The sequence below is a fragment of the Panthera tigris genome, chromosome A1, assembly GCF_018350195.1.
Source record: "Panthera tigris isolate Pti1 chromosome A1, P.tigris_Pti1_mat1.1, whole genome shotgun sequence".
Taxonomy (NCBI): domain Eukaryota; kingdom Metazoa; phylum Chordata; class Mammalia; order Carnivora; family Felidae; genus Panthera; species Panthera tigris.
The window spans coordinates 18,752,678-18,996,239 of record NC_056660.1 but is presented as its reverse complement, the minus strand read 5'-3'; the positions used below and the strand labels follow the sequence as shown (position 1 = coordinate 18,996,239).

The 243,562-nt window shown below is 40.3% G+C and overlaps 2 protein-coding genes across 13 annotated transcripts in view; one reads left to right on the top strand and one right to left on the bottom strand.

Moving 5' to 3' along the window:
• Positions 1–37,911: 37,911 nt before the first annotated feature.
• On the top strand, positions 37,912–199,694 carry LOC102955006 (phosphatidylinositol 3,4,5-trisphosphate 3-phosphatase TPTE2). 8 transcript variants are annotated; one of them, XM_042961050.1, is made up of 30 exons: positions 38,134–38,226; positions 38,453–38,541; positions 39,371–39,466; positions 42,906–42,944; positions 43,849–43,902; positions 72,391–72,447; positions 80,488–80,541; positions 81,546–81,599; positions 82,727–82,780; positions 83,761–83,814; positions 90,387–90,440; positions 91,392–91,445; positions 94,923–94,976; positions 95,818–95,886; positions 113,354–113,401; positions 114,548–114,709; positions 117,193–117,312; positions 118,806–118,905; positions 119,045–119,108; positions 120,289–120,353; positions 140,915–140,975; positions 141,808–141,889; positions 141,992–142,080; positions 169,038–169,099; positions 171,048–171,128; positions 177,676–177,781; positions 193,162–193,253; positions 195,674–195,769; positions 197,490–197,560; positions 199,456–199,694. In XM_042961050.1, the coding sequence occupies exons 3-30, from the start codon at positions 39,408–39,410 to the stop codon at positions 199,568–199,570; spliced, it is 2,070 nt and encodes a 689-aa protein (XP_042816984.1). In that variant the 5' UTR covers positions 38,134–38,226; positions 38,453–38,541; positions 39,371–39,407; the 3' UTR covers positions 199,571–199,694. The 8 variants fall into 8 exon arrangements, 7 of the variants coding, with proteins under 7 accessions (XP_042817097.1, XP_042816984.1, XP_042817158.1 ...); XM_042961224.1 differs by lacking the exon at positions 199,456–199,694 and adding an exon at positions 197,662–197,747; XM_042961163.1 differs by lacking the exons at positions 38,134–38,226; positions 38,453–38,541 and adding an exon at positions 37,912–37,962.
• A 1,661-nt stretch (positions 199,695–201,355) lies between these two features.
• SLC25A15 (solute carrier family 25 member 15) overlaps positions 201,356–243,562 on the bottom strand; it is a 63,555-nt gene continuing 21,348 nt past the window's right edge. For 2 of the 5 annotated variants that reach the window (XM_007099422.3, XM_042961564.1), the window contains 6 exons: positions 235,228–235,352; positions 215,123–215,381; positions 210,091–210,228; positions 206,289–206,458; positions 205,241–205,399; positions 201,356–203,699 (listed from right to left, as the gene is read on the bottom strand). In XM_007099422.3, the coding sequence (XP_007099484.2) occupies positions 203,575–203,699; positions 205,241–205,399; positions 206,289–206,458; positions 210,091–210,228; positions 215,123–215,381; positions 235,228–235,282 (906 nt within the window). In that variant the 5' untranslated portion in view covers positions 235,283–235,352 and the 3' untranslated portion in view covers positions 201,356–203,574. The other 3 variants (XM_042961514.1, XM_042961653.1, XM_042961722.1) reach the window with 3 other exon arrangements.

Here is a 243,562-nt window from a genome sequence, read left to right as displayed (position 1 = left end):
CGGGTGTGCCAGGGAGAGGACCTGGGACGCACAATGGAACCGGTGAGGCCCAGCAACCAGCTCAGGGAGCGCCACATGTCAGACTGATAGGACCCCAGGTTCCTTTTGGTAGACCTGCCCCTAAGAGGCAGAATGGGGGGGGGGGAGCCTGATCACCTCCCAGAGTTGCCTGAGTAGTCCCATAAGGAATAAGGAATAAAACCACAACTCTAAGGCGCCGGGCGTTCGGCGATGGGTTGGAGTTGCTGTGTGACTGTGAGAATGAGAAGGAGAGCAGAAAGTTTCCAACCTGATCAAGGGGCCAAAGCTGGTGTTGAGTGCTGATTTGCGGTTCCCTGGCGACCTCATATGGCTTAAGGCGGTGTCAGACCTTCCTCGGGTGTCTGACCCGGGTCAGGGCTTGATACTGGACCTGCCAATGCTAAGACGCGCCTGAAGTATCTCCTGGAGGATGGAGAGTCCTGGCCTCCCGAGGGAAGTATTCAGTGTAGTGCTATCTTACAGTTAGATCCATATTGTAGAAGAGAGGGTAAATGGTCAGAAGTTCCTTATGTTGCACGTCTTCTTTGCCTTAAAGGAGCCAAGAAAGGCAAGTACTCGCAGACTCACCCCCTGAGGCCTCTCCTCAGGAAAAGCCACTTGTTAGACCCTCATGACCTCCTTATCCAGGATTGCCAGGGATAAAAAATTCTCCCCCTAAAATCAAGGCATGTTCAATGCATCTATTGACTACAATGCGTTATGGTGGATTTGGCCCCGTAAAGGTTCCATTTCCCTTGCAAGATTCTAAGCAAATAAAAAGCACCTGGGCAAATTTTCAGACAACCCTTATCAATATATAGAAGTGTTCCAACACCTAACCCAGGTTGCTAAAAAAACAAAACAAAACAAAACAAAACACAGGCCATCCCTAACAAAGGAGACAGACACTCTCTCTCACTATTTCTCCTCTTACATTCCCATAACTCTAACCGTAGGTGGGGGCTTCTCCCTCATTCATTTCCTGGGTCAATGACTATGATAATTAGAGCCAACTGACTCTCGTTAGTCTACCTCAGGATGGAGACATTAAGGAATATTCCCAAGCAGCTGCCAAAACTCCTTTTGTTTCGGGGAAATTCCCTGTCTTCTCTAGATCTATGTGGACTGCCTAATTCCCCTTGGTGGTGGAAAAAATCTGCATCTGCTTTTCTGTCTGAGCTGACAGGCTTTAGGACCAGGAGACCTCTTTCTCTGCCCTCTGGCCTTTTATCTGCCTCCAGGCCTCTTGGTGGCACCTACCTCCTCTGCCTTCCTCTCCCCATCCTGTTTCTGCACCACCTTGGGCTCAACTTCTATATCTGGCTCCTAGACCATCTGGGTGCCTCCCTCCCTTGCTGTCAAAGAGCAAAGAACATCCCCTTAGACTTACACCACCCACCTCAGATTTCCTCACTGGTACCCTAAGTATAAATTGACAATGGTGGACTTTTAAGTAAACACAGGTGAAACAAGATACCTCTGTTACAATTTGTCAACCAAAAAAAACCATGGCTTAAATTGATGGTTCATTTTGTCTGGCTCAAAGTTTTCATGGGTAATTATTAAGATAACTTTCAGGGTCTTTGGTAACCTAAAGCCTTAAAGGTTTGCTTATATAATAAACTAAATTAAATCCATTGGACATTTAGGCCTTTTCCAAATCGAATGGAATGCTAAAGCTTATGGCCAAAAAAAAAAAAAATTCTGATGTAACAGTTCACAACTGGTTACTACTTAGTTTTCACTGGAGACTAAGGTTTCTAAGAGTTAAAATTCTGCTAAATGTAATTAAGACTGAGAAAAATAAGAAAAGTAACTCCGTATGTAGAAAAGTAGGAGATATGTAAGAAAGGTATAAGAAATGGGAACACATTTTTGTTGAAGGTAAAAGAAAGTAATTTTGTCCTAAATGAGACTGGTTGTTTGGAGAAAAAGGGCTTAGGTCAAAATCTGAAAGCAAAGAAGAGTTGTAGAAGGTTTGTGAAGGGAATTCTTTGGAAAGAAATTTTATATGTGGTCAGGATGGACTAAGGTTAAAATAAATGGATTTTAAAAGTACGCTGGTATAAGATGAAAATTCTGCTTTACTCTTTGTTATAAAAAGGCAAAGTTTTCTTAGATGGTTGGTATGCTTTTAATAAAAAAAAAAAGAGGTAAACAAAGTTTTCCCTTTTTGTCTGCCCAAAAAGATGGAAAAAAAATATGATTTTTAACCAGAAGGGCAGGACAGCATGCCCTTTTGAGTTGTTTTATTCAAGGCTTGATTGAAATTGCCCCTCCTTTGATCCAAAGGCTGGGGAGAAGGTGACGGCGTCCTTGCTGCCAGCCTCCAAATGCTCCACATTTGTGTTGTTTCTGTCTAGCAAAGAAAGGGATGCCTGTGCCATATAAGAGATAGATGACTATAATATATAAAGGGCTTTTACTGGAATACATAGGAGCCATTTTGCTACATTTAGCCCAGGGTGTGCCAATTTGTAACCCTAGATACTCTAAAGTGGATATCCATGTGGCTAGAACATATTTATGTGGGCGCTGCTGACAAAGGCAAGGAAATAGACCTCGACTTTGGCCCTTTTAGCCCCCTTGATGACCAATTTTATCCTTACAAAAATGGTTTTCCCCAGCCTTTTAAAATGTATTTGTACATTGTTAAAAATGTATTTGTATTTGTAAAGAGGATTACTGTTGGGTCAAAATAAAATTAGTGCGTCCTCTACAACCAGGGAAGTCTTGCTTGGCCACAGACGATATCCCCAAATTCCCGCAGGCAGAAAACAAAGGGATAGGAGAAAGACGAGGTCAATTCTCGGAGGTAGGGTCAAGCCTGGATAAGAGCGACTGCTCCCAGCACCTCGTGAGACTGACAAAGCTTTTGGCTGCCAGTCGAATAGCCAGCCAAAATGCAGGGCCAGGAGATGAGGCTTCTCCTGGCCAACTATGAAAATTAAGGGATGCCTCTTCCTCCTTTTTCCTATAGATGGGCAATTCCCCAACCAAAGCCAATACTCCTTTGGGATGCATTCTGAAAAATTGGGATGATTTTGATACATAAACTCTAAGAAAACAAAAACAAGCAAACACAAACAAACAATAAAAAAACAACTCATTAATCATCATGGGACTGGAGGTACTATAGGGAACTTGCAGTTTTCCACCAGGGCCCGGGTAGTTCCATCCCAAGATTCTAACTGGGACTATGACCATCCCATTAAGAAATGATATTGCTACCACTTCCAAACTTGTGCTGTAGAGAAATTAAGGAGGTCTAAGGTTAAGCCCTTAAATTATGCTAAATTAGCCACTATTTTACACAGAATGAGAGCCCAATGGCCTTCCTGGAGAGGTTGAGGGAGGCTCTCATTAAATATATGGCTATTCCCCTGACACCCTTAAGGCTGAGATGATTTTAAAGGACAAATTTGTCACTCAATCAACCCTAGATAGAGAAAATGCAAAAATTGGCTGTTGGCCTTGAAGGGACCATGGAGGAGCTTTTACAAGTGGGTTATTACAACTGAGATCAAAACAAACAAACAAACAACAACAACAACAACAAAAAAAAAAACAGGAAAAGGGCTTAAGAAAAATCTGAGACCTTAATTGTGGCCTTATGCATTATGCATTAAGACCAGACTTCCCGAGGTCTGGGGACCAAACGCCGCTTACGTGGCCAGTCAGGGCACTGGAAACTGAGGCTGCCCTCTGAAGGGACCACAGAAGTCAAAGCCCTCCTAGCCATACCCCTTATCTGGAGACAGTCACTGGAAGTCTAAATGCCCTCACGACCTCTCTCTGTAAGGGCTCAGATAACCAGTGTCCCTGAAAAGGACTGATGGGGCCTGGGGCTCTTTGAGGCGGCTCCTGGGAACCAACAGTTTTTTGGAAGCCCCGGGAGCCTCGGAGCCTGGGGGAACTCTGGAAAACTCAGGTGACTAAAAGGCTGGTTCATTTCCTTCTAGATACCGGAGCCACCTTTTCTGCCCTCCTTTCCACTCCGGGGCAACTATCCAAATGTAGGATAATGATCAGAGGCGTCTCCGGAAAACTTTTAACTAAATTTTTCTTTCAGCCCCTGGGATGCATACAGGGAAAACTAATTTTTTCTGCTTCTTTCTTGATACTACCAGAGAGCGTTACTAAGAAGGGACATTATAACAAAATCAGAGACTATAGTGATCCAGGACCGATCAACAATTGTGTGAGTTTCTGGGAATTACTGGATTTGGTAGGCTGTGGATCCTGAGTTCAGAAAATAGCTTGCCTGCTGTATCAATTTTTTTTTAAATTTTTTTTCAATGTTTTTTATTTATTTTTGAGACAGAGAGAGACAGAGCATGAACGGGGGAGGGGCAGAGAGAGAGGGAGACACAGAATCGGAAACAGGCTCCAGGCTCCGAGCCATCAGCCCAGAGCCTGACGCGGGGCTCGAACTCACGGACCGCGAGATCGTGACCTGGCTGAAGTCGGACGCTTAACCGACTGCGCCACCCAGGCGCCCAAAGTATCAATTTTTAAAGGGAACTCAATCCCACCTACTCTCCCAAGGAAATAAACTGGGGTCTGACTCATGCACCCTGTCTCTAGCCCTCGGGATGGTTACAAACAGAGCAGGGGCAATAACTCTTAATGAGCTCACAGAGCTAAAAGATCATTAAAGCACTGCATCAGGCCTTTCATTTAGGGAGGAATCAAACTTATCACATGGCCCAAAGGATGTTTACCGGGAAAAATTTGTCAAGGACAGTTCAGCAAGTAGTATCAGCCTGTGAAGTATGTCTTAGAAACGATCCTCTCGACTACAAACTGGCTCTCCCAGGCCATCAAGGAACTGGAGGCTTAGGGAAGACTGACAATTAGGTTTCACTCATATGCCAAGGTCGAAGGAATGCCAACATCTGTTGGGATGGGTTGATGCTTTTACTAATTGGGTAGAGGCCTTCCCCTAAAAAACAAAACAAAACGAAACAAAAAAACTGAAAAGGCACAAGAGGTAATAAAAGCTTTGCTTTATGAAATAATACCCGGGTTCAGCTTACCTAAATGTTTGTGAATTAGTAATGGTAAATGGCTACCTTGACTCTTTCTCTGGTAGGACTCCCAGCTCTTGAAAAAGTCTTATACCTCAAAATAAAGCAAACTATCTGCTTATACTCAGCAAAACTCTAAATAACACCTCACAAGCTTTAGATGCTTTAAATAAAAAAAATTAAATCAAGCTAGGGCCCCACTCTTGGAGAATAGAGCCACCGTTAAGTACTGCTTCTCCATCACCTGGGTTATGAGAGATTCCCTGACATGTGTTGTTTCAATATAACTGATAATTCTCACATAGTCTTAGAACTGATAGATGACATTTGGCCATAATTGGTCAAAGTCAGGGTCTCTCCCGGATTCTTTGACTGATTTGGGAATTGGGGACAGTATCTTAAGATGCCGTCTTGTTGGTCAGTATAATCTTTACTTTGTGTTTTTCTCTTTGTGTCCGCCAATGTTTGTGCCGCCTCGTGCCTGTCAGCCTTTCTGCAGAACCCTACGATGGGCCACTTGACAGACCCTTGGGTAGGCTCTAACTGCTGTACCCTGACACAGTCCCTTATCAGCTTGAAGAAGCCAGAACGGTCATCATCCCTGTTCCCTAAAGGCAGTTCGGGGCCCTATTCCAGGGGGAGGAATGAGTAGGGGAAGGGTTAACATTAGGCAGGGAGAGATAAGTGACCTTCAGGAGGCAGACTATAGCTGCAAGTGAAAGGCTGCAGAAGCAGATGGGGTTCTCCACTTACAAAATCCTTTATGGGTGCCCTCCCCATTATCAAGGGCATAAGGGGGGGATCTAAACGAGATAGGCAATCTAACCCTGAGGCAACAGATGCGGGCCCTTGTCTTCACCTTAACCACCTTACACCACTGGGTTAGGGAGCGATTATATATGTGTCTGACCACAGACGCTCACCCCTTTATTTTTTCTTATTTTTATTTTTTTAAAAATTTTTTTAACCTTTATTTATTTTTGAGACAGAGACAGACAGAGCATGAATGGGGGAGGGTCAGAGAGAGAGGGAGACACAGAATCTGAAACAGGCTCCAGGGTCTGAGCTGTTAGCACAGAGCCCGATGCGGGGCTTGAACTCACGGACTGCTAGATCATGACCTGAGCCGAAGTCGGACGCTTAACCGACTGAGCCACCCAGGCGCCCCTAGATGCTCACCCCTTTAAACCAGGAGATGCTGTGTGGGTAAAGGAATGGAATGTCCAACCCCTAAAGCCCCTCTGGAGAGACCCATTCATTGTCCCCTTGTCCAGCCTTACTACAGTAAAGGCAGCAGAGGTGCGTTCCTGATTCATCAACGCCGCGCAAGCTGACCATACGAAAGAAGCAATCTGCAACTCCAGGGGCTCGGGGAGACTGCAGCCCTGCTTTAGTCACTCTGGAAGCTGACCACGCACGGCAGAAGCTTGAGGAGTCCACAGTCTGGTGGAACAAATAGACCGTCCTTATCTTCTATATGTTTCCTTACTGTGATGCGCTGTCACCCCTTGTGTCTCGCTGTTACTGGGATCCTTGCTCCACTTTTCACCATAGGATTGGCAGAAGCCAGCCAGACCAGCTGGGAGTGTGGTGAGAGGTTTCTATTAGCACTCACCTTCCTTTTGTGGATAGGATGCTTCGTTGGTACTGTTGCTTCTAATCTGGACCCCTTCTGTAGACCTAGATTCCTCATCGTGTGACCCACGTATCTGCATAACCAGGTCAGGCCAAGGAGTCACTTGGACCTTACTATACCATACCCACTTCTCATGCCAGGGAAAGATCCTGGGGACCTGCAAACGCGATAAGACCACCTATTCTATCTACCAACGGGAGAGTCAATACACTTGTTTTGACCCACAGTGCTCCCCAAAGGAGGAATGGCTAGAGGTCTGGAGTCACCCCAAGACAGGCACCACCAGTGTGGGCTGACTAATTAACAAAGCTCAAATTCCCAATCCAAGCCAGCCGGTGTCTATATGCTTTGACGCGTGCATAGCCTAGGTGACATATTGCCATGTGGTGTGCCACGTGGAGGTCTGGCATGGGATTGAAACTACCAGTGCAATGACGAGCACATGTGTGAGGAGTCTGGTTTATGTGGTCACTGACCCCATCCACCTCAGTCTTTCTGTCCTTATGGAAGCTGTGTCACCTGGGCCACCTGGCAGACTGAAGACAAAACAGCCCTCCAGAAGTGTGTGGCTGAGTCAAACTGCTAGTCAGGATCCTGTAACCCGTTAATTTTGCCATCCTTAACCCAGGAGACTCAAAATGGAAGACGGCCGTACGTGTGATGATGTTATGGAAATAGAAACCTCTAAACCAAGATGATGCTCTTTGACCCAAAATGTGAGGTCTGAGCATCAAAGGGGGGAATGTGGTAGAGCTCCTCCCTAAGGAACGTGATGGAGGCTTTCTCAGAACAAAGGAAGGCAACCTGCCACGTGGCCCAATCAACTCCTATACACGTAAGCATAACCCTGACACGACTCTGTAAGTTGGACTGTGTCCAATCAGACTATATGTGTCACCAGAAACAGGAGACAAAGAAGCAGAAATTGCATAAAAGGCTACACCCCCTTGCACTCGGGGCTCAGCCTTTTTGGGGTCTTAGCCGGCTGAGCCCATGCTGCCATGGATAAAGCTGCTTTCTGGAAAGAAGAGCCTCAGTGTCCCGTCTCTCTGTGTGAGAATCTTGCTACAATTTGGCTAGCGATACAAATTCAAAAACAACCACAAAAGTTGATGTCTGGTTGCCTGAGGATTAACCTTGGCCTACAGATAATTTTTAGACAAAAAGTTTTAAATAGAATGCTTTTATTGGTGCCTCTACAATCCACATTTTCACAGTTCCTAACACTCTCTTTTAGCTTGCTTCACTCATTTACATAACTGGTGAGACTCCCTCCAGGCAGGAACCCCTGGTTTACAGGAAGCAGAAACCAGAGGGAGATATCCTTTGGGTGCCAAACTTGCCTACTGTGAATTTAGTGTTCCAAATTGGTTTAACCAAGCTTTCAGAACCATTGGGTACTGTTTCTTTATCTAATTTATCTGAAGAGCTTTTTTGATGGCGGTAACTTGTGGGAACTTAGAAAAGAAGGGCTTGCTATGAGTAATTTCCAGAGGATCTCACAGATATGCATCTTTCCAGTCAAGAAGTGCTTACTGTGTGAGCTCTGTGTAGCAGCCTGGGTGCATAGGTGTAAGGCAACTCATTGAATTTGCATGGCCGTGGGATACTCCCGGAGAAAGGACTTGCTCAAGGTCACACAAGCATCACTATGGCTGAGGAAGATTCACTGTTGGCCAATCCATTCCACAGGTCCCTGAGGCAGCACATGATTTTCCGTCACACTGGGCACTGACAAGGATAGGAATTTCATAATCCAGAAATCATCAGCATCAAGAGAGGTCTGTGTAAGGTCTTAAACTAAAGACAGCTAACATTTATTGAGTGCCTACTATGTGCTGACACTGTGTGTAGGTGCTTACATGTATTATTTAATTCATACATCGACCCTAGAAGGCATTCTTCTCAGTTTACAGATGAAGAGAGTGAGGTACAAAGAAGTTAAATAACTTGTTTGCCCAAGAGCACAATTAGTGAGTGGCTGAGTCAGGATTTGAACCCAGGCTGTCAGGCTCCAAAGTTCACATACGCACAATAAACTATGTTGTAGCTATTTGCCTTTTATCTAAGGTGGGGTAAGGGTGGTTGGATGTAGCAAATTCAGCACTAGCCTGCATTCAAAATCTAACAAAATATTCATAGGATAAAGACGAGAACATGATCTTTATTGATATTTTGATTGACATTCAATGCTTTATTACTATGACACCCCATGATACGAATGTACAATTTCTTTGGAGAGTTCTAGAACAAGATAATATTTTTGAAGCTAATTAGACGGAGACATTTAAAATAATATCCTTGTTTTCCTAAGTATTTATAATTTCCTGTTAGATTAGGAAAACAAGGGGGAAAAAACGTGTTGAGCAGCTCTGGGCTGTCAAAGGGCCACAGCTCTCCTTCTGCACCGTCATCATCTGTTTCTACTCTGCCACTGTGAGTCCAGATGTCCTCCTAGCACAGTCTTTATAGTGAATGCTTTCCAACGAGAACTTCTTGTTCAAGAAGATCAAGGCAGAGCAATGTTTTATGTAGGTTGGACTTTGACTGTTTTGAGCCACTTGTTATTAGGAGACCGTTCTATTGCTTCTGTGTTGTGTTGTCAGTCAGTAACTTGTCACCCTTATTCATTAGATTAAACTTTGGTTATTGCGAGTCAGGAAAAAGATTTAAATTTCAAGTCTGACATTTTACAGGAAAAATTCGTTCCGAAATACAAGAGGTAGCAGAACTTGCTATGGGTTCCTTGATCACAGTTGGAAAATGTAACATTATGAAAAGGAAGTTTGCTTGACCTAACTGTAAAGACCAATTGATTCTGAGGCTCCGTGAGGCGATATTCAAAAGTAATAAATAATAATTGTTTGAAAGTTATTTGAGTCAAAAGAGGAAATTTGTTAATGAGGAATTTTAACTTAATTTCCATATGTTTCAAATCTAGTTTAAGACTAAAGGCACTTTTGAAGAAGAAAAGGGCTGTCACAGATCCGTAACACCACTTTTCATTTTTCAACGTTCATTTCCAGCCTATGACATTGGTGAGTAATCTATAGATACATATAACGCAGGATGTACTGATAGTGTTAGCAAAACCTATCCAAAGTCCTACTACTTAGTTTAAAATTTATGACCCACTCAATAAGACTCAACGCAAGTGAAAGAAGGTTTTTTTTCATTTAAGAACAATTTTAAAATACAAAGTTTGCTTTCAGGGAATTTGTTTTCTAGCGTTCAAGAGGGTGTGGTGACTATAAAAATCAACAGCTGTTTGTTGTCTCTGTGTTGAAGTAATAGAGGCTTTGGCAAAGCAAAATGTCAGGAAGCATTAAAGAAGCCAATCTTTGGTAAGAAACAGCAGCAGCAAAACTGGGGAATGATTGCGTTTTGGACGGGCTGGAAGCCATGCTGAGGCAGAGTCTGGAGTTGGCAGTGATGGGCCAAAGGCAGGAGATGAGAGTGGAACACAAGAGGGAGGGGCTGGATCCAGTTGGAATAAGCTAGGTCCTGAAATTAACATGTGGAATCCCACATCTATGGAGAAGTAGCTGTGAGGCCATATATTATTTATACTTATTATAGTGTTCTAGAATGTTAAAGAAATAACTCGTCAATGTTTCTATGGGAAATAGGGACCACTGTTTGGATTTCCAAATACTAGAGCTAAATGTGTGTGATGTGGGCATTAAAAGGTTAAGTAAGTCCAAAGAGTAACTGGTCTGCTTGGCATTTGCTGTGAGGGCACCGGTGCATGTAATCCCAGCTAATATCTGTGGAGAGTTTGCTATGTGTGAGGCACAGGTCAAGGCACTTGACATGTATTAAATAATTTAATTTTATGCCAATTTTGTGAGCTACATGTCTCCAGACAAGGACACTGAGACCCGGTGAGGTTAAAGAGCTTGTGCAAGGTCACATTAAGAAAATGTGGAGTTGGGGCGCCTGGGTGGCTCAGCCGGTTAAGCGGCCAACTTAGGTTCAGGTCATGATTTCGCGGTCCGTGAGTTTGAGCCCCTCGTGGGGCTCTGTGCTGACAGCCTGTTTCAGATTCTGTGTCTCCTTCTCTCTGACCCTCCCCCGTTCATGCTCTGTCTCTCTCTGTCTCAAAAATAAATAAACGTTAAAAAAAATTTTTTTAAAAAGAAAAAAAAAAGAAAATGTGGAGTCAAGCTCATACCCCTGGCAATTTCCTCCACGGTTCACACTCTTAGCCACTGTGTTATACCTGCCTCCCTGATGTGTGACTTCTGGAGTGGTGTCTAAGGAGTCTTGCCCCCGGAAGGGCTCACAATATTCCCTTCTAAAAGACTCACATCTAACCGTAGTGTGGTGGATGATAGGATTCATTCACTGAGCTGTCCTCTTCCACCTGACTTTATGTGGGCATACAGTTTGACTTTTACCTGCTCAGTTTTTAGGCTTTGTTTCCTGGCTCCCTGGGATGTTCCAGCCACCAGGATCAGCACAAACGTTAGCCTTTCCTTTGGATTTGTTTTCTAGTACTTTCTGGTCCTCTTACTAGTTGTTTTATTTTTATCCCAATGTAGCGTTTAAAAATATGCCTTTTGCGGTAGCATATTTAGTGGTTTTTTTTTTTTTTTTTTTGCAGTAGCATTTTTTAGATATTCTATGCTGGGAAAAGTGATTCTAAATGTTTGCTTCTGTCAATAGTTCTCTTCATTTATCTGAGATGCTCTTCTCCAATATTACTGTGTAAGAGTTTGGACTCATCAAGACCTACCTATATCCCACTCATCCAACAGCAAAAGGGATTCAGGCTAGTACGGAATGGTGGCTGTTACTGCTTTGGGGAAGCATAGAGCAGTACTTCTCAAAATGTCTGGGAATCATAATCTTCTTGGGAATTAGCTTAAAATGCAAATCCCCATCCCTAGCCTCCTTGAGACTGAGATTCAATAGGTCTAGGGTAGAACCCGGGAATGCACGCTTAATAACCCCCAACTGCCTCTGATACAAGTGAACAGCTGACTGACTTTGAAAAATGCTTAACCATCGGAAGATTGGGAAACGCTTATTAATATGGGGAGAGGGCTTTTTCATTTAGCTTTTCTCTTTAGTCTCATTTCTTTTAGCTGTCCTGGAAATACCTTTTAATGACTCACAGAAAATAAGCCCATACCAAAAAGGTGATAAATTTAAGATTTCAAAAGTAGTCCTTGGAAATCTGTTTAACTTTATTCTATTTTTTACTTGGAAATTCATTGGGTGGGTGCCATGAGCTCAAATTCTACCTCCAAATTATGTCTCACATATGCCCATATTTCTCCATCTATAGCTAACGAAGGCCATGCCCATCTCCCCAGAACTTTACTGCTGGAAATCTGTCTTCTTTTCCCTTTACACTTCCATCTCCTCCATGGAGAACAATGGACCATATTACTTGGCTTCCTAAAATCATTGGTTGGACGCACTTAAGATACAATCCAGCATGCTTAAATGCAGACTGCTAAACTGCATGATCTAACCCAAGTCATTCCTCATCAGCTTCATCTACCACTGTTCCTTCCAACGTTAGGTCCCAGCCACATGCCCTTCAGTCAGATCCTCAAGTACATCAGATAGTTTCCTCCCTGGGGCCCTCACGTGTGCTGTTCCTTTTACCCACCTGCTCATTTCTCCACTCTTTTCTCTAGAACTGTAGTTATGTTTCACTTGTTTTCTCTGTAGGTTAATTCTAAAACTTAAAAGCCAAGCAATAACATTTAAGGGATGAACATGTATATATATATAAACACAAAAATAAGTGGTAAGATTGGGCCTATTAAAAAAAGTCCACTCAATCTGGAGACACTTAACAGAAGTCCATGGGGGAAGGGAAGAGGGAAAATTAGTGACAGAGAGGGAGGGAGGCAAACCACAAGAGACTCTTAAATACAGAGAACAGACTGAGGGTGAATGGGGGAGTGGGGGAGAGGGGAAAAATGGGTGATGGGCACTGAGGAGGGCACTTGTTGGGATGAGCGCTGGGTGTTGTATGGAAGCCAATTTAACAATAAATTGTGTTGGGGAAAAAAAACACAACCCCCCCCCCTCAAGCAGCAACAACAAAAACAAACCCTCCACTCTTAAGTATTTACCCAAGACAAATAGAAACATAAGCCTTCAAAAACACTTATACTTAAATATTCATAAGGCTTTACTTATTAGAACGCCAAATTAGAATTCCAAATTCCATCAACAGAAGAATGGACAAATTGTACTATATCTGTGCAATGGATTACTATTCAACAATAAAAACAAATGAACCACGACTATATGCAACAAATTGAACCTCCAAAACATTGTAATGAACTAAAGAAGCCAGATATAGAAAAGTATATGTTGTATGATTCCATTCACAAGAAGTTCAAGGGTAGGCAAATGAATCTATAGCAATAGAAATCAGAACACCTGCTGCCTCTGTGTGTGTGTGTGTGTGTGTGTGTGTGTGTGTGTGTGTGTGCGCTGACAGGAAGAGGGACATTGGCTTGAAAGGATACAAGGGAGCTTCCAGGGTGACCAAAATGCTCTACATCTTGCTTTGAGTAATGGGGTCACATGGGTATATTCATGTGTCGAATACTTACAGAAGTATACACTGAAGATCTATGCATTTTATTGTATATGAAATATACCTCACTGAAAGAATGTTAAAATCTCTTATTTTTGTAGGCCATTCAAAGGAGCCTTTTTCAATAATCAAGTCCAGTGCATCATTTTAGTTTCTTTCTAGCTTCCTTCACTTCTTCTGAATCATACTCAAAGCTCATGTATGTTAATAACGTAAAAGGTTATGTCTCCCTCTGGCTCTATAGACTTATTTTATATGCAACATTATGATCCCAGATATTTCCTTCTTAAGCTTACACCAGATTAGAAGTAGCTGAAAAGTACATAGGCCGGCACATTGGTAACAATGAGTAGGCTAACACCTTGACAGTTAAGGAGAAAAAGAAAAATGAAAAACATAACCTAGAAATTCAAAAGAGTGTGGGCTTGGAATAATTGAAACAAAACCAGATATGCTATACATGTCCCATTAAAATAGGGCTCATCCAGAAATATTAACTTATATGCCGTATACTCTATTATTTTTAAAAAATTTTTAATGTTTGTTTATTTTTGAGAGAGAGAGAGAGAGGGAAAGACAGAGTGCAAGCTGGGGAGGGGCAGAGAGAGAGGGAGACACAGAATCCGAAGCAGGCTCCAGGCTCTGAGCTGTCTGCACAGAGCCCGACGCGGGGCTTGAACTCACGAACTGTGAGGTCATGACCTGAGCCCAAGTCGAATACTTAACCAGCTGAGCCACCCAGGTGCCCCAGTATACTCTAAGTGCAAGGATGGGTAAATACATGAACATTCTATAGAGAATACTTTAATATTTTTGTTTTGGTGCTTGAAAGGATAAATCTTTCAGATATGTGGACTAACCCGGTCAGGGATTAAAGCCACTCCCTGGTAGAGCCAGGACTGGTGGCAGAGGAGCCACCTTTGAGTAGATGACTACTGTGAAATAGGTGAGTGGAGTTCTACACGAAAAGGGGTCATGTAATCCCAACAAGTACTGACTTAACACGATTACCACCAACATGTAATTTCATTACTGCTGTAACAATGCTGAGTAATTCTGAAAACATGTGCTTTCCTTGGGGCATATGGTTGTGAGCACTCCATAGGGTAAGGCCCATGAAAAGTCTTGCTAGTTTTTCTGAAAGTGAATCATTCTAAATGGGCTTCTAGTGAGTTTTCTGGGTGATTTCTACTCTCCTGAGATTTGACTGCAAAAATCTTCCAGGAAATTTTAAAAACAAACTCAACTTCCTATGACAGTTAGAAACTGTACCACGTGGGGTGGAGTATTAAAATCGCTTGTTGGGGGCACCTGGCTGTCTCGGTCAGTAGAGCACGCAACTCTTGATCTTGGGGTTGTAAGTTCCAGCCTCATGTTGAGTGTAGAGACTATTTAAAATAAAATCTTAAACAAACAACAATAACAACAACAACAAAATACTTGTTTGTTGCATTGAAGGAGAAACTTGATGAGTGGAACTTTGAAATGAGAGCAAAAAGTGGATAAATAAAGAGGATGAAAATTTCTGATTATCAGCAGCTAAAGAAAACTTCGCCGAACTTGGAAATCACCATGAAAAGGCGATCTCTTCTAGTTCGAGGCATTGTATCCTTGAGCTCAGATTCATGCCTGAATTAGAAGCTGTGTATCTGCAGGGATAAAGGGCCCACAGGAGAATGAGAACAGGGAGGCGGATACTGTTGGAAAAAGAGCATGGAATGTCCGTAGTGGTCAAGAGAAATGCATCTGTGGGTGTGTGGGAGGGTGTCGAGGGAAATGAACTCTGCCAAGCTGATTTATTTTTTAACTGCCAAAGCATTCCTGGGACATTCTCCCTAGATGCTAGGATTAGAGAGGTGGCGAGTTTCAACAATATGCTTCTCCATTACAAGTACAAGCATTTTTTTTCCCAGATGTATTGTTAATTCTAAAAAGACAATGATGACATTAAAGAAACTTTGAAACAAAATGACTCCTCATGATTCCACTATTCTTTAATAACTGAAAACAAAACAAAACAAAACAAACCTCTAACTAGTTTATGTTTTCTTCTAGACCAGAATTCTCTTTCTTAGTAATTCTTTCGGGCCAGTAAGTTACCTCTTGGCATAACTGGGAAAGCAGCTCCTTACCCCTAACAAGCTGGGAACAATTCTCCAGTGCTGTATAATTTTGCCTTAAATTGGAAGCTTGAACTGAAGAGATAGATGACCTACAATGATCATTTCATGACTGTTTTCAGGATTCTTCCTTTCAGCAACTGATCATCAATGGTCATTTGGTCTGCAGAAGGAAGGGAAGGCAGATTGCAACTCTATAGTTCTCTAGAATGGGCTTGGGGACCATCCATCCTAAGTTCCTGTTTAGTAAGGAAAACGAGGCCCAGGAAGGTCATGGAACTAATAAAGGTTTGGAGCAGATATTTGAACTAAGCTCTTAAAAATTAGAACTTCTAATTTTAAATAACTTTAGGTTTATAGAAAAGTTTTAAAAGTAGTACCTGGGGTTCAAGTATACCCTTCATCCAGCTTCCCTTAATGGTAACAATTATACAACCACAGTTTGATTATCGAAACCAGAAAAGTAGCATTGTTATAGTACTATTAATTAAACTCAAACCTTATTTGAATTTGATCAGTTTTCCCTCTGGTGTCTTTTTGTCTCCCATTCTGGGATTGAATCCAGAATCTCATATACATTTAGTTGTTATGTCTCCTCAGTCTCTTCCAATCTGGGAGAGTTTCTCGGTCTCTGCCTTCCATGACCTTGACACTTTTGGAGAGTACTGGTCAAGTATTTTGTAGAATACCCCTCATTGGGGTCTGTCTGATGTTTTCCTACAATTAGACTGAGGCTATATGTTTTTGGTAAGACTACCACAGAGTTGAAATGTCCTTCTCAGTGCATCTTTTCAGAAAGCACACACTGTTGTTATGTCTTCTTACTTGTGATGTTAACCTTGGTCACTTGGTCGAGGCGGTGTCTCCACTGTCGACTTATAATTTTTTCCCTTTGTAATTGATAAATAACCTGGAGGAGATGCATGGAGACTATGCTCATATCTTGTTTTTCCTCAGACTTCCACTCACAGATTTTAGTGTATCTATCGGTGGATAGATCTCGCCTGCAACAAATATTCTTGTGATGTCCACCTACTAGTAACTTTGTAGAGTAGTTATATTGGTATGTATGAACTTGTGGATATTTATTTTATTCTGTAGGTTATACTGTCATTATTTTGTTGCCCAAATCGCTCCACCTTTGGCCATTGGAAACTCCTTTAGATTGGCTCCTGCATCCTTTATCATGCCTTATCCTCGTGGGGTTGCTGTTTTCAGGCTTTCCTTATTTTCAGACACAAGGTTTTCCAGGCTCAATTAGATTTCTCCCACCCCAGCCCTAGAATCAGGCACTCCTCCAAGGACACCCATGAACCAAGACCTTTTGATATAAACCTCTTAGGTTACGTCTATTTTAAAGCGTTTATTTACCTAGGGGCGCCTGGGTGGCTCAGTCGGTTAAACGTCCGACTTTGGCTCAGGTCATGATCTCACGGCTCATGAGTTCGAGTCCCATATCGGGCTCTGTGCTGACAGCTCAGAGCCTGCTCCAGATCCTCTGTCTCCCTCTCTCTCTGTCCCTCCCCAGCTTGGGTTCTCCCTCTCAAAAGTAAATAAGCATTTTTTAAAAAACAGTGTAGTATTGGTTTCAGGAGTAGAACCCAGTGATTCATCACTTGCATGTAACACCCAGGGCTCCTCCCAGCAAGTGCCTTCTTAAACAATGCGACTTGAGCCCTTTATAAGCATTCCTGGAAATATAGTGTAAAGGTAGGTGGAGTGTGTCCTTGCTGAGCTTGTCCTAGTCAGCCTGCATTGCCTGCGGTGAGTCCCAATCTTTCTTTGTCCGCTCTACTCATACTGCTGGGATGAGGCAGCAGGCAGATGAGAAGATACAGGAGCGGATTTGAGTGTGAATAAGGGTACAGCTGTAGGCAGAGATGCTGTGGATACAGACGAAGATATGGAGAAGGAGGCTGGGAGAATCTCAATAGGACTCAAATATACACATCTAAATTCTTTCTGCTTACCACTATGAAAATTAAAAATCACACAAGTTTCATAAGTGAGTCAGAATTTAGAAAGTTTCATTTTTATCAGGCCTTTGATCCACTATGTCCGTAGGGAAGGTGCTCCTCGTGAGTTCAGCTCTCCTCCCTTTCTCTCCCTCTCAAGGTGCCCCCAGCAGATGTCTGAGCTGATTTATGGGGTCATGGCAATCTGCTTCTCGCAGTCACACCCTCACTGCGTATGTATCATTATCCTCTGTGTTAGGGGTGGATGCAGTTAAACATATGGATGTGAAATGAAAACAGAGCTGGGTTCACAGTGGAAATTAAAAGACTGAAAACAGAAACTACTGAAAACAGAAATTCCAGATTTCTAATCTTTTGTATAAAATAATAGAACTGAAAAAAACACTTAGAAAATCATTCCAAACGGGTCAGTATGCATCAAGATTTAAATACCTGCAGGAAAGCTCACCTTCTATTCCAGGATGGAAGAACACTTAAGGGTAACAAGCAGAATTTCTTGGGGTTTGTTATCTGTGCAAGATGGCTCTTCTGCTGTAGGAACAATCATTTCGTGTGTTTTTGTAATTTTCTACAAATGACATTATACTTTTTCTATGTACATGTCCCTGTGTCTCTGTGGGTTTGAATGTGTATGGTGTATGTGGGGTGTGTGTGTGTGTGTGTGTGTGTGTGTGTGTGTGTGAAAGAGAGAGATGTGACATACTAGTTTCTTACTTTTACAGGAAAGTTAATACATGTCAGCACAACTCTGAGACTGACTCACTTGGCAGGAAGAATAGGTTCACACGCCAGAGCAAACAGAACAGAGATCTCAAGGAGAGGGAAAGGGTGGGGGGAGGCAGCTTACAATTTAAGATATGAGTAAAGGTGCTCTATTAAAATTATTTTCCATTTCTCACACTCATGTTGAATTTTTATCCTGACCTCCGGAGCACTTGTCTTCAACTGTCCAGGAAACTCCTCCCCCCCTCCCCCCCCCCCCCCCCTGCTCTGAGCCTCACAATCATCTAGGCATGAAGTCCAACCTCTTCTGCCTCCTCCAGATTTATCCATTTTTCTCCTCCTTTATCCCCATGGGTACCCATGTGATTCAGGCCTTCACCAAGTTTTGTCTGGACTATGGCTTTCATCTTCTTTTCATCTTCCATTGTCTCTGAATCATTTGTTCCTTAGCACACATCCCAGGCCTCTCTTCTGAGGCAGTAAGAGCCATTTGTTCTTTATGCCACCTCTGAAACTCGTGTTAACCCAGTGAATCCGCCCCAGGTGTATTCTATTTGGTAGTTTGTATACTTAATCTGCCCTACTTGACCAAGCCTGTGAACTCCATGCGGGCTGGGATGGTCTCCTTGTGTCTATATCCTCCATGCCTAGGAATGTTGGGCACAATAGATGCTTGGTAAGTGCTTGGCCAGTGAATGAAAGTCATGAACAAATGGATGGGTGAATAAACGAAGGAGTCTACTCAGTTCCCTGATGAGCTATTATTAACCAGTAAACTATTCATTGTCAAATCCCAGCAAATGTTTCTCTTTGGGGCTGATAATTCATTCTATAGAAGATTAAACCCTTTAAGATGACACCTTTATAAGTGATAGCTTCTCGTCTACAGATATTTTCTTGGGGAGCCTGGGTGGCTCAGTCGGTTGGGCGGCTGACTACAGCTCAGGTCATGATCTCGTGGTCTGTGAGTTCAAGCCCTGCATTGGGCTCTGTGCTGACAGCTCAGAGCCTGGAGCCTGCTTCCAATTCTGTGCCTCCCTCTCTCTGCCCCTTTCTTGCTTGGTCTCTCTCTCTCTCTCTCTCAAAAATAATAAACATTAAAAACATTTACAAATATTGATATCAGGAGTTATTTTTCCTCTCTGAAGTGTTTGTAATATGCCTCATACCTCCATCTAGTGAAGCAAATTGGTAATACAGCAATTAAAATGTCTCAGTGTAAGAACCACAGCTATGAAAAATCATTTATGGAATATTATCCTTCCTTCTCCAGGTTCAAAAACCTCCCATTGTGACTCCTTTGTATTTTCCAGAGTTCAGCAAGTTTTTCTTGCCCAAATGACCTATTTCTAAATATCTGGACGGCGTTAATGCCGCTGAAAAATAATGTGGATGTATGAAAAACATTTACAATTAGCCTTTCACCATCTTTATTTTTTTATGTTTGTTTGTTTGTTTGTTTATTTATTTAGAGAGGGAGAGAGAGAGTGTCTGATCAGGGGAGGGGCAGAGAGAGAGGGAGGGAGAGAGAGAATCCCAAGCAGGCTCTGCACCATCAGCACGGAATCTTACATGGGGCTCAAACTCACGAAACATGAGATCACAACCTGAGCCAAATCAAGAGCTGGCCGCTTAACAGACTAAGCCACCCAGGCACCTATTTTTCACCATTTTTAAATCAAAGAGCCATTGCTATTTATTAACATGGATTGTTATTTAGATATTTTACAGAATAACATTTGTATAAATTGTGCAAACGGTTAACGGTTAAGTCAACTAATATTTATTGTGTGTTTTTGAGTAATCAAGATGTGCTTCAAGGTAAATATTATTTCATAATGACTCCCATTTTTATAAAGCTAAAATTAAATGTAACAAAATAATCTTTGTCACCTAGCTATCTTTCTATCTATCTAGACTATAAAGAAAAGCAAGGGGGTTATGAACATAATGGTCAGATAGGTGGTACCCTCTATAAAAAGGCAAGAGGAATGGATCAAGGAGGAACCTCCAGTAGCTTCCCCAGGATGAATGTTTTCATTCTGTGTGAAGTCCTGGGTTTATGGATGTTTATTTTATTGTTTTGTTTCCTGACTTAAATGAATGTATTCATTGATCTAGTAATACTACTTTTGAGAATACCCCCTATGGAAATGAAACGCCAACATATAAGGATACGCATTAAAAAGGGAGAAAGAAGAAAGAAAAGCTAAGGGGCACCCGGGTAGCTCAGTCGGTTAAGCGTCTGACTTCAGCTCGTGTCATGATCTCACAGTTTGTGAGTTCGAGCCCCACGTTGGGCTTGTGCGCTGACAGCTCAGAGCCCGGAGCCTGCTTTGGATTCTGTGTCTTCCGCGCTCTCTCTCTGCCGCTCCCCTACTTGTGCGTGTGCACACGTGCTCTCTCTCAAAAATAAATAAATGAAAAACATTTAAAAACAAAGAAAAAAATAACAAAGAAATGAATACAGTTACTACATAAGGTCTGTATATACTCTACTTCTGTACTCTTATCTAAGTGTGATACTTAATGGTTTTTCATAAAGGCAAAATTTAATGATAACTATTAAGAGCATTATCATACAATACACTTCAATAAAAATCATGTTTAAAAATTTTTTAACTTCAAGCAATGGTATAACTTAAACATTGTTTGATATGAATAGATACGTATACATAAATATAATGTGTGTTATATTGCTAAAAGAATCTTAAATATGACAGAGTGGAGAAAGTCTGGTAGCAAACAAAAGAGGTAAATGAATTACAATGCTTTTATATGGGGATTCAAGAAACTTAAAGTTTAATATCATCCTTGCTCTATATTTTAAAAATGCAATGTCCTATAGTATTTCCTTCAGCTTATCACTTTAGTATGAACTGGTAACTGTTCCCCCCAACAACATTTTATATAAAGAATGAATGTCCCAAATCAAATGTGAGTATTTCTATTCTTCAGTTTTTTGGGTTTGGTTTCTATTAATAGTGACACAAATAAATAATGGTATTATGGTCATGAATCTAATATTTGCAGCTGGATGAATAATTACATGACTCATTAAATTATAAAGGAAAAACAGTTGTATTTCTATATGCTAGCAAGAAACCATTGAGGGGTGTCCGGCTGATTCAGTCGAGGGAACCATGTGATTTTTGATCCTGGGGTTGTGGGTTCGAGCCCCATGTTGGGTGTAGAGATTACTTAAAATAAAATCTTTAAAAACAGAACTATTGAGAAATGAAATAAAAATTACCACTTGCAATATCATCAAATACATAAACTTGTTTAAGACACAAACCTATATAAATGGAGATGTATGTCATGTCGATGGGGTGGAAGATTCAAGTTTGTTAGTCTCTCCAAATTGGTCTCTGGATTGAACACAATTGCAATAATATCCAAGTGGCACTTTTTGTAGAAAATCATAAGCTGGTTCTAAAATTAATATGGAAATGCAAAGCACTAAGATTAGCCAAAACAATCTCAAAAAAGAAGAAAAGAGCTAGAAGATTATACTATTTAAGACTTCCTATAATCAAGACAGTGTGGTATTGGCATATTAATAGACAAAGAAGCCAATGGAACAGAATAGAGTCCAGAAAGAGACCCATATATATAGATATAGATAGATAATTTTTGCCAATGGTGCTAAAGCAATTTAATGGGGGAAAAAAGTCTTTAAAACAAATGGTGCTATTGCAAGTGGATAAATGTATGTAAAAGGAAAAAAATGAAACTTGAGGCCTACCTTACACTGTACACAAAAATAAATTTGGGGCGCCTGGGTGGCTCAGTAGGTTGAGCATCTGACTTCAGCTCAGGTCATGATCTTACAGTTTGTGAGTTCAAGCCCCATGTCGGGCTCTGTGCTGACAGCTCAGAGCCTGGACCCTCCTTCGGATTCTTTATCTCCCTCTCTCTCTGCCCCTCCCCTGCTCATGCTCTGTCTCTCTCTGTCTCAAAAATAAATAAAAATATTTAAAAAAAAATCAAAATAAATAAATTTGAGATGGTACATGTATCTAAGCCAATGTTTCTCAACCTTTTTTCATTATTACCTCATCCCCTTAGAAGGCTTTTAAAACATATTTCTTCCCTAATTATTCCCCACAGTGGCCAAAATGAAAAAGAATAGACTATTTTAGGGGTGCCTGGGGGGCTCAGTTGGTTAAGCATCAGACTTTGGCTCAGCTCATGATCTCATGGTTCGTGGGTTCAAGCCCTGCATCAGGCTCTGTGCTGACAGCTCAGTGCCTGGAGCCTCTTCGGATTCTGTGTCTCCCTCTCTCTCTCTGCCCCTCCTTCACTCACACTCTGTCTCTCTCTGTCTCTAAAAAATGAATAAATGTTAAAAAAAATTTTTTTAAAAAGACTATTTTAGTTTAGATTCTCACAGAAGTGAGCCCTGGAACAGGATTTAAAACACCAGTTGGGGAGTGGGAAAAGGAGAGGAGGAAGGCAAAGCAGGGCAACAGATAAAGGATCTATTATCAAGCAAGTTGTCACTCTTGCCAACTGGGGCTTAACCCTACTGGGGAACTCCAAGGCAAGTGTAGAAGAAGGAAAGGGGCCTTGAAGCATGATACTATTGGGTGTCTTCTTATAGGAAATGCAGGTATGGAGCCAGATTTAATTTTCGTTTGGAAAAAAATTAATGGGATGATTTTTGCATCTCAATGTTGTGGAGCAAATGTATGTTTTTTAAAGAAAATTATCATCCAGGGGTGCCCAGGTGGCTCAGCCAGTTGGGCGTCTGGCTTCGGCTTGGGTCATGATCTCACAGTTCGTGGGTTTGAGCCCCACGTCGGGCTCTGTGCTGACAGCTCAGAGCCTGGAGCCTGCTTTGGATCCCATGTCTCCTGTCTCTCTGCTTCTCCCCCACTCACGCTCTGTCTCTCTCAAAAATAAATAAACATTAAAAAAATTTAAAAAAAATTTATCATCCATTTAATCTTACAACTCTATGTATTGTTCATCCCCTTTGACAGAAAAAGAAACTGAGGTACAGAAAAGTTAATATTCATTTAGCAAGTTAGTTCAGAAGCAGGAGCCAGGGATGGAGAACCTTCTGGTATTATGAGGAATAATCTGGGTGTAAGAGATTTAAATACAATTCAGTGGCCTCTATACAAAAGAGAATATATTGACTTGTGTCACTGAATAGTCTGGATAAGGACTGGCTTTACACAGCAGGGTTGTTAAGCTTGTCAGGATCTTCAATTTATCAACCTTTCCACTGACACCTTTGATCATCAGCAACTTCTTGTCTTAATTTTCTCTGTCTGTGGTGGATTTCAAGGTTTATCACTTACCAGACGTCACCTCCATCATGTCCCTTTCATCATTCCCACCTGGCAAAATTCCAACTCTGATTCTTCCAGATCTGCCCTCTAAGAAGTGGTTCAGCTCTATTTGATAAAAGCACACCCGCCAGGATACTGGTGCTACCATAAGCTCATGGTCACAACCAGTAACCTGTGCCAACACCACGTGAAAATCATTCACCCACTACCTCATTTACTACATTGATGTTAACTACCTTCAAGGTGCTAGGCACTGTTTTTAGCCCCTGTGAACCCAGCACAAAGCTTCCTGCCTCTGGAGCTCACATCATCCTCTCCTTAGTCACTTCCTCCTCCATCCTACTCAAGACCATTTCAAATATTCTCCACTTTCCTCAAATTTTTGTTCCCCGAGTAGATGGGCTGGAGCACCCACTTCACAGAAGAATCATAAACCATCAGATGGGAGCTTTTCATCAACAAACCATCAATGAGACTCACATGCCAGCCCTTTCCTCTTTACTTCCTTATATTGTGAAACTGGTGGCCCTCTGGGAGAGCTTTCTTGTCCCTTCCTTTTTCCATCACACTGTTGTAACTTTCAGCTTGGTTCTCTGTCTTGCCCACTCACTTCCTGCCCCCTGCACCTGGCGCTCCACACGTGCCGTGCCTGGCCCTCAATGACCGGAGAGTTTGTAAACCACAGGAGGGATCTCTGGAAGGAGGGCCTCGCCCAGCACGGCCTGGGGCGGGGCCAATGCCAGGATCCCTGCCTTATGGGCGCCCTCCTCTAGCTTCATGGTGGAGGTTTTCACAGACTTCCCTTGAGTGTACTGGTCAGCACCACTGTCACTTCCACGACACAAGAATTGGGCACATAACCTCCCAGATCAGAGTCAGGCAGGCTTTCTGGATGCCTGAGGGTCCTATCAGCCTTCACCATCTGGAGGTGTTTGTTGTCACTGGAGCCCTTGGGGGCTCTTGCTCTTCCCGGCCTCAGCAGGTGCTCCAAAGCCTGCCCAGCGGCGGGAGCCCCTGGGTGTGGACCCCCAACGCTGGAATCCCAGGGACTAGGGAAATAAGGTAATAATAATATTGACTACTGTTTTTAGAACCCTCCTGGGCTTGGGTGAGCTGGGAACCTAAGGCCAAGATTTCGTCTGTCGGTTAATACAAATGTGGTGAGACAGAGAACAAACCGGAGAGGGGCTTTAGACAGTACCAGAGTGGAGGGCTTGGCCTGTGGCCTTGCTGCTGTTGCCACATGGTGTTGGGGAACAGCCTCCTCCCACCCTGAGGGAAGTCAGGACTGGTCAGAAGGAAGCTGGGACCTCAGCCTTTGCCCCAGCCCCCCTTTGAGGGGTCCTATCCCGAACTTTCTTTGCAGGATGCATAACCAGAATGTGGAGAATCCATGTCAGGGCACAGTCCTGCTGGGGCTTGCTTCCAGGAAAGCTGATCTTCCATGAATCTCCCTGGTGCCCAGTGAGGCCCCAGGTTTAAGACCAGAGACAAGGCTATGAACCCTGCAGACTTCAGGACAATGTCTCCTGTGGCTATGGTGACATTGGCAGCAGACAGGACTGGGGGTTGGGGAACCAACCGTGTATGAAGGCAGGAAATCAGAGGCCAGCGCCCTCAGTCTTCATTGGATGCATTCCGCACTTATGGAGGGCCTACCATGCATCAGACATGGTATTGGGTAGGATGTGTTGCTGTGTCTGTCTCTCCCGGGGGTAGATGGAAATGACGTGTTTTTTTGTTTTTAGAAGCTTTTATTGAGATAGAACTCATACCCTATGATCCACCCTTTTAAAGAATGCAGTTCAATGGATTTTAGTATAGAGTTCCACATCATCATCACTCCAGAAACACCATGACTATTACTTATCTTCCCTAATCCTCCTCCCCTCTCTCCACCTCAGACCTAGGCAACCTCTAATCTACTTTCTGTCTCTATTGGAGCACCTGGGTGGCTCAGTGGGTTGAACGTCTGACTTCGGCTCAGGTCATCATCTCGGTTCGTTGAGTTCGAGCCCCGCGTCGGGCTCTGTGCTGACGGCTCAGAGCCTGGAGCCTGCTTCAGATTCTGTGTCTCACTCTTTCTCTGCCCCTATCCTGCTCACGCTCTCTCTCTCTCTCTCTCTCTCTCAAAAATAAACATTGAAAAAAAATTAAATACTTTCTGTCTCTATAGACCTGCCTATTCTGGGCGCTTCCTATACGTGGAATCTGACAACTTGTCTTTTATGTATGGTTTCCTTCATGTAGCATGATGTTTTCAAGGTTCACCCAACTTGTAGCACATGTCAGTCCTTCATTCCCTTTTATTGCTGAATAATATTACATTGTTTGGATATCCCATATTTTAAATAATCATTCATCAGTTGATCAACATTTGGACTGTTTCTACTTTTTGGCTATTAGGATTTTGCTATGAACATTCACATACAAGTCTTTGTGTGGATATATGTTTTCATTTCTTCTGGGTATATACCTAAGAATTGCTGGGTCATATGGTGGCTCTCTGTTTAACCTTTTGAGAAATGACCGAACTGTTTTCCAAGGTGGCTGCACCATTTTGCATTCCCACCAGCAACCTATGAGGGTTCCAGTTTACTTTTGTCCTTATCAACACTTGTTAGTCTGTCTATCTTTATGATAGCCATCCAGCTGTGCGGGGTGTTTTCTCCTCGTGGAAAAATGTGTTTTTAAGAGTTGTTTTCCCATTATAAGAATTTTACAGGGAGAACTTTGAATAATTTGAAAAAATTACTTTTTTTGGAAAAATTACTATTTGTGTCTTTCCAGACTTTACTATACATCTTGTTACATTATTTATATAATACATAGTTTTTGAAGTATGATTAAATGTTACTTTTTTTTTTTTTTTTTTTTTTTTTTTACCTTTAAACACATTTATGTGAACTCTTCCTACACATTACTTAAAAGAACTGATATTTCAGCTCGGAGCCTGGAGCCTGTTTCAGATTCTGTGTCTCCCTCTCTCTGACCCTCCCCCGTTCATGCTCTGTCTCTCTCTGTCTCAAAAATAAATAAACGTTAAAAAAAAATAAAAAAATAAAAAAGAACTGATATTCTCGGAGGTGAATATATCATATTAACCATTCTAGTTTTCTTTGACATTTAGGTAGTTTTTAATATTTTGATATTATGAGAATTGCTTTACATTTTTTTGACCTAATTGTGTCTGCTTAAAAACTGTCTTATTCTAAAAAGAATCCAGCTTTTCCTGCGTTTCAGGAAAACCCAAGGTACAACCCATAGATGCTGCTTTCTTTTTCTTCCGAGAGTCTCCTTAGGTGAGTTATCCACTCAAGCTGTTGGCTGTCAGTGTTGACTTCTCTGAACTTCAAGCTTCAGTTGCTTGCTAAACATTCCCACCCTTGGTTTCCCACAAGTACCCCAAGCCTAAAACCTTCACAGCTGAACCCATTATCTTTCTCTACCAACTTGTTCTCCTTTCTTATTTCCAGTATCAGTAAGGAGCACCCAGTCATCTAAGGAGGAAGCTGGGGAGCCATTTCCCCCTTCATCTTCCACATAACTAGTCATTCACAAGTTTTACAGAGTTTTTGGCTGTTATTTCTCCAGTCTGTGTCTCCTCTCAATTCTTACTGCTACTCTGGGTTTTTCAGCATTCATCATCTCTCACCTAAGCTGTCGTTCCTCTTAAATTCTTTCCCTCACTATTGCTAGACAGCCTACCTAAAACAAAATGATCATGAAATGCCCTTGCTTAAAATCCTTCAGCTGACCCTGGATTGCCTACTAAAGTCTTTACTTTTTTGTTTGCTTTTATTTAAATTCCCATTACTTGAGAGTTTTATATTAGTTCCAGGTGTACAATACAGTGATTCAACACTTCATACAACACCTGGTGCTCATCTCGACAAGTGCACTCCTTAATCCCCATCACCTATTTAACCCATCCACCACCCACCTCCCTTCTGGTAACCATCAGTTTGTTCTCTACAGTAAGAGTCTTTTTCTCAGTTTGCCCCTTTCTCTTTTTTTTTCCCCTTTCGCTCATTTGCTTTGTTTCTTAAATTACCATATGAGTGAAATCATATGGTATTTGTCTTTCTCGGACTTATTTCACCTAGCATAATACTCTCTAGCTCCATCCATGTCATGGCAAAGGGCAAGATTGCATTCTTTTTTATGGCCGAGTAATAGGCTATTGTGGCGAGATATCTCTATATCTATATATATATCTATAGCACATCTTCTTTATTTGTTCATCAATCAGTGGGCACTTGGGCTATTTCCATAATTTGGCTATTGTAGATAATGCTGCTATAAACATCGGGGTGCATGTATCCTTTTGAATTGGTGTTTTTGTATTCTTTGAGTAAATACCTAGTAGTGCAATTGCTGGATTGTATGATAGTTATATTTTTAACATTTTGAGGATCTCCATACTGTTATCCAGAGTGACTGCACCAGTTTGCATTCCCACTAATAACGCCAGGGGCTTCCCCTTTCTCCACATCCTCGCCAACACCTGTTATGGCCTGAGTTGGTAATTGTAGACATTCTGACAGGTGTGAGGTGACAGCTCATTGTAGTTTTGATTTGCATTTTCCTGATAAGTGATGTTGAGCATCTTTTCATGTGTCTGTTGGCCCTCTGTAGGTGGTCTTTGGAAAAATGTCTACTCATGACTTCTTCCTATTTTTAATTGTATTATTCATTTTTTTGGATGTTGAGTTGTGTCAGTTCTTTACACATTTTGGATACTAATCCTTTATCACATATGTAATTTGCAAATATCTTTTCCCATTCCGTAGGTTGCATTTTAGTTTTGTTGATTGTTTCCTTTGCTGTGCAGAAGGTTTTTATTTTGATGTAGCCCAATAGTTTATTTTTGCTTTTGTTTCCCTTGCCTCAGGAAATCTATCTAGAAAGAAGTTGCTATGGCCTATGTCAAAGAATGTACCTTTTTTTTAATTGAAGTATAGCTGACATACAATGTTACCTTAGTTTCAGGTGTACAACATATGATTGAACAAACCTATCCCTTGTGCTAGTCTCCAAAATGTAGCTATACCATCTGTCCTCATACAACAATATTACAATACCATCGACTATATTCCCTATGTTGTACCTTTTATCCCCATGACTTATTCATTCCATAACTGGAAGCCTGTCCCTCCCACTCCCCTTCAGTCATTTTGCCCATCCCCCCACTCCCCTCCCATCTGGTAACCATCAATTCGTTCTCTGTATTTATGGGTCTGTTTCTAAGATTTGTTTCTAAGATTCCACGTGTAAGTGAAATCATGCGGTATTTGTCTATTTGTGTCTGACTTATTTCACTTAGCATAATACTCTCTGGGTTCATCCATGTTGTTATAAATGACAAGATTTCATCCTTTTTTATGCATATGTATATTATTAGCATTATTTACCATGGCCCAAATATGGAAGCAATCTAAATGTCCATCAACAGATGAATGCATGAAGAAGAGGTGGTATATATATATATATTTGTGTGTGTGTGTATATACATGTATACATATATATACACACACACATACATACATATGTTTATATGTTGCTATGGCTGGTGTCAAAGAAATTACTGCCTGTGTTTTCTTCTAGGAGTTTTATGGTTTCAGGTCTCACATTTAGGTCTTTAGTCCATTTTGAGTTTATTTTTGTGTATGGTGTAACAAAGTGGCCTAGTTTCATTCTTTTGCATGTTGCTGTCCAGTTTTGCCAACACCATTTGTTGAGGAGACTGTCTTTTCTCCAGTGTATATTCTTGCTTCCTTTGTCCTAGTTTAATTGACCCTTTAAGTGTTGGCTTATTTCTGGTCTCTCTATTCTGTTCCACTGATCTGTGTTCTATTTTTGTGCCAGTACCATACTGTTTTGATTACTACAGCTTTGTAGTATATCTCAAAACCTGAGATTGTGGTAACTCCAGCTTTGTTGCTGTTTCTCAAGATTCTCTTGCTATTCAAGGTCTTTTGGGTTCTAAACACATTTTAGAATTCTTTGTTCCAGTTCTGTGAAAAATGCTGTTTTTTTTTTTTTTAATTTTTTTTTAATGTTTATTTCTGAGACAGAGAGAGACAGAGCATGAGGTGGGGAGGGCAGAGAAAGAGGGAGACAGAATCCGAAGCAGGCTCCAGGCTCTGAGCCGTCAGCACAGAGCCTGACGCGGGGCTCGAACTCACGGACTGTGAGATCGTGACCTGAGCCAAAGTCGGAGGCTCAACTGACTGAGCCACCCAGGCGCCCCTGCTGTTGGTATTTTAAGAGGGATTGCATTGAATCTATTGATTGCTTTGGGCAGTATGGACATTTTAACAAGATTAATTTTTTCAATCAGTGAGCATAGAATATCTTTCCATTTATTTATATCATCAGTTTTTTTAATCAATGTTTTATAGTTTTCAGAGTACATGTTTTCCGTCTCCTTGGTGAAGTTTTTTACTATCTATTTATTGTTTTGGTGCAATTGTAAATGGAATTGTTAATTTTCCTCGTACTTCATTATTGTACAGAAGTACAACCAATTTCTATGTATTTATTTTTGTATCCTAGTACTTTACTGTTCCTTTATTCAAATAGTTCTTTGGCGGAGTCTAGGATTTTTTATGTATAGTATTTCTGTCATCTGCAAATAGTGACAGTTTAATGTCTTCCTTACCTATTTGGATGCCTATGAATAAAAGTGGTAAGAATGAACATCCTTCTCTTGTTCTTGATCTTAGAGGAAAAGCTGTTTTTCACATCTGAGTATGATTTTAGCTGTCGTTTTTCATATATGGCCTTCATTTTTTTATTTAAAAAAAATTTAATATTTATTTTTGAGAGAGAGAGAGAGAGAGAGAGAGAGATACAGAGTGTGAGTGGATGAAGGGAAGAGAGAGGGAGATACAGAATCCGAAGCAGGCTCCAGGCTCTGAGCTGTCAGTGCAGAGCCCAGCGAGGGGTTCAAACTCATGAACTGCGAGATCATGACCTGAGCTGAAGTCAGACACTTAACTGATTGAGCCACCCACATACCCCTCATATATGGCCTTTATAATATTGAGGTATGTTTCCTCTAAACCCACTTTGTTGAGTTTTTATCATGAACAGAAGTTGGTACAGAAAAAGCATTTGACAAAATTCTATTGAGAAGACATGATTTTTATCCTTTGTTGATGTATATCCTATTGATTTGTGAATATTGAACTATCCTTGCATTCCCAGAATAAATCCCACCTAATGGTGATGAATGATCTTTTTAATGTATTGCTGAATGCGGTTTGCTAATATTTTGTTGGGGATTATTGTATCTCTATCAGAGATATTGGCCTGCAGTTTACTTTTTTATACTGTCTTAGTATGGTTTTGATATCTGGAGAATGCTCATAGACTACTTTTGGATACTTTCCTTCTTTCTATTTCCCTTTGGATATCTTGAGAATAGGTATTAACTCTTGTTTAAATGTTTGGTAGAATTCACCTGTGAATTCATCTGGTCCTAGACTTTTATTAGCTGTGAATTTTTGGATTATTGACTCAATTCCATTGCTAGTAATTGGCCTGTTCAGATTTTATATTTCTTCCTGATTTAGTTTACAAGATTGTATGTGTCTAGGAATTTATCCATTTCTTCTAGGTTGTCTAATTTGTTGGTGTATAAAGTCTGTGCTTCTTAATATGGTGTATGGGACTATTTTTAAAATGTCTGCTCTTCCCTGCTCTGCATGTTATGGGAGTAATAATGTTTAGAGTTTTCCCTAAAGTCTGCATGCTGTTCAATGCTTCCATGTAATTGTTTTTTTTATGATTTTCCTGTCTGGAGTTTTCTCACCACTTTCTTTCCTCCTGGCTTATTATTTATTGTCCTTCAAGTCCAAGAATCCTCTCCTTCAAAAAATCAGCTTGAAGTTCCAAAGCAGGTCAACAGCCCTTCTTCCTGTTCCAGGTAGTGTTGATGTCTTTCACTTCAAACACACTTTTAAACGTACTTCCTGAGCATAAAGTTTCTTACTTTAATACCTATAGTCTTTTGATTTTTTTCTTATAATTTCTATTGACTTCTGTTCATGAGGGTGTGATTCCTCACATGTTTGCTAGATTATGTTAAGAGTTCCTATTTGACTATGGGGTGCCTGTGTGGCTCAGTCGGTTAAGCGTCCTACTTCGGCTCAGGTCACGATCCCATGGTTCGTGAGTTTGAGCCCTATGTCCGGCTCTTTGCTGACAACTCAGAGCCTGGAGTCTGCTTTGGATTCTGTTTCCCTCTCTCTCTGCCTCTACCTTGCTCACGTTCTTTCTGTATCTCTCAAAAATACATAAACATTAAAAAAAATGTTTTTAAAGAGCTCCTATTTGACTAAACTTTAGCTTTGGGAATCCTAAATTTAGGTACCTAAACTGAGATGATTCGCCTTGGTTTGTGCTGAGTGCTAGGGATCACTACCAATCAAGAACCATTTCAATTTAATTGATTGGATTGAGGTGGTAGACTGTGGTATAAATGCAAATTCCTGGAAGAGAGTAGAGCTGGTTACAAAACATTAAGACTATTAAATTAAAATTATTAATATTTTTAAACCCAATGCCAATAGAGACAAACTGATTTGCTTGTTGGTCACTCTGTCAGCATATAGATTTTTTCCAAGTTTTTCTTCTCAACTAAATATATAGCCAGTTGGGATGCCTGGATTTGTGTGCAGATCTTAGATTCAGTTTACCACTTTGTCAAAGTCAAATCCCATTACTTAGCTAAACAATAAAACTCTAGATTCCCAGGATTATGTTAGAGTTTTTCAAAGTCCTTTCTTCACATGTCATTTTATAACTTTCTCCCTTTCTCTCCCTTTCTCTCTCCCTTTCTCTCTCCCTTTCTCTCTCCCTTTCTCTCTCCCTTTCTCCCTCCCTTTCTCCCTCCCTTTCTCCCTCCCTTTCTCCCTCCCTTTCTCCCTCCCTTTCTCCCTCCCTTTCTCCCTCCCTTTCTCCCTCCCTTTCTCCCTCCCTTTCTCCCTCCCTTTCTCCCTCCCTTTCTCCCTCCCTTTCTCCCTCCCTTTCTCCCTCCCTTTCTCCCTCCCTTTCTCTCCCTCCCTTTCTCCCTCCCTTTCTCCCTCCCTTTCTCCCTCCCTTTCTCCCTCCCTTTCTCCCTCCCTTTCTCCCTCCCTTTCTCCCTCCCTTTCTCCCTCCCTTTCTCCCTCCCTTTCTCCCTCCCTCCCTCTCTCCCTCCCTCTCTCCCTCCCTCTCTCCCTCCCTCTCTCCCTCCCTCTCTCCCTCCCTCTCTCCCTCCCTCTCTCCCTCCCTCTCTCTCCCCCTCTCTCTCCCCCTCTCTCTCCCCCCCTCTCTCTCCCCCTCTCTCTCCCCCTCTCTCCCCCCCTCTCTCTCCCCCTCTCTCTCCCCCTTTCTCTCTCTCTCACCCCCTCTTTCTCTAACCCCCCTCACTTTCTCTAACCCCCCTCTCTTTCATTCACACCCCCTCTCTTTCATTCACACACCCCCTCTCTTTCATTCACACCCCCTCTCTTTCATTCACACCCCCTCTCTTTCATTCACACCCCCTCTCTTTCATTCACACCCCCTCTCTTTCATTCACACCCCCTCTCTTTCATTCACACCCCCTCTCTTTCATTCACACCCCCTCTCTCCCTCTCACACCCCCTCTCTCCCTCTCACACCCCCTCTCTCCCTCTCACACCCCCTCTCTCCCTCTCACACCCCCTCTCTCCCTCTCACACCCCCTCTCTCCCTCTCACACCCCCTCTCTCCCTCTCACACCCCCTCTCTCTCCCTCTCACACCCCCTCTCTCCCTCTCACACCCCCTCTCTCCCTCTCACACCCCCTCTCTCCCTCTCACACCCCCTCTCTCCCTCTCACACCCCCTCTCTCCCTCTCACACCCCCTCTCTCCCTCTCACACCCCCTCTCTCCCTCTCACACCCCCTCTCTCTCCCTCTCACACCCCCTCTCTCCCTCTCACACCCCCTCTCTCCCTCTCACACCCCCTCTCTCCCTCTCACACCCCCTCTCTCCCTCTCACACCCCCCTCTCTCCCTCTCACACCCCCTCTCTCCCTCTCACACCCCCTCTCTCCCTCTCACACCCCCTCTCTCCCTCTCACACCCCCTCTCTCCCTCTCACACCCCCTCTCTCCCTCTCACACCCCCTCTCTCCCTCTCACACCCCCTCTCTCCCTCTCACACCCCCTCTCTCCCTCTCACACCCCCTCTCTCCCTCTCACACCCCCTCTCTCCCTCTCACACCCCCCTCTCTCCCCTCTCACACCCCCTCTCTCCCTCTCACACCCCCTCTCTCCCTCTCACCCCCCCCTCTCACACCCCCTCTCACACCCCCTCTCTCCCTCTCACACCCCCTCTCTCCCTCTCACACCCCCTCTCTCCCTCTCACACCCCCTCTCTCCCTCTCACACCCCCTCTCTCCCTCTCACACCCCCTCTCTCCCTCTCACACCTCTCCCCCCTCTCTCCCTCTCACACCCCCTCTCTCCCTCTCACACCGCCTCTCTCCCTCTCACACCCCCTCTCTCCCTCTCACACCCACCCTCACACCCCCTCTCTCCCTCTCACACCCCCTCTCTCCCTCTCACACCCCCTCTCTCCCTCTCACACACCCCTCTCTCCCTCTCACACCCCCTCTCTCCCTCTCACACCCCTCTCTCCCTCTCACACCCCTCTCTCCCTCTCACACCCCTCTCTCCCTCTCACACCCCTCTCTCCCTCTCACACCCCTCTCTCCCTCTCACACCCCTCTCTCCCTCTCACACCCCCTCTCTCCCTCTCACACCCCCTCTCCCCCTCTCACACCCCTCTCCCCCTCTCACACCCCCTCTCTCCCTCTCACACCCCCTCTCCCCCTCACACCCCCTCTCCCCCTCACACCCCCTCTCCCCCTCACCCCCCCTCTCCCCCTCACCCCCCTCTCCCCCTCACCCCCCCCTCTCCCCCTCACCCCCCTCTCCCCCTCACCCCCCTCTCCCCCTCACACCCCCCTCTCCCCCTCACACCCCCCTCTCCCGCTCACACCCCTCTCCCCCCTCACCACACCCTCTCCCTCACCACACCCTCTCCCCTCACCACACCCTCCCCCTCACCACCCCCCTCCCCCTCACCACCCCCTCCCCCTCACCACCCCTCCCCCTCACCACCCCTCTCCCCCTCACCACCCCTCTCCCCCTCACCACCCCTCTCCCCCTCACCACCCCTCTCCCCCTCACCACCCCTCTCCCCCTCACCACCCCTCTCCCCCTCACCACCCCTCTCCCCCTCACCACCCCTCTCCCCCTCACCCCACCCTCCCCCTCACCCCACCCCTCTCCCCCTCACCCCCCCCCCCCCCCCACCCCCACCCCTCCCCCTCACCCCACCCCTCCCCCTCACCCCCCCCCTCCCCCTCACCCCCCCCTCCCCCTCACCCCCCTCTCCCCCTCACCCCCCCCTCTCCCCCTCACCCCCCCTCTCCCCCTCACCCCCCCTCTCCCCCTCACCCCCCCTCACCCCCCCTCTCCCCCCCCCCCCCCCTCTCCCCCTCACCCCCCCTCTCCCCCTCACCCCCCCTCTCCCCCCCCCCCCCCCTCTCCCCCTCACCCCCCCCTCTCCCCCTCACCCCCCCCTCCCCCTCACCCCCCCCTCTCCCCCTCACCCCCCCCCCCCCTCCCCCCCCCCCCCCCCCCCCCCCCCCCCCCCCCCCCCCCCCCTCACCCCCCCCCCCCCCCCCCCCCCTCCCCCTCCCCCCCCCCTCCCCCTCACCCCCCCCCCCCCTCACCCCCCCCTCTCCCCCTCACCCCCCCTCTCCCCCCCTCCCCCTTACCCCCCTCTCCCCCTCACCCCCTCACCCCCCCTCTCCCCCTCACCCCCTCACCCCCCCTCTCCCCCTCACCCCCTCACCCCCCCTCTCCCTCTCACCCCCTCACCCTCCCTCTCCCTCACACATCCCCCACCCCGTCTCTCTCCCTCCTTCGTCCTACCCCCATTTTGGTTAGGGTACCATTTGCCCCACATCCTATTTGCCACTTCAGGCAGCCACAATGTTAACCAACAAAACTCTAGATTTTCTTTTGCTTGGCATACTTCCAGAGCATTCCAAGCTTCTGTCATTTACCACTTTACTTTCAGTAGCAGAGTGTGTATGTATGCATGTATGTATGTGTATGTTTATGTGCCTGTGATCACTTAGTAATTCCCTTGCTTTTGAATTTAGCAATGTATTTAAAAATAAGTACATTTAAAAATGTATTTAAAAGTAAGTTTAGAAATAATGCCAGTGAAAATGCCAAAATAGGGATCTCCAAAAATTCTTCCTTTATAAAATTACCAAGAATGCTGGCAAAAATGATCAGAATCACCTTTTTCAGAACTCTAGAAATTAATCAAATTTATTAATCTGGGGAGCATTTATTTAAGAACATAGGCTGTATTTTGGTAAGAATCATGAACTTTGTGGTATTCTAACTTGCACCATTCCCATCACACTCTCCTCAGCTCTGTGGCAGCCTTGAAGACCAACATCCTGCAATCATGGAATAAACCAGCTACCTGAGGGCCAATGGAGGGGACAGAATGGGGTTAGAACTCCTTCAAAGGTCTATTCCCAGATAAATGTCCTTATTTGATCTATCTAGTGGGTCCCGGCAAGACCCCACTCACAAGACTGTCTTCATTTTGCTTGACTTGGAGCTCCCCCAGCCTTTGCCCTGGGGACATTTGTTGAAGATAGTCAGTCAAAGACAACTGTTGAACATCATGGCTGCCTGAGGTACAGATAATAGTTGAGGCAAAAGAAAAAGTTGTGTTATGAGCTATCCATAGGGAGCTTTGAAAAGTTGAAACCTATTCCTGGGACTCTAGAAGACCACCTGCATATCTAAGGCTGTACACGTGTCTAGGATTTTGCAAACTTAAGAAAGACCTGGAAAGACCTAAAGCTCTCGTCTCAGACCAGACTTGAGGCTCTGCACATAGAAGGAAATGTAAGTTATGGTGGAGTTGTAATCTGCCTGGCTGTGTGAAAAACATGCTCAAGCATGTACATGAATCTCCTTTGTCTCTACTAAGAGACTTACTGGTTCCAGGCATCTGAGGGAATCTCTGTCCTTTTATTAGCTGATCATTATGCTAATCAAGCTGACTGCACAGAATAGAGTGCAGAGAATTCCACACTCTGCAAAGAATGGAGACTTTTCACACTTTCCAAAGAATCGAAAAATTTCCACACTCTGCAAAGAATAGAGCCTTTATGGAATTTTGAATTAGAAATTCCTAATTAGAATTCAGAAAAGTCACCAAAAAAAACAACAATAAACCCCGGGGAAAGGGAAAAATCTGATTTGCAGTTGTTATATTATTTTAAAAGCCCAATCTTCAATAAAATACTAAGACATGAAAAGAAACAAGGACTGTGACCTTCAGAAGAGTTTTTGTCTCTTTTCCATCCTCCTATGTGAGACAGGAAGGCTAGAAGGGGCTAAGGTTGTCTTCTTGCCCTTTCCTTAGATCAGACAAGGCTCTGGTATTTTCTCTTTAGGCTGGGTCTTTCTCACAGAGAACAGAATGCTCTGGGCATATTTCAAACTGGTCTGGCCTTGAGGTCATCGATGTGACATTGAAGTCAGTGACCATGTTTTATTCATTTTTGTATCTTGCAAACTACTTATAGAAATATTAAATAAATACAACCTTAATCTCATTTCAATGACTTCTGTGACTATTTATTCAGCATCAGAACATGTACCAACACAAACTGTCAAACAGATCTTTCTTAATTATTTTTGTGGTAATTTTTATATTATAATTTTCATATAGAAAATTCTAATGTTTCATCTAGCTTTTTAAAAAAATTTTAATGTTTATTTTTGAGAGACAGAGAGCAAGTGGGGGAGGGCAGAGAGAGAGAGACAGAGACAGAGAGAGACACAGAATCTGAAGCAGGCTCCAGGCTCTGAGCTGTCAGCACAGAGCATGATGCGGGGCTCGAACTCACGAACCATGAGATCATGACCTGAGCCAAAGTCGGCTGTTTAACCGACTGAGCCACCCAGGCTCTCCTCATCTAGAGTTTTAAAACTTTCTATATTTGTTTTTGTTTTTTGGCATTTGTTTCCACCTTCTCAGATTTACTCTACCAGGAAAATGGGTGTATTTTAAATTCACAAATAATATTTGATTGTTTCTTCTCAATCCCATGAAATGATAGTTTGTGGAAATAATTTTTGTCCTGGGTCCTGTGTCAACCTTGCATATTTTAGTCAAATTTTATATTAGAAAACATTTAGCTCTTTGATCATTCTTTTTCTTGCAAAATAAAAAGTATAAGGTGAGACAATCTTCTCTGAGATTATTATCCTGGGATCTTTGATCTTGGTACCCCCATCTTTAAGGAGAACAGCATCTGTTTTTAAGACCCTATAGCCTAGAACCAAGTTCACTGTATTCCCCACCGTACTACTACAATCTCAGAACTACCTGGAATCAGTGTGGAACCAAGTTCATTGTATTCCCCACTCTTCTACACTCTCAGGACCACCTGGAATCTGTTGTTTGGGGTTGCCATGGACACGGAGTTCTTATTCCAGTACTAGCTTGTTACCAGCACCAGGTAAAGACCTAAGGGTGGGAGGGTGTCTCTGGACAAAGGCATCCCATCCTCTGCCTTCTATGTTGGCTAATGTTGTCCTTCATCCTCAAAGACAGAAGAATGTCTTAGAGGGAGGGCTGAAGGTGGGGGGAAAGGGGCAGGTGGGGGTCTTTGTGGCCATAGATGGCAAGTTTTGCCTTGTGCTCAGCAGTGGGCGATTAATAAATGTTCACTTCTTCCCAGTGACCTTCCAGAAAGAACCTCCTCATCCCCAGGGAACCAGAGGTGGAGGGGATGTGAGATGGTGATGTGTGGGCAGGGATGGGGGTGTTCTAGGCCAATATAGGACCAAAAAGCAGTAACCTTGTTGCTGGCCAGGAATTGGGACAAGATTTGACTTAACGGGCTTGGTTTGGGGAAATTAAAAATTTTTTGAAAGAAAAAAGTTAAAGGCAGTATCCAGGAAAGAATACTGATAATAGGATCTTGAGTAATATTTGCTTCCACTTAGGAAAAGTTGTATTCAAGTCCCAAGATCTGAGTTCTTCTGTGCTCCACCTCCCTTCTGCTGTGGCCCCTTGAAAGCAGCCCTACCTGTAGGTAAGCAGATCTGAGGTTTGCAGGGACAGAGGATCCTTAGACACGTGGCTCTGTCTTGGTCCACATTGGTTTTCCTGGCCACCTCTGGAAAAGAACTTTGGGATCCCTACTCCCACTGTCCATGAGGTGATACCTCTTGAAGATACAGCATTTACAGGTGGCTTGCTCTCAAGCCCAAAACTCAAAATAAAAATTTATGCCCCAATTGATTTATTTATGAAAAAAGTACTTTTCAGTTTTCATTTTTTTGCTCTTTGCCAAGAATTTAGGGCCTTGTGGCACATTTCAGTCTGCCTATTTGGTAACTTGGCAATGTAATTGGCAATGTCTTATTCTCCAGTGACTTCCAGTTCCCTTGCATGCCACAAATCTGCTATGTGAAATGTTGAAGGACATATCTTTGCTTTACCACTCCTTTGATTTATGCTATGGAATGTTTCAAGATGGAAATATCATAAATCACTATGATGATGTAAATTTGGTTTGAAATTCATTTTATTTCACTTGCTGGGTCCTATGTAGCAAGCAAGCAGTCTTTAAAATGTTCTGTCTTTGAACTAAACTTAAACTTTATTGAATATTCAAAAAACTTTTTCTTCCATTCCTTGAACTAAAATAAAATACAGAATACATATTTCAGAGGAATGATAAAATTTTACAGTGTTGTAGATCTTATAAGTTGTAGATTCAAGACTTTAGAAAGGCCAATGCATACCTGGTAGGTTCTATGTGTGACTTTCTTCCTAACAGGGCAAGTATCCTATGTATTTTAAAAATCCTGAGAATAAAAGTCATATGTGGTTTTCTTTTCTTTTTTTTTTTTTTTCAGATTAATTGTAGATTGTGGTTGTCCACAAGACAATACCATGCAGAGATTAAAGAGGAACCCTTTATATCTCTGGTTCATGCATCAAAGAAATAATAAGTAAGTAATAAGATGCAAATGTTACCAAATTTTAAGCACAATTCAAGGTTAATTGAATAGGGAATATATATACACCTTCTTTCATAATGAGTGTAAACTATACATAAATGAAATTCAGCAAACTCACAACTTAAAGACACTGTTTTATGCTTACAATTTCCTATACTACTACTGCTTAGACAGTATGCCATTAACAATATGCATATGCCAGTTACAGTCACTTTAAGCTTTCCCTCTAGGACAGCTGGATGCCCTTATGGGGGATGCTCTGTCCATGGCTGGTGGGGGATGACCATTTTGATATGGTCATTGCAAGGGCTTCCATTGTCCCATTTCAATCAATACCTGAAACACTGTAAATTACCACAGGGAAGGTCACAAATTTTTATTAGCAATGAGTGGCTTATAAATCAGTATGGTGGATATTAGAAACATGACTATTCAAGATCTGTGAATTGGTTAAAATAAATAATAATTGTAACTATCTTGAAGGTTGAGGACCAACTGAAATATTTGTGAAGCATGAGGACAATACCTGGCACTTAGTAAATACCATTTAAATGTTTGTTAGATGAAACATCACTTTGTGATATTTTCTTTAATTTTCGGAAATTTATTTAAAAAAAAAAATATATATATATATTTTGTTATCTAGAGTCCAGGTGTTAGAGATCTGTTTTTATCCTTTATATCAACTGGTTTTTCTTTTGTGGTCTCTTCTGTTTTCTGGGGATTTCTCAACCTCTTCTTCCAACTCTGGATTAACTTGCTTTCGACATGTATCCAAATTACTGTTTATGCCATGAAGTGATTCTTTATTTCAACAATTTGACTTTTACATTTAAGATATCCTCTTGGGTTTTTCAATACGATTTCTTATTCTTATTTCATTTTACTAACATCTTCCCTTGTATCTTTAAGTGTATTTCTCATGTTGACTTAAAAATCTTGTTCATGAGAAAGAATGATATATGGCCTTTTGTAGCAATGTGGATGGAACTGGAGAGTGTTATGCTAAGTGAAATAAGTCACACAGAGAAAGACAGATATACCATATGTTTTCACTCTTATGTGGATCCTGAGAAACTTAACAGAAGACCATGGGGGAGGGGAAGGAAAAAAAGTTAGAGAGGGAGGGAAAACCATAAAAGACTCTTAAAAACTGAGAACAATCTGAGGGTTGATGGGGGGGTGGGAGGGAGGTGAGGGTGGGTGATGGGTATTGAGGAGGGCACTTGTTGGGATGAACACTGGGTGTTGTATGGAAACCAACTTGACAATAAATTTCATGTTAAAAGAAAATCTTGTTCAGTATATTCCAATAGTTCTGTTTCAGATGGTATATGTTGTTCAGTTTGTTGTGTCTCTTTTTCAGTCGTACTCATCAGGTATCTAACTATTTTGATTTGTGAGCTCATATTCCTTGTGGCCATTGAGCCTTCTGACTGGTAAATTGTATTAGGGAAGGACTGAAGATTTTCTTGGGAAAATCTCAATCTGTGGCTGTTGTCTCAGCAAAATTATTAATAACATATCCTTTTCACTTTCAAAAGTATCCTGGGTTGGGTGATGTTTTATATAGTAACTGTTGTTGAAAGCTAGGACCTAAGGTATGTTTTTCTCAGTAAATTTAACATGAAGGGAGGTGATAGCCTAGGGACAGAGACTCTGCATAATGGTGAAACACTGTGATCCAGGTAATTTCTCTTGTCAAGATATGCTACCTTTAAGGTCTTGGACAAAAGCAGCATTGGAGAAGGCAGACTTCTTGGTTGTTCACCTGGGACTTTTGGAGGTAAAAGGGTGGAAGAGTGAAGGCCCAAGGATTGCTCTTTAGCCCTTCCCTGTTTTCATCAGCTAACCTAATGCCAATGAAAAATTTTTTTTATCTTAGAGTGAGAGAAAGCATGTGAGTGGGGGAGAGGGATGGGGGGAGGGAGAGAGAGAGACAGAGAGAGAGAAAATCTTAAGCAGTTTCCATGCTCAGTGCAGAGCCCAACAAAGGGCTTGATCCCACAAACCTGGGATCATGACCTGAACAAAATCAAGAAATAGATGCTCAACTGACTGAACTACCCAGGTGCCATAATGCTACCCAAATTTTATCCTAACTACATCTGGGTAGTGGCTTCTGGTTTCTACTGAGAATGGCAGTTATTGTCTCCAAGCAACTCAGAGGAAAAGCAAGAAAAGAACTTAAAAGTTTCCCTCCCGCTAAGCCCCTCAAGACTGCCTGTATCAGACTTTTTCCTCCGTCTGTCCACCACAGGAGACAGCTCTGTCTTCTGGCTTCTCCCAGGGTTTCTGTTATTGTTAGTTTTTTAAATCCATACTTCAGTTTGACTTCTATAGTTTTGGGAGGAAGACTCTCCTATGGATAGGAATCCAAGATTTCCTAGGAAATTATGGAAATTTAGTACTTTGAGAATCTTGAAGTGTTTTTGAAATTTATGATTTTTTTCCATGTTGTTTGTCACATTGGTATTTTTGGTATAACATTTGGTGAAGAGGGCAGGCTGCCTAAAAACCAGTAATGTTTGTGATATGATGAACATACAGCATGATTTTATGACCTGGACAAATGTAAAGTGCATTTTCAATGTGTCTTATTTTACAGATGAGAAAATTAAATTGTAGAGAAATTAAGTTATCCAAGCCAGTGGTTTGGTGGTGAGGAGTCTTGACTTTGGATAATTTAACCAGATACCTTTTCGTAAAATGAATTGAGAGAAAAAGAAACCATTTTGAATACCTGTTTGTTTGTTTGTTTGTTTGTTTGTTTGTTTTGAGTGAGAGAGAGAGAAAGAGCATGGGGGAAAGGGGGAGAGAGAGAGGGGGAGAGAGAGAGAATCCCAAGCAGGCCCTGCACTGTCAGCACAGATCCCAATGAAGGCTCAATCTCATGGACCATGAGATTATGACCTGAGTTGAAATCAGGAGTCACTTAACCAACTAAGCCACCCAGGTGCCCCATTATTTAGGCAATTCTTGACCTACCTACTAGTTTCTTCTCTACCAAATGGTGATCAGGGACTAGTCCTTGAAACTGGAATATTTATTGTTGTGGCATTTTCTTTATCTCTGTATCCTTTCATTAGTTATTATCTGGATCTCCCTCCCCATCCTTTTGCTCAGATCATTCCTATTTCCCAAACAGATTCCAGAATATGTGAATGGTTGACAAAATGGAGAAGAAAGGAGGTTTAATCACAAAAATTATACCTCCCTTAATTCTTTCCTTCTCTTTCCAGTGGGCAGACACACACACAGCCAAGAGGCTATCTCAGAGGCCTCATTGCTGTACCCTGACAATGTTTCTGTCATTTTGTCATGTTTCCTCATGATTTTACTTTTCATGTCATAAAATTCTGTCAGGAAGAAGAAACTGATTGCTTTCCAGAATGTCTGAATTTATTTTTTGTATGTTTTTACCCTTTAGCAGAATTATGGATTCCTCTGACAACAGTGATGACCATGGGTGAGTTGACTTGACTGAACTGAGTGCCGAAAGGTATTAGCATTGGTGGCAATAAGAGGTTTCCATACGAGACTGTAAGCTTCTGTAAATAACTGTCTTTCTTTCGGGGTCTAAGTTGGGGGGATAAAAGGAAGAACATGTCAGAAGAGGGAGACTTCCTGCTCATAGTTTATGACCCTTAGTAACCAGAAGCCAGAGTTTCTTAGGATACTCTCATAATATATGTGTGTGAGACTCTGCTAGAGTAGATCAGGTAAAGAGAGGATCCTATTATTTGAGCGAGAGGTGGCAGTGGACAGGTAACTGTGGAGCTCTCAGCAGAAAAGGATGGAGCTCATAGACCTTGGTCTGTCCCCTTTCCCTCCAGAGGTTTACAATCATCTAAAGCTGGTGTTTCAGATATAAACCCATCATTATATTTGAGGAAGCCCCTGACTCAAGCTTGCAGTTATTTGAACCAAACTCAGGAACAGAAGAGACTTACATGACACACGAAGAGTAAGGATACAGTGAAGAAACTTGATAATCAGGAAATAAGCTGAAAGGCTGTATACCTACAAAATGAAGCTATATTTTGAAGTAAATTCAACCTCAGTGCAGTTTCAGGAGAACTGAATTTAGCAGTAAAGAATTGTACTTGCCTTGATATGTTAGGCTTTTTTGATTTGTTAAGCCAGAGATTTTCATTACTACTATTTAAAAAAAAACCCATTTCTAAGGAAAATGGAAATGCCAATTTCCAAATAACTAATTTACAAATAGTTACAGGGAGTCTTCAATTTGTAAGCTGGTTGAATTCTAAAAAACAAACAACAACAACAACAACAACAACAAAGCTAAGTTAAAACAGAAGTTTGGCTATGAAGCCACTGGGGTCTGATCATACACATTTTTAATTCTTTAGAGATGATCTAGATGAATTCATATCAGGAATCTCTAATGAAGCCACCAATGAAAGGTAAGGTATAATATATTGGGGGATGGTGAGAAATTCAGTCTCAGGGGTATCCATGGCAACATAGAATTTTCTGGACAGTGATCTAAAATAAAATCCGTTCTAAAAAGTTAGGGCTTTCTGTGAGTTAGGTCATGTTGACTATAAATTTTAGATTCAAGGGGTTTTTGTTGTTCAGATAAATTGATCACCTCACTGCTGCATGTAGGAAGTCTCTAATGATATTTTTTCATTCGTTGGTGTTTAAAGTAAGCTAGACCAACTTTCTAGGCACAATGATGGTGATGAAGACATTGATTTACATCAATTTCAGATGAATTAGGAAAATCAGATTGAAGTCTTGGGGGAGGGGAGCTATTGATGAATCTCTTATTTGGGGGGAGATATGGCTTGTTCTGAGCTAGGAAGAAAATGGAGAACTATGGAAAGGTATCAAAATGTGTGGGAGGGAAAGGCATACAATAATTCATATAGAAAAGTACCATGTTTAAAATTTTTTTTTCTATTTACCACACTTAAATGTTCTAGGTTGAAAATGTGAATATATCTTTTGAAATTTTATCAGTCTTTTAAAATAGAGAAATGAGGGCCACTGGTTAATCTTCAGTTATATTTCTGTCTCATTTTTGCTGGATGTATTATGATTCCCCATTTTGTGGATTTTTATCTATGAGTAATGAGACTAATAGATGTGAACATGTTTTGCAGATTAAATTTTTGCTCATTGGAATTAGTTTTGACTTGTTTCTAAGTAATCTGACTGAGAATACTTGCTATTGCTGTGATCTGAAGGCATTTTTACTGTGTACTCGAGCCAAGGAAAGAAGACATATTTAAAACCACATATGTCTGAACTGCACAAAGAGTCATGGGAGTTTTCTGGCCATGTTATTCAACCATTTAATATTGTGTCAATGTTGAAGAATGAGGAGTGCTGAAGAGGAAATTAACTGGTCACTGTTGGAATTGTTTTACTGTCTAGACAAAGATTACATGGAACATAAAGGGCCAACTAATGACTACAAATACTTGAGATTATCCACAATTTTCCCTCTAAATTCTTTTAATTCCAGTGTAAACATACAGTTACTAGTTTCAGGTATACAATATAGTGATTCAATAACTCTATCATTACTTAATGCCCATCCCGATAAGTGTACTCTTTAATCCCTTTCACCTATTTCACCTGACCCCCTCTTCCTGCCACAGGTAACCATGATTTTATTCTCTATTTAAGGGTTTCTTTTTTGGTTTGTCTCTTTTTTACTTTGTTCACTTGTTTTGCATCTTAAATCCCCCACATGAATGAAATCCTAGGGTATTTATCTTTCTCTGACTATTTCACTTTGCATTATACCCTCTAGATCAATCCATATTGTTACAAATGACAAGATTTCATCCTTTTACATGGCTGAATAATATTCCAGTGGTGGGAGGAGAAGGGAAGGGGGAGAGAGAAAAGCAGGGCTTGAGCTCTCAAACCCTGAGATCACGACCTGAGTTGAAGTCCGATGCAGTTTTCTGCCCCATTTTTAATTTGATTTTTTGTTTGGGCATGTTGAATTGTATACATTATTTACACATTTTGGATATTAACCCCCTATCGGATATATCCTAGATTGCCTTTTTGGTTTGTTGATGGTTTTTTTTGCTGTACAAAAGTTTTCTTAATTTTTATTTTATTTTTTTATTGTAGTGTAATTCCAGTAGTTTATTTTTTTCTTTTGTTTCTCTTGCCTGAGGACACATATTTCGAAAAATGTTGCTATGGCCAATGTCACAGAAATTAGTGTCTGTGTTCTCCTCTAGAACTTTGATGCTTTGATCCCTTGTGAATTTATTTTTGTGAATGGTATAAGAAAGTGGCCCAGTTTCATTCTTTTGCATGTAGCTGTCCAGTTTTCCCATCACCATTTGTTGAAGAGACTGTCTTTTCCCCATTGTATATTCTTTCCCCTTTGTCAAAGATTAATTGACTATATAATTGTGGGTTTATTTTTGGCCTCTCTGTTCTGTTGATCTGTGTGTCCATTTTTGTCTGTTGATCTATGTGTCTATATAGCTTTGCAATATAACCTGAAATCTGGAGTTGTGATATCTCAAGTTTTGTTTTTCAGGATTGCTTTGACTATTGGGGGTTATTTGTAGTTCCATACAAATTTTAGGTTTGTTTGTTCTAGTTCTGTGAAAAATGTTATTGATATTTTAATAAAGATTGCATTAAATCTGTAAATTGCTTTGGATAATATAGACATTTTTAAAAGTTTATTAAAAAATATATAGACATTTTTAACAATATGTTTTTCCTCCAAACCATGAGCGTAGAATATCTTTCATTTGTTTGTGTCCTTTTCAATTTGTTTTATCAGTGTTTTATAGTTTTCAGAGTACAGACCTTTCATCTCTTAAGTTTATTCCTAGGTATCTTATGATTTTTGGTGCAATTGTAAATGGGACTATTCTCTTAATTTCTTTCTGCTGCTTCATTAATAGTATATAGATATGAAACAGATTTCTATATATTGATTTGTATCCTGTGACTTTACTGAATTTATAAGTTCTAGTATTTTCTTGTTGGAATCTTCAGGGTTTTCTCTATATAGTATCATGTCATCTGCAAATAGGGTTTTACCTCTTCCTTACCAGTTTGGATGCCGTTTATTTCTTTTTGTTGTCTGATGGGTGTGGGTAGGACTTGCAACACTGTGTTGAATAAAAGTGGTGAGAGTGGACATCCTTGTCTTATTCTTAACCTCAGGGGAAAAAGTCTGTTTTTTACCATTGAGTATGATGTTTGCTGTGGGTTTTCATATATGGCCTTTATGATGTTGAGGTATGTTGCCTCTAAACCTACTTTGTTGAGGGTTTTTAATCATGAACAGATGCTGTACTTTGTCAAATGCTTTTTCTGCACCTATGGAAATGATCATATTGTTGTTATCCTTTCTTTTACTAATGTGATGTTTCACGTTGATCGGTTTGCAAATATTGAACCACCCTTTCATTGTGGGAATAAATCCCACTTGATTGTTGAATGATTTTTTCATGTATTGTTGGATTTGATTTGCTAGTATTTTGTTAAGGATTTTTGCATCTATGTTCATCAGAGATATTGACCTGTGGTTCTCATTTTTTGTGGTGTCTTTATCTGATTTTTGGTATCAGGGTAATGATACTGGCCTCATAGAATGAATTTGGAAGTTTTTCTTTATTTTCAGTTTTTTGGAATAGTTTGAGAAGAAGGGGTATTCAGTCTGCTTTAACTGGTAGAATTCTCCTGTGAAGCTCTCTGGTCCTGGACTTCGGTTTGTTGGGAGTTTTTTGATTGCTGATTCAATTTCATTGTTGGTAATCAGTCTGTTCAAGTTTCTATTTTTTCCTGCTTCAGTTTTGGTAGGTTATATGTTTCTAGAAATTTATCCATCTTTTGGGGGTTATCCAGTTTGTCAGCATATAATTTTTCATAATAATCTCTGACAATTGTTTGTGTTTCTATGGTGGTTATTTCTCCTCTTTCATTTGTGATTTTGTTTATTTGCGCTTCCTCTTTTTTTTTCTTTTGATTAGTCTGGCTAGAGGTTTATCAGTTTTGTTGATCTTTTCAAAGAACCAGCTCCTGGTTTCATTGATCTGTTCAATTTTTAGTTTCTATATCATTTATTTCCTCTTTTATCTTTATTATTTTCTTCTGGTTTGGGGTTTTATTTGCTCTTTTTTCTCCTAGCTCCTTTAGGTGTAATGTTAAATTGTTTGAGATTTTTCTTGCTTCTTGAGGTAGAACCATATTGCTATAAATATCCCTCTAACAATTGCTTTTGTTGCATCCGAAAATTTTGACTCATTGTATTTTCACTTCCATTGGTCTTCATGTATTTTTTTAATTTGATTTCCTCTTTGACTTCTTGGTTGACCCATTCATTATTTAGTGGCATGTTATTTAACCTCCGTGAATTTGTGCTCTTCCTAATTTTTTTCTTGTGGTTGACTTCTAGTTTCATAGTGTTGTGGTCAGAAAAGATGCATGCCATGACTTCGGTATTTTCTAATTTGTTGACTAGTTTTGTGGCCTAATATGTGGTTTATCCTGGAGAATGTTTCATGTGCACCTGAAAAGAATATGTATTCTGCTGTTTTAGGATGGGATATTCTGAATATATCTGTTAAATCCATCTGGTACAGTATGTCGTTCAAAGCCACTGTTTCCTCATTAATTTTTTTGATTGGATGATTTGTCCATTGATATAAGTGGGTGTTAAAGTCCCTTACTATTGTTATATTAGTATCAATTGGTTCCTCTTTGTTCGCTATTAACTATTTTATATATTTGGATGCTTTCATGTTTGGCACATAAATATTTACAATTGTTATATTTTCTCTTTAGACTGTTCCTGTTATGATTATGTAGTGTCCTTCTTTGTCTCTTGTTACAGTCTGTGTTTTAAAGTCTATTTCTTCCAAGACTGTCTCTTCAACAAATGGTGTTGGGAAAATTCGACAGCATCATGCAAAAGAATGAAAATGGACCACTTTCTTACACCATTCACAAAAAATAAATTCAAAATGGATTAAGGACCTAGATGTGAGACCTGAAACATATAAAAGTCCTAGAAGAGAATACAGGTAGTAACTTAATTAACATTAGCCATAGCAACATTTTTCTAGATATGTCTCCTGAGGCAAGGGAAACAAAAACAAAAATTCACTGTGGGAATATATCAAAATAGAAAGCTTCTGCACAGCAAAGGAAACAATCAACAAAACTAAAAGGCAGCCTATGGAATGGAAGAAGATATTTGCAAATGATATATGTGATAAAGGGTTAGTCTCCAAAATATATAAATAACTGATACAACTCAACACCCAAAAAACAATCCAATTGAAAAATGGTCAGGAGTGCCTGAGTGGCTCAGTATGTTAAGCATCCAACTCTTGATTTTGGCTCAGGTCATGATCTCCTGGTTTGTGAGATTGAGCTCTGTGTTGGGCTCTGTGCTGATGGTGGAGTCTGCTTGGGATTCTCTCTGCCTCTCCCCTGCTTGCTCTTGCCTTTTGTCCCTCTCTCAAAATAAATAAACATTTAAAAAAACAAAAAGGTAGAAGACAGGAATCGTAATTTTCCAAAAAAGACCTATAGATGGCCAGCAGACATATGAAAAGATGCTCAACATTATTCAGCAGGAAAATGCAAATCAGCACCATGATGAGATACCACCTCACACCTATCAGAGTGGCTAAAATCAACAACACAAGAAACAATCAGGTGTTGGTAAGGATGTAGAGAAAGGGGAACTTTCTTGCATGGTAGATGGGAATGCATACTAGTGCAGCCACTCTGGAAAACAGTATGGAGGTTCTGCAAAAGGTATAACTACCATATGATCCAGCAATTGCACTACTGGGTATTTACCCAAAGAATACAAAAATACTAATTGAAAGAGATACATGCATCCTGATATTTATAGCAACATTATTTATAATAGCCAAGATATGGAAGCAGCCCAGCTATCCATAAATTGATGAATGGATAAAGAGTGTGTGTGTGTGTGTGTGTGTGTGTGTGTGTGTGTGTGTGTGGTGTTGGAATATTACTTGGCCATCAAAAAGAATGCAATCTTGCCATTTGTAACAACATGGAAGGAGCTAGAGAGTATTATGCTAAGTGAGATAAGTCAGTTAGAGAAAGATAAATACCATATGATCTCACTCATATATGGAATTTAAGAAACAAAACAAACGAGCAAAGGGGGGAAAAAGAGAAGCAAGCCAAGAAACAGACTCTTCACAGAACAAACTGATGGTTACCAGATGGGAGGTGGGGGTGGGTGGGTTAAATAGGTAGTGGGGATTAAGGAGTGCATTTTTAAACAAAAATTTTTTGTTTATTTTTTTTGAGAGACAGAGCATAAGCAGGGTAGGGGCAGAGAGAGAGGGAGACACAGACGCTGAAGCAGGCTCCAGGCTCTGAGCTGTCAGCACAGATGCCGGTGTGGGGCTCAAACTCATGAATCTTGAGATCATGACCTGAGCCAGAGTCGGCCACTTAACCAACAGAGCCACCCAGGCATCCCAGGGTGCAATCGTTTTGATAAACAGCAGGTGATGTATGGGCTGAATCACTATATTGGACTCCTGAGTCTAGTATTATACTGCATGTTAACTAACGAATTTAAATAAAAACTTATATAGGAAAAAATACTTTTTTTAAGTATTGCTACCCCTTTCTTTTGACATCCATTTACATGATAAATGTTTCTCCCCACTCACATTCAATCTGCAGATGTCTTTAGGTCTGAAATGGTGTCTGACAGGCAGATGGGTCTTGTTTTAATCTACTCTGTCACCCTATCTCTTTTGGAGTGTTTGGCCATTTACTTTCCAAGTAATTATTGATATGTATTTATTGCCATTTTCTTACTTGTTTTGTGGTTGTTTTTGTGATTTTTTTTTTAAAAAAATCTTTTCTTCCCCTGCTCTCTTTCCTGCTTTTGTGTCTTTCTTTAGTGATATACTCAGACTACTTTCTCTTTATTCTTTGCATAGCTATAACTGGTTTTTAAATGTTTTAATTTTTTAACTTATTTAAATTCAAGTTAGTTAACATAGTGCAATATTGGTTTCAGGAGTAGAATTTAGTGATTCATCACTTCCATATAACACCCAGTGTTCATCCCAACAAGTGCCCTCCTTAATGCCCATCACCCATTTAGCCCATCCTCCCACCTACCTCCCCTCTAGCAACCCTCAGTTCTCTGTATTTAAGAGTCTCTTATGGCTGGTTTACCTCTGTTTTTATCTTCTTTTTCCTTCCCTTCCCCTATGTTCATCTGTTTTGTTTCTTAAATTCCACATATGAGTGAAATCATGATACTTGTGTTCTCTCTGACTTATTTCACTTAGCATAATACACTCTAGTTCCAGCCACATTGTTGCAAATGGCAAGACTGCATTCTATTTGATCACTGAGTAGTATTCCATTATATACACACGCACACCATGTCTTCTTCATCAGTTGATGGACATTTGGGCTCTTTCCATAATTTGGCTGTTGTTGATAGTGCTGCTATAAACATGGGGATGCACATGCCCCTTGGAATCAGCATTTGTATGTGTGTTTATCATTAGGTTTCTATATATCCTCTTCTGCAATATTGTAATCTATTTTAAGTTGATGGTTGCTCAAGTTTGAACCCGTTCTTTATTCCTCCCCTAGCCCCCCACCATTTTAGGAATATGGTGTCATATTTTACATTCTATTTTGTGAATCCCTCGCCTGGTTTTTACAGATATGCTCATATTTACTGCTTTTGTGTTTCCTACTTTTTATACTTTCACTTACAGTCTTTCCTTTGCTTTCAAAGTGTCTCCTTTAATATTTCTTGTAGAGGTACTTTAGTTTTTGTCTGAGAAAATCTTTATCTGTTCTTCTATCCTGAATGATAGCCTTGCTGGATAAAGAATTCTTGGCTGCACATTTTTCCCTTTCAGGACTTTGAATATATCATGCCAATCTCTTCTGGTCTGCAAAGTTTCTGCTAAAAAATCAGCTGATAGCCTTATGGAATTTTCCTTGTATGTAACTGTCTTCTTTTGCTGCGTTTAAACTTCTCTCTTTATCACTACTTTTTGCCATGAAATGACTATGTGTCTTGGTGTGTAGCTCCTTGGGTTGATTTTGTTGGGGCTCTCTGTGTCGTCTTTATCTGGATTTCTGTTTCCTTTCCCAGGTTAGGGAAGTATTCAGCTATTTACTCAAATTTTCTCCCTCTTTCTTTTTCCTTCTGGGATCCCTATAATGTGGATGTTGTTATGCTTGATGGTGTTTCTGGGTTCTCTTAATATATTCTCGTTTCTTATTATTGTTTTTTTTTTTTTCCTCTCTCATGTTCAGCTTGACTATTTTCTATTACTTTGTCCTCCAGGTTGCTGATGGATTCTTCTCCTTCCTCTAATCTATTTATTCCCTCTAGGGTATTTTTAATATCAGTTGAGTTCTTTAACCCTGATTGGTTCTGTTTTATGTTTTCTATCCCTTTATTGAGGGTCTCACTGAGGTCTTTCACTCCTTTCTCAAGTCCAGTGAATATCTTCATGACCATGACTTTAAATTCTCTATCAGGCATGTTACTTATCTCTTTTTCATTTATCTCTCTGGCTGTGATTTTGTCTTCTTCTTTGTTTGGGGACCTATTCCTTTGTCTCCTCATTTTGTCTGTCTGTGTCTGTTTCTATGTGCTTGGCAATTGAGCTGTGTCCCCTGCTCTTGAAAGTAGTGGCCCTATGAAGAGGTCCTTTAGTGCCCTGAAATGCAATGTCCCCTTTTCATCAGAATCTGTTGTTTCAGGGGTGCCTCCTAGGTGTGTTGTGTATACTCTACTATTGTGACTTCAGTCCAGATGTCTGCAGTGACTCTTTGCCTTTTGCGGGCAGGGTTTGTTGCCTATGTTCTTAGTGGGCCAGTCTGGGGCCACCTTAGGCTTGAGTTCAGTCATACCAGGCATTTGCCAGAGATGCAGTAGCACCAAGTTGCAGGATGCTCTCCCAGTGTTATTCCCTGAGCTGCTTTCTTGGGGGGGCAGAGCTTGAAGTCAGACCAGATGTCTGCCTGCAGCCTAACGCTGTGACCGCAGTCTGACGGTATGTGTGTTTGGTTTTCTTCCCCTTTATTCAGGGCAGTAGTTGCTTTGGGAAGGTGCTGGCCCCTGCTGGGGCTGCTTTCTCACTCTCCCATCCTCTTTGGATGGACGCCTGCCCAGGGCATGCTGGATGAAGTGTGTCTGCAGGAAAACATAGGGACGTGTTATATAGTGCCAGCAAAGTATGTGGTTTTCACCTGTGGTAGGGGAACTTCTGGAAAACTCTTGGTGAGGCTAGGGTGGAGGGGGCAGGTCCACAAGAGTGTGGTGTAGAGTGCACAGCTGGGTATAGAGTGTTTGCACTGTGCTGGTTTCTGCAGCTGTCCATATATCCATATAGCTAGGTTGGGGAGTAGGGGATGATACGGTACCTGCCAATTCTTTTGTTCTCCTAAAGATCCCCACCCCCTCCAACACAAGCTCTGATATTAGCAAACAAATGTCCTTCCTGTATTCCTTAGGTGTTTTTCAAACTGCTGCTTCTATGCTGTACCTCAGTCAGGCTGTTTGTTACACTGTCTCTTTAAGGGTGAGGATTCAGGTTCCTATAGCCTTCCACCTCTCTCAGAGCTAAGCCTGCTGGTTTTTAAAGTTTCAGGTGTTAAGCCCCACTGATTATAAAAATTCAAAAGTTAGTCTCCTCTGGTTTTCAAAGCCAAATGTTATGGGGATTGGTCTTCCCAGTGCAGGTCCCCCATGCCTTGGGTGCCTGGTATGAGGTCTGCTCCTCTCCCTTCGTGACCATGATGTCCTTCCCTCCTAGGGACAGTCTTGTAGGTCACTTTGACTTCCAACCACGTTTCTGCCCTTTTCTATATGGCCTCTTCTCTCCATTTAGCTGTGAAGAGTTTGTTCTTCCAGTCTTCAGGTTGTTTTCTGGGTTATGTATACTGATGTGGGTGTTATTTAGGTTTATCTGTGAGACATGGTGAGCCTAGAATCCCCCTACTCCACCATCTTCCTTGGAAATCCATGATTTTTCATTTTCATGACTTCTTTCATCATGGGTCTTCAATGGAGAGTTTACTCTGCCACTTAAGGGTCCTGGAGTATGTCACATGAATTTTATGGACTGGGGTAGTGACAGAAATGAGCATTTATTGAATATGTACTCTATGTCAGGCAGTTTGCCTAGCCAGCTCTATTTATTTAGATATTTGATATGTCCCTGGAACAAAGTCTCTTGCTAGGTAGTATCTATAAACCTGTTCTCCTTATGCAGAAACTGGATTTCTAAGAAAATATTAGTAAGTATTCTAAACCAATTTTTAATATAGCCAAAATTGTACTTAATGAAAATATTTAGGAAAATGATGCCAAAAATAAAAGTATAGCTCATCACATAGTGATACACTGGTACATACTTTAAATAAATCAAGGAAGGAAGGAAGCCAGTAACCACAGCACACAGTGGGATTACAAGAACACAGGAAGTATTCTGGTGTATTGTAAGAGGTACAGAGCTAAACTGATGCAACTGTGTCTGATTGAAACCGGTAAGGATGTGGAATTCAGTTTGAATTTTTCTTCATCTAGTTTCCCATGGGCAGAATCTCAGTCTTGGGAATCTCTCCTTAGTTGGCCTAGTTGCTCCCTCCCTTAGGGACATCTGAATAGTTTGGCCAACAAGAAGCCTACAGATGACCTGGTCTCAGTTCAGATTCCTCATTATAGGACCCTGGGTGGTACGTAGGTCTCCGTATCATGGTTAGTTTCCATCTGTTTCCTTAATCACCAAATTATCCGTTTTCTCCAAAACGTATTTCCAGAAAATAACTTGGCATTCCTTTTTTTGATGATATGAGAATAGGCAGTGGATGTGTTACATGTCTACATATTAGCTACACTTATTCTGCAATGGGATTGAAAATTCAGATAGATTGAGCAAGGCAAGCATTTTCTGCTTCTCACCCAACTCCAAATAAAATAGATTTGGGGGTGGTTTTCTTTGTGTTTTTTTAATATTACAAAAGTTTACTATATAGGGAAAGGAGGTATTTGCAGTACTCCCTGTGAGAAACACTGATGATTTTGACTTAAGGGATGGTCTTGGATTTGTAATAAGAGCTGGTATTGATGCTTGGAAAGTCCCTAAACCTCTTCAAACTTGTTTCTTCATCTGTAAACTGGTGGTAATTCTATTGGAGGTTTCTATCTAACTGAGATTTGTATAATAAAAAATTAACGGTAAAAGTGGAAAAAATGTTGGTGAGAGTGCTTCGAAAACTCTGAAGCACCGTAATTAAGTTTTATGCTAATATTCAAAAAGTGGGGGGTAAGGATAAATAGGAGAAGCACACAGGATTTTGAGGGCAGTGAAAATACTCTGTATGATATTATAATGATGGATCCATGTCATTATACATTTGTCCATACCTATAGGATGTACAGCCTCAAAAGTGAACCAGAAATTATGGACATTGATTATAATATGTCGGTGGATAACAAATGTACTATTCTGGTGGACGATGTTGCTAATAGAGTAGGCAATGCACATGTGGGGATGGGGCATATGGGAAATCTCTGTATCATCCTCTTAATTTTGCTGTTAAGATAAACATGTTTTAAAAGTAAGTCTTTAAAAACTAACAAAACACAACTATCTCCTAATGTGGGTGCCACCTGCATCCTGAACTGGGATCACAGGGGTTGTTTCTTCTTTGCTCTGGCAGATCTGGAGCCATGAAGCACTCAGAAAACTGTCGAATGAATGTGCTATAAAGCACTACAACTTTGTATTTTAAAATTGCCAGGCAACATTATCTTCTAAGATCCCTCTGAAAGGAGAACCAGGCAATACCATATCTATCAGAAGCTACTTTTTGCCTGTTTTAGATAAGTGCAATGGTGCTCTTAAAAATAAAACAACCAAAAGAACACAAGTTCATTATAGCAAAATCAGAAAATATAAGCAATAAGTCCATCCACAGATAGTCATTCTTAATCTGATACATACCCTTCTAGTTTTTTAGGTATATGCATTTTTTGTTTCTAGGTACTAAATCACACATTCTTTTAAAATATTTTTAACATTTTATTTATTTTTGAGAGCGGGGGGTGGAGGAGTAGAGGGAATGGAGATACAGGCTCCAGGCTCTGAGCTGTCAGCACAGAGCCCAACACAGGGCTCAAACCCACCAGCAGTGAGATTATGACCTGAGCCCAATTCGGACTCTCACCTGAGTCACCCAGGTGCCCCAATCACACATTTTTTAAAAAATAACTTTATTACTTAATGACATATCATGAATATATTTCCTAGTTAATAAAACTACATATGCATTTAAAACCTTTTTCCACCTTTATGAAGGTATAATTGACAAAAATATAAGATATTTAAAATGTACAAAATGATGATCTGCTATACATTGTGAAAGGATTATTCCTAGCCATCACCTCACATATTTACTTTATGTGTGAGATCATTTAACTTCTACTGTTAGCAAATTTTGATTATACAATATAGTGTTATCAACTATAGTCACCAATTATACATTAGGTCCTCACACCCTAATTCATCTTACTTGCAAACGTGATGGGTGTGCACAAAGAGACAATGAATCTGTGAACATTAACTCATGGGCAGGAGGGAAGGGGGTGTTGAAGAGAGACGGTGTTAGGGGTTTGGGTCAATATAAACCAAAATCCTGGCCCCGCCGGGCAGTTGGATGATAACTGCAAACAGGAGGCTCCAGGTTTGTTTATCTTAGCCAGCCCAGGGGATAAGACAGAGAACATGCTGCCTCAGGGTTAACAAGGCACCTTTCTTTTGCTAATTACCTCTCTCTGGGCAGCTGTCTATAGCCCTATTTACCTGTTTCCCTAATTTGGTCCTTCCTTCCAGTGAAAGCAGCTTTCTGCTACAGTACTAAATTGCCAGACATTCTTGCCCTGAATACCTAATACCTTTGCACAGGGGCCTTTGCCCCTCCCTGTCTATCCTGGGGGACTTGGCCCTGCCCCCTCTATACTTATTTACCTGATCTCGTTTACTCAAACTTGGGTGTGAGCATCCTATGTCTTTGTAATTCTTTTTGCCTCGTTACTCCGGGTTCATCCATGTCATTACAAATGGTGAAAATTCCTTTAAGGTTGAGTATTGCCCCATTTTTATTTATGTATATACCACATTTTCTTTGTCCATTGTGTATCAGTGAAGAGTTAAGCTTTCATATCTTGGCTATTTTGAATAATGTTTCAATGAACATGGAAGTACGTATAATTGTGTGAGATAATAATTTCATTTCCTTTGGAGGTATATCCAGAAGTGAGATTACTGGATCATATTGTAGTTTTATTTTTATTTTTTTGAGGAACCCCCATACTGCTTTCCATAGTGGTTGTACCAGTTTACATTCCACCAACAGTAAAAAGGTTTCTTCTTCTCTGTATCCTCACCAGCATTTGTTATCTCTAGTCTTCTTGATAAACAGGTATGATGTGATCTCATTGTGGTTTTGATTTGCATTTCCTTTATGATGATTAATTATGCTGAACACCTTTTTATGTACCTGTTGTCCATTTGTAGGTCTTTGAATAAATGTTTATTTCAGTCTTTTGCCTATTTAAAATTTTTTTTTAATATTTATTTTTGAGAGAAAGACAGAATGTGAGCGGGGGAGGGGCAGAGGGAGAGGGAGACACAGAATCTGAAGCAGGCTCCAGGCACAGAGCCTGACGCGGGGCTCGAACCCATGAACTACAAGATCATGACCTGAGCCGAAGTCAGATGCTTAACCGACTGAGCCACCCAGGCACCCCTTGCCTATTTTTTAATTAGGTTATTTGGGTTTTTCCTATTGAGTTGAATGAGTCCCTTGAATGTTTTGGATATAAACCTTTTATGTGTTATGTGGTTTGCAAGTATTTTCTTCTATTGCATGGGTTGCATTTTCATTTTCTTGATGGTTTTCTTTGCTGCACAGAAGTTTTTTAGTTTGATGTAGTTCCACTTGTTTGGTTTTGCTTTTGTTGTCTTTGTTTTTAGTGTCATCTAAAAACTTACTGCCAGGACCAATGTCAAGGTGCTTACTTCCTATGTTTTCTTCTAGGAGTTTTATGGTTTCAGGTATTCAAGTCTTTAATCTATTTTGAGTTGAGTTATGTGTATAGCATAAGATAGGGGGTCCAGTTTCATTCATTTACACGTGGCTATAGTTTTCTCAACACAAGTTTTTGTGGCTCCTTTCCTGAAATTTGACTATATATAAAAAGTTTATCTTTGGGCTCTCTATTCTGTTCCATTGATCTATGTGTTTTTTATGCCAACACCATACTGTTTTGATTACCCTAGCTTTGTAAAATTGTTTGAAATCAGGAATGACTTCTTCAACTTTGTTCTTTTCCCCTCAAGATTGTTTTGGCTGTTTGGAGTCTTTAGTTCTGTGCAAATTTTTGGATTTTTTTTTTCTATTTCTGTGAAAAATGCTGTCAGAATTTTGACAGATTGAATTGAATCTGTAGATTGCTTTGAGTAGTGTAGACTTTTTAACAGTGTTAATCATTCCAATCCATGGACATGGGATATCTTTTTTTTTAATAAAAATTTTTTAATATATATAATTTATTGTCAAGTTAGCTAACGGTGTATACCGTGTGCTCTTGGTTTGGGGGTATATTCCCATGATTCATCACTTACATACAATGCCCAGTGCTCATCCCAACAAGTGCACTCCTCAATGCCTATCACCCATTCCCTCCCCGCCACCATCAACCTTCAGTTTGTTCTCTGTATTTAAAAGTCTCCTATGGTTTGTCTCCCTCTCTGTTTGAAACTATTTTTTCCCCTTTCTTTCCCCCGTGGTCTTCTGTTAAGTTTCTCAAGTTCCACTTATGAGTGAAAAGATATGATATCTGTCTTTCTCTGACTGACTTATTTCATTTAGCATAACACCCTCCAGTTCCATCTATGTTGCTACAAGTGACAGGATTTCATTCTTTCTCATTGCTAAGTAGTATTTCATTGTATATATAAACCATATCTTCTTTATCCATTCATCAGTTGATAGACATTTGGGCTTTTTCCATAAATTGGCTATTGTTGAAAGCACTGCTATAAACATGGGGGTACATGTATGCCTGTGAATCAGCACTCCTGTATCCTTTGGATAAGTTCCTGTAGAGTTATTGCTGGGTCATAAGGTAGTTCTATTTTTAATTTTTTGAAGAACCTCCACACTGCTTTCCAGAGTGGCTGCACCAGTTTGCATTCCCACCAAAAGTGCAAGAGGGTTCCCATTTTCTTCACATCCTTGCCAACATCTGTTGTTTCCTGAATTGTTAATTTTAGCCACTCTTACTGGTGTGAGGTGGTATCTCAGTGTGGTTTTGATTTGTATTTCCCTGATGATGACTGGTGTTGAACATCTTTTCATGTGTCTGTTGGCCATCTGGTGATCTTATTTGGAAAAGTGTCTATTCGTATCTTCTGCCCATTTCTTCACTGGGTTGTTTGCTTTTTGGGTGTTGAGTTTGGTAAGTTTTTTAAAGATTTTGGATACTAACTTTTATCTGATATGTCATTTACAAATATCTGTTCCCATTCTGTTGGTTGCCTTTTAGTTTTGTTGATTGTTTCCTTTGCAGTGCAGAAGATTTTTATCTTGATGAGGTCCCAATAGTTTATTTTTGCTTTTATTTCCCTTGCCTTTAGAGACGTGTTGAGCAAGAAATTATTGTGGCTGAGGTCAAAGAGGTTGTTGCCTGTTTTCTCTTCTAAGTTTTTGATGGCTTCGTCTCACATTTAGGTCTTGCATCCATTTTGAGTTATTTTGTGTGTGGTGTAAGAAAGCGGTCTAGTTTCATTCTTCTGCATGTTGCTATCCAGTTCTCCCAGCATGATTTGCTAAAAAGACTCTTTTTGGGCGCCTGGGTGGCTCAGTTGGCTGAGCATCCAACTTTAGCTCAGGTCATGATCTCACAGTCTGTGAGTTCAAGCCCTGCATCGGGCTCTGTGCTGACAGCTCAGAGCCTGGAGCCTGCTTCGGATTCTGGGTCTCCCTCTCTCTCTGCCCCTCCCCCGCTCATGCTCTGTCTCTCTCTGTTTCTCAAAAATGAATAAACATTAAAAAAAAACACCTCTTCTTTCCATTGTATACTCTTCCCTGCTTTGTCAAAGATTAGTTGGTCATACATTTGTGGATCCAATTCTGAGTTCTCTATTCTATTCCATTGGCCGGTGTCTGTTCTTGTGCCAGTACTATACTGTCCTGATGAGCCTTGTAGAGAGGCTAAAGTCCAGGACTGTGATGCCTCCCACTTTGGTTTTCTTTTTCAACATAACTTTGGCTATTCAGGGTCTTTTGTGGTTCCCTATAAATTTTAGGATTGTTTGTTCTAGCTTTGAGAAGAAAGCCAATGCAATTTTGATTGGGATTGCATTGAATATGTAGATTGCTTTGGGTAGCATTGACATTTTAACAGTATTTGTTCTTCCAATCCATGAGCATGGAATTTGTTTCCATTTCTTTGTGTCTTCTTCAATTTCCTTCATAAGTTTTCTATAGTTTTCAGCATGTAGATCCTTTACATCTTTGGTTAGGTTTATTCCTAGGTATTTTATGGTTCTTGGTGCGATTGTAAATATGATTAATTTCTTGATTTCTCTTTCTGTTGTTTTATTATTGGTATATAGAAATGCAACTGATTTCTGTACATTGACTTTGTATCCTGTGACTTTGCTGAATTCATATGTATCAGTTCTAGTAGCTTTTTGGTGGAGTCTTTTGATTTTCCATCTAGAGTATTATGTCATCTGTGAAAAGTGAAAGTTGACTTCTTCTTTGCCAATTGGAATGCCTTTTATTTCATTTGTTGTCTGATTGCTGATGCTAGGACTTCCAACACTACGTTAAACAACAGTGGTGAGAGTGGACATCCCAGCTGTATTCCTGATCTCAGACAGAAAGCTCTCAGTTTTTCCCCATTGAGGATGATATTAGCTGTGGGCTTTTCATATACGGCTTTTATGATGTTGAGGTATGTTCCTTCTATCCAAACTTTCTTGAGGGTCTTTGTTAAGAAAGGATGCTATATTTTGTCAAATACTTTCTCTGTATCTATTGACGGGATCATATGGTTCTTACCCTTTCTTCCATTCATGTGATGTATCACATTGATTGATTTGCGAATATTGAACCAGCCCTGCAGCCCAGGAATGAATCCCACTTGATCGTGGTGAATAATCTTTTGATATACTGTTGAATTTGATTTGCTAGTATCTTGTTGAGAATTTTTGCATCCATATTCATCAGGAATATTGGTCTGTTATTCTGCTTCTTAGTGGGGTCTCTGTCTGGTGTGGGAATCAAGGTAATGCTGGCTTCATAGAATGAGTCCGGAAGCTTTCCTTCCATTTTTATTTTATAGAACAGCTTGAGAAAGATAGATATTAACTCTGCTTTAAATATCTGGTAGAATTTCTCTGGAAGCCATCTTGCCAAGGACTCTTATTTCTTGGGGGATTATTGATAACGGTTTCCATTTTTTGGCTTGGTATGGGTCTGTTAAAATTTTCTATTTCTTTCTGTTTGAGTTTTGGTAGTGTGTGGGTGTCTAGGAATTTGTCCATTTCCTCCAAGTTGTCCAGTTTGTTAGCATATAATTTTTCATAGTATTCTCTGATAATTGTTTGTATTTTTGTGGTGTTGGTTGTGATCTGTCTCCTTTCACTCATGATTTTATCTATTTGGGTCCTCTCTCTTTTTGAGAAGTCTGGCTAGGGGTTTATCAATTTTATTTTTTCAAAAAGTCAGCTCTTAGACTCATCTGTTCAACTGTTTTTTCGGATTCTATATTGTTTATTTCTGCTCTACTCTATTATTTCTCTTCTGCTGACTTTGGGGTTTCTTTGCTGTTCTGCATCTAGTTACTTTAAGTGTGCTGTTAGATTTTGTATTTGGGATTTTTCTTGTTTCTTGAGATAGGCCTGGATTGCAATGTATTTTCCTCTTAGGACTGCCTTTGCTGCATCCTAAAGGGTTTAGACTGTTGTGTTTTCATTTTGATTTGCTTCCATATATTTTTTAATTTCTTCTTTAATTGCCTGGTTGACCCATTCATTCTTTAGTTGGATGTTCTTTAACCTCCATGCATTTGGAGGCATTCCAGACTTTTTCTTGTGGTTGATTTCAAGTTTCATAGTGCTGTGATCAGAAAATATGCATGGTATGCTCTCGATTCTTTTATATTAATTGAGGGCTCTTTTTGTGACTCAGCATGTGATCTATCTTGGAGAATGTTCCATATGCACTTGAGAAGAATGTGTATTCTGCTGCTTTTGGATGAAAAATCCTGAATACCTGTCAAGTCCATCTGGTCCAGTGTATCATTCAAGGCCATTGTTTCTTTATTGATTTTTGCCTAGATGATCTGTCCATTGTTGTAAGTGGAGTATTAAAGTTCCCTGCAATTAATTTATTCTTATCAATAAGATTGCTTATATTTGTGATTAATTGACTTATGTATTTGGGTGCCTCCAAGTTGGGAGCATAAAATTTACAATTATTAGCTCTTCTTGATGGATTGATACCATAATTATGATATAATTCCCTTCTTCATCTCTTGTTCCAGCCTTTAGTTTAAAATCTAGTTTGTCTGATATAAGTATGGCTACACCAGCTTTATTTTGATTTCCAGTAGCATAATAGAGGGTTCTCCACCCCCTCACTCTAAATCTGAAGGTGTCCTCAGGTCTAAAATGGGTCTCTTGTTGACAGCATATAGATGGATCTGGTTTTTTATCCATTCTGATAACCTAGGTCTTTTGCTTAGGGCATTTAGTCCATTTACATTCAGAGTTATTACTGAAATATATGGATTTAGTGTCATTGTGTTATCTGTAGGTTTCATGCTTGTGGTGATGTTTCTGGTCCTCTGTAATCTTTGCAGCATTCCACTTACAGAGTTCCCCTTAGCATCTCTTTGTAGGGCTGGGTTAGTGGTCATGAACTCCTTCAGTTTTTGTTTGTCTGGGAAAGCCTTTATCTCTCCTTCTATTCTGAATGATAGCCTTACTGGATAAAGGATTCTTGGCTGCGTATTTTTCCTATTCAGCACGTCGAATATTTTCTGCCACTGCCTTCTGGCCTGCTAAGTTTCAGTGGATAGGTCTGCCACTACCCTTATGTGTCTACCTTTGTAAGTTAAGGCCCACTTGTCCCTACCTGCTTTCAGATTTCTCTCTTTATCTGTATTTTGCCAGTGTCACTATCGTATCCCATGGAGAAGATCTATTCCTGTTAAATCTGAAGGGAGTTCTCTGTGCCTCCTGGATTTGGATATCCATTTCCTTCTCCAGGTTAGGGAAGTTCTCAGCTATAATTTGTTCAAGTAGACCTTCTGCCCCTTTCTGTCTCTCTTCTTCTGGAACTCCTGTGATACGGGTATTATTACATTTCATTAATCACTTAGTTCTTTAATTCTCCCCTCGTGTTCTAGTATTTACTTATCTCTTTCTCGGCTTCATCATTTTCCATAAGTTTATCTTCTATTTCACTTAATCTCCCCTCTGCCTCCTCCATCCTACTGTCGCTGCATCTAGTTTATCTTGCACCTCATTTACAACATTTCTTAATTTGTCATGACGATTTCTTAGGTCCTTGATCTCTGCAGTAATAGATTCTCTGCTATCATCTGTGCTTTTTTCAAGCCCATCTATTAATCTTATGACTATTATTCTAAATTCTCACTCAGTTATATTTTTTATATCTGTTTTGAGCAATTCTCTAGCTGTCATTTATTCCTGGAATTTCTTTTGAGAATTCTTCCATTTCATCATATTGGCTAGTTTTCTGTCCCTTATGTGTTTTAATAGCTTGTTATGAGTCCTGCACCTGTGATCACTACTATATTAAAAAGGGATCATACGCTGTTCAGGGCTTGGCTCTTTAGGAGGTGTTTTTGGAGTGTGTTTCATGCTCTCTGTTGTTATGACTCTGGTTGCTTTATCTCCCTACTTGTAGTGGTGGTTTGAACCTTCCACCAGGTGTGCTTTGATTTGTTCATTGAAGTATATCTGGAAAAGTTTAAATAAGATGGGGGAGGTGATGGAAAAGGCCTTATCCCATATAAAGAGAGAAATGACAGAGGCAGGGAAAAGGAAAAGAAAAAAAATTGAGCAGGCAGAAAATCAGAGAAACTATATAGCTTAGTCGGAGAGAGAGAGAGAGAGAGAGAGAGAGAGAGGAAAATAAAGAAGGAGATACAGAAGAGGTGTAAAAAGAATAGATTAAAAAAGTCTGCTTAAACAAACCAAAAACCAGAACAACCAGACTAGAGAAGGGAAGAAATAAGAGGAAGAAAAGGAAGAAAAAAAAAATGTGTGTGTGTGTGTGTGTGTGTGTGTGTGTACACATAAGTATATATGTATATACACACATGAAACAAGAATTGACCAAGAATCAAATCAGAGAATGCAAAACCACTGGGCTGATATCTGATGGTGACTTGGAACTGGTGGCTGTGCTGGTCTGGAGGAGGGGCTGTCTGGTTCTGTCAGTGTCAATCTTGCCTGTTAGATATGCAGTTACCAGGCACAGAGGGGCATGGTTTGGGGTAGGCGGTCCCACCTCCACTGTGGGCCCATTGTCCATTCCCTGAAACCCCACCTTGTTGGTGATGGGTAAAAAAAAATGGCGACACCCCTGTCTCTCCTCCCCACGCTGGGTGTCCCAAACCACTCTGTTCAGGCCATTTTCACAGTGGCCTGAGTGGGCCAGTTCTGTTCCACTCCATAGTCTCCCATGCCTCCCAGGTGCTTTGCTGGGATTCAAATCCTGATGCCTTAAAAGATCCTGCTCCGTGCACCCTGGTTCCAGGGTACTGTCATTCTGCCAGCCAGCTGACTAAGGGCCTCTGGCTGGCGGGTGCCTGCAGGGTCTTTTGTCCTTGGAATGGTTATTTGCCTTCTTCTCACAGCACTCATGGGAGAGGATTGCTCTCTTCTACTGCTCCTGGGAGCTAGCCACCATGCTGGGGCTGGCTCCCCTCCTTTCCAGGCACACGAACAGGGCTGAAAAAGCCTCACAATGAGAAATTAGCTCTTTCTCCATTTCCCAGTCTGTGGTTTTTCTCTTGTCCAAATGTAATCCTACACTTCCACAGCCTCTCCTTCTCTTTCTGTTGTCTCCACAGGAGATCCCTCCCCTCCATTCCTATGCTGCCCATTTTATCTCTCCCGGTTTTCAATCATGCACCTAGGGCCCATCACATTGTCCCCGTGGGCCCCTGGAGATGTTTCTGTCAGTCTGTAGCCAGGATTCCTAGATTTCCAAGTCTTCTCACCTCAATACTGCTGTGTTTGAGGGACGAGGGAGCTTCTCCACCATGTTCAGCATATCTTTCCATTTAATTATGTCTTCTTGAACACCTTTCATCAGTGTCTTGTAGTTTTCAATGTGCAGATCTTTCACCTCATTGGTTATACTTATTCTTAAGTATCTAATTCCTTTTAACCCTTGTGTAAATAAGATTGTTTCTTGATTTCTACTCCCCATAGTTTGTTGTTGGTATTATAGAAACACAACTGATTTTTATATGTTAATTTTGTATCCTACAACTTTGATTCAAACAATAAAATTGGTCATTAGTTCTAACAGTTTTTTGGTGGACTCTTCAGCGTTTTCTGTACATAAGATAATATCATCTGCAAATACATACTGTTGGACTTCTTCCTTTCCAGTTTGGATGCCTCTTATTTCTTTTTCTTACTTGATTTCTCTGACTGGGACTTTTGGTGAAATGTAGAATAAAAGTGGGGACAGTGGGCACCCTTTTCCTGTTTCTGATCTTAGAAAAAAAAAGCTTTCATAATTTCACTGTTGAGTGTGATGTTAGCTGTGTGTTAATGGACTTTATTATGTTGAGATACATTCCCTTTACATCCAGTTTGTTGAGAGTTTTTATCATGGAAAGGGTATTGGGTTTTGTGAAATGCTTTATCTACATCTTTTGAGATGATCATGTTTTTTATCCTTCATTTTATTAATGTAATGTATTACATTTATTGATTTGCCGATAGTGAACCATATTTGCATCCCTGGAATAAATCCCATTTAGACACAACGTATGATCTTTTTAATATATTGGTTTATTCAGTTTGCAAATGTTTTACTGAGGAAATTTGCATCCACATTCATCAAGAATATTGGCCTGTGGAGTTCTTTTCTTATGATGTCCTTATCTGGCTTTGGTATCAGGATAATGCTGGCCTCTTAAAATAGTTTGAAAGTATTTCCTCCTATTTTTGGAAGAGTTTGAGATTGTTATTAATTATTTTTTTTTAAATTAATGTTTATTTATTTTTGAGAGACGGAGAGCACAAATGAGAGAGGGGCAGAGAGAGACACCCACAAAATCTGAAGTATCTCCAGGCTTTGAGCTGTCAGCACAGAGCCTGATACGGGGTTCAAACCTGTAAACTGTGAGATCATGACCTGAGTTGAGCTGGACACTTAACCAACTGAGCCACCTTGGCGCCCCTTTACTTTTTTATTTCAAGTGTAATTAACATACAGTGTTCGTGTCTGGTGTACAATATAACGATTCAATACTTCTATACGTTTCTCTGTGCTCATCCATATAAGTGTACTCTTACTCCCCTTTATCTGTTTCAAATTCCCACCAACCTCCCCTCTGACAACCACCAGTTCTTGTATTTGAGTCCAGGTTTTTGCTTGTTTTTTTCTTTGTGTTGTTTCTTAAATTCCACATAGAGGGAAGTTATATGGTGTTTGTTTTTCTCTGACTTAGTCCACTTATTTATACCCTCCAGGTCCTCCGTGCCGTTGCAAATGACAAGATGGCATTCTTTTTTAATGGCTGAATGATATTCTATTGTATATATACACCACATCTTCTTTATCCATGCATCTGTCAGTGGACACTTGGGTTGCTTCCATAATTTGGCTATTGTAAATAATGTTGTAGGAAACATAGGCATATGTCTATCTTTTCAAATTAGTCTTTTCATTTTCTTTGGGTAAATACTGATAGTGGAATTACTGGATCATATAGTAATTCTATTTTTAATTCTGGGGGAACTCCATACTGTTTTCCACAGTGGCTGCACCAAGTTGCATTACTACCACCAGTGCACATGGGTTCCTGTTTCTCCATGTTCTCACCAACACATGTTATTTCCTGACATTTGTATTTTAGGCATTCTGACAGGCATGAAGTGATAGCTCATTGTGGTTTTATTTTGCACTTCCCTGATGGTTAGTGACCTTGAGTGTCTTTTCCTGTGTTTTTGGCCACCTGTATGTCTTCTTTGAAGAATACCTATTCATGTCTTCTGCCCCCTTTTAAGTTGGATTATTCATTATTTTGAGTGTTGAGTTGTATCAGTTCTTTACATATTTTGGATATTAACTCCCTATCAGTCATAACATTTGTTTCTCCCATGCAACAGGTTGCCTTTTTGACTTATTGATAGTTTCCTTTGCTGTGCACAAGGCTTTTACATTAGTGCAGTTCCAATAGTTTATTTTTGCTTTTGTTTCTCTTGTCTGAGCACAAAGAAAATTGTTGCTATGGCCAGTGTCACAGAAATTATTGTCTATATTCTCTTCTAGGATATTTGTAGTTTCAGGTCTTAATTTAGGACTTTAATCCCATTGTGAGTTTATTTTTGTGAATGGTGTAAGAAAGTGGTCCAGTTTCATTCTTTTGCATGTAGCTGTCCAGTTTTCCTAGCACCATTTGTTGAAGAGACGGTCTTTTCCTTATTGCATATTATTCCTTTCTTGTAGATTAAGTGACCCTATAAGTATGGATTTATTTCTGGGATCTCTATTGTGCTACATTGGTTTATGTGTCTATTTTTGGGCCAGTACCATAGTGTCTTGATTACTACAGCTTTGTAGTATATTTTGGCTTTTTTCTTATTTATTTATTTTCTTATTTATTTACTTTAGTTATTTAATTATCTTACAGTATAATATTGGTTTCAGAAGTAGAATTCAGTGATTCATCACTTACATACAACACCCAGTGCTCATCACAAGTGTCCTCCTTAATGCCCATCACCCATCCACCTCCCTCCATGGACCCTCAGTTTGTTCTCTATCATTGAGTTTGTGGTTTAGTTTCTTTCTCTTCTCTTTTTATCACCCTTCCCATATGTCCATCTGTTTTGTTTCTTAAATTCCATATATGAGTGAAATTATATGAGATTTGTCTTTTTCTGACTGACTTCATTTGCTTAGCCTAATACACTCTAGCTCCATCCACATCATTGCACATAGAAAGATCTCATTGTTGTTGTTTTTTGATGGCTGAGTAGTATTCCATTGAATATATATATACATATACCGCATCTTCTTTTTCCATTCATCAGTTGATGGACATTTGGGCTCTTGCTGTAGTTTGGCTATTGTTGATAAAGCTGCTATAAACATTGGGGTGTATGTACTCCTTCAAATCCATTTTTGTATCCTTTGGGTAAATACCTAATAGTGCAATTTCTGGATCATAGGCTTGTTCTATTTTTTATTTTTTGAGGAACTTCCACACTGTTCCCCAGAGTGGCTGCACCATTTTGCATTCCCACCAGCAGTGCAAGAAGGTTCCCCTTTCTTTGCATCCTTGCCAACATTTGGTGTTTCCTTGAGTTATTAATTTTAGCCACTCTGACAGGTGTGAGGTGATACCTCATTGTGGTTTTGATTTGTATTTCCCTGATGATGAGTGATGTTGAACATCTTTTCATGTGTCTGTTAGCTGTCTGGATGTCATCTTTGGATTAGTGTGTATTCATGTCTTCTGCCCATTTCTTCACTGGGTTGTTTGTTTTTTGGGTGTTGAGTTTGATAAATTCTTTATAGATTTTGGATACCAGCCCTTTATCAGATATGTTCTTTGCAAATATCTTCTCTCATTCTGTAGGCTGCCTTTTAGTTTTGTTGATTGTTTCCTTCTGTAGTATATTTGGAAATCTCAGATTGTGCTGTCTTCAGCTTTGTTGTTCTTTCTCAAGATTGCTTTGGCTCTTCAGGATCATTTGTGGTTCCATACAAGTTTTAGGATTGTTTGCTCTAGTTCTGTGAAAAATGTTGTTGGTATTTTCATAGGAATTGCATTGAATCTATTGATTACTTTGGTTAGTATGGACATTAAAAAAAAATATTCATGTTTGAGAGAGAGACAGAGCATTAGCAGGGGAGGGTCAGAGAGAGAGAGAGAGAGAGGGAGACCCAGAATCCGAAGCAGGCCCCAGGCTCCGAGCTGTCAGCACAGAGCCCAACGTGGGGCTCAAACCCACGAACCACGAGATCATGACCTGAGCCAAAGTCAGACGCTCAACTGACTGAGCCACCTAGGTGCCCCAAAATTATTTTTCTATTATACTTGATGAATCGTTACCAATTTTCACAAATACTTGAAATGTGAAGTCTCAAAGCTATTGTACAACAAAGTCTCATAAAGTAGTAGGTCTTTTGATAAATTTAGAAATAATTGATACTAGATTTCAAAGTACGTGGAAGATTGTTTCCCACCAGAGATCTCCCTTCCATCCAACTATATCTGGTATTCTCTTAGCCTGAAAGTCCCTGTCTCCTTCTTCAAATTTTATCTCCCCCTCGAGAAGCCTTCCCAGACTCCCTCCACCAGAGAAGTTTTTACTTTCCTTCTGTCCTCACTAACCACTAATGCTATAATGAGTTTTTTGCATATTATTCCCCCTGCTTGACTGTGAGCATCTTGAGGTAAAAAACTCAAGGCCTGGTCCTCTCTGGACCTTCTATGTTAATGGCACACATGCCTACCAATGGCCCACTGATGCATCACCTATTTCCCATTTCTGTGCTCTTGCTCATATTTCATTCTCCAATATTCTCAATCTCCTCAGTGATCTGTGTTTCCTGCACAACTGATTGTCTTTCCCTCCGTTGCTTTCTTGTCTCTACAGTCCATTTATGCCCAGCACAGAGATTTATCTCCTTCTTGTGTCCACACACTGCTTCAAATTGCTCTCTAATTACTCCACGTGTGCATACTTCACATCCAAAGCAAGATCCTAAACAGAAACCATGGGGCCTATTTTAATTTTTTTCAAATATCCTGGTCCCAAGCATAAGTGACTTAATCATCAGTTCTGGTTAAATTAAGGAACATACCCTTTTTCCCCATCTCTCTAGATCCTCATCGTACCATCAAATATGTTATCAAATTTATAATTTTCTGACTTGTATTTAATGGATGGATTAGGGAGCACACACACAAAGACAATGACTTTCTGGGTGTTAATCTGTATCCTGAATCTTTATCGACTTCATTTATTACTTGTAATAGCTTTTTTTTTTTTTTTTTTTTGGTGGAGTCTCTATGGGTTCTATGTATAGTATTATGTCATCTGTGAATAGTGACGGTTTAAATTCTTCCTTACCTAATATGGATGTCTCTTATTTGTTTCCTTTATTTCCTTGCTTTCTTTCTTTTATCTGATTGCTGTGGCTCGGACTTCCACTATTATGTTGAGTAGAAGTGGTGAGAGTGGACATGCTTGACTTATTCCCAGTCTCTGAGGAAATGTCAATTTTTCACCTATTAAGTGTGATGTCAGCTGTGGGTTTTTCATATATGGTCTTTATTATGTTAAGGCGTATTCCCTCTAACCCGACTTTGTTGGGAGTTTTTCATATGAACGATGTTGAATTTTGTTAAATGCTTTTTCTACATCTGTTGAGATAATCAGATGGTTTTTATCCTTCATTTTGTTAAGTTGGTGTAACATATTGATTGATTTGTGAATATTGCACCGTCCTTGTATCTCTGGAATAAAGTCCACTTGATCGTGGTGAATGATCATTTTAATGTATTATTGAATGTGATTTTGCTAGCATTTTGTTTAGGACTTTTGCATCTGTGTTCCTCAGTGATATTGGCCTGTAGTTTTCTTTATTTGTGGTGTCTTTGATTTTGGTATCAGAGTAATGCTGGTCTCATAGAATGAATTTGGAAGCTTTCTGTCCTCTTCTATTTTTGGAATAATTTGAGAAGAATAGGTATTTGCTCTTCTTTAAATGTTTGATAGAATACACCTGTGAATTCATGTTGGCCTGAACTTTAATTTGGGGGAAATTTTTTGGTTACCAATTCAATTTCATTACTAGTAATAGCCTGTTCAGATTTCTATTTCTTCCCAATTCAGTTTTGGAAAATAGTATGTTTCTGGGAATTTATGCATTTCTTCTGAGTGGTCCAATTTGTTGGCATGTGATTTTTCATAGTATTTTCTTATCATTCTGTTTTTTTCAGTGGTGTCAGTTTTCCCCTTTTGTTTGATTTTAACTGAGTCTCTCTCTCTCTCTCTTTTTTTTTATCTTAATGAGGGTGGCTGAGGTTTTGTCAATTTTGTTGATCTTTTCAAAGAACCAACTCTTGGGGCGCCTGGGTGGCTCAGTCGGTTAAGCGGCCGACTTTGGCTCAGGTCATGATCTCGCGGTCCGTGAGTTCGAGCCCCGCGTCGGGCTCTGTGCTGACAGCTCAGAGCCTGGAGCCTGTTTCAGAGTCTGTGTCTCCCTCTCTCTGACTCTCCCCCATTCATGCTCTGTCTCTCTCTCTGTCTCAAAAATAAACAAACGTTAAAAAAAATTTTTTTTTAAAAATTAAAAAAAAAAACAACCAACTCTTTGGTTTTATTGATATATAAACACACAGGCACAATATATATACATGTATACACATATATACATATACATATATATTTTTTCGTCTCTATGCCATTTATTTCTTCTCTGATAGTTTTTATTTCCTACTTTCTACTCACCTTGGGCTTTTTAAAATCTTTTCCTAGTTTCTTTTAGGTGTAAGGATATATGCTTCTCTTGTTTCTTGAGGTAGATTTATATTGTTACTCCTTTCCCTCTTAGTACTGCTTTTGCTGTGCCCCTAAGATTTTTTTTATCATTGTTTTATCTTCACTCTTCTTCATTCTTTTTTTTTTCTCTCTCTCTCTGATTAGATGAATTGCACTGCCCTGTATTTGAATTCACTGATTGTTTCTTCTATTTGGGTGGTGGGGGTCCAAAGTTACAAATTTCTAGCTATAAAATAAACAGGTTATAGAGATGTACTATACAGCATGGTGACTCCAGTTAATAATACTGTATTGCATGTTTGAAAGTTGCTAGGAGAGTAAATCTTAAAAGTCTTCATCACAAGAAAAAATTCTCTAAGGTGACACATGTTAACTAGACTTACTATGGTGATCATTTTGTAATATATACAATAACAAATTATTAGTTGTGCACTTGAAACTAATATAATGTATGTCAATTACACCTTAATAAAAAAAGTTGTTAAAGGATTAACAGCAAGAAAAGTCATTCTGATGATGTGCTCCACTTTCAAGAAACGTTTGTGAACATAATTTAGGCATATTCTTGTTTCTGCCCTACCAAATAGCAACTAGGGACTGGCCTTGCCATTGAAATTCTCATTGTTTGGGCATTTCTTTCCATTAAATCTGTATCCTTTCATCAACCGTTACCTGGACCCACCTCCCCATCCATATACTCTCATGCCTGTCTGTCTCTCTTCCCAGATTTATTCAGCACTTTCCAGAATTGCAGAGAAATTGGGAAAGAAGCAAGGATATTAGTCATCATTGCTGCTTCTATTTCCAGTAAATATGTACCTGTGTACACACACACACACACACACACACACACACTGGAGGCTGGCTTATAGGTTACACTGTGGTAACTCAAAGCCGTTGCTTCAGTTTCTGTCACCTCTCTTCGGGATTTGGGATGTGTGATTTACTTTTCGTGTCTGAAATTCCTTTCAGGAAAGAGCATGATTTCCTTCCACGTCATCTGACTTTATTTTTTGTGTATTTTTTTCCCTTTGGCAGACATAACAACACTCCAGTGTCCTCTTTGGTGTCCTCTGGCCACAATATCAATGATAGGTGAGTTGATTTTCTGTCATCTGGGTGGGAAAACCACTTGGAAGCATCAGTGGCATTAGGGCTTGTTCATGATAGCTTGTCAGCTTCTGTATGTCATTTTTTTTCTGCTTTGGATCTAAATAGAAAAAGAAGGAACAGATCAAAGAGGGAGAACATTTATTATGGGTCTGTTTGTGAGCGTTGGGGATTAGCAGTCAAAACACTTGGGAAACTGGGGGACCTAGGTGGCTCAATCGGTTGAGTGTCCGACTTCGGCCCAGGTCACGAACTTGCGGTTCCTGAGTTCAAGCCCCTCGTCGGGCTCTGTGTTGACAGCTCGGAGCCTGGAGCTTCCTTCAGATTCTGTGTCTCCCTCTCCCTCTCCGCCCCTCCACTGCTTGCACTCTGTCTCTCAAAAATAAAAAAGATAAAAAAAATTTTAAAACAGTTGGGAAATTATCACAGTGTTTGTATATGACATTCTACTTGTGTGGAACAAGGGAGGAGAGACTACTACTGGGAAGCAAATAGGCAAAAGCAGTGGACAGGGAGCAGAGGCACCCTCAGCAGAAAATAAAGGAGCTAAGAGACCTAAGGTCTTTCCATCACCCTTCAGAGCTCTGCTACTTGTGAGGCTAGTTGTTCTAAACCCAAACTCACCATCATATTGGATGGAGCCCCTGCCCTGGCCTGAAGTTACTTGCCCATACTGGAAGAGCAAGAAAAACTTCATGAAGCATGAAAATATAGTTGAATTTGAAATAAATGTAAGCACAAAAGGCACATAAACACTGGGGTTCAGTTCAGTAGTAAAGAAATGTTTTTAAATCTTTATCCATGAATGATTCTTGTACAAGCTTAAGAATTTCATTTCTACCATATAAAGCTGCATTTCTGGGGGGAAATGAAATACTTCTTTCCAGATAACCAAATTACATAAGAATTTTTGAGGGTTCAACCACATTATCAAGTGTAGATAAATTGTAGCTAATTTGAATGAAAAAAAGTAAGTAAGGGATCACATGGTGTTTGATCAGATACATTTTATCCTTTAGTTCTGATTGGAATGAATTGACATCAATAACTGATAAGGAAGTCACCAGTAAAAGGTGGTGTGTGTGTGTGTGTGTGTGTGTGTGTGTGTGTGTGTGTGTACAGTATATGTATATGTAAAAATACAAGATATTCAGTGCAGAGTTTCTTGGACACTCTTTCTAAAGTGTTGGCAATATCAACTTCTGTATATAACATTTTTTTTATCTAATTGGATAGAGGAGGAACAGGCCCTCCTGTCTTGAGTTACCAGCAGCCAAAACTCTTGGGAAAGCTGTCAGATTGCTGTATATGAGATTCTACTAGATTGGGCTGTATTCATTTGCCAGGGATGCTGTAATAAAATATCATAAAACGGAATAGTTTAAACAACAGAAGTTTATTGTCTCAGTCTTAGAGGCTACAAGTTGATATCAGGATGTCAGCAGGGTTGTTTCCTTCTGAGAGCTGTGAGAAAGAATCTAGTCCATACCTCTCTCCTAGCTTCTGGTGATTGCTGTCAATCTTTGCTGTTCTGTGGTATGTAGCATCATGGCTCCAGTTACTTCCTTAATCTCTGCATGGGTGAAGTATGTGTGTCTGTGTCTAAATTTTTCCTTTGACTATCCAGTCAGACTGGATTAGGAGCCCCCCAAACCAGTTTGACTATATCTTAATAACATCTTCAGCAACCCTATTTCCAACAAAGTCACATTCTGAGTTCCAGGAGATAGGATTTCAACATTTCAGTTTTGATGGGACTGTATCCAACTTATAATATGTGACAAGTGAGGAGAGACTCCTATCTGGAGCAAGGAGAATGATGGCAGTGGACTGGAATCTGCCCCATACCCTCCAGAGCTCTGCCACTATGTGAAGTGACCCTCAAACTCAATCCCACTACTATAGTGGATACAGCCACTGCCTCAGTCCTGTAGGGCTTGACCCAGTCTGAGAAGCAGGAGAGATGACCATGATGGGTGAAAGTAAGGAGGTGATGGAAGGACTTGAGAATCAGGCATTTAGATGGAGTAAGAGGGATGTGTACTTAATAAACTGAAGTTAAAGTGAAATAAATGCCACCACAAAAGGCTGTTAGTTATTGGGATTAGGGAAAAGTAAAGACCATTACTTAAACCTTGATGCTTACTATTTTCACAGTCCTAAGATATTAGTTACCACCATACAAAGTCTCATTTCTTCTTTTCAATTTTTCAATTCCAGTATAGTGTTATATTAGTTTCAGGTATACAATATAGTGATTCAACAATTCTGTAAATTATTCAGTGCTCCTCATGATGAGTGTACTCTTAATCCCCTTTACCCCCCACCTACCTCCCCTCTGGCCTAGTTAGGAATCTGGTTTAGGAGTCTGATTATTTTTTTTGTCTCATTTTTCTTTGTTGGTTTGTTTTGTTTCTTGAATTTTTACATATGAGTGAAATCGTAGGGTATTTGTCTTTCTCTGACTTGTTTTGCTTAGCATTATGCCATCTAGATCCATCCATGTTGCAAATGGCGAGATTTCATTATTTTCTATTGCTGAGTAATATTCCATTGTGTATATATACCACACCTTCTTCATTCATTCAACTATCAATAGATACTTGGTTTTAGCCATTCTGACAGATGTGAGGTGATATCTCATTGTGGCTTTGATTTGCATTTCCCTAATGATTAATGATGTTAAGTATCTTTTCACATGTCTGTTGGCCATTTGGATATCTTCTTTGGGGAAATGTTTGTTCATGTCTTCTGCCTATATTTTAATTGGATTATTTGGTTTTTGGTGTTGAGATGTATAAGTTCTTCACATATTGGATGGAGCCCCTGCCCTAGGCCTGAAGTTACTTGACCATATTTGATACTAACCCTTTATCAGATATGTCACTTGCAAACATCTTCTCCCATTTAGTAGGTTGTCTTTTAGTTTTGTCGATTGTTTCCTTCACTGTGCAGAAGCTTTTTATTTTGGTGTGATCCCAATAGTTTATACTTCTTTTGTTTTCCTTGCCTCAGGGAAATATCTAAATAGATGGGGCTACAGCTAATACCAGAAATTACTGCCTGTGCTCTTTTCTAGGATTTTTATGGTTCCAGGTCTCACATTTAGGTTTTTAATCTATTTTAAGCTTATTTTTGTGTATGGAATAACAAAGTTATTCAGTTTCATTCTTTTGCAGGTAACTGTCAAATTTTCCAAACACCATTTCTTAAAAAGACTGTCTCTTTTCTCATTGGATATTCTTGCCTCCTTGTTGAAAATTAATTTGACTGTATTATCGTGGGCTTATTTCTGCCCTCTTGATTCTGTTCTACTGACCTATGTATCTGTCTTTATGCCAGTACCATATTTTCTTGATTACTACAGCTTTGTAGTATATCTTGAAATCTGGGATTGTGATACCTTTAGTTTTATTCTTTTTCAAGATTGCTTTGGCTACTCAGGGGTCTTTTGTGATTCCATATACATTTTAGGGTTCTTTTTTCTAGTTCTGTGAAGAATGTTGGTAATTTCATGGAGATTGCACTGGATCTGTGGGTTGCTTTGGGTAGAAATTTTAACAGTATTCTCCCAATCCATGAGCATGGAGAATTTTTCTGTTTGTTTTTGTCATCTTCAGTCTCTTTCATCAGGTGTTTCATAGTTTTCAGAGTACAGGTCTTCTATCTCCTTGGTTAAGTTCATTCCCAGGTATTTTATTTTATTATTTTTGGTGCAGTTGTAAATGGGACTGTTTTCTTAATATCTCTTCCTGCTACTTTCTTAATTTTCTTTTTTACAGGTTTTATTTATTTTTGAGAGAGGGAGAGACAGAGTGTGAGCGGGGAAGGGGCAGAAAAAGAGGGAGATACAGAATGCTCAGGCTCTGAGCTGTCAGCACAAAACTCATTGTGGGTCTTTGAACCCACAAACCTGGGGATCATGACCTGAGCTGAAGTTGGTCACTTAACTGACTGAGCCACCCAGGTGCCCCTCTTAATTTCCTTTTTGATTTTATTTTGGCTGACCTGTTTATTGTTTAGTAGCATATTATTTAACCTCCATGTATTTGTGTTCTTTCCAGTTTTCTTCTTGTGGTTGATGTGCTAGTTTCATAGTGCTGTGGTCAAAAATGCATAGTATGCATTCAGTGTTTTTTACTTTGTTGAGACTTGTTTTGTGGCCTAACCTGTGATTGATTCTGGAGACTGTTCTGTGTGTTATTGGGGAAAATGTGTATTCTGCTGTTTTAGGATGAAATGAAATGTTCTGAAAGATCTTTTAGATTCATCTGGACTAAAGCCACTGTTTCCTTATTTGATTTTCTGTTTAGATTATCTGTCCTTTGATGTAAGTGGGGTGGTGAAGTCTCCTACTTTTACTGAATTATTATCAATTAATTTATGTTTGTTATGAATTACTTTATGTATTTGGGTACTCCCATGTTGAATGCATACATATTTACAATTGTTATATCTTCTTGTTGAATTGTTCCCTTCATGATTATAGTAATGTCTTTCTTTGTCTCTTTTCAGTCTTTGTTTTAACATCTATTATGTCTAATATAAGTATTATCACCCCAGCTTTCTTTCCACTTTCATTTGTATGACAAATGCTTTCCATCCCTATACTTTGAATTTACATGTGTCTTTAGTTCTGACATGTGTCTCTTGTAGGCAACCAATAAATGAGTCTTGCTTTTTTTATCCATTCCATCACCCTATGTCTTTTGACAGGAGCATTTAGTCTGTTTACATTCAAAGTAATTATTGATACGTATGTACTTAACTACCGTTTTGTTACTTTATAGTGGTTTTATTGTTCTATTCGTTTCTTCTCTTCCTTTTCCTCTCATGGTTAGTTGGATTTCTTTAGTGATACACCTGGATTCCTTTCTCTTTATTTTTTGCATATCTATTACTGGTTTTTGTTTGTGGCTCCATTAGGTTTATATATAACATCTTATACATATAGCAGTCTATATTAAGTTGATGGCTGCTTAAATTTGAACCCATTCTAAAAGCACTAAATTTTTACTCTTCCCCCACATTGTAGATATATGGTGTCATACTTTTCATCTTTTATTTTGTGAATCCCTTGGCTGATTTTTATAGATGTACTTAATTTTACTGTGTTTGTGCTTCCTACTTGTCTTATTCCTGCTTATGATCTCTTTTTGTTTCACTCAGAGTCCCCTTTAAATTTCTTGTAGGGTTGGTTTAGTGATGTAGAATTTGTTTAACCTTTTGTTTGGGAGACTCTTGATTTCTCCTTCCATTCTGAATGATGGCCTTAATGGATAGAGTATTCTTGCTTGCAAGTTTTTTTCTTTCAGCACTAATATATCAGCCATTCCCTTCTAACCTACAAAATTTATGTTGAAAAATCAGTTAATAGCCTTATGGGGTTTCTTTCGTATATAACTGTTTGATTTTTCTTTTGCTTCTTTATAAATTCTCCCTTATCACTACTTTTTGGCATTTTAATTACTATGTGTCTTGGTGTGGACCTCCTTGGGTTGATTTTGTTGGGGGTTCTCTCTGCCTCCTGGATCTGGATTTTAGTTTCCTTCTCCAGGTTAGGAAATTTTCCTACTATTATTTGTTCAAATAGATTTTCTGCCCCCTTTTGTCTCTCTTCTACTTTTGGGATTCCTATAATGCAAATGTTATTATGCTTGATGATGGCACTGTTTCCCTTAATATATTCTCCTTTTTTTATTGTTTGTTTTTCCTCTCTCATGTTCAGCTTGATTGCTTTGTATCACTCTCTCATCCAGGTTGCTGATCCACTCTTCTTCTTCTAGTACTTATTTCCTCTAGTGGTTTTTTTGGTTTTTTTTTTTTTTTTTTTTTTTTTTTTTTTTTTTTTTTTTTTTTTTAGTGAGTGTGTGAGTGGGGGAGAAAGGGAGAGAGAAAGAGAATCCCAAGCAGACTCCATGCTCAGTGTGGCGTCTAATGCAGGGCCCAATCCCATGACCTTGGGATCATGACCTGAGCTGAAATAAAGGGTCAGATGCTTAACTGACTGAGCCACTCAGGTGCCCCTCCCTCTAGTGTACTTTTAACTTCAGTTATTGAATTTTTCATTCCGATTGGTTCTTTTTTAAAATTTATTTATTTTGAGAGAAAGAGAATGAGCATGGGAGGGACAGAGAGAGAGGGAACAGAGGATCCCAAGTGGGCTCTGTGCTGACAGCAGTGAGCCCAATGCGGGGCTCAAACTCACAAACCATGACATTGTGACCTGAGCTGAAGTCAGACACTTAACCAACTGAGCCACCCAGATGCCCCCGATTGGTTCCTTTTTATGGTTTCTTTCTCTTTCTTGAAGGTCTCTCTGAAGTCCTATCTCTTTTCTCAAGTTCAATGAGTATCTTTATTACCATTACTTTAAATTCTCTTAGGCATGTGACTTATCTCTATTTTATTTAGCTCTATTGCAGTGATTTTTGTCCTTTTTTTTTTCATTTGGGACATATTCTTCTCTCTCCTCATTTGTTTCACTCTCCGAGTCTGTTTCTGTGTTGAGAAAGTAGCTACATCTCTTGCTCTTGAAAGAAGAGGTCCTGTCGTGTGCTGCAGTGGTGTCCCCTGTTCACCAGAACCTGGCACTTCAGGGGTGTCTTCTGTGTGTTACATGTGCCCTAGTGTTGTGACTGAGCTGTGTTTGCCTTCAGCCTAGTCATTTGCAATGGCTCTATTTGCCTATTGTGGGCAGGGTATATTACTTGTGTTGTTAGTAAGCCAGTCTGTGGCCACCATGGGCTTCAGGGGATCAGACCAGGCATTTGCCAGAGTTGCTGTAGCACCAAACTGCAGAGCACTCTGCCTTGTTGTTCCCTGAGAAGCTTTTGTTGGTGGGCAGGGCCTGCCCTGCCAGTGCACTTGAACTGGTGTGTGTGGTTATCTTTCCCTCTCCCCAGGGCAGGAGTCACTTTGTAGTGGTGGTCAGTGTCAGGGCTGCTTGCATACTGCTTGTGACACAGCTTTGGAGGGACTCCTGCTGAGGGTAGGTCTGCAGGAGAATGCGGGAGAGGGGTACTGGGTCCACAATGGTCCAGTGTGGGAAGGGACCTGCAGCCGCTCCTAGAAAACTCTTGTCCAGTCTGAGAGGGTGGGGGAGCATCAGCAGGAGAATGTGGGTGCATGGCACAGTTAGCAAGCTAGGTGGAGAGTGTTTGTGCTGCACTGGTTCCTGTAGGTATGCATGTAACTTGGCTGAGAGGTGGGGAAGGGAAATGGCACCTGCCAGCACTTTTGTTCCGGGAGAAGTTTCCCAAAGGTCCCTCTCCCTTGAGCACATGCTCTGAGATGAGTAAGTAAATCTTCCTGTATACCCCAAGTGTTTTACAAACTGCTATGTTTGCGCTCTATCTTGGGAAGCTGTTGGTTGTGCTGTCTCTTTAAGGGCAGGTACTTATTTCATATTGCCTTCCAGCTCTCCCAGAGCCAAGCCCACTGATTTTTAAAGTTCCAGGTGTTAAGTCCTACTGATTCTAAGAACTAGTAAGGTTGATACACCCTCCCCCCCCCCACCAGGTTTTTAAAGCCTAATGTTCTGGATTTGACTTTCCTGTATATGTTTCCCATGCCTGGGTGCATGGTGTGAAGTCTTCTCTACCTTCTATGTGCCCACAGCATCCCTCCCTCCCATGAGGAGTCCTATGGGTCCATTTAGCTCCTGACTGTGTCTCTGACCTTCTTACCCTCTTTGATGTGGCCTATTCCCTACATTTACGAATGAAGAGTCTCCTCTGTCAGTCTTGGGTTAATTTTTGGGCTATTTATACTGATATGGGTGTTATCTAGGTGTATCTATGGAATGAGGTGAGCTCAGGATCCTTGTTTTCCACCATCTTGCCCAGAAGTCTAACACCTTATTTCTAATAAAAAATTATATACCAGGTTCAATTTACTGATATCTACATGAATGTTTAAAGATCAAACAGTTCATAAAAATAGAATAATTAGTTATTTGAACAAAAAAAAAATAAGTGTAGAATTATATGTGGTATCTGATCATGTACCTTTTCAATCCTTTAGCCCAAACCCTAATGAATTGACATCAGAAACCTATGAGGAAGACAACAATGAAATGTGAGCTTAAAAGGCATAAAGATATGTGTATATATATAAGTAAATAATATATACACACAAACATATACATGCTCCTGTCAACACGAACACACAACACTCATACACCTGCACACACACAGATATATAACACAAAGAAATAGAATTTGTGAAATTCACCCTGAGGAATATCCAAAGCAATACAAAGTGTCTGACACTTTTTCTAAGTCTTCTCACATTAACATTGTAGATAACTATTATTTTCAGATTCACTTAAATAAAATAGGAGCAGGTCATGAAAGGGATGCTTCTTCCTCTAAGCATGTTTGTTAGCCTTAGTGGGTAGCAGCCAAACCCTTAGGAAATTACCAGATGGCCTGTATATGAAACTCTACTAGGGTGAGCCAAGAGAGGAGAGATTGGTATTTGGAACAAGGAAGAGTCTACAGGGGGCGGCACATTGAAGCCAGGAGGAAACAATGGAGATAATAGACTGATGTGTCCATGACTCTCAAGAGTTCTGCTACTGTATTAGGCTGAGACTCCATCCTAAACCTACTGTTATACTGGGGGGAAACCTCTACCTCAAGTCTTTAGTTACTTAGCCCTATCTGGGGGTCTGGAAAGACAGCCATGAAGCATGAAGAGTAAGCAGGGGATGGAGGAAATTGCCAATCATGCCATTAGTTGGAGACAAAGGGATATGTACTTATAAACCTATAAACTGAGGTCAAATTGAAAAATTCTACCACCAAAGGTAGTTACATATTGGGTTAGGGTAATGACTAAGAACACTTTACCTAAGTCTTGATGTGTTCACTATTCATGGGCCTAAGATAATCATTACCACCATATAAACCCTCATTTCTAATATGAAATGACACACCAAGTTCCAGATTGTTGATTTGCACTTGGACTGTTAAAACTCAACCAACTCATACTGTAGAATAATTGTAGCTATTTGAATGGAAAAAAGGAAATCTAGAATTACACATTGTGTCTGACTATGTACCTTTTTGATTCTTTAGCCATGCCCAGAATGAATTGATATTAGAAAACTATGAGGAATCCACCAATGAAATGTGAGATATGAATGCATAAATTTAAAATTGTATGTATAATCTCAACAAATACATAAAACAATAGAGAGATTAATATTTGTAAAAAACATTCTCGGGAGTATCCACAGCAATAGAGTATCTTCAATACTGCTCCTAAGTTCTCTCACTGTAGTATATGTAGGTAACTTCTTTTAAATTTAGTTAAATCTAAAAGAGGAGGGCCTAAGAGGAATGCTTCTTCCTCTGAATGGATTTGTTTCTCTTAGCAGGAGCCAAACCCTTAGATGAAAGTCAGGAGAAGAGGGAAGGGCCTCAGAATCAGGAATTTAAATGGATAAGAGGAATGGTTTCCTCCAAACTGAAGTTGAGTTTGAAATAAATTCTACTACAAAAGGCTGTTACGCACTGGGTTTAGAGTGATAGCAAAGAACTTCTTATAGATTGATGCATAAATTTTCATAGGCTTAAGGTAGTTATTAGCATCCCATATAAAGCCTCATTTCTTTCTGGGGGGGCTGTTCTCATTTCATTTTATTTTATTATTATTAATATAATTTATTGTTAAGTTAGCTAACCTACAGTGTACCCAGTGTGCTCTTAGTTTTGGGGATAGATTCCCATGATTTATTGCTTACATATAACACTCAGTGCTCATCCCAACAAGTGTCCTCCTCAATGCACATCACCCATTTCCCCCTCTTCTCTCCAGAATTGATAAAGAAGATGTGGTTTATATATACAATGGGATACTACTTAGCAATGAGAAAGAATGAAATCCTGCCATCTGCAACAACGTGGATAAAACTGGAGGGTATTACACTAAGTGAAATAAGCCAGTCAGAGAAAGACAGATATCATATGTTTTCACTCATATGTGGAACTTAAGAAACTTAACACAAGGTCATGGGGGAAGGGAAGGGGAAAAATAGTTTCAAACAGAGAGGGAGGCAAACCATAAAATTCTCTTAAATAAAGCCTCATTTCTTATCAAAAATGACCTACCAGGTTCAATTAGGTGATACATACATGAATTTTTAAGGAGTGACCAGTTCTTGAGTATAGAGCAGTTGTAGCTTTTTAAATGGAAAAAAGTCAGTCTAGTATTTATTACACATGGTGTCTGACTATGTACCTCTTTAATCTTTTAGCATAACCCCGACTGGATGGAAATCAGACAGTTATGAGGAAGTCGCCAGTAAAATGTGAGATATAAATGAGCAAAGATAAATATAGATTTATATATATATGTATATGCACCTATGTATGAATATACTTATATCAACACAGATGCACAAAGACATGTATGCAAACATAAATACAATGAATGAAAGGGATGAGGTTTCCAAATGCATTCTCAGGATCATCCATGACAATACAGTGTCTTTGAACGTTTCTGAATCTTCTCACTGTAGCACCTGTAGGTAACTTCCTGCCTTTTTTGGATCTATTTGGATCAAAGAGGAGCAGGTCATAAGAAGAATCCTTTCTCCACCTAGTAACTAGCTGCCAAAACCTTTTGGAGATTTCCAGGATGTCCATGTATGAGTCTTACAATAGGGTGAAGAAGTAACAGAATCCTACTTAAGACAAAGTAGGAGGTAGCAGTAGCCAGTGGACAGAGAAGCCCTCAGCAGGAAGAAAGGAGCTAATTGAAACTGGGTCTGTCCTGCATACTCCAGAACTCTGCTGCCATGTGAGACTAGTGCCCCAAACCCGCCACCATATTGGAGGGAGCCTCTCCCTCAGGTCTTTAGTTACTTAACCTGTCTGAGGGTCTGGAAAGACAGCCATGAAGCATGAAGAGTAAGCAGGGGATGGAGGAAATTGCCAATCATGCCATTAGTTGGAGTCAAAGGGATATGTACTTATAAACCTATAAACTGAGGTCAAATTGAAATAAATTCTACCACCAAAGGTAGTTACATATTGGGTTAGGGTAATGACTAAGAACACTTTACCTAAGTCTTGATGTGTTCACTATTCATGGGCCTAAGATAATCATTACCACCATATAAACCCTCATTTCTAATATGAAATGACACACCAAGTTCCAGATTATTGATTTGCACTTGGACTGGTAAAAACCAACTCATATTGTAGAATAATTGTAGCTATTTGAGTGGGAAAAAGGAAATCTAGAATTACACATTGTGTCTGACTATGTACCTTTTTGATTCTTTAGCCATGCCCAGAATGAATTGATATTAGAAAACTATGAGGAATCCACCAATGAAATGTGAGATATGAATGCATAAATTTAAAATTGTATGTATAATCTCAACACATACACACATAAAACAACAAAGAGAGATATGAGATTTTTAAAATTACAGGTGCATCCACGGGGTGTCTTTTTTATTTCTTTAAATTCAAGTTAGTTAATATATAGTGTAGTGTTTGTTTTAGGGGTAGAATTTAGTGCTTCATCCCTTACATATAACACCTTGCGCTCATCCCAACAAATGTCCTCCTTAATGCCTGTCACCCATTTAATCCATCCCCCCACCAGCTCCACTCCAGAAACCCTGTTTTTTTCTCTATATTTAGTTGTCTCTTAAGGTTTGCCTCTCTGTTTTTATCTTATTTTATTTTGCCTCTCCTTCCCCTATGTTCATCTGTTTTGTTTCTTAAATTCCACATATGAGTAAAATCATATGATTTTTGTCTTTCACTGACTGACTTCTTTCGCTTAGCATAGTGCACTCTAGTTCCATCCACGTCATTGCAAATGGAAGCTTTCATTCTTTTTGGTGACTAGGTAATATTCCAGTGTGTGTGTGTGTGTGTGTGTGTGTGTGTGTGTGTGTGTGTGTGTATGTATATATATACCGCATCTTCTTTAGTCATTCATCAGTTGATGGACATTTGGGCTCTTTCCATATTTTGGCTATTGTTGATAGTGCTGCTATAAACATGGGGGTGCATGTGCCCCTTCAAATGAGCATTTTTGTATCCTTGAATAAATATTGAGTAGTACAATTGTTGGGTTGTAGGGTAGTCTATTTTTAATTTTTTGGGGAACATCCATACTGTTTTCCAGAGTGGCTGCACCAGTTTACATTCCCACCGGGAGTCCAAAAGTCTTCCCCTTTCTCTGCATCCTTGCCCACATTTGTTGTTTCCTGAGTCATTAATTTTAGGCATTCTGACAGGTGCAAGGTGGTACCTCATTGTGGTTTTGATTTGTATTTCCCTGATGATGAGTGATGTTGAACATCATGTGTCTGTTAGCCATCTGGATGTCTTCTTTGGAAAAGAGTCTGCTCATGTCTTATGCCTACGTGTGAACTGGGTTATTTGTTTTTTTTCATGTTGAGTTTGATATATTCTTTATAGATTGTGAATACTAACACTTTATCAGAAGATTTACAAAAATCTTCTCCTATTCCATCAATTGCCTTATAGTTTGTTAATTGTTTCCTTCCATTGTGCAGAAGCTTTTCATCTGGATGAGGTTCTAATAGTTCATTTTGCTTTTGCTTCCATTGCCTCGGGAGACATGTCTAAGAAATTGCTGCCACTGAGGTCAAAGAGGTTGCTGCCTGCTATCTCTTCTAGGATTTTTTATGGTCTTACCTTTAGGTATTTCATCCATTTTGAGTTTATTTTTGTGTGGTGTAAGAAAGTGGTCCGTTTTCATTCTTCTGCCTGTTGCTGTCCAGTTTTCCCATTCTTCAACTATTTGTTGAAGAGACCATCTTTTTTTCCATTGGATATTCTTTCCTGCTTTGAGATTAGTTGGCCAGACATTTGAGGGTCCATTTCTGGGTTCTCTATTCTATTCCATTGATTGTTTTTGTGCCAGTATCTTGTTAGTATCTTGTTGAGAATTTTTGCATCAGTGTTCATCAGGGATATTGGTCCGTGATTCTCCTTTTTAGTGGGGTCTTTGTCTAGTTTTGGAATCAAGGTAATGCTGGCCTCGTAGAATAAGCTTGGAAGTTTTCCTTCTATTTCTATTTTTTTAAATAGTTTGAGAAGATTAGGTATTAATTCTTCTTTAATGTTTGGTAAAATTCTCCTGGGAAGCTATCTGACCCTGTTTGTTCAGAGATTTTTGATTACTGATTCAATTTCTTTTCTACTTACGGATCAATTCAAGTTTTCTATTTCTTTCTATTTCAGTTTTGATAGTTTATATGTTTCTAGGAATTTATCCATTTCTTGCTCATTGCCCAATTTGTTGGCATATCTTGCTCATAATATTCTCTTATAGTTGTTTGCATTTCTGTGGTGTTAGTTGTGATCTCTCCTCTTTAATTCTTATTTTTTATCTATTTTGTTTTTTTCTTTTTTATTCTTGAGACATCTGGCTAGGGGTTTACCAATTTTGTTAATTCTTTAAAAGAACCAGCTCCTAGTTTCACTGTTCTGGTCTACATTTTTTGTTTTTTTCCGATATCATTGAGTTCTGCTCTAATCTTCATTATTTCCTTTCTTGTGCTGATTTAGGGGTTTATTTGCTTTTGTTTTTCCAGCCCTTTTAGGTGTAATGTTAGGTTGTGTATTTGAGACATTCATTTCTTCTTTAGGAAGGCCTAGATTGCTATATACTTCCCTCTTCTGACTGCCTTTCCTGCACCACAAAGATTTTGGACTGTCGTATTTTCATTTTCATTGGCTTCCATGTACTTTTTAATTTCCTCTTTAATTTCTTAGTTAGCCCATTCATTTTTTAATAGGATGTTCTTTAATCTCCAAGTACTCATGTTGTTTCCATATTTTTTCTTGTGGTTGATTTCAAATTCTGTACCACTGTGGTCTGAAAATGTGTGGTATGGGCTTGATCTTTTTGTACTTTTTGAGAGCTGATTTGTGACCCAATACATGATATATTCTGGAGAATGTTCCATGTTTTCTTGAAAAGAATGTGTATTCTCCTGCTTTAAGTTGAAATATTCTGAATATATCTGTTAAGTCAATCTGTTCCAGTGTGTCATTCAAAGATGTGGTTTCCTTGTTGACTTTCTGCTTAGATGACCTGTCCATTGTTGTAAGTGGGGTGTTAAAGTCCCCTAATAATATTGTATTATTATCAATGAGTTTATGTTTGTTATTAATTGATTTATATATTTGGGTTCTTTCAAGTTAGGGACATAAATATTTATAATTGTTAGATCTTCCTGATGGATAGACCCCTTAATTATGATTAGGGTAGACCTATTCTTCATTTCATGTTAGCCTTTGGTTTCAAATATAGTTTGTCTGATATAAGTAGGGCTACTCCAGCTTTCTTTTGACCTCAATTAGCCTGATCTATGGTTCTCCATCCCCTCACTTTCACTTTTAAAAGGCACTTTTAGACCTAAAGGTGCCTTTAGATCTAAAATGGGTGTCTTGTAGGCAGCATAGAGATGTATCTGGTTTTGTTTTTTTTTTAATCCATTCTGATACTCAATGTCTTTTAATTGGAGCATTTAGTCCATTTACATTCAGAGTGATTATTGAAAGATATGAATTTAGTGCCATTGTGTTGCCTGTGGAGTTGGTGTCTCTGGGCATTTTTAGTCTTTGTTGCTTTTGGTGTTTTGTTTTGTTTTTCTCCACTCAAAGAGTTCCCATTCAAATTTCTTGTAGGGCTGGATTGGGGGTCATGAACTCCTTAGATTTTGTTTGTTTGGGAAACTCTTTATCTCTCCTTTTATTCTGAATGACAGCCTTGCTGGATAAAGTATTCTTGGCTGCATATTTTTCCCATTTAGCATGTTTAATGTATCCTGCCACTCTTTTCTGACCTGCCAAGTTTCTGTGGGCAGATATGCTGCAAACCTGATTTGTCTTCCCTTGTAGGTTAAGGACTTTTCTTCCTTTGCTGCTTTCATAATTCCTTCCTTGTCTGTGTATTTTGTGAATTTGACTATGGTATTCCTTGGCGATGGTTGGCTTTTGCTGAATTTAATGGGGATTCTCTGTGCTTCTTGGATTTAGATGTATGTCCTCCATATTAGGGAAGTTTTCAGCTATAATTTGCTCACATAAACCTTCTGCCCCCTTTTCTCTTTCTTCATCTCTGAGATTCCTATGATACAAATGTTATTCCTCTTTAATAAGTCACTGAGTTCTCTAAGTCTTGTATTATGATCTTTTGTCTTTGTTTCCCTCTACTTTTCAGCTTCATTATTTTCCATAATTTTATCTCCTATATCACTGATTCGCTGCTCTGCTCTATCCAGCCTCGTTATCATGGCATCCATTTGAAATTGCACCTTGGTTACAGCATTTTTAATTTGGGGCTGACAAGATTTTAGTTTAGGAATTCTCTGCTGTCTTCTATGCTTTCTTCAACCCCAGCTGGTATCCTTTTAATTGTGGTTTTAAGTTCTAGTTGAGACATCTTACTTAATATCTGCTTTGATTAAATCTCTGACCATGAGTTCTACTGCCTGTTCCTTCTTTTGGGGTGAGTTTCTCCATCTTGTCATTTTGTCCATAAAAGAAAAGAAAAAATAAAGAAAACAAACAAACAAAGAAAAAAAATTAAAAACAACAACCACCCTAGATCCTGGGTGTGCTTTGGGTGGCTTGTTAGGAGTCTAGACCCAAATTAAAACATAATATAATGAAATGAAATGAAATGAAAACAAACGATCAAATAAAAAGTAAGAGAATATGTATATATAAAAATGTATACATAAAAATGTAAAAAAAACAGTAAATTTTTTTTTAATTTTCTTTTTTTAATGTTTATTTATTTTTGAGAGAGACAGAGACAGAATGTGAGCGGGTTAGGGACAGAGAGAGAGGGAGACACAGAATCCGAAGCGGGCTCCAGGCTCTGAGCTGTCAGCACAGAGCCTGACGTGGGGCTAGAACTCACAAGCTGAGAGATCGTGACCTGAGCTGAAGTCGGAGGCTCAACCTACTGAGCCACCCAGGCACCCCAAAAAAAGTAAAAATTTTAAGATGAATTGAAAACAAATAAGAAAATGAATGAAAAAAGTAATAATAAAAACATAAAGAATAAAAGTAAAATGGAATTTAGATCCTATGTTTCCTAGATCTGTTTGCCCAGTAGACTTGGTGCAAGTGAGTTGTTGGTGCTGGTCTTCTGGAGGAGGAGCCTGCTGCACTAATTCTCAGGCTGACTTGTTTGAGCGGAAATTCGCCTCTAGGGTGCGAGGGGGAGGGGCTTGGTGTAAGTGGCTCTGACCTCCACTAGGTGGTGCTGTTTTGCTCCCTGAAGCCTTTTGGCTCTGAAGAGTGGATTGAAAATGGCAGCTCCCTGCTCTATAGCCCTGGAGCTAAATGCTTGCGCCACTTACTCTTCAGGGAAACCTCACAGAAGAGCAATTAATCACCCTTCTTGTGTCCCCGGTTTTCATCAGAACCCTGCATTCACCCTGCCTATGTCCAAGCTTTTTTATTCAGGCTTACAACTGAGTTTAAAACTCCCAAATTTTAGGGATCCCTGTGGGGGCAGACCCACAGTGTTCCTCTGGGGGAGGGTCTCGCCAGGTTTTTGCCAGCCTGTGCCAAAAAAGCAGTGGCATGAACATACCGCTGTTCAGAGCTCATGTCAGAGCAGACAGCTGGCACTCCTGTTTGCTGCCCTCTGCCAGAGCGAGTCCCCTCTCTTATGCCTGGAAACAGCACAGTATGTTGGCATGGCGTGTGTCTTTCTTGTGCCCCAAGGGATTCTCAGACCGCACTGTCACTCCTGGGATTCTGCTCCACTTCACCACTTGAGCACCTTTAAGCCGGGCACTTCTTCCATGGTAGCAGACTGCTAAAAGTTGAGATTTTGTGTTCCGCTACTTATACTACTTTGCAGTAGCCTCTCCAAGCAGGATCCCTCCCCAAGCTGTACCCAGAACAACAGCTGCCCCATTAAATTCTCCACGACTCCTACCTCCTAAAGGGTGGTCACTTTTCCACTTGTAGTCTCGCGATTTTTGTTCTCTCAAACCTCCGGTTGATTTCTTTGGTTTCAGAATGATTTGATAAATATCTAGCTGTGTTCAAGGGACTAGACAAGCTTGGGGTCTCCTTAATCATTCCCCATCTTAACTCCTCCCTGGAGTGTCTTCAATACGGCTTCTAAGTTCTCTCACTGTAGTATATGTAGGTAATTTTCTATCTTTTTTTTTTTTTTTTTTTTTTTTTTTTTAGATTCAGTTGAATAAAAGGGGAAGACATAAGAGGGGTACTTCTTACCCTGAGTGGATTTGTTTCCCTTTCTAGCAGCCAAACCCTTAGATGAAAGTCAGGAGAAGAGGGAAGGGCCTCAGAACCAGGAATTTAAATGGATAAGAGGGATGGCTGCCTCCAAACTGAAGTTGAATTTGAAATCAATTCTACTCCAAAAGGCTGTTACACAATCCGTTTAGAGTGACAGTAAAGAACTTACAGATTGATGCATTATTTATAGGCCTAAGGTAGTCATTAACATCTCATATAAAGCCTCATTTCTTTCTTTCTTTTTTAAAATCTTTTTAATGTTTATTTTTGGGAGACAGATAGAGATGAGCAGGGGAGGGGCAGAGAGAGAGGGGGAGACACAGAATCCAAAGCAGGCTTCACGCTCTGAGCTGTCAGCACAGGGCCCATTGCTGGGCTTGAACTCACGGAATCATGAGATCATGATCTGAGCCAAAGTCAGACGCTCAACCAGCTGAGTCACCCAGGGGCACCCGAAGCCTCATTTCTACTAAAAAAAATGACCTGCCAGGTTCAGTGAGGTGGTAAATACATGAATTTTTAAAGACTGACCAGTTCATAAGTATAGAGCAATTATAGTTATTTGAATGAAGGAAAGTCAGTCTAGTATTACACATGGTGTCTGATTATGTAACCTCTTTAATCCTTTAGCATGGCCCTGACTGAATCGAAATCAGATGGCTATGAGGAAGTCACCAGTGAAATGTGAGATATAAATGAATAAAGATAAATATATATTTATATGCACATATGTATGTATACATTTATATGCACACAGACACACAAAGACATGTTCAAAAACAAATACTATGAACGAAAGGGATAAGGTTTCCAAATGCATTCTCAGGATCATCCATGACAATACGGTGTCTTTGTTTCTGAATCTTCTCACTGTAGCACCTGTAGGTAACTTCCTATCTTTTTGGATCTGTTTGGATCAAAGAGGAGCAGGTCCTAAGAGAAATCCTTCCTCCTCCTAGTGTCTAGCAGCCAAAACCTTTGAAAATTTCCAGCGTGCCTATGTATGAGTCTTACTAGGCTGGATAAAGAGGGAACAGAATCCTACTAAGACCAAAGAGGAGGTGCCAGTAGCCAGGGGACAGAGGAGCCCTCAGCAGAAAGAAAGGTGCTAATTGAACCTGGATCGTTCACCCTCCAAGAGCTCTGCCACCATATGAGGCTGCTGTCCCAGATCCAAACCTACAGTCACATGGAGGGAGCCCCTGCCTCAGGCCTGCAGTTACTTGACACTATCTGAGGGCAGAGAAGGCAAGAGTGGAAAAAGGAGATGAAGGAGGGACTTGAGAAGCAGAACATTTGGGAGGGAAGAAGGCTGTATACCTGCAAATTGAGGTTGAATTAAAATAATTTCCACCATGAAAGGCTGGTACACACTGAGCCAGCATCAGTAGAAAAGATCTGTACTTAACTCTTGAATCACTCATGTTTTTGCTAGGTCTAAAATACATATTACAAACATATAAAGCTTCATTTCTGGGAAAAATGAGATATTGGGTTTCAAATAACTAATTTGCAGGCAAATTTTCTAAGTATCAACTAGTTTATAAGTTCAAGAGTAATTGTAACCAATTTGAACTAAATCAGTAAGTCTAGAAGTCATGTGGTGTCTAACTATGTCTACTTTTAATCCTTTAGAACTGCCATGAGTGAATGGACAGCAGTATCCTCCAAAGGACTCTCCAGTGCAAAGTGAGCTATGATGAATACATACATAAATATGTGTCTGTACGCACACATATTGGGACTTGGGATGGGCTTTGGGATGTTCACTCCCTGTGGGGATACACAGTTCTCTTGATATTGTTTGTAAAGTCTTCTCATGGTAAGCTTCTATATGTAATATAGAATCAAGTGTTTTTGAATCAAGGTAGAAGAAAGATGAATGGGTCATAGAAGGAGTTCTCTCACCCCCAGTCTTCACCCTCGGTTATGAGCAGCCAAACTGATAGGAAATTTTCAGATTGCCTGTGTCTGAGTCTGTACTAGGGTAGGAAAGGGAATACTAGTAAATTATAAACAGCAAACATATGGGGGGACAGGATGCAGAGCGTGCCTCAGCAGAAAATAATTGAGCCTATAGACTTGGATCTGTGTATGTTTGCCACCATTTGCAGCTGGGGGTGCCCCAAGCCCAGACCTACCATCATATTGGATAGAGCCATTGACTCAGACCTGTAGTGATCTGATATTAGCTGAGGGGCAGGAAAGACATCCATGATTCCTAAAGAGCACAGATGGGTTGGAAAGACTTGCAAATGAGGAAATTAGATTGGTCAAGAGAGGTGTATTCCTACGCTGAGGTAAATAAATAAATCCCACCCAAAAAGAATGTTACACATTGAGTCAGATTCAGTAGTAAAGAACCGTACCTAAATCTTGAGTCATTAATTTTTTGACAGGTGCAAGGTATTCATTACAAAGACAAAAAGCCTCATTTCTAGGGGGAAACGACATACCAGGTTTCAAATAACTGATTTATATGTAAATTAAAAGAGTTAACTATCTTGTAATTTGGAGAGTAATTTTAACTAACTGACTTGAAATATTTAATGTAGAATATCATGTAGTGTCTGACTCTGTCCCGTTTTTATCCCTTAGCATAAAAACAGTTCAGTTCATTCACTCAAACCCTTCAGTGAACTGACAACAGTAACTTCTGGTGAAATCATCAAGGAAATGTGAGATATAAATAGATATGTAAACAGAACTATACATGTATAAAGACACATATGGAGATGGTGGGAGGGAGAGAGACTGAGATTTGGAGGTTCATTTTCAGGAGCATTCAAGACATTACAGTGTCTTTTTTTTTTTTTCCTTCTGTGTCTTCCTTGTTTTTTTTTTAAATTTAAATCCTAGTTAACATATAGTATAATAATGATTTCAAGAGTAGAATTTAGTGATTCATCACTTACACATAACATCCGGTGCTCATTCCAACAAGTGCCCTCCTTAATGCTCATCATCCATTTAGCCCATCCCCCACCCAACACCCCACCAGCAACCCTCAGTTTGTTCTCTGCATTTAAGTCTTTAGTGGTTTGTGTCTCTCTCTCTGTTTTTATCTCATTTTTGCTTCCCTTCCCCTATGTTTATCCATTTTGTTTTTTAAATTCCACATGAGTGAAATCATATAATACGTGTCTTTCTCTGACTTATTTCAATGAGCATAATACACCCTAGTTCCATCCACGTTGTTGCAAATGGCAAGATTTCATTCTTTTTGGTCACTGAGTAATATTATATATATATATATATATATATACACACACACACACACATACCACATCTTCTTTATCCATTCATCAATCAGTGGACATTTGGGCTCTTTCCATGATTTAGCTATTGTTGATAGTGCTGCTATAAACATTAGGGTACATGTGCCCCTACGAATCAGCATGTTTGTATCCTTTGGATAAATACCTAGTAGTAGTACAACTACTGGGTTGTAGGGTAGTTCTATTTTTATTTTCTTGAGGAACCTCCATACTATTTTCCAGAAGACACTGAGAGTCTTTGACACCATTTCCAAATTACTGTGGCATACGAAAGTGACTTTGTCTCCAGTTTAGACAGAGTTGGATAAAAGAGAAACAGGTCATGAGGGGATGCATCTTATTCCTCTCCTGTTTGTCAGCCTTAGCTAGTGGCCACCCAAACCCCTAGGAAATTGTCAAAATGCCCCATGTATGAGACTCTAACGGAAGCGGAACAAAGGGGCACCTGGGTGGCTCAGTCAGTTAAGCATCTGACTCTTGATTTCTGCTCAGATCATGATCTCATGGTTCCTGGGATTAAGCCCCGTGTTGGGCTCTGCACTGACAGCATGGAGTCTGCTTGGGATTCTCTGTCTTTCTCTCTTTCTCTCTTCTCCTCCCCTGTTCATGCTCTCTCGTGCTCTCTTTATCAAAATAAATAAATAAGCTTAAAAAAATAAAGTAGAACAAGAGAGGAGATAAACCCATTTTGGAGCAAGGAGAAGATTCAGGAGTCAAGAAAATGTACACAAACTTGATTTATTAAGTTTTTGTCCACAGGAGTAAGAGTCTCATTTTAAGCATATAAAGCCTCATTTGTAGGGAAACGTTGAATGCCAGGTATCAAAGGCTGATTAAATTATTTTTAAGTCCAGTTGAGTGCAAATTGTAGCCAAATTGTACCTAATTTTCATATAAAAATTAAACAAATCTAGAGAGACACGTGAAGTCTTAAAGTGTGCATTTTTAATCCTTTAGCAATGACCCAAGTCAGGGGAAAAAAGTAACTGGTGTTGACCCTTTGATGAAAGGTGAGATATAAATACATGGAGATAGAGGAAGGGAGATACTGAGATTTGTGAAGTTCATTCAGGAAAGTGCTCATGGCAATACAGAGTTTCTTTGACACTTTATCTCAAGTCTTTGCAAGCTTCAGAATGTAACTTTCTTTTCTGGGTCTATTTGGGGCAAGGAGACCAGGTCATAAAAGGAAATAGTCTGTTACTTTTTGTAGCAGCCAAAACACTTAGGAAACTATGAAATTGCCCAGGTATGAGATGACATACCCCCTGAGTGTATGGGGCCAAGAGAGGACAGAATTGAATTTGGAGTAAGGAGGAAATCAGCAGTGGACAGGGAGCAGAGGAACCCTCAGCAGAAAAAAATGGAGCTAGTAGACCCTGGATATGCCTCTTACCCTCCAGAGTGCTGCCACCATGTGAGGGTGGTACCCCAAACCCACTATCACACTGGAGGCAGCCCCTAACTCAGGTCAGGAGTTATTTGATCCTTTCTGAGGTGCAGGAAAGACCTCTATGATTCTTGAAGGGTTAATAGGTGGTGTAGGGAGTTAAGACAGAAAATTACAAGGGCAAGCAAGATTAGTATCTACAGACTGAGGTTGAATTTGAAGCAAATTTAACCACAAAATGGTATTATATTTGGGGATTAAAATATGTATACATAAACTTGATTTTATTAATTTTTTCTACAGGACTAAGATTTTCATTACAAACATGTAAAGTTAGTTTCTAAGGAAATATTAAATACCTGGTTTCAATGAACTGATTAGGATGTTATATTCTTAGGTCAGCCAGATTATAAATCTAGAGTAATTGACGCTAATTTGCATTTAAAAATAAGTCTAGAAAGACATAGAGTCTTACAATGTGCATTTTAAATCCCTTAGCTGTGACTCAAGTGAGTTGAAAAGAGTAACCTGTGTTAAAGCGCCCAAGGAAAGGTGAGATATAAATATATACAGAGAGAGGAAGGGGGATACTAAAGTTTATGAAGTCAAATTAGTTATGAAGTCCTTGTTTCTAACAATTATGTACATCCTATCCAAGTTATCCATGATATGTGAAGAGTAGAAGGTGGTGGGAGGGACTCAGATTCCAAATAACTAATTGACATATTTTTAAGAGTTCAATTAGTTTATATATTCCATAGCAAATGTATCAATTTCAACCAAAAAAAGTAAGTCTATGAACTCACTTAGCTCTATGTACATTTTTAATCCTTCACACTGACTTGAATAAAGTGCAATAGGAAGTATTTGACTACTTTGATATATTTTACCTCTCAGCGATGGTGCATTAAAGACTACTGATGTCATTTATTTGGATCAGTGATATATATATACATATACATATACATATACATATACATATACATATACATATACATATATATATATATATATATATAGAGAGAGAGAGAGAGAGAGAGCGCACACCCAAGAAAGACAGACAAAGAGGATGAAAGAGACAGAAGACAGAAAGGAGACCAAGTGGGGGGTGGGGGAGGGAAGGGGAAGGAGAGGGGTAGAGGGTAGGGATGAGGGAGAGACAGGATGGGGGAGGGGAAGAGAAAACTAGAGAGATTTGGAAGTATCCATGAGAATACAGTTTTCTGGACAATAAGTCTAAAATTCTTCCTAAAAATTTAGACCATCTAGTGAGCTAAGTCATGTTTACTATATCCTTTAGATTCAAGGAATTCTTGTTCAAATACATTTTCACATCGCTCGTCCATGTAGCAAATTTCTAATGACATGTTTTTGCATTTGTTGGTGGTTAAAGTATAAGGGAACGACTCTCCAGGTTCCATGATGATGCTGATGAAGACATTGGCTTTCTCAATTCATATGAGTAAGTCAGTTTGAAGTTTGGAGGAGGGGGGTCATCAGTGGATCTCTTATCTTTGCAAAGGTAGAGCTTGTGTTGAGGCAAAAGAGAAGAACTATGGAAAGGTATCAAAATGTTTGAGAGGGAGAGTACACAACAATGACTCAACTTCAATTTGCAGATAAGTACCATGCTTGAAAGAATTATTTTCACACATTCACAAATAAATGTTCATCTAGTTAAAAAATGTGAAAATATTCTGAATAGACGCTAATTTTATTATAAAGTTTCTTCTTAACAGAGGATTGCAGAATTCTACTTATTCCTTAGTTGTGTTCCTTTCTCATTTTTTTTTTCTGGATATATTCTGGTTCCCAGTTTTGTTAATTTTGTCTATGAGCAAATGGGACCCAGAACACAAGTGAACACACTTTTCTGATTAAAGGCCTCTTCGTGCTCACTGGAATTTTGTTAATTTTGACTTGTTTCTGAGTAATCTCCCTGAAAGTAATTACTTCCTGTTGCACTTGACCTGAAGGCATTTTTACTATGTACCCATGGCAAGGTAACAATACGTTCTTAGAATCACATGTGTTGGAACTGCAGAAATATTCATGAGATTTTTCTTCTGCTTTCCTCTTGGCCACTTATTTGACCATTTAGCAGCTTGTGCCAATATGTTGGAGAGTGAGTAGTGCTGAAGAGGAAATTAACTGGTCACTGCTGGAATTTGTTTGCTATCTAGACAAAGATTACATGGAAAATAAGGGGGAAACTAATGAATCCAAATAGTACTCCAGACTACCCATGAATTCATTTCCATTTTCTATGACTTTTTATCATGGGCCATTACTGAAGAGTAAACTGTGCTATTTAATTAAATTTTAGGTCTTGATATTAGCTATACATTTTCTGCAATAAGACTGCCCAGGACTGAGGCAAAGTTTTTTAAGTTTTTAATTCCACTGTAGTTAACATATGGTGTTATATTAGTTTCAGGTGTACAATACAATGATCCATCAATTCCATACATTTCTCTATGCTCATTATGACAAATGCACCCCTAATCCCCATCACCTATTTAATTCATCCTCCTACCCTCTGGTAACCCACCTCCCCTCAGTTAAAAGTCTGTTTGCAGCCACTGTGGAAAACAGTATGGAAGTTTCTCAAAAAGTTAAAAATAGAACTACCCTATGATCCAGCAATTGCGCTACTGGGTATTTACCCAAAGAATACAAAAACACTAATTCAAATGGATACATGCACCCTTGTGTTTATAGCAGTGTTATTTACAATAGCCAAATTATGGAAGTAACCAAAGTGTCTATTGATTGATGAATAGATAAGGAAGATGTGGAAGATACACACACACACACACACCTACATACATACACACTGGAATATTATTCAGCCATAAAAAAGAATGAAATCTTCGCATTTGAATGACATGGATGGAGCTAGAATATAATGCTAAGCAATGTAAGTCAGTTAGAGAAAGACGAATACCATACAATTTCACTCCTTTGTGGAATTTAAGAAACAAAACACGCAAAGGGGGAAAAAAGAGAGGGGCATCTGTAAACTGGTACATTTCTATCTACAGTACCTATCTACTGGGTGTTACATAATTAAAAACTAATAATAAAAGTAAATAATAGGTGTAAAAGTGTTTTTAAAACTAAAGCACCATAAATAAGTTGTATGCTAAAAGCCAAAAATAACACAACAAAAGTTCTATTAGGAAAATCAGAAAATACAGACAAGCAATAAATCTACCCATAAATAGTAATTTTTAATTTTTGAAACCTGTTATTTTAGGTTCTTTATACATGTTTTGTTTATGGATAAGGTATGCTTACATTCGTTTTTTATTAAGTTTTTTAATTTCAAAATGTACTTAACATACAGTGTTATATTTCGGGTGTACAATATAGTGATTGAACAGTTCTATATATTACTCAGTGCTCATCATGATAAGTGTATTCTTAATCCCCTTCACCTAGGTCATTCATTTTCCCACCAACCTGTCCTCTGGTAATCCAGTTAAGAGTCTGTTTTTTGGTTTGTCTCTTTGTTCCCCTTTGTTTGTTTCTTAAATTCCACATAGGAGTGAAATCATATGGTATTTGTCTTTCTGTGACTTACTTCACTTAGCATTATACTCTCTAGCTCCATCCATGTCATTGCAAAAGGGAAGATTTCATTTCTTTTTATGGCTGAATAATATTCTGTTGTATGTATATACACATCTTCTTTATCCATTCATCTATCAGTGGACCCTTGGGCTGCTTCCATATCTTGGCTATTGTAAATAATGCTGCAGTAAACATAGGGGTGCACATATCTTTTCAAATTGGTGTTCCATATTCTTTGGGCTAATACCCCATAGTGAGATTACCGGATCACAGTGTAGTTCTTTTTTTTAATATTTTGAGGAAACTCCATACTGTTTTCCAGAGTGGTTGTACAGTTTGCATTCCCATCAATAGTGCATAAGCATTCCTTTTTCTCCACATCCTCACCAACACTTGTTGTTTGTGTTATTGATTCCAGCCATTCTGACAGTGGGGAGGTATTATCTCATTGATTTTCATCTCCCTGATGCCTTGGGATGTTGAGCATGTTTTCAAGTGTCTGTTGGCCATCTGTATGTTGTCTTTTGAGAAATGTCTGTTCATATCTCCTGCCCATTTTAAATTGGATTACTTGTGTTTTTTTAGTGTTGAGTTGTAGAAGTTCTTTGCATATTTTGGATACTAACCCTTTATCAGCTATGTCACTTGCAAACATCTTCTCCCATTCCATAGGTTGCCTTTTAGTTTTGTTGATTGTTTCCTTTGCTATGCAGAGCTTTTTATTTTCATGTAGTCCCAATAGTTTATTTTTGCCATGCTTATATGTGTTTAAAAATACATTTGTTCCTTAGTGATGTATTATGAATATATTTCCAGGTTAATAAAGTACACATATACATTTGATTATATATTTTTAACATTTCAAAATTTTTACTGAGGTTCTGCCAATAGCTGAGTTGATTTACTTTAACATTTTTAACAGCTGTGTAATAAATTTGTCATGGCATAGATGTGCCATAATTTATTTAAATAGATATTGCTGGACATCGTTTACAACTTTTACTGTTGCAAAAAGTGACAAATATTTGAGACCAAATCTCTGTGTGTTATCATTTCCTTATGATAAGTTCTTAGAAGTGGAATTCTGTGTCAAAAGAAATGCTTATGAGGCTATTGATATTGATAAGCTCTCCTACACCAAGATACAGAGGTATGCATTTCCTCCCTACCCACACTAGTCATCTTTGATCTTATCAATATTAGTAAATATGTTTGTTCTAATGTACATCTCTTTGACATACTTTTTTCATAGAGTTGAATTTCTTTATTGGCAAAATACCTTTGCCCATTTAAAATTGTGTTTTGTATCTCTGTTGTTGGATTGAAAACTTAAATATATCGATCTTTATTATATCCTATATAGGGCAAGTAATTTTTCCCAGTTTCTCTAGCTTTTCACTATACAGAAACTTATAATTTTCATGCAATAGAATATATCTATACTTTATGATTCATGCCTTTAGGGTCATACTTAGAAAGTATCTACTCAAGATTTTCATATATACACCAAAATTTCTACTATATTTTGAAATTATTTTCTACATTTAAATGAAACATCTTCCCAGAATTTATTTTGCATTAAGGTATAAAGTGTAGGAATCTATTTTTCTCCCACGTGACTACTAGTTTTCCCACGTCAAAATTGCATCACCCTCCATTTTCTTTGCCCCATTTTAATTATCTTTACCGTGCTTATCACCCTATAACTTAGGATGATACTTGCTTATTTACTGTATTTATGGTCTATCTTCACAACAAGAATGCAAGCACAATAAAGGAATAAAATTTTTTCTATTTTAATTGCTATCTGTATAGTGTCTAAAGCAGTTCCATGGCACATAGTAGGCATTCAATGAGTTTGGTTGAATCAATTAACCCTTTATTGAAAAAATTTATCTTTTTCAATGATTTTTAAATCCCTTTCTATTATATTATGAATCTTTGCATACTTGTTGCTTCCAGAATCTATTTTATTCCATGATTTTACTAGCTTGTTGAAAACATTACAGTTTTCACACATTAAAGTATAATTTACAGCACACTAAGACATTTTTTTAACTTAAGATACAACTTATATGTGATGAATTTCATGCATTTTGTGGCAATTCTGTGAGTTTTGACTAATACATTCATGTAACCACCACCATAATCATGATAAGAATGATTCTAACATGCCCTTAAAATTTCTCAAGTCCCTTTGTGTTCAGCTCCTCCTACAACCCAGCCTGTGGCAATCACTGCTCTGTTTTCTGTCCTTATAGTGTTACCTTTTCCAGAATGTTATTTAATGGATTTGAACAGAATTGTAGCCTCTTACATGTAGCATAATGTATTGGAGATTTAACCATATTAATACATGTGTCAGTAGTCTGTTTCTTTTTGTTCCTGACTTGTATTCCACTCTTTGAACATAACCATATTTTCTTATCCATTCCGTCATTAATGGTCATTTGTATTATTTCCAGTTTGGGCCTGTTACGAATAATGTGGTAGGAACATTTGTGAGCAAAGCTTTGTGTAGACATAAGTTTCATTTATCTTTGGTTAGTACTGAGGAATAGAATTGCTGAATCTTGGGGCACCTGGGTGGATCAGTCAGTTAAGTATCCACAGCCACCAGTGGCCCTTCCCTTCCTTGCATGGCCAGTGTTTTTGAGGAGATCGAGGCCTGCCACCAGGACACCCTTCATTATAAGGGAGGTGCCCCAGAGCCCCTGACTTTGAACACTGAACAGCATTTTTTCTGCATATTCTGCTTGATAGGAATATGGAGGGAGGATGGGATCTCTACATTCTCAAGATAGTGATTAACAGGCATTTGGGTTATGCTTGCATGAACTAGCTATCCGGCATGTACCATATACTCCATCCCCGCACACCCTGAATGGCCTGTACATTCTTCACGTGCTCCTCTTCCGTGGTGTTCCTGGGGCCAGGTATGCTGAGGTGCACTGCAATCAAATCCCACAGCAACAGTATAAGCCACAACATCCAAATAATAGAACACAAATAGCTAAGAAACTACAAAAAACATTTTTCCAGGAAGAAGGCAAGTGCTTTGTTTAAACAAGCACTACCAAGACCAGTGTCCAGGGAATCAATGGCTTTAATATCTGTGTCTGAACTAGCCATGGCTTGAGAAATGTGGAATAGTCAGGTATATACGTGCTGCAATCTGCCTTGATGATGACATATGTCAGAAACCATCCCACTTTGCAGAACTACTTTTCTCATTTGGAAACCCTCCCCGGTAAGGAGGATGATTACCTTATGCGTGGAATTAAAGGTGGCAACCGTGCATTTGGCTAAGGTCTGTACCCACCATTTTATTTCAGTTGTGGCCACAGAGGGAAGAGAGTGGACAGGGGATGGAACCATCAAGATGATCTGTTGGTTCTGTATCGGGCCCTGACCACCTCCCAGTTGGTAGGCTTCTCCTGTAACTGGGTGAGTATACAGCCTGGCAGGTAGGGCCACCCCTAGGTGCAGCACCTAATCTAGTTATAGGTTAAGTAGGGACAGCCATGAGTACCACATGCCCAGAGCCATCCCCACAGAGAGAGGAAGGCACCCACAGGAACGGATGCATGTTGTTTCCACAGCCAAGTATCAGCAGTGATGAGTACAGTGTTAATTGCATTGTTGTGTGCATGTCCATCCTACGTTATGACCTATAGCATTTGTGGTCCTGTTGCGCCTCACTGTGCACCATGGGGCCACTCCCATAATTTGCACCTGGGTTGCAGTTAATCATCCCAAGCCATCCCAATGGCATATTCCATTGGCAGAGTCTTATTTGTTTCCATATCAATTGGAAAATTTTGTCCTTTGTGTCTTCCTGGGTGGGAAGCCTGAACACTTAGCGAATATGGGTCAGTCCGGGTAGGGGCCCTAAAGGTGTTACACCAAGGGTAGAAGCCTTCCCAAATGCTGAGGTTGGCGGCTTGGATTCCCCAGAGGAGGCCCACGGTCGCTGATAGGGGGAGTTCACTATACACCCAACAGTTGGTCTTATTCTGTAGAAAAGCTATAGTCAGGGCCCTCTCAGTAAACAGGTTTCTTATGCAGAATCTAAGGGCAAAAAGTAAGCTGCTGAGTAGGCACCAGAAAAGGAAAGTCTCAGTTGTCTAATAGAATGCAGGAAGTGGTGGTGTTCTGAGATAACCCCACCCTTGGCTGCAGTTTAGCTCCAGGTTTGTAGTACCAAATTGTTTGTTCCCCTTCTGCTACAAGGTGGGTCAAATCTGAAAAGGTTATGGGGGTAAAACAATGCTCCATAAGGCAATTATGATAGTGTCCCTTTTTTATGAGAGGCCTAGGGATGTTTTCATTGTTTTCAGTGGAGTGGGGTGAAGAAATGGGGTGGTGGTTAGGACCTGTTCTATCCCTATCCCTATGGGGCCAAAAACCCAAAACACTGTGGACTTGTTTGCCATTTCCAGGGACAGGCAATTACGTGTTCCCCTGTAAATAGATCTTGTGGCAAGGGCAGTAAAAGGTTCCCTTGTGTTCCTACCTGCAGCAAAGAACATCTTTCCTGCATGCTGTCTACTTATATTCTAAGGGTGACATCAGGCCCTTGCGTGAGTATAGGCACTGGGTCGACTGGAATGTACATGTTTGTTTAATGTCCATATAGCTGTTGACAGGTGATGTGTCCAAAAGGCCAGTGAATGGGTTTCTAGTTAGTTGTTGCAACAGGCCACTCCTGCATTCTATCAACCCAGCTGGGGTGGGATTGTATGGTAGATGGAAATGCCAATGGATGTCTTGAGCTTTTGCCCGCACTTGCACTTCATGTCCTCTGAAGTGGGAGCCTTGATCGCTGTCAGGGTCAGTGGGCACCCTGTATGCAGCACACGGCTGTTCCAGGCCACAGATGGTGGCCCTCTGTGTGGTACATTTACTGGGGTTGGCTTGCAGGTGTCCTGAATAAGTGTCACACATGTCAAAATATAACAGCAGCCATCAGAGAGAGGCAGGGGACCAATATAGTCAATCTTCCATCTCTGAATGGGGTGCCCCCCTCCCCACTATCTGTCTGGTGTCTCTCAGTAAAGGTCATAGTCAATCCTGGGCACAGGTTGGGCCTTCTTGGCAGATGGTCGCAATGTCTTTGTCATGCAGCGGCAAACCCCAGTTCTTAGCAATGGCCCACAACGTCTGTTGTCCTCGATTTCTCATGTTGTGTAGCCAGGTGTCAGTGTCTTCCATTGGAATGTCTTCTAGGAGGTGGATGCAGCCCAATTCATCAGCCTGTCGGTTACCAGGTGGGGTGTGTGCATCTACATGGTAAACAGTAATGTTTACCTCATGTGCATTGGAGTTCTACATGTTGTTTCCCAAAGTGGTCACCCTGCCACCATCTAGTCCTGTGCCTCCCATTGGAGAAGCCAATGGCTGGTCCCTTGTAGATTTCCCAGCTATCTATTCACAGAACAGTGGAATCAGGCTCATGGCACAATGCCATCTATGCTGTTTGCAATTCAGCCCACTGCCGTGGGCTACTGTGTCCAGTGCCAGAATCTTTCCAGATACTTTCAGTTGAGGGTTGGATGGCAATAGCTGTCAAGGTGCAGGGATCACCTCTTGTTGACTCTTCAGTGTACAGGCATGCTCAGGGATCGGTCCACCTCCTTTCTGCATAAAGAGTGGCAGCTGCGGTGGCTTTGCTGCCTCAGCTAGCTAATGGCTGTCCTTCAGAGGTGACATGAGTCACAAGGCCAAGAATGGAGTACAGATCTACAATAAGAGGGATGTTTATGAAGGTACTATGTTGTTGCAAGAAGACATGCCTTTTGGCTGCAGTCTGGATTTTTGGGCAATGCCTGACTTGGACTCTTGAAATGTATCCTTTAGCCATCCTGCTCTAGGGTACTGAATGCGAATGGTCACTGGGATTCTTTTAGTCATGTCTTCTGCTTGCTGTAAGGCCTGGTAAGTAGCACACAGGTGTTCTAAAATGCAATACCACATTGCAGCTTCTTTCTGTAACTGTGACCGGAAACCTAACAGTATGCATTTGTGCCCTTGCCATCGCTACAAGTTCCATCTAAACCCCTTCTGGGTGACCGGCTGCATCCATTCAAATGGTTGTCCCTATACACAAACACCTAAGGCTTGGACCTGTTTAACAGCCACCTTGGCTTGAATGCTTCTCTTTCCTTTGAGGACCAGTCCCACTGGGATTCCGTTTTTACCAATCTGTGAAGGGGCTGAAGCACTTGAGCCAAGTGAGGGATAAATGGACACGAATACCCTAAGAAACCTAGGGAAGTTTGCAACTGCTTTGAGGTGGTGGGACATGGATATTTTACCAATAACTGCTGCAGGAACAAGTTTTTTTTTAATTCCAGTATAATTAACATACAGAGTCATATTAGTTTCAGGTGTACAATATAGTGATTCAACAATTCTATACATTCCTCAGCTCTCGTTATGATAAATGTACTTTTTGATCCCCTTCACCTATTTGACCCATCCTCCACCTACCTCTCATCTATAACCATCAGTTTGTTCTCTATATTTAAGTGTCTGATTTTTTTGTCTCTTTATTTCTTTGAAAAAATTTTTTTAGGTTTATTTATTTATTTTGAGAGAGAGAGAGCAAGGGAGGGGCAGAGGAAGAGGGAAAGAGAGAAAGAATCCCAAGCGGGCTCTGCACTGCCAGTGCAGAGCCCAGTACAGGGCTTGAGCCCACAAACTGTGAGATCATGACCTGAGCCAAAACCAAAAGTCAGACGCTTAACCGATTGAGCCACTCAGGGACCCCTTGTCTCTGTTTGTTTGTTTTGCTTCTTAAATTTTTTTTTTAACGTTTATTTATTTTTGAGACAGAGAGAGACAGAGCATGAATGGGGGAGGGGCAGAGAGAGAGGGAGACACAGAATCGGAAGCAGGCTCCAGGCTCTGAGCCATCAGCCCAGAGCCCGACGCGGGGCTCGAACTCACGGACCGCGAGATGGTGACCTGAGATGAAGTCCGTCGCTTAACCGACTGAGCCACCCAGGCGCCCCTGTTTTGCCTCTTAAATTCCACATTTGGTATTTGTCTTTCTCTGGCTTATTTTACTTAGCATTATACTCTCTAGATCTGTCCAGGTTGTTGCAAATGGTGAAATTTCATTTTTTATGGCTGAATGATATTCTATTTTGTATATATTCCACCTCTTCTTTAGGCATTCATCTATCAGTGGACACTTGGCTTGCTTTCACAATTTGGCTATTGTGAATAATGTTGCAGTAAACATTCAAATTCATATTTTTTGGGTAAATACTCAGTTGTAGAATTAATGGATCATATGGTAATTCTATTTTTAGCTTTTTGAGGAACATCCATCTGTTTTCCACAGTGGCTGCACCGGATGGTATTGCCACCTACAGTGCTTGAGGGTTCCTTTTTCTCCACAGCCTCACCAACACCTGTTTCCTGTGTGCTTGATTTTAGCAATTCTGACAGGTGTGAGGAGATAGGTCATTGTGGTTTTGATTTGCATTTCCCTAATAATAAGTGATGTTGAGCATCTTTTCATGTATCTGTTGGCTATCTGTATGTCTTGTTGGAGAAATGTCTTCTGCCCATTTTTTAATTGGACTATTTGGGTTTTTTTGGTGTTGAGTTGTATAAGTTCTTTATATATTTTGGATACTAACCCTGTTTTTCAGGTATGTAATTTGCAAATATCCTTTCACATTCAGACAGTTGTCTTTTCATTTGGTTGATTGTTTCCTTGACTCTACAAGAGCTCTTAATTTTGGTGTTGTCCAAGTTGTTTAATTTTGCTTTGGTTTTCCTCACGTTAGGTGACATATATAGAAAAATGTTGCTATGGCTGATCTCAAAGAAATTACTGCCTATGTTTTCTTCATTGAACTTTATAATTTGAGGTCTCATATTTAGGCCCTTAATCTGTTGTGAGTTTGTTCATGTGTGTGGTGTAAGAAAGTGGTCCAGTTTCACTCCTTTATATGTAGCTGTCCAGTTTTCCTGACACCATTTGTTAAAGAGACAATCTTTTCCCCATTGTATATGCTTGCCTCCTTTGTTGTAGATTAATTTGCCATAAAAGCATGGGTTTATTTCTGGGCTCTCTGTTCTGTTCCATTTGCCTGTCTGTTTTTGTGCCAATACTATACTGCTGTGATTGCTACAACTTTGTAGTGTATCTTGATATCTGGGATTAGGACACTTCCAACTTTGTTGTTGTTTGTCAAGACTGATTAGGCTATTTGATGTCTCTTGCGGTCCCAAACAAATTTTTAGGATTATTTGTTCTAGTTCTGTGAAAAGTGCTTTTGGTGCTCTGATAGGGATTACATTAAATTTGTAGATTGCTTTGGGTAGTATGGCTATTTTAACAATATTTGTTTTCCCAGTCCATGACCATGGAATGGCTTCCATTTGTTTGCTTTCCTTTTTTCATCGATGTTTGATAGTATGCAGAGTACAGGTCTTCCATCTCCTTGGGTAAGTTTATTCCTAGGTAGTTTACTCTTTTTGGTGCAGTTACAAATGGGATTATTTTCTTAATTTGTCTTTCTGCTACTTCTTTATTAGTGTATAGAAGTGCAACAGATTTCTGTATATTAATTTGGTATTGTGGGACTTTACTGACTTTATCAGTTATAGTAGTTTTGGTGGAGTCTTTAGGGTTTTTCTATATATAGTTTTAGGTCATCTGTAAGCAGAGACTCTAATATTCTCTTTACCAATTTAAATTCCTTTTGTTTCTTTTTTTCTTGTCTGATTGCTGTTGCTAGGACTTTCAGTACCATGTTGAATAAAAATGGCGAGAGTGGACATCCTTGTCTTGTTCTATATCTTAAAGGGAAAGCTCTCAGTTTTCACCACTGATTATGATGTTATTGTGGGTTTGTCATATATGGCCTCTATTTTATTGAGGTATGTTCCCTCTAAAGCTACTTTTATTGAGTTTTTATCATAAATGTATGTTGTATTTTATCAGGTGCCTTTTCTGCATCAACTGAAATAGCCATATATGTTTGATCCTTTCTCTGGTTGATATGTTGTATCACATTGATTTGTGAATATTGGCCCACTCTTGCATCCTGGAATAAATCCCACTTGATTGTGGTGAAAAAAATTTTAATGCATTGTTGGATTTGATTTGTTACCATTTTGTTGAGGAATTTTGCATCTGTGTTCATCAAGATATTGGCCTCTAATTCTTTTTTTTTTTTGTAGTGTATTTATCAGGTTTTGGTATCAGGATAATGCTGACCTTATAGAATGAATTTGGAAGCTTTCCTTCCTCTTCTATTTTTAGAATAATTTGAGAAGAATAGGTATTAACTCTTCTTTAAATGTTTAATAGAGGGACGCCTGAGTGGCTCAGTTGGTTGAGCAACCGACTTTGGCTCAGGTCTTGATCTCACAGCTCATGAGTTCGAGTCCCACGTCAGGCTCTGTGCTGACAGCTTGGAGCCTGGAGCCTGCTTCAGATTCTGTCTCCCTCTCTTTCTGCCCCTAACCAGCTCACATTCTGTCTCTGTCTGTCTCAAAAATAAATAAACATTTAAAAAATTTTTTAAAAAGTGTTTAATAGAATTCCCCTGTAAATCCATCTGGTCCTGGGCTTTTGTTTATCAGGAGTAGTTTCGATTACTGAATCAATTTCATGCTAGTAATTGGTCTGTTCAAATTTTTGATGTCTTCCTGATTCAGTTTTGGGATGTTATGTTTCTAGTAATTATCCAGTTCTTGTAGGTTGTCCAGTTTGTTTGCATATAATTTTTTATGATATTCTCTTATAATTTTATTTTTGTGTGTTGGTCATTCTCTTCCCTCCTTCATTTCTGAATTTATTTGCATGCACTCGCCCTTGTGTGTGCTCTCTTGCTCTTGCTTTCCCTCTCTCCCTCTCCCTCCCTCTCCCTCCCTCTCTCTCTCTCTCTCTCTCTCTCTCTCTCTCTCTCAGTCTGACTAAAGGTTTACCAATTTTGTTGATCTTTTCAAAGAACCAGCTTCTGCTTTCATTTATCTGTTCTACTGTTTTTGTTTTAGTCTCCATTTCACTTATTTCTGCTCTAATCTTTATTATTTCTTTCCTTCTACTGGCTTTGGGCTTTGTCCTTTTTCCAGTTCCTTTAGGTGTAAGGTTAGGTTGTTCATTTGAGATATTTTGTGGTAGTTGAGGTAGGCCTGTATTGTTATAATCTTTCCTCTCAGAACAACTTTTGTTGCATCCAAAATTTATTTCTGGTTTCACACCATTGTGGTTGGAAAAGATGTATGATATGATTTCAATCCTTTTGAATTTGTTGAGATTTGATTTGTGGCCTAGCATGTTATCTATTCTGGAGAATGTTCCATGTGCACTCATAAAGAATGTATATTCTGCTGTTTTAGGATGTAGTGTTCTGAATATATGTGTTAGGTCCATCTGATCCAATGAGTCATTCAAAAACCACAGTTTCCTTGTTAATTTTCTGTCTGGATAATCTGTCCGTTGATGTAAATGGGGGTATTAAAGTCCCCTACTATCATGCTATTACTCTCAATTTCTTGCTTTATATGTGTTAATAGTTGCTTTATGGATTTATGTTCTCCCAAGTTGAGTGCATAATTTATATTTGGGTGCATACAGTTATGTTTTCTTGCTGGTTTGTTCCCTTTATCATTATGTCTCTTTGTCTCGTTGTTTAAAGACTTTTTTTATGTAAGTATTGCTATCCCAGCCATTTGCTTCCATTTGTATGGTAAATGTTTTTCCATCCCCTCACTTTCAATCTGTATGTCTTTAGATCTGAAATGAGTCTCTTGTAGGCAGCATATAGATAGATATTTTTATCCATTCAGTCACTCTATGTCTTTTTATTGGAAAGTTTAGTTCATTTACATTTTAAGTAATTATTAATAGGTATATGTACTTATTTGTTTTACAGTTGTTTTTGTAGTTCTTCTCTGTTCCTTCTCTTGCTCTCTCCCTTGTGGTTTGATGTCTCATTTAGTGATATCCTTGGATTCCTTTCTCTTTATTTTTTGCACAATCTATTACAGCTGTTTGATTTGTGATTATTAGGTTCATGTATAACATCTTATGCACATAGCAGTCTATATTAAATTGGTGGTTGCTTAAGTTTGAACACTTTCTAAAAGCACTAAATTTTTACACACCCCGTGTTTTATGTATATGATGTCATACTTTGCATCCTTTTATTTTGTGAATCCCTTGAATGATTTTTATAGATATATTTGATTTTGCTGCTTTTTGCTTTAACCTCCATACTGGCTTTATAAGTAACTAGTCTACTATAGTTATTTACCTGTTTGTATTTACTTGTGAAATTTTTTCCTTTCATAATTTTCTTACTTTTGATAATGGCCTTTTCTCTCCACTGAAAGAATTTCCTTTAACATTTCTTGTAAGACTTGCTTAGTAGTAATGAACTCCTTTCACTTTTGTCTGGGAAACTCTTGCTCTCTCCTATTCTGAATGACAGCCATGCTGGGTAGAATATTTTTGACTGTAGGTTTTTTTCCTTTCAGCACTTTGAATATATTATGCTACTCTCTTCTTCCCTGCAAAGTCTCTGCTGAAAAACCAGCTGATAGTCTTATGGGATTTCCTTTTTATGTAACTGCTTTATTTTCCTTTGCTGCTTTAAAAAATCTTTTTATCACTACCTTTGGCCTTTTTAAATGTTATGTGTCATGGTGTGGAATTCTTTGTATTAATTTTGTTGGGAGCTCTCTGTGCCTCCTGGATCTGGGTGCCTGTTTCTGTCCCCAGATATAACAGTTTTCAACTATGATATCCTCAAATAAATTTTCTGCCCCCTTGTCCCTCTCTTCTCCTTTAGGGATTCCTATAATGTGAATGTTACTATGCTTGATGATTTTGCTTGATTCCCTTAACCTATTCACATTTTTATTCTTTTGTGTTGTTGTTGTTAAGCTTGGTTGCTTTCTGTTATTCTATCTTCCAGCTTGCTAATCCATTCTTCTGCCTCTATTCTTTATTCCCTCTAGTGTTTTGTTTTTTTTTTTTAATTTCAGTTATCGAGTTCTTCACTTCTGATTGGTTCTTTGTTATATTTTATATCTTTTTTACAGTTCTCCCTGAGGTCCTCCAGTCTTTTTTTTTTTCCAGTAAGTATCTTTGTGACCATTACTTTGACTTTTTTATCAGGCATATTGCTTATCTATGTTTCATTTTAGCTCTTTTGCTGTAGTTTTGTCCTGTCTTTTCATTTATGACATATTCCTCCGTTCCCTTACTTTATCTAACTCACTGTGTTTGTTTCTATGTATCAGGAAAGTCAGTTATGTCTCTTGACCTTGAAAGTAGTGGTGTTATGAATAAGAGGTTCCGTAGTGCCTGTTTACCAAAAATAGGTATCTCCTACGTGGATTGCATGCATTCTACTCTTGTGGTTAAGCCTCATTTCCTTTCAGTCCAGTTGGCTACAATGGCCTATGTTGCCTGTAGTAAGCAGGGTGTGGTTCCTCTGCTGTTAAGGGGCCAGTCTGGGGCCGCTGTGGACTTGCAGTTGAGTGGTGTCAGCAGTCAGAAAAGATGCCTGGCTTCAACCCATTTGCTGGGACTGTAGTCACAGTGAACTCACGGCACTCGCCTTGTGTTGTACTGTGAGAAAATTTGGTTGGTGGGTGGGGCCTGCAGACTATCTAAATGCCTCCCCCCAGTTTATCTTCCAGAACTTCGGTGGCCCAAACTGTTGGTCTCTCTTCCTGTGCTGCCCCCTGGGAAGTTTTTATTGGTGGGAGGGGATGGCAATCACATCAGATGCCTGCCCCCAGTCCATCTGCTCAGGTGACATGTACATTGGTTGACAGGGCACTCTGTACTGCCAGTTATAAGTTTCAACTGCTGGGACTGCAGTGGAATTGGTGTGTGTAGTTCTCTTCCCCTCTCCTCAGGGCAAATGCCGCTTTGAAGGGAGCCCCTCTGAGTGGGGCATGTTGAATGTGGCAGATTCACAGGAGAGCATGAGGGCCAGGTGCATAGTGTTAGCAAGGCAGGTGAAGAGTGTTCCCACTGGTTCCCACAAGTGCCAGGCTATCTAGGCTGGGGGGGGGAGGGTGGCAAATGGTCCCACTCTCCCTGGATCTCCCAGGGATCTCACTAAGGAGCCCTACTCTCTAGCACACACTCTGAGATTAGTAAATAAATCTCATTCACTGTACCCCAGGTATTTTTCAACCTGATGCTTCTATGTTTATCTCGGTGGGATTGTTTGTTGTTCTGGCTCTTTAAGGGCAAGGACTCAGTTTCCTATCACCCTCTGGCTCTCCCAGAACTAAGCCCACTGATTTTTAAAGTACTCTGAGTTAAGCCCTGCTGGTTGTACAAACTTACAAAGTTAAGCCCCACTGATTTTCAAAGCCAAATGTTTTGGAGACTCATCTTACCAGTGCTGGCCCCCCATGACTGGGGTACCTGCTGTGGAGTCTGTTCCTCTCCCTTTTCCAGGCAGGATCCTTCCTGTTGGTGGTTAGTCTCAGCAGGACTTTTGTTCCCGTCTGCATCTCCACTCCACATCCCCTTTTTCAATGTGGCCTCCTCTTTATAATGAACTGTGGAAAGTCTGTCCTGCCAGTCTTTGGGTCATTTTCTGGGTTAGTGACACTGATGTGGCTGCTATCCTGGTGTGCCCAAGGTGAGCTTAGTATCTTCCTACTCCAACATCTTCCTAGAAGTCTCTAGATAACCTGCAATATTAAAGCCATGCTATTATGGAGAATTTCATGTTATTTATCCTTGGTTTTAGAATCATTTGTTTACATTGCCACATGCAACACTAACAATGATTATTTAGACTTAGTTCTGAACTTTTATGATTGCTTAACACGTTTTCCCTGTGAAGTATCTTCCTTATTCCTGAGTTCTTCATTTTGATTCATCGCTCAGTTGAGCACTTCTTTGAGTAATTGTTTTTAGGAGAGACGCATGCCTGCTATGTTTTGAACTGTGGCATGTTGGGGGGTGTTTTTCTGTTCCTTTCAAATATGAACAGTGCTTCTCCTTCAAATGTGAACAGTTTTCCTATAGAATTACTGAGTTACAGTTCTTTCCCTGCAAACTCCACACATGTTGTTTAAAGCTATACACTTAACATGCTCTTTTTTTTTAAATCTCAATTGTATATTTACTTGAAGTAGTTTGGGGAAGCCCTGAAAGAGGTAGGGGAGTTAAAGCATCCCCTTTGTGCCTCATGATTCTGTCAGGCATGGTTCTGTGTAGTCACTTTGTCAAGCAAGTTCCAGTTTATCATAATATTTCTTCACTACCCAGAGATCCGGTCTGTGTGGGATCAGAAGGGCATGTTTTAAGAAAATGGCAACCTCTACGCAATTCACCTCTTTTGGCCAATCAGGCACACATCCACATTATCCTGAGCTTCCTAAGCCTGGGCAGAGGTGGTGGATGCAGGTGGAGGAGGGAGAATTTGCAGAAAGGAGGAAGCTCTTCTATCTCTGCTTTGCCATTCATCTGTGGCCAATTTGGGGAGTGCCCAGTTCTATTCAGCATATGTTCACTCCATTGTTTAGTTCAGTCTTGGGTACAGGCTATGAACACTGCTTTGACAATGATGCCACCGGAGTGGAGTTTGGGTCCCACATTGTAGGCATCTGCAGGGCAATAAATTGCTCCCCAGTGGCTACCTTGTCTCCAGCCATAGAGTAAAATGAAGCATAACTTGAAGGCCCCATCAAACAGGCTCTCCTCCTCCTATTAATGGAAGGAGCCCAATCTCTAGGGTGTTTCTCCTTTGAAATATATCTTACTAAAATTCCTTATCTCCAAAGTGCACTTGCACCCCCAATGTGATTCTCATTAATGGTTAACTGTTGTGTTATGGGATATCTTTTTTCAAGAGATGAACATTATAGGACAAGAGTATCATTTATTCCCTACCTATCCCTGAAGTCCTTTATTTGGCTGCTGTGGAAACAGACCTGGCCAAGGTTTGATAACTTGCACAGGATCCCTCAGCTCATCTATGGGAGAGCTGGAATGCCTATCTCTCTACCACGCCTTTCTGTCTCTACATTATCTTGCTTTAGTTGATGACCCCAACTTAATATTACCATAAAATTGGGATTGGGGCTTTGCAGGCAAGGGAAATACTACTAAACACAGTTTAGAGTTTTATTTGAATTTATTCCATATATGAAAACTTAAAAATCATGAAGCAGAACAATGAAAATCCTAGTGAACAGCATTTTGTTATGCAACTTCTGAAGAACTTTCTTTTAAAACTATGTTTCTAGAATCCTTTTTTATTGGCTAAATTCATATTCCGTATTAGAAGAAATCTGTGATAAATTTGAAGACTCTGGAATTTAATTTTTACTTCTTTTTGTTGCAGCATGATTAAGAGAATTGTGTACTCACTTGTATCATCACTCACATTCAGGTATGTGAGACCCTAGAAAGGGAGGAAATTAAATATGCATAATATTTAATATTTTTAATGATAAAGGACCTGGGAGGGGGGAAACACATTTTCACTGTCAGTATGTTGCTAAATAGCTCTTGTGCCCCATTTTATGTAACATAATTTGTATTGAAATTTTAGTTTCAGCTGAACATTGAGAAATTCAAAGAAATGGTATTTACCTAAGCCTAATAGTAACATATTAGTATGTTTTTTCTACCTGTAAAAGTAAAAATAATGAAGCATGCTTTTAAAAATTCTTTAAGTGTTTTTATTAGACACTTTATTTGTCTAGAAATACTCCTTAATTCTGGGACCATTTTACTCAGGCTTCTTCTCTACATGATAGTAAGATTTATTTCATGCTATGATACAGAGTCACACAATATACTTGCTTCCTTTTAAATTTATAATATTTTAATTTGCATTGTAATTTTTAAAAAGTATTTTGAAGGCTAATGAATGTATCTTCATAGATTATACAAGTAGTGTACTCAGTTTATGAAGAATGTGTTTAGAATATATGAGAGGAAGGCTTAGGAGGTACTTTAGAGTTTAATCATGTATATAGTATGATTCCTTCTCATGTGCCTAGCACTGTGCTAGAAGCATCTATTAATATATAATCATATACTTATTGAAAATCTCACTGATAAAACATCGTAGTGGTCAAAGAGGTCTTTTAAGGTTATGTTAGTCATGCTTTCACTTGGTTTTTATTGCTAAATTTGTAAAAGTTAATCAGTATGAATGTGGTTTTATTTTTTATGAGAAATTGGTAGAAACCCCTTAAAAAATTCTCAGATTTTAAGAAGAGTTCACAAGTGGAGACGTGTAATTTTAATTCAGGTTGCCTGTGCTATCTTGGAGGGTTAGTCTGATATGTCTTTTATAAAAGGACATGATAACATGAAATGGTGTGGGGGAGATTTTAATTCTCTAATAACTGCTTCCATTGGGCGAAAACTTAGTAGTTTTTTTTTTGATATTTTAAGGCAACACAGTATTCCCTACCAGTGGATAATTTAATCCTAAATTACATTTTGTTATCAGATCATTGACCTAAATATAGTCTAACTTTAGGAGTGAAAACCATTTAATCTTTATTCTGTTTATCTGTTGTAGAATATTTGGAATTTTGCTTATCTTTGTGGATATGTCCCTCGTCATTACAGACCTGCTTGTCACTAAAAACGCAATATATATTCCTGCGGAAATTCATTTAATTTCTTTAGCTATTTCTTTATTTTTTGTCTTGGATGTTCTTCTTCGAGTATATGTAGAAGGGTAAGTTTCACTGATTTTTTTTACCTATTATAAAGCTGTTTTGTACTGCTCTGAGAAGCATCCCAAAATAATTACCAAGTCAACCCAACCAAATGTGAATGTGTTCCTCTTTGTTAAAGAGGAGGCATGGTCCACATGGTCCACGAGAAAACAATCCAAATCCCAATTTCTACTAGAGTGGGCTTTAATATTATTGTTGCAACTGATACTCTAGTTTCCAGCAACTTATTATGGATAGTTCCTTCAACAGGTAAAGCTTAAAGGGTTTGCAAAATAGAGCCAGGCAGCTGATGTGTCTACATGTACATTATTTTTTAAATTATTTTTTTAATGTTTATTTATTTCTGAAACAGAGCATGAGCGGGGGAGGGGCAGAGAGAGAGAGGGAGACACAGAATCCGAAGCAGGTTCCAGGCTCTGAGCTGTCAGCACAGAGTCCGATGTGGGGCTCGAACTTACAAACCGTGAGATCATGACCTGAGTTGAAGTCGGTCACTCAACCAACTGAGCCACCCAGGCGCCCCTACATGCACATTATTAAAAGGAATATGTGTGTGAAGTACAAATGTAAACTCTCCCTGAGAGTTGAATCTAAATAAAAGCTGACAGTGTATTAAATACTAAATAATAGGTCTGAACAACCCCTACCTCAGTTAAAATAAAAATTTATGTTAAGGTATGTGAGAATCAAACTCAACGCCCAAAAACCAAATAATCCAGTGACGAAATGGGCAGAGGACATGAATAGACAATTTTCCAAAAAAGACATCCAGGTGGCTAACAGACACATGAAAAGATGCTCCACATCACTCATCATCAGGGAAATGCAAATGAAAACTCCAATGAGATACCACCTCACACCTGTCAGAATGGCTAAAAGTGACAACTCAGGAAACAACAGATGTTGGCAAGAATGCAGAAGAAGGAACACTTTTGCACTGTTGCTGGAAAGGCAAACTGGTGCAGCCATTCCAGAAAACAGTATGGAGTTTCCTCAAAAAGTTAAAAATAGAACCACCCTATGACTCAGCAATTGCACTACCAGGTATTTATCCCAAAGACACAAAGATGCTGATTCAAAACACATGCACCTCAGTGTTTCTAGCAGTGCTATCAACAATAACCAAAGTATGGAAAGAGCCCAAATGTCCATTGACTGATAAATGGACAAAGATGTGGTATAGATATATACACGATGGCGTATTACTCAGCCATGACAAAAAACGAAATCTTGCCATTTGCAAAAACGTGAATGGAACTACACTGTATTATGCTAAGTGAAAGAAGTCAATCAGAAAGACAAATACATGATTTCACTCGTATGTAAAATTTAAGAAACAAGCCGGATGAACATGTGGGAAAGGAAGGAAAAATAAAATAAGGTAAAAACAGAGGGAGGCGAACCATGAGAGACTCTTAACTAGAGAGAACAAACTGAGGGTTTGTGGGAGGGGAGGTGGGTGGGGGGATGGGCTAAGTGGGTGATGAGCATTAAGGAGGGCACTTGTTGGGATGAGCACCGGATGTTATGTGTAAGTGAAGAATCCCTGGATTCTACTCTAGAAACCAATACCACACTATATGCTAACTAACTTGAATCAAAATAAAGAAAAAGATAAGTTATAAAGTTTCCCCCCACCCAAAAAGTTACACAAGAGCTCTGAAGCATGTTCATCCCATCAACAAGGCTTGGTGGTGAGGCAGCAGCTGTTTTTCTCTACTTGCTGGCTTTATGGAAAGGTGGATCAAGTGAACCAAGCCCTGATCATGTCAGCTGTGGGAGGCAGGGACTAATTCCCCAGCCTCATTTCATCCAGAGCATTTTAGAAGCCTGCTTGTCTCCTCTCCTGCTGACCTGCTATACTCACACTTTAGGGGAGGACTTTTTACCTCCAGATTACTCAGAGCCTGGTTACCTCAGAATTGGAAGGAGGTTTCCCTGGGACATCGTGTCCTTGCCTGAAGGGAGCCAGTATTGGGGAGGAAAGCAAAGTGGATGGAAATTCAGCTTTGCACAGTGGAGGCCACTAGCCCATTGGGATTCTACTGTGGCTGGAAAGCCAGATGATGAGTTTACAGGCCAAATTAGGGGGCCCATCTCTCTCTCACAAACTCCTCTTTTACACTCATCACAGCCAAGTGGCTCCAAGGCCGTGACAAATTTGGCTTCTGTTGCTCAGCAGGACTGCCAAATATCCCACTTTTCTTGTCCAATATGTGAAAGCAATGCTTGCCTCTTGTTCAGTGGTTTGGTCATATCTCTTACTATACTTGAGTTGCTACATTGATGCTTTTGTCATTTGTATGTATAAAGTAGGATAGAATTTGGATGTCTTCCCTCTTAGTCTAGTCTCGTAAATGCATTTTAAAGAATCCATTAAGTAAAATTCTTAATGGGATGAGTCAAATAATTTGTGCTCTTAAAATATCCCTATCTCCTCTTTGAAGGAGCATAAACTAATGTTTTTTGTTTTGTACTACAGGATACGACTGTATTTTTCTGATATACTTAACTGCTTAGATGCTGTCATCATTGTAGTGACTCTACTGGTTGATATAATTTATATGTTTTATGACCTTAAGGTTCTTAAAGATATCCCCAGGTAAGAAACATATAATCATTTCTCTTAAAGTTTTCATTTTTTCCCTTTTGTTTTTTTCTGGGGGGGGGGTGACTTTCTGTGGCTTTCCATTTGTATAATCCTTCTAAGTCTGAATGTGTTGAATATGAGCCAATTAAGTTGCCAAAACTGAAATATTTAGAAAAATTTCCACATACTTGGACACTAAAGCATGGTTGTTTATTGGGAAGTGTGAAGGGTGTACACATTAAGCACCTTTAGCTGAATAAAGAACATGGAACACCGAAAGAACAAACTGGGAACTTGGCCTCTTGTACCTAATTTAACTTTTCTATGTTTTGAAATTCCCATTGAGTTTCAATCACAAGTTCCTTACCTGAAATTCCTGGGTTTTTCCTGTAATCCAGAGTATTGGTTTGATCATATGCAACATTTGAGAGACTCCCATCATGATTCTCCTAAAAAGGAACAAGTAGAACAGAAAACAAGGTGATATAGGTAGCACCATGGAGGTGGAATCTTACAGTATAGTTGAAATGAAGAAAGCTGAAGCAAAGTTAGAACTGCTTAGCTATCAGGAAACTAAAATGTGTGTAAGTGACTGATGGCTTTCCCTCCTTTCTTCCTCTCGCTACCGTGGCAATGAGGAAAAGGAAGGAGATGTGTATTGGGATATAGATGTTGGATGACTCGCTCATTAGTCCAGCACCTTCTTTCTGCACTCCAGTAACCCAGGACTTTAATTCAGGTCCCAACAAAACTTCATATCACATGACAGGCTTTTGGAATTGTTTTGAAATAAGTGGGTCCAGTATGGTCCTCTGGCAACCTCAGTATCACCTAAGAACTTGCCAGAAATGCAAAAGGAAAAACATCTCCAGCCCCATTCCAGGCCTACTGAATTATGTGCACACTCAAGCTAGCAAAGCACATATTCAAATCATCAGTGCTCTGCCATGTTTTTTTCTGATGGTAGGAGAGACATGAGCTAGTACACTTGGGAAGTATCTCAGTCTGCTGCCTGCCTGATGTATGTTAGCAGCTGTAGTGAGCCTCTGTTACGGATGGGAATAACAAAGGTGAACAAGAACGCTCAGTTTCTTTTGATGGGAAAATGACTGACAAATGCTTGTCTTAAGCCACAAAAGTTCAGTACACAAATTCTAAGTCTATCTTATAACTATTTCTCTCTCTACCAGAGTTTCTCAACCTCAGCACTATTGAGAGTTTGGACCAGATAGTTCTTTGTTATAGGGGCTGTCCTGTGCATTGATTGGTGTTTAGCAACATTCCTGGCTTCTGCCCACTAGACACAAGTAGCATACCTTCACACACAGTATGATAATGAAAAATATCCCCAGACATTGCCAAGTATTCCCTAAGTGGGTGGGTAAGAGACTTGGTGGGGGGTTGTGTATGTGCAAAATCACCCTGGTTAAGAACAAGTCCTCTGGACTTGGTCCATATTGACAAAATCCTGTTTCTAAAGCAAAAATTGATCTTTTTACTGTTAGATTGGCAATTTTATTTCAATCTCTACGACTTATTATTCTGATAAGAGTTTTCCATCTGGCTCATCAAAAGAAACATCTTGAAATGCTGGCCAGAAGGCTGGTAAGTGGCCAAAACATACTTATGATTCAGAAAATGTTTGTTTCAGGAAATACTGGCAAGGGTTGTAGATATCTATATAACATTCTTTATTTTACATTGATTTTTGTTTTGCAAGTTAATGATTGTTTTAAACTCTTAGGTTTCAGAAAACAAACGGCGATACAAGAAGGATGGATTTGACTTAGACCTCACCTATGTTACTGGTTTGTAAAGTTCAACTGTTTATTTATATTCACTTCGAATCTTTCTTGTGTGTAATTATGTTCATTTTGTTCTTGTTTTGTCTGAGCCATGTTCTTTCAAAGTTTATTTATTCATTTTGAGAGAGCGTGTTCATGTGTGAGTGGGGGAGGGACAGAGAGAGAGAGGGAGGGAGAGAATCCCAAGCAGACACCATGCTGTCTGCCCAGAGCTTGATGTGGGGCTCAATCTCACCGTGAGATCATTACCTAAGCCAAAATCAAGAGTCAGGCGCTTAACTGACTGAGCCACCCAGGTGTCCTCCCGACCTTTTTAAAGTTTATTTATTTATTTTGAGGAGCCATGTTATTTCAAAGCATTCTTTACCCATGAAGATATGAGCCACTGTGGTAGTGCAACATATTTGTAGTTTACTCCTCCTGACAATGGAAAATCTGCTTTGATCTCTCAAATCCGGGCTGCTTGGTTACAGGAAATTGAACAGATTTCCAGCTGGCTCCCTTTGTTTGGTTTGGAATTTGAGTCCTAGTTGTTTTCCTGTGTTGCAAGGATTTCAGAGAGTCCTCTTCTCTTCCTCAAACCCTAGAGAATAAGGGGTCTCAAGGTTTCTGAGTCAGAAGCACTGGAAAGCACCAATGCCACCATTCCTGGAGCCCAGATCTCTCATTTTTCTTTGGTGTTTAAATAAGAAATAAATTCCCACTATAGGTCAACACAAATTTGTCACATATGGCTGGAACCAGTTGAGTCCTAGGAACACAATGTGAGTTTAATGGTCATTGGATAATTTAAAAAATTTTTTTTCAACGTTTTTTATTTATTTTTGGGACAGAGAGAGACAGAGCATGAACGGGGGAGGGGCAGAGAGAGAGGGAGACACAGAATCTGAAACAGGCTCCAGGCTCCGAGCCATCAGCCCAGAGCCTGACGCGGGGCTCGAACTCACAGACCGCGAGATCGTGACCTGGCTGAAGTCGGACGCTTAACCGACTGCGCCACCCAGGCGCCCCTATATTGGATAATTTAATACGTTGTCTTGGTTATCTGAAAGGTAGTTCTGTCATTCTCAATCCTGAAAGTTCTTTTCTATGAAAAAGAAGTCTGATTACATATATAATAAGCTCTCATATATTGTTTCACATCTATAATGACATTCATAATAATGACTCTTTTGACTTCCAGAGCGTATTATTGCCATGTCATTCCCATCTTCTGGACAGCAGTCTTTCTATAGGAATCCCATTAAGGTGAGGATATTTACACAACAAATGTTCATATTTCTCACTAAACATAGACTACAGAGTCGTAAGTGTACCACTGGCTCAGAGATGGCAGTGTTGTAAAAATTTGCTCTCCCAGGTAAAAAATTATAAAGGATCGATAGCAATTAGCTTTTTCTATGTAATGAAGCATGCAAAAACTTAATGGCTTCTGGCATTAACCATTTACTTAGTTCATAGTAATGGGGTTTCCAAATTTGAATTTGGGTTGGGCTTAACTGAGTGGGTCTGCTGATCAGGGCCAGGTGTAACTAATCACAGCTGGGCTAATGTATCCATCTGTGGGCAGCTGCTTGGAATCAGAGGATTGGCTGGTCTAAAATGGCCTGGTTGGATGGCTCCACGTGATGTCTCACTCTCCAGCAGACTAGTTGGAGGCTTGTTCACATGGTGGCAGTGGCAAAGATCTCACAAGTAGCAAGCAGAAGAATGCAGAGCCCCTAATGGCCCAGGTTCAAAACTAGTATTATATGGCTTCTACCTCATTCTATGGTATGAAGCAAACTACAACTCAGTCCAGATTCAAGGCGTAGAATAGACCGCATCTCATGCTGGCAGGAATTGCAACAAATTATGGCCATTTTTCGTAGTCTATCATGGGGAGAAGGATGGGAATTCTTTAGATAAAATGTGTGTCCTTAGGTTGAGATCCTAAATTATAGTGGAGGCATACTGCTTTAGAGTCTGTGTATTAAATAATTTCAAACATAAAATGATATGTAATATGAAACTCCAGTTAAAAGCCATTGTTTAAGGAGTTTGCATATGTGTGTGGCTGTGCATTCATTAGCGTAATTTATATTTTTGTTATATATTAATACGGTGTAATTACGTACATATATGTATACATCTACATATAAGTCTGCATATATACATGCATGTATAATTATAGTTTTGTCAAGGCATAACAAATACTGTCAATTGCACTTACCTTAAGTGGATTTGGATGAGATTATATATAGGTCTATATGCATGTAACCAACACCCTGAACAATATATAGAACATTTCTTGCTCTTTTTCAGTCAATATCCCAACACACTAAAGGTAATTGCTATTCTAACTTCTGTTACCACAGATTAGTTTTACTTATTGCTGAATTTCACGTAAGTGGAATCATAAAATACTTCTCTTTTGACTGGTTTTTTATGCCCCAAATCTGAGATACATTTGATATTTTTGTACAGTTCTTATTATATATTATACTTATTCACTATAACACTAAAATGTACTGCTTTCTAGAATCCTGTATCAAAAGCTTAAGCATTCAGTTTACATACAGAAATCATACAATCATACACCACGTCACAAAGACAGCAATGGTGTTATATTCTATAACATCTACATAACAGAAAATATAAAACTCAAAAAAGATACAGCTAAAGAAACCAGCATAAATTTGGCAACCAGTAATTTTGACAGGGAAGTCGTACAGCTTGCATGACTTTAAACATGTGAATTGAAAATACTGCATTTAGGGGGAGGAGTTAAGATGGCAGAGGACCCTAGGGGGACCCTACGCTTGCCTTGACCCTTGAGCACAGCCAGATAAACATCTAATCATTTTGATCACCCAAGAAATTGATCTGAGGACTTAGAGAGCAAAACTGCACAATTAGAGATGGAAAAATAGCCACATCGTGGAAGGTAGGAGCCTGTGGAGAGTTGATTTGGGGGAGAAAAGAAATACAGGGGCCATGAAGGTGAAGGAGCCCTGATCATGGAGAGAAGAGTGAGTGAGAAACAGAGTGAGAGAAAGAATGAAAGTGCACGCAGAGGAATGCTCAAGAAAAACTCTTCCCCAAAACCATTGACTGGAAAAGGAAGAGGGACTGACTACTGCAAGTTTTTATAAGCAATGGAGTGCAAAGTCTGAAGTTTTGGAGTCCCTGCCAGCACCAGGGTCATGCCTGGTGGGCTTGGAGTTGCTCTGGTGAGGAAGGAGGGCAGAGACCTGTGAGTGGATAGTGCGGTCCGAGGATCCCCTGCATCACACAGGGATAAACAGTTGCCCTACTTAGAGTGCATTTGGGAGAGGTGGCATGGCCTTTCCAGGGAAAAAAGAGCTGGCACCATCAAAGTGCTGCCCTATTCCCTAGTGTAGGAACAAAGAATACCAGCTAAGGGCAGCAAACCTTGGTGCTGGCTTTCCGTTGCACTTTACCATAAACTCCAAACTTCTGCATGGTCACACAACTGATTTCTGGACAAACCAGCACTGGCCACAACTCAGCGAGACCCTCCCTCAGAGAATCAGTATGGGTCTACCCCACATAGACATCTAAAATTTGGAGTTTTGGAGCCCGGCTACATTCCTGAGATAAAACACAGACTTCTGCTACTTGGCAGACAGACAACTTGGGTGCAGAGATCTGGCAGAAGTCAGGGACACAAGAGAGTGATTGTTTGGCTCTTCTGTGTAAGCTCCCTGAAGATTAGCAGGCATGAACTCCATGCTCCAGGGAGGAGAGAGTGGGGTCATGTAATTTTTCCCCTCCCCCCATCAGCACTGACCAAATCAGTGAGCAAAACAGCGCCTCCCAATGGAGGCTGAAGCTGTTTACACCAAACCCAGCCACCCTGCACCCTGTAGGTGCATCTCCACTAGGGCACGTCGGCCTGAGAATGGGTGCAGCAGGCCCCACCCCCAGAAGACCCGCATAAACCCCTTGCATGCACCAAGTCTAGTGATCACAGAGTACTGCTGCAAACTTCAACTCTAGGGGAAAGAGAATCTAGCTTTTTTTTTTTTTTTTTTTTTTTTTTTTTTTTTTTTTTTTTTGAGATCTAGCTTCTTTTAGCAAGCAGACCAAAGCACAACTAGTATCTAGTTTCTGTGTTTTTGTTTTTTCGGGGTTTTTTTGGGGGGGCACTTATTAATATAGCCATTACTCTCAGGAGCAGGAATACAACAGGCTTTCCTAACAGTCTCTCTCTCCCTCTTTCTCTCTCTCTCTCTCTCTCTCTCTCTCTCACACACACACACACACACACACACACACACACACACACACACACACACAGTGAGCCAGACAAATGACAAGACAGAAAATTCACCCCAAAGGAAAGAACAGGAAGAAGTCACAACCAGGGGTTTAATCATTACAGATACAAGTAAGATGTCTGAACCAAAATTTAAAAGAATAATTATAAGGGTACTAGCTAGGCTTGAGAAAAGCATAGAAGACACTAGAGAATCCCTTACTGCAGAGATAAAAGAACTAAAAAATGAGTCAGGTTGGAATAAAACAGTGCTATAACTGAGATGCAAAACTGAATGGTGCAATGACATTGACGATGGGTGAAGCAGAGAAATGAATCACTGATATAGAAGATAAAATTATGGAAAATAATGAAGCTGAAAAAAAGAGTGAAATAAAGGTATTGGATCATGAATGTAGACTTAGGGAACTCAGCAACTCCTTAAAGTGTAATAACATTTGTGTCATAGGAGTCCCAGAAGAAGAGAAAGAAAAAGGAGTAGAAGGTTTATTTGAACAATTTATAGCTGAAAACTTCCCTTATCTAGGGAAGGAAACAAACATTGAAATCCAAGAAGCACAGAGAACTTCCATTAAATTCAACAAAAGCCAGGGGCGCCTGGGTGGCTCAGTCGGTTAAGCGTCCGACTTCAGCTCAGGTCACGATCTCGCGGTCCGTGAGTTCGAGCCCCGCGTCAGGCTCTGGGCTGATGGCTCAGAGCCTGGAGCCTGTTTCAGATTCTGTGTCTCCCTCTCTCTGCCCCTCCCCCGTTCATGCTCTGTCTCTCTCTGTCTCAAAAATAAATAAACGTTAAAAAAAAAAAAATTAAAAAAAATAAATAAATAAATTCAACAAAAGCCAGCCATCACCAAGATATATCATAGTCAAATTCACAAAATACACAGAAAGGGAAAGAATCCTGAAAGCAGAGAGGGGAAAAAAGTCTTTAACCTATAAGGGAAAACAGATCAGGTTCACAGCAGATATGTTCATAGAAACTTGACAGGCTAGAATGGAGTGGCATGATATATTCAGTATGCTTAATGGGAAAACTCTGCAGCCAAGAATACTTCATCCAGCAAGGCTGTCATTTAGAATAGAAGGAAAGATAGAGTTTCCCAGACAAAAACTAAAGGAGTTTGTAAGCACTAAACCAGCCCTGCAAGAAATATTCAAGGGACTCTTTAGAGAAAAAAAAAAAAAAAAAAAAAGACCAAAAACAACAAAGACCAGAAACAACCAGAGAATGTCACCAGAAACACCAACCCTATAGGCAACACAGTGGCCCTAAATTCATATCTTTCAATAGTCACTCTAAATGTAAATGGACTAAATTCTCCAATCAAAAGACATAGAGTATCAGAATGACTAAAAAAACAAGACCCATCTATATGCTGCCTACAAGAGACTCATTTTAGACCTAAAAACATTTGGAGATTGAAAGGGAATGGAGAACCATATGTCATGCTAATAGACATCAAAAGAAAGCTGGAGTAGTTATACTTATATCAAATTAGATTTTAAACCAAAGACTGTAACTAGAGATAAAGAAGGGTATTATATCACAATTAAGGGGTCTATCAAGAAGATTAACAATTGTAAATATTGGTGCCCCCAACTTGCAACACCCAAATATATAAATCAATTAATAACATAAACCCCTTGATAATAATACAAGTAGGGAACATTAATACCCCATTAATACAGCATGGACAGCTCATCTAAGCAGAAAATCAATAAGGAAACCATGGCTTTGAGTGACACAATGACCAGATGGATTTAACAGATCTAATTGGAATATTTCATCTTAAAGCAGCGGAATACACATTCTTTTTGAGTGAACGTGGAACATTCTCCAGAATAGATCACATACTGGGTCACAAATCAGCCCTTTTTGTACAAAAAGATTGAGATCATACCATGCATATTTCCAGAGTACAATGCTGTATGACACTTGAAGTCAACCACAAGAAAAAATTTGGGAAGATCACAAATACTTGGAAGTTAAAGAATGACCTACTAAAGAATTAATGTGTTAACCAGGAAATTAAAGAAGAAAAAAAATACATGCAAGCAAATGAAGATGAAAACACAGCAGTCCAAAACCTTTGGGATGCAGCAAAGGTGGTCCTAAGAGGGAAGTCTATTACCATACAGGTCTACCTCAAGAAGCATGAAAACTCTGAAATACACAATCTAACCTTACACCTAAGGAGCTAGGAAAGGAACAGCAAATAAAGCCCAAAGCCATCAGGGGAAATAATAAAGATTAGAACAGAAATAAATAATAGAGAAACAAAGCAGAAACAGATCAACAAAACTAAGAGCGGGTTCTTTGAAAGAATTAACAAAATTGATAATCCCAAGCCAGACTTATCAAAAAGAAAAGAGAAAGGACCCAAGTAAATAAAATCACAAATGAAAGAGAAGAGATCACAACCAACGCCACAAAAAATACAATTATAAGAAAATATTATGAAAAATTATATGCCAACAAACTGTGCAATGTGGAAAAAATGGACAAATGTCTAGAAACATACAAATTACCAAAACTAAAACAGGAAGAAATAGAAAATTTGAACAGACCCAAAACCAGCAAAGAAATTGAATCAGTAATCAAAACTCCTAATAAACAAAAGTCCAGGGCTGGATGGCTTCCCAGGGGAATTCTACTAGAGTAAGAAGAGTTAATACCCATTCTTCTCAAACTGTTCCAAAAAATAGAAGTGGAAGGAAAACTTCCAAACTCTCTCCTACAAGGCCAGCATTACCTTGATTGCAAAACCAGACAAAGACCCCACTAAAAAGGAGAATTACAGGGCAATAATCCCTGATGAACATGAATGCAAACATTCTCAACAAGATGCTAGCAAGTTGAATCAAACAGTACATTAAAAGAATTATTCACCATGATCGAGCAGGATATATTCCTAGGCTGCAGAGTAGTTCAATATTTGCAAATCAATCAACATGATATACCACATTAATAAAAGAAATGATAAGTACCATATGATCCTCTCAATAGATGCAGAAAGAACATTTGACAAATACAGTATCCATTCTTGATAAAAAAAAAAAAACACCACAACAAAATAGGTATAGATGGACCATACCTCATCATAAAGGCCATATACAAAAGACCCACAGCTAATATCCTCAGTGGGGAAAAACTGTGAGAGCTTTTCCCCTAAGGTCAGAAACAAGACAGGGATATCCATTCTCACCATTACAATTTAACATAGTACTGGAAGTCTTAGCCTCAGCAATCAGACAACAAAAAGAAATAAAAGGCATTCAAGTTGGCAAGAAAGAAGACAGACTTTCACTCTTTGCAGATGACATGATACTCTACGTGGAAAATCTGAAAGACTCCACCAAAAAATTGGCTAGAACTAATACATGAATTCAACAAAGTCACAGGATATAAAATCAATGTACAGAAATCTGTTGCATTTCTATACACCAATAATGACGCAACAGAAGAAGAAATCACGGAATCAGTCCCATTTACAGTTGCACCAAAAACAATAAGACTCTTACAAATAAACCTAACCAAAGAGGTAAAAGAGCTGTACTCTGAGAACTATAGAACTCTTATGAAAGAAATTGAAAGAGGACACAAAGAAATGGAAAAACATTTCATGCTCATGGATTAGAAGAACAAACATTGTGAAAATGTTTATACTACCCCAAGCAGTCTACACATTTAATGCAATACCTATCAAAATACTACCAGTATTTTTCGTAGATCTAGAACAAACAATCCTAAAATTTGTATGGCGCCACAAAAGACCCCAGATAGCCAAAACAGACCTGAAGAAGAAAAGCAAAGCTGGAGGTATCATGATTCTGGATTTTAAGCTACATTGCAAAGCTGTGGTCATCAAAACAGTATACTGGCACAAAATAGATCAATGGAACAGGACAGAATACCCAGAAATGGGCCCACAACTATATGATCAATTAATCTTCAACAAAGCAGGAAAGAATATCCAATGGGAAGAAAATCTCTTCAATAAATGGTGTTGAGAAAACTGGACAGCAACATAAAGAAGAATGAAAATGGACCACTTTTTTACACCATACACAAATATAAATTCAAAATGGATGAAAGACCTAAATGTAAGACAGGAAACCATCAAAATCCAAGAGGAGATAACAGGCAGCAACCTCTTTGACCTCAGCTGCAGCATCTTCTTACTAGACAGGTCTCTGGAGGCAAGGGAAACAAAAGCAAAAATGAACTAAGACTTCATCAAGATAAAGTCTTCTGCACAATGAACAAAACAATCAACAAAACTAAAAGGCAGCCTATGGGAATGGGAGAAGATATTTGGAGATGACACATCTGATAAAGGGCTAGTATCCAAAATCTATAAAGAACTTACCAAACTCAACACCCAAAAAACAAATAATCCAGTGATGAAATGGGAAGAAGACATGAATAGACATTTTTTCAAAGAAGACATCCAGATGGCTTACAGACACATGAAAAAATGCTCAACATCACTCATCAGAGAAATACAAATCCAAACCATAATGAGATAATACCTCACACCTGTCAGAATGGCTAAAAATAACAACTACAGATGTTGGCAAGGATGCAGAGAAAGGGGAACCCTTTTGCATTGTTGGTGGGAATGCACACTGGGACAGCCACTCTGAAAAACAGTATGGAGATTCCTCAAAAAATTAAAAGTAAACATATTCTATGATCCAGGAATCACACTACTGGGTATTTACTCAAAGAATACAAAAATACTAATTTGAAATCATACGTGCACCCGTATGTTTATTGCAGCATTATTTACAATAGCCAAACTATGGAAGCAACTCATGACCATCAATAGATGAATGGATAGATATGGATATATATGGGTATGTAATGGAATGTTGCACAGCCATAAAAAAGAATGAAATGTCACCATTTGCAACAACATGGATGGAGCTAGTACAGAGAATACAGGTTGTTACCAGAGGGGAGGCAAGTGGGGAGATGGGTAAAATAGGTAAGGAAGATTAAGAGTACTCTTATCCTGATGAGCACTGAGAATTATGGAACTGTTGAATTACTATTTATACGCCTGCAACCAATATAACACTTTGTTAATTACAATGGAATTAAAAGTTAAAAATAGAAATAAAAGATCGCAAAATGTTAATTCATGGATTCATTTTAATAATTTATATATTCCTTGAACTTTTTATGTATATAATCATGTCAAATTGCTTTCTTAACTTAGTATACTTTTAGTTTTTTTCTTTCTTTATTGAATTGTCTAGGGCCTCCACTTGTAATGTTGATTCGTACTAAGAGCAGATACCATTCCTTGTTCCCAAACTTAAATGGAAAGAATTAGAAATTCTGCTATTAAAATGATGTTTTACAGAAGTTTTTTGTACATGTTCTTTACCAGATTAAGAAAGTTTTATTTATTTCTAGTCTGCTCGGAGTTGAATCATGAATTGGTGAATGTGTCAGATACTTTTTATATGTGTATGGAGATAATGAAAGGTTTTTCTCTGTTATTCTGGTATTTTCAAATGTAAAGCCAACCTTTTTTATTCCTAGAATAAGCTCCCCTTTGGTCTTAATATATTATTTACTTATCACTACTTTCTATTGGCTAATATTTTATGTACAACTTTTTGTATATGTTAATGAGAGATATTGACCTTCAATTTTCCATTCTTTTTGTTTTGTTTTGTTTTGTTTTGTTTTGAGAGAGAGAGCAAGCAAGCAAGTGGGGGCAGCTGGGAACAGAGGGAGAGGGAGAGAGAGAATCTTAAGCAGGCTCCGTATCCTGCGCAGAGCGCATTGCGGGTCTCAATATCACAACCATGAGATCATGACTGAGCTGAAAATAAGAGTTGGGTGCTCAACTGACTGACCTACCCAGGCACCTCTTTCTTTTTTTACTGATGTGTAGTTGACATACAATGTCACATTAGTTTCAAGTATACAGCATAGTGATTTGAAAAGTCTATATGTTATGCTGTGCTCACCACAAGGGTAGTTACCATCTGTCACCATAAAACACTATTATACCATTGACTATATTCCCTATGCTGTGCCTTTTATCCATATGTCTTACTCATTCCATAACTGGAGGCCTGTATCTCCCACTTGCCTTCATGTATTTTGTCCATCCCCACACTCCTCTCTCCTCTGGGAAACATCAATTTGTTCTCTGTATTTATGGGTCTGGCTCTGCTTTTTGTTTGTTTGTTTTGCTTTTAGATTCAAAACACAAGTAAAATCATATGGTGTTTGTTTTTCTCAGTCTGACTTTGACTAAGCAAAATACCCTCTAGTTTCATCCGTGTTGTTGCAAATGGCAAGATCTCATTCTTTTTTATGGCTCAGTAGTATTGTGTGTGTGTGTGTGTGTGTGTGTGTACAACCTCTTGTTTATTCATTCATCTGTTGATGGACACTTGGGTTTCTTCCACATCTTAGCTATTATGAATAATGCTGAAATAAACATAGAGGTACAGATAATCTTTTTGAATTAGTGTTTTTGTTTTCTTTAGGTAACCCAGTAATTTGAATTTACTGGATCATACAGTAGTGAAATTACTGGATCATACAGTAATTTTGTTTTTAATTTTTTGAGGAACCTCTATACTTTTTTCCACAGTGGCTGTACCAATTTGCATTCCTATCACCAGTGCTCAAGGGTTCCTTTTTCTCTACATCCTCATCAATACTTGTTATTTCTTGTCATTTTGATTTTAGCTATTCTGACGGGTGTAAATATCTCATTGTGGTTTTGATTTCCCTGATGATAAGTGATGTTCAGCATCTTTCATGTGTTTGTTGGCCATCTGAATGGTCATCTATTGGTCTTTTAAAAATGTCTGTTCATGTTTTCTTCCCATTTTCAATTGAATCATTTATTTTTTTGGTGTTGAGTTGTGTAAGTTCTTAATGTATTTTGGATATTAACCCCTTATCAGATATTTCATTTGCAAGTGTCTTCTTCTACTCAGTAGCTTGCTTTTTTGTTTTGTTGCTGATTTCCTTCACCATGCAAACGCTTCTTATTTGGGAGTAATCCCAATGGTTTATATTTGCTTGTGTTTCCCTTGCCTGAGGACACATATCTAGAAAGATATTGTTATAGTTGATGTCAAAGAGCATATTGCCTATGTTTTCTACAAGGGGTTTTTTGGTTTCAGATCTCACATTTAGGTCTTTAATCCAGTGTGTTTATTTTTGTGTATGGTGTAAGAAAGTGGTCATTGCATTCTTTTGCTTGTAGCTGTCCAATTTTGTCAGTACCACCTATTGAAGAGACTGTCTTTTCCTCAGTGTATATTCTTGCCTCCTTTTGCCCAGATCAATTGTCCCTATAAGTGTGGATTTATTTCTGGGCTCTCTATTTTTTTTTTTAACGTTTATTTATTTTTGGGACAGAGAGAGACAGAGCATGAACGGGGGAGGGGCAGAGAGAGAGGGAGACACAGAATCGGAAGCAGGGTCCAGGTTCCAAGCCATCAGCCCAGAGCCTGACGCGGGGCTCGAACTCACGGACCGTGAGATCGTGACCTGAGCTGAAGTCGGATGCTTAACCGACTGAGCCACCCAGGCGCCCCTGGGCTCTCTATTCTGTTCTATTTGTCTATGTGTCTATTTTTGTGCTAGCACAATACTATTTTGATTACAACAGCTTTGTAGTGTATCTTCAAATACAGGATTGTGATACCTCCAGATTTGTTCTTTTTTCTCAAGGTTCCTTTGGCTTTTGGGGATCTTCATGGTTCCATACAGATTTTAGGATTATTTGTTCTAGTTCTGTGAATGATGCTGTTGGTGTTTTGATAGGTATTGCACTGAATCTGTAGACTGCTTTGGGGAGTATGGACATTTTAACAAGATTAATTATTCCAATCTATGAGCCTGGAATATCTTTTCATTTACTCCTTTTTTCTTTAATTTGTTTCATCAGTGTTTTTTTAAATGTTTATTTATTTTTGATAGAGATTGAGAGCTCTAGCAGGGGAGGGACAGAGAGAGAGGGAGACAGAGGATCTGAAACAGGTTCTGTGCTGACAGCAGACAGCCCAACATGGGGCTTGAACCCACAAACTGTGAGATCATGACCTGAGCCGAAGTCGGATGCTTAACTGACTGAGCCACCCAGGCGCCCTCATCAGCATTTTATAGTTTTCAGAAAACAGATCCTTCACCTCCTTTTTTAAGTATAGTTTTAGGTATTCTTTTTGGTGCAATTATAAATAGAATTGTTTTCTCTTTCTGCTATTTCATTATTAGTGTACAAAAACATAATAGCTTTCTATGTATTAATTTTGCATCTTGCAACTTCACTGAATTCATACATACTAATAGCTTTTTGGTAGGGTATTTAGGATTTTCTATGTGTAGTATCATATCATCTGCAAATAGTGACAGTAACTTCTTCCTTACCAATTTGGATGCTTTTTTTTTCTTTGTCTTATTGCTGTGGCTAGAGCTTCCAGTAACTAGTATGTTGAATAAAAGTGGTGAGAGTAGACATCCCTATCTCATTTCTGATCTTAGAGGAAAAAGTCTCAGTTTTTCACCACTATGTATGTTTGTCATATATGACCTTTATTATGTTGAGTTATGTGCTCTCTAAACCCATTTTTTTTAGTTTTATCATGAATGAAAGTTGAATTTTGTCACATGATTTTTCTGTACCTACCAAGATGATCATATAATTTTTATACTTCATTTTGTTGACTTGGTATATCAGTGATTGATTTGCGAATATTGAGCCATCCTTGCAACTCCAGAATATATCCCACTTGATCATGGTAGATGATCCTTTTACCGTATTATTGAACGGGGTTTGATAATATTTTGTTGAGAATTTTTGCTTCTATGTTCTATGTGATATTGTTCTGTAGCTTTCTTTCCTTCCTTCTTTCTTTCTTATAATGTCTCTGGTTTTGGTACCAGGGTAATGCTGGCCTCATAGAATGTAGTTCAAAGCTCTCCTTGCTTTGATATTTTTTGTAATAGATTAAAGAGAATTGGTATTAACTTTTCTTTAAATATTTGGTAAATTCACCTGTGAATCTATCCGGTCCTGGAATTTTGTTTGTTGGGAGTTTTTTGATTAAGAGTTCAATTTTGTTAGTAGTAATTTGGTTTTCAAATTCATATTTCTTCCTGATTCAGTTTAGGAAAATTGTACGTTTCTAGGAGTTCATTTATTTTTTCTAGGTTATCCAATTTGTTGGCATATAATTTTTTGTAGTACTTGCTTATAATCCTTTGTATCTCTGTAGTGTTTTTTGTTACCTCTTTTGTTTCTAGTTTCATTTGGTTCCTTTTTTTTCTTGATCAATCTGACTAAAAATTAATTGATTTTTTTTTTTACATTTTGGAAGAATCAGCTCTTCATTTCATTGACCTTTTCTATTCTTTAAGAGTATTTAATTCATTTCTGCTATGATTTTCTCTAAAAAAAAAACAAAAAAGGCGTGAGTAGGGAAGGGGCAGAGGGAGGGGAAGAGAGAATCTCAAGATCTCAAGTACACTCCACATCCAGTGTGGAACCAGAGATGGGGCTTGATCTCACAAATGTGAGATCATGACCTGAGCTGAAATCAAGAGCCAGACACTTAACTGACTGATCTACCCAGGTGCCCCTCTGTTCTGATTTTTATTAAATCCTTCCATCTACTAGTATTGGGCTTTATTTTTCTTTCTCTAGTTTCTTTAGGTAAGTTTAAACTGAAGTTTTTCTTATTTCTTCAGGTCAGCTGGTATCTCTATAAATATTCCCCATTAGGACTATTTTCTCTAGGTCTCAAAAATTTTATTTATTAAAAATTTTTTTAAATGTTCGTTTTTTTTTTTTTTTTGAGAGAGAGACAGAGAGAGAAAGTACAAGAAAGGGAGGGGCAGAGAGAGAGGGAGACACAGAATCAGAAGCAGGCTCCAGACTCTGAGCTGTCAGCCCTGAGCCTGATGTGTGGGCTTGCACCCATGAACTGTGAGATCATGACCCGAGCCGAAGTCAGATGCTTAACTGAATGAGCCACCCAGGTGCCCTTCAAAGATTTTAGACCATTGTATTTTCATTTTCATTTTCATTTGTTTCCATGTATGTTTAACTTTGGTTTTTGTTTTTCTTGTCGACTCATTTGTTGTTTAGTGGCATGTTGCTTAGCTTCCACCTATTTGGTTTTCCAATTTTTTTCTTATGATTGATTTCTATTTCATCCCATTGTGATTAGAAAAGATATATGATATGGTTCAATCTTTTTAAATTTATTGAGACTTGTTTTGTAGCCTACTATGTGATCTGTCCTGGAGAATGTTCTGTGTGCATATAAAAAGAATATGTGTTGTGTTGTATTTGTATGGCATGTTCTGTATTTATCTGTTAGGTCCATCTGACCTAATTGTTGTTCAAAAATACTGTTTTCTTATTGATATTCTGCCTATATAATCTACTAGAGTGATGTAAGTGCTGTGTTAAAGTCTCCTATCATTTTATTACTCTTTCTTCCTCTATGTCTGTTAAAACTTGCTTTATGTATTTAGGTTCTCCATTATTGGGTACATAGATATTTATAATGGTTATGTCATCTTGTTCAACTGACTCCTTTATCATTATGCAATGCCTTTCTTTGTCTCTTGTTAGTCTTTAAGGTCAACTTTGCGATATAAATGTTGCTACTGTGGATTTTTCTCCCACTTCCTTTTGCATGAAATATCTTTTCCATCCATTCACTTTCAGTCTGAGTGTATCCTTATATCTGAAGTGAGTATCTTGTAGGCAAAATATATATGAGTCTCGTTTTTCATCCATTCTGCCACCCTATGCCTCTTGATTGGAGCATTTAGACAATTTACATTTTAAAAAATTGTTTTTAAGTTTATTTATTTATTTTGAGAGAGAGAGAGAAAGCACAAGTGAGGCAGGGGCAGAGAGGAGAGACAGAATCCCATGCAGGCTCCATGCCATGAGCGCACAGTCAGATGCCAGGCTTGAACTCACAAACTGTGAGATCATGACCTCAGCAGAGATCAAGAGTTTGACACTTAACTAACTGTGCCACCCAGGCACCCCTAGACCATTTACAGTTAAAATAATTATTTTCAGTGTGTACTTAATGGCATTTTTATTGTTTTCTGGTTGTTTTTATAGTTCTTCTCTGTTATTTCTTCTTCCTCTCTTTCCTTCAGTTTATGACTTTCTGTAGTGTTATGCTTGGCTCTCTTTTTTTGTGTATCTATTATAGGTTTTAGGTTTGTGTTTACCATGAAGTTTGTATATAACATTTTAAGTATATAACCGTCTATATTAAGTTGATGATTATTTAAGTTCTAACATATTCTAAAGGAATTTTTTTACTCCTTCCTCCATGTTTTATGTATATGTTGTCATATTTTATATCTTTTTATTTATAATTTTCTTCTAATTATGGCCTTTTTGTTTCCACTTTAAAAAGTCCCTTTAACATTTCTTATAGGGCTGGTTTAGTGGTGATGAACTCCTTTTGCTTTGACTGAGAAACTCTATCTCTCCTTCAGTTCTGAATGAAAGCCTTGCTGGTGGAGTATTCTTAGTTGCAGGTTTTTTCCTTTCAGCACTTTGAATATATCATGCCACTCCCTTCTGGACTGCAAAGTTTCTGCTGAAAAATCAGCAGCTTGTGTATCCAGACCCCGCTCCTATCCACACTACCAAGGTGAAGAGGGGACATAAACCATGACACGGAACAGCCTGTCCAATCCAGAGAGATTTCTAGGAGTTCCCCCATCATTTGGCAGAATTCTAGGGCTAGATGTTTTATATTCTAGTTGCCCGTTTAAACTATGGCTTTTTTCTGTGCCCCAGGGCAGATGAATCTCTTCTTGGACCCACAGTTTACAGCATCATTACTGTGTCTCCCTCTTTCTTGCTGTTCTCTGTGTGATTTGTCTACCTTTTGTTGTGCGGAAGCTGTTCAGTCAGCCCTCAGTTCTGCAAGAGGAATTATTTTATTAGTATGTATAAATATGGTCCATGGAGAAGATGAGTTCAGGGTCTTCTTATATCACCACCTTGGAATGGAATCTCAATTTTCCTTATCAGCTGGTCTACAATGACCGTACCTGGGGTACCTCATATCTGCTCCACATAATTTCATCCTCCATTAGGCTAGCCTGGGTGTGTTCTTATGTGATGGCAAAAGGTAAGAGCTGGAGTGGAATCTTGCAAAAGGCTTTTGCAAGTTCCTGCATTGTGGCATTCCACTGACTAAACCAACTCATGTGGTAGAGCACAATGTTGGAGAGCAAGGGCAGTACAAGGCAGATGCAGGGAAGGACAAAGTATTTGGACAATAAATGAAATCATTCTACCTTATCCTAAGGCATGGAAACTCTTCTATACATGCAAAAATGTTTCAAACAATAACTAGTACATATTTATAGTCTTGAGATTGGGGCAGTCGAATAAAATCCATTTGTAAATGTTCAAAAAGGTCTTGAGGAGAGTGTGAACTCTATCTTATCTATGTTATGCTGTTTATGAATAAGACATGATTCTACTACTTTGCCAATTTTGAAAAATTTTCTAAACTTCTGTTGAATGAAAGGATAAACTACTTTATTCTTCCCATATGGGAATAGTTTTGGAGTAATTTGACCAGTACCCATTGGATGGATCATGTCACTTCAAGACAGTCATCCTCAAATTTCCAGAATCTATGTCTAGGAATAAAGCATTCTTTGCCAATATTGCTTTTCAGTAAGTTGAGGTGATGACTGTGAATTAATTATAACTCGTCTAAATTGGTTCACTTTTCTTTTGTCGATTTGGTGGTGATAAATATAAATTTAGCAACACTCAATATTAGCTAGGGTGTTAAAAAGCCACAAACTTCATTAGCTTGTAAGTCAAAGCAAAGACATTACTCTTGGTTTCCAGGGTGGTCTCTAGACTATTGATTTTTTTCCATTATTAGAGTGTTATCTCCATAGGATATTGATGACATTCTAGTAAGTCATGATCTTTTTATCATTTTCAATCAACATATATGAAGAAGAGGTAATAAATCATCAGTTTTCATAAAATCCATAAATCATGAACCACCCCAAAAGCATATCTACTATCCATATGAATATTTATGGGATATGGCTCAGGGGTAGAGCATTTGACTTCATATGAATATTTTGCCCCCTCTTTTGCCAGAATGCAGGCTCATGTCTGAGCTATTAGTTCAGCTACCTCGGCAGACTGAGAATTCAGCAATGGAACAGCTTCAGTGCTTGCGTGTTCAATGATAACAACACAAATCCTGCACAGAGGATGCCTTTGTCATTTTTAAGATAAAAGCCATCTGCAAACTAATCTAACTCAAGTCTGACTAAAGAGTGCAAGATTCAGATCTTGGCATAATTAACTCCCGACAGAATGCTAAGCAATCATGTGGTTCCCCTTCGCTCTTAAGAGAGAATACATTTGCAGAATTATAGTGTTAACAACAGTGAATAGTAATATGCAGAGCAAACAGTGGAATTTCATAAGTGGTAAATTTACTAACAGAAATGTCAAGTGTTGCCTAGAAGTAGCAAGGATTGTACATATGTGGGAATGAAGAAGCAAGCACTCTCATGGGAATGTCAACAGCCTGGCCACTGCTGCCACCACATTCTAGCAATGAGGGTGTACCTTCATCTCCAAATCAAGGAAAATGCTAAGGTAGACAATAGGCTTCTGGTCTAAGGTGTTCTGTTTAGGTAATATTTGAGTTAATATTGTGTGAACACACCAGAGAGAAGGGTTTGGCACATTCAGGATACCCAAAGGCTTTTTGTTACAAAAAGGCTTTCAAAGAGTAGACAGCATTTTTCGCTTTCACATCCCAAGGAAGAGTTTCAGGAATTGTAAATTTAGTAAACCCACGGAAAGGCTGAGCAATTGAGAAAAAGGAGATCTACATTACCTACTGTCCTAAAAAACTTAGTTATCTTTTAGTTTTTGACCTGGGTTCAGTTGGATATTCTTTATTCTGTTTGAGGATGGAAACTGTCCATCTATCCTCAAAAATGTAGTTTCTTCCTCAAAAAGTTAAAACCAGAGCTACCCTATGACACAGCAATTGTGCTACCACATATTTACCCAAAGGATGCAAAAATACTGGTTTGAAAGGGCACAGGCACCCCGATGTTTATAGCATCATTATCAACAATAGCCAAATTGTGGAAAGAACCAAAAAATCCATTGGCCAATGAATGGATAAAGAAGATATACATGTGTGTACACACACACATACCCACACACACACACACACACACACACACACACACACACACTGTGATATTACTCAACCATCAAAAAGAATGAAATCTTGATATTTGCAATGACACGAATGACACTAGAGTGTATTCGAAGCAAAAATAATTTAGAGAAAGACAAATACCATGTGATTTCACTCATAGGTGGAATTTAAGGAACAAAAGAGATGAGCAGAGGGGAAGGGGAAAAAAGAGACAGAAGCAAACCAACCATAAGAGAGACTTAACTACAGAGAACAAACCGAGGGTTGATGGAGCCGGGGCGGGGGGGGGGGGGGGGGATGGGCTAAATTGTTGATGAGTATTAAGGAGGGTACTTGTGATGAACACTGAGTGTTATATGTCAGTGGTAAATCACTAAATTCTACATCTGCAACCAATTTTATCATATATGTTAACTAACTAGAATTTAAAAACTTGAAATTTTTTTAAAAATGTGCTTCTTGGCAGAGTTGAACTTTCTTTTATATGCTTTTTGTCTCTATTCAGCTAATTAGTTTAAGAGGTATTTGGAGTCTTCAGATAAACTATTTAAATCAGAAAACACAGCAGTAAATTGTCTATGTGTTGAGTCAAGAATGGACTCTTGGAAAAAACTCAAATTCTTGAGTTTTTTTTAGACATATAGAGAACTATGAAGGTGATTTTTTTAAGTCCCAAGGCTTAGCCATCCAGGCATATTAGTTTTTTCATAAAAAATAAAATACTATCATTAAGTGTGGGTATACTAAAGAAGGTTGCACATAAAGTAACCACTGTGACATATTTACTTGTTGAAGGAATGAAGGGCAAGACGGTATTCTAATGGTTGCATTATATTTCATTGGTGCTGTAATCAACCTCGAATGTTGGGTATTTAGGTGTCACCAATATTACTAATGCCACAACAGAGGCATAAAGACACAAAGACGTAAAAACCTTTTCTGGATAGATTCCTAGGAGTAAAGTGACCTGGTTATGGAGTATTGAGTATTTTTAGGGTTCTCAAAATATATTGCCAAATCCAAGGGATTGTGTTAACAATGAATCAAATGTTTTATTTTCATGCCCTCTTTGCCAGCATTGGATTTTGTCATTAAAAAGGAAAAGGCTAGGGGCGCCTGGGTGGCTCAGTCGGTTAAGCGGCCGACTTCGGCTCAGGTCACGATCTCGCAGTCCGTGGGTTCGATCCCCACATCGGGCTCTGTGCTGACGGCTCAGAGCCTGGAGCCTGTTTCGGATTCTGTGTGTCTCTCTCTCTGCCCCTCCCCCGTTCATGCTCTGTCTCTCTCTGTCTCAAAAATAAATAAACGTTAAAAAAAAAATAATGAAACGGCTAATTTCATGGGTGAAAATGGGATTTTATTGTTGTTTTAGACTTCTTTATTGGTGAGGCTGAATATTTATCTAGGTAGGTTGTTACACAGTTAGATTTTCTCTTTTATGATTTTATTTATGTCCTAGATCCACTTGTCTATAGGTTGACAGAATACTATTTAAATTGTTATTATAAGTTACTAGTTTATACTAGTATAACTAACGTATAGATAATACTAGGCATAGTCCCCCTTCACGCAATTTTTTATCTGAAAAGTATTCTCCCCTATTAATGTTTGTTGTACTGTAACATTTTTTTTAAATAGAAATTTCAAATTTTTATAAAGTCAAACCTAAATCTGTTGGCTGTTGATCTTCCACTGATTTAACAGTGCTTTTTCTTATCCAAAGAACTGGTTAATATTCGCTTAAATTTCTTAGAGATATTTGTGTTTCTTTATATTCCTTAATCAATCTGGATTTTATTTTGGTGTAAAGGAGCTCATGAATTTTTGATGTGTATGAGTCTATTTAGCCCCCCCCCCCCCGTTCCAGTATTATGCAGACTTGAAGCGTTTATCTTTTTGACTTACTATTTCCTCCTGACAATTTAACCAATTGATCAGTTTGATATCTTAATTTGTCTTTTCCCCAATACGAAGCCAGTAAACATTGCTCAGGGTACTATAGTCCTCAATTTTTGAGCTTTTTTATAGTCCTTTTGTTGTACAGAGACATGCACATGTGTGTATTTCAGATGGATAAATTTGCTGGAATACTGTATTAGTATGGTGATACTAACCATTTTAAATAATGTCTATTTGAAAAGTTACACATATATGCACAAATTTGTGTCTATATACATATATGCACATATGCACACATGTGTATTCATTTTAGAAAATATGAAAACACAGATGACCCCCCAAAATCTCCATATTGCCACCACTTAACTAAAATTTAATATAATAAAAATATTTATTTTTCTATCATGCATATAATACCATAATCATACAATATCACATCATGTATATCACACATGTCCAGTGTCATGCATATCACACACAATCATACTGTACATTTTTGCATTTATGTATTCATTTGAACAGTGCATACATAAATTATAATGTCCAACTCATTATCTAAAAAAACCTATTCAGAAAATAAGAACCATATATTACTGTGAATTTATAATTCAGAACAAATTTACTTAAAGCCCGTTTACTTTCTCTGGTAGCTTTAAACAGTGTGCATTTATAAATTTTTTTTTAACGTTTTTATTTATTTTTGAGACAGAGAGAGACAGAGCATGAATGGGGGAGGGTCAGAGAGAGAGAGGGAGACACAGAATCTGAAACAGGCTCCAGGCTCTGAGCAGTCAGCACAGAGCCCAACGCAGGGCTCGAACTCACATACCGCGAGATCATGACCTGAGCCAAAGTCAGACGCTTAACCGACTGAGCCACCCAGGCGCCCCAGTGTGCATTTATAGTAGAGGTTAATCAGAGTAGTCAAGCACAACTTTGTAGGCTATTTGAAAACCATCAGTGGATGAGATGGGGCTTGGAATTTACATACTCTTATATTCCCTAAATCTCCCCTAAAAGCTGCCAAGTGAGGGACAAGTGAATAAAAGGTAATGACCAAGGGCACCTGGGTGCCTCAGTCGGTTAAGCATCCAACTGCTTTTTTTGGCTCAGGTCATGATCTCACAGTTCATGAGTTTTAGCCCCTTGTGCACTCTTAGTGCAGAGCCTGCTTGGGATTCTCTCTCTCTCTCTCTCTCTCTCTCTCCCTCTCCCTCTTTCTCTGCTCCTACCCCCCTCTTGTGCTCTCTCTCTCTCAAAATAAATAAATAAACTTCAAAAGAAAAAAAAAGGTTATGACCATTTCAGCTTCCTCCTAAGGAATGGTTTATGTTGGTGCCATGTGCATTTATGTAACATGTGTGCCTATTTTTTCTAGGAAGTTGTGCGGTTCCTGGATACCAAACATCAAGACCACTATCAAGTCTATAATCTATGCAGTATGTACATAGTCAGATAGTTTGCTACCATCAACGGAAAGCAGATCACTGCATAAAAGAAGATGATTCTGCTTTTACATGTCATTTAATCATAAGTATTTGGTGGCGGTGGAAAGTGAGTTTGAAAATCTCTGTGTTGCACTGGCTCTATTTGGTAGGAAAAGACCGATCAACGGCATACATGCCCTGGTGAGGGAGGCAGGAGGCTTAAGTGGAGGCAGAGCCATGGGAGGTAGAATCTGCCCTAATGGTATTAGGTTTAGGAAAATACTTCTATTTTTCCTGCCAGCTCGTGTTTTGAAGACAGGCAATTCAACGAATACATTTCTAATTCACTAGGAGGGGGGTACGAGGAGAGCAAAGCCCAAATTAAAAAAAAAAATGCAAGTAGTCAATAAACAAGGGGAAATACGCTCAAAGAGCAAAACCCTGTAGAAAGCAGATTATATCCCAGTTTACTACTCTGCCTCTCTTGACTTTTCCTCTTCCTGTATATTAAATAGACATTTCCAGGAGGCAAGCACTCGGGTTGGCCACTTTTGCTTCTGCTCTGTGGTGTCTGTCTACCCTATGATAACATGAATAGCCTGATAGAAAATTAAAAGTAAGGTCTGTTAAACCCAAATAAGTTGTGCTTAGGTTACTCAAGGTGGACAAACCACTACTATCTCTGTTTGTCTGACTCTTAATATTCTTACAGCAGCAAGAGCCAGTCAGAAACCTTTTAAAGGTGGATAAGGAATTTATAATACAAAAGTACGACTTATTCATAACTTGATCCTTTACTATGTTATTAGGCATAGAAACATGACCCATGCATCATTTCTTGTAGGTGAAAGAGACTATGATCCTAAGTACTTCCATTACAGGGTCCGGAGAATCATGATTGATGATCACAATGTCCCCACACTAAGGTAAGTTTTATGCCAAGTTGGCTGTCAAAAGAAAGCTAAATACCCTGGCCTTGATTTGGGGGTGTATTTTAATTCAACTAAAAATTTTGCATTTGAAATCAGTGAGATGTTGGCATTCACCAAAGAAGTAGATGAGTGGATGGCTCAAGATGACGAAAACATCATAGCAATTCACTGTAAGGGAGGCAAAGGTAAAAACTCTTTTTTCTAAATTTCTAAAATTTCTCTTTTTCTAAATGTTAATGCATTAAAGTACAAGAACAAGATATATACTGCTGTTAATTAGTATTAATAGTTATTCACATATTTAATAATTTTTTTAAAATATTTATTATTTATTTTTTGAGAGAGAAACAGAGACAGAGTGTGAGTGGGGGAGAGGCAGAGAGAGAGGGAGAGGGAGACACAGAATCTGAAGCAGGCTCCAAGCTCTGAGCTGTCATCACAGAGGCCAGTGTGGGGCTCAAACTCATGAACTATGGGATCATGACCTGAGCTGAAGTCAGATGCTTAATTGACTGAGCCACCCAGGCACCCCAGTTATTTTTTTTAACTTTATTTTTTTTAACTTTATTTTTTTGATGTTTATTTATTTTTGAAGGAGAGAGAGACAGAGCATGAAGGGGGAGGGGCAGAGAGAGAGGGAGACACAGAATCCGAAGCAGGCTCCAGGCTCTGAGCTGTCAGCAGAGAGCCTGACGTGGGGTTCGAACCCGTAAACCAGGAGGTCATGACCTGAGCCGAAGTCGGAGGATTAACCTACTGAGCCACCCAGTCGCCCCATAGGCATCCCAGTTATTAACATTTGTTGATGTTAGCTTCAAGACTGAAGGAAGCAAAGGAAAGAGGAAGGAGGGAGGATGGACGGTAAAGACTAAGGAAGGGAAGAAAATAGGAATAACAGAAGTAAGGAAGATTGAGCATATTTTTTTCTTGTTTCTGACTGCTTGCGTTTCTTCATTTTTGATTTGCCAAAATATCTATGAAAATAAAAACGTGTTTAATTTTAGAAACTCAGAACACTTTTATTGAAGATTGTTCTTAAATTTTGTGAGAACCTTTTAAAGTTAAGGAGCCAACAGTGATGCTATTTCAGAAACCAAAAATCAGTGGAATTTTTATAGCATAGAGATACAAAGAAGTTGATTTTGGTGAGGTAAAATGGAAAAAAAACTTTTGTAAATTCAATCAATTTAAGTCGAGTTAGATTTTTCTCTCATTCAGCTTTAGGCTTTAATAATCATCTAAGCATATTTTATAATTTTTGACAAAGAATTACATTTTTGGTGGGCTACAAAACAGTTTTTTATTGTATTCCAGGAAAACACAGTACTTTAAAACTGCCTTAAAAAGTAAAAAATAATAAAATAAAATAAAATAAAATAAAATAAAATAAAATAAAACTGCCTTATAGAATTGAGTAGAATCAAGTTTTAGTCTTACCTGAAAACTTATTTCAAGCCCATTAATTAGTAGGTAGATTCTGTCTTTAGTTCCATAGGTTGAAATATTCTGGATATGTAATTTATCATACCACGGAGAAATGAAGACCATAGGTGGAACCATACGGAATTGCCAGTTTTTGACCATCTTTTATTTACAAAAATGGTCATTTCACGTAGCTCAACCTAAAATATTATCTCTCATGCATGCAACTGGCTTCTGTTTTCTTTTCATTAAAGCTAATTCCCTGCTTGAAGGATAAACATTCATTTCAAATTTCATGTTTAAATTTTTTCTGAGAGGGGACTTAAAACTGTTCTGTGTTCACATGTCTTTCATTGACTTTCCTTTAGGATTGCTTGGGGGCTGGTATTCAGGTGGTAGGCACCAGAGTAGCCTCTTTTTTTCAAGTTTTCATTCATATTGATTTTGCTCTCTTCTTGGTGGCTGGTGCCTATACATTACCAGTAGTATCATGATAGTCAGAATATTTTACTATTGATTTATGAGACTACTTTAAAGCGGATGCTAATTTTTTAGTATAGTTGACACACAATGTTAAAATAAAAACACTAGTTTGAAAAGACCCATGCACCCCTATATACATTGCAGCATTATGTACAATAGCCAAGATCTAGAAGCAAGCCAAATGTCCATCAATAGATATTCATCTATTGATGAATGGACAAAGGAGATGTGTGTGTGTGTGTGTGTGTATACATACACATGCAATGGAATATTACTCGGCCGTAAAAAATGGATGCTGTTTTTTATTAGTAGTTTATATTATAAATATCTCCTCCCACTGTGTCTTTTAACTTGATTATGATTTATTTTGTCACAGAAACCATTCTACACTATGTTAATTAGCTTGGATTTAAATACAATTAAAAAAATAAATATAATTTTGCATGTAGTGAAATTTATCAGTGTGTGTGTTTTTGTGTGTGTGTGTGTGTGGTTATGTTTTGTGTGTGTGTGTGTGTGTGTGTGTGTGTGTGTGTATGTGTATGTGGTTTGTGCTTTTTGTCATGTTTAAGAAATCCAGGCTGTACACTGAGTTAGTGAAGGTATTCTATTACTTATAAAATATTAAAGTTTTATTTTTTACACTTAGGCCTCTAATCTAATTGAGATTTGGGGAGGGAGGTGTTTTTGTTCATACGGACAGACAGTTGTCCTTACCCCATATATAGCAGGCTCATTTATTCCCTCATTGACTTATAACCCCTTCTTAGTCATGTACCAAGTTTTGATAGAAGTTTGGGACTGTTTCTGAGTTCTTTATACCACACAACTGTAATTTTTTATGTAAAAAAAGTTTTTATTAAAGTATAGTTGATACAATATGTTACATTAGTTTCAGGTGTACAACGTACTAATTCGACAAGTCCATACATGATGCTATACTCCCAACAAGTGTAGCTACTGGTCCATCCCTATGCAATGCTTTCATGATACCTTTGACATTGCTTTACGATGCAATTGACTGTATTCCCTGTGCTGTACCTTTCATCCCCTTGACTTATTCATTCCATAACTGGAAGTCTGTATCTCCCACTCCCCTTCACCCATTTTACCCAAAGCCTCACTCCCTTCCCTTTGGCAATGACCACTTTGTTTTTTGTATTTATAGATCTGTTTCTGCTTTTTGTTTTTTACAGTCCACATTTAACTGAAATAATAGGTGTTTGTCTTCCCCTGATTTCTTCCACTCAGCAGAACACCCTCTAGGTCCCTCCATGTTGTCACAAATGGTATGACCTCATCCTTTTTATGGCCAAGTACTATTCCATTGTGTATATATGCCACCTCTTATTTATCTATTCATCTATTTATGGGCACTTGGATTGCTTCCATACTTTGGCTATTGCAAATAATGCTTCAGTGACCAGGGGTGTGAATACATCCTTTTGAATTAGTGTTTTTGTGTTCTTTGGGTAAATACCAAGTAGCAAAATTACTGGATCATATGCCAGTTCTCTTTTTAAGGAACCTAAGGAATTTTAAGGAATTCTGTTTTGAGGAACCTCCATACTGTTTTCTGTGGTGGCTACACCAATTTACATTCTCACCAACAGTGCACAAAGTTTCCCTTTTCTCCACATCCTCACCAACACTTGTTATTTCTTTTTAATTCTAGCCATTTTGATAAGTGTAAGGTTATATCTAATTATGATTTTGATTTGCATTAACCTGATGATTAGTGATGTAGAACATCTTTTCATGTGTCTGTTGGCCATCTGTATGTCTTTAGAAAAGTGTTTGTTCAGATTCTCTGCCTCTTTTTAAATCAAATTATTTGGGAGGGGGGTTCATATTGAGTTGTGTAAGTTATTTACATATTTTGGATATTAACACCTTATCAGATGTGACATTTGCAAATATCTTCTCCCATTCAGTGGGTTGGCTTTTCATTTTGTTGATGGTTTCCTTCGTTGTGCAAAAGTTTATTTTGGTGTAGTCCCAAAGGTTTATTTTTGTTTTTGTTTCCCTTGCTTGAGGACACATATCTAGGAAGATGTTGCTATGGCTGATGTCAAAGAGCTTTCTGCCAATGTTTTCTTCAAGCAGTTTCATGGTTTCAGGTCTCACATTTGGATCTTTAATTCATTTTTAGTTTATTTTTGTGTATGGTATAAGAAAGTGGTCCAGTTTCATTCTTTCACACGTATCTGTCCAGTTTTCCCAAAACCATCTATTGAAAGCACTTTTTCCCATTGCACATTCTTGTTTCCTTCATCCTAGATTAAGCTGTCTATGTTAAGTTTATGGTCACTTAAGTTTGTCATTCTAACAGCACTAAATTTGTGCTCCTCTCCCCCTCCCATGTTTTAGGTACACTGTGCCATACTCTACATTCTTTTATGTTGTGAATCCTTTGAGTGACTTTTATAGACACACTTAATTTCATTGCTTTTGTGCTTCTGACTTTTCTTACTCCTGCTTATGGTCTTTCCTTTCCACTCAAAAAGTACCCTTCAGCATTTCTTGTAGGGATGGTTTGCTGATTATAAACTCCTTTATCTTCTACTTGTCTGGGAAACTCTCTCTCCTTCTATTCTGAATGACAGCCTTGCTGGATGGAGTATTCTTGGCTGTGGGTTTTTCCTTTCCAGAACTTTGAATAGATCGAGCCACTCCCTTCTGGCCTGCAAAGTTTCTGCTGAAAAATCAGCTGAATAAAAGCAGCAAGCTTTTATTTATTTTTTATTTTTTAAAGTTTATTTATTTATTTTGAGAGAGAACAAGTTGGGGAGGAATAGAGAGAGGAGAGGGAGAGAATCTCAAGTAGGCTCCATGCTGTCAGCAGAAAGCTCGATACGGGGCTCAAACTCATGAACAGTGAGATCATGACCTGAGCTGAGATCAAGAGTCAGATGCTTAACTGACTGAGCTACCCAAGTGCCCCTCTTTTGCTTTCTTTTTTTTTTTTTTTTGAATGTTTATTCATTTTTCAGAGACAGAAAGAGACAGAGCATGAGTGGGCGAGGGCAGAGAGAGAGGGAAAACACAGAATCTGAGGCGGGCTCCAGGCCCTAAGCTGTCAGCCCAGAGCCCAATGTGGAGCTTGAACGCACTGACCAGGAGATCATGATCTGAGCTGAAGTTGGATGCTTAACCAACTGAGCCACCCAGGCGCCCAACTTGCTGCTTTTAAAATTCTCTTTCTCACTACTTTTTGCCACTTTAATTACTATGTGTCTTGGTGTGGACCTCCTTGGGTTGATTTTGTTGGGGACTCTCTGTGCCTTCTGGATCTGGATATCTATGTCCTTTCCAGGATTTGGGAAGTTTCAGCTATTACTTCTTCAAATACATTTTCTGCCCCCTTGTCTCTCTCTTCTCCTTCTAGGATCCCTACAATGTGAATATTATTATGCTTGATGGTATCATTGATTTCCCTTAATATATTCTCATTTTTTATTAGTCTTTTTTCTTTATCCTGTTCAGCTTGGTTGTTTTCCATTACTCTGTCCTCCAGGTCACTGATCCATTCTTCTGCTTCCTTCAGTGTGCTGCTTATTCCCTGCAGTGTACTTTTAATGTCAGTTATTGAGTTCTTCATCTCTGACCGGTTCTTTTTTATGTTTTCTGTCTCCTTACTGAGGGTCTCACTGAGGTCCTCCACTCTTTTCTCAAATCTAGTGAGTATCTTTATGACCATTTCATTTTTCTATTATGCATATTCCCTCTGTTTCATCTAGTTCGCTTGCTGTGATTTTGTCCCATTTTTTTCATTTGCAACATATTATTGTGTCTCCTCTTTTTGTCTGTCTAGTCTGTTCCTGTGCTAGGAAAGTCAGTTATGTCCCCTACTTTTGAAAGTAGTGGCCCTATGAAGAAGAGATCCTGTAGTGCCCTGAGTGCAATGTCCCCTATTCACCAGAACCTGGTACCTCAGGGGTATCTCCTATATGTGTCGCGTGTGCCCTACTGTCGTGTCTTGGCCAATTTGCCTTCAGTCCAGTTATCTACAATGGCTCTCTTTGCCTATTGTGGGCAGCGTTTCCTGTGGTGTTAGTGGGCCAGTCTGGAGCCTTCTTGGGCTTGAGTTCAGTCAGACCAGGCATTTGCCAGAGATGCAGTAGCACCAAACTGTAGGGCACTTTCTCTGTATTGTCCCTGGAGAAGCTTTTATTGGTGGGCGGTACTAAAAGTCAGACCCGATATCTGCCCCCAGCCCACTGCTGGGGGCCACAGTCGAACTGTGTGTGTGTGGTTTTCTTTCCCTCTCCCTGGGCAGGAGTCCCTCTGGAGTGGTGCTGGCCCTGTCAGGGCTGCTTGTACACTGGCACCACGTTGGATGGACATCCAACAAGGGCGTGTTGGATGAGGTGGGCCCACGGAAGAAGCAGGTGGAGCGTGTGGTACCAGCAAGGCCCATGCTAGCTCTCTGCTGGAGGGGACCTGCAGCCCCCTGAAACCTCCTTCTGGTGGGTCTGCAGAAGAACCTGGGGTGAGGTGCACCGTTAGCAAAAGCAGAGTGGAAATTGTTCCTGCTACACTGATTCCCCAGATGTTGTGTATCTAGGCTGGGGAGCTGGGGAGGGAAGCAGTACCTGTCAAGCTCTTTTGTTCTTGGAAAAGTCTACTGATGATCCCTCCCCCTCCAGCATAGGCTCTGAGATGAGTAAACAAATCTCCCTCCCACACATCCGTTTTTCAAACTACTGTTTCTACGCTGTATCTCAGCTGAGCTGTTTGTTGTGCTGTCCCTTTAAGGAAGGGGACTCAGTTTCCTACAGCCCTCAAGATTTCCCTGAGCCTATCCAGTTGGCTTTTAAAGTTCTAGCTGTTAAGCCACACTGATTGTAAGAGCTAGTGAAGTTAGGCTCCTCTGGTTTTCAAAGCCAAATGTTAGGGAGATTCGTTTTCCCAGTGCAGGCCTCCCGTGCCTGGGGTGCCTGGGGGGGGATCTGCCCTTCTCCCCTCTCCACGCCACTGGTGTCCTTCCCTCCTACAGACAGTCCTGAGGGTTTTGGCTCCCAATCACTTCTCTGCCCTTCCTACCTTCTTCAATGTGGCCTCTTCTCTACATTTGACTGTGGAGAGACTGTTCTGCCAGTCTTCAGGTCATTTTCTGGTTTACTTACACTGTTGTGGGTGTTATCTAGGTGTATCTATGGGACAAATTGAGCCTAGGATCTTTCTACTCAGCCATCTTTCTCGGAAGTGTTTGGTTGTTTTTCAATAATAATTTCTACTTCATGGTGGTCTTGAATATTTTTTTAGTAGACACACAATGTTACATTATGGCCTTGTATATCTTTGTTAAATTCATTCCTAGACACACTGCTCCTGCAAATGGAAGCTGGTTTTTCATGTTACATTTGGATCATTTCCACTTTTTACTATTATGGATGATGTTGCCATTATAAATGTATGTTCCTTGTTGCACATGTACCCCCATTTCTGTTGATTATGTAACTTGGACTGTAAGTTTTGTATTTAGGGTAACGAATCACAGACTTAAATAGACGATGTCCAAAAACAGTTGTACCAATTTCTACTCCACTGGCAGTGTATGAAGGTTCCATGTTCCATCTCTTTAGACAACAATTGGAATCTTAGTCTTATTATTTTTAGCCACTGACTGGGCGTGTAGTTGAATCTCATTATGGGTTTAATTTGCATTTCTTTTATTACTAACCAAATTAAGAAAGTTTTCACAGGCTTATAGGCACTTGAATATCCTTTGTTATGAAGTAACTCTAATATCCTTGCCCTTTTTTTTCTCCTGACCCACTTTTCTCCTGAATTTCTGTTTTTTTCCAATTGACTTTAGGAGTTCTTTATGTATTCCGGATTTCAACCCTGTTATTTGTTTTATGTACTGCAAGAATCATTTTCCACTCTGTATTTTGACTTTTCTGTATCTTAGGAGTATACTTCGGTTAACAGACATTCTTTGTTCTAACATAGTCTATATCATTCTTTCTCTTTATAAGGTTAGTGGTTTTGTGTCCTGATTAAGAAATCTTTCCCTCAGTTTAAAAAGACCTTCTCCTATGATATCTTATAGACAGTTTATTCTATTTGGAATTGATTTTTGTGTGTGGTATAAGACAGGGGTCAAGTTTCATCCTTTCCCTATGGCTGTTTTGGCACACTGATTGGAAAGACATTTCTTTACTGCTCTGAGGGTCATGGTTCAGTCTCTGTAGTTTCTGTTCTGTTCATTGATTTTCATCTATCCATGTGCCTGTCACACAACCTTCCTACTTATCATAGTTTTCTACTAAGTCCTGATCTCCAGTCAAAGGAGTCCACCCATCTTGTCCTTTCTCACAACTGTTTGGGGTTTTTTAGGCCATCTGTATTTCCATATAAATTTTTAAATCAGCTAGTCAAGTTACATACACACCCCTGATGTTATTTTGTTTGAAATTATGTTGAATCTGTAGATAAAATGAATTGAAATCTTTACAATACCGAATCTTCCAACCCATGAATGGAATTTCTCCTCATTTAATTAGGACTGCTTCAATCTGTCTTCATAATGCTTTTTCATTTTCTGTACAAATACCTTGTATATTTGGGGGAGGGGACCTGGCGGGCTCAGCCGAAAGAGCAAGAACTCTCGATCTTAGGGTTGTGAGTTTGAGCCTCACGTTGGGTGCAGAGATTACTAAAAACTAAATTAACTTTTTTTTAAAAAAAGAAAGCTTGTATATTTTTGGTTAGATTTATTTCTAGATATCTTTGATACTATTATAAATGATATCCCTTAAAAATTTTTATTTTCTAAATGTTTATTGTTGCTCTGGAATGCAGTTGATCTTATTAACCTTCAATTAACAACCTCGCCAAACTTTCTTTTTTTCTTTGAATATAATTTATTGTCAAATTGGCTTACATACAACACCCAGTGCTCATCCTAACAGGTGCCTTCCTCAATGCGCATCACCCATTTTCCCCGCTCCCCCATCCCCCCATCAACTCTCAGTTCTCTGTTTTTAAGAGTCTCTTATGGTTTGCCTTCCTCTCTCCCGGTTTGTAACTATTTTTTTTCCCCTTCCCTTCTCCCATGGTCTTCTGTTTAGTTTCTCAAGATCCACATGTGAGTGAAAACATATGATGTCCTTCTCTGGCTGACTTATTTCTTTCAGCATAATGCCCTCCAGTTCCACCCATGTTGCTGCAAATGGCAGGATTTCATTCTTTCTCATTGCCAGGTAGTATCCCATCGTATATATGAACCACATCTTCTTTATCCATTCATCAGTTGGTGGACAGTTAGGCTCTTTCCTTCACCAAACTTTCTTATTCTAATTTATCCATAAGTGCTTTTGGATTTTATGGTACATGATTAGATCGTGTGAAAATAATGAATTGTAATTTTTCCTCTTCAATTTTTTTTTTCTAGCACTGGCTAGAATCTTTGATCCTCTGTTGAATTAGAAGTGGTGATGGCACTCATCCTTGTTCTGTTCCTGCTCTCAGCAGAAAAGTTGCCAGGTCTCTCACCAATGAATTTAGGGTATGTGTGTGTGTGTGTGTGTTAGACACTCTTTATCAGATTAAGAAATTCCTTTAATTTGCTAAGTTTTTATCATGAGTAGATTTTTATCAGACAGTTTTTCTGAGTCCTGAAGATGATATAAGTTTTACCTTATTCTACTAATCTGATTGATCGCATTGGTTGACCATCTTTGTATTCCTAGAAGAGACACAATTTTGTTGTGCTCTATTATTTTGCATAAATTGGTGGATATTTAATTTTAATTAAAATTTAATCTTAAGAATTTTTGTATCCAGGCCATAAGTATGATTGGCTATGCTTTTCTTTTCTCATAATATTCTTTTCAAATTTTGGCTTCATAAACCAGAATTGGGTTGTGTTTCCTCTTTTTTTTTTAATTCCCTGGGTGAGTTTGTATAAATTGACATTTTTTTTTCTTTAATGTGGCATTCTCTAATGAAGCCACGTTGGCCTCCGTGTGGGGGTTTGGCCTCATTTTCTTTGTGAGGAAGTTGTAAAATTGTGGTTTAATTTCTTTATTAGATACAGAATTATTTATAATTGCATTTATTCTGCACATTTTGGTAGGGTGTATTTTTCCAAGCACATGTCTATTTTATCTAAATTTTCAAATGTCCTGGCATCAGTTGGTTCAAAATACCAGTGTATTCTAATGTCTACTATAGTGCTCCCTTTTTCATTCCTTATATTACTTTCTTGGTGCCTTCTCTTTTTTTCCTTTGATTAGTCTCATCAGCGATATATCGATTTTATTAGTCCTTTCAAAGTACCAAGTTTTTTTACTTTATTGATTCTCTTGTTTGTCTTCTACTTCATTAATTACAATTGTTTAGTGTTTCCTTTCTTCCATTTTCTTTGGTTTAATTTGTTCTTGTTTTTTAATTTCTTTAGAGGGATGATGAACTCACAGATTTTCGGCTTTTTGTTTTCTATTTAGTATTTCAGGCTATAAATTTCCCTCTAAGAATTTCTTTAGTTTCATCCCACAAACGTTTATATGTAGTATTTTTTATCAGTATTCAAAATATTTTCTAATTTCCATTGTACTTCTTTCTTTGACCCATGTATTACATAGAAGTACACTTTCTTATTTTTAAACACAGAAGTATTTGTAATTCTCTTTTAGCAACTGATTTCTGGTTGTATTGCATTGTGGTCAGAGAGCATATTACATATTTTTTTTAGTTCTTTGAAATTTGTTCATACTTGCCACAATTTGGTCAATTTTATCAAATGTTTTCTGTGCACTTGAAAGTGTATTATGCTTTGGTATGAACAGTTTTTTGTATCCAATAGGTCATTTGTTAATTGTTTTATTCAAATCTTCTGTTTATTCTTTATTCAAATCTTATTGACATTTTATTTTGGTTTGATTGAAATTTTACAATATAATACCTTTCTCCCCTGACCCCACCATTAGCTTGGAAGTCATATATTATTTTGATATTCCTTTTTGATATTCCTATAGTAATTATATTAAAGATTTCAACCTATATCCTCCATTTAGCTATTGATTTTTTTTATGTTGACCTTGTAGCAATCTACCTGAACTCATTAATTTTAGGAGTTAGCTTGTAGATTTACTTTTTTTTTTCTAATCTGCAAGTAATGAAAGTTTGTTTCTTCTATTTTTATCCCTATATGTTTTGTTTCTTTTTCTTAGTGCACTAAGCCCTGTACTATAATGTTAAGTAGGAGCAGTGAATAATGGACATTTTATTTAGTTCTTGGCTTTAAAGGGAGCAGTATCAACATTTCATCATTAATATGATGTACAGATTTCCTGCTATCCGATAGTAGAGCATTTCCATGAACTTTTGTAAGCCAAAATGGTGTAAAACGAAGAAGCAATTGCCATTAATTTATATGGAAAATTTTTGCAGCATTCCAAGACCTGAAAAAATAACCTGTCTTAGACTTTTCTGGTACCTTAGGGCACATCTTGATAATGGAGGCACAAAATAAATCACGATAAAGCACAGATGCTCACAGACACAGTTCAAAGCTCTGGTGGCTTGATGCCAAGTGTAGTTCCCAGGGAAGGACCTGGGCGATGTCACTCTCACTGCTCAGAGTGTGTGCTGCCTCTGTAAATAGTCCCTGCAAAACAAACGTGGAACAGTATTTTTGCTTTTTCCCTTTTTTTTTTTTAATAAAAGTGAAAATCCTTTTTGGATTTTTTTTTGGGTAGCAAAATAGGTACTAATGTAGATTTTTCATAAAAGCTATGTGGCATCATGCAAACTTGTGTAAAATGGGGGTTCCCTATACCTGGGAAGGTATTTTGGTAGATTCCCTTCATCAAGCTAAAGAAGTTTCCTAGTTTTTCTTAGCTCTTAAAATTATGAATATATGCTGAATTTTAGTAAATGGTTTTCTCTATGTTCATTGAGATGATTGCAAGGTATGTCTCCCTTAATCTGTAAATATGATAAATTACATTAATATAGGTGTCTGATATAAGAAGATTCTCGGGGTGTCTGGGTGGCTCAGTCAGTTGAGCGTCAGGTCATGATCTGTCTCAGATTCTGTGTCTCCCTCCCACGCTCTCTGCCCTTCTCCCACTCACGCTTGCTCTCTCTCTCTCAAAAATAAATAAACCCTACAAAATTTTTAAAAAGTGAGGATTCTTGCATTTCTGAGATAAATGGCACTTGGTATTGTTATATATTTTTTCTATTGCTGGATTCACTTGACAAATACTTTAAGTTTTAACATCTATGTTCCTCAGTGACATTGGTATAAAATTATCTTCTATTGTATTTTTGTAGTATTGGCATTTGTTATACTGGTGTTAGTAAATAAGCTAAAATTTTTTCTCTTCTCTACTATGATCTAAAAGATTTTATAAAAGACAGGAATTATTTCTTCCTTATAGATTTGGTAGCAATCTCGTCTTGTCCTCTTGGAGGGAGGTAGTAAGAAAAACTATAAATATTTTCAACACAGTGTTATTGTTTTATTCAGATTTTCCCTTTTTGAGTCAGTTTAAAAAATTTTTTTTAATGTTTATTTATTTTTGAGACAGAGAGAGATAAAGCATGAATGGGGGAGGGTCAGAGAGAGAGGGAGACACAGAATCCGAAGCAGGCTCCAGGCTCTGAGCCATCAACACAGAGCCCGACGCGGGGCTCAGACTCACAGACCATGAGATCATGACCTGAGCCAAAGTCAGACGCTTAACCAACTGAGCCACCCAGGCGCCCCGTGAGTCAGTTTTTTAAACTGATACTGTCTTGAAAATGATTGACTTAAAGTTATTCTTACAATGTTTTTGAATTTCTACTGTACAGTACTTTGCCCTTTTATTTCTAATATTTATGTCTGCTCTTCTAAAAATCAGTTTTATAAGAGATTTGTGTATTCATTTTTTGAAGAAAAAACTATTTTGTTTTCTGTTTCATTAAGTTATTCTTTAATGCTTATTTCATTTTTTGACTTTAGTAGATTTATTTTCTTTTACTACTCTCTTGAATTGAAAACTTAGCTAATTAAATTTTAGTTTTTTAGCTGTATGACTTATTTAAAGTTTATGGGTTTTTATGTTAATACTGCTTTAGCTGACTTTCAGTTGTTTTATACTGACTACTTTTGTTGTTTTTTTTTTAGTTTTTTAAAATTCATGATTCTACTAATTCTCCTAAAAATCATTCTCCTGAAAATCATCTGATTTTTAAACACAGAGATTACCTAGAAGTGATTTTTAAACCTCTGGATTATTTAAAAATTAGTTATTTTAAATTCCCTAGTGTTGGAGCACCTGGGTGGCTCAGTCAGTTGAATGTCTGACTCGTGATTTCAGCCTGGGTCATGATTCCAGGGCGGTGGGATCGAGCCCAATGTTGTATTGAAATTTTCAACCAGATTCTGAGGGAACCGGGAAAAGGAACTGACTGGCAACAAATAGAAATGTCTTGGCTGCATTGAGGGTCCAGCTTGAGTGTTAAACTGTTCCTTTTTATTACCAGTGTGAAAAGTTGTATGATTTTTCTCCAGCGGTTCTCTGTACTCTGGTGTCTCTACATTTCTGGTGTAGGAACAGGGGAAGTAGGTGCCCGAACCGAGCCAGGGTTAGACTTTTACAGAGTGTGGGTACAGAACCCAGAAACAAGAAAGGTAGTGATTTTTCAGTGTTGACAAAACCAACAGTGAAATCGTCTACCATGCATCGAGGTGGATGAGGGAGTGGTCATGGGACTGGATGTCATGATAAATTGGAAGACCAGATAGTCATTCATTTATACATTTAACACCAGATACTGTGAAGTGCAGGGTATGTGAAAGTGTATGAAGCACACACGTGCCCTGCTCCCATGGAGACCACAGTCTATTGTTTACAAAGAAAATATGTATTAAATGGCGATTTGTGTAATAGAAACAAATAAGAGGATAAGAAGAATACGAAGTGGGGAAGAGGTTGCTAATTTGACATATAAATAGATGATCAAGAAGTCTCACCAATAAAATGACATTTGAGCAGATGCCATACAAGGAGTACCCTGAGAATACAAGAAAGTATGAAGTGTATCATGGGACTATCAAAGACATAAATGAAATCTACCAGAACTTAGAAAAGTCATATTTGGCCTGAGTAACCACGGCTTTTCTTCATCTATGTGTATACAACCAATCCTTTTAAGTATATCTGCCTTAGTATTTTTGCCTGAATTAACACCGAAGCTAATGGCTTACGGTTTGGGAAATGTACCACCTCCTGATTTTCAAAGTAGGAAATGAAGTCAGCTCTAAGTGACAGCACTTCTCATGTTCTTCACCGTGAAGAATATCCAGTGATGGTGAGCAATCTCTTGTGTCAATTTATTCATTCAGGAATTTTAAGTTTTCTAGAATGTAAGTGCATGGGAATTTAACCGAGAATTTTCACAGATTCCTTAGCTGTCTTTTACAGATGTGTTTCACCAATGTTTAGTCTTTTCAACTAGATTTTTTTTCCTGTTTGAAAGACTGAGGGGAAAAAAAAAAAGGTTGAAAAGTTCCAATTATCAAAACATAATGATTCTCTTGTTGGGATGAGCACTGGGTGTTATATGTGGGGGATAAATCACTGGATTCTACTCCTGAAAAGATAGCACTATATGCTAACTAACTGCCATGTAAATTAAAAATAAATAAGTAGGGATGCCTGGGTGGCTCAATTGGTTAAGCGTCTGACGGGCTCAGGTCAGGATCTCGCGATTCATGAGTCTGAGCCTGAGTCGGGCTCTGTGCTGACAGACAGCTCAGAGCCTGGAGCCTGCTTCAGATTCTGTGTGTGTCTCTCTCCCTCTGCCTCTCCCCCACTTGTATTCTCCCTCCCCCACCTCTCAAAAATAAACACTATATATATATATATATATATATATATATATATATATATATATATATATAAAAGCACAGGCTTTGAAATAAAATATCTGGGTTCACATCTCAACTATGCAATTAAATAATTGTGTGGCATTGCATGAATTACTTAAAATCTCCCTGCCTTTGTTTTCTAATATTTCTTTCTTTTTTTTTTTAAACGTTTATTAATTTTTGAGACAGAGAGAGACACAGCATGAGCAGGGGAGGGGCAGAGAGAGAGGGAGACACAGAATCGGAAGCAGGCTCCAGGCTCTGAGCCATCAGCCCAGAGCCCGACGCGGGGCTCGAACTCACGGACCGCGAGATCGTGACCTGAGCCGAAGTCGGCCGCTCTACCGACTGAGCCACCCAGGCGCCCCTGTTTTCTAATATTTCTAAAATGTGATGCTGAAATACAGACCTCCTAGTCCTATTGTGGAGATTAAATGAAATGTGGAAAGTACCAGACAGGAGGTGGCAACAGCTCAATAATATTGGCCATTATTATTGTCCCTCAGACCTACATTTGTCAACTTTTAACAGCAGACTTATCTTTCTTTAGTCTTTTTCTAGTAAATATGCAATCAGCATGTTTTTATTTATAGAGGTGAATGTCTAAGCTTCTCTAGCTCTTTCAAAGTGGTTTAATGGATGCTACAAGGTACATCTTTCTTTGAGATATTAATTATATCAGGTGAGGCACCGTATCAAACTGGCAAAACTGGAAAAAGATTTTGACTTGAATATCTTGAAGAAGACATTCTTTTAGTTACATTTTTTTTCTTTTATTGAAGTATAGTTGACACACAATGTTACATTAGCTTCAGGTACACAACATACTGATTTTGGCAAGTGTATACATTATGCTGTGTTTATCACAAGTGGAGCTAGCTACAATCTGTCAAAATACAATGCTATTACAATACTGTTGGCTATATTCCCTATGCTGTACCCTTTATCCTGTGACTTGTTCATTTCATAAGTGGCAACCTGTACCTCCTACAGGATACCTTTGCTATCCCTTTACCCCCTCTTTTCTGGGAACCATCATTTGGTTCTGTGTATTTATGAGTCTGTTTCTGCCTTACATTCATCCATTTATGTTTTGTTTTTTAGATTCCACGCATAAATGAAATTATGTGGAATTTGTCTTTCTCTGTATGACTTATTTCACTAAGCATGATATACTCTAAGTCCAACCATATTGTTGCAAATGGCCAGATCTTCCTTTTATGACCAGATAATATTCCATTGTATGTTTATACCACCTCTGAATCCATTTATTATGGATAGATACTTGAGCTGCTTCCATATCTTGGCTAACGTAAATAATGCTGCAATATACATAGGGGTGCATCAATGTTTATAGCAATGCTATCAACAATAACCAAATTATGGAAAGAGCCCAAATATCCATAGACTGATAAATGGATTAAGAAGATGTGGCGCGCATATATATATATATATATATATATATATATATATATATATATATAATAGAATATTCCTCAGTGATCAAAAAGAATGAAATCCTGCTATTTGCAATAACATGGTTGGAACTAGACTGTATTATGCTAAGTGAAATAAGTCAGGGAAAGACAAATCTCCTATGATTTCACTCATATGTGGAATTTGATCAACAAAACAGATAAACATAGAGGAAGGGAAGGAAAAATAAGATAAAAACAGAGAAGGAGGCAAACCATAAGAGACTCTCAAGTACAGAGAACAAACTGAGGGTTGCTGCGGGGGGTGGGGGGGAATGGGTGGGGGGATGGGCTAAATGGATGATGGGCATTAAGGAGGGCACTTGTTGGAATTAGCCCTGGGTGTTACATGTAAGTGATGAATCACTGGGTTCTACTCCTGAAACCAATACTGCATGGTATGTTAACTTGAATTTAAATAAATAAATGAAAAATAAATAAATATAAGGGTGCAGATATATTTTCAAATTAGTGTTTTTGTGTTCTTTGAGGAAATACCCGGAAGTAGAATTATTGGGTCATATGGTAATTCTATTTTTAATTTTGTGAGGAATCTCCATCCTGTTTTTCACAGTGGCTGCACCAACTTACATTCTCACCAACAGTGCCTAAGGATTCCTTTTTTTCCACATTCTTACCAACACTTTTTATTTTTTCTCTTTTTGATTCTAGCCACCCTGACAGGTATAAGGTGATATGTCACTGTGATTTTGATTTGCATTTCCCTGATGATGAATGATGTTGAACATCTTTTCATGTGTCTATTGCCCATCTGTAGGTCTTTTTGGAAATATATCTATTCAGGTTCTCTACCCATTGTTTAATCAGATTGTGGTTGTTGTTGTTGTTGAGTTGTATAGGTTCTTTATATATTTTAGGTATTAACCCCTTATCAGATATATCATTTGCAAATATCTTCTCCCATTCAGTAGGTTGGCTTTTCAATTTGTTGATGATTTCCTTCACTATGGAAATTCTTTTCATTTTGGTTTAACTCCAATAGTTGTGTTTGTTTTTTGGTTTTAGGGTTGTTTTTTTGTGTTTTTGACTTCTAAGATTTTATTTAAATTCAAGTTAGTTAACATATAATGTAGTATTGGTTTCAGGAGTAGTATTTAGTGATTGCTTTTGTTTCCCTTGCCTAGGAGACATATGTAGAAAAATGTTGCTAAGGCCAATGTCAGAGGGTTTACTGCCTACATTTTCTTCCAGGAGTTTTATGGTTTCAGGACTCACATTTCGGTCTTTAAGCCATTTTGAGTTTAGTTTTGTGTATGGTGTAAGAAAGTGGTCCAGTTTCGTTCTTTTTCATGTAGCCGTGCAGTTTTCCCAACAGCATTTGTTGAAGAGACTAGACTCTCTTTTCCCCATCGTATATTTTTGCCTCATCTGTCATTAATTAACTGACCCTGTGAGCATGGGTTTATTTCTGGATTCTTTTTTTCTGTTCTATTGGTTTATGCGTCTATTTTTGTGCCAGTACCACACTGTCTTACTTAGTACAGCTTTATAGTATATCCTGAAATCTGGGATTGTGATACCTCCAGCTTTGTTCTTTCTCAAGATTGCTTTAGCTATTCAAGGTCTTCTGTGGTTCCATACAAATTTTAGGATTATTTGTCCCAGTTCTCTGAAAAACGTTGTTGGTATTTTGATAGGGATTGCATTAAATCTGTAGACTGCTTTGGGTACTACGGACATTTTAACAATATTAATTCTTCCAATCTATGAGTATAGAATATCTTTCCATTTGTTTGTGGTGTCTTCAATTTCTTTCATCAACATTTTATAGTTTTCAGAGTGCAGATCTTTCACCTCCTTAAGGGTTAAGTCTATTCCCAGGGCTTTTTAAATGATTTTTGATGCAACTGTAAATAAAGTTGTTTTCTTAATGACTCTTTTTGCTACTTTGTTATTAGGGTATATAAGAACAACCAATTTCTGTGTATTAATTGTGTATCCTGCAACCTTAGGGAATTCATTTATCGGTTCTAATAGTTTTTGATGGGATCTGTAGGATTTTCTGTATATAGTATCGTGTCATTTGCAAAAATGAGTTGTACTTCTTCCTTACCAATTTGGATGCCTTTTATTTCTATTCTGCCTGATTGCTGTACCTAGGGCTTCCAGTACTGTGTTGAATAAAAGTGGCAAAAGTGGACATCCTTGTCTTGTTCCTGATAGAGGAAAAACTCTCAGTTTTTTACCATTGAGTAGAAGGTTAGCTGTGGGTTGTTCATATGTGGCCTTTATTATGTTTGTGCATGTTTCCTCTAAGCCCACTTTGTTGAGAGTTTTTATTATGAATGAATGTTAAATTTTGTCAAATGCTTTTTCTACATCTATTGAGATGATCTTGATTTTTATTCTTCGTTTTGTTGATGTGGTATATCATGTTGACTAATTTGCAGATATTGAACCATCTTTGCATCTCCAGAATAAATCCCACTTGATTGTGGTGAATGATCCTTTTAATGTGTTGTTGAATATAGTTTACTAATATTTTGTTGAGGGTCTCTGCAACTACATTCATCAGGGATATTGGCCTGTAGTTTTGTTTTCTTTTCCTTTTCTTCTTTTTTTTGTTTGGTTTTGGTATCAGGATAATGCCAACCTTGTAGTATATATTTGGAAAGTTTCCTTCCTCTACTATTTTTTGGAATAGGTTGAGGAAAATAGATATTAAAGCTTCTGTAAATGATTAGTGGAATTTACCTGTGAATCCATCTGGTTCTAGACTTTGTTGGTAGTTTTTTTTTTTTTATTACCAATTCAATTTAGTTACTTATAATTGGTCTGTTTAGATTTTCTTTTTCTTCCTCATTCAGTTTTAGAAGATTGTATGATTCTATGAATTTTTTTCATTTCTTCTAGATTATTTGTTGACATATAAATTTTTTGTAATACTCTTACAATCCTTTATATCTCTGTCGTGTCAGTTCTTAACTACTCTTTTGTTTCTGACTTTATTCATTTGGGTCCTATCTCTTTCTTTCTTGAAAAGTCTAGCTAAAGTTTTGTCAATTTTTTTTTATCTTTTTAGGGAAACAGCTCTCCATTTCATTGATCTTTTCTATTTCTTTTTTAGTGTCTATTTTGTTTATTTTTGCTCAAATCTTTATTATGTCCTTCCTTCTACTAGCTTTGGGCTTGTTCTTTTTCTAACTCTTTTAGGCACAAGGTTGGGTTGTTTGTTTTAGATTTTCCTTATTGTTCTTTTTCTAACTCTTTTAGGCACAAGGTTGGGTTGTTTGCTTTAGACTTTCCTTATTTCTGGAGGTTTGTTTGTATTGCTATAGGACTTGTCTCTTAGAACTGCTTTTGCTACATCCCAAAGACTTGGGACTGTTGTGTTTTCATTGTTATTTGTTTCCATGCATTTTATTTCTCCTCTGATTTCTTCATTGACCCATTGGATGTTTAGTACCGTGTTATTTTGCCTCCATATGTTTGTGTTTTTCCACTTTATTTCTTGTGACTGGCTTCTAGTTTCATACTGATGTAGTCCAAAAGATGCATGATGTAATTTCAGTCTTCTTAAATTTAGTAAGGGTGTGTGTGTGCACGTGTGTGTGCATGTGAGTGTGTGTGTGTGTGTGTGTGTGTGTGTGTGTGTGTGGTCTAATATGGGATCTTTTCTGGAGAATTTTTCATGTGTATTTGAAAAGAATGTGTATTCCGTTGATCTTGGACGGAATGGTTTATATATCTGTTAAGTCCATTTGGTCTAACGATGTCATTCGAAGATACTGTTTTTGTATGCATTTTCTGCTTGGTTAATCACTCCATCAATGTAGGTGTTACAGTCTCCTATTAATGTATAATTATCAGTTTATCCCTTTATGTCTGTTAATATTTGTCTATTTAACTGCTCCAATGTTGGGTGCGTGGATATTTACAATCGTTATGTCCTCTTGTTGGATTGACCCATTTATCATTATGTAATGCCCTTTTTCTGTGTCTTATTACAGTGTTTATTTTAATGTCTGTTTTGTCTGGTATGAGTACTGCTACCCCAGCTTTTTGTTTGTTTCCATTTGCACCGAATATCTTTTTCCATCTTTTGACTGCCAGTCTGTATGTGACTTTAGGTCTGAACCGAGTCCCTTGTAGGAAGCATATAAATGCGTCTGGTTTTTCCATTCTGTCACCCTATGACTTATGATTGGAGCATTTAGGTCATTTATATTTACAGTAATTATTGATAGGCATGTACTTATTACTATTTTTAAATTTTTTTAATTGTTTTTATAGTATTTCTCTGTTCCTTTATTCTTCCCTTTTTCTCTTTCCTGTGATTATAACTTTTTAGTGTTATGCTTAACTTTCTCTTTTTAAAAAAAATTTTTTTAATGTTTACTTTTTTGAGAGAGAGAGAGAGACAGAGTACTTGTGGGAGGGAGGGGCAGAGAGAGAGGGAGACACAGAATCCGAAGCAAGCTTCAGGCCCCGAGCTGTCAGCACAGATCCTGACACAGGACTCGAAGCCATGAGCTATGAGATCATGACCTGAGCCCAGGTCGGACACTTAACTGACTGAGTCACCCACGTGCCCCTAGCTTTCTTTCTCTTTATTTTTTCTGTATCTATTATAGGTTTGGGGTTGTATTTACCACGAGGTTCACGTATAACATCCCAAGGGTGTAACAGTCTGTATTGAACTGATGGTCACTTAAGTTCAAACACATTCTAAAATAACTTTTTTACTCCTCACTCCATGTTTTATGTATATGTTATCATATTTACAACTTTTTATTCATAATATTCTTAATTCTAATTATTGCCTTTTTCTCTTCCACTTAAGTTCCTTTAATATTTCTTATAAGGCCAGTTTAGTGGTGATGAACTCCTTCAACTTTGGCTTACCTGAGAAACTCTCTATTTCTCATTCAGTTCTGAATGATAACCTTGCTGGGTAGAATATTCTTCATTGTAGGTTTTTTTCCCTCTCAAGCTCTTTGAAAATATCATGTCATTCCCTTCTGGGCTGCAAAATTTCTGCCAAAAAATCAGCTGATAGTCTTATGGGGTTTCCCTTGTACATAATTTTTTGCTTCTTACTTGCTACTTTTAAAATTATCTTTTTTAAGTTTATTTTTGAGAGAGAGAGAGAGAGAGCATGAGCAGGGGAGGGGCAGAGAGAAAGGGACAGAGGATCTAAAGTGGGATCCATGCTGACAGCAGAGAGCCTGACTCAGGGTTCAAACTCACGAACCGTGAGATCATGACCTGAGCTGAAGTCAGGAGCTCAGCCAACTGAAGCCACCCAGGCGCCCCTAAAATTCTCTGTATCTTTAACATTCAACATTCAACATTAAAATTAATAATTTTAATTATTATGTGCTGTGATGTGGACCTCCTTGGGTGCATCTTGTTTGGAACTCTCTCTGCTTCCTGGACCTAGATGTCTGGTTCCTTCCTCAGATTAAGGAGGTTTTCAGCTATTATTTCTTCAAATAAGTTTTCTGCTCCTTTCTTTTCTCTTTCTGGGACCCCAAAATGCGAATGTTTGTTTTCTTGATGTCATCCGGAGGATCCCTTAACCTACTCATTTTTTAAAAATTTTCCTAATTGCGTTCAGCCTGTGTGTTTTCCATTACCATGTCTCCCAGGTCACTGATTTGTTCTTCTGTGTCTGCTAATCTGGTGATTCCCACTAGTGAATTTTTCATTTCAATTATTATGTTTTCAACTCTAGTTTGGGCTTTTTTGTTTTCTTTCTCTTTGTTGAAGTTATCAAGGCGTTCTTTCGCTCTTCTCTCCAGTACAATAAGCATCTTTATGATTATGACTTTAAACTCTTTATCAGGCATATTGCTTATATCTGTCTCATTTAGTTCTTTTCCCAAGGCTTTGTCTTACCCTTTTGTTTACAGGATGCTCCTCTGTCTCCTCATTTCACTTGACTTTCTGCATTTGTTCCCATGAATTAGGCAACACAGCTACTTCTTCTAAATTTTGAAGGGATGGTCTTGTGTATGGTCGTTCCCTGCGTAGACTGTGTGTGCCTGGTGACTTTGGCTGACTGGACCTATGAAGGGCCTGGGCTGTGAGTCCCAGAACACTCCATGCTGGACTGTCCTAGCAGCATGGCCAGAGCTATAATAGGCCTTGGCCAGGGCAGACCCTGGGCTCCCTGCACAGAGGGCATCCTGACAGAATGGCGAGGCTGAAGTGAGTGTAATCCAGGGAGTCTCTGGGCTCTCCACGCAGAGGGTCCTTGGCAGAATGGCTGGGGCCATTGGTGCAGCCATAGGTGCAACCAGAGGGATCCTGGGGCTGTCTGTGTAGAAGGTGCCCTTCACTCTAGGTCCTGGAGCTGAGGCACAAGCTGGGGGTCCCAGGACACTCCATGTAGGGGACTGGAGTGGCTGAGTTAAGGTGGCATGCAGGCCAGCGGTACTCTTCCCAGGAGATGCCCTAACAGGACAGCTGTAGCTGAACTGAGTGTGCACGCCAGGGCAGTCCTGGGGCTCTCCATGCAGAGGGTGTCCTGGAAGGACAGTTGAAACTGAAGTGGGTGCAAGTCAGTATCCAGGGGTGCCCCCATGGAGGGGTGCTCTGGCAGGGTGGCTGGAGCTGAAGCAGGTACGAATTGGGAGATCCCCGAGTGCTCTGCATTAATAGAGCTTTAACAAGCTGCCTGAAGCTGAAATGGTGCAAGCCTGTGTTCTGCGGTGCTTTGCATCTGTATCACCTTGGCACAACAGCCAGAGTTGTAGTGAGCGCTAACCAGGGGTGTCCCGGTGCATATAACACTGGGGCTGCCTTGGTGGGACAGCTGGGGCTGGAGTGGATTAGTGGCCTGGGGCTCATTGAGGTGGCAGGCCATCTAGGGCACCCGTACACTGCTACTATTCCCAGTATCAAGGTGGAGGGGAAGCAGAAACTGTGTCGCTTACCAGCTTCTCTGACCCTGAGAGAGTTCCAGCAGGTCTCCCATTGTTTGGGAGAAGTTGTGGGACTGGATCTTTTGTATACTAGTTTCTCTCTCTTTTTTTTTTTAAATTTTTTTGAGAGAGAGAGAGAGTGAGTAGGGCAGAGGGAGAGAGAGAGTAGGGCAGAGGGAGAGAGAGAGAGAAAGTGAGTGAGTAGGGCGGAGGGAGAGAGAGAGAGAGTAGGGTGGAGGGAGAGAGGGAAGGAGAGACAGACAGACAGACAGACAGACAGACAGAATCTCAAGTAGGCTCCATGCTCAACATAGAGCCCAATGCAGGGCTGGAACCTATGACACTGGGATGCGTGATCTGAGCTGAAAACAAGAGTCAGACTGTCAACTGCCACCCAGATGCCCTACTGGTTTCTCTTTTAGTCTTTTTCTCTGCCCTGGGGCAGATGAATCTGCTCGGTCCCTCAGTACCGTCCCTCCCCACCACAGTTTGCAGTGTTGGGGGTGGGGAGTCCCTTCATTACCACGTCTCCCTCTCTCTTGCTGTTCTCTGTGTGGTCTCTCTACCTTGTGAGCAGCGGGAGCTGTTCCTTCAGCCCTTGGTTCTTCTGCAGGTGGAACTGTGCTTAAATAGGCGCAGATTTGTTGTGTCCAAATACGAGGTGAGTTCAGGATCTTCCTATGACGCCATCTTGGACTGGAACTCTCCTCTTTTAGCTACATGTTAGGTGCTTTAAGCAGCTCTAAGGGACACACACGCGCGCACATGCACACACACACATACACAGCTGGGGTCAGGAACATTACCTCAGTCTCTGCTTACAAATTCCAGAATATAGAGTATAAATTGTACATTGTAGGGAGGGTAATGGATGCAGCTGAGAAAGAATAAAGTTTAAGGACTGTTGTAAAAGATCATATAAACTGGTATTAAGATGTCTTTGACAATGTGAAAGTTGCTTCAATGTGTAGAACCTCAGTTTCGCCCTCCTTATGCAGGGTATTTACCTCACAAAATTGTTGTAAAGATTATATGAGATCTGTAAAGTATTACCCAAGTGTTAGTCATAATTATGAAAGCCAGTACTGTATTGCATTTAGAGATGCAAGATGCTTTTGCTGACTTCAGGAGAACAAAGGCTCTCTCGCAGACTCCCTCTAACCAACTTGGTGAATAGTCTCCATTCCCTTTATAAACACACCTGTGGTGTTCCCTGGCATCTTGAAAACTTGCAACTAGTAAGCTTCAATTTAGCGTGCCTGCGTGTTTGTTCTTCCACCAGTGTCTGTCACTTCTACTTGTTATTATGCTTCTGCCAAAGAATTAAATATTACATAGATCTGTAAAATGGCAGAGTGAACAGAAAGCTATAATTTTATGAGCCCTTAGTTGGAAGTTTCAAGAAGGTTCAATGAAGTTGAGCGGCTACAATAAAAATTGCAGCTGAATGAAATGCAAGTAAGACTAGGGGCACCTGGGTGGCTCAGTCTGTTAAGCATCCGATCCTTGGTTTCAGCCCAGGCCATGGTCTCATGGTTGTGGGATCGAGCCCTGCATCAGGCTCTGTGCTGACAGTGTGGAGCCTGCTTGGGATTCGCTCTCTCCCTCTCTGCTCCTCCCCTGCCCCTCCCTCTCTCTCAAAATAAATAAATAAGCTTAAAAAAGTGCAAGTGAGACTCATATAAAACATGGGGAGAAAAACCCCAGCAGTAAAATCTAAGAGGCTTCTCTACCCAGATTGCTTTAAAGAATCTGAAATTAGAAATTATAGATGATGCAGTGGTTTCTACCACAGGCCTGGCCTTTCCAAGAAAGAATTCCAACTGGGGAGACACATATTTAAAAAGTTAAAACCTCTGTCCAGTATCAGAAGGTTAGTGAATAAGCATAAGTTTATGTTTGAAGTTAAAATTAAGTATTAAAGGTAGTACTTTTCATACAATCATTTTCATGATTCCCTGCTCTACCTGACTTGACTGGATGAGAGGGCATCTACCGTGTCTTTGGTTGTACACAACCACAAGGGCATGAAATCTGCAAAAATGTTTTTCAGATGGGAAGATACCAGTATAGACATCCAGAGATGTCCTCCAGAATCGAAATGTTAACAGTCTATACCACTGAGAGCTGGGGTGTTAATAGTCAGGATTTCCTTTAGCAAGAAGCCTTTATGTATCATAGCATTGGGTGATACCAAGTCTTTTTTGGGGGGGAGCCTGGATGACTCAGTTGGCTGAGCGTCTGACTCTTGATTTCAGTTCAGGTAGTGATCCCAGGGTTGTGGGGTCCCCATATGCAGCATGCAGCCTCCTTAAGATTCTCTCTCTCTCTCTCTCTCTCTCTCTCTCTCTCTCTCTCTCTCTCTTTCCCTCCCTCTGCCCCCTCCCCAACTTGCACTCTGTCTCTAAACTTTTAAAAAAAAATTATAGTCTTTTTTTTTTTTAGAAGTACTTGGGTTAGAATGTTTTTCAAACTATGAGTTGCAAAATAAGTTTGGGTCATTAAAAAAAAGGAATCGAATAGAAAATAGAATGTATCTCAAGTTAAAAAGGTAAGTTTGAAATTACATAAAGTAAGTTCAGCACGCACTGGCTAAGACAAAAACTACAAGTAACTGTGGAAATAAAAGAAGCAACATATTTTTTAAAACAAATTTTGTATAGCGGGACAAAAATATAAATTAGAATAAAACATAAGAAACTTTGAGGATGAAATGACTGAAGTCAAGGGTTTGCTTTAAAATGCTATAGAAGAGGGGCGCCTGGGTGACTCAATCCACTAAGCATCTGACTTCTGCTCAGGTCATGATCTCGCAGTGAGTTCAAGCCCCACATCGGGCTCTGTGCTGACAGCTCAGAGCTTGGAGCCTGCTTCCGACTCTGTGTCTGCCTCTCTCGCTCTCTCTCTCTCTGTCAAAAATGAATAAACATTTAAAAATTTTTTAAAAAATAAAATGCTACAGCCGCGCCTGGGTGGCTCAGTCGGTTGAGCGTCCGACTTCGGCTCAGGTCACGGTCTCGCGGTCCGTGAGTTCGAGCCCCGCGTCAGGCTCTGGGCTGATGGCTCAGAGCCTGGAGCCTGCTTCCAATTCTGTGTCTCCCTCTCTCTCTGCCCCTACCCCGTTCATGCTCTGTCTCTCTCTGTCTCAAAAGTGAATGAATGTTAAAAAAAAAATTTAAAAATAAAATGCTATAGAAAAAAGGAAGAAAAACAGGGAGAGGGAAGAAGGGAGGGAAGAGGAGAGAGAAAAGTACAGCAATATGATATACTCTGGGGAACAGATATATGGGGGTTCATTATTCTCTTTACTTTCTTACATGTTTGGTAGCACACTTAAAAATCGGGGTGCCTGGGTGGCTCAGTTGGTTGAGCGTCTGACTTCAGTTCAGTTCATGATCTTGTGGTTCATGAGCTGTGCTGACAGCTCAGAGCCCAGAGTCTGCTTTGGATTCTGTCTCCCTCTCTCTCTGCCCCTCCCCCTTCCCTGCTCATGCTCGCTCTCTCTCTCTCTCTCTCTCTCTCTCTCTCAAAATAAATAAACATTAAAAAAAACCAACTCAAAAATAGAAGGAAAAATGGATGTTGTAAATGCTTCATCATGTTTTGGGTTCTGATCACGTTTTATCTTTTATAGGTACTTTCACTTACATTAGTTAGAAAAAGAGTGTATAATTAGCTCTTAATTGGTAAGTAGCTCTTTAGCTTCGGAGTCCCAGAATAGACCTCACTGCTTCTGCCTGCAGCTGTGATCCCCAGCCGTAGCGACTCAAAAACAGTACATGCGTGCACATGTGTGTCCCTGCGCACAGGACAGAATTCCAGGGACAGCTCCAGACCCACGAAACAGCTTTGCCTATTCCTGAATTGAAACATTTTCAACAAGCACTTTCAGAGCGAAAGAAAATCAATCCAAACTGAGCTCTCTGAATATTCATGACAGCATTTTTATACCAAGTACTGCCATGAACAATGGCTCATGGACTTCTTTTCTTTTCCAGGAAGAACTGGAACGATGGCTTGTGCCTGCCTTATTGCCAGTGAAATATTTACAACTGCAGAGGTACGAAAGATGTGACCGCAGGCTCTGTCTTATGCTGATTGAGTTCGATAGTTCTGAAACCTCACTGGTAGGACGTTAAGATTTGAGTTGTGGCGCTTAACAAAGTTGTAATTGGGGAAGCAGTTATTAGAAAGCCTCGTTTTGATACTTCCTTGTTTAACTCGCACTGGTTAGTAACTGACCCAGGTGCTTCTTAACTCTGGGCCAGGACTAGAGTGAGGTCAGTGAAACACTCACTTCAGGCACAAAATTTAAGGGAATGCCAAAATTTTCAGTAATTAAGATAAATAACCTAATGCATTATTTTTAACGATCAAAACTAATCCAAAAAAATCCATGGTATATATAATAATACCCAACATTTTATTTTATTTAAATATTTTTTATTTTAGAGAGCGAGTGAGAGAGCAGGGGAGGGGGGCAGAGGGAAAGAATCTCAAGCAGGCTCCACGTGAGGCTCAATGCTGTGACCTTGAGATCATGACTTGAGCTGAAGCCAAGAGTCAGACACTCAACCTACTGAGCCACCCAGGCACGCCAATAATTCTAACGTTTTAAATAAAGACGGCTCAGGCGCACCTGGGTGGCTCCTTTGGTTAAGTGTTCGGCTCTTGATTTCGGCTCAGGTCATGCATGATCTCACGGTTTGTGGGCTTGAGCCCCAAGTCAGGCTCTGTGCTGACAGCACGAACCCTGCTTGGGATTCTCTCTCCGCCCCTTCCTGCTTGCACTTGCTCTCGCTGTCTCTCTGAAAATAAATAAATAAATTTTTAAAAACTAATAAAATATGTAAATAAAGACAGGGACAAATAGGGACAGAATTAAGATGAGGTAGGGTCAAGCAGTCCAAGTGCAAAAAAAAAAAAAAAAAAAACCTCTACAATCGTAATGCTTCCTTCACTTCACCTCATCCCAGCCCCGCTCTTATGCCCCCAGTTAGGGGACTTCCTCCTTCCTCACAAGAATAATATCAAGACTGGTTTGATAAGTTCTCTAAAGGACTTCAGACATCCTTAGAAGTAGTAGGTAGGAGTGCCTGGGTGGCTCAGTTGGTTAAGTGCCCGACTCTTGGTGTCAGCTCAGGTCATGATCTCACCGTTTGTGAGTTCAAGCCCCGTATCAGACTCCATGCTGACGGTGTGGAGCCTGCTTAGGATTCTCCCTCTCTCTCTCTCTTTGCTCCTCCCCTGCTCACACACACATTCTCTCTCTCTCTCAAAAAATAAATAAACTTAAGAAAAATAAAGAGGTTCTAGGTAGATAAAAGGTACATTTTGCCACGCAGAACAAAGTCTCTCCTGTGTGTTATTAACTTCTCATAATCACTCTCTGTGGGGTCTGTGCCCTCTGGAAATTTCTGCGAAGAGAGGGTGGGCTATTTCTATTTCTTAAAGTGGGGTTCTCAGTCTTAGTTCCACCATGATCCTGCTGAGAAGCTCCCACTGAACAGGGGCGCCCAGCAGTTCTGCTCCCCACTTGGCCCACAGTCTGAGAAGGGGCCTCCACATTGTCCATGTGGCCCGCCCTCTAGCGCCACCTCCTGCTTTGTTCCTAATTTGAGACACACAGGTTAGGAAAATGGGTATTGGACAGTGTTTTTCAAACTGGATCCAATCGATCCGTGAGCTGTAAACTCAACTGCATTGGGTTGTGACTGGCATTTTTAATCACAAAATGGAATCGATTAGGATGGAAAATAGCAACAGGTAAGTATTGTTTTGTGAAACTTTGGTTTCAGTCGTGTGTGTGTGTGTGTGTGTGTGTGTGTGTGTGTGTGTGTGTAACAAGCCTGCATGTGGCTTTTTGTTGTTGTTAACTTTATTTGGGGCAGCCTCTGCTCAGAGGCTGCTGACTTAAGGAAATAATGTGCCCTCAGAACTTTTAAGGATGCCTTACAAGGAAAAGAACGTGCAGACAAACCTTGATTGTGTGGCCCCCTTTTCTGTAGGACAGCCTTTATTATTTTGGAGAACGGCGAACAGATAAAAGCACCAGCACTAAATATCAGGGAGTTGAGACTCCTTCTCAGGTAAGTTGTGTTTTTTACAAGGGGATTCTTCGGGAAGTTGGTTAAGATTGGCAGCTATTATTTGGTTTCATTTTAGATTCTTTTCCTCTGGCGATCAGGCAGCCTGACTCTGGTGCCTGTGATAGGCCTTGATCCCTCCCAGGGCCCGAGAGCCACAGCTGGGGCCCTCCTGGTGCTCTGCAAACACAAAGTTCTGCCAGGGCATCCGTGGTCCATTTTATATTGGTCATTGCTCACAGAGTTCAAGAGTTGATTCCCTTCCCAAAGTAGGAAGGTCTGATTTCTAAGATTCCAGACCCTTGAAGATTATTGTAAGTCACTAGCCTTTGATTTTCCTTATTTTTTTGAAATATGAAATTTATTGTCAAATTGGTTTCCATACAACACCCAGTGCTCATCCCAAAAGGTGCCCTCCTCAATACCCATCACCCACCCTCCCCTCCCTCCCACCCCCCATCCACCCTCAGTTTGTTCTCAGTTTTTAAGAGTCTCTTATGCTTTGGCTCTCTTCCACTCTGACCTCTTTTTTTTTTTTTCTTCCCCTCCCCCATGGGTTTCTGTTAAGTTTCTCAGGATCCACCTAAGAGTGAAAACATATGGTATCTGTCTTTCTCTGTATGGCTTATTTCACTTAGCATCACACTCTCCAGTTCCATCCACGTTGCTACAAAAGGTCAGATTTCCTTCTTTCTCATTGCCACGTAGTATTCCATTGTGTATATAAACCACAATTTCTTTATCCATTCATCAGTTGATGGACATTTAGGCTCTTTCCATAATTTGGCTATTGTTGAAAGGGCTGCTATAAACATTGGGGTACAAGTGCCTCTATGCATCAGCACTCCCGTATCCCTTGGGTAAATTCCTAGCAGTGCTATTGATGGGTCATAGGGTAGGTCTATTTTTAATTTTTTGAGGAACCTCCACACTGTTTTCCAGAGTGGCTGCACCAGTTTGCACTCCCACCAACAGTGCAAGAGGGCTCCCGTTTCTACGCATCCTCTCCAGCATCTATAGTCTCCTGTGTTGTTCATTTTAGCCACTCTTACTGGTGTGAGGTGATATCTGAGTGTGGTTTTGATCTGTATTTCCCTGATGAGGAGTGACGTTGAGCATCTTTTCATGTGCCTGTTGGCCATCCGGATGTCTTCTTTAGAGAAGTGTCTATTCATGTTTTCTGCCCATTTCTTCACTGGATTATTTGTTTTCCGGGTGTGGAGTTTGGTGAGCTCTTTATAGATTTTGGATACTAGCCCTTTGATATGTCATTTGCAAATATCTTTTCCCATTCCGTCAGTTGCCTTTTAGTTTTGTTGATTGTTTCCTTAGCTGTGCAGAAGCTTTTTATCTTCATGAGGTCCCAATAGTTCATTTTTGCTTTTAATTCCCTTGCCTTTGGGGATGTGAAGTAAGAAATTGCTGTGGCTGAGGTCCGTGAGGTTTTTTCCTGCTTTCTCCTCTAGGGTTTTGATGGTTTCCTGTCTCACATTCAGGTCCTTTATCCATTTTGAGTTTGTTTTTGTGAATGGTGTGAGAAAGTGGTCTAGTTTCATTCTTCTGCATGTTGCTGTCCAGTTCTCCCAGCACCATTTGTTGAAGAGACTGTCTTTTTTCCATTGGATATTCTTTCCTGCTTTGTCAAAGATTAGTTGGCCATACTTTTGTGTGTCTAGTTCTGGGGTTTCTATTCTATTCCATTGGTCTATGTGTCTGTTTTTGTGCCAGTACCATGCTGTCTTGATGATTACAGCTTTGTAGTAGAGGCTAAAGTCTGGGATTATGATGCCTCCCACTTTGGTCATCTTCTTCAAAATTACTTTGGCTATTCGGGGTCTTTTGTGGTTCCATACAAATTTTAGGATTGTTTGTTCTAGCTTCGAGAAGAATGCTGGTGCAATTTTGATTGGGATTGCGATGAATGAATAGATTGCTTTGTGTAGTATTGACTTTTTAACAATATTTATTCTTCCAATCCATGAGTATGGAATGTTTTTCCATTTCTTTATATCTTCTTTAATTTCCTTCATAAGCTTTCTATAGCTTTCAGCATACAGATCTTTTACCTCTTTGGTTAGGTTTATTCCTAGGTATTTTATGCTTCTTGGTGCCATTGTGAATGGGATCAGTTTCTTTATTTGTCTTTGTGTTGCTTCATTATTAGTGTATAAGATTGCAACTGATTTCTGTGCATTGATTTTGTATCCTGCCACTTTGCTAAATTCATGTATCAGTTCTAGCAGACTTTTGGTGGAGTCTGTCGGGTTTTCCATGTATAATATCATGTTATCTGCAAAAAGTGAAAGCTTGACTTCATCTTTGCCAATTTTGATACCTCTGATTTCCTTTTGTTGTCTGATTGCTGATGCTAGAACTTCCAACACTATGTTAAACAACAGCGGTGAGAGTGGACATCCCTGTCATGTTTCTGACCTCAGGGGGAAAGCTCTCAGTTTTTCCCCATTGAGGATGATATTAGCTGTGGGATTTTCATAAATGGCTTTTATGATGTTTAAGTATGTTCCTTCTATCCCGACTTTCTGGAGGGTTTTTATTAAGAAAGGGTGCTGAATTTTTTCAAATGCTTTTTTCTGCATCGATTGACAGGATCATATGGTTCTTCTCTCTTCTTTTATTAATGTGATGTATCACACTGATTGATTTGTGAATGTTGAACCAGCCCTGCAGCCCAGGAATGAATCCCACTTGATCATGGTGAATAATTCTTTTTATATGCTATTGAATTTGATTTGCTAGAATCTTATCGAGAATTTTTGCATTCATATTCATCAGGGATATTAGCCTGTAGTTCTCTTTTTTGCTGGGTCTCTGTCTGGTTTAGGAATCAAAGTAATGCTGCCTTCATAGAATAAGTCTGGAAGTTTTCCTTCCGTTTTTGTTTTTTGGAACAGCTTGAGAAGGATACGTATTATCTCTGCTTTAAATGTGTGATAGAATTCCCCTGGGAAGCCGTCTGGTCCTGGACTCTTATTTGTTGGGAGATATTTGATAACTGATTCCATTTCTTTGCTGGTTATGGGTCTGTTCAAGTTTTCTGTTTCTTCCGGTTTGAGTTTTGGAAGTGTGTGGGTGCTTAGGAATTTGTCCATTTCTTCCAGGTTGTCCAGTTTGTTGGCATATAGTTTTTCATAGTATTCTCTGATAATCGCTTGTATTTCTGAGGGATTGGTTGTAATAATTCCATTTTCATATATGATTTTATCTAAGCAACCTTATTGATAAGAATGTGGTAATTGCAGGGGACTTTAATACTCCACTTACTTTACATACTTTAATACACCACAATATGCTTTCTTTTGAGTGCACATGGAACATTCTCCAAGATAGATCACATACTGGCTCACAAAACAGCCCTTCATAAGTATAAAATAATTGAGATCATACCATGCATACTTTCAGACCACAATGCTATGAAGCTTGAAATCAACCACAGGAAAAAGTTTGGAAAACCTCCAAAAGCATGGAGGTTAAAGAACACCCTAGTAAAGAATGAATGGGTCAACCAGGCAATTAGAGAAGAAATTTAAAAATATATGGAAACAAATGAAAATGAAAATACAACAATCCAAACGCTTTGGGATGAAGCAAAGGCAGTCCTGAGAGGAAAATACATTGCAGTCCAGGCCTATTTCAAGAAACAAGAAAAATCCCAAATACAAAATTTAACAGCACACCTAAAGGAAATAGAAGCAGAACAGCAAAGACACCCCAAGCCCAGCAGAAGAAGAGAAATAATAAAGATCAGAGCAGAAATAAACAACATAGAATCTAAAAAAAAACTGTAAAGCAGATCAGTGAAACCAAGAGTTGGTTTTTTGAAAAAAACAAAATTGATAAACCTCTAGCCAGGCTTCTCAAAAAGAAAAGGGAGATGACCCAAATTGATTTTCCTTTAAAGAGGAACTCAAGTCTTTCACAAACCCCTACTGGGGCAATTCAACTCTTGCAGAACATCACGTCTGTGTGTGTGTGAGAGAGAAAGAGACAGAGGAGAGGCTGCTGTATTTTGAAAGTGAAAGAAGAGGGGAAATGAATATCTTTCAGAAATGTATTATATACCAGACACGATTGCACTTTGACATATATTATCTCATTTAATACTCAGAAAACCCATGTGAGATATATGCAGTTACCCTATTTTGTCCTTTTGAAAATGTTTTATGATGGACAATTTCAAACATAAAACATCAAAACAGGGGTGCCTGGGGTTCGAACCCCGTGTCAGTCTCCATGCTGTCACCATGGACGCTGCTTGGGATTCTCTCCCTCTGTCTCTGCCCCTCCCTGTGCTCACTCACACTCACTCTCTCTTTCAAAATAAATTAATTAATTTTTAAAAAGTCAAGACAGTCTTATAATAAGTCCCCTTATAGCCCTCACAGCACTTCAGCAATCATTTTATCACCCATCATTCATTCCCTCCCCAATCTCCTCACACACACTCCCCTTCTCCACTTTTTCTCTGAATCTGGATTACTGTGAAGGAAATCCCAGCCATCAGATCATACTATCCCACGAGTATTTTAATATGACATCCAACATAGATTCTTGAGGGGAAAAAGCACCTTAAAACCATTTATCAAATCTAAAAATGTTAGACCTTAATAATGCCTTGATAATAACAAGTGGCTAGTGCAGGTTTAAATTTTCATAATCATCTCAAAATGTTTCTAAAATGTAGTTTGCTTCAATCAGGATCCAAACAAGGGTCACACATTTCATTTGGTTGCTATATCTCTTCAGTCTCTTGTAGTTTATAGGTTTCCCACCTGTCTCTTTTATAGCTTAAAATGTGTTTATTGCAGAAGCCAGGATATTTATCCTATAGAGCTTACGACATTCTAGACTTTGTTGTAAAAAGCATGCATGTTCATTACCTCCTGTAATATTCTCAAAAACTCTGAACGTAAAATGGTGCCCATTTTACAGATTGGGAAATGGAGGTTCAGGGAAACTAACTTTTTGAATCAAGAGCTCAAATCCAGCTCTGTCAGACTCCAAAGCCAATTATAAGAGCCAAAGTAGGCTCTTATTTTTGTGTTCGGCGGGGGACGAGGTTATTTCACATTGTTCTCTAGCTGTTTGACTTCTCTACCTCTTGGGCAGGCAAGGCCCCTGCCTTACCCATCTTAGCACCTTTTGCATCCCAAAGTGCTGTTTGTAGGGAACGCTTCGTAAACACACTGTTCGTTGTATTAACTCCTGTTGTTTTAAGTTCCCAAGAAGGAAGGATGGGGGGCAAAAGCAGCCTGAGGGCCCAGCTGCGTGACAAGCTTTCCGCAGAGAGTAGAGAATCTGGTGGCAGGAGCAAGGGGATGTTAGATGCGACTCCTTCAAGGACTCTCCCTGTACATTTTCCCTTCCCCACCGCTTCTGTGCCGTGCGGTCCCTCTCACTCCCGAACCGGCACGCCAGAGGCTGCCACGGACTGTCTTCCGCTTCACTGGCATAACAAGCACTCGGCCTCAGGTTTGAGCGCTGTGTCCTCAGGGCCCCGAGACAGCGTTCCCTCCCTGGGGGGTGGCAAATTTCAGATACCATCACATTTTGGCTGTGCATGTGGCCCGTTCTGTGGACTACACTTCATCCATCCCTAGGCTACGAACTTGCTCGAGCGTTTCTCTTGACTGGCACTTTCCAATGGAAAGTGTGGCAGTTAATCTTACGAACCCTTCCCATTGGGTGGGAAAGAATCTGTGGGCTTTGAAGTCCATTTGATTCAATGTCAGAACTCTTTCACTTCTTGAAGAAGGAGTCGGGGAGAGGGGCGCCTGGCTGGCTCGGTCAGTGGAGCCTGCAACTCTTGACCTCAGGGTGGTGAGTTCGAGCCCTGTGGTGGGTATGGAGATTACTTAAAAACTAAAAAATAAAATAAAATAAATCTTAAAAAAGGAGTCAAGGAGAGGCCCCGTGAGCAGCTTGCCACAGAAGGACTCGGCAAAGAGAAGCCAAGGCTTCCTTACAAAAATAGAATTGGGGAAATGGAAAGTGAGTAAACTCAAGCTGGCCACAGGGATAAGAGCATACGTGGCTGTTACTGGCCTGTGGAGGTCTTCTTGAGTTCTTTCATGACTGGGAGGCTACTCCTCACCAAACCACAGAGCTTCCTTTAACTCAGTCACCGCGAAGGCTCCACCCTCAGATTGACCTTTTTCACAGTTGCATCAGGTACATCTTGGTGTCATGTCAAAGCTCTCGGTTGGTTCTGGTTAGATGCCCTCTCAGATATGAGCAGCCTAAAAGCAACACCTGGCTCCTTTCTTGTTACTTCCACACAGCACTGAGTTCGGTATTTTTTTTTTAGGGTAGATATTGAGTCGTAAGGCAGCGACCATGAAAATGCTTAGTTCTCTAATGACACCCAACAAATGTTTCTTTAGTGAATGATTGGCCTTAAGTTCTGTGTTAAAAAAAAGAAAGAAAGAAAGAAAGAAAGAAAGAAAGAAAGAAAGAAAGAAAGAAAGAAAGAAAAATCGGGAAGGCGGAGTTTTTCATCTCCACTTAAATTGAGGCTTCTGTTATTTTGCAGAGTAGATATGTTGGATATTTTGCGGATGTGAAAAATATCTACAACTTGAATCTCCCTGCCAGAAAAACACTCAAGATAAAAAAAATCATTATTTATTCAATTCACGGTAAGTGCTTTACATACAGTTGGAGAATTGGGCAGGAGGGGGCGATGTTCTTCGTTTTCAAGTGCAGGAGGGTTGCTCCTAGCTATCTGTACCGAAAATCCTAACTCATGGCTGTCCTCTCATGCATCCTTACATAGGCACCCCTCCCCCAGGAAGAGCCCAAGAGCCCTTTCATGTCCTCTCTTTTCCTTTCCCACCACCAACTAGGGGGCCCCCTCCCCTTCCCTTTTCTCCTGTTCTCATTGCTGCTTTGGCCTCGGCTGGGGGCAGACTTTTCAGAATAGGATCTCTGATGGAGAAGACAGGAAGGGCCCATGAGCCCTGGAGACCACTTCGTCCTCATATCCACCTTTAGCTCAGGGTGCATCTCGGCAGAGGCACTTTTGTGTCATTTTCTCACATGTTCCTTTCAGAAACCCTCGTCTCATCACAGTGGTTTCTCGCTCTCCCCTCCTTCCTCCATCCATAGCCCTCTCTCCCCAGCAACTCAAGATGTCTTCATACGTCTTCAATACCCAAAGACATCTGAAATGCCCAAACAACAAATGAATTTTGTTGCCACAAATTCTTTTTTATGAATAACTACCGAGTGCCTGCTTTGGGCCAGGTCCCATGCTAGTGTTTCCTTGCCCTTAAGAAGGAGAGGAATGAGTACATGTAGATAAAAAGCTGGCCACAGTGTTGGGGACACACAGAGACTGGGCCCTGGCTGTCAAGAAAGGTTCCTAGGGAGCAGCACCCAGGTCTACCTGAATCTACATGAACGCAGAAAGAGTTGGGAGAACCCTGGGCGCTATGGGGGTGTCTTACCAGTTATTACTGGAAGTAAAAATCCTTATAAATTTTTAAAAAACTGACTCTTCGCCTTCTTCAAGAATGTCAGGAGAGACTGGGATCCACCATCACCCCGGGGAGGAGGGAGAATTGGTCAGACTGTCCATCTCTGGGGCTTGAGAAAGGGAGAAGAGGAGCAGGGAGGAATTGTCCTCATGGCTCTCTTTCTACATGACCCACCTCACTTCCTGCACTGCTCACAGGGGAGGGGACAGAGCAGGGCCCCCTCGGTGGGGACGGGGATGGGGCGTCATTCTCGCTGCCATTGGTGCAGCAGGGGGCAATGCTCTGGCTCCCCAAAGTCAGATTGTGGACCATGTGGAGGTGCTGGGTCTCTCATGGTTGGTACAGTGTCAGGGCATTGGTAACCATCCAGACAGCCTAGTATTTTTAGCCTTCTGGGGAGTCACACAAAATAAGATCTAGACTTTTTTTTTTAACATTTCATCCAATTATTCAGAAATAAAAGAATCCTTTAAAATATATTTTAAAAACTGCAGAGTCAAAAAATTACAGTTCATTAAAGTACAAAATGCTCTTTTCCAATTATTTATGTGTCCCTTCCTCCCCACCGCACACATAGAGGTGGTGGTGAGGAATTTTAACGGATCACCCCAAACAGATCGCATAGGTTTCTGGCTTGCGAAAACAAGTGTCAACCCAGTAGCATTTGTTTCTGTGGGAAATTTGAGTCTAGGTTTCCAAACAAGCATTGTGCAGGCGGACCCTTGAAACACAGCCTGTTCTAGCAGAAGGCTGCCTATGTATATAAATGAGCAACTGTTTGTGAAAAGGTTTTGCAGACTGCAAAGTCCCCTGCGGAGTCCATCAGGACTGTTTCAGGGGCTGTGTGTGAATCAGGAGGGACGGGGTTATGGCGGATCCTAATGGCTGACCTCAGAACTCCACGGCTGTGAGACCTCCCCAGGGTAGAACCAGGCTTATGCAACAGGTGTTAGAAGGTGGGGGACAGCAGCGCTTTGCTCCGTTCCCTTTCCACATTCAGTGGGGTCCTGGAGAAAGAGTAAACCGCTTTATTCTACAGCCGGAGAAGCAACACAGTCGGCCATAGGAGCAGTTTCTTCCACTGAGAAATATAAACCCAATGATAAAACCAACTCAGTGGCATGAGAGCCAGGATTGTATCTGCGTGTATATTCTGCTTCAGTTTCCTCTTTGTTAATGAGACCAATAGTATCTATACAAACCTCCGTATTAAACAGGCAAATAGACATTCAGTCCAGTGGAGTTTTAATATATTTTTCTAATATGAATAGTGAGAGTGGGAATAGTTTCTCAAAATTCTAAGCTTAAAAATGTTTTAGGGGCTCCTGGGTGGCTCAGTCGGTTAAGTGTCTGACTCCTGATTTTGGCTCAGGTCATGATCTCATGGTTTGTGAGTTCGAGCCCCACCTCGGGCTCTGCACTGACAACTCAGAGCCTGCCTGGGATTCTGTCTCTTCCTCTCTCTCTGTCCCTCCCCCATGTGCGCTCCCTCTCTCTAAGTAAATATTTTTAAAAATTATAAAGGTTTTAAATAAGTTCTACAATTTCATGTTTCTCAGTCTGATATGATATCCTAAGACTGTGATTTCTCTGTTCATATTTTAAATTTTAGATAAGATCTGTGGAAACGTTGTGTAGTTAAAACTGTAAGGCACAGATGTGGAGAACAAAGGAACTGACCCAAATGTAGGAGCTCTGCAGGGGAAAAGTGGTAGAGAATTTCATGGGTTTGGTTTGCTCGTCTTGGGCTAACATGAAATGGATTATAAACATCCAGTTTGAGATGCCTCATGTAGACTTCCAAAGTTGCAACCTCAGCAGTTGTTTAATACAATGTGGGCCCAGGCTTGCAGAGCTGACTTAAGAAGGCCCACATGGTAAGTTAACATTCTTTCTGCACCCATGTAGATAATCAGGCCACAGCTAATGACACCAGCCTTCTTTTGTTGTTTTTCTGTTTTATTTCTCTTATTATCCTCCACCTGTCCTTCAAGCCCTATCTTCTAGGCTAAGAAGTTCTGTTAGCCCTTGGGGGTGGAGACTCTTGGTGCCCCATCAGCATCCCCTTGGATCCCCTCTAACATCTCTGTGCTCCCACCCCCAGCTTCCACTCCCTTTGCTGTAATCTTCAGAGAAATACCACTGGAGCCAATTCACCTATACGGAACCCAAAATGCCTGAGAGTGACACCACCCTGTTGGGCAGCCCATAGCCGTTTAGCAGGTGTACAAAAACCTAACTCTATTGCTTCAAAGTGTGACAAATTCGGCAGTACAATTTACACTAAAGAATTCCCCATGGATCAAGCTGAATCTGTTGCTTGAAATCCCACCCTTCCTTGGCTCTTAGGAGTTCCTCCTAGGAACACTTCCTTTGTAAATCACTAGCACCTTAATGGTTGGCTCAGGGTCTGCTTCGAGGAGAACTCGAACTATGGGTGGCCATTTGCTTATTATTAAGGTGTATTTATAACACTATAGTCTAAGTCAGGGGATATAGCCTATATTGCAAACTGCATAAGGACAGAGACCATTATCCATTCATCTTTGAATCCCCCAGGCCATGACACATAGGTGGAGCTTGGTAAATCTCTGTTGTCTTGAACTAGGATGTCTCTGGCATGTCTCACTACACCATCTCCCTCACCATCCACTTCTCTGATTTTATCCCTTCCTCTCTGTCCCTCCATAAATTAGCTCCAGCAACATTGGCTTTCATTTTTGTTGTTGTTGTTGTTGCCATTCTTTTATAGTAACAGTTCTTGGACTTCTACATGTTGTCTCTCCTTATTTTTATAAACTTTTTCTTGGGGCTCCTGGTTGGTTCAGTCAGTAGAGCATGTGACGTTTGATGTTGGGGTTGTAAATTCAAGCCCCACATTGGGTATGGAGATTACTTAAAAATAAAATATTTAAAAATTTTTTTAATGTTTATTTTTGAAGGAGAGAGAGGGGCAGAGAGAGAGGAAGCCACAGAATCCGAAGCAGGCTCCAGGCTCTGAGCTATCAGCACAGAGCCTGACATGGGGCTCGAACTCACAATCAGTGAGATCATGACCCGAGTGAAGTCGGTCGCCCAACGGACCGAGGCACCCAGGCGCCCCCAAAATAAAATTTTTTAAAACAAACTCTTTTTATTGAAGTATATTTGACACAAAATGTTAGTTTTAGACATATGACCTAGTGATTTGATGAGTCTGTATGTTATGTTCACAAGTGTAGCAACTGTCCAACATCATACACATACAGTATCACTCAATTTCCTAATGCTGTACCTTTTATCCCCATGACCTATTCATTACATAGCTGGAAGCCTTTCTCTCCCACTTTCCTTCACCTAATTCACCTCACCACTTGCTTCCCCTTTGGCAACCATCAGTTCTCTATTTTTACAGGTCTGGTTCTGCTTTTTTTGTTTGTGCATTTGTTTGTTTTACTTTTTAGATTCCACGTATAAGTAAGACCATATGGTATTTGTCCTTTTTTGTCTGACTTCTTTCATTTAGCATAATACCCTCTAAGTCCATCCATGTTCTCGCAAATGGCAAAATCTCCTTCTTTTTATGGCTAATATTCCATTGTATTTATATACCACTTCTTTATTCATTCGTCTATCAGTGGACACTTGAGTAGCTTCCATATCTTGGCTATTATAATGCTGCAATAAACATAGAGGTGCAGATATCTTTTCAAATTACTGTTTTTGTTTTCTTTGGATAGATTCCTGGTAGTGCAATTACTGGATCATATGGTATTTGCATTTTTCATTTCTTGAGGAACGTCAATACGGTTTTCTGCAGTGGCTGCACCAATTTACGTCCCAACTAGTGGTGCACAAGTGTTCCTCATTCACCACATCGTTGCCAACACTTGTTATTTCTTGTCTTTTTTATTGTAGCCATCCTGACAGGTGTTAAGTGATATCTCATTGTGGTTTTGATTTACATTTCTGTCATGGTTAGTGACGTTGGGTATCTTTTCATGTGTATGTCCTCTTTGGAAAATGTCTATTCAGGTGCCCTGCCCACCTTTAAATTGGATTTATTTTTTGGTGTTGAGTTTTATAAGTTCTTTATATTTGGATATTAACTCCTTATATACCATTTGAAAATATTTCCTCCCACTCAGGAGGTTGCCTTTTCAATTTGTTGGTGGTTTCCTTGACTGTGCAAAAGCTTACTTTAGAGAAGTCCCAATAGCTTATCGTTCCTTTCGTTTCCCATACTGGAGGAGACAAATCTAGAAAAATGGTGCTAAGGCCGATGTCAACCTGAAAGGAAAAAAACCTGCAATCGAGAATACGCTACTCAGCAAGTCCACCATTCATAAGGAGAGAGAAAAAATTTCCCAAACAAAAGTTAAAGGAGTTCATTACCACTAAACCAGCCTTACAAGACGTGTTAAAAGGAACTCTTTGAGTGGAAAGAAAAGACCATAATCAGAAGTAAGAAAATTATGACAGGAAAAAAATTCACAGGGAAGTGCAAACATATAATAAAAGCAGTAGATTAATCATAAAACCAGTATAGAGGTTAAAGCATAAACACACTAAAATCAATTATGTCTACAAAAATCAGCCAAGGGATTTGTGAAATAAAAGGATATAAAGTATGACATCATGTGCATAAAACATGGTTGGTACAAAGTAAAAATTTATTGCTTTTAGAATGTGTTCAAACTTAAGCAACCATAAACTTAATATAGACTGCTCTGTGTATAACGTGTATATATGAGCTTAATGGTACTCATAAATCAAAAACTTGCAATAGAAATGCAAAAAATAGAAACAAATCCAAGCATAACACTAAAGAAAACCATAAAACCACAAGGGAAGAGAGCAAGAGAAGAACAGGGAAAAACTACAAAAACACAACCATAAAACAAGTAACACAATGGCAATAAGTATATACCTAATGATAATTACTTTAAATGGAGTAAATGCTCCAATCAAAAGACATGGGGCGATTGAATGGTTAAGAAAGCAAGACCCATCTATATGCTGCCTACAAGAGACTCACTTCAGACCTAAGACACATACAGACTGAAAGTAAATAGATGGAAATCTACTCCTGAAATCATTATCGCACTATATGCTAACTTGGATATAAATTTTAAAAAAAGAAAGTAAATAGATGGAAAAATACTTACCATGCAAATAGAAGAAAGAAATCTGGGGTCATAATACTTAGACAAAATAAATTTTAAAACAAAGATGGTAACTAGAGACAAGGACATTAAATGATAAAGGAACAATCCAACAAGAGGATATAACTGTAAATATGCACCCAACATGGAAGCATCTAAATACAAAAAGCAGCTACTAACAGATCTAAAGAAAGAAACTGATGGTAACACAAAAATAGTAGGGGATTTTACAGCCCATTTACATCAATGGATAGATCATCCAGGCAGAAAATCAACAAGGAAATAGGACCAGATGGACCTAATATATAACAGGACATTCCATCCCCAAACAGCAGAATACACATTATTTTCGAGTGTACATGGAACATTCTCCAGAATAGATCACATGTTAGGCTATAAAACAAAGCTCAATAAATTCAAAAAGACTGGAATCCTATCATACATCTTTTATGACCACAATGGTATGAAACTAGAAATCAATCACAAGAAAAAACTTAACACAAATACATGGAGGCTAAATAATATGCTACTATCAATAAATGGGTCAACCAAGAAATGAAAGAGGAAATCAAAAAATGGAGACAAATGAAAATGAAAACACAACAGTCCAAAATCTTACAGATGCAGCAAAAGCTGTTCTAAGAGGGAAGATTGTGGCAATACAAGTCACCTCCAGAGCAAGAAAAATCTCGAGATAAAAATAGAACTACCCTACAACCCAGCAATTGCACTACTAGGTATTTATCCAAGGGATACAGGTATGCTGTTTCGAAGGGGCACATGCACCCCAATGTACAGCCAATGCATATGCACAGCCAAAGTATGGAAAGAGCCCAAATGTCCATCGATGGATGAATGGATAAAGAAGATGTGGTATATATATACAATGGGGTATTACTCGGCATTCAAAAAGAATGAAATCTTGCCATTTGCAACTAAGTGGATGGAACTAGAGGGTATTATGCTAAGCGAAATTAGTCAGAGAAAGACAAATACCCTATGACTTCACTCATATGAGGACTTTAAGATACAGATGTACATAGGGGAAAGGAAGCAAAAATAATACCAAAACAGGGAGGGGGACAAAACATAAGAGACTCTTAAATACGGAGAACAAACAGAAGGTTGCTGGAGGGGTTATGGGAGGGGGGATAGGCTAAATGGGTAAGGAGCATTAAGGAATCTACTCCAGAAATGATTGTTGTGCTACATGCAACATGGATGTAAATTTACATGTATGTAAATTAAAAAATTAATTTAAAAAAATCTCAAGAAACCTAACCTTATAACTAAATGAGTTGGAAGAAGAGGAATAAAGCCCAAAGCTAGTAGAAGGAAAGATATAATAAAGATTACAACAAAAATAAATGATACATAAACTAAAAACACAATAGAACAGATCATTGAAACCAGGAGCTGGCTCTTTGAAAAGACAAAAAAAATTACAAATTTTTAGCCACACATTTCAAAAAAAGGAGAGAGGACTCAAAATCATAAATTAAAGAGAAATAACAGACACCACAGAAATACAAAAGATTATAAGAGAATATTATGAAAAATTAAATGCTGACAAATCGGACAACCTAGAAGAAATGGATAAATTCATAGAAACATACAGTCTTCTAAAATTGAATCAGGAACAAATAGAAGATTTGAACAGACCAATTACTAGCAATGAAATTGAATCAGTAATCAAAAAACTTCCAACAAACAAAAGTCCAGGACCAGATGACATCACAGGTGAATTCTACCAAACATTTAAAGAAGAGCTAATACCTATTATCCTCAAAGCATTCCAAAAAGTAGAAGAGGGAAAGTTTCCAAAATCATTCCAAGAGTCCAGTATTATCCTGATACCAAAATGAGATAAAGATATTACCAAAGGGGCGCCTGGGTGGCTCGGTCGGTTAAGCGTCCGACTTCGGCTCAGGTCATGATCTCACGGTCCGTGGGTTCGAGCCCCGCGTCGGGCTCTGTGCTGACAGCTCAGAGCCTGGAGCCTGTTTCAGATTCTGTGTCTCCCTCTCTCTCTGACCCTCCCCTGTTCACGCTCTGTCTCTCTCTGTCTCAAAAATAAACGTTAAAAAAAAAAAAAAAAGATATTACCAAAGAAGAAGAAGAAGAGGAGGGAGAAAGAAAGAGAGAAAGAAAGAGAGAAAGAGAGAAAGAAAGAAAGAGAGAGAGAGAGAGAGAGAGAAAGAAAGAAAGAAAGAAAGAAAGAAAGAAAGAAAACTGCAGGCCAATATCTCTGATGAACATAGATGTAAAAATCCTCAAAAAATATTAGCAAACTGAATCCAACAATACATTAAAAAAAAACATTCATCATCATCCATTCCAGGGATACAAGGGTGGTTCAGTATTTTCAAATGAATCAACAGTGACACATCACATTAACAAGAGAAAGTATAAAAACCATATGATCATTTCAATAGATGCAGAAAAAGCACTTGACAAAATACAACATCCTTTCGTGATAAAAATTCTCAAGGGTTAGAGGGAACATACCTCAACATAATAAAGGCCATACATAAAAAACTCACAGCTAACATCATCCTCAATGTTAAAAACCAAGAGCTTTTCCTCTAAGATCAGTAACAAGACGAAGATGTCTACTACTATCACTACTTTTATTCATCATACTATTGGAAGTCCTGGCCACAGCAGTCGGACAAGAAAAATAAATAAAAGGCATTCAAATTGGTAAGAAGGAAGTAAAGCTGTCCCTATTGGCAGATGCCATGATACTATATAAAGTCCTTCAGCAAAAACTTCCAGAACTGATAATTCAATAGTCACAGGATACCAAATTAACATAGAGAAATGTGTTGCATTTCTATACACTAATAATGAAGTAGCAGAAAGAGAAATTAAGAAAAACAACCCCATTGTTAAAATTTTAAATTATTAAAATGTCCATACTACCTAAAGCAATCCACAGATTTAACGCAAACCCTATCAAAATACCAACAACATTTTTCACAGAAATAGAACAAATAATCCTAAAATTCACATGGAACCACAAAAGACCCCAAATAGCCAAAGCAATCTTGACAAAGAACAATGAAGCTGGGAGTATCACAATCCCAGATTTCAAGATATACTAAGTTGTAGTCATCATAACAGTATGGTGCTGTCACCAAAATAGAAACATCAATGGAACAGAATAATTAGCCCCAAAATAAACCCACCCTTTTATGGTCAATTAATCTAGGACAAACGAGGCAAGAATATACAATAGGAAAAAGACAGTCTCTTTAACAAATGATACTGGGAAAACTGGACAGCTACATACAAAGGAGTGAAACTCTACCACTTTCTTACACCATACACACAAACTCAGATGATTAAAGACCTAAATGTGTGGGGCGCCCGGGGGAAGGAGTCGGTTAAGCGTCCGACTTCAGCTCAGGTCACGATCTCGCAGTCCGCGAGTTCGAGCCCCGCGTCGGGCTCTGGGCTGATGGCTCAGAGCCTGGAGCCTGCTTCCGATTCTGTGTCTCCCTCTCTCTCTGCCCCTCCCCCGTTCATGCTCTGTCTCTCTCTGTCTCAAAAATAAACGTTAAAAAAAAAAATTAAAATAAATAAATAAATAAATAAATAAAAGACCTAAATGTGAGACCTGAAACCATAAAATTCATAGAAGAGAGTATAGGCAGTAATTTCTTTAACATAGCCATAGCAACATTTTTTTAGATATGTCTCCTAAGGTAAGGGAAGTAAAAGCAAAATTAAACTATGGTACTACACCAAAAGGAAAAGCTTTTTTGCACAATGAAGGAATCCATTAACCAAATGAAAAGACAACCTACTGAATAGGAGAGGATATTTGTAAATGATCTGATAAGGGGCTAATACCCAGAATATATAAAGAACATACACAACTAGGGGCACCTGGGTGACTCAGTTGGTTAAGCATCTGACTCTTGATCTTAGCTCAGGTCATGATCTCATGATTCATGAGACTGAGCCTGACATCCAGCTCTGCACTGACAGTATGGAGCCTGCTTGGGATTCTCTCTCTCCCTCTCCGCCTCCCCCCTGCTCACTTGTGTGTGCGTGCTCTCTCCCTCTCTCTCTCTCTTTCAAAATAAATAAACATGAAAACATTTTTTAAAAAGAACATCTACAACTCAACACCAAAAAGCTAAGTATCAGACTAAAAAATGGGCAGAGGACCTGAATAGACATTTTTCCAAAAAAGACCTACTACACATGGCCAACAGACACATGAAAAGATGTTCAACATCACTAGTCATCAAGGAAATATGAATTAGAACCACAATGACCTATAGCTTCACACATATCAAAATGGCTAGAATCAAGAACACAAGAAATAACAAGTGCTGTTGAGGAATTGGAGAAGGAAGAGCCTTCGTACATTATTGGTGGGAATGCAAATTGGTGCAGGCACTGTGGAAACTATCCTCAAAAAATTAAAAATAGAATTATCATATGATCCAGTAATTTTACTGGGTATTTACCCAAAAATATTAAAACCCTAATTTGAAAAGATATAGGCAGCACCTGGGTGGCTTAGTCAGTTAAGCATCCAACTCTTGATTTCAACTCAGGTCATGATCTCACAGTTCATGGGATCGAGCCCCGTGTCAGTCTTCATGCTGACAGCATGGAGCTTGCTTGGGATTCTCTCCCTCTCTCTCCCTCTCAAGTAAACTTATGTTTACATATATATATACACACACACATATATATATATACACTTATGTGTATATATATACACACACATCTTTTATGTATATATGTATCTTTTATGTATATATACAAGTCTTTTATGTATATATGTATACATATGTATACTTACATTTATAAATAAGTAAACTTATTTATATACATATGCATATCTTATATACATATATACACATATACTTATATACATGTACATATACTTTTTTATGTATATACATACACATATCTTTTATGTATATATATACATACACACATATCTTTTATGTATATATACACACATCTTTTATGTATATGTATATACATACCCACATATGTATATATGTGTGTATATACATCTTTCATGTATATACATACACACATACGTATACACACACACACATCCTTATATTTATTGCAGCATTATTTACTATGGCCATTATACGGAAGCAACTAAAGTGTTCATCAACTGATGAATGGATAAAGGTAGTGTGTGTGTGTATATATATATATATATATATATATATGTGAATATTAAGCCATAAAAAATGAAATCTTGCCATTTGAGCGTGAATGGACCTAGAGGGTATATTGTTAAGTGCAATAATTCAATCAGAGAAAGACAAACACCATATGATCTCATTCATAAATGCAATTTAAGAAACAGAACAACAACCAAAAGAACCAGACTCTTAAATACAAAGAATAAACTGGTGGTTGCCAGAGGGGAAAAGGGGTGGGGTAAAGAATATTAATAGAACCCTGACCTTGATGAGCACTAAGTAACGTATAGAACCCTTAGTCATTATATTGTACACCCAAAACAAATATAATACTGTATATTAATTATACTTGACTAAATAAAGTGCCCAGAGTTAAGCCCTCTGGTCATAAAAACTTGTTAAGCCAGCTGGTTTTCAAAGCCAAACGTTACAGGGACTCATCTTCCCAGTGCAGGCCCTCTGTGCCTGCGGTGGGGTCTGATTTTCTTGCCTAAGCTCGTGGTTCCCTCCTGTTTATGGTTAGCCTTGCCGGGACAGTTCTCAACTGTCTCCCCTTCTAACCTTTTCGACGTGGCCTCCTCTCTACTGTGGAAAGTCTGTCCTGCCAGTGTTTGGGTCATTTTCATAGTTGCACTGATGTGGCTGTTACCTCAGTGTGTTTGTGGACGAGGTTAACTCAGGATCCTCCTACCCTGCCATCTTCCCAGCAACGAAAAACAATCATGATTTTTATCCTCCTTTTGCTAAAGCAGTGTACCATGTTGACGGAGTTGAAAATATGCAACCATCCCTGCGTCCCCAGAATAAATCCCACTGACTGTGGTAGATAATCCTTTTCATGTATCGTTGAATGTGGTTTGCTCATATTTTGTTGAGTTTCAGGTGTATGTTCATCAGGAAGGTTGGCCTGTAGTTTTTTTTTCATAGTGACTTCTGTCTGGTTTTGGTGTAAGTAATGCTGGCCTTGTAGAATATATTTGGAGGTTTTCCTTCCTCTTCTATTTTTGGGGATAGTTTGCAGAGAATAGGTATTAACTCTTCTTTAAATGTTTAGAATTTACCTGTGAATCCATCTGGTCCCGGGCTTTAGTTTAAGAGTTGTTTGATTACTGATTCAGCTTCATTACTAGTAATTGGTCTGTTCAGATTTCCTATTTTTTCCTGACTCAGTGTTGGAAACACCAGCTTTCTTTTGGAATAAGAATAACCTTCCTTTGAGATTGTTATGATCAAAACAGAAGGGGGGTGGGGAGACTGTCAGAAGAAAGGGTGAAAGAATTTGAAATGAGAGTAAATTGTCTAGTGGACGCTTCTGGGATTATCTCCACCTCTCATGGTCTTTAAGCTATTTTGTAACTGTAAGTTGTAGCAAACTGGTAATGCTGCAAATAATTTTTGTACTTAAAAATGCAAATTAGTTGTGTCCGGTGGAATGCAATGGATTATTGAGCCATTTTGTATTTATTTGTAAATTCATGTCATCAGCCCTTATCCGCCTATAAATGTACAGTACTTTATTATTTTTTAAACATTTTTAATGCTTTTTATTTTTATTTTTGAGAGACAGAGAGAGACAGCATGAGTGGGGGAGGAGCAGAAAGAGAGGGAGACCCAGAATCCGAAGCAGGCTCCAGGCTCCGAGCTGTCAGCACAGAGCCCGACGCGGGGCTCAAACCCACAAACTGTGAGATCATCACCTGAGCCGAAGTCAGACGCCTAACCGACTGAGCCACCCAGGCACCCCTATTTTTTATTTATTTATTTTTAATGTTTATTCATTTTAGAGAGAGAGACCAAGTGCGCGTGGGGTAGGGGCAGAGAGAGAGAGGGAGACACAGAACCCGATGTGGGGCTCAAACTCATGAGCCCTGAGATCATGACCTGAGCCGAAGTTGGACCTTCAACTGACTGAGCTACCAGGTGCCCCAATGCGGTACTTTTTTAAATTTAAGTATAACGTACATTAGCTTATATTTGTTTCCGGTGTACAATATAATGATTTAACAATTTTATACATTACTCAGGGCTCATCAAGGTAAGTGTACTCTTAATCCCCTTTATTTCACCCATCCCCCCACCCACCTCCCTTCTGCTAACCACCAATTTGTATTCAAGAGTCTGGTCTTTTGTCTCTCTTTTTCTTTCATTTATTTTCTTAAATTTCACATAGGAGGGGATTCATATGGTATTTGTCTTTCTGACCTATTTCACTTCGCATTCTACTCTCTAGGTACATCCACATTGCTGCAAATGGCAAGATTTCATTCCTTTTTATGGCTGAGCAACATTCATTCCATGGTATACGTACACATCTTCATTATCCATGCATCTGTCAATAGACACTTGGGTTGCCTCCATATATTGGCTATTGTAAATAATGCTGCAATAAACATAGGAGTGTACATATCTTTTCAAATTAGCATTTTTATATTCTTTGGGTAAATACCTAGAGTGAAATTACTGGACCATATGGTAATTCGATATTTCATTTTGTGAGGAAATTCCATACTGTTTTTCCCAGTGGCTTGTGCAGTACTTTAATGAGCTGTAACATTTTACTGGTTTCTTATTAATGAGTAAAATAAAATTTTTGACATGTATTAAAAAAATGCAAGGTAGATGGGGTGGCTCAGTCAGTTAAGCGTCCGACTTCGGCTCAGGTCATGATCTTACGGTTCGTGGGTTCAAGCCCCGCGTCGGGCTCTGTGCTGACAGCTCAGAGCCTGGAGCCTGCTTCAGATTCTGTGTCTCCCTCTCTCTCTGCCCCTCCCCTGCTCATGCTCTGTGTCTCTCCGTCTCTCAATAATAAATAAACGTTAAAAAAAAATGCAAGGTAGAGGACAGTGCTATGGTATGCGTACAGGACAGTGTTATGATATGCAACGATTTCTGTAAAACAAAAGTGGGGAATAACATGTATTCATGTTTGCATATATATACATAAAAACTTCTGGGAGGGTATATATTCATATTTGATTATATATGCATAAAAAACATCTATTTGGAGTTGGAGAAGTAAATGGGGGGGTGGATGAGACAGACTCTTCACTTCATGTCTTTTCTACCTTTTATATTGTGTAAATAGGGGTGCCTGGGTGGCTCAGTAGGTCAAGCATCTGACTCTTGATTTCGACTCAGGTCATGATCTCACGGTGCATGGGATTGAGCCCATCATGCTCTGCACTGACAGCATAAAGCCTACTTGAGATTCTCTCTCTCCCTCGGTCTCTGCCCCTTCCCAACTCATGCTTGCTCTCTCTCCTTCAAAATAAACTTTAAAAGTTATATTGTGTAAATATGCTTCATTTTAAAAGTTTTAAATGTGTGGTAATCTAAGCTTAGAAAGCAAGTATTTCAATTCGTTTAGCTGTTCATTTCACTGATCTCCAGTTGGCATCAGTGGGAAGAGATTCTCCAGCTGGAATGGGGCCAGGGGAAGACAGGCAAAGAAATGATGATGGTCTACTACAAATTAATAATGTGGGTTTGGTGGAAACAAAGCAAGCATAATATGACCATCAAGAATGATCTGTGTATATATATATATATATATATATATATATATATATGACTTTGTTAGAATATTTTTTTGAGTTCTGTACCTTTACTTCTGTGCATATTTTTGTGACCTGCATGGGTAAAAGGAAAGCACTAAAAATTGAAGGCTTGAGAAACCAGCCCTTTTAGGAACTACTAAAAGAAGGTCCTCTGAATTGAATACAGGGAGAGAAACCATTTGTCTGTATATGTATACTGAACATCACAGGAATGTTTAGGTATAGCCATTCAGTATTTTCATGGCGACTGCCCTGGGAACTGGAGTTAAAGGACGGCAAGAGGAATTTAGGCTATTTATTATTAAGAAACAGTATTGGGTATCTGAAAAATGCAACCCATCAGCAGGAAAGGGTACAAGTCCCATTCCCTGACTTTTTTTTTTCTAGAAAGGTGAAATGAAAGAGATAAAATTCTGTCTGAGAAGCCGAACTATATTTCTTTTTTTCCCCCCTCTCCAGCCTTATAAATTGGGCTTTGGGAGACAAAGTTGGGCTTGAAGCTTTGTCTTTTAAAGACAGAATTCACGCAAGACCCAAATGATTCAGTATTGACACACTGTGAGCTGGAATAATTTTCTTTCTAAACCATAATGTGAATTGGTAAGACATTTTGATCTTTGCTCTAACTGGCCTAATTTTATTTCATTCAGGTGTTGGAAAAGGCAATGGAAATGATCTAAAAGTACAAATAATATTGCACCGCAAAATCGTCTTTTTAAGTTCTGCTTCCAAAAATTGTTGGGTAAGAGCACGTAAACTGAAAATGCTGGCATTTGTTTTAATTCTCCACGTCAATCAGCATGTTGACCTCCCAGACCGTCACTCACCACAAAGAAAGACCATGCTGTTTTCTGGTTACCATCCAACTTGGCATCCCTGTGTTCAGACACAAGTCAGAGCACAAACTCCTTATTCAAAATAGTCTTTTCAGGGCGTTTTCCAAACTATCTTTTCAGTTCAGTGTGTTGCTTTGCCTTTCCCTTTTACACAAATGCCAAGCATGTTCCCAGGAATTTATCAGAGTTTTCGATTCATGTATCTGGTCATTTTTAGCTAAATAGTCTTCTTCTTGTCATTTTATAATATGGTACTGATTCTGAAATTATAAGCTTATAGGTGATTGGCATGCACACTAAAAAGATGGAGACATCAAGACTGTACCTCAAAAATATGATTCAGGGAATCTGGAATGGGGCTCAGGAGTCTCTCGAGTTAGCAATGTCCCAAGTGATTCTATCTCACATGTCCTGTGGGTCTGCACCTTCAAGAGTAACCCAAGTGGCTGGCTGGATGTAGCTCTCTGCCCAAAAGCAATGGGACCTGGTATGCCTAAGATCATCAACCTTTTCTGATTAAGAAACCTTCCTAGATCTAAGAAATATAAACTCTTAGAATTCTCTCGCAGGCTTGCCTCTATTCTATCACTTCTCCAGCACCACTCCTTCCCCTCTCCTCCACGGAAGGCCCTCGCCCAGTCCTGATCCTTGGCTTTCTGTTCTTACCTCTGTACGTACCCTACTCTTGGTTCTGCTCGTCCATTCCCCTGCCTTATATATTTTTTTCTTTCTTCCACTCCGCACATGTTTATGAGCACCTACCGGGACCCACAACATGGACGGTCTCTGCCCCAACAATCCAACCGTGTTTGTCAGTCCACGTTTGTCAAATGAGTTTTTCCTCTGCTTGCGCAACTGACACCAGAGTTCTCTCACTCAGGCCTTAAAATTTAGCGGTATCTTTGATTCTCTCTTTGCTGTGCCTGCACATCCAGTCAGTCACTAATTCCTGTTGATTGTACCCTTGGAATCTCTCTTCACTCTCTCCGTTCCTTTCTGTTCCTGTTGCCAACACCTCGTTTGTTCATGCCCGGATTTCCACAACGGTCTCCCTACCTCTTCTTTCCCCTCACACAATACAGTATATAGAGTCCTGCAATATGCAGGTATTTCATTGCTCCAACAGTGAAAAGCTGTAAGTAGAGAAGACACACGGCATGCCTGTAGTCAAAGCCAGTTAATATCTTTGGCTCAGCATTATCTGTAAAGATCACATACCAAGTGTTTTGAGGATTAGGCAATATATGTGAAGTTTCTTTGTGAGCGATAAATCGCTAAATAAGTGTTATATGTGATCATCATCAGGCCACTTTGTCACATAGGAAATGCCCCCCTCTCCATATTCTTCAACTTCATTCTTATTTCCCTGGCTCTTGAACCTTAGCCATAACATACCTGAGACCTGAGCTCACTTCCATCAGGTACTTGACCTGCAGACTCCATTCCAAGTAGAGTGGGTGTCCTCTGGCCCTTGGAACACAACACTCTTAATTTCTGCTTCATGTTTTTGCTGGTCTTTCCTCCCCCTCTCCCACACCACCCTGCCTCCACTGGATTCTCTTTTCAGTGCTCCTCACTTATGCAAATCCTTCCATGCCCAACTCTGTTTCTACCTTCTCTGTGAACCTTTCTCATTCTATGCTGCTTGTTAACCTCTCCAGAGTCTTCATCATCTAGCTTGACATGTAATTTATGCCATTCTGTTACTTCTTGTGCGTGTAGCTCCCTGAAGCATGCCTCGAGTCTGCACCTTCTTTTCTATTTTGCACAGGTACATAGACTTTTCTTATTGTGGGGGCCACTATTACACGAGGGTAATCAATAACAAAGAAATACTTAGTATAGCTTCAAGAAAGTCCTTCGTTCCAGAAACTTGGCCAATTCTTGGTCACTCCATCCAGCAGTCAGCCATGGACAAGGTCCATGATCCCATCAGCTGACCCCTTTTTGATAAAACATGACCAATTATGTATTGCTTTTTGAATGTGAAGGCTAGCTTTAAAACCGAGCATGTTAGCATATCCCAGCATAAGAAAACCAAGTGGCACACGTTCAACCGTAATGTTTACTTGGTTAAACTCTAATGGAAATGGGAACGCTTTGTTCTTTACCACTGCCCTACCATGACCTCCAAACATATTGGCCTTTTAAAAACGTAACAGTATTGCAACTTTATAGAAATAATGATTCACATTTACATGTAGTGACTGGACTATGAGACCAAGCGTACTTGATAAATACAGGAGGCCTTGATCTGTGACCATGAACTTCACTGTTCTCTTACCAGCTGGTTTTAAGGTTGTGAATTCCATGTGTTCATTCACAGATACTTCACGATATTGAAACAGACAACGTAATAATTCATTTATCCAGCTGTCCACCTCTGTATGATGATGTGAAAGTACGGTTTCTCTCTTCCTCAGTGAGTAATCAAGAAACAGTGTTATCCTCGTCTGGTCTTTTGAATTATTCTGCTTTAGGATTTCCTTTCCTATAATTCCCGGCAAGAAATAGGAGATGTCAAGCCCTGGCCAGGGAGAGGGAGAAAAACAAGTCAGATCCATAACAAAAATTTTTAAAAGAACCTAAACTGGTTTTTGCTCATTTTTTCTAAATTCTATACAGTTTGCATATATTTTCAAATAAGAAAAAAACCAAGGTATGTTTATTGCAGAGCAGTGATCACATTTTTCTTTCATATCTCTAAAACACATTGTTCCCCATAATTTGTAGTTTATGGTGTTGAAAGCATCTTTCAACAAACACCTTCTTTCCTTAAGGTAGCATTGTTTGTAAATTTATGTGTACGTTTAACTCTATGAATCTATACTGTGTAGAAAGCATCCTTGAACTAACATCTTCTTTCATTAATTAGAAGTGTTTGCAGTAGAGAACGAACAGAGGGTTGCTGGAGGGGAGTTGGGTGGGGGGATGGGCTAAATGGGTGATGAACATTAAGGAGGGCACTTGTTGGGATGAGCACTGGGTGTTATTTAAGTGATGAATCACTAAATTCTGCTGAAACCTATCTTACCGTATATGTTAACTAACTGGAATTTAAATAAAAACTCGGGGGTAAAAGGGAGATTTTACTTTCCTTTGGATTGACATATAATTCATTTTAAATAGTATTTTTTTAAGTTTATTTTGAGATCGACAAATACAGCATGAGTGAGGGAGGGGCAGAAAGAGAGAGAGAATCCAAGCAGGCTCTGCACGGACAGAACCTGGGGGCTTGAACCCATGAAACCATGAGATCATGACCTGAGCTGAAACCAAGAGTCAGATGCTTAACCAGCTGAGCCACCCAGGCACCTAGGAAAGTTTTTTTAAAAAAGTGTTTTTAATCCGATATTTGCCTTACATAAAATGAGAATGTTTGCCATAGTCATTACTCTGAATATCATGAGTGTATAATTTATATTGAGCAGTCATAAAGTGCACGAGTGTTATTCTATATGTAACAAATTTCTAAAGGTCAGTAGTTTCATTTTCCTATTAAAATTATCAAGCAGAACTGCCAACAAGTAACTGTGTCGATCAATTTAAAATGTATATCCTGTGCCCTCCTTCATGCCCTGCTTGCTCTCTGTTGTGGGAGAATCTATTCAGTACTGAAAAAAGTGTGTTGAAGCAAGTGACCCATACTGGATTTGAATAACGAAGCCAGTCTGAACCCTCTCTCAGTTGGTGGTCTCTAAGCAGAAGCACTGCTTCAGGCACCGGCCCAAGCAATGTTGGTCATTTTGTGATTTTCAAGGGCCAGGAGATGAAAACACTTTCAAAATGTTTAGGTATTTTTACCACCAATAATGACAATTATCAATGTAGCTGCCCCTTGTAGAAATGGATGATCTCTTCAGGCATAAACTGGCATAGGTTTCTGTTTAGAACTAAACTATATTAGAAGACTATTGCTTAAAGGTACAGAAAAAATTACATTTCCTTACATTTTGATAGAAAGAGCCATTTCTTAAAGCCTCCTCCTTTGTGTCATGAGTATAAAGTTATACACTGTAAGTGCTCTGTACTTAATGGCTACAACTGACAAATATAGAAATGAATGGAATTTTAATCCCTTTGGAATTAGCTTTTGGTATCAATGTTACTATGAAAAATAACTTTTTTTTTTTTTATTTTAGGTTCTTCCTAAATACTATGACAACTGCCCATTTTTCTTCTGGTTCCATACATCTTTTATACAAAATAACAGGTATGGCTCTGATACAATCCAGTAGAAACGGCTTAATCTTCAAGGTCTGTGTAAAGTGCGATGGCAAACCTTTTGCTGATTGCCATATGCTCAATTTCCAGAAACCAAGAATCCTCAAATTCCCCAATTCTTCACTGCCTTTCTCCTCTTAATCTGGTTATGTAAAATATATGGCTATTCTTGGAAACTACCGTTGCATTATCCTCAAGGTCCGTGCCATAGGACTGTTTCACAGAAGTTAAAACGTGTTCTGATCAGATCTGGAGTATGGTAATAAAGCCCTCCCATGCAAGTTTAGTAGGAGTCTGCTCAGTACCCTGTGGGAGGTCCTCCCAATGTGTTAATTTACCTAGACCGACCACCCACTAAATTCTATGCCCCAAAGGAAGGCATCTTCTAGGGAAGCTGCAGCTAGTTTAAAGGTGATTGACACACTTAGATCTAGGACAGAAGTTAGAAGACACAGTAAGCATTAATGAAGACCGCTTTAATAGTCCCCCATTTAAAAATGACTTTCTTGGGGTGACTGGGTGGCTCCAAGTCTTGACTTTGGCTCAGGTCATGATCTCACATTTGTGAGTTCAAACCCCGCATTCGGCTCTGTGCTGACAGCACAGAGTCTGCTTGGGATTCTCTCTCTCTGCCCCTCCCCTGTTCATGCTCTCTCTCAAAAAGAAAGGAAAAGAAAAAACCTTTCCCAGTTTAGTTATTAGAAAATCATTTTTAAGCTTATTTTTTAAAAAGTATATTGAGTGGGGGAGGGGCACAGAGAGAGGGAGACAGAGTCTCAAGCAGGATCCGCACTGTCAGCTCGGACCCCAAAGTGGGGCTTGACCCAGGACCCAGGAGATCATGACCTGAGCCGAAACCAAGAGTCAGAGGCTTAACCAGCTGAGCCACCCAGGCACCTAGGAAAGTTTTTTTTAAAAAGTATTGACTGAAGATTATTCCAAGAAAACTTCTACTTGTCTGGAAACTCATTCCTGAGTCTAGACATTCTCTAGAATTCTAGTGCTCTAGTACTTTAGGGAGTATTTGTTCTTCAGCGCTGAAAATTTGAGGTGTATTGTTATCACCATACCGTAATCATCATCCAATACAAAAAGGGAAAAATATTCCAGAACCGGAGTTTTGAGGTAGCTGTGACTGTATGTGGCATGAATCGACAGTTCCCATTACATATAATCCCAGCCTTTTCTTCCAATCTGACCACCTCCTCTCACACCTCCGGTCCAGTAAAGGCAACAGTAAGTTGGATATCTGGTCTACATCCTTCTGATGCACCTATTTAATGGATAGAGTGAACTTTGGATTTGATGGGGGAATTTTTACCAGTTTTTCCCTGGGTGTATACAAACAATAAACTTTGACTCCCAACATGAGCCAAGCCCCTCAGTCGAGATCTGGGTGAAACTTCATTGGGTGTGACTCTTCCAAAGTGGTTCTTGCCACGGGGCACAATTTTTTCCTTTAAAACACATTGATCATACTAGAGAGGCAATGAGTTAGAAACCTATAAAAGTGAGGAGAGAAGTGATCTAATTTTCCCTACTGCTTGGTATAGCTGTTTGATTAGCTGCAAGGTGGTTAACTGGTCAAAAATGCCTCTGTCCTCATTTAAAAGACTTGGTATTTTATTACTTGGTTTTAATACACACCTAGTCTCTCTGGAGGATTTCACATGGCAATTTATTAATGTCGAATGTCCTTAATCCTATAAAAGGCAATGTGAAAAGAATCGGTGATGTGTAATTACTGATGATTAAGATTTGGTTGGCTGTGGAGAGGTGCGGGGAGCTGGCTAGAGGGGATCGGACAGAGGCTGCGACTAACCGTGGCAGGTGGGTCTCCTTTTTTACCCTTCTGTGCTTGCAACGATGTTTCTGCTTTTCTAGGCTTTATCTTTCAAGAAATGAATTGGATAATCCCCATAAACCAAAAACATGGAAAATTTACCGTCCAGAGTTTGCAGTCGAGGTATTTTTTGATGAGGTCGTAGCTGGTACCTAATTAAGCGTAGTTCCCTTTCTCGGACAGAATCATGTTCCTCACAATCCCTGCCACATATTTGTAGCTTCTAAACCTCCTTCCTTGCTGGTATACTTATATTTACATTCATGTACATATGTTTTTGCCAAACCTATTAAATACATACAAAGTAAAATCTTAAGGGTGCTTCTTACTTTCTGAAGGAGTTAGGTCATGTTTGCGAGAACTAACGTTCTTATGTACTGTGCTCCAAATTATCACTTTGAAGAACCTTTACATAACAAACCTTAAAATATTTAAAATTATGATTCCTCCCAATAATCTGTGTTTACTTATCTAAAAATACAAGTATTCCCTGCTTTTACATTTTAATTTCAGATCAGAAAGGTCACTTCTGTTTTCTTCCTCTGCTTGATTTATAAACTTAACAAACATCAGATTGGCACAAAGACTTGCTTGTTTTCAACCCAGAAAACTGTGTACACAAGCAGACCCACCAGTGCATGGACTAATTACACACGCAGACTTCGGGGAGGGCACAGGAATCTCGGTAAACACAAGCAGCGGTTACTGAATATTCTATTTATTTTTGCACCTTCACGAGTGAAGTCAAAGGAAATGTTTGCCTAGAGAAATCTAGATTCTTTTAAAGTCCACCTCCTTCTTCACCAACCCTGCTCACAGCCAAGTTCACTTAAGTTTAGGGAACTCTGAAGGAAGGTCATCTTTGCATTGTAAATATCGGTTAGTCCTGTGTCCCCAGGGAATCGTTTTCTCTTACTATTTTATTCCAAGTACCTTCCCCGTCATTGTACCTTGACTGTCTTTATTTATGAACATGGCATGAAAGGTTCACTTTTTCCCTCCAGTCAGCCCACAAGGGGTCCCAGCTGCCAGTGCAGCAACCTACCTGAAGGCTCCTTTTGGAGGAAAAGTTTTTCAAGTTCTGAACTTGTTGGGACTAGATTACTTCCTGTAATTTGTGATAGGAATGTGTTGCAGCAGAACAGCTGGTACTGTTTCCTTTAAATTTTTTTAATGTTTAATTTTGAGAGAGAGAGACAGGGCAAGGGGGGGAGGGGCAGAGAAAGGAGACACAGAATCTGAAGCAGGCTCCAGGCTCTGAGATGTCAGCACAGGGCTCAAACTCACAAATGGCCAGGTTATGACCTGAGCTGAAGTCAGATGCTTAACCAGCTGAGCCACTCAGATGCCCCTGTACTGTATCCTTTAAAACCCATGCAGCAGTGAGCTACAGAGGGCAGATCAGGTGGCAGGCTTAGGTCAGTGGGAAAATACCGAGCTGAATCAGTGAGGAGCGGTAAGGTCTAGCCCTTCTCAATACTGGCAAGAAGGAAGGAAGGAAACCCCCATTAAGTCTCTTGTTTTTTGAAATATCATAGCCGGGGTTTCTCTTCTCTAACCCTCTAAGGTGCATCAAGATTCCTGGCCCTTATGAGGTGCCACACTATCGTGCTTTTGCTCCTATAAAGAGATTTTATGGGAGGTTTCCACCTTAGAACCCAATGTAAATACTTCCTTCGAACAACTCGAAAAACTTACATCATAATACATCAGAACGATACCAGTTTTCTTAAATAGAATTTACTACCCAGAGTAGAATTATCCAAAACTGAATTTTTTAGAAATAGAACAGCATCCTGCCCCATCAGAAACATCACAGGTACCACCTGGCAGAGGGAGATTAATGCTAGTGGGCCAAGTTTCACAACTGCAGTGTAATAAAGAACACATTTTTGTCAATTTACTTACAGTGAAATTATTTTACATCAGGGATGATGCTGACCAAAAAAAAAAAAAAAAAAAAAAATGCTCATTGCAATGAAGCCACCACCTTGAAACCTTACTCTTAAGCAGTCCTGACAGTTGGTTCTTAGCATGTAAAATACTTAAAACAACTCATGTACTCAAATTTTAAGTAAATAATTTAATGATAGAACACCAGAATTGCTTTAAACACACAACTTCAACTTACTATTTTTGGAGTACAGATCTGAAATGGTACAAATTGTATTCAAATACTGAACCATGAATTAAGCAAATAGAATGGAAAAAAAAATTCCCCTGATTTAGGTTTCATTCCTTACTCTTTTCCTTGCCTCAGACTGCTACTATTGCAGATGTTTAATTGAATCTTAAAAGGACAACATATGAGAAGGTCCCCTGCCAACAGGCCTAACTCAGATGGGCTCACAGATTCTCAAGTAGCTCACTTCCTGCTGGAAGCCAGCCCCGTTTTCTATTTTGCTTCGGTCCAGGCCTGTTCAGATGAAGCACCACTCAGTAGCTACTGACCACTTAAGGTATGGAGAGAAAGGTAGAAAAATGATTTTCTTTCAAAGAAAACGCAGGTGGCTGACCAGCCATTGCTCCAGAGTCTATCAGGCACAACACTGAGCACCCCTCCCCAAATGTCCACAGCAGCCCCCCCGGGTCAGCACGTCACTTCCCTGACCCTCCTGCTTTGGGCATATCAGAAGCTTTGCAGAACACAAAGCTTAAGGAAACCGGAGGTTTCACGCAAGGCTTTCATTGTGCCAACAATGACAGAAACACACGGGACAGACACAGGTCAGCCTGCTTAAAAACACTTGTTACGGAGAGAGTCCTTGCTGGTCTTGGAGCAGCACGGAATGATGGGGCTTGCCTAAGTGGTGACAAGAAGGATCCTCTTAGACCAGGTGACCTGAGCTTCTGTGGTTGTTGTTAGTGCATACATATGGCAGAACTTAATTACTCGGCTTGTTTCCTTGCTTTATAAAGTCACCCCCTATATATAATCATCATGAGGATCCACTGACCGCTGGTACCAAATGTAAAAGGCTCCAACTCCGTAAGAAACATGGCAAGCAGTTACGGATCCCAAGATAAACTTCAGAAAGGGCCAGCCCCGACATCACTCACTGTGGAGGACACGCACTATGTTGTGTCCAGTTCCATCGGAGAGAGGACTTTGCCCACGAGCACCATCACTCAGTCACCAGCCAGGGAAAAGGGCTTCTCTTGGCTTTGGCACTCTGCTCCCTGGAAGGGTTTCTGATCGGTGGAGGCAATGAGTGAGTGTTCAAAAGTGGATCAACAGCCCATAGGTGGTCCAAAGGAATACTCTGGAATCCTACCCAGGCCAGGACCCAGAGACAGAAGCTAAGGGCTGCTGTCAGTCATTGGTCTTCACAAAGCAAAGCAGCACAGTCCCCTCCCCTCAGCCCCTTCCTCAACCTAAAGCCCAGCAGAGGGGAAGTTCTTTGGGAGGGGAGAAGGGAAGTCGGCACAGGTAAGGCTACGCCGCTCTAGGCCTAGATCCCACCTAGAATGTGGCCCCATCTAGAAAATGAATGGCACTATTTTAACAGGACATCTTGGGAAATTCCAAGATGCTTACTCTAAATTTGTATCAGTAACACGGAAGCCACTCCAGTATGCAAGTGTGCTCTCCTCTACCAGTTCTAGACTGATATTTTAGTTTTCAAGCACCACAGGAAAACTTTTTAAAATCTTAGCCGCTTAGTGTAGTGCATGTGCTAAGCAGATTTTAAAAGAGACCCTACATCTACAATGAGTCAGGTATGCGTTTATAGCCATTTCATGAACATGGTTACCTCTGGGTTTTTCTGGTGAGATCTGAGACTAAACATGGAACCAGCCTTGCTTTTCTAACAACATGCAACCATCCAAACTGCATGGACACACACGGGTTTACGCAAAAGCCCTGACAGAACTATATTTAGCCTTTCAGATTGGACATAGGGGCCAGCGGCTCACCCTAAATGCCCCACCGAGGACAAGAGCAGCAACTTTTCTATTCAATTACAGGCAAAAATTATAGGATATAAAATAGAGGCTCTTCCATAAAGTGTAAGATTTAGGGTAGGATAAGGGAAGACCAAAAAATAAAATTCTTATGAAACCAAAGTAATTCTACATTGGTCTTGTATTCCACGAAACCCTGAGATGAACTGTCATCCTCAAACGCCGATACTTGGATCTAGGTTCACCAGGACACTTCAGTATGCTTCAAACTGGCTCATCATCAACTTCCTGCTGTACTCGTAGGCCAAAAATAGCGCCCCATTGGCAGGGAATGCTCGAATCATAGTAGGTTTCAGTCCAGAATATAAGGCCGTTATTCCTAGAAGACAAAAAGTGACCCAAGTCTGAGACATCACGTGAAACTGCGGAGCACAGGGCTGTGTACCTACAGATCCAGACAACGCACTACAAACCAGTAGGTGATGGAAGAACTTCCCTCCAGGTTTCCCTGGACTAACAGGAACGAAGCGGACTAATGGAAACGAGGACAAGCGTCAGGCCTCCCAGCAAAACTGGCGGATGCTCAGGTAACACACACTAATCTCATGCCTGGTTCATCCCCAGGAAATGGATCAGGCAGAGCAGAGGCCTCACCTGGCAGCCCAGGGCCCCCGGGGCGGGGGGGGGGGGGGGGGGGGGGCAGCGGCTTTGCGGCGTCCCCTGGGAGGGCAAGGACCATAAGGCATCAGGCGAAGAGCACGGGCGCTTAAGTCCGCGTCCCGTGTCGACTGCTGGCACTGCCCAAGGTGGCTATGCAGATCCAGGTGGGTAAGGGAGGTGGGAGGACTCTGTAAAACTATCAAGTGTTCTGCAGCTTTGGGACATGAACCAAACTGTTCCACACACAATAACTGTGCTCTCGCTCAAAATCAAGACAGAAGGGCACCTGGGTGGCTCAGTCGGTTAAGCGTCCAACTCAGTTTTGGCTGAGGTCATGATCCCATCATTTGTGGAACTGAGCCCTGCGTCTGGCTCTGAGCTGACAGTTTAGGGCCTGCTTGGGATTCTCTCTCTCTGCCCCTCCCCGACTCATGTTCTCATTCTCTCTCTCTCCCTCCTCCCCTGCCCCCCCCACCCCCAAAAATAAACATTAAAAAAAAAAAAAAAATCAAGGGCCGCCTGGGTGGCTCAGTCTGTTCATCGTCTGACTTCAGCTCGGGTCATGACCTCATGGTTCGTGAGTTCGAGCCCCACATCGGGCTCTGTGCTGACAGCCTGGAGCCCGCTTCAGATTCTGTGTCTCCCACTCTCTCTGCCCCTCCCCTGCATGTGCTCTGTCTGTCAAAAATAAACAAACATTAAAAAAAATTTTTTTTTTTAACCAAGACAGAGAAGTTCACATCCCAAGTTGTACAGTGGATGCCAGAAGAACAGGTCTTGACTCACTAGTGGCATGAAACTGGCTTTATACAAACATCACCTGGAGAGTCTTTATATTCTTGTATAACTCTCAAAATTAATAGCAAATTGCCTTCAGGAGGACTTAGCATTAAGAATTTGTTGCGCGTTCCTTTAAATCCCTCAGTGTCTCTGTTAGAGGTTGTTTCTGATAGCATCTGTATTACGTAAAACAAATGGTGCAGCTTCAAAACATTCATCCCCTTGGACACAGACCGTATTTTAAAAATTCCCTCCAGGTGACTTAGAACAAAGACTCCTGGCCCAGAAGTGAAGAATAACAACTTCGAACATGGCTGAGAATGAAAGGAGTCTCAAGAAAGGGTGTGAAAACAGCACCAGGGCTGGAGAGAGGCGGCGGGGGGAGAGCACAACCACACTCCCTGATCGACCTCGGGAAGGTTGGCGGAGAAATGACCACACTGGACACACCTACTCTGTTTCTGCAATGAGCAGACTCACCTTCATTTTTCACGATGCTTATCAAGGTTCCGACAAATCCTGCCTGTTTTCCAGACATGGAAAGGACTTGAATTCTGGATTTGACACAATCCACTGGGTACACAGCCAGCCAGAGGCAGATTCCACCAACTCCACCGCTTAACATCAAAGGGACAGGGCCTAGGCGAGGAAATCGGCAAACAGCGTTTTGCCTCAAGAACAGCATTTCCAGAGGTCAGGGTAGCAGCGGCTGCAGCAAATAAAATTGCTAATGCGCAGAGCACAGTCCTCAGAAGGAGCGGCCAAAGCTCTGCGGGCACAAGGTCCCTTGTGGCACTCGGGGTCGGCCCCTCATCGTGCCAGGTCCGTGCTGATCACTGTGGCCTGTCTTCCAGGGGGCCGGCCCACACAGAAGCAGCACGCCCCGCCGGGAGGAATGAGAACGGTGGCCACTGAGACACAGGCCACGATCTCTTCAACTCTCTCTCTCTCAAGTGTTTCAATATTTTAATGCCTCACAGCCCTGATTCTTCCTTTACCATGAAAACCCAAATTGTCTTATTAAGCACAACGGTTAAGCCTGGGAGCCTGCCGAACCCCAGAGTGAAGTCCAAAACACTGAAGGGAGGTGTTTGAGAAAAAAAAAGCAATCATTCATGGGAGCCAAACGTGGCCATGGTTTGTCACGAGTCATGACATGAGTCAAGCAGCTCAGTAGGATTATCTAGAAAGAACTACACTTTTCAGCGCTCTGGAAACACTCTTGAGATTTATTACCAAGTTTTAAGATTACTGCAAAATCCTTTATGGGCCATTCACCCATTTATTGGAGATTTCCCACAGGGAAGGTAATTTTGATATTCTCCCCTAACACATGTTATTCCAGTAAAGAAGTTTGGGATGCACGGCTTCATCCCCGTCCCGGGGACATTACCACACCGACAGGAAGGTGCCAAGTTCCCTGCCGGCCTCCAGAAACACCAGACAGACTCCCACAGCACACCTGGCCGCCACGCCACTCTGGGGCGCAGCCCATCCCAGCCGACGGGGTCAACGTGGGCACACCTACCTAGTTCATCCTTCGATCTTCCTGATGCAAAAAACGACCTGCTCAGTTCGTAGCCACCGAAGAAGAAGAAATAGCCTGGCACCTCTCGGAGTAAAGTGCTGGAGAGGCCGTGGTAGAAGCCCAAGGGGCCGTCCTTCCTGAGGACGCTCTTCACCACGGACCAGACTGTGCTGTGAGGAGACAGTGAGCCGCACTTAGGGCAGGCAGCGGCTGATTCTAGAAACCAAGGGACCCGGATTCTGAGAACAGAAGGCTTCTACTGAGAGGAAATCTCAGAGAAGCACAGTTATTTTAGGACCAGCGTTCTCATAAACTATCCGATGACAAAAGACATTTCATTAAAGTGCATTTGTACAAAGCTGGGTGTGCCCGCCACACCCCCCGCCAAGATTTCAACAGACTGCACCAGAACCCCGTCTCACACGGAAGCATGGTGTTCACACATCCCAAGTGGGCTGGGGATCGAGCCTCCTCAGCAAAGGAGGGCCTGAGAGTACTCATGGAAAAGGAGTTCCCTGGAGTTTTGGAAAATCAGGGCCTCTGGCCGTGGACAAAACAAGCAATGGACCCGGACCAGAACGGACATGGCAAAGGGAGCTCACAGAGCTCCTTTTGGCTAACTGCTGGGCTCACATCACATGCAATGACTTTCATAGCACACACGAAGCAGAAGGGAAAGACGCAGACAGCACCGGGCATCACTCCCACCCCTCCCACCCAATGACCCCTCTCTGGAGGGGCTCTTCAGGAATCTGCCCCACAGCTCCCCCCACCCCCGCCCTGTGTAAAGGACCCTCCGAAGATGTGCAAATAAAATCCAACCCCGTTTGGCAAGCAGAGAAAGAGAGGTTTGTGAAAGGCAGATAAGCTCTTTTTTTTTTTTTTTTATATGGCTTGCATCCTCTGGCCCTCAATAAACAAATTCCTTAGTTCCTCATTTGAAAATAAAAAGTGCATTCATACATTCTAGAGGTCGTTATCAAAGATGTAAGAGAGCCAATACCCATCTTTTTCCAACAGCAAATGAGTGAAATTACAATAAGGAGCTGTTCAAACTCAGCAAAAATAAAATGGTGTTGTATTTGCCCAGGCCCCTACCTCCCACCAGTCCTACCCTCCCCAACCTTTGTTTTGAACTGATGTGTACTGAAGCACTTGGTTCAGGTCCTTCAGGTTTGTTTTCCTCTGTGCTAGTACAGGGAAATGAACAACGGAGTAAATGTTACTTGAAGGCAAGACAAAGGAAGTTCTTAGAAATTCCTGGAGGCTGGGGCACCTGGGTGGCTCAGTCTGACTTTGCCTCAGGTCAAGATCTCACGGTTGGTGAGTTTGAGCCCCACATCAAGCTCTCTGCTGTCATCAGAAAGCCCGCTTTGGATCCTCTGTCTCCTCCTTCTGCCCCTCCCTGCTTGTGCCCTCTCTCTCAAAAAAATTCCTGTAGGGCAAGAAGCACCAGGAATTTAGTTTTTCAAGAAGTAGGTATGTAATAATTTTTATTTCAAGCTGCTCAGAGCCTTGTAGCAGCCGGGATGCAGGACACTTTCTGCTAGACCCCTGTTCCTGACGGTGGGCACCATGGCAGGCTTTACCCATCAGAAAAACAGTACCAGAAACACCTGCTCAGTGCAGTGTAGAGAACCCCTCACTTCTCACTTAGCTCAGCAGGTGACCCTGGCTTGGACCAGTGGAGGATCAAACCGAAGGTAATAAAAGGCCCTTCAGAAGGCTTCCTCAGGCATCACCTATTGGCCAGGTCCTTCCTGCAACTCAGCTCCCATTCTACAATGGGAATATAACAGAGTAATTCAACTCAGTGTCTTCTGATCCAAGTTTTAACCCTAAGCTACTATACCCCTGCGTGGGCACTGCCACACCTAAAATACAGTCAACCAATATTTACTTTTGTGCAAGGTATCCATTTTCCTAAGTCTTTGGCCCCAAAATTTACTTTCTTAAAAGTACCTTAAACTACTAAGGGGCATGAGAGCAACTTTCTGGGTGTTGTTAATGTTCTACCTCTTGATCTGGGCCCTGGCTTCAACTATGTTTGTTTTAGGACTATAGAACCCCACACTTATGATTTCTGCATATGTATTATAGTTCAATAAAAAGTTTTAAAGACTTACATTTTTGGACCCCTAAGCTAGGACTAGATTCAAACTGGCTGTAATGAATCTCAAGGGTACAGGATATAGAGCTCTGTTATACAAACACCATCCTCACTAGGAGGAGACTAACTCTGTAAGTGGCCAATTTATCTGTTTTTTCCCAGCAGATTTACAGACTTTGAGTAAACCACACTGACGAGAACTTTGGTCAGCCAGATGTTAAGATAAATAAACAAGTGTTGAGATTAACAAAGACAATAAATTGCTTGAGAACCCAAATAAATCATACTGTATATGACACACTCTCATGAGGTAACTAGAATCTATTTTAAAGACTGAAGGGGAAAAGGATAAAAAGATTCAAAGGGTACATGTACCCCAATGTTTATAACAGCATAATGAACAATAGCCAAACTATGGAGAGAGCCCAAGTGTCCACTGACTGATGGATAAAGATGTAGTGTGTGTGTAAATATATACACATTGCCATTTGCAATGATGTGGATGGAGCTAGAAGGTATTATGCTAAGCAAAATAAGCCAGAGAAAGACAAATACTATATTATTTCACTCATATGTGGAATTTAAGAAACAACACAGATGAGCATGTGGGAAGGGCAGGGGAAGAGAAGGGAGGGAAACAAGAGACAATGACAGAGAACAACCTACGGGTTGACAGAGGGAGATGGGTGGGGGGATGGGCTAAATGGGTGATGGGCATTAAGGAAGGCACTTGGGATGAGCACTGGGCATCATAGGTCAGTGATAAATCACCTAATTCCACTCCTGAAACAAATACTGTACTGTATGTTAACTAAAATTTAAATTTTAAAAATTTTTAGAAGAATTTGCTTATAGAAAAAAGAAAGAAGATTTAAACATGATTAACTAATGTGGCCTAATAGATGTATAGAATACTATGTTCAATAAATGAATATATGGTCTCATTAAAAGACTGAGGGGGAAGGGCACCTGGGTAGCTCAGTTGGTTGAGTGTCAGACTCTTGATTTTGGCTCAGGTCATGGGACTGAGCCCCATGTCGGGCTCAGTGCTGAGTGTGGATCCTGCTTGGGATTCTCTCTCTCTCTCTCTCTCTCTCAAATGAATAAATGAGGTAATATTTATTAAAAAAAAAAAAAAAAAGGCTGAGGAGGAGAGTGGGTTGATGGTCACAGAGTAGCTCACAAGGGCTCTGAGGAGTTTTTTTTTTTAGAACATGGGCCCTCTGTGGGTACATGTGAAGGATCAGGGAGGGAAGTAAGGAAGTTACCCCAGCATGTGGGGTGATCACCCATGTGAGACCAGGGAATGGGCATCAAATATTCATCTCAGAGCCCAAACTGATACTTATGAAGGCTCAGCTCTCAGACACATTCCAAAGCTGTCTGCTATGTGCCTCCTACACAGCTGGGGATCATGCCTCACGCACTCAACACGCCAAGAGCAGTATTAGCTCCTGGCTTACTTCCCAGCTATTAAATATCTGCCTACAATGCTCTGATGTGGGGGCGGGGGTGAGTGCAGCCATCACAGGCAGTCCGTCCAGAAAGTGATCCTCTGGCAGGGGAAAGAGTTCTGAAAACAGTATTTTGGAGTGGATAAATCCATTTCTCTCAGTTTGAGTACAATATAAAATATACAAATACTGCAGCAAGGCAACAGAGACCCAACACTTGTGCCCAAGCAGTGCTTACTTATGGCTTCTGGCTATCTTTCCTGACGACTCCATTTCATGCATGGTCTGTAGTCGGCACTTCACGAGTTCAGTGGGGCAAAGCACAAGAGCAGCAAAGGCAGAGGCGAAGGAACCAGCGGCCGCGTTCTGCAGATCACTGGAAGGAGACAAGCAGTTTATTCATTCATTCAGCATTCACCATGCAGAGCACTCGGGCAGTGAGGGACAGCCACCATCAAAGAGAGGAACACTTGGGAACCTGCACGCGGTGTTTCATCTAAGGGTCTCACAACCCTGGGAGGCTGACAGCAACACCCCAACTGTCATGTGGCAACACAACACACAGAATACGTAGAACACACGCTACTACCAAGTAGCAATACTAGGATTCAAACGCAGGTCTGCCTGACTGCAAAACCCATGCTCCTTTCATCAGTCATAGTGCTATGCACCGAATGTATCCCGCACTCCCAAATTTCTATGCTGAAGCCTTAATCCCAAATATGCTGGTATTTCCGGAGGGACTTTGGGAGGTAATTAGATGGAGAGGAAATCGCAAGGGTAGAACCCCCAGGATGGAGTTAGTGTCCTTATAAGAGACCACCTAGCTCTCTCTCCACCCACTGAGGACACACCAAGAAGGTATCCCTCTACAAACCAGGAAGTGGACCCTTACCAGACACCAAATCAACCAGCACTATGACCTTGGGCTTTCCAGTCTCCAGAACTGTGAGAAACAAAGGTTTGTTTAAACCACCCAGTTTGCAGCCACTCTGGAAAACAGTGTGGAGGTTCCTCAAAAAATTAAAATTAGATCTACCCTATGACCCAGCAATAGCACTGCTAGGAATTTACAGAAGGGATACAGGAGTGCTGACGCACAGGGGCACTTGTACCCCGATGTTTATAGCAGCACTTTCAACAATAGCTAAATTATGGAAAGAGCCTAAATGTCCATCAACTGATGAAGGGATAAAGAAGATGTGGTTTATATACATAATGGAATACTACTTGACAACGAGAAAGAATGAAATCTGGCCATTTGCAGCAACATGGATGGAACTGGAGAGTGTAATGCTAAGTGAAATAAGTCAGGCAGAAAAAGATAACCATGTTTTCACTCATATGTGGATCCTGAGAAACTTAACAGAAGACCAGGGGGGAGGAAATGGGGGGGCAGGGAAAGTTACAGAGAGGGAAGGAGGCAAACCATAAGAGACTCTTAAATACTGAGAACTGAGGGTTGATGGGGGGTAGGGGAGAGGGAAAAGTGGATGATGGGCATTGAGGAGGGCACCTATTGGGATGAGCACTGGGTGCTGTATGGAAACCAATTTGACGATAAATTATATATATGTATAAAAAAAACCACCCAGTTGATGGTATTTTGTTACAGCATCCAGAAGTAAGACACAATGCCATATAAAACAAAATCAAAAGGGGAGGAAAGGGGGGGGGGAGGAGAGAGGAAAAAAATCACCCATACTCCCACCACCACCCCAAAGGCACCCGTTATTAATACTTCAGGGTATCTGCCACTAAGCTTTATAAAACTAGGTTCCAAGGCTATCCCCACATGCCCAAAAATCCAACCTGGGGCAACCAGATATGTAACGTAACTGCCCAGATGAAAGCCCAGGATGAATTTTTAACCATAAAGCTGCTCATCGCAAAGTGTCTTCCCAGTTCCGCTGACCTCCTGACCTCAGCAACAGAGGGCACCAGGAGGCTGCAATAGTACTGAAGGAGGGGGTGAAGCCAGTGCCAGTCAGCAAGCTCGACAGCTGGAGGCAAAAAGGCTAAGTCGGAAATCTAAATGGAGGAACGCACAAAAACCAGAAGTATTCACCTCACCTCAAAAGGGTTTGGTACCACTGGCCACAGTCACCAGCAGGGCTGTGAAACTGAGGTCCGATGAGTCCAAAAATATGGGGAGAAGCCTGAGAAATCCGTCATCAGGAATTATTCTGTGAGTGTTCATGGGGGCCAGAAAATAAGACCCTTTCCAACCCGGGCAGTGTTCTGCCACAGGAGCTCAGCTGGCCCATGGGGTTGGGCAAGGAAGCAGCAAGAGGCTCACAGCAGGACAGTGGGCTCCCTGACACTCCCCCGTTAAATGCCAGCATACCGCTGTCACTGGACAACTGGGATGACACCCCCCCGGGGGGTAAGCCCCCCAGCTGACTGCCCTGGGTAGAGATCCCAACAATTTTCCTCCAAACCATGAGCAAGAGCCTAATAGACCTAACATGTTCACTCATCCTCAAGTTATGTCCAACAGTTACATAAACTGACGTCAGATGTTAGTATAAAATCAAGGGCTTCCTCCAATCTCAGCCCCCTCTCCTATCCCCAGGTGACCTGGCCTCGGTGCTGCGGGCAGACAGGAGGAGGGTGCCCCGGGTCCAGCCGGTCGGCTGCACACCCAGGTCTCAGAATAGCTGGCCTGAAGGGAGGCTTCTTCCAGGAGCAAGACGCTGCTTTGAGTAGAGACTTGCTTTTCATTTCAGAGAATTAAATATCGGCCCATCACCTGGTGAGAGCCAGACACACGACTATCCTTGCTCTCAGCTTCTAGTGTGTGGAAAGTGCCCAACACCACTCACACTGTTCCTTCCCTGCCTTTTACTCCTGCTTAGCTGGTTGTCAACGCCAAAGCTTCAGGGGGTTTCTGTGGTCTTTCAGCCAGCCTGCAGATCCATACCTGGTCTCCCTCAGGGACTCTCTGTCAACTTGCGACAGGCGACAGTCAATTAGGGTCATTAACCAGAGTTGCCAAGTTTGCCGGAACAGAGGCGGCATCGATAAATGGGGACTTCTATCAACCTAAGACACAATAATGGCTCAGCCACCTGAAGGAATACCGAGCATGCTGTCCCACCCCAACAACAAGGCAGATCAGGTGTGCAGTAGACTTTGGCTCTCTGATAAATACTCTCATCTTCCAGGGCACTAAATAAGGTAGGCCGGCCCAAGGCTGCACCTGCCGTAAAGGCGTTCAGAACTGGAACTGAAACTTCAGTAGGCCTAGGATGGGGTTTTGTAAGAATCTGCTGTTTGTCACCCCTTCAACAAACAAGTACCTGGACACGCCTGCTGTGTTTAGACCCCATGCAGCCAAAGGTCAAAGGAGAACATGACTCAGGGTGGAATTTAAACCATGGACGGACAAATATTTACGAATTTGCTGAAATTCACAGTAGTTTCTTCCAAGCAGTGCTTTCCTTTCACTGCTTCTGCTGATTTATCTTTTCTCTAGACCTGACCTCTACCCACGGTCCAGAGCCCCGACTCTGGTCTTAGGGAAAGAACACCAGATGGGGGCCCAGAAGGCATGGGTTTGAGTCCTGCTCTCTGTTATGAGCTCAGATAATATGATCGTAAGCCTGTCAGGATCTGCATGAAATTCCCCCCATCTGTAACACAATTAACACCATCCATCGGCTTTGCTGCTCTCGCAGGACATCAGTGAGGGCTAAAAACAAAAACAAAAAACACAAGAAAAACAAAAACGAACCAAAAAACCACGATAGCCGTGGGAGTCATAGCTCTGTCAACTCTAAGGTAGCATCTAAGGTAGCGTTTTCCCAACAGGCAATAAGTACACACTGTTCTGAATGATGAAAAAGCAGCCCTTTCTCATGCCAAGACCAAAAAAAGAGGAGGGTGTTGGGTTAGGCCAAGTGAAATAGGCCGACTTCTTTGTTGCAGGATTTCCTCCGGGACCTCATGTGGCTGCTGTCTTCTCTGCAAGGCGTTCTCCTCTGGGGATGCTGCAGGGGACCTAAACCCCAGATCTCCTCATGTAGAAAGTCTCCCCCTTGAGCAGGGAGGGCGACAGTCACTACAGTGTTCTTCCCATCAGTCTCTATCATGAGATCCCACATTCTCCTCGTTTGTTTCTTGCGTATTTCTTTACTTCATCTCTTTTTCCTGACCCCTCTGTGCTGGAAGGTCCTAGAATCAGTGCGCAGCCCCCTACAGAAGCTATCTCCCTGGGTGATTTCATCCAGTCCCCTTAAAAAATAAGTTCCATCCATCAAGACAAAATTCCCGCCTGCAAAAGGGCATGTCTTAAAGACCACTAGGCACCTCCAGGGAACTTCTGGACAAAAGGGACCTTTTAGTCAAGTGGGACCCGAGTTGCAATAGGGTTTCCAATTCCTACCAATACAACCCGTAAGAACCATGCAGCTGATACAATTTAAGTGATTTTAAAAAATTCAACGTTCAGAAAAGGGATGGCTACACATCCCACTGTTTCCCGAGTTCTTCCTAGTTGCTGTGTATGTAAATATCCAAGGGATGGCCAAGCACATGGCAGAGTCTGACATTTGAGGCAGACATGGCCAAACAGGTTCATCTCCATCTTCTGAGATGCTGCCGACTCTTCCTAAAATTCCAAGTGTCTCTCAGACTGGCTCAGGCAGCTTCTTCCAATCCTCTGCATTTTGCCGATGAGGTGGAATCCCAAACGTGGCTCCCAGGCTGCATCTGTGGCTCTGGTCCAGCACCTGTGCCCACAAGAGAAGTAGTACGACCTGCAGCATCTGAAAAGCATCTTCGTGAAGGACACCAATACGTAAGGGTGTCTCCTTCTCCATGGTACATTACAGGCAATCCTCGTCCTGCAGAATTCGTGGTTTGCAAGTTTTATAGGATGACAACGTATTCCTCCATAACCAGAGAGAAAGTGGGTTATTTTAAAAAAGGAAACATCCTTCCTCCCATAAGGGATCACAAAAATTTTGACTATACAACAACGTTGTCTTTTAAATTTCTTTTTAATGTTTATTTTATTTTTGAGAGAGTGAGAAAGAGAGAGACAGAGCATTAGCAGGGGAGGGGCAGGGAGAGAGGGAGACACAGAATCCGAAGCAGGCTCCAGGCTCTGAGCTGTCAGCACAGAGCCCGACGCGGGGCTTGAACCCACGAACCGTGAGATCATGACCTGAGCCGAAGTCGGACGCTCAACCGACTGAGCCACCGGGCGCCCCCAACAAGGTTGTCTTTTGAAACAAACTGAGCAGGTATTAGTGCCCACGACTCACCTTAGCTTGGCCTGCTTTTCCAATCCAACCACTTTCCGCACCACCTGTTGGCAGAAGCCGTAGCACATGAAGAGGACAGAGTTCTCAGCGATGTTGGCAATCAGCGCTGGGCTGGTCCCCTTGTAGAAGCCACGGAAGCCCACTTGGGAGTAGGTTTTCAGGCAGCAGTCGGTGAGGCCCCTGTACAGGTCGGGGAATGTCTGCATCTTCACTTTCACGGTGTCAAAGGGCTGCCCGGTCAGTACACATGCCGTGCCCCCTACAACCAGGACAGAAATCTCCAGCACGAGTCTACGTGTGTTAGAGTGCAGCCTCAAATACCCACAGAAACGAGAGGAAAGCAGCCTACCCCAGGGCTTACTTACACTTGTGTTCATTCGACTTCTTCCTCCCCCAAACCTTCGAGCCCAGTCCAATAAACAACACAGGGTTCCCAGTGTGCCCAGCACCCAGCTACAGCCCTGAAAGAGCTCACCCTCAGTAGGAGACTGATGTGTGTTCAACAGTCAAAACCAGAGGATGCAAAAGAGTGGAGTGTGTTCTCGGGTGTCAGCAGTGGGGTTAGAGGGACCTGGGCTTGAGGCCTGGCTCTGCTGTGACATCCCAGACAAGCAATACCAATTCTGAGCCCTGGTTCCTCAATCAGTTAGCAGGAGGATTAAATAAAAATGGATGAAAAGACTTAACGTAACGGCTGCTGCACAAGTGGTTAATAAGTAGCACTTAGTCTCTGTGTACATGCAACCATATAAAAGGAAGGGAAAGAAAGTCTGGCAGGAGCTAATCACTCCCTTTTGCCTAATGCCCAGCTGTACTGATGATTATCAGAAAAACAGAGGAAGAAGCAATAGGTAAAGACGACAGAGTCTGGCCAATCGCTAAAGAGCTAAACTTTGACTCTGCTTAGTACAAATCACATATTTCTGCACTTTTATACTGTAAGACTTTAGAAAACATCAAGATCAAAACTGCGTTAGAGGACTTCAATAAAAATTCTGAACATAAGGGAAATAACAAACTATAACCACCCTGTGATATCCCAGACCCCGGACTGGGTCAGCATTTGCGAAATGCCATAAGACTTCCATCTTCCTGGGGCCTAAGAGGCCACCGTAGCTCAGACATTCCCTGCTTGTGTCAGGAAACATAACCATCGGATAAAGTTTTTAAAGCTTCATCAAAATTGAAGTCTTACATTAAATATTTAAGGAATGCAACTTCATAATTTGATATTACACATAGTTACCCCAACTAAACTGTGAAAAGCAAAGATAGGAGAGGTCCTGTCTCAAATAACACCCCCCCCCCAAGTAATTACTGGCAGATAAAAAGACATTTTCAAGAAGTTCTGAAAACTGAACTCTTCTCTTAAGCAATCACAAGTGTGATCTCTGGGATCCTCTCCCTACTGTTCATTTGTTCTAGGAGAGTAATGATACATTCCCACTGAATTAGTAGTTCTGAATTAGTAGAATATAATTCAATAAGAGGTTACTACCATTAGGGTTATTCTTTGCCAGGTATTGAGAAGAATAAAATAAGACCCTAAATCAAAAAATAATTTAATCATTTGAAAAGAGGAGGTGAATGTCGGCATGTTTAAAGAGGATACATAATCTAGGTAATCTAGGTAACCTAGATGCAGATACACTGAATAAAGCATTCATTTCAGAGCATCACAATTTTAACTGGAAGTTTCCATATTTTAACCCAGTCATCCCAAACAGTTCCACATCACAGGTTGCTAATAGACACATTTGTTGCGTATCTGTAACAGTTACATTTCCAACAGAGAGAAGGTAGGAAGCCAGCACATTTTCAAATGCTTACAACAATTGTCTCCTCTCATCTATGGAGGTTAGTTGACTCTCCTGTAATTTACCACAAATGACACTGTCAGAGGCACTGCTGAGCCCCACTCATGTGGATGAGGACTACTCTGAACACCAGCACCAGTCACTGAGACCTAGTAGGTGCTTAGATACCCATCAAGTATCCACGAAGCTATGAATAATTTACAGGAATATTTCTCCACTTACTTAGAGCACAGACCTCTGATCATCTCATTCTCCTCGAGAGGCAAGTGGAAACAGCATCTGCATTTTTTTGTAGGTATCCCAACAGGCCCTGCATTTTATTCTGCAAGACAGGCACTCAGACCATGGTACACTCTACATTTCACCAAGGTCAGTGTTGTGGGTTTTCTCTGCTCTACACAACTGAGTCAGCAATGACTGGCAGGGCAAGGATGGTGTCAGTGGTGAAAGTAGGGAAGATAGAGCTAAAGACAAAAACGCAGACCTTTGACCACCCTGTCCACCTATGCAAAACAGAGAATCTCAAACGCAATGGAAACACTCAATAAATGTTCTGTTTAACAGCACTGGAAGCATAGCATTTTTAAAATATTCTAATGAAAAATGCTCTCGATGGACTAAATCCTCCAATCAAAAGACACAGGGTAAGGAGGCCTGGCTGGCTTAGTTGGTAGAGCATGTAATGCTTGATCTCAAGGTTGTGAGTTCAACTCCCATGCCGGGTGCAGAGTTTACTTAAAGAAAAAAAGAGGGGGCACCTGGGTGGTTCAATCAGTTAAGCGTCCCGACTTCGACTCAGGTCATGATCACACAGTTCGTGAGTTTGAGCCCTGCATCAGTCTCTGCACTGACAGCTCGGAGCCTGGAGCCTGCTTCAGATTCTGTGCTTCTCTCTTTCTCTGACATTCCCCTGCTAGTGCTCTGTCTCTTTCTTGGTTTTAAAAATAAATAAACATTAAAAAAAGAAAAAAAAGACACTGGGTGACTGAATCAATAACACACACACACACACACACACACACACACACACACACACACACACAACATCTATATGCTGCCTACAAGAGACTCACTTCAGACCTAAACACACATACACTGAAAATAAAGGGGTGGAAAAACATTTAACATACAAAATAAGGCCAATAAAAAAAAAAAAAAAAAAAAAAAAGCTGGAGTGGCAATACTTACACAAAATACTGTAAAACAAACACTGTAGCAAGAAACAAAGAAGGGCACTATATCACGATAAAGGGATCAATCCAACAAAAGGATATAACATTTATAAAGAGCTATGCACCCAATACAGGAACACCTAAATACATAAAGCAATTGTCGTAAAGGGAAAAACTGACAGTAATATAATAGTAGAGGGCTTTAACACCCCAATTACATCAACAGATCACCCAGCAGAAAACAAACAGTGATTCTGAATAAAACATTAGACCAGTTGAACATAACCTATACACACAGAACATTCCATCCAAAAACAGAAGAATACACATCCTTTTCAAGTACACATAGAACATTCTCCAGAATAGATCATATGTTAGGCCACAAAACAAATCTCAATACATTTTAAGAAGACTGAAATCAGGGCACCTGGGTGGCTCAGTAGGTTAAGCGTCCAACTCTAAATAGCAGCTCAGGTCATGATCTTGCAGTTGTGAGATCAAGCCCCACATTGACTCCACACTGAGCAGGAAGCCTACTTGGGCATTCTCTCTCTCCCTCTCTCTCTGCCCCTCCCCCACTCGCTCATGTGTGTGCACACGCTCAAAATAAAATTTAAAAAGAAGACTGAAATCATATCAAGCATCTTTTTGACCACAACAGTATGAAACTTGAAATCAATCACAAAAACAAGACAAAGAAGAAATGAATGCAGGGAAGCTAAACATAAGCTACTAAACAATGACTGGGTTGACCAAGAAATCAAAGGAGAAATTTTAAAAAGCATGGAGACAAATGAAAATGAAAACAAAATGATCCAAAATCTTTGGGATGCAGCAAAAGTAACTCTAAGAGGGAAATTTATAGCAATACAGGCCTACCTAAAGAAACAAGAAAAATCTCAAACAATCTAAGCTTACACCCTAAGAGGGCTAGAAAAAGAATGAAACCCAAAGACAGTAAAAGGAAAGATCAGAGCAGAAATATGAAAGACTAAAAAATAAAAGATACATAAAATGAAGAGCTAATTCTTTGAAAAGATAAACAAGATTTATAAGCCTTTTGCCAGATTCATTAAAAACAAAAACAAAAAAAAAGAGGCCTCTGGGGCACCTGGGTAGCTCAGTTCATTGAGCACCTGACTCTTGATTTCAGCTCAGGTCATGATTTCTTGGTTTGTGAGTTCAAGCCCCATATTGGGATTCTAGCTCTCCCTCTCTCTCTGCCCCCCCTCCCCTGCTTGCACTCTCTCTCACCCTCAAAATAAATAAACTTTAAAGAAAAAAAAAAAGAACTCAAAATCAAAAATGAAAAGGAATAAATAAGAACTAAAACCACTAGGATGCCTGGCTGGCTCAGCCTGTAAAGCATATGACTCTTGATCTTAAGGTTGTGAGTTCAAGCCCTACATTGCACATGGAGCCTACTTTAAAAAAGTTTAGGGGCACATGCACCCCAATGTTTATAGCAGCACTATTAACAATAGCCAAAGTATGGAAAGAGCCCAAATGTCCATCGATGAATGGATAAAGAAAATGTGGTGAGTGTGTGTGTATATATATACATGTCTATACATACACACACACACACCCATACATAATGGAGTATTACTCAGCATTCAAAAAGAATGAAATCTTGCCATTTGCAACTACGTGGATAGAACTAGAGGATATTATGCTAAGCAAAATTAGAGAAAGACAAATATCATATGACTTCACTCATATGAGGACTTTAAGAGACAGAACAGATGAACATAAGGGAAGGGAAACAAAAATAATATAAAAACAGGGAGGGGGACAAAACAGAAGAGACTCTTAAATATGGAGAAGAAACAGAGGGTTACTGGAGGGGTTGTGAGGGGGCGGATTGGCTAAATGGGTAAGGGGAATTAAGGAATCTACTCCTGAAATCATTGTTGCACTATATGCTAATTTGGATGTAAATTTAAAAATTTTTTTAAAAAGGCTAAAAACCAAAAGAAAAATTTTTAAATGGACACCACAGAAATACAAAGGATTATAAGATTATGAAAAATTATATGCCAACAAATTAGACAACTTAAAAGAAATGGATAAATTCCTAGAAACCTGTAATCTTATAAATCTGAATCAGAGACAGAAAAATTTGAACAGACCAACAGACCAATTACTGGTAATGACATTGAATTAAAAAAAAAAAAAAAGTCCCAACAAACAAAATTCTAGGACCAGATGGATTCACAGGTGAATTCTACCAAACATTTAGAGAAATACCTATTCTTCTCAAACTATTCCAAAAAATAGAGGAGGAAGGAAAACTTCCCAATTCATTCCATGAGGCCAGCACTATGCTGATATCAACAACAGACAAAGACACCATGTAGGGGTGCCTGGGTGGCTTAGTCAATTAACTATCCAACTTCAGCTCAGGTCATGATTTCTCAGTTCACAAGATCAAGCCCCACATTGGGCTCTGTACTCACAGCTCAGAACCTGGAGCGTAATTCAGATTCTGTGTCTCCCTCTGTCTCTGCCCCACCTCCACTCATACTCTCTCTCAAAAACACTAAAAAAAAAAAAAAGACACTATGAAAAACCACAAGCCAATATCTCTGATCAACAGAGATGCAAAAATCCCCCGCAGCAAAATATTAGCAAATTACATTCAACAAAACAATAAAAAAAATCCTTCAGCACCATCAAGTAGGATTTATTCCAGGGATGCAAGGATGGCTCAATATTCTCAAATCAGTGGGATACATCAATTAACAAGAGGATAAAAACCACATGATCATCTCAATAAATGCATTAAAAAGTATCTGACAAAATACAACATCCATTCATGAAGAAAACTCTCAACAAAGTAGGTTTAGAGGGAATATACCTCAACATAATAAAGGCCATGTATGAAAAACCCACAGCTAATATCATACTCAGTGGTGAAAAATTGTGAGCTTTTCCTTTATGATCAAGAACAAGCATGTACACTCTTATTACTTACTCAACATAGTACTAGAAGTCCTAGCTACAGCAATCATACAAGAAATGAAAGGCATCCAAAATGGTAAGGAAAAAGTTACACTGTCACTAATTTGCAGATGACATGATACTGCACATAGAAAACCTTAAAGACTTCACCAAAAAACTAGTTTAACTGATACATGAATTCAGTAAGTTTTTAGGATACAATATTAACATACAGAAATCCGTTGCGTGTCTGTGCCCTAATAACAAAGTATTAGAAAGAGAAATTTTTTAATTTTAAAAATTAAAAAAAAAAAGAAAAATTAAGAAAACAATCCCATTTATAATCGCTCCAAAAAGAATAAAATACCTAGAAATAAATCAAGGAGGTGAAAGACCTGTACTCCTGAAAACTATAAAGCATTGAGAAAGAAATTGAAGATGACACAAATGGAAAGACACACCATGCCCGTGGATTGGAAGAACAAATATTGTTAAAAGGTCAATACTACCCAAAGCAAATCAATAGATTCAAAGCAATCTCCACCAAAATACCAACAACATTTTTCACAGAACTAGAATAATCCTAAAATTTGTAAGGAACCACAGACATCCCTGAATAACCAAACCAGTTTTGAAAAAGAACAACAAAGCTTGAGGCATCATGATCCCAGATTTCAAGATATACTACAAAGCCCTTGGTCCATGTGTGCATCCTCAGGCGGGATTCCTTCTCCAGGCACTAAGACACAGCTGTACAGAAGACCAAATCCCACTCGGCAGAGTACTTCCTCCCAGGTGAATGATCCTACCTGGATGATATTTTTTTTTTTTTTTAATTTCCTGAGTTTGGGAAGGTCTAGCAAGACTGCAAAACCAAAAATTACTCTTCAGGAAAATAAAACTATCCAGTTTTGACAACATAGCCACGATGTCTTGTGTACCGTCATAAATTTCTAGATTTGCAAAGAAATAGGAAAAGATCACCTATAGGGAAAGAATTCAGTTGATGAAAATGACCAGGAGATGGTTTAGGTATTAGATTTAAAATGTAAAGACATGAAGGAGCGCCTGCTGGCTCTGTTGGTTAGGCATCGGACTTTGGCTCAGGTCACAACCTCGAAGTTCATGAGTTTGAGTCCCGCATTGGGCTCTGTGCTGACAGCTCAGAGCCTGAAGCCTGCTTCGGATTCTTTGTCTCCCTCTCTCTCTCTCTGCCCCTCTCCCACCCACAAACTATCTCTCTCAGAAATAAATAAAACATTTAAGAAATTAATTGGGAATGCAAGCTGGTGCAGCCACTCTGGAAAACAGTATGGAGGTTCCTCAAAAAACTAAAACTAGAACTGCCCTATGACCCAGCAATTGCACTACTAGGCATTTATCCAAGGAATACAGGTGTGCTGTTTCAAAGGGATACATGCACCCCAATGTTCATAGGAGCACTATCAACAATAGCCAAAGTATGGAAAGAGCCCAAATGTCCATCAATGGATGAATGGATAAAGAAGATGTGATTTTATATATATATGTGTGTGTATACACACACACACACACACACACACACACACACACACACACACACAATGGAGTATTACTCAGCAATCAAACAGAATAAAATCTTGCCATTTGCAACTACGTGAATGGAACTGAAGGATATTATGTTAAGTGAAATTAGTCAGAGAAAGGCAAATATCATATGACTTCACTCATATGAGGACTTTAAGACACAAAACAGATGGACATAAGGGAAGGGAAGCAAAAATAATATAAAAACAGGGAGGAGAACAAAACAGAAGAGACTCTTAAATATGGAGAAGAAACAGAGGGTTACTGGAGGGGTTGTGGGAGGGGGGATGAGCTAAATGGGTCAGGGGCATTAAGGAATATACTCCTGAAATCATTGTTGCACTATATGCTAATTTGGATGTAAATTAAAATTAAAAAAAATGAATAAAGTACTCATGCATGCAAGAAATAAATAAAAAATTAATTAAAAATGCAAAGACATATCAATAAATATGAAATTTAAAGGCTTGATGGAAAATCTGCCTTGCTGGTTAAAGAGATAAGGGAATCTCTTAAAAATGACCTAAAGGGGGGCGCCTGGGTGGCTCAGTCGGTTGAGCACCGGCTTCAGCTCAGGTCACGATCTCACCGTCCGTGAGTTCGAGCCCCGCGTAGGGCTCTGTGCTGACAGCTCAGAGCCTGGAGTCTGTTTCGGATTCTGTGTCTCCCTCTCTCTGACCCTCCCCCATTCATGCTCTGTCTCTCTCTGTCTCAAAAATAAACGTTAAAAAAAAATTTTTTTTTAAAATGACCTAAAGGAAATTTTAGGAATAAAAAGTACATATCTGAAATGAAAAATCCAAAGAACTCCAGTACCAAAAAGGAGTGGCAACAAAGATTTAGCCACACAAAAAACAAGATAAAGAAAATAGAAAGAGCAAACTCTAAAGTAGTTGAGGATATTGAAAATTTGACTTTTTTAAAAAAATGTTTATTTTTGATAGAAAGAACATGGGCAAGGAAGGGGCAGAAAGAGGGAGAAAGCGAGAATCCTAAGCAGGCTCCACGATGTCAGCACAGGGCCCAACGTGGGGCTTGAACCCATGTACCATGAGATCATGACCTGAGCTGAAATCAAGTCAGCCACTTAACCAACTGAGCACCCAGGTGCCCTGAAAATTTGACTTTCAAAGAAATTAGTGATCTGAGTAGCAAGTTGGAGGAAGCTAAAGTGTACGCTACAAACCAAGGTAAGGAACTGTCCCATGATGAATCACAAAATCACAAAGTCATGAGAAGTGTGGAAGAAGCCATAAGCAATATAGTGATGGATGCAGAGATTGCAGCACCTTGCAGAAGTAACAGGAGAGAAAGAGAGATTGAAGAGGATGAAGTGGTCAAAGAATAACAGGAAAAAAAATCCCTCAGAATTTAAAGAACAAACAGAAAATTCTAAAAAACCTCTGGTAAAGATGAAGGAGCAATACTCATGGCAGCAGACTTTTCATCAGCAACGATGGGCATTAGTAAGCAATAAAGTAATGTCTTCAACATCCTAATGGAAAATGATTTTGAACCTAACTTTCTAAGCCAAGTTAAATTAGCATTTAAGCATTAAGCATGGTGAAGTAAAGACATTTTCAGATATGCAAATTTACCAGCCAAAAATCATTTATAAAAGAATGACTGAAAGATACATGCCCACAAAATGAAAAAAAGGAGGACGATATCGGACTTAAGAAAAAATGGATAAAACTCTACCAGATTCAACGCATGGAGCTAGGGAGGAAATCAAACAAATAAAAAAACAAAACAGTAAAATAGATCAATGAAGCTGGTTCTTTGAAAGAATTAACAAAATTGACAAACCCCTAGCCAGTTTGATCAAAAAGAAAAAGGACGCAAATAAATAAAATCAAGAACGAAAGAGGAGAGATCACAACCAACACAGAATACAAACAATAATAAGAGAATATTACAAGCAATTATATGCCAATAAAACGCACAATCTGGAAGAAACGGACAAATTCCTAGAAGCATATACACTACCAAAACTGAAACAGGAAGAAATAGAAAATTTGAACAGACCCACAACCAGTAAAGAAATCGGATTAGTAATCAAAATTCTCCCAAAAAACAAGAGTCCAGGGCCAGATGACTTTCCAGGGGAATTCTACTAAACATTTGAAGAAGAGTTAACACCTATTCTCTTAAAGCTGTTCCAAAAAATAGAAATGGAAGGAAAACTCTTTCTATGAAACCAGCAATACCTTGATTCCAAAACCAGACAAAGACCCCATTAAAAAACAGAACTATAGACCAATTTCTCTGATGAACATAGATGCAAAAGTCCCCAACAAGATACAAGCCAACAGGATCCAACAATACATTAAAAATATTATTCACTATGACCAAGTGGGATTTATACCCGGGATGCAGGGCTGGTTCAATATCTGCAAAACAATCAATGTGATACATCACATCAATAAAAGAAAGGAAAAGAACCACACGATCTTTTCAATACATGCAGAGGAAGCATTTGACAAAATACAGCATCCTTTCTTGATAAAAACCCTCAAGAAAGTAGGGATAGAAGGAGCATACCTCGAGATCCTAAAAGCCATATATGAAAGACCCAACGTTAACTATCATCCTCAATGGGGAAAAACTGAGAGCTTTCCCCCTAAGGTCAGGAACAAGACAGGGATGTCCACCCTCACCACTATTATTCAACGTAGTATTGGAAGCCTTAGCCTCAGCAATCAGACAACATAAAGAAATAAAAGGCATCCAAATCGGCCAGGAGGAGGTCAAACTTTCACTCTTTCCAGATGACATGATACTCTATATGGAACACCAAAAAGATTCCACCAAAAAACTGCTAGAACTGATCCATGAATTCAGCAAGGTCACAGGATATAAAATCAATGCACAGGAATCAGTTACATTCCTGTACACCAACAATGAAGCAACAGAAAGAGAAATCAAGGAAACGAGCCCATTTACAACTGCACCAAAGCCCATAAAATACCCAGGAATAAATCTAACCAAAGAGGTGAAAAATCTATATACTGAAAACTATAGAAAGGTTATGAAAGAAACTGAAGAAGACACACACACAAAAAAGGAAAAATATTCCATGCTCCTGGATAGGAAGAATGGTGTTAAGATGTCATTACCCAAAGCAATCTACATATTCAATGCAATATCTATCAAAATAGCACCAGCATTCTCCACAGAGCTAGAACAAACAATCCTAAAATTTGTATGGAACCAGAAAAGATCCCGAATAGCCAAAGCAATCTTGAAAAAGAAAACCAAAGATGGAGACCTTACAATCCTGGACTTCAAGCTGTATTACAAAACTGTAATCAAGAAAATATGGTACCGGCACAAAAACAGACACTCAGACCAATGGAACAGAATAAAGAACCCAGAAATGGACCCACAAACATATAGCCAACTAGTCTTTGACAAGCAATGGAATAAAGACAGTCTCTTCAGCAAGTGGTGCTGGGAAAACCAGACAGCAACATGCAGAAAAATGAACCGGGACCACTTTTTTACACCACACACAAAAATAAACTCAAAATGGATGAAAGACCTAAATGTAAGACAGGAAGCCATCAGAATCCTCGAGGAGAAAGCAGGCAAAAACCTCTTTGACCTCGGCTGCAGTAACTTCTTACTCAACACATCTCCGGAGGCAAGGAAAACAAATGCAAAAATGAACTATTGGGATCTCATCAAAACAAAAAGCTTCTGCACAGCAAAGGAAACAATCAGCAAAAGTCAAAGGCAATTGATGGAATGGGAGAAGATGTTTGCAAATGACATAGCAGATAAAGGGTTAGTATCCAAAATCTATAAAGAACTTCTCAAACTCAACACCCCAAAAACAAATAATCCAGTGAGGAAATGGGCAAAAGACATGAATAGACACGTCTCCAAAGAAGACATCCAGATGGCCAACTGACACATGAAAAAATGCTCAACATCACTCCTCATCAGGGAAATGCACATCAAAGCCACAAGGAGATACTACCTCACACTCGTCAGAATGGCTAACATTAACAACTCAGGCAATAACAGATGTTGGCGAGGATGCGGAGAAAGAGGATCTCTTTTGCACTGCTAGTGGGAATGCAAACTAGTGCAGCCACTCTGGAAAACAGTATGAAACTTCCTCAAAAAATTAAAAATAGAACTACCCTACAACCCAGCAATTGCACTATTAGGTATTTATCCAAGGGATACAGGTATGCTGTTTTAATATGAAATTTATTGTCAAATTGGTTTCCATACAACAGCCAGTGCTCATCCCAACAGGTGCCTTCCTCAACACCCATCACCCACCCTTCCCTCCCTCCCACCCCCGCATCAACCCTCAGATTGTTCTCAGTTTTTAAGAGTCTCATGGTTTGGCTCCCTCCCCCCTTTTTTTTCCTTCCCCTCCCCCACGATCTTCTGTTAAGTTTCTCAGGATCCACATAAGAGTGAAAACATATGGTATCTTTCTCCGTATGACTTATTTCACTTGGCATAACACTCTCCAGTTCCATCCACATTGCTACAAAAGGTCATATTTCATTCTTTCTCATTGCCACGTAGTGTTCCATTGTGTATATAAACCATAATTTCTTTATCCATTCATCAGTTGATGGACATTTAGGCTCTTTCCATACTTTGGCTATTGTTGAAAGTGCTGCTATAAACATTGGGGTACAAGTGCCCCTATGCATCAGCACTACAGGTATGCTGTTTTGAAGGGGCACATGCACCCCAATGTTTATAGCAGCACGATCAACAATAGCCAAAGTATGGAAAGAGCCCAAATGCCCATCAATGGATGAATGGATAAAGAAGATGTGGTACACACACACACACACACACACACACACACACACACACACACAAAATGGAGTATTACTCAGCAATCAAAAAGAATGAAATCTTGCCATTTGCAACTACGTGGATGGAACTAGAGGGTATTATGCTAAGTGAAATTAGTCAGAGAAAGACAAATATGACTTCACTAATAGAAGGACTTAAGATACAAAACAGATGACCATAAGGGAAGGGAAGCAAAAATAAAAACAGGGAGGGGAACAAAACATAAGAGACTCTTAAATATAGAGAACAAACAGAGGGTTGCTGGAGGGAATGTGGAGGGGGCATTAAGGAATCTACTCCTGAAATCACTGTTGACTATAGGCTAACTTGGATGTAAATTTAAAAATAAATTATTTTTAAAAAGCTTAATGTTAAAAATGAAAATAAAAATGAGATCATGCTGCAAAAAGAATAAACATTAAAAAAAAAAAAAAAAAAAGGATCATGAGACACAGAGGATAGACTCAGAAGCTCCAGCATCCATTTTGACAGGAATTCCAGAAAAAAGATAATGAAGAGCATGGAGCAGAGGAAATAATTAAGGAAATAATTAAGGAAATAATTAAAGAAAACTTTCCAGAGGTAAAGAAAGATTCAAGTTTTGAGAGGATCAGTGCTTTCCAAGTAGCTAGTAAGACTGACAAAAACAGACTTGCTCCTAGACACATCTCGGTGAAATCTTGGAATTCCAATGATAAAGAAAAAATCATAAAGGCTTACAGAAAGAGAGAACGTACAGAGGAACAAGAATCAGACTGATGGCAGACTTATTGGATACTCTGGATGCTAGAAGTAAACAGAGCAAGATCATAAAAGTTCTTCAGGCAAAAGGCTTTAAACCTAGAATGCCATACCCAGCCAAACTGGCATTTGACATTGAAGGTAAAACAAGAACATGTTTTGATACCAAAGCATCCACAAAGTTTATTTCTTGCATCCCCCCCCTTTGCTAAAGTATATACTCCAACAATTCTTTCAATCTAGGGTGACTATAAATACACACAATATACATTATCTTCTTCCCACACCAAAAGTAAACAAGGAAAACTGGAAAATAAAATGTCACATTTCTACCTAGGAGGATGGACAGCTAAAGTAGTTGGGAAGTAGGGGAAAAGCATGTTATAGATACTACCCAGATGTTGGGAAAGTTAAAGAGTATACTAAAATTAATGTTAATCATAGCAGCTTCTGTAGAAGTAGACTTTCTGAACTATAGACAGAGGTGGGGTTAAAGTAATAAAAAAAAAAGCACAGGAAAAATATGGCAGGATAAATAGAAAAAAAATGCGAAACTTGAACTCTTATCAAGAAGGTATTTAATTTTATCATATGTATTAATGTGAATCTTGAACCTTTATATTAAACCTTTTCTTTTAAAAAAAGATATACTACAAAGCTGTAATAATCAAAACAGTATGGTACTGGCACAAAAGTAGACACATAGATTAATGAAACAGAAGAGAGAGCCCAGAAACAAACCCACACTTATAGAGTCAATTACTCAGTGACAAAGAAGGGAAGAATATACAATAGGGAAAAGAAAGACTCTTCTATAAATGGTGCTGGGAAAGGGATGGCTATATGCAAAAGAATGAAAATGGACTACTTTCTTCCACCATACACAAAAATAAACTCTTCCACCATAAACAAAAAACGGATTAAAGACCTAAATGTGAGACCTGAGAACATAAAACTTCTGGAAGAAAACATAGGCAGTAAGTCCTTTGACACTGGTCATAGCAACATTTTTCTAGATAGGTCTCCTAAGGCAAGGGAAACAAAAGTAAAAATAAACTATTGGGACCACACTACAATAAAAAAGCTTCTGCACAGTGAAGGAAACCATCAATAAAACAAAAAACCTACTAAATGGAAGAGAATACAATATTTGCAAATGATATTGATAGGGAGTTGATATTCAAAATACATAAAGAACTTCTATAACTCAACATCAAAAAAAAAACCAATCAAATTTAAAAAATGGGGGGGGGGCATCTGGGTGGCTCAGTCTGTTAAGCGGCTCAGGTCATGACCTCCAGGGTTCTTGGGGTTGAGCCCTGCATCTGGCTCTGTGCTGATAGCTCAGAGCCTAGAGCCTGCTTCAGATTCTGTGTCTTTCTCTCTGGCCCTCCCCCACTCACGCGCGCTCGCGCTCTCTCTCTCTCTCTCTCTCTCTCTAACATTAAAAACAAAAAAGGGCAGTGGACCTGAATATACATTTTTCTAAACATATCTAAATGGCCAACAGATCCATGAAGATGCTCAGCATCATTAATCAGGGAAAAGCAAATCCAAACCACAACGAGATATGACCTAATACCTATCAGAATGGGTAGAATCAAAAAGACAAGAAATAACCAGCGTTGGCAAGGATGTAGAGAAGAAGAAACTCTTAAACACTATTAGTGGGAATGTACATCAGTGCAGCCACAAGGGAAAAAAGCATGTTGGTGGGTTCCTCAAAAAGTTAAAAACATAAATACCACGTGATCCATTCATTCCATTACTGGGTATTTACCCAGGAAAACCAAAAACACTAATTCAAAAAGATACATTACACCCCTAGGTTCCCTGCATTATTAGAATAGCCAAGATATGGAAAACCCAAGCGCCCACTGGCGGATGAAGAGGCAAAGAGAAGGCGATAAAGGTGGCCCCTCAGGCTCCATGGTGGCGGCCAGTGGCGGCCGCCTGAGTTAGGCTTCGTGGAGGTAGGGCCCACGTGGCAGCCGGCAGTTCCCAAGCAAGGTGGGAGGCGGGGCTGCCAGGGCCGGAAGAGCTGGCCTTCTCGCTACAGCTCCACCCAGCTGCCGACCGCGCCGACGCCTTCCGCCGCGGCCTCTTCCTCTTCTGCTGCCGGGCGCCACCATGATGCGCAGGCCCACGCAGCGGGCAGCCGCGGTTCCCGGGCCAGGACCGGGAAGGCGGCGCTGGTCTCGCACGGTAGGGGCCAGCCAAGGTGAAGGGGGCGTGGCCCCCCGCAGTGCCCGGTCTCCACCCCCACCCCGCTCCCTTGCGCATTCTGGGCCCCAGCTTTTGAGTTAGACAATTGTTTTTAGAAATCAGCTACCTTGGAAAAATGACTTTTACACATATGAGCCACCTTCTGAGGACACCTCGTCCAGAGACAGGTGAGTCTGTGTGCCTCCAGCTCAAGTCTGATGCTCATCTCTGCAGGGTTTGTGGCTGCGTAGGCCCCCAAACATGCTCCAGACGTCCCAAGGCACATTATTGCACAAGGAGCGTCAGACCCTTAGACTGGAGACTGGGACATAAGCAGGCTTGCACACAATCAGATTATTTGGACAGAACAATTCCAGACCACAACTTTTTTCCAGAATTTGGAATCATAATAGAAACAAGATGAGATTACACCTGAAGTTGTTGAAAAAGCAAATGAATCAGAAATTATGGGAACCATGAGTACCTGAAGAATTGGATTCCATGGCAAAACAAAAATCCAAGGAAGATAAAATTTTCCATAAGCTTAAAAATAAAATAGCCCTTGAGGGGCGCCTGGGTGATCAGTCGGTTAAGTGTCGGACTTTGGCTCCAGTCATGATCTCGCGGTCTGTGAGTTCTAGCCCCATGTCAGGCTCTCTGCTGACAGCTTGGAGGCTGGAGCCTGTTTCCAGTTCTGTGTCTCCCTCTCTCTCTGCCCCTTCCCTCACTTGTGCTGTCTCTCTTTCTCTCTCAAAAATAAAGATTTAAAAAAAGTAAAAATAAATAAGTAAAATAGCCCGTGAGCCAGAACAGATTCTCAGATATGGCAGAGGGATTGCACCCATCTGGATCTTCGGTGAAAATATCCCTCAAGAGAAGGATATTCCATATTGCCCCTGTGGTGTCAAGAGAACAACATATCTGCATTCCAGGTCATGTGTCGGCTGCTCAACTACCTGAAGGCTGACGGACTGAACACAAGTGTCAGTGGGGTGTTCGGGTTGTCTTCACCTGGGCAGAAAGCTGTAGACTGGGGATTCACCGCAGAGAGGAAATTGTTTGGAAGAGAGAAAACAGACACACACCAAAGAGGTTATAAAGCCTTACAAATGCTCATAATCTCTTAAACCCTGCAATTCCATTTCTAGGACTTTGTCCTAAGGAAATAATTATACCACAAAGATACTGTTTTAGGGGAGTTTACAATGTGTAAATATTCGTGAAACAAAAATGTCCAGTGACAAGTAATTAAAGAAATTTTGGTGTATCCCTACAGCAGAAGGAATGCAGTCTTAATCGTACAGACCTATGTGCACATACAATAAGACACAGGTTTAAACTGACACCAAGATATTCATAGTATGTTCCTATCTTTGTACAAGTACTTACACATGTGTATGTCCACAGAAATATGGAAAGATACATACTCGGTGTGAACTAATTATGAATGGCAGGACTCGGTGAAGTAATCCTTTTACCTATGTTTCTTTCTACAGTAAAAATGGGTGAATTGCCTATATACACACACACACAACCACACACATATATATACACACATGCAATGGAATATTACTCAGCCATAAAAGAGGAGATCGTCCCATTTGCGACAACATGGATAGACCTAGAGGGTATTATGTTAAGTGAAATTGTAGTCAGAGAAAGACAAATACCACGTGATTTCACTTATATGTGGAATCTAAAGAACATACAAACACTCTTAAATACAGAGAACAAACTGGTGGTTGCCAGAGGGGAGGTGGGTGGACGAAACAGGTAAGGGGACTGAGAGATACAAACTTCCAGGTATAAGTCATGGAGATGAAAATTACAGTCCATAATATTTTAACAACTTTGTATGGGGACAGAAGCTGACCACATGTATGGTGCACACTATACAACTGTCAAATCACTATGCTGCACCCCTGAAATTAATAGATGTTAACCATATTTCAATAAGGAAAAAAGGCTTCTGGCTTATTTTTAATTTTGGCATTTGAGAGGATAAATGCCAATGATCGAAAATGTCACATTCCCAAACTACACTAGTTAAGGCATACAGGAATAGAGCAGTCAAGGGGGGCAGGGGGAGGGGGTGTTATTTTATCATCATCAAACTGCTAATTCTTAAAAGGAGACCAAGGTTACCCTTTAAGGCAATTTAACTTTTGAGCTCCACACTGCCTCATTTCAACATCATCCAATTACTTAACTATCTTCTCCAGACCCTCCCCCACCCTAGCTGCTTAGAGTTCTTGGTTCCTTCCTGGAATTTCTCCTATACTAGCTTCTGACAGGCAGTGACAGCTTCCCAGCACTTGACAGTAGATGAGCTGGACCCAAAACCTGCCAGATGGGAGAGGTCTGTTTCAGCGAAAAGGAGGGACACAGAGAAGAACACATGTATGCTACACCTAGATCACCTCAGACCACGATGGCCCGATGTCCTGGTCCAGAGAGCCGGGCGGCAAAGGCTCCAGACTAACCTCCACCCCCAGGAGTGCTGTTGGCCCATTACATAGTATTAAAACAAAGACAATAGGGCTGTCAAGGAACCAAGCATCCAAGGTCCTAGCACTGTCTTGACACCATCTAGCTGTGCAATCATGACCAAATCCACTGTCCCTCTCTGGGTCTCTTTTCTACATATACAGTGAGCGTTAGAACCAATGGTCTCTTCTAAAGGCCCTTCTAGCTCCATCACTGGGAGACTGAGACCCCTCCAAAGTGGGGCTGTGGCCTCCTGCTGGCACTGCACGCACCTCCCAGCAGAGGGAGTTCCCAGATCACTAACAGGAGCCTCCTCTGCCAGCACTGCTGGCTTAGAGCACAGACCCCTGCAAAGGAGCCTGTTGTCCTCCAAAGGTAAATACAGGGCAGTCTACATCAGTGAGGGGTGACCCTGTGTTACCAGTGCAGGAAGAAATCCTACCTAGTCATCAGGATAATTAAATGCCATACACGTAAGGGCCCAAAACATGTTAATACTATGATTAAAAACAAAGCATGTCCACCAGCAAGTGCCTTACACGCTAGACTCCCAACAATACCCTTGCAACTTAGATCTTTAAAATGTACTGTCCTCTCTCTCTGACCCTCCCCCGTTCATGCTCTGTCTCTGTCTCAAAAATAAACTTTAAAAAAAATTTAAAAAAAAAGGGGGGGGGCGCCTGGGTGGCTCAGTCGGTTGAGCGTCCGACTTCGGCTCAGGTCACGATCTCACTGTCCGTGAGTTCAAGCCCCACGTCGGGCTCTGTGCTGACTGCTCAGAGCCTGGAGCCTGTTTCAGATTCTGTGTCTCCCTCTCTCTCTGACCCTCCCCGTTCATGCTCTGTCTCTATCTCAAAAATAAATAAACTTTAAGGAAATTTTTTAAAAATGTACTGTAAATTATAAATGTGGCACCCAAACACCTGTCCACACAGAAAAGCCTTCACAGGAAAAAGAAAATCCTACCACAGCAGATTCTACATCTTTGATAGACTGACTGAGGGACGTTTAATTCCAAAAGCTGAGAATTTTTCATGTGGTTAAATACCCTCCTATGACAGAGACAAAAACTGAGCCCAGAGCATTCACAGCACTGTTAAGAGGGTGCCAGAGGTAGGCAAATGGGTCCACTGTTCCCATGGTGCCTTCCCAATGTGGCACGGGGTGTGGGGTGGGGAATGGAACATGTGGTCAAGGGTTGCAGTCGGGTAAGGGACCGACCCAAAGGCACTCAGCAGCCAAGAGGCCAGTGGGGCAAAACCTAGGCAGCCCTTAGTTTCCCCTACTCCTGGACCAGGACCCTCCTGGGGTCTCTAACCTGGAAGCTGGTGCCTGCACTTACTAGCGTCTATAATGCACGGTCTATAGCCTTCCTCGTTAGCCTACCTTGGTCGACCCTTGGTTCATCAGAACTGTGACTTTCTTCACAATTAAGGGAATGACAGGATGACAGGTGGCAGCCCACTTGGTGTGTTGAGCCAGGAGGTCCCACTGGATAAGAGGACAATGGGCAACCCACCCCTCTTGGCCTCTCCACTCCCAGGAGCTGCGACCCATTAGAAGAATCAGTACAAGGGGCAAGGGTAAACCAGGGTTCTCATCTGGGAAATAGCATCCCAGCACTTCTCTGCCCCTAAAATAACACAGGAACCTAGAGAACCAAGTTACTACGCATGCACTTCCAATTACTGACCTCAGGCTGAGCAAAGGTAATCTTTCTAGAGAGTGGCTTGTGTGTTACAGGCACAGCCCAAGAGTACTTGTGCCCTATGGGGCTGCAGTCAACTCTGGGGCTCGGCCCCAGTCCAGCCCACCATTCCCTGGCAAATCCTAGGGCCCCTCCTTTCCTTTTAGGGCTGCAGAAACCATCAAATATCAGTCTCATTTACCAAAGACATTTCTAAAGGGTGTCCTCCTTCCTGTCGTTGGCAATAATAAGGGCAGTAACTGGGATTTCCCTGGAGAGGTGGCACAGTGTGATCCGGGACTGCAAGGGCTCTGCAGATTGATTGCCAGGCTTGGAGTAAAATCCCATATCACCTGCATATCCCAGCCGTGTGACAATGGACAAGTGACTTCAGCTTTGAGCTGTGAGGGTTTCTGGCTGTAAACTGAGGACATTCCCACTCTGCACCCTGACTCAAAGTTTTACTGTAAGGGAACTACTCTACCTTCGGCCGTTCTTGGAACACAGTATTACACATCCGTTAAATGGATCCACTCCAAGGCGAAAGCATGTTGCTTCTGGAGTGACAAAGGTAATCTTTTCTTCGCCCTTTCACCGGAGCTCACTCGTAGCAGGTACTTGAGGAATAGAGGATGAGGTTTCCCCTGGAATTACCTGCGGCCCCCGCTGTAAGGTCAATGGCAGCTTGAATGGCAGGACTGGACTTCATGTTTGCCCACTCCTCTGCTGGGCTCCGTAGAAGGCAACTCTCTGGAGCTTATGATGGGTGTCTCATATCCCTGAGAGGAGACAAGAGCTCTCCGTCAGTGGGGCCTCTGCAGCTCACCATCTACTGGGACCTCAACTTCTGGGAGCCAGGAGATCAGCTCTACATTTCTCCAAAGAAAGGCAGTCAAAAATGTCAGTGCAGCTTAGAAATTGGCCTCCCCTTCTCCCCACCCACTACCTCCTCATAAAAAACTCACAAGTCAAAAAATGGAGTATCAATGCTATAGCCACTGGTGGGAGGGGTGGGGGGAGGGGCATTTCAACCGACCTTTCTGAAAAGCCTACAAATTAATGCCAAATACTAGACACCCAAGCCACATCGAACTAGTTTTTCAGAGCCCTAAGTGGAGCTATCAGTCCACTAGGCTCAGCTCTAAATTCAGACAGCAGCCTGTGTTGGGTCCCTAAAAGGAAGTCACGAAACGGTAGGTCTGTAAAGGAATGGGTTAGGAGCACCACAGGGTGACACATGCCTGGGTCTGAACGCCTGCTCTGCCACCTGCAGTGTGGCCCCTTGGGCCCCTAAAGCTAGGGGTCCCCACATATAAAAAGTGAGTAATAGAAGTATTATAATACAAAGGCAATCACAAATAGTGACATGGGACAGGTGTTCTTAGAGCTATGAAGCATGGCACCAAACATGATCATCATAGTCCCTTCCAGAGTTTCTCAACCATAAACGTATACACAAATCACCTGGGGACCTCGTGAAACTAGATTCTGATGAGATAGGCCTCACGTGGGACCAGAAACCTTACCAGTCATGACGAGCTGCGAGATGAGGCTGATAATGACTGAGCCCCCAACCACATTTTGAAAAGTAACACCTGGTCAATTGTGTGCTCAATTTGCTTGATAAGAATCACTGGGGCACTTAATACTCAGTTACCCAGGCCTCTGTGCTAATGATCATGATTCAGCAGGCTTGTGCTAGATCCCAAGAAGTTTGGAAGGACTAGAGTTTACTCCTCTGCCTTTACACAAAAATCACCTATTGCAGAGGGAGGGACTTTATAAATAGGGATTAAAAAAAGGAAAGGTGGCTCATTGACAGAGTATTAAGATAACCAATTCAGCAACCAATTCTGTGTGGTTTTCAAACCATGTAAGTGACTTATCTGTGAATAACAAAGAACAATTTTTATTCATCACACTAAAGACCTTTGTGCTCATCAGGCCACCTCTCAGAGGGTGGTGGGCCAGCTGGATCATTAATGAAGGCCAATGTCAGCCTAAACATCAGCAGAAAAGAATTTTATCCACTCACAAGTTTAGCCACTTGGAGCATGTTGCCAATGACCAGACACTAAGAATCTTGATTTCTTTACCAAAAACTGCAACCACAAAAGCACAGTACTGGACTTGAAAAAGCAACTAAGTTAGACAAGACATGGGTGTTGTGTTGACAGGACTGGAGAGGCAGGATCAATAACTAAAGCTTATGAAGTGGGAGGAGCCTGGCTGGCTCAGTCCGTGGAGCAGGGGACTCTTGATCTCAGGGTCTTGAGTTCAAGCCCCACATTAGGCATAGGGATTAGTTAAGAAAAAAAATAAAGCTGGTAAGGTGGTGGCCATCCGGTACCTCGAGAAGGATATCAGGGTCCTAATCCAATCTCCTCCTTTTCCAGATGGAAAACTGAGGCCAGTAAGCAAGGGCTTTTCCAAGGTTTTATAAGTAGTCAGTGGACTCAACTCAAGTCTTGCCTTTTGGGTCTGTGCTTACCAACCAGTATTTAATTCCACAGTATTCCAACCTGACCAAAAAGGAAAAAAATAAACATTGAACCCTGCGTTTTAGAGGAAAAATGGAAGCACATGGAGAAAAGAGTCACACAGGGCCCAACCAACGTGGCTTCTCAGAGTGGTCAATTATTTGGGTGTGGACATTTCTTAATTCACAAAGAAAGGCAGGCATAGACCGTACTGTGTCATCAGTGTGAATTCAACCCCTGCAGGTAAGCCAAACTTAAACACGTTGAATCCTACAAATAACGACTTCTAGATTAGGACACTAAACAGTGATGGGAACAGACCAACTCAGAACGCGTGGGCAACGGACTTAAATTATTGTGTAACTTAAGAAGGCTTCCAGAAGTCTTGAAGAGGACATACGGCTCGGCCCGAGGGAGGCAAGACTCATTCCTGAGCCTGTTGAAAAGCTGAATCCTTTCAGCGTCCCTTTACCCCTCCTGCAAAGGACACGCGAGCCCGACTCCAGGAGAGACAACAGAAACAAACAGGCCTTCTCTCGTTCCCTGGGGAAATTAATTTCTCGGTCGGGAGAATCCTCTGGGGTCGCGTTCTCCGCCAGGTAACTCCGCGCACTGAGGAAAGACTCCAGCCTCGGGCCAAAGCTGGCGCGAGAGGAGGCCGCCCGCCCGCCGGGTCACCAGAGCCGGGGCACCTGGCGCTGCGATGCCCACCCGTCCGGCCGCTGGGACGCCGGCCAGGCAGGCGCTCCTGCTCCGGGGCTCGGGGTCCTGGCGGGCACAGGGGCAGCTCAGGGAGACCGCTCCCAACTTTCTCTCCCCAGCTTCAGCGTTCGCTGACTCTGCCCCCAACAACCTGCAGGAGTCTCCCATTCATAAGCGCCTCCGTCCCCCACCCCAACCCCCACCCCGGGCTGGAGCACCGGCGGCGCGGCGCCCGGAGGCCTGATGACACTCGGAGGGAGCAAAGGGGGCAACGTTCCCAGCAGGTGAGCACCGCGGGGAGGAGGCCGCGGAGCCCGCGAGTCTCCGGCGAGCCCCGGCCGGCAGCTCCCGCGGGTCCCTGGGCACGTGTGCGGCGCGCCGGGCCGCGGACCCCTGAGCCCTGCCCGGCTGCCGGGGAAGGTCACGCCGCCCGGGCGCGGAGGCCCGCCCGCGTCCCGCTCCCTCCTCCCCGCGGGCTCCCTGCAGCCCGGAGCGCCGGCCGGGGCTGCGCTCACCGCCGCGCCGGCTGGCCGCGTTGTGCTCGGGCTCCGCCGCTGGCTCCCGGCTCTGCCTCCGCGGCTCGGGGCGGCCGCTTAACACTCGCGGCGGCCGCAGGCCGGCCCTTCGCCCCGCCCTCCCGCGCGGGAGCACACGGGGCGGAGACCCCGCGGGCCCAGGAGCGCCCCGGCGGCGGCGGCGGCGGCGACGGCGGCGGCGGGGGGCGGGGGAAGCGGAAGTCCGCGGCGGAGGCGGGCGCGCTCGGGCCGCGCAGCTCGCGGGTCCCCGGCGCCGGGAGCGCGGGAGCGGGCGGGCAGCGGTGTCCGAGTCCCGGTTGCCTTTCTTCTTCCAGGTTCCCGGGGCCCTCGTGAGAGGCAAGACCCCAGTTGGCCCTCGGGGCGGGGGCTGGGGGTGTCAGGAGTTAGGAGGACCCACTCTTTAGGCTGGGTTACCTTGGTGGGACTCAAGGCCTCGATTTTAAACTATAATTGAAAAAAAAATAAAAAAAACTATAATTGAGTACAAAAGTACTGGAAACTGTAGTGATAAAAACACATTCGTTTACTGCCATAAACACACACACACAGTTTTTCCCATTCTGCCTACCGCACGGAATTCCACTTTCACCAATGACATTGGAGAAAGTACACCCACCGATGAAAGCTAGCTGTCAGTCGGCCTCTCTGATCTTTTAGTTCTAATGAATTACAGGCTATTTCTATGGCTCTCCGACATTTTATGAAAAAGCACTATTCAAGGAATCTTTTATACTGGGAGTAAAGGAATTTTCTCTAGTGTCCTAAACCAAAGAGCGAACACCTGCTCCATTGGAAACAACTTGGTCTAGCGTTGCTTCCAGCTGCTGAGTGTAACTCGGTCATAGCCTTCCTATTCCTTTGGTTCCGTCTTCATGCATTTATTCTCATTTTCCACAGTTTTCTTCCTTAAACCATGCTGTCTTTTTCTTTTACAATCTGTGTTTGCCCTGTTTGGATGTGGCATGTGGCTAATGCCAATGTAAGTTAAAGTGATGGGGGCAGGAGGCAGGGACTCAAATATTCCACGTGACTTGTGTTAGTGCTTAAGGTGAATGCAGGAGGGACTAGACCTTCCTGTGGTAGGTGGTGCCATGAAGGTACCAGACCCCTGATCAATGGGGGCACTCCTCAAAACAGCACAAATCTGACTTTTCACAGAATCAGCACTTTAGAAGTCAAACTTCTGAAACAGAATGCAATTATAGAAACAAGCCAGGGAGTTTGAAATACTTGTCCAAAGTGGCTTGTGACGTAACTGGTGGGAAGCAGACTAAGGAGCAGAACCTGGAGTTAGAACACCCCATAGGACTAAGGGACTTTCAGTATCCCCTGGTCCAGTGGCTTTTGCAAACTAGAATGAGGTCCAAAGGAACCCTAATTAAGGGCAGATCCAGATCCGCAGTTACAGATTGGAAAAAGCACTGAACCTGGAGCCAGCATACTTGGGTAAAAATCTGTATGACTTTTAATGAGCCATTTAACCTTTTCAAACCCCGGCCTTCACGCGACAGCGTCACGGCCTCTGATCTCTGTGATCCTGGAGGAACAGTCCACCACATGGGCCACTGCTGCTTTGGGAGCCTGCTGGGGCAATCCACCGTGAGGGCAGAGGCTTCTCCAGTTCACCGCATGCACCCTTGCTGAGCGCCCAGCCAGTCTCATGCTCTGTCCTGTCTCCCTTGAGCCCCTTCTTCTACTCTCACAAAGGCTATTCCAGGCTCTCCTCACTCCTGCTACATTTCTTCTCTCCCTCACCTCTCCTCAACAACCTTAGCTTCCATTTATCCCCGTGAACTTAAGAGAAACAACCAGGAAACATTTGTGCAACATTTTAACCCCTAATTTATGAAGTTACCTTTTTTGCACAAACTCTCATCCGATAGCCTCTGCCCTGTTGTCTTCCTTGCTGTATCCTGGTGCCTTACCCCGTGGCTGGCACCAATGATGCTCGTGAAGGAAAGTGAGGCTCAACACTTGCCCAAATTTATATAGGTACTAATGAAAGAGCTGGGACTCCACAAAGTTCTGTCCAATCTGAAGTTGATGTTCGTAACTGTGACCCTCCACAGTAATACCTCCCAGAAGGCTTCCTCTTAAAAGCCAGAGGGTTTCAGGAACCAGTTCTTTCTCCTGAAATAAGTCTCCCTGCATGATAGTGTATAAAATCACCTCCGCAGCTGAAAATCCCTCACAGGAGTGGCTCCTTCTGTTATCTTTGCTTTAGGAATAGAGGCACAATTACAAGGTGTTGAAAAGCTTAACAGCTCACAGAAGCTGAGAGAGAACCGATTGGAAAAAAATCACCTGCTTGGCATTAAATCATGAAAGTGACCGCGCGAACTTTGTTCTGAGGGTAATTCCCCAGGAATCCGATGGCCTCTTGAGAACAAGGACTTTAGATTCTTGCATCCCTGCTGTCAATATAGGTAGGTTCACCCAGTGGCATCTCAGATCTGGGTTCCAAGCAACAAGCAAGTCGGTGCACTGACCCCTTTGCTCCGGTGGTTGTTTGCTGCGCTGGGGATTGTGTAATCCAGGGGCATTAGTGCAGCTGACAGTGTGCTGAGGGGGCAGGTGTAACGCAAGTCAGAGGTGAGGGGACAGAGTGGCTAATGTGGAGAAGGGAGACTTTGCTATTTCAACAGTATTTCACAATACACTAGTTAATGATACCAAAAGGAGAAATAATTTCATTATTTACAGCGTTTTGGCCCTAATACCATGTGGATGTGTTTGAACAAAGTGTTCGTTGGAGTTGCAAATAATTCAAAAATGTAAATCATCTCTGATTCAAGGGTACTTTTAATTAATGAGAATGAAGAAAAAATGCTTTGGTTACACAACTCCCATTACACAAATCCCATTGAATACGGTTGGCTGCTGATGTAACATTTACTGAAGACTCTCTCAAATCTTTTTTGGAATCAAGTAGAGTTTGTATTTGCAAAAAAACATGGATTTGGATTTTTTCATCTATGTGGAATAAGAGGGTACTTTGTATCCCATGAAAGATTTTGTTAAGACAATATTTTAAGGGTGGGGGAATTTCTTTTTTGTCTTTTCCTTGACAGCTTTTAAGGGTATAAGAAAGAAAGAAAGAAAGAAAGAAAGAAAGAAAGAAAGAAAGAAGGGAAGAAAGAAAGAAAATCACCTGAGATGTATATTTCACGAGTCTTAGATTTGAATTTGTCACATAAATATTTTTAAAGGCATAATTTATAATAGCAAAGACTTAGGATAAATGCCCATAAATGGATACGATTCAATGGATCATCAATAAGAAGAAATACTATGACATAATTTAAAAAATAATTTTCTTAAATCATATGTTTTAGGGTATATTTGGCCACAAGTAAAAGAATGCCCAACTACTATTAATATATTTATTTTGCATATAAAAAGAAATCTAGAAATAGGAAGTTCCAGAGTTGGTTAATTTAACGGCTCAAAAGTATCTCGGTCAGCTTCTCTGTGATTCTCTTGACTCATGATCACAAAGTGGCTGCCATAGCTCTATTACACCTTCACATGCAACACACAAGGGCAGGAAGGAAGCCTTCTCCATATCCTTTTTATCACACAAAAAATCCTTCCCAGAGTTCCCCTGTTACGCTTCCCCTTGTATTAGCCCAGAACTGAGTCTCATGCTTGCCCAAACATAAACACTGGGAAGAGAATGGAGTTACCATATTGGTTTAGAACAGGGGTCAGCAAGCAAACTTCTGAAAAGGACCAACCAGCCGGTAAATATTTCAGTAAGTATTTTGCAGGGCATGCAATCCCTGTCACATCTATTCAACTCTGCTGTTGTAAACAAAAGCAGCCACAGACATGGTAAAGAGGTAAGTAGGTTGTGTTCCAATAGAACTTTTTTAAAGTTTTTATTTTTCTTTTCCAGTTTTTATTTAAATTCTAGTTAACATACAGTGCAGTATTGGCTTCAGGAGCAGAATTTAGTGGTTCATCACTTACGTACAACATCCAGTGCTCATCACAACAAGTGACCTCCTAATACTCAGCAATTGCACCACTCTTTATTTACCCGAAGGATACAAAAAGAGAGATTCGAAGGGCTCCAGGCACCTTGGTGTTTATAGCGGCGCTATCAATAGGCAAACTATGGAAAGAGCCTAAATGTCCATCGACTGATGAATGGATAAAGAAGTGGTGTATATATACAATGGAATATTACTCAGCCATCGAAAAGAATGAGATCTTGCCATTTGCGATGATGTGGATACAGCTAGAGTGTACCATGCTAAGCCAAATAAGTCAGAGAAGAACTTTATGAGCATTGAAATTTGAATTTCATGTAATTTTACCTGTCACAAAATATTATTTTATTTTGCTTCTTTTCAACTTTAAAACTTTAAAAAACATTTTGTACGGTTCGGGCCATACAAAAAGAAATGGCAGGCCAGATCTGGCTAGCAGGCTTTGGTTGGTCGACCCCTTTTTTTGACCAATGATGACTTAAGCACTTGGGACTGTGTGAGAGGCCCACCTTGCCTGAAACATCATCGCTGCAGACCCAGGTGGGAAGGGGAGGGCAGATTTCTATTAGGTAATCAGGAATCTCCCCCAAAGCATAGTAAGCATATGGGGAACTGCTTAGGGATATAATAATTTTTAAAGAGCACACTGTATGTCCCCATGGGCTGCAATTGGACAGTCCCAACAATTTCTACCTGTTGAACCCCCCCTGCTATTTACCAAGACCTGTACTAGACACAGGCACCTCAAAAGCCTTTTCATGATCCCTAGTTCTCCCAAACAAATCCGTTCACTGCTTCCTATCAGTAACAAATGTTCATTTAGCACTGATTGGCTCTGTGTCAACCCACACTAAGTGCTGGAAATACAGAAATTAAAGAGACAATTGCTAGCCTCAGAGAAACCTCCATCCAAGGAGAGGAGGAAGGAACACAGAATTTGGGGAGGATATGCAGCGAGAGGGGTGTGGGTAGCATGGCATCCCAGAGAAGGGAATAAATGATGGAAAAGAGGGTTTCAGGGGAGGCCCCCAGGGGCCCCCCATGTCAGGGTGGGTTTTGAAAGACAAATGGCCCCTTAGGAGGAAAGCCTGTTGATATGTCACTCAGAACTCTTAGTTGCCATCAACAGAAGCCAGCTCTGGAGCACAGGAACAATTTATTAAAAGGATACTGGGTGGGGGCGCCTGGGTGAGCGTGGGACTTTGGCTCAGGTCATGATCTCACAGTTGGGTGAGTTTGAGCCCCACATTGGGCTCTCTGCTGTCAGCGTACTTCG

Bases quoted from the DNA above. Each gene is read 5' to 3' on its own strand.
- LOC102955006 (XM_042961163.1), top strand. From the start codon at position 39,408: ATGCAGAGATTAAAGAGGAACCCTTTATATCTCTGGTTCATGCATCAA. The intron at 94,977-95,817 runs GTGAGATATAAA...TGGTGGTTAAAG, and splicing joins GTTAAAGCGCCCAAGGAAAG to TATAAGGGAACGACTCTCCA. The intron at 197,561-199,455 runs GTATGGCTCTGA...CTGCTTTTCTAG, and splicing joins TCTTTTATACAAAATAACAG to GCTTTATCTTTCAAGAAATG.